Here is a 288,358-nt window from a genome sequence, read left to right on the forward strand (position 1 = left end):
CTGCCAAGCAGTCAGATAGACTGTGTGAGGAGAGGAATCTCTTCAATAATTCTGCCTGTGACCAGGACTGAGGGCCAAGGCCTGGTAGTCTCCCTGCGGGATGAGCAACATCACCCAGGGAAACCAAGACAACCTTCTCTGGAGACCCTAGCACAAGTGCCTGCCTGCTTGTCAAGACCAATATGCCTTGTGAGGAAGAGGAGAGAGTTGGAGGGAGTGAGGCCCAGTGGGGAGCCTAACCAAGTAAATTCCCAGTGCGGTTGTGAGGAGATGGCTGTGGCACTAATCAGGTTGTTGCCCATGTGCAGATTCCAGTTGGCAAGCCCTGTATACCAAGAGGGGGCATCCATGATGATAGCAGTGAGCAGAGTGCTGTGCGGGCAAGTGAAGCCATGAAGCATTTCTAGTGCTGACCCTGTATTCAAGGAAGGGCTGCTATGGTAAGGACTGCCATGTGGTGAGTGCTAGCACCTTAGTTGGAAGTCCTATGGCAACCCCATATGCCAGGAAGGGGGAACATCACTTACAACGCAACTTTTACCACGCAGTGCCTTTACGACGCAACTTTTACAACGCAAACCATTACAACGAAATGCGCTGGGGGGCGCTCTAGGATGGGGAATGTGTTTAATGTACTATCCAACACCTTCCCTACTATCCACGGGGACTGGAGTTGGAATAGTAAATTAAACAATTCACTATCCAGCGCCTAAAAGCATTATGCGTTGTAATGGTATGCGTTGTAAAACTCGCGTTGTAAAAGCATGCAATGTAAAAGCATGCGTTGTAATGTCGTACATCCGCCAGGAAGGGGTGCTGATACCTAAATGATTACGAAGATCGGGCTGCCACCCTAGAAATGCGAGCCATGGCCCATATGTCACCTTGAAACAACAAGGATTGAGCCAGAGTTGCCCCCGTGAAACTGAGGTTGGCGGCATGTGTGTACCACCACATCACCAGGACCCCAAGCCGGGAGCCTAGGATTCCAATTCCCCCCATCCCCTGTTTTGGAAATGCAGGACTTACAGTGCAGGAGAAATTCCAGAGCACTTCTGATCATTACTGGAGCCGGCCGTTTATGCCTCGGAGAGAGCTCTGTGCAGCAGACTCTATGAACAGGACAAGAGCGAAGTGAGTGCCTGTGGCCGTGGCACTCGCTGAAACATTGCAAGCCTTCTAGCTGCTGGAGCAGGTAAAACTGGCCTATTGGGTACCAGGGGACTCACTGCTGAAGGTGCTGCTGCACCAATACACTTGTCTATTTTATAAAGAGACGGAGTGGACTGTTGAGTTAATGCTTGATATTGAGCAGCCAGTGAATGGAGAATAAGCTCTACCACATCACAAAGAGTGTGTTCACTGACTTCTTTTCAAACTTCCACCTCAAGTGATTCATGGTCTGATCAACCATAGCTACCACTGAGAGTCAAGCGCTGAAGGGATACTTGGGCAAACGCTCAGGTTACATAGCAGGTCGGGTCCCCGGGGCATCAGGAGTAAAATGCACCATCCCCTATGGTTGGTCCAAGTAACCTGTGTGTGCTCCGTGGCCCTCTGAAAGAGGTTCTGACAGATGGGAATCTAAAGATCACAGAGTAGCAACAAATGGGTATGTTTATTCACTTGAAAAACTATGTATGTTGTTTGTAAGTGTTCTTTTCAGTTTTCAGATTGCTATATAATGTATAAAGATTCAAAAATATAATGATGTTAGTAGTACAAGTGCCATAGGTTATAATAGTAGGCTTTGGGCCTGATTTAGAGTTTGGTGGACAGCTGCTGCGGGTATCTATTCGCCTTCATGCAAGTGCCATTTGATATATTGTACTTGTAATAAGGCAAACAGGACACCCATCACATTTATAGCTCAGTAACACATCGAACTATAAATCAAAGTAATCTGCAATTGTGCATTTGTAACTGCAGATGGGATATCTGTGGTATAATGATGGAGTATGCTAAAGAAAAAGCAACCTGCCCTCTCATCAAGTGGTTAATGGGACTCACACTCCTGTGGTGCACGTAAAAATAATTTTGCATGTTCATATTTATATTAAACATGTGTTCCCACTCATGCGCTATTAATAATATTCAGTGACATGGATTATTATCCTTAGTCACAGAGTAAGATTGCAATTTTGTACTGGATATATAGGTCCTGGCCAAACGTATGAAAACACTTTATGTCCAAAGGATCCCAAGGCTTTCACACACTTAGGGAGATTTAGTTGTGTAAGTTTGATAGCAGATATGTAGAATATGGGCTTATTTGCAGTTGTATACAGTGCAAACTCAGCCTAAGGGTATTGGAGGAAAACATTGATACAATTATTTAACAATCATAACCATGGACTACGTGGACAACAATGACAGGAGCAATATATATATATATATATATATATATATATATATATATATATATATATATATATATATATTCAACAAAAGGTGCCTTGATGCGGGAAGACGCTCCACGAAGGGATGACTCACAGCTATTTATTTCAGGAAAAACAGCATGGCAGTCTTGAGTTCAATTACAATCCTAACATGTTTCAGAGCACACCAAGCTCCTTCATCAGAGAAAAAAAGATGACTGTTCTCCGGCTTCAGTTTTTTAATAGGTACGTAATCACATGCATTGGCAGATTCTCCACACCTGGACATTCCTCTAAGCATGCTGGTACTCGTAGTTCGATCCAATTCAGTCACAAAAGTATTACCCTAGTGGGCGCGGTGAAAACAGTCATCAATAACAAGTAAAACCCCAGTGGGCCTCCAGGCTCGCGACGCTGTTCAAGTGTCCATTAACACCTTCGTACCCCTTCAGTCACTAAACAGCTCCGTTGCGCTTAATGGAGGTACCTGATGGGCTAGTTGGCCCCCAGGGACCCTCAGGATTGAAGAGGGAATTAATTCCTCAACTTAAAACATGCCACAGGATGTGTTTGCACACATGTCACCTCAGGCCCCGCCCGCTCCCTTACCACTGTGCAAAGGCACACCTTTGGCGCGTTTTAAGTTGGGGGATTAACTCCCCTTGAATCCTTAGGGTCCCTGGGGTGTAACTAGCCCACCAGCTACCTCCATTAGGCGCCACAGAGCTGCGTTGCAGAGAGGTGTAAAAAGGGCCGTGGCCTCAGAACACCTCTCTGCAACGCAGCCCCCTGGCGCATACTGGAGGTTCCTGGTATGCTAGTTGGCCCCCAGGGACCCCCAGTATTCAAGGGGAGGGGGCGTGGCCTCCGGGCTGATCCTGTTTAAAAATAAAAAAAAATTTTAAGACGGGGGCTGTGTGGCCCCCCTTCTTTTTCTAATTTATTGGCCCTGGGGACCCCATCACCCAGGGCCTTCCCCATAATTTTTTATTTTTGTTAAAATTTTTTTTGAAAGGGGGCCCTAATCGGCCCCGGGGGATGGCCTTTATTTAATTTTTTTTTATCTTTTGGAGGGGGGGTGCATTGCCCCGCTCCTCAGGCCACTTGCAGCCCCGGTGACCCCATCCCCCGGGGCAGGCCCGCTCCGTTGGGGACTGTGGGGGGTCCCCAATCCCCCCAAGGTCCCTCCAGCTCCCCACGTCCCTCGGGAGCCGGCATTGCTTTTCTACATGGGGAGCTGCTAAGATGCAGCTCCCCGTGTGGAAAAGCAATTTGGTTTGCATTTTGAAAGAGAGAGCAGGTTTCCCTGCTCTCTCTTTCAAAATCCAAACAAAGTTTGCTATGGGAGGGCGGGAGCCACGAAGCTCCCTGCAATAGCAAACTACAGTGTCCTACTACAGTGTCCTGGGGGTGGGCACCCCGGGACACTGAAGGAGCCGGCTCTGGGGGATGGCGGTCCCCAGGGCCATCAAGGGCTACAGGAGGGTGGCCGCACAGCCCACTCCCAACATTTTCAAAGCCCTGGGGGTGGTGGTCCCCGGGGCTTGGGGGTTCTTACGGACGCCCAAATTGAAAGAGTTAGTGCCCCGGGGAGGTGGCGGTGGGGGGCTCAAGCCCCCCCACACAGGTTTATTTAATAAAAAAAAGCCCCTGGGTGGCAGTCCCCTGGGCAGCAACACAATAATTTATTTTAAGCCCTGAGGGTGGCGGTCCCCGGGGCATGGGGGGGCTTGGATGCCCCCCACATTAAACTTTAAAGCCCCGGGGGGTAGCGGTCCTCGGGGCTGCCGGAGGGCCGTGAGCCCCCCGCATATACTGTCATAAAGCCCCACCCATTTCTATTTGAAGCCTATTTGCGGGGTGGCGGTCCCCGGGGCTGGGGGGGCTGAGAGCACCCGCCCATATATTTGCAAAAAGCCCATGGGATGGCGGTCCCCGGGGCTGGGGGGCCCCTCTGGGCCCCCATTTACATTACAAAATATTGCCCTCAGGACTTGCCCCACCCAGGGGCTAAATACTAATTCAGCGCAGGAGCACACGCTTTGGGGTTTTTTTTGCGGCCAGGATGTGCGGATCCTACGCGCATCCTGTGATTTAAAAAAAAAAATCATTTTTTTATGGCCTTGAGGGTCCATATGTGACCCCCTGTGCAGGCCTAAGGGGTCAGGGTGTTTCTACCCTGCCCCCTTTTCGTGTTTTGCGCGTTTGTTTTCTTGATTTCTTGTGCCTCGGTTCTACCGAGGCACAAGATGGCTGCCAGCACTTCCTGGTTTGAAGTGTTGACAGCCAATTAGCATAAAGCTCGTGCTCGGGAGGATCCACGGCCCTAGATATATATGTGTTTTTACTTTTGGATTTCTCAGCAACTACTGAACGGATTTACACCATTTTCCATTCATTCTGAACCAAGAACTACCTCTTTGCCAAATTTGGTGTAATTCCGTTCAGCAGTTCGGGCTGTAGCCGTGTCTATAGTTTCCTATGGGAAATTGCATGGGGAAAACCCTTTTTTCTCTGCCCCTGCTTTACGAATTACCCCGAAACTTTCAAGATAGGAGCGGAACGCCCCACAAGTTTTGAAAATTTTGCGAAGATTCGTCAACCTGCGCCAAACTTATTGCGAATATATATATATATATATATATATATATATATATATATATATATATATATATATATGTTCGTCACACGCATTCCAGGATAATACAATCCATAAAGAAAAGCAGCACTCGCAGGGGGTTGTTCCAACCAATTTATTCGAGGTGGAACAAACAGCAACAGCAACAGTTGCTGTTTGTTCCACCTCGAATAAATTGGTTGGAACAACCCCCTGCAAGTGCTGCTTTTCTTTATGGATTGTATTATCCTGGAATGCGTGTGACGAACATTGTGTAACGGGCACACCCCCGTTTGGCGTGCACCCGCCCACGAGTGCAACCGGCTGGTGTTTGGAAGTTTGGGAGATATATATATATATATATCCAAAACAACCCCTACTCCACGTGGAAGAGAGCACGCACGCGAGGGCTGCTGGATTAAGGCTTTTTTACTTCATTTGGCCTCCTCTCACCCCGCAACCAGGAGAGACGTGTTTCGACTGACACAGCAGCCTTTCTCAATCCAGTGAGTGCCATTTTTCTTTGACATATATACCCTGTCCCAAAGCATAGCCATACAAAAATTCTTTGTCACAAGTTATAAAGCATCAAATTGCATTAAAATACATAAAAATACATTAACGTGCAATACACTTACTATACTTAGTGGTATAGTGCATCAAAATGTACCCATATGAGATATCACATTTATTCTATGTGGAACACTCACATTCAGCTATTAATGACAGTGAGGGACACGAGGTGAAGAGAACACATACAGTTTAGTACACACACTCCTGACCGCACAGGGAAATATTGGTATTTACCGGAAGATATATGCGAATACCTATATCCTATAGGAGCATAATAGGTGTTATATACAACATAGAATAACGTGAAGTGTGAGGCGTGTTGTAGGATGCACAGAGTGCCCACTACGGCTATACAGGTGTTGTTAATAAAACATAGCATAGTGCACTGTATTATGACGGATGGGCTGTGATGAACAGTACCTATTGTATTCACTAACTTCATGCAATTATATACTTTTAATATTGAGGCTGCATGTACTTTATTTAACGGTTTCAGACACAATTTATATGTGTATTAACAAATTCCAAGATGTCTGCCATGTGAATTCACTTTACCACCTCCAGGACATGTGGTTTCCTTTATTTGTGTCTGGCATTGTTTATGTAAGGGAAGCCGGCTTGTAAATCAGTGTGTGATCAAGACTCTTGTAGTTGAAATGTGTAATTGAGATGTAAAGCCATCTTTTGAGCAATATCTATCCCTGATATGTAAATATATACAGATATATATTCAAATATGCTTTTTGCTTTAAACAAAGTCACGCACACTCAGGTAGATCGTACCTTAAAGTTTATTGTTCCAAATACCACCAGCCCCTGCATTTCGGCCTTGACAGCCTTGCTCACGCATAGTGGGTCACATGATACCATACCTTTTCAAACAGACTTACTAGTGCAAAACAACAAATAAGTAAGTCCCCCACAGCTGGATTGCTGAGACGGCATCGGAGGACCCACCCTCTTTCTCAAATACTCTGCACAGGAGTCTCCTGTCGTACTACTGGTTGGGGGATGAACTCCCCTTGGCTGCTGAAGGTCGTTGGTGCCAAAAAAATCTATTAATGCAATAACTAACCTCTGAACCACCTGTCTTAATGAGGTGTGACTTAGCCTTCCAGAGAGACAATGGGTTTCCTTCGGGAGGAGAACTGAAACTGTAGAAGCAGCCGGGAGGAGGGAGGAGGGGTGACCAAAGACAGAATGACACTTTAGGACAGCACAGGCTCAGCCCCACGTCCTGCCACACTGAAGCCCTGGTAATTAGTTTAAAGAGAGGGATGGAAAGGGAGTGTTAGGTAATCTTAGACACACCAGTGGGTTGGCTTAGCCTGGTCTGCCCTCCAAGAAGAGAATTCCTCTATGTTGTATTTTGAGACTAGTTCTCTCTGGGACAAGAATATGTCACACTTTGGAGGAAGGGGCAATACAACTGGGTGGCACCCTGCATCTCATTGGTCATGCCCCCTTGCCTGACACCCAGAACCTGTGAATAAATATGGAAGAGCTGCATTACTACTCAGATATGCTACCTGAAACTACAAAGAGAAGACTGACTGCCCTGCTGGAACCCTGGCCTGCACCTCAAGGTTTGCACACCCTCATGCAAATGAGGGAACGCCCCCTCAAGATACCGCTGGTGCTTTATGTGCACCAGCGCAATCGGCATTACAGAAGGGGCCGAACAAGCATCTGCAGCCCGTCTGTAATACCAAAGTGCCCCGGGGCTCGCAAATCGGGCGCAATCGCCCATTGCGACACCAGAGCACTTTGTGTAATGCGTCCCCAGATGTAAATACAGTTGCCTTATGGTATCACACCATATCACATATGATTAAAGATAGTCGAGTTTTTCACATGAGAAGCATGGCAAATATCTGGGCAATGTTTTTTAATTAAGTGAATCAAGGTTGTACCAACTGGATGGGGGGCGTGTAGGAGATATGCAAATGTTAATTCATTTAGTGGAGGTATTTGCAAAACTATTGCTTTCCCTATGATTTTGTCTGTTAGGCATGTTTTACATTGGCAGTTTAAGAGTTTAAAAACATGTATTGGTAATATTCTGGATATTTTTCATATTGTAATTATTTCGAACGTGAAAATGTATTTTTTTAGTAGTATTTTTTGTATTTACTGTTGGTATTGCAAAGACTATATACAATACATTGTGATGGGATTTGGGACTGACTAAGACGTGATAGCCTTTCTAGTGTTGTTTCGTTGACTTTGAATCAGAGCCATTCTGCCGAGTCACTCTATTAAAATGAAGCTGTCACTGCTTGAATGAAACTGCAGTCCATGATGTCACTGGCACGCAGCGTGCACGTTCCACTGTGCAGTCTTGAGTCATGCTGTTACGTTTTTCTGGCTGATAACCAGATGGGATGTTATTGGGATTACCAGGAGAATGTGAGAGCATCCGATAAGGAAACAGAAATGGGAGTGATATCAAAGCCTGTGGAAACCACGTCCATTCACAAGGGTAGTATTCTGACTCAGCTGAAGAATACTTCAGGCATGTTAGTATTTCTTTCTATATTTATAAGCAGTTTTATAAAGCGCTGACGAAACCCAGAGTATGACAAAGCGTTTTGTACAAAGGCATATTACATTTACCGTTTACAAGAGTAATACCATATCATGTTATAGATTAAATAAAAGCATAAGTATGGGAATTACAAAAGTTTAAAAAGCCATATGAAACCGTTAAAATAGGGTGGCATGTACACACAAGGGGAGAACTTTGAAAATGATGTAACTGTATATCAGTCCTAGAGCCTGATTTAGAGTTTGGCGTACAGGGTAATCCATCACAAACTGAGGGATTACTGTGTTCTCAGTCATGTGAACCACTGGATAAACCATTGGAAAACCTACTCCGATGGTCTGACAGAGCAGGAGACAAATACTTGTTTTTCTGTTTACCAGGTGAAAGCCACATGGTGCCCCACACCCGGGCCCCACAAAAGATTACAGGACAACCCTTGTAATGTCTTTTGAGGCAGACATTCCCAGAAATTAGCTTCATCAGTTTAAAGGATGGATGGAATTCCAGACTGTTTGTAGGAGGAGTGCAGCCCTTTCAAATACAGATTCAAGAGCTTATGTCAGGGAAAAATCATTGCCAACTTCTTTGATGGATGGTGGTCTGTGTGTTTATAAAGAGAGTTGGCACACAGCAAGTAGAAACAGAGTTGACAATGTTACCTTTTTCACATGTTTTCCCAATGTATGACAAGAACCATTTTGGGGGTGTAAATTAGTTTCCTGGACTTGTGAGGAATATCTTTGGGTGCTAAAGAGCATTTGAGTATATCAAACAAGCCATAGTGCTACTAAAGGATAACCAAAAATGAAAGATCTTTTTTACTTGAAGCATCTGTAAGCGGCGTCTCTATGCCAACAGGATTTAGGTTAGCTAATTCAGATATTAGACACTGGTATAGGAATGAGTAAGATACTATTCTGGAGGCCACTCGCCCTGTGACTATGGTCTAAGGCAAGTGATACCATACAAGGCAAGACATTTTTCACTAATATTGCAGTGGGTGAAATGCTCTAAGTTCAGAGCATTGCTGTCTTTGCTCGAGCCATTCTTGCTACTATGTGTTTGTCCCCAGTCACCTGAGTGCAGTGACTCTGCGTTACAATACTTAGAAAAAGAATGTATGCCTGAGGTAACGGTTTGTCTAAATACTATGTGGCATCCTAATATCCTCCTGGGAACAGACCATAAAATGCAGTATTTATATGCATTATTTCAACAGGAAGCAAAGGCAGATATACAAAACATATGGGGCTATTCAAAAAAGTAAACTTACACACGAGTATGTCTACACCTGCAAGATTGCTCTTACTCTTTTGGAGTAATTTTACTACTTTTGGCTACCCACCATTTCCAAGTCTAAAGTTACTCAAAAGTGTAGATTGTCCTCACTCCCTAAAACAGTGGGTGAGTCAATAAAAACGTCATCTATGATCCAAAGGTTTCTACTATTAATGAGTTTACAGCTGTATTTTACGTTCCGCACACTTGGTGGATACCTGTGTAACTGGAGCAGAGATGTCTCTAAAGTAAAGTATAGTGAAAATTATAAAAGTTAAAAAAGTTGAAAATATATATAATTAGAATATTTAATGTTAAATATTAAGGTAAATTAATTGTATATATTTATTTTAAAGGTAGTACAAATTAAAATTAATTCTGCAGCACTCTAAACCTAATTTGTAACAAATATTTAATGAATTTAAGTATATTGAATACAACTACAATTCTTTTTTAAATATATATTTAAAAAAACATATAAATTAAAATGTTTACATTTATCTATTAAGCTATTAGAAGTTATGTATAAAACTAAATTTAAATATGTAATTATTGTTTTAAAAAATACATTTGCATTTATTTAAAAAATATATATCTATTTACAATTTGTATCATTTTTTAAAATATTATTTAAGGAAGTATAGAAAGAGGTTTGAATCGTAGTCAGTAAGATGAGGATACACAGACCTCATAGTACAGCTTAGAGCCACTGGAGTGGGTAGCACAAACCATTGAGTTTTCTTATGTTCTTTTTCATACAGCATTAGCCATGATTGAAACTCGTCCAAGGCAGTTGATCACAAGCGCTGTGAAATAGGAGGCTATGAGACAAAGCCCCGGATGTACTAAGCATTTTGACAGTTGCAAAACCTCTGATGTAGTGTTTGCCGCTGTTAACATGCCTTTTTTGACGTACTAAGCTCAATTTAAGAGTCAGAAAAGTTGTTTCGACTTTAAAATGGGATTTTGAATGGATACAGATCCGTTATCTGGATAAGGCATGTTGTAGGCATCCCTTCTAAACACGGAATCAGTATTTTATTTTTGGATGCTCTGCAAACAAAATATTGTGAATATAAAAAAAAGTTTTTTAATGAGTAGACAATGGTCCAAGGGTCCTCAGCCAACTCTAAAATCTTTTTAAACGCAGCCCCTTTTCCTTTAAAGTTTGCTATATTTAAAACCAATCACAAAGATAGTGACCTGCTGACCCCTGCAGGCCACCATACCTGTAATAGTGGTTGATTGAATTGAGTCACAATTTGTGATCTAACTAAATAACAAATGAATGAATTAATCTCCAAAATAATGTTTGCAAATTGCGACCCATAAGTAGTACAGTAAATAGCACATCTGACCCAAAGTCCATATTAGGAAATCTGGTGATAAGTAAATACAATAATCCAGTCAGAAGGGGACCAAGGCTTTCACTGTTCAATAGCAGTGAACCTCCAGGATGACATTTTTCACGCCCCTCAGCAGTCTAAGCAGGTGTAGAGCATCATTGGCTATGTTTTCCCCATGCACTTGAAGTTGAAACCTCTTGTCTACCAATTTCAAATGTCTGATCCAGTGAAAAGAAAATAACAGTTCGCTTCCCCAGTCCTGCATCTCTAAATGTCACCAAGAACAGGAATTCTAGAATGTTCCGTCTGGTGGGGTGTTGAGTCATATTTTGTCTTCATTTACCGGATTACCCATTGGAATGATTGTTAAATGAATTTAATTAAATATAAGCTTAAGCAAATTTTGAAAACATCTGTTTTAAAGAATACACATGCCAGACATATCGTAAGCCTGTACAACTGAAAAAGGGCACAACTAAACCCATTTCAGCGAACAATGTTTACATGTGAGAAATGTCACTGCAGTTATTCTCTTGAACTGCCTACTTTGTATGGGGAAGAGGAAGGGAACATGAATAAAACTGGATCTATCATGATCCAAAACTAAAAGGGTATGTCAGTTGTGAATAGTCTCAGTATCCAGGAAAAAAGACAAACATTGTCAGGCAGAAATGACACTTAAGGTGAGTGAAGCAAGCTTGTACCAATATATTGTAATGAATATATCACTATAAGCTGTTGAGATGCCCCCTCTCCGTTCAACTCAAAATGTGGGTTTTCAAAAACTCTGAGGATGCTGCCTGATGAGCGAACTAGAAGATCTTCTCCTCATCCTTTATACGCAGATGTGATGGAACCACAGCAATGCATTGATATCTTTAAAGATCTCTTTTTTGAGCGCCTACAGGTCTACATGTCTAATATAAGTGATGAATCCCCCCCCCCTGCAGTACCATATAAGGATATTGCAAGTCACCAAGGACTTCTATAACCATATAGAGGAATGAGGCCAATGGCTGAGTTTCTTTATAAGGTTAAGGAACTCTGAGATGACTTGCAATATCCATATCATGTACACCGGGGAGTACTTTATCCCTATAATAATACAGGGTCACACCATTACCTTTCACACAAACAACTTAAAATCTTGGTGTGTAAGTCTTTTCATATGAAAGAGTGAGCATATTTACAACAATGAAGAGTAAAAATTAACCTCCAGTGCAAAATCAAACAAATCAAAAGTGTTAATTATTTATTGCAAAGACATATTAGGAATCTAGTTTAAAATATAAAAGCTGCACTAGTTTAGAATGCATAGAAACATGCAGAAAGATTCTAGTTTTTCTTCAATTATCTAAGGAGTGTACAAAATAAACAAGTTATGTTTGCTTGTCATTGTAAAGCTAAAGATTAGAGCAGAAGAAAGAAAAGTAGCGTTCCATTTTTGTTGCGTTAAACAGCTGCTTCAGTTATGCTCTATGAACTGACCTGCCTTTCACCTTGGCTGTTGGCTTTAGAAGTAGGAATAGGAAGGAGTAGGAAGCTAGAACTCAACTGTAATAACCTCATAATAGTAATAGTATGTGTGTCTGAAAAGTTTCAGCGCTCCATCCATCGTCTCCTTGTGCTTGCTTTGTTCCTCCTAGATGGCCGCACACTATAGCGAGCTTAGGTGTGCCTTGCTAGGCCGTCGCTGACAGGATGGGAGAGCGGAACAGGGTTCAGCCCTACTTACACTTGAATAGGCTTTGTCGTGCCCCCACACTAAGGGCTGCATACCACCTGTAGTTAGGATGGAGCCAGCACAGGGAAGGCAGGATGACTGGGAATTTCAAATTAAAACCTCTAGAAGCTTATCCCACTTCGAACAAAGGCCCAGATAAAAATATTGGCCCTCAGATACCAACTCTTCAGTATATTTCTGGTCCTGTAAATACTCTGCTAGGAAGAAGGACTGCTGTGCTACTGATAGTACTGTCACTCTGCTGGACTGCTGCTGTGAAGGACTGCTGTCCCATTGTGCTGCCCTGTTGCCTGGGTGCGAATAACTAGACCTGCACTCTGTTGAAGCCAGGATTTCAAAGTGAATCCAAGAGCTAGTTGGCTGGCCTTCTGACTAGAGCTTCAGGGACAAATGCTTCAACAACCTTGAACCCACTCATGGACCCTTCGAAGTAGGCCTGAAGGTGCTCCGTCAGTCTATCTATGGAGTCAACAGAACTGATGCATCTACTACGCGGCGCAACACAACCTCAGCACGCCCGGAGCATCACCTTTGCTGTTCGACACAGCACTTTCGGAACTCATACATCGCTTCTGCTGTGAGGGTTCTCCTGATACAAGGACTCCGCAATGACCCCGCAGCCTGCATCGGAACTGTCACTAGTTTGAAGCTTTCCCAACACAGGCCCTCGCATCACAAACCCCTCGTCGACAGCAGCCTTGATGCCGACACAGGTTCTTGCATTACAGCATCATAACTCTTCGGAACACAAACATCGCCTTCAATAACGCATCTTCCACACTGGACTTCTCCATCGCAAGCCCTTGCCAAGAGGACCCTTGACAACAATGCAGGACCTCACATCGTAGCTTCGCTTCTCTGAACCAATGCATCATCTTGCCTGAGTGAATCATCTTCTGAGTGGGACCTCGCTTCACTCCGTAAAGCTGGAGTTAAGATACTTTTTTTCAGTGGGCTTACCTGGATCCTTGTAACCAGTCCATGCTCCAATCATGGTCAGACTGAACATGTGGCTTTGTCCCAGTCCGGTGCAACTAGATATCCACAGTTGCCACTTTGGGCTTTTTGGTGCTATTTTCCTGAAATCTTTAAACTTGCATCTCTCTAGTTCTACTGATTGGATTTTTGCCGGTTTGGTCTTGATTTCTTAATTGCTCTATTTTTGTAATCTGGTGTGGAATCCTTTTTGTGTGGTGTTTTCCACTGTATTACACTTTGAAGTGCTGCACAAATAGTTTGCACATTACCTGTAATTCGGACTGCTCCATGCCAAGCTACTAGAGGATTGAGCACAGATTATGTTGAGGTTTGCTTGTGACATTACCGTGACAAGAATTGTGGTTTTAGCTTGAGGAGAGTTTCACACCCCTCAATCAATAAATTCTTACAGGCTGTTTTTAGTTGAGTTAAAAAGGTAGTGTCAAATTTACAGTCAACAGTTGTCATGCCGTTACCTACTCTACTAAAAAAATCTCCGCTCATGCCAATTTGACTTCTAAAAATATGTATTAAATAAAGAAATCTGTGAATCATAGAGCTGGTCTACAAGAGCATCCCCGGGAAACTGTAGCATAAAGCTAAAGCACACTACTACAGACTGGAAATGTATATGTTTTCTTACACAGGGATGTAATAGACATCATATCATGCGACTGAAACAAAAAGCTGTGCAGATGCAGCAACTGAAAAACAAAAAATGTCAGCGCTGACCAAACAATTCAAGGACTGTGTGGCTAATTCGAGCTTGTCTGCAAAAGGTGACAACCTATTTATTTTAGTGTTTTATAGAGCACGAACTTGACCCGTTAGGGTATCAGAGCGCTTTACAGAGTCAAAGAGTCATACAAGAGGCATGATATCACAAGAGTATACTGTACATTAGGGAGGGGGGTGCTGAATACAAGAGGGCTGGGAGTATATAAGGATAGTCAATATTACAGTTGCTGAAGACAGGCCTCCGGTTTCTTGGTGGGGCGAGGTCGAAGGAGGTACGCAATAGACTCTGAGGTGGTTGTGGGACGGGGTTTAGCCGAGGAATTTACCCATGAGGAAGGATTTAGCCTCCTTTTTGAAGCGTGCCAACAAGGGGATTCTTTTGATGTCGGGTGGGAAGGAGTAAACAACAAATTAAACACTGCAGGTCTAACAAACAAATATATAGGCTCTAAGACTACTAGCTGTCTGGGCCAAAGAAGAAAAGCAACATCAAGTGCTAGAGAATCCCATCAGCCCACATGTGTGGCTACCCCTCGTCATTTGGGATTAAAGGTAAATTGCCATATTCGTGCAAACTACCAAAGAAAATATCAAAACTCAGCTTGTTTGGTACCCCATTGATCGGCACAGCCACTCGCCAGTCTTGATGTGAGGTACCGATGGTTTGCAGTGCAAAAAAGTGAAAATCATATAGTGAAGTGAGTCAAATTGGCTACTGGGACAACTCCTGATATTTTAATAAACGTTGTCGCAGTGTCAAGCTTAAAAACAGAACGCTGACAGTTTGAAAGGATAACTGTCACTTGCGATGACAAGAAGGTCTATATGTTTCATCCATTAGGCTTTCGTCAGGACCAATCTAGCGCTACTGCAAAAATATTCTAAATATGAAAAGAAAAATAGAAATATAGAGCAAAACTGGTGGGTACGATACAACCTACCAGTATCCTTTGGCTCCTATAGGTAAGCCTACCTTACAGGAATACGCAAATTCATTCCTAAAAAAAGAACAAATGTTAAGAAAACCTTTTCTTCCATGAATCAGACTGAGCAACAATCTCATGAGCCAAATTTCGATATTTTAAAAAAAATAAATTGCCGGAAAACATGTCCTGACAACTCCTTTCGAGTGACAACACAGATTCCAAATGATAAATGTACTTACCCAGCTTTATGTGGGAGTACTCCTCACCTCTCCTGGCGACTGCTATGGGGATGAGGCCCCACTCTATAGATAAGTGAATAAAACAAATCACACTGAGCAGAACTGTCTCTGTGGACCAAATTACTAATTAACCTATATTAATACTATTATCATTCCCCAAACAACTGACTTTGGCAGGAAAAACCTTGAGAAATTTTCAAAACTTGGACCTCAGATCACACAGGCCCTATTGGTAATTATGATTAAATTATACCTGTATCGGCTAAGATCAAAATGTCATGCTAGAGTAGCCCTCTTGGCTCAAAAATTCCTTAGCACTCCTAGATAGATAACCAAAAACGGTTCTTGACAAACAGACTCTTTACTATTAGACTCATATCCATTCGCCAACCGGCATGCATCTTTTTTTTACGAAATAACAGATAGAGACCCATATATGACTCAGAACATGCTTATTTGTGAAATGACCGTCCGTATAAGCAGGATGGTCTGGTCAATACATAACAACCACATACATATAAAATGCATGGGTATCCCATTACCCTCAGCATGGTGTTCTACCCACTTTGTAGTTAGATCAATGTAACTGTGGGTTTAAATTCTGCATGGTACAACTATCGGCAGGCATCTGGGAGGCAAAAGCTCATGTCACTAAACGATCTAATCAAATGTTGGAAAATACACAGGGCAATCGAGTGCACATACAAAGGCTTGTGCGTCACTAGAACACAAACAACAACGAGGAGATAGCACCAAAGATACAGCATGCTAAAGCTCACCTCTCCGTCGGTACCTCGTCACGTGCCTGAGCCGAGGGGGAGGTAAGTCATGTGTCCCTGTGTCGAATATATATAGTATTAAGAAGTCCCTCATTGCCAAAAATCTCCCGGGTCAGGGGTTTAAAAAGTGAGAAACAAGTCGGAAGAAATCTCACTGACCCAGTGCTCAGAACGCGGAAGCAAACGCCGCATCCTCGGGTAACTGTGCATGCGTGAGAAGCGCGCGCAGCCTCACATGAGTATCTCCCTTACTAGTCTTGGGAAATGTAATTCACTATTAAGATGGATAAAAGTGAACACAATCAATGAATCAGGCTTAAGAATAAACAGAGATTTTTTGGGATTATATTAACATTCAGCAGAGATTATATTGACATTAATAACACTTTATAGTCATATATATGTGAATGCGATCTTGTGCAGCATAAAAGCGATACTGTACACTCTAAATATGCGTATTAGGTTTGATGTTCTTTAAATAGTGCCAATTTTCCACTGTAATAGTCCTAAAACAATTGTTGGACAAAGAGATCGACTATAGAGCATGATGGCTTGAACAAAAATAGTGTACATAAACATTGCCCTGCTACACCATTCGCAGTCACGCGTGAACTACTCCCGTTGAATCATGGGAAATGTAGTTTGCCTTTAATATAGTTTACCGCGGAGGGCGTGGCCAAGCAACATGGCCGACAGGACGTGAGCTCTACCAGCTCCGTCCCGAGGACCCGCTAAATCCTGCTTTGATATCCTGCCTGGGCTGCCGGAGTCCCTGCATCCGTGGTCGGAAGCCTCGCTCACTCGCCTGGAGCCTCTGGACCGCCGGAAAGACTCGGAGGTCGGCTAGAAGCGGAGGAGGAGGCGCCGTCGGCATACGAGCGCACTTCTTCGAGACGCCGGCAGAGGTATGGGAGTGGCTTGAAATCAGAGGTGATGACCTGCCCCCGGGTGAGCGTGGGGGCCCCCGTGAGACTTGGGGGACCAGACCACAGAGACGCCGCCGTGGGAGGGGAAGACGCCGATCTGGATCCCGTGGATCTCCTGGGAGCCGCCCTACAGTGGAGGCTGATGGTGCTATTCGCATGGAGGTATCGCCCCTTGGAGAGGAGCCGGGATCGCCCTGGGGTTCCCCCTCTGGTGAGGTCTTGGTTCCAGACACTCTACAGGTAACACCGCTGGCCACGGACTCTACGATCCCGGTGGTCCCGGAGACGGCCCTCCCTGAGCCAAGACTGGAATGATTTGTTGACTTGATGTACATGTTCGTATGTCTGTGGAGATTCACTGCTTGCGAGACCTCCTATTGATACGTTGGTAAGCTACCACAACTCCTTGCTATTACTGAGACTTTGGGATATATAGACTGTGATGGTAGTGAGTCCTTTTGGCATATGTGGCGGTGAGGGAGAACGGGCCAACTTTTGCCTTGAATAACTACTTGCCTGACATACTGATGGAGATGGATGGGCATGCCCAGGGTCTATCTTAGGGTCCTTGGACTTTTCGGGGAGCTGGGAGGGAGCGTGGGTGGGGTTGACTTGAAGTGTGTGTGTGTGTGTTGCATGGATGGTATGGGGTGGCTGTGTACGTCCTGGCACTGGCAGGGGAAGGGCGGGGTGGCGTTTTTCTTTGTTGCTATCCTCTCTAGGAGTGCTAAGGAGTTTTTCGAGCCAAGAGGGCTACTCTAGCATGACATATTGATTTTAGCCGATACAGGTATAATTTAAGCATAATACCTGTGTGATCTGAGGTCCTAGTTTTGAACATTTCGCAAGGTTTTTCCTGCCAAAATCAGTCGGTTGGGGAATGATAATAATAGTAATATAGGTTAATTAGTACTTTGGTACACAGAGACAGTTCTGATCAGTGTGATTTCTTTTATTCACTTATCTATAGAGTGGGGCCTCATCCCCTGAGCAGTCGCCAGGAGAGGTGAGGAGTACTCCCACATAAAGCTGGGTAAGTACATTTATCATTTGAAATCTGTGTTGTCACTCGAAAGGAGTTGTCAGGACATGTTTTCCGGTAATTTAAAAAAATATATATATCAAACTTTGGCTCATGAGATTGTTGCTCAGTCTGATTCATGCAAGAAAAGGTTTTCTTAACATGTTTTCTTTTTTTAGGAATGAATTTGCGTATTCCTGTAAGGTAGGCTTACCTATAGGAACCAAAGGATACTGGTAGGTTGTATCGTACCCACCAGTTTTGCTCTATATTTCTATTTTTCTTTTCACATTTAGAATATTTTTGCAGTAGCGCTAGATTGGTCCTGACGAAAGCCTAATGGATGAAACATGTAGACCTTCTTGTCATCGCAAGTGACAGTTATCCTTTCAAACTGGCTGCGTTCTATTTTTAAGCTTGACACTGTGACGTTTATTACTCATGTGGGCTGATGGGATTCTCTAGCACTTGATTTTGCTTTTCTTCTTTGACAGCTAGTAGTCTTAGAGCTATATATTTGTTTGTTAGACCGGCAGTGTTTCATTTGTTGTTTAGTGTTAGAGTGGGGATTCAACACTACCTGGTCTTTAAAGATTTCCCTAGGACCCTATACCTAAAGTTTTTGTGTACTCGATGGGAAGGAGTTCCATATTCTTGGTGCAGCCCTCTTGTAAATGCCCGATTATAGTTTTTTTTTTCTGAAAGCATGCAGGCTCGAGTAGGAGGGCTATGGCCGATCGTGAGTTTCTGCTTCCTACGGATCTCACAAGTTTCTGTGTAAGATACGTTTGGAAGTTCGAGTGTAAGGCCTTGTGCGTGATGCATGCCAGGTGAGTTGAATACTGGCCTCAAGAGGAAGCCAGTTCAACGCTTTCAGATGAGGAGTGATGTGATCAAATTTCCTTTTGCCGGAAAGTACTCTTTGCATTTGTCACCCCGAGTGGGACGGGTATGCTCAGACCTGAGTCCCGTGCTCTCCAGGCCACTGGAATCAAGCTATCCTGGCTGATGACGGCTGATAGCCAGAAACCGGTCCTAGGATGCTTGATTACGGTCCAGGGAAGACATGGCTTGGCAGTTTGGGCTGGACTGTTCCCATGAGGCACAGGGTCAAGACTGATTTGCAAATGGCCATGTCTGAACTGGGGTTGTCTGGTGAGCAAAAGAACAATGGATTAAACCCAGATCTGTGAGTGGGGTGAATGTTTTGCCATTGTGCAACATTCCGTCCATCAATTGTTCTTTTTGCATTTGTCACCCCGAGTGGGACGGGTATGCTCAGACGTGAGTCACGTGCTCTCCAGGCCACTGGAATCAACCTATCCTGGCTGATGACGGCTGATAGCCAGAAACTGGTCCTAGGATGCTTGATTCCGGTCCAGGGAAGACATGGCTTGGCAGTTCGGGCTGGACTGTTCCCATGAGGCACAGGGTCAAGACTGATTTGCATATGACCATGTCTGAATTGGGGTGGTCTTGTGAGCAAAATAACAATGGATTAAACCCAGACTGTGACTGGGGGTGAATGTTTTGCCATTGTGCAACATTCCGTCCATCAATTGTTTTTGCATTTGACACCCTGCATGGGACGGGTATGCTCAGACGTGAGTCCCGTGCTCTCCAGGCCATTGGAATCAAGCTATCCTGGCTGATGACGGCTGATATCCAGAAACCGGTCTTAGGATGCTTGATTCCGGTCCAGGGAAGACATGGCTTGGCAGTTCAGGCTGGAATGTTCCCATGAGGCACAGGGTCAAGACTGATTTGCATATGGCCATGTCTGAACTGGGATGGTCTGGTGAGCAAAATAACAATGGATTAAACCCAGATCTGTGACTGGGGGTGAATGTTTTGCCATTGTGCAACATTCCATCCATCAATTGTTTTTGCATTTGTCACTCCGAGTGGGACGGGTATGCTCAGACGTGAGTCCCGTGCTCTCCAGGCCACTGGAATCAAGCTATCCTGCTTGATGACGGCTGATAGCCAGAAACCGGTCCTAGGATGCTTGATTCCGGTCCAGGGAAGACATGGCTTGGCAGTTCGGGCTGGATTGTTCCCATGAGGCACAGGGTCAAGACTGCTTTGCATATGGCCATGTCTGAACTGGGGTGGTCTGGTGAGCAAAATAATAATGGATTAAACCCAGATCTGTGACTGGAGGTGAATGTTTTGCCATTGTGCAACATTCCGTCCATCAATTGTTGTTTTTGGTAAGTAGTCTGGCGGCTGCATTGAGGCAGGCTTTTAAGGATGCTAGGGAGATCTTGGGTAAACCAGAGGGGGGGGGAACAGTCATATTCCATCCCAGAGATGACTAGTGCTTGGACTGCAAGTTTTTGGTCGGGAGCGTCAAGCAAGGGTTTCAGTTTCCATAGGTAGCTCAGGTGGAATCTCGCCGATTTGGCCATGGAGTTTATGTGGTCTCGCATGTTTAGGTTGTAATCCAAGGTTATTCCCAGAGATTTGGCCGAGTCCACAATGGTCGGGGGACAGTTTAAGGCTGTGATGGCTTTAATCCATGTCTGGATCTCCGGGTTGCTTTTTGGCGGGGAAATTAGATGGAACCCAGTTTTCTTTGCATTGAGTTTGAGTTGGTTGGAGGAGAGCCATCTCCTTGAGAGATGTGATTTGTATGTAGATCTGAGTGTCGTCGGCTTACATATGGTAGGAGATATTTGCAGTGCGAAGGACTTCGGTAAGGGGTTCTAAATAAAGGTTGAAAAGAGTGGGGGACAACGTTGATTCTTGAGGGACTCCAACCGTGACCATGGAGGGAGCTGACAGGTTACTGCTGATTAGGAATCTCTGAGATCGGTTTTGGAGGAAGGATCTAAACCGGTCAAGGACAGGGCCATCTAATCCCATCCTAAGTTTGAGGCGTTAGAGTAGCTTACCGTGGTTGACCGTGTCGAAGGCCGAGGATAGATCTAGGAGGATTAGGAGACAGGTTTTGTCTTGGTCAAGGGCTTGTAGGGCATCATCGACGATGTGGAGCATGGTGGTTTCAGTGCTGTGTCCAGGTCGGAAACCAGATTGGCAGTCATTGAGTAGGTGGAAGTTGTTGATGTGGTGACTTAAGCCTGGGTCTTATGGGAGTCATACAAGACAGCCGCGGCCCGTGGAGGGAGTTCCGTGGGGCAGAGAGGCGGGGCGGCGGAGGGGCAGGGTGGGGGGTAGTAAATACCGGAATATGGATGATTGCAGGTAAGTAAACAATTTAATAAATAAAACAAATTTCGTAGCGCGCCCTGCATTGCAAAATGCCCCGCCTCTCTGCCCCACGGAACTCCCTCCACGGGCTGCGGCTGATATAAGATGGTGGTTAGAGGCCAGGGGTTTTCTTTGATCAGTAGACATAAAAAAGAAAAGCTGAAACAGTTGGAAGACATAGAAAGATAAATCCAAAAATTAGAGTCCGAACTGCTATTGCAGATCAAACAGATGCACAACATAGGCTACGAATTAAAGGAAAGAATATAGAGATATTGCAGAGGATGCGGCAAAAGCCAAACACCTAACGACCCTACATCATTTGTAAGAGGTAGGGACAGAGCAGGCAAGTTCCTGGCGTCGTTGGACAAGAGAGAAGAAGCTTCCATATGGGTATATGAGATCACTCTAGATGAGGTGGAGACAGTGAGGGATTGGTAGGGAATAGCAGATGCCTCCGCAATTTAGTATAGGCAATCATATACGCAATCGGCTCGCATCACCCAAAATGAGCAATGGAACTATTAGCAACTCTGGAGATGCTTCACTGGAGGCAGCAGACAAGGATAATTTAGAATCAGACCTTACAGACTGTAAAGCAGTGCAGGCTATTTGATCCTTAAAAGCTGAGAACGCAATGGAATCGAACGGCTTATCGATTGAGCTATACAAATTAACAGTGTCCAAAACTGCCCCATACTTAGTGAAGATGTACCAGGAAAGTCTTAAAATTACCCGAAAACCAAAGGCTCATAAATATAGTAGTGATACACAAGACCGGGAAACCACCGGGGAGTAGTGCGTCTTACAGACCAATATCCCTGGTAAATGCAGAGGTCAAGATTTTAGAGAAAGTGTTGGCAACCCAATTGGCTCCAATGCTACACAAGTTAATCCACCCCAACCAATCAGGCTTAATGCCTGGTAGAAATATCGCACTTAACTTGCAGCATCTTCAGGTAGTACTGGGGAGAGCTGACAGCATACAAGAAGACGCCGTTGTGGTGTCCTTGGGTGACAAGATGGCGTTTTATTTGATAGAATGACCCTCCCTGTTTGCTGTCCTCTAGAGACTAGGTTTGGGGGAATTTCTTAGCATGGGTCTGACTGCTATATGCGGAAGCTTTAGCACAAGTGACGGTAAATGGGGGGCATTCAGTAATTTTTAAGTGTCAAAGAGGGACGAGACAGGGATGTCGCCTTTCTCCTTTGATATTTGCGCTGGTCCTGGAGCCGCTATTGGTGTGGATACGGGGTGACTCGCTTATTAGGGGACTTAGATGGGCTTCAGATTGGGAGGATTGGATCTCCCTTTATGCAGACGGCATCCTTCTCTACTTGACGAAACCCTACTCCTCCCTACACAGGATGCTCCATATCTTTATCCTGTATCAAAATTACTACGGTTACACCATAAACTGGGATAAAGTGCTGATATACGTCTGCTATGGCCCCAGACCAAAACTTCCCAGAACATGCACAGCAAGAGTTGTAACAGAAGGATATCAATAGCTGGGAATTCATGTCACCAGAGACCCAGTGGTCTTTTATGAACTCAACTTATTTCCCCCACTAAGGGGCCGATTAGGATGGCGGACGGACTTGCGTCCGTCCGCCATCCCAGAGGTGGAGGGACCGTCCGCATGGACTGCGGAGGTCCCTCCATGCAAATCAGGATGTGACCGCCACCCTGGCGGTCACATCCTGGATATTTAACATTGCGGCGGTTGCTGCTTCAAGCAGCACCCGCCGCAATGTTAAAAGTGCATGTGTAACATTTACATGCACAAAGCGGCAGGCACCGTGCGGTGCCTGCCGCTTTGTGCATGTAAATGCTGGGGGGTACCATAGGTACCCCCCATGTGCATCCCCCACCCGCAACGGGCCCCCAAAAGCAAAAGTACACATGCTTTTCCACGGCGGAAAAACCGCCGCGGAAAAACCATGTTTACTAATGCTTCCTAATTTGGCTGACGGTGTCTGATAGACACTGCCAGCCAAAGGAGAGCTTTTCCGCCGCGGTTGTAATCCGACCGCGGCGGAAAAGCAGCGGACAGAATCCAAGACCCACCAGCCATCGTAATGCGGCGGTGGGTCTTTGGTGACTCCGCAGAGGATTTTCCGCCTCCTCTGGGCCGGAGGTGGCTTCCGCCGCCCCGGAGGAGGCGGAAAATCCTCCATCATAATCGGCCCCTAAGTCTTTGGGAAGATGTATAACATTGGAGGTCTTTGCCCTTGTCGCTGATAGGCAGGGCCTCCTTATCCAAAATGATGCCGCTTCCCTGCTTATTATACATTTTGCAAAATACGCCCTACTTGGTCTTTCCCACATACTTTTGAGCAGTTGAAGCGGAGGTACGGACACTCCTCTGGGATGGAGGGACTCCACGAATAGTGTTAAATAAATTGACTAAGAGCTGGTACAATGAAGGGATCTGTCTGCCGGCGTTTCAATATTATTTCTGGGCAGTGCAGCTTATAGTGTATTAGTGATCAATCAGTGTGCACATACAGCGCATGAGAAACTGGCATATAGGGTGGATAAACACAATATGAGATCGAGGAGATTCCTTAGGGCCATCTAGTGGGGCAAATGAGGAACACCCGTAGCAAACACCAACATCAAGCACTATCAAAATATGGCAAACAACGTCAGCGGCTCTAGGGGGGCGATAGTAATTTACCCAAGCCACTCCCCTATTAGATACGGCACAGTTGTGAATTCTAGCACACCACCCAGGTTTTGATAAATGTGAAATTATTGGCCTCTCAAGGGTAGGTGACATGTGAGTGAAACTCAAAAGGGACTCCGAATTGGTGTCATCCGAAACTTTCCACTATATTCAGATAAGAAATGCTCTACAACTTGCCACTCCAAAGGGTTACTGATCTCCTGGTCTTCTCCCCTCTTGAGGATAGGTTGCTAGATGACTATCTGAAAGAAAAAGCAATATAAAAATACATACAATTCCCCCAACGTCTTGGAGAAAGTGCGGGCCAAATGGGTGAAAGATCTGGGGGACCTGAGTGATGAGGAGTGGTTGGAAGCACTCGTGTCTCCCTGGAGGTGACATTGAGATTGGTTCAACTAAAGATCCTACAAAGGACAGAGTAAACCTGCACAACACTAGTAAAAACTGGGCAACTGTGGTGGAATTGCCCAATGATTCAGACATACTGGAAGGCGACTGTAACACTTTTGATGATATTGTGTGGGTAATAGGCAGAGGCAATTTACTATTCCCACTCCAATGAATACAACAGTAGGGAAAGTTTTGGATAGCAAAGGGTACTAATTTAGTACTCACACTCCAATAAGTGCAACAGTAGGGAAAGTGTTGGATAGCGGAGGCATAAAAATTACTAATCCCACTCCAGGGAGTGCAACAGTAGGGAAAGTGTTGGATAGTGGAGAGGTAATAGGCCTCGATGGCGTTTATTAAATATTTGGGAGACATCAAATATAACAGCCGGGCTATGACTGTGGGTCACGTTAGACCTCATGGTGGCCAAACGTAACTTAGCTAGAAAATGGAGGGTGGAGGTGACGCCCACATCCCGGTATTGTTAAACCAATATGGATTAGTGCATGCAGGCATGGAAGGTGGTTTACGAAGGGGGAGGTTACTGACTCAAATGAACAAAAATATGGGGGGGATGAATATGGGGGGGCTGTAATGAAAGTATAGGGATGCTCTGTCAGCCGGTTGGAAGACGTCCCAGTTTGGAAGGGACTGAGGATTACATACAATAGTAATTTTGTTGAGATCTGAAAAGGGGGAAATGGGTGAGCCAAGTGGCGTAACTTAGAGATGAATATCCTGATATTTATAAGACGTAATTGTGATCTCACGCTGGCTATGATAACCACTGCTGGTATGTGTCCTTTTGTCCTTTTTCTTTGACAATAAAAAGTTTTAAAAAAATAAAAAATTGTATGGCTACGGGGTTAGACATGAGAGACAGGTTTACATGTCAGAGAAAGGCAGAACTTGGCAGAGTCGGTTAGCAATGAATGAAAACAATGGCTGCAGTTAATACAGTTGTGCTAAGGAAATGTTTTTTTGTTCAGGCACCCACAGCTCTGTCTCTGAGGGAGCTTGAGGGCCTCCAGATGGTGAGGATCAGTCTAGGCTTGCTCCATCTCTAACCCTAAGTTGCTCCTAAACATAAGGGATTGCGTAAACATGGCGCTCTCCTGTATGATCTCCCATATCCCCACTTTCAAAGGAGGCGATGCATTGGGAAGGACACTTTTCTCTCTGGATCACTGACAAAATATTGAGTGACAAATATCGTGTTCCCAAAATATCAGACATAAATATCAATGTGAAAAAAATTGACATTCTATCCTCATTCTGGTAAGTACTAAAATATCGAGAGAAAAGAAAATAGTTGTTAAAATATTATTTTTTTAAATGCATAAAAAAACACATAACTTAAAAAACAAAATTTAGATTGATTAGAAAATGTTAACAATTATAAGTAATAAATGTAATGTAAAAATAAATTAAACATACATATAACACATGTAATACATAATTACTTAATAATAATTAATCAATAATTCATTTAATATATTAGAAATATATTAAAAAAAATGATAAATACATATAGATATATATATATATCAATCACACAGTTCTTGGCGTGCTCAAGCCGCTTTACCAGCGGGCTCACGGCGGGGTCGCCGCCCCCTCGAAATTCTCACACTCCTGGTACAGGTAGTACCTGTTACACTGGAAAAGACCAGAACCGGAGCCCAAATATCGTTCAGTGCTATATTTATTGGCACACGGATAAACAAACCCTACGCGTTTCGAAGCGTTAAGCTTCTTGCTCACGGGTACAGTTGTTAAAGCGGCCATTCTATTTAAAGTGACAGATTTCTAAACATTTGGTGCACGTGATTACACTGACATAGAAGAGTTACTATGTAGCGACTGCAATTCAAGTTTTCTTAGCAATGTTGCTTTTCGGAGAATTAAACAAATTTGTATCTTCTCAGTTGCCGGGCTCCGGTTCTGGTCTTTTCCAGTGTAACACGTACTACCTGTACCAGGAGTGTGAGAATTTCGAGGGGGCGGCGACCCCGCCGTGAGCCCGCTGGTAAAGCGGCTTGAGCACGCCAAGAACTGTGTGATTGATGTTTAAGGAAACGCTCTTGCCCGCCAGGAAAATCATCTAAACGGCTTCCGAAGAACGAGAGGGATTTCCTGTATTCTCCAGACACCGCGCTTGGAGCCGATCGAGTCGGCTGACTACGAGGCTCCAAAAACGTGAGTTAGGTTGAAACAGGACGCGCCTTCCATACGGAATAACCAAACAGCGTTAATAACAGTGTATTTCCTGGGCAATACAGCTTTAAGTTCAGTGCGATCGGCGAAGCACAGGTTGCACGCTGAATAGTATTTTGATGGTGGAAACACGGAATAGTAAAAGAAAAGAGGCAGCATTGAAATTGTTTGGAAATAATGGAACTGAAAACAGCGTGGATGCGCTACCTTCCGAACCAAGGGTGGATGATGTTAAAAAAATATGGGATACTTTGTGGAAGGTGTTAAAACGAGAGCAATCAAAGTGGTGGGAGGCGGCTGCCCTCACCAAATACGTGGAATGCAACAGAATTCCGCGTGGCCTTCGCATTTTTATAATCCCTACTTTTCAAAAACCTGACCCTGATTTAATTGACAAGTGGATGATGAATAACCATTCCTGCTCGATGAACATGTTGCATATGCTCATTGAAGATGCAGAAAAGGAATGTGTAAAACTCAATGCTGAAAGTGAAACTTTGATAACGAAATTAAAAGAAAAATACAATGAAAGTGAATTCTTGGTGGAAATGAACAAAATGGAAAAGAAGCTTGAAAAAATTGAGGAGGAAATAAAAACAACAAAGCAAAGAAAATTCCATAGAGACGAAGTGGATTACAAAAAAGGACAAATTCTGACTTTTGCAAAAAAGTTTGAGGCTTTGCGGGGTTCAATGAAAACACCAAAGAAATCTAAAATTGATGTAAGCAAAACAAAAGCTCAAGAAGATACAGAAGTTGAAGGTATCACTCCTCTAGCACAATCGGATGGAGAGAGTGAAAGCGACACTTCTGACATAATGGAACCACAAAATGCTAAAGATCGCATTTTAAACGAGGTAGCCCTCTTGGCTCGTGGACGCCAAACCCCACCAAGAGGGCGTGGAAGAGGCGGCAGAGGAGGCAAAGGAGCAAGAGGAGGATTGGCAAAAACAAGTGGAACAGCAAGCCCTGTGGGAATGATAACAAGGGGCAAACAGGCGAGAAAATGAATGGAAAGGAAGACAAAACTGTGGTAAATCTTTCTAATCACACTTTATCACCTGAACAGTTATATGTTTTATCACGAGGCCTTTCTTTTTGTCCTACTGCCAAGTTTAAGTTCACTGATGCTCGCATAGATTTATTTCGCTTCACTAGGAAGCTTAAGCTCAGAAAATGGTTCGCCAGTAAGCCACGTTTAAAACGAGACTTAATTGCGCAAAAGAACAGTACTTTATCTATCAATGATGCAGAGACATTACAGATAGTGCATGAACTAGCTGATTGTGAAGAGATTTTAGAGGATCCGGTTCTAAACCTTCTGAATGTTAATATAGACATTGGAGCTAGTAGTGCAAGCAATTTTAAGCCTAAGTCTTTGTTTGTTCCCCAAATTCACAACAATAGCATTGAATGTTTTGAAAAAGGGATGATTGGGGAAATGAGAAAGATTGAAAAGCGTGTCCCACATCTGAATTTCAATTTGAACAAAAAACAGTATATGGCGTTGCAAGACATGAAAGATTGGACAGACGTTGTAATAAAAAACTCCGATAAAGGAGGCCACGTCGTTATTTGGCCTTTGGACATGTATCTTAAAGAAGGCCTCATGCAACTAAATAATTGTGATAATTACAAAATTTCGAATATTCAGGAATTTAATGTATCCAAACAAATGTATTTTTCTAAATTGTCAGATTGGAAAGACAGTGGGATAATCGAGGATGATGAATACAAGTATTTATTGTGCAAATACCCAAGAATTCCGGCACTTTACTTACTCCCTAAGCTGCATAAAAATATTAAGGAGCCTCCGGGAAGGCCCATTGTATCATCAAATGGCAGCCTATTGGAAAATACCTCCCGTTATATAGATCATTTTCTCCAGCCACTGGTTCAAGCCCTTCCTTCTTTCATCAGGGATACATCTGATTTTTTTAGGGTAATTAATGAATTGACATGGAATGAGGATTATTGGATGATCAGCTTTGATGTTATGAGTTTGTACACATGCATACCACACAACTTGGGCATTGATGCATGTAAGTACTTTTTGAGAGATAGATCATTGTCTTATCTGCTCCACACTCACATGCTATTAGACATGATCGAGATTTGTTTGAAAAACATTTTTTTTATTTTCAACAAACAAATGTATCAACAGACCCAGGGCACATCGATGGGAAGTTGCTTCGCCCCCAGCTTCGCAGGTATTTATCTGGGCTGGTGGGAGGAGCAAGTGGTGAATAACATCTCCCACTTTGCTGACCATGTTGTGCTCTGGGTCCGATATATTGACACATTTTTTTGTGTGTGGAACGGAACAGTTCACCAGGCAAAGGAATTTGAATTGTTACTCAACGATAACTCGTTGAATTTACAATTCACCAGTCAAATGAGTACTAAAAAACTGGAGTTTCTAGATGTAAGTCTTGAGGTGAAGGATGGAAAGCTTATCATCTCTTTGTTCCGCAAGCCCACTGCAGGAAATAGTTTATTACACGCAGGGAGCTGCCATCCCCAGAATTTAATACGAAGTATACCGCTGGGGGAGCTGATTCGAGCCAAGCGGAACTGCAGTACAAAAGTAGGTTATGACCAGGAGAAAAGCATTATGTGCCATAGATTTGAGGAAAGAGGTTATAGCAAATCTGTAATTGATCAAGCCAAGGCTAAAGTTGATCAAATGCAAAGAAAAGATCTTTTAGTGCCAAAAACTCGTGAGAATTCTGAACAAATCAGATTCATTACAGGCTTTGACAACCAATCATGGCAATTAAGGAGGAGTCTGAACAAACATTGGAGTATTCTCCGTTTGGATGATGACCTCAAAGAGGCACTTAATGAAAATCCATCCATCACCTTCAGAAAAGCAAAATCGCTTAAAGACACACTGAGTAATGCCTTAGTAAAGGAACCTTGTAAATCTGGTAGCATCACGGGATTTTTTCCTTGTACCAAATGCAAGGCCTGCAAAAACAGTCACAAGTGTAAAACCGTGAAACTATGTAAAGACCAAGCAGACCACAAAATCAGTAAAAGGGTAGGTTGTAACACTGAATTTGCAGTGTATGCATTACAATGTCCTTGTGACAAATTTTATATTGGCATGACCACCAAAAAAGCCAGATTAAGGGCATTGGAACATTTGAGGGCCATTAGAAATGCAAATCCGCAATATCCTGTAGCCAGGCATTTTTTAGCTGAGCACCAACAGAACCCCAATCTCTTGAAATTTTTTGTGATTGACTGTGTGGAACAGAAAGAACGGGGTGGTAACAGGCTATTGGAACTTCGCAAACTGGAATCACGTTACATCATCAGATACAACACAATACAGCCCGAAGGGCACAATATGGGAGAAGAACTTTCAGTTCATTTATAAATATAATGTAATGGTTAATTAACTGCCTAATTTTCTAAAACATATCCATTCTGTATGTATTTTAATGTTTTTATATTCACAGCAACCTCACTGACATAGTAAAATATAGTGTACTTTGTTTTTCATTTTCAGATGGAGATAAAATCTACAGTTGAACTGAAATAACCCACTTGGGTTCAACAACACAAAAATACGAATTTTTGCTGAAACAGCTGATTTATTTGAATATGTAACCACTAACATTGGTTAAAAAATTACAGGATATGCAAACTGTTAAATTATGCTTTTGATAAGTGATTTATTTATTTGCCCACTTGGGCGTAATACCACAAAATGTTACACTAGTCGTGTAAAATGAATGCTGTCAGCCTTATTTACTTTTTTAGAGTGGCAACTGAGAAGATACAAATTTGTTTAATTCTCCGAAAAGCAACATTGCTAAGAAAACTTGAATTGCAGTCGCTACATAGTAACTCTTCTATGTCAGTGTAATCACGTGCACCAAATGTTTAGAAATCTGTCACTTTAAATAGAATGGCCGCTTTAACAACTGTACCCGTGAGCAAGAAGCTTAACGCTTCGAAACGCGTAGGGTTTGTTTATACGTGTGCCAATAAATATAGCACTAAACGATATTTGGGCTCCGGTTCTGGTCTTTTCCAGTGTAACACGTACTACCTGTACCAGGAGTGTGAGAATATATATATATATATATATACATACACCTGTAACATAAAAAATATATATGTATATTATAAATTAAAATATTAAAATATTTATTAATTTTTAAAACAACATTTTACACTACATTAAGTGCAACAGTAGGGAAAGTGTTGGATAGCTGAGGTGAATAAATTACTATTCCCACTCCAGTGAGTGCAACGGTAGGGAAAGTGCTGGTTAGAGGAGGGGAATCATTTAATATTCCCACTCTAGCGAGTGCAACAGTAGGGAAAGTGTTGACTTGCGGAGGGGATTAATTTACTATTCCCACTCCGATGAATACAACACTAGGGAAAGTTTTGGATAGCAAAGGGTACTAATTTAGTACTCACACTCCAATAAGTGCAACAGTAGGGAAAGTGTTGGATAGCGGAGGCATACAAATTACTAATCCCACTCCAGGGAGTGCAACAGTAGGGAAAGTGTTGGATAGTGGAGAGGTAAAAATTACTATTCCGACTCCAACTAATGCAACGTTAGAGAAAGTGTTGGAGAGCGTTGGGTAAAAATTATTATTCCCACTCCAGCGAGTGCAACAGTAGGAAAAGTGTAGGATAGCGAAGAGAAATAATTTACTATTCCTACTCCAGCAAGTGCAACAGTAGAGAAATTGTTGTATAGTGGAGGGGATAAAATTACTATTCCCACTCCAGGGAGTGCAACAGTAGGGAAAATGTTGGATAGCGGAGAAGTAAAAATGACTATGTCCACTCCTGCAAGTGCAACAGAAGGGAAAGTGTTGGATAGCGGAGGGGAATAAATTACTATTGCCACTCCAATGAGTGCAACAGTAGGGAAAGTAATGGATAGCGGAGGGGAGAAAACCAAAGATTACAGCTATTAAACCTAAATTTCCAAACAAAACAAGTACCAAAAATATTTATCTATTAATAAATTATTATTAATGATCAACTAATGATTAATTTATTTAAACTAAATTACTTTTCACCCTCTACCCCAATAAACACCAAAACATCCACCTAAAAACATTTACACAATTTCCATACCTAATTTTACATTAATAAATTAATAACAATTAACAACAAATCATTTTTAATTTTCATCCAACATTTACAGCTCTAAACCCCGCCACTCGCACATCAAAATTATTCCACAATTAGCATATTTAATATTTAATTAATTAATTAGCATTATTTAACAAACAATTACTTAACTATACATAATTTACCTCCACCATATTCCCCTATAAATGACACCACTAATTTTGTAAAACATAACACAATTAACATAATCAATTGACAATTATTTAATTAATTAATAACAATTAAACAAATTCAAAGCAATTAATAATAAATTAGTTCACACAATTAAAACTATAAAATACATTAAATAAATATTATATAAAAAATATAAAAAATTGTATTCAGATTAAATTACTTCCCACCCTACTCCCCTATCAACCCCCAACCTGCTCCTAAAAAAACAGCAATTAACATAATTACCAATTAAGTAATAATAATTAACAACTACATAAAAAATAATGAATAAGAAATCAATTGCCACACTTAACAATATAAAATATAACATAATAAAATATTAACTAATAAAAAATATTAATTAATTTGTTATAATTAAATTACTTCCCACCGTACTCCCCTATAAAGCCACAACCTGCTACGGAACTAAAACACAAAATTTAAACAAAATAAAATTAATAATTTCTAAAAATGATTAATACATTTATTATCATTAAATTACTTCCCACCCTATTCCCCTATAAACCCACAAACCGCTACGGAACAAAACCGCAAAATGTACTTAAAATAAAAGTAATAACTTCTAAAAATGTCACATATATATTAAAAAACAAATGCAATACTTAGACAAAAAAATAGAACATATACATTTAAAATACATACTTAAATACATAACACTAACTAAAAAAACTATATTTTTAACAACTATATTTTTGCAAACGATATTAATGACTTCGATATTGTTAAAAATGATATTACTTATCTTAGACTTAATATTCTTGTCCATGATATTCTGACAGTCGATATTTTTGTATCACGATATTTTGCACTCAATATTAGTACAAGTCGACAATAATATTCTGACTGTTTACCCTTCTCTCTATGGTGTTATTGACGACCACCATAACCGAGTAGGATCTCCATTGCAGTATCAGAGTTAGAGGCGATACCACCTCTTGTCTGAACCAAGCACATTGTTTGCAGGTTTAAAATGGGAATTACAATCTCCAGTGCGCTGTGGTGTAATAAATGCCATTACTTGGGCAACTCAGAAGGAAGAAAACATACCCCCAAGATCGACAAGTATACAGAACCCCTGAATACCCTGCTTCCTTGCTAAAAGCCTTCATTTCACAGCTGGTACGCAGGGCCATATTATCAAGAAAGCGCGATACATTATCGCCGCTTTTATCGGCAGGAAACTGCCGCTAAAGCGGCGATAATGGGCTTGATAATATGCCCTTGTGAATTCCCATAGAAGCCCAGGTTCTGGTGTTAACCTGGGCTTCTATAGGAATTCACAAGGGCATATTATCAAGCCCATTATCGCAGCTTTAGCGGCAGTTTCCTGCCGATAAAAGTGGCGATAATGTATCGCCCTTTCTTGATAATATGGCCCCCTGTCACTCTCAAAGTGTATAACAGAAAGAACAGATTTCGAATTTAGCCCTTGCTTGAAAGGTAATAATGTGCGGCTCGTGTTTCACGTGTCGGTGAGTGATGTATTTAACAATCCATTGTTTCCAGGATTTTTTTGTACTTAATCAATTTGCGGAATTCGTCCTGGTCGGGCTGATAGTATAAACGTGACTTTCTTCTTTAACATTCCTACTTCAGTAGCCCACATGTATCATTGTTTCCTTGCAGGTGATGAATATTCATGAGGTTTCGTGTGGGGTGTGTGCTGTTAATTACATATTGGGCTACGTGGCAGCGGTGCTATAAAACCTCTTTCGAGGCACACACATTTACCAGCACTGAAAGAGCCCGGCACCTTCTCTGCCAACAATCCTCAAACTCACAGGAAGGTAAGTGCTTGAATGTACCCTCTTTGTCTGCGGAGGATAGGGTTGCTGCCATGTTGGGATTTGAAGCTGATGTAAGATAGTGACTGTTTTTTGTTTTCAACAAAGTACATTTGGAATGTGTACTATTGTTGTGTAGAAAACCTGATGAGACGATAATTGCGTGCTTAATTTCTATTTCCAAAGAGTACAATTTTCCTGAGAGTGTGAGTAAAACGCCCTTTTTTCTTATTGACCTGTAATATAGATGGTAGCAAGTGCTATTTAAATGTGTTTTGAGGATATTCATGTGAATTTTTATTCCAAGATTTTTTAAACCCGGTGAAGGCAGTTCATATCAATCTCTCGGGTAGGATTAGTTCAGAGTTAGAAGTAGTGTGTCTAGAAAAGTGACCATGAACTATATACTCAGTGTCCGTAAAGACATGCAGAGGAATCTAAGAAAATCGACCTGTTCTCAGTGTACCCTAGTGTCTCAACCCTACAGCAGAAGTATATAGACAATTCTTTCCCACGGTTTAGGGTGGTTTGTATTCTAACTGAGTCAGTCATTTCATTTCATTTTGGTACTTTATTTCGGTCATAGACCATAAAAGTAACAATTCATTCGTGCAAGTGCAAATACATCATACCATAAAAGGATGAAAACAGTTCAGGATGTGTTACGTACTCAATAATAGCACTAGATTGATAAAAACAATAAAAACCAAACAGTACTATGTTATACTTTGATATCTACAGAGTAAAAACAATGCATTTAAGGTTGATGAAATACATACTCAAAAATAGCACTAGTTAAGTAAACCGTACCATACATTAAAGCACATTTGTGTCTGACCAGTCAGAGGCCTAGGTACTGCCTACCAAGGGTCCACCAGGTTGGTTGAAGTAGGGACAGAGAGGATTCTGCTCTGGTTGGGCCAAATTCTCTCGAGATACTACAGAGAAACTTTAACAGAGGACATACCTACTCTACAGATCCTCCAGGCTATCTTATACTGGAGGGCTCCTAGATAGCGACGTAGGGGAGCTCTCAGCTTTTCCACTGTTTGCAGTAAGACAGAACAAAATAAGGATGAGAGACATAAGCATTGGTAGAAGGAAAGAAAGAGGAAAGAGCTGGTGGTCAGGGGAAGGTTGCAAGAATGAAAGTAAATGTTGAAAGATATAATGAAGAAAATGTAAAAAGTAGGATGGAAGGGTGAACGACTGGATGGATGAAAGCATGAAAGATTGGGTAGATGGAAGGGCACAAGGATAGATGGAAGAATGAAACGATCAACAGATAAAAGGATGAATGGCGGGAAGGATGAAGACTGGGCAGATGGGGGAGATTATAAGGATCGATAGGAAAGGAAGGAAGGATGGATGGAAGGATGAATGGATGGGTGATTGGATTAATATATACATGGGGAAAGCATGAATTTATGAATTGATGGTAAGAGGATGCGAAGGTAAACAAAATTCTCCTCAGGGCAGGATTGCTCACTTGGCATGCTGGGTGTGATCAGAGTTCAGGTTAGAGTGGAGGTAGTTTCATTTTCTAGTTCCTCGCTGGAACCTACCTCCACATATTTTGGTAGTTGATATTTTTTGCTACTACATTCTTGCAGCCTGATATTTCTTTGGTCGATATTCTGACATACAAGTGAAAGGAAAAGTGAGCAAGAAAGGTAAAGCAAGCTAATGAGTGAAAGAAAGAGGCAGAATGCCGCATAAAACAGGGAAAGAAGCACTGACAACAAAGAAAGAGAGTTCAAGGGAGCCAGGAGCGAGATGGCAAGGGAGACCAATAGAAAGAAAGAGTGGAGTTGAGCTAAACAAAATATGTCAAACAAAGCTGTGCATTTAGCATTATCAAACTAATTAGTCCTAACTTTTCTGCAGGTCGGCCAACAAGATAAACCGTCAATCATTCGCTCATAAGGACATCCTTGGTGTGCCGTGGAACTGAATCCGAAGAAAGCCAACAAACAACAGAGTCATGGCCCAAGGCAGAGTGCATCAGGACTGCCAGGTAAATAGACAGGTGTAAAAAACGTGGAAACATCAAAAAGTATCAATATGGAATCAATAAGGGCTTCTAGTATACTTGAAAGTAAAGATTGGAAGTGTGGTTCTCTTTCACATCCACAACATTCTTTCTTAGCTGAGCAAGGGCAGATGTGATGCTCACAAATGCCAATATTAACCCCAAAGAGGATGTGTGGTACAGCATGAGCACACACACATATCTCAATGGCAATTTCATCTCGTTCTTTACTGTTCTTTCTTAATTAGCGTTTGTATAGCACACCCTTATTGAGGCTTCGTAGCGCATTTCAGTAGTGCCTCTTCATGGTTAAAGGCAGCATCAATGCACGCCGATCACAGCTCCCTGCTAGCACAAAGCAGACTCAAAGCTGCTAAATGCCAAGCTTGATCCCAGTTCTAATGCAGTCACTGTCTTATGTTTGCACAGGATACATCAGTCAAGAGTTGCTGTTGCTGTGCCACTCAGTGTTTCAGTGAGTATTTGGTTAATTCACTGCATTTCAATTAAGTAAGGTTATCATTTCATTTTGGGACTTTCTTGGTGTTGGACATTTCTTGGTGTTTGATGGTTGAGTTCCTCTGGAAATGGAAATCCTTCCATTCGGAAAATTAAGTTTCTCACAAATGTACATTAATTAAGTCCACCTTTATGCCTAGGCAGTGCTGAGCTTCTCCATGAATGGATCACTGATGGAATCTCCACTCTCATCTCCATTCATGCCTTGACATACCATGCGGCACAAACATCTTCACAGATGACCGGCCATTGTAGTCTCCAGGTCCTTGTGGTTTTGGGGACCTGGAGCCGTATTACCCTGAGTGCCTCAGGGATGCAAAGGGCATGTGTGCCAGCTTGGTGCACCCCGGGATACTGTGGTATTACAGAAGGGGCATCAGACGCTTCTGCTGCCCATTCTGTATTACAGAGAGCTCTGGCACACATTGAACACCAACACTATCATTAGAGGGTGTTTCCTCATGTGCACGGAGGCGTGAATCCATGCAAATGAGGGAATCACTTTGCCTCTGCCCCTGCGCCCTATTTTGGACGTAGACAAGAGGCAAACATGACTATAGGAGGCGCCTGCTCAAGGCAGCCTTCTAGAGGGGAGAAAGGGGGTCCCATGGACCTCACAGGCATCCCCTTCTAGTCTTTCACTGCACCCACCTGCAAGGGGATCTCTCATCCCTCTTGACAGGGCAAGCGGGTGCCACCTGCACAGTGAAACACGGATCGGCTTTGAAGCAGCTGTGCTTTATTTCTCTTGAATGTGCTGCACCCAGGGCAACACTAGTTTGCGGCTGCCCTGGGGACAGAGCATTCATGGAAATATTGTGCTATATCCCTGTTTGCGCATGGCGCATGTACTTAAAGGTGCACCATTGCACAAAGAGAGAAAGCCACCATATTTGTTATACAGCCCCAGATGTACTATGGGCTGAATTGCAAGGCAGTTGGTGTTTGTACACACCGAACGCCTTGTTACCATACCTTCCTTTTCCACTGTAATAGATATATTACTCTTGAGCACAAAATCAACATTAGGTAGGATTTGCAGAATCCTGTCCTATTAACATCAATGGGGCAGTTTCTGTCTGCGAATGGTGCAGAATGGTAGGGAAGGGGGACTGCAAGAGACAGCGGACCTCATCTTGTCCCGGCCTTTGCATTCTTAAACAACATTTTATTTTATCATTCTACTTCCTGCGCTTTAAAAAAATAGGAGCTGCAATCAAAAAATAGAATACGCATTTGGCAAATGCCTTGCTGGGTGCCGGCAGCAGTACCTTGGAACTCTGTTGGCTCCCCATTCTGAATATCCCACATTTGCAAAGTGAAATATGTCCCTCAGACACTACTTCTTCAATGAGAATGGATACCACAGCTTTGGGTGTTAGTATTCAATCAATGATTTACAACAGTTATTTGTTGAGGCTAGGGCCTGGAAAAAAGAGTGTTTTCAGCTGGTTAGCTAGATTTTATGATACAAAACGTTTTGAACTTAATGCATAATGGGGTTGGGAGCCACAGAAGAGCCCTGAAGATAGGGATGATGTGGTCACACTGAGGTAGGTGGTTGTATGTAACATTGGCTTCTTGGGGTGATGGTGGAGTCCATTATGGGCCAGATGTGCAAATATTAGGAATAGTGATTTCCTAATTGCGATATCTTTCAAATTGCAAATATGAAATTACTATTCCTAGGGTATGAAGCTTGTTGAGTTTCAATTAGCGACCCCTAATGGGCCGTAAATTGACCTACCTAATAAATATTAATGAGATAAGTTGCAGTTTGCGACCCATTAGGAATGAAAGCCATCACAGGGATGGTTTCCTGCCAGGGTCCGCAGACCACCTTGTCTGTGATTGCTTTTGATTAAAGCAACACTTTTTACTTTGATATGCAACCGTTTAACTTCATGAAAAACGTGATGTTTCAAAAGAAAAAAATGAAACTCTTAAAATTCATTAAGAGTAGGAAGTCTGGGACCACTGCCTGCTCTTAAAAAAATATTTGTGTTACGTTCTCAAAAGGAAAGTGGTCCCATAGTAGCCATTCCCATTTAGAATGGGTTACTACCAACTTTGAATTGGTGGTACAATATTTTTGTTTTGTAAACAAAATTTGGTCCCAAAACATTATTACATATCACTGCAAATCGCTGTTTGGAAGGGAAGCCCTATACACCTCCCTTCCAAACACCGATTCGCAAACCAATCTTGCGATTCAGTAACAACTTAGAAGAGAGATCTGGGGTTTCCATATATATAATCTAAAAACAAAAGTCACATATTGAGTTGATGCCTAGACTTCCCTTCAGAGGGCAAAAGGGTAATGGAACCTAGAGTGAAACACGTGCTGGAAAAAAAGATTTTACATGAGTTCTTAACTTAAGAAGTAGAGTAACAGTATGGTATGAACTTATTTTGCAATTGTAAATTATAATTCACTGCTGAAAATAGGAAAGAGCAACAAATATAAGGAGAAAAATGCTTTTGAAATGAAATAAAAAGAAAAATCAATTGCTGTGTGACTTGAAGCATGTTTCGCTGAGAATTACAAGAAGTAAAGGGCTGATAATTATAAGACAGGAAGAGATGAGAATTATAGAAATAAGTGGGGCCCGGATGGCCTTTAATCAGCTCTGTTTTTGATGCTAACCTGTTGGCGAGAAGGTGAGGTGCTTAGGGACTGAAAGTTTAATTTGAAAGTTTTTTTTTTCTTTATTTACCTTTTCTAAATAGCTTCTACTTTTAGTATCACAGATGAGTAGAAGTAGGCATTTCAGAGATTGATATGTTTTCTTCTTTTTCAGAATGGCTTCTTGGTCTAATGTCACTTGTTTGGATAGCACTGAGCATCGCTGAGATTGTCATTGGTAAGATCAAAGGATCTCATTGCCTCCTTGTACTCTTTTGTCTCCCCTCCACCCTGACATATGCATACCCTGTTCTATCCTCTTTTCATCCCTCTTTCCAGTTCACCTCATGAGATTAGGATATACCACCCCTCTAAAGATTATTTTATGCTGAATGGATACATACTTATAACCTGTTGGCTAGTAAGGCCTTATTTGGTGTACGACATGTGATTTGGGCTTTACCTCATTAACTAGGAAATGGTCGATCTTTGTCCATCTCTTTTAAGAAAGATTTTATTGGAACTCGAGACAAACAGTTGTGACACTTTGGTTTGTGGTAGATCATTAAGTCCATACTACACCCCACCAAGGGGTTATCTCCGGTGACTGGCCCACCCCAAACTCTCCACAAAATAAGGCATTCTAATTTCACCATATAAAGGAGATATCTCTTGACTGTTGGCCATTTGCTATGTTTTGAAACTCAATAAATACATGTAAAGTAGTCTCTGTTGGAAACAGGTCCAAACAACATCTCTGGATAGTTCTTTTTTAAATACCTCTTTTGGCCAAAACCCCAATACTACTCGCCCTTCAGCACTTTTTTTCTTCTTTTGGAAGAACAGAACTGCAAGCACCAAAATGCACTGAGACAAATGTATGAGTAGCCGGGAGGGACTTAAATGTTTCCTCATAGCCTAAAGAGAGCTGTCATAGTGAATAATTGAGTGTCTCTTAAAAATAGTTCTCACCTCCCAACTGTAATCCAAAGGCAAGAGGTTGAGGGAACCTCTGCCAATATTCAAGATGTGACTTACCTCACCTCTTGAAATTATTGCAGGTAACTCATCAGAAGGGAATCACGTTGGTTTCTGTGTTTAGATTCAACCAACCTAAGCATATACTCCACAATTTTCATCGGATAGGATTTCATTGACATTCTTGCTATGATTCTGCCGAGAAGCATGAGCTTGTTCGTGTCACATTGTTGTGAGAGCTCTGAGGTGTGGCTGCAGGTGTTATATAATGCCTCACAACTTATAATTGAGGCAGTAGTGTGAGTCATGGATTGTCAAGTGATCCCAAAATGATCCGATGAGTTATAAGAAAAGCCTTTAGGAAAAAAATTAAAATAATAGATTGAAAGAGTTAGCTAGAACATGAAACTGAGCGGTAGGAAGAGAGAGTGAGAATGTGAGTGAGAGGAGAGAGTAAGAGACAGGGAGAGATAGAAAGAGAAAGAGAGGGACCAATAGAAATATTGAATGGAAGAGGGCTAGAAAGAGAGCAAAAGAACAAATCAAAGGTGGGGATGATGATTGGAGAAAGGGAGGAGAAAAGAATGAGAAAAAGACGGTGACAAGGCACAGGTGGTCTAAAAGGAAAACCAGAGTCAAGTCAGAAGGTATGTTAAATCATATGTTTTTTAGGTAAACTGCGTATGCCCCCATTTCAAGTTCATTGCTAAATTATGATCCCCGTGTAAACTAAGGGATGGGGATTTTGAGTTGTGTTTTAAACATACCCTCACAGTTTTCCCTAATGGAATACATTAAGGAAAATGCCTTTAGAAATGCCAAATTATGTGGAAGTTTGTGTGCATGCAAAACAGTGCTGCATGGAATGCTTGAAATATTATCAGGCACTGGTAATCACTCAGGCTGCATCCCAATCCTTCGTTATTTTGTACACAATGCCGACTCAGTTTAGACCCAGCTATATGCAAATCAACATCAACCCTGCTCCAATAGGAACAGTCCAGCCCGAAATGCCAAGCCAGGTCCCCCCTGTGAGGAAAATTGAATTTTGCCTTGTCATGTGTCCCTACGTGTTCCCCATTATATGCTATATGTGCATGATCGATATGCATATTTACCCCCTTGACTGAATAAAGATGCAATTATAGCTGTGTCCAACGTTAGTATGCCAGTTATCCAGTCCTCGTGAAAGCAACGAGTATTAGGCCTATGTTGCCAAACGTTTTACATTGTGCACGTTAATTCATCGAGTTGTCCCCGTTTCTAGGCCTCATAGGGCCCGGACACCAGATTCAAGCTCCAGTCTCCTGAAACCACTCCGAGGAGCGATGCAGCCCCTCCCGCATCCCTGACCCTTCACTTACTCTCTGCCAAGCAGCGCGGTGCCCGGCCTGGCCTGCCTGCCTGTCTGCCAAGAATATGTTATGCCTCTAGTTATCAGTTCAGCTCCCCGGCTTCACATTCCTAAGCTAACGAACCGCATAAACATCTTCAGCTATAGTCTAGTCTTCCTGTCTCCATGCAAGAGAATTACTGAATTAGTATTCATAGAAGATTCATAGCACACGCAATACATGTAGAATATATGCATGCACCAGCCTTAGTGTCAAGTAGCCTTTGCCCTGATGACTTTCGGATTCAACCAACATGTACTCCAAACACAAGATATCAGATATGCTATAGGTACATGTCGTCCTGACATCCCAGACTTTAGTCTCCTCTTCTAGTACAGAAGTCAGAGCCCCCAGCTCTCCCCAGTTACACGTTATGGCCCGTTTGCGCGCACCAGTAGGTTAAAGGTCCCAGCCGCCCAGGTAGCCCCCTTCATGTATCCACCCATTCATGACACTTCTGTGACGTTTACATCACATGTCTACATGCACGCCCTGTGCACGCCTTCTTTGTACGCCCATATGTTCTTATCTTACGTTTGTCACTTGTTACGCCTACTGTATGCAATGCAATTATACTGTTTTACTATATATACTATATGATGTTAATGAGACGTGGCAGCTGCCATTCCATTCCATTGCATGCCACTTAATGGTCTTTAGGCTCGAGCCATCCGATTAAAGCCCATTCTGACTCAGATATCACGGATCCTGCCTCTTATTTATTGAGCTATCTGTTTTAGTTAATGTATAGAAAAATAGTACCGGTAATTAATTATTTATTTACCACACCTGAACCGAAACACGAGCAAACCAGAATTTGTTGTGCTACCATAATATTTTGCCATGTTTTGTCTCCGTTGTAAGATGAAAACTAGGACGAGGAGGCATTTACCATAATTGGGGTGGTAAATACCTCATCCTTGGATAAGGGTATTACCAAGTGTGGTAAATGCCTTAACTGACCTAACTTGCAAGGAGGTCCATAGTCTTTCATCAACAAACCACGCAACTGCAAATCCCAGCATGGTTTTGTCCAGGAATTTGCTTAGTGTCCTGGAGATCTGAGGCCAAACTGTGTGCTTTCTATAACATTTTAATAAGACTAGTTCCTCCTATCAGGTGAGTCTGGCGTTTCTGACAATGTGTTATTTCCTGGTAGAAGATCAAACTAAATATCAGCCCCCTACTGAAGATTTCTTTGGCAATTTTGCATTGCTCTGTAATGCAACACCTAATATAATTATTTCACTGATCTGTTGTTTTCACACTCACAGGTTCTGTTTATCTGCAACAATGCCCAGCGCAACGCTTCATCCCTATCTACCTCATCGTCAATGGCGTCATTGTCATCGTCATGTCCCTCCTCTCTATTGTGGCTGGACTGAGGCCAAATAAGCTCGTCTATGGCATCCTTGCGCTGTTGAGCCTCTTTTGGTTTGCTTGGCTCATCACAGGTAATACCTTTACTTATGTCGCACAGTTCTAGGGAAAATTATATACAAACAATTGGAAGCTATCAATCACAAGATAACTAATGAAATTAGCAGTCTATTAGCAAGATCATTTGTAAACACAAAGTGCCATCCATAAGATGGTGGATGAGAAAAGGGTTTTAACTCGTTAAGTCCTGCGCACGTTCAGCGGACGTCGTGTGCACTACCTCGGTAGTGCTGCGCACGTCCGCTGAACGTCGTGGCGCCGCCCGCGCAATAGAACGTTCCGCACCAGCGCGGAACGTTCAGCGCAGCAGAGGGGTTAAAATGAGAGGGCACAGCACATCAAGCCATTTACAAGATAGTGAATGAGCATGAATTGGTGGGTATATTGATTATCATTATCAATATACTTATGGATAAAGTGACCTGATAGGCTCCTGTTTCTGAATGGCTAGTTGTGCAATTTATTAACATCACAACATAAAATACCCACCAGGATTAGAATTTGTGAACAAGGTAAGAAAAGTGATACATTCTATATCTGAGTAAAAAAACTGAGATTCATTGTGTACTTTGTATTTAAGAGCACTTACAGGGGTTGCTAAAATTGGGCTAGATGTAATTTTTTGAAGCATCGTTTAAAATATGACATATGTGTCCCAAGTCAAATCTCCTGTGGCAGGTTGTTCCATACATTGATTCCAAATACCTGTATTTTCCTGCTTCCAGATCTCCTATTAGATATTTACATAGGGTGTATGTAGTCCCAGAGGTTATCGCAGTGCTTTACATGGGCAGATATTTTTACTGACAGATGCAGCTTTAAAAAAAGGTCTGGTTAACTTACAAATTGGGTGTGGGCAGGTAAAATCCAAAGAAGAAAAATCTTTGAGATCTGCATTGATAGATAGGAGATCCTGTGGATTGGCCAGGAGGGGACATTGGGTAGTGAGAGAAGTAAATGGAGAAGGTGAAGAGTTTCAGTTCTTTCGTGGGCAGTGGAGCTTGGCACCTGTCTGTTTCTCGAATCTTGACACCCTCATTCAGTTATTATTCAACTGTCTATAAAGGAAGACAGGTACCTATTTGTTTAGGCCTTGACTGGAATGGAGGAACCCAGCATCAATCACAACTCAAACATAAGCACAAAACGTGTAGTTTGTCCGCAGGCCCTGGCGGTTCGCGAGTCAGAGTTTGCGCAAGGGGCGGAATTCTGAGTTGTATGGAGTTTACAGCACTCACTAATTACCAGGGGCAATAGAGTCCACACCGTTCATAAAATTTTGGGAAGCCAGATTTAACAGTTGAAAAGTACATTATTTATCATGAGATTCAGATTGTGGTGTGCTAAGCAATGAGGCCAACATGATCGACTGGGCTAGAGTGGGGTTGTTTTCTTAAAACAATTGGACCAGGTCTCTACCATACTGACTGAAGCTTCCAAGCAGCTTTTCCAGCACGGAGATGACAATTATATTCTAAGAGTTAAACGGGAGTATACCATCAGTTGTAGGCCAAGCTCTACAATAAAGGCAAAAAGATGTATCCTACTCAAAAGTATTTCAAACAGAGCCTTATCTGACTCACCACTGATAAAAAGTAATTTTAACATAAAAAATAACCTTAACGTTTCGAACTTTTATCAGTGGGGTCAGAGATTGCCCCCAGTGAGTGAAAACACCTGAAAAAGGACTTCGGAGAGATTTTCTTTAATCTGTGACACATCTCACTTAGTACTGCTAAGGTGCAACCAGTTTTACTGTAGCCACCCCATGACTGCTTCCTGGGACTTCCTGATTGCGAATAATTTCTTCGCCAAAAAGATTACGCTATCTAAATGCATCCTGATGCTTTCTGTTTTTTCCAAGGTAAATATTTAAAGTGAAATGTTACACGTATATTTTCGGATATTTAATGTTATTGTCCTCTAATCCCCCCCTCATGCATTAGAGGTCTTTGGTCAATTTTTTTCATGTAAATCGAATATACAGTGTCTTAGGCGCCTTGACGCCCTTGGGGCTAAGTCTGCGCAAGATAAGATCCTTTTCATTCATTCATTATATTATAGAACTGTTTAACTGAAAGATTCATAGTTTTATCATAGGTATCAATGTACCTTCTGGAGATGACATTTTATGCCAGGAAAAGAGAGTTATACACATAAGTAGAGTTTTAAGTGACACATCGTGGCTGTTACACTCATGGGTTTTGTGGAAATGTGGGTTAGTCAAAAATTTAGGATTATTTTAAAGATGGGTCGGCAAGGATCTGAGATCAATGTTGGGGATATGATGAATCTCCGTTTTTTCACCCAACAGGGAGCGTCTGGACTTTCCCGCTGTACCCCAACTTCACGAACTGCAACAGAACCGTCTACCTATTTACGTTCTCCATCTTAATCATCCAGTGGATCATCCTGGCGCTGTCTCTCCCCGCGATCATTGTCAAACTTTTCTCCTCTTTCCTCGCTTGTTCTTCTTGTTCCTCTTGCTGTCTTTGTTCTCAGTGCTCCTCTTGCGTTTCCTGTGTTACTAAATGATGAACTTAAGGCCTTAAAATCCTTACATTTTTTTTAGAAAACTTGCAGTTCTGTGGATTATTTGCACAATGCTGACTCAAGAAAGAAATTAGTTATTCACAATTGCTAATAGATGGTTTTTGTTGCACTGACAATTAGGGCCCACCCTTCCTCCTGACTGACACATCATCTAGACACCAGGATGATGGCCCAACCGTATTATTATTAGGCACCTCTTGTAACAATAAGGACCACATGATAACCAAAGGTGTAGTGTATTGTGATTTTGCACAAATGCAGGACACTTGTAGGGGTCAAAGATAAAACGTGGCTATGAGAGTGTCACTGACAAGCGGTCCATAGCTCCAACAGAAAACATGGCATGAACTCAGCCGCAGCCTGTGCAGGTAAGTGCGGTGGGGCGTTGGGGCCGGGTGGAAGAGGAGGCATATTTTGACAGATGAAAACGAGGGAAAATTCATCATTTATTTAATCTTCCCTCGTGGTCGTCTGTCGAATCCCCCGCAACCCGGCCCCACCATACTTACCTGCACGGGCTGCAACTGAATGAAATGTTTCTCCACTTAAGTAATTAATTTTATTTTGAGCATTCTAGAGACACAGAACTAATACATTTACTGGGTTTGTTGTTCCATTTAGAGGGTATGTATTCCAGTAATTCGGACTGCACTCTTACTATTGAAGGAGGATTAATACTGATTTATATAAGTTTGCTCCCTGTCACAAAAAAGTAACAGGTGTTGCGATTCAAGTTATTTTACTGACTACAAAATCAGTAACTCTTAACCAAGATTTGCACAGGAAATAATTTTTTCCACAATAGTTGTGTTAATTGGCCGGTACAGCACACACAATGAGCATACGTTGGAGCACCAGAGAACTACCATGGTAAATATTAAAAGATTACCTCCTACGGCTCACAACAAAGGTTTTTTTCAGATCATTATAATGATCCTAGACAGCCAACATTTCTGGAAATTGAAAAAATTGAGCCGCACTGTTGAAATAGTGTAAGATGTAACCGTTTGTTGGAAAGACACGGCGGCCTAGGTTTACTAAGCCTATGCCTGTGCAAGCATCCACAAAGTGGCGCATGCTATTTACTATTCAGAGCAAAAGGTATGTTCCAATGGGTAGGTGAACATTACAGATCACACAAACTGTGGCTTGAAGGTGGCATTACTAGGGTGGATCAATGCAAGCATGCACAGGTTCTGACGCAAAGCTGGCTCTATGAAGCATAGCAAGGCCAGGCTTTGCTTAGTAGAAGAAGGCTCAAGCAAGGTAAAATGTGGCTTTTATTTTAAATCATTCCATATGGGATGCAGTGCACAACACATACTCCTTGCACTGGAGCCTTTTGAGTTTGTTTACATGTAGGAATTAGTTATGGAATGTTATGCCCCCAGTATAAACCCTATGCTAGACAGTGAACACTCACAGATGTACCGTGAAGTGACTCTGTGACTCATGCAAGACAGCCAGCCCTTTGAGATGTATGAGATGGAGCACCAACAGTTTAAGGCCAATGCTTGGTCGATTCGAAAATAATGTGGCTGCTATGCTGCGCTGGGTGAAAAATTTGTACATCTGGGCCTGAAGGTGTATTTTAAATAGGAAAGGTATAAAAATAGACCTAATTAGAAATGAATGTGTCCTTGTGTAATGTAACTGGTGCTCATATAAAGAGCTCTGATACTTAATACCTTCGGGTCAAGTTTGAGGATATAAAACTCATTAAAAAAAGTGATGAAGCGCCTTTAAGGCGAATTGCTGAATGCTATAACAATATTATTCATTTTATATGAGTGAATATTTCAGTCTTCTCCTTTTCAGTATATTATCATAATGTGACGAGTCAAAATGAAAAACATGTGAGGGTCATGGAATCACAGGTGTCTAACACCTTTGAAACAATGTAATGACTGACACAACTTTAGAGGTAGAAAAAAGCATAACGAATAGTTTGTTCCAGTACCCCACTACTTCTTACTAATAAAGAAAATGTGACTGTTAACACATTCAAAATCATATATGAATATTATTTGTTGTCGTTGTTTTTGTGCTTCAATAAATTAATTTGTTTGGAATCTTGTCATCCTTTAAATAATTCACGCCTAAAAATGAATGGGATGAACAAATATAATTAAAAGATTGCGTTTTACAGACACTGTCGCATTTTTGTTCTTGAATGTTCTTTTGTGTTCTTGGACGTTTTACTTTTTTTTTCTTTTTTTTATTGAGCAGAGCAGAGGTCAGTTCAAGAAATACAAAAAAGTACCTATATAACAAAACTACTTCACCAGGAATTATTATACACATCATCAGATTAAAATCAGAATGAAATCAAGCGCAGTTGGATAATTCATATGATTTTGTATCAATCATTAATAAACATTCAAGTGTCAATAAAATGGAACCAACAAGAGAAAAAAAACACAGCCATTATTGCATATTGTTTAAGGTAAACAGAATATATAAAAGTACTCTCCCCTTTATAATATCACCATTTCATACAGATCCCCACTGGCCTTCAAGTGACGGAATTTCCCAAAATGTGATCAGCTTCTTAAGAACCATAGTTAATCATATTTAAATAAGGTAGAAGTATTCTTTATTACATTTCCGGTTGGAGTTGGAAGAATAGTTGATGATCATGCAGAGGTGCATCATGCTCGACTTGTAGAATACTGAGTTGGGCGCAAGGAGTTACAGGCGCTCATATAAAAATTGCAACAGCAGATAATAATCAGCCCTCAACAAATAGTATCTTAGCGGTGCATTGAGAAAGGGGAGATGCACCCTGCTTTCCCCAACCATCAATCTGAGATTGAAAATGACAATTTACACTGTTGAAAGCGCACACAATTCAAGTCAGATCATAGTATGGTACACCTGAGTAATGTCAAAAACAATGATATAGACTCAGTACCTTCTTTGGTGCTTTTATTCCACCCACTCCTTTTAGCCAATGCGTTTCGTCGCTTAGGGGTGTCACCCCTACGACTTCCTCAGGGCTAAAAGTAATCAAAATGCCAATTTTGTAATACATGCAGAAGTTACTTATTTAAAGAACACAAATCATGCCATCTGTTTGGCCCTGTGCAAGAAAACTAGAAAATAATCGGCTCCTCATGTGCACTATATGGTAGCAAACACTAACATTTTCACAAAATTCAAATTTAAGTCTTCAGTGCATTTACGGCTATACAGCTCAATGAAAGCATGCCCAGATTTGAAAAACATATGGTGAAATATCCTTTTAAATTTTAGAAAAGAGACAGATCCCACAATGAGTAGTTGCAACGCCCCTATGGTGTTGTGATATTTAAGTTTTTACCATAGCTTGTGATAGTTAAAAATTACTAATCACACATGAGTAATACACCCTCCCAAGGTATTCAAAAAAGACCCAGGAGGCGTGCTGTACCTTAGAGTATTGAATATGTTCAGATATCACGACCTACAAGAGCCGAAAAAAATGTATAATAAGACATAAGGCACATTAATGTATCATGAGCAATCTCTTAAATCAAAGATTGCAATATTTCAAGGATTAATGCCAGAGGTTGGGCTAACCGCTTAAAGCGTAAATTCTGCGAAGAGGTCTTGTGTCCAAAATATGTCAGTGAAATCCAAGAGCAAAGTTATAAACAATCCAAAAGGGTTGCCAATACATGCCAAAATCTAGAATACAGTCGTCAAACATCATAAATTAACTGGTTCCCCGTGCGTTCTTATGGATGTCTCCAGAATAGACCAAAGTAAGTGCTCACCGCAACATAAGTCAGTGAGTTTTCAAATCCCGTGGGAGGCCGTTAAGCTCCCGTGTGTTTAGAACAGGTCCCTGAAGTACGGGGAAATACCTGTGCGAGCAAAAGTATATCAATCAGTAATAAGATAGAATCGTCGTCAAAGAGTAAGCGCCATCTTTGAAAAGTATCACTTACCTTGAGATTTGAGGTATTGGCTTCCTTTCCGTGTAATGGGTTAGTGATACTTTTTAAAGATGGCGCTCACACTTGGATACTGAAGCATGAAGTCCATTTTGTATTTCCATGATTTGATAACTTAAAACAAACGTGTTATTTACAACAAGGGGTGGTGATGGACAGAGTCTCTGAATTAAGCAGCGTACTCTCACCCAGTCATGAGATCAGGGCTAGATCCAACACCGTTTTTTAGCTCATTGCACCATCCCAGTTTCAGAACCTGGCTGTATGCAAATTAGTCTGTCCCTGGCCCAGTGCATCATGGGAACAGGGCAGACCAGACTACAAAAGCCAATTCTTACACTGGGAAGGAAACAAGCTTCCGGGGACCGTTTCTGGCATTTCAGCCGTCTTCGGCCCGGCTTGCTTGAATCCTGATGGTGCAATGAGCAACGGACTCACATCTGAGTATACCCTTCCACGCTTAGGGTGGACAAAATTATTTACAACAAGGGGTGATGATGGACAGAGTCTCTGAATTAAGCAGAGTACTCTCACCCAGTCAAGAGATCAGGGCTAGATCCAACACCGTTTTTTAGCTCATTGCACCATCCCAGGGGCAGTGAGCTAAATAACGGTGATGGATCTAGCCCTGATCTTTGGACTGGGTAAGAGTGGTCTGCTTAATTCAGACACTCTGTTCATCACCACCCCCTTTTCTGAATCGTTTTTGGCCACTATAGGTGTGGCAGGGTATACTCAGACATGAGTCTCTTGCTCACTGCTCCATCAGGATTCAAGCAAGCAGGACCGACGAGGCTGAAATGCCAGAAACCGGTCCCCGGTAGCTTGTCTCCTTTCTGGTGAAGAATTGGCTTGGTAGTTTGGTCTGCCCTGTTCCCATGATGCACTGGGCCAGGGACAGACTAATTTGCATATAGCCAGGTTCTGAGCTGGGATGGGGCAGTGAGCTAAATAACGGTGATGGATCTAGCCCTGATCTTTGGACTGGGTAAGAGTGGTCTGCTTAATTCAGACACTCTGTTCATCACCACCCCCTTTTCTGAATCGTTTTTGGCCACTATAGGTGTGGCAGGGTATACTCAGACATGAGTCCCTTGCTTACTGCTCCATCAGGATTCAAGCAAGCCGGGCCGACGAGGCTGAAATGCCAGAAACCGGTCCCCGGTAGCTTGTCTCCTTTCTGGTGAAGAATTGGCTTGGTAGTTTGGTCTGCCCTGTTCCCATGATGCACTGGGCCAGGGACAGACTAATTTGCATATAGCCAGGTTCTGAGCTGGGATGGGGCAGTGAGCTAAATAACGGTGATGGATCTAGCCCTGATCTTTGGACTGGGTAAGAGTGGTCTGCTTAATTCAGACACTCTGTTCATCACCACCCCCTTTTCTGAATCGTTTTTGGCCACTATAGGTGTGGCAGGGTATACTCAGACATGAGTCCCTTGCTCACTGCTCCATCAGGATTCAAGCAAGCCGGGCCGACGAGGCTGAAATGCCAGAAACCGGTCCCCGGTAGCTTGTCTCCTTTCTGGTGAAGAATTGGCTTGGTAGTTTGGTCTGCCCTGTTCCCATGATGCACTGGGCCAGGGACAGACTAATTTGCATATAGCCAGGTTCTGAGCTGGGATGGGGCAGTGAGCTAAATAACGGTGATGGATCTAGCCCTGATCTTTGGACTGGGTAAGAGTGGTCTGCTTAATTCAGACACTCTGTTCATCACCACCCCTTTTCTGAATCGTTTTTGGCCACTATAGGTGTGGCAGGGTATACTCAGACATGAGTCCCTTGCTCACTGCTCCATCAGGATTCAAGCAAGCCGGGCCGACGAGGCTGAAATGCCAGAAACCGGTCCCCGGTAGCTTGTCTCCTTTCTGGTGAAGAATTGGCTTGGTAGTTTGGTCTGCCCTGTTCCCATGATGCACTGGGCCAGGGACAGACTAATTTGCATATAGCCAGGTTCTGAGCTGGGATGGGGCAGTGAGCTAAATAACGGTGATGGATCTAGCCCTGATCTTTGGACTGGGTAAGAGTGGTCTGCTTAATTCAGACACTCTGTTCATCACCACCCCCTTTTCTGAATCCTTTTGGCCACTATAGGTGTGGCAGGGTATACTCAGACATGAGTCCCTTGCTTACTGCTCCATCAGGATTCAAGCAAGCCGGGCCGACGAGGCTGAAATGCCAGAAACCGGTCCCCGGTAGCTTGTCTCCTTTCTGGTGAAGAATTGGCTTGGTAGTTTGGTCTGCCCTGTTCCCATGATGCACTGGGCCAGGGACAGACTAATTTGCATACAGCCAGGTTCTGAGCTGGGATGGGGCAGTGAGCTAAATAACGGTGATGGATCTAGCCCTGATCTTTGGACTGGGTAAGAGTGGTCTGCTTAATTCAGACACTCTGTTCATCACCACCCCCTTTTCTGAATCGTTTTTGGCCACTATAGGTGTGGCAGGGTATACTCAGACATGAGTCCCTTGCTCACTGCTCCATCAGGATTCAAGCAAGCCGGGCCGACGAGGCTGAAATGCCAGAAACCGGTCCCCGGTAGCTTGTCTCCTTTCTGGTGAAGAATTGGCTTGGTAGTTTGGTCTGCCCTGTTCCCATGATGCACTGGGCCAGGGACAGACTAATTTGCATATAGCCAGGTTCTGAGCTGGGATGGGGCAGTGAGCTAAATAACGGTGATGGATCTAGCCCTGATCTTTGGACTGGGTAAGAGTGGTCTGCTTAATTCAGACACTCTGTTCATCACCACCCCCTTTTCTGAATCGTTTTTGGCCACTATAGGTGTGGCAGGGTATACTCAGACATGAGTCCCTTGCTCACTGCTCCATCAGGATTCAAGCAAGCCGGGCCGACGAGGCTGAAATGCCAGAAACCGGTCCCCGGTAGCTTGTCTCCTTTCTGGTGAAGAATTGGCTTGGTAGTTTGGTCTGCCCTGTTCCCATGATGCACTGGGCCAGGGACAGACTAATTTGCATATAGCCAGGTTTTGAGCTGGGATGGGGCAGTGAGCTAAATAACGGTGATGGATCTAGCCCTGATCTTTGGACTGGGTAAGAGTGGTCTGCTTAATTCAGACACTCTGTTCATCACCACCCCCTTTTCTGAATCGATTTTGGCCACTATAGGTGTGGCAGGGTATACTCAGACATGAGTCCCTTGCTCACTGCTCCATCAGGATTCAAGCAAGCCGGGCCGACGAGGCTGAAATGCCAGAAACCGGTCCCCGGTAGCTTGTCTCCTTTCTGGTGAAGAATTGGCTTGGTAGTTTGGTCTGCCCTGTTCCCATGATGCACTGGGCCAGGGACAGACTAATTTGCATATAGCCAGGTTCTGAGCTGGGATGGGGCAGTGAGCTAAATAACGGTGATGGATCTAGCCCTGATCTTTGGACTGGGTAAGAGTGGTCTGCTTAATTCAGACACTCTGTTCATCACCACCCCCTTTTCTGAATCGTTAAAACAAACGTGGGCGGGCATTCGCGTTACCTGTATTCGGGCATTGAGGCAAGAAGGCAACAGGTACGCTATAACGCACGTTAACCAATACATTGGGTTTATCTGGACGACGATTCTATCTTGTTACCGATTGATATACATTTTTAGGGGTGTAAAATGTTAAAAGGCAGACTAAGAGACTTGTTTGTTTTGTTTACTTTTCTTAAAGAAAAATATAATATATCTCTGAGTTTATTTTCACATTTTTCACACTTAAAATTCAAAAAGACAAACTATGTAAAAAGAAAAAATCACAGACATGTAGTTTAATAAAACATTAAGTAGTTTTTAATAATCTATAACAGTAAATATATTATTGTTTGCGTTATAGAAATATACATTTGATGAAAATTATTGGCAATTTTTGGAGAAAGATTATAGATCTGTGTTATATATGTAGGGTGTTGGGTGCGGAGGAGGGTTTGGCTGCCTGCGGGGGTCATCCGCAGTGGCCAACTATAACTTTCACAATCTCCATGCATTGAATGTACACTTGCTTATTACATGACTTATAGCATGTGAAATCAAAGCATTAACAGCATTTATGACATCTTAAATGACATCATTTCTGAGAGCACTGTGCATGGTATAGTAGCGGGTTATAGTTAATGTAGTGTGGTGAGTGATGAGAAAAGACTGAGTACAGAGATGCATGAATTATATCAAATTGAAGGTGGTGTGTAAATTAAACATTTTAGTATTAACTATACCTTTAGAATTTCGAATCTTAGTTTAAATTGGGGTTGTATACACAGAAAAAATATAATTTTCCCAACTATAACTTACCTTTAACCTTCAGTTTTTCATTCAATTTAACCAATTTTACTTTTTTAATATAAATGTGTTTCAAATAGTAGTGTTGAGTGTTATTCAGTTGAATGTTGTTAAGTGGGGGATTTTAGAGCATAGTCAAGGATGGCATGATACAGTTTACTGTCATAGAATCTAGTGTTGTACATTGGAATAGAATCGAGTGGAGTGGAGTGGCGTACTGTACAGTTGTGTAAAGTGTTACACAGTGGAGCGGCAGGGTGTGTCATGTAGTGGTGTGGAGTATTGTAGAGTGGAGTGGCGTTTTGGACAGTAGAATAGCATGTTGTACAGTATATTTAAGTATCATATAGTGGAGTGTGTCGCCTGCAGTATCATGAAGTCGAGTGTCATGGAGTGGAGTGTCATGGAGCAGAGCGGTCTATAGTGACATAGTGTGTAGTAGAGTGTTGTACAATGTAGTGGCGTCATAGACTGGTCATACAGTTCAGTGTTGTGGAGTAGAGTGGCATACAGTAGAGTGGCAGAGAGTCCTGTACAGTGTTGTACAGTGGTATGTTGTACAGTGGAGTGTGGTACAGTGTTGTACAGTGGAGGAGAGTGTTGTAAAATGGAGTGGCTTGTCATATAGTGGAGTGACATGTCATAGAAACGAGTGGTGTGTGCTACACCATCATAGAGCATTGCACAGTAACAAGGAGTGAATGGTAATAAAGTGGAATAGAGTGGCATGGAGTGTACTAGGGTCTTGTAGAGTGGAGTTGCATATTTATTATTTTTATTTGTTAAGCTTATAGGGCGCACAGCTACCCAAGAAGAGTTTCCCGGCGCCAAGACGGGGCATTCAGTAGAGCAGGACCTTCCGTAGATGCATGGAGTTCAGTAAGGTGTCGTACAGTGGAATGGCGTAGAGTGGATTGTCATACAGTGATGGAGAGTGAGGTAACGTGTCATGCAGTAGAGTAGGCTGGAGTGGAGTGGTGTAACATAGTGTTGAGTAAAGTCTAATAGAGTGGGTTCCCTTGTCGTACAGTAACGTAGAGTGGAGTAGAGTGGAATGGTGTAGCGCAAAGTACAGCAAAGTGTCATAAATTGAACTGGCGACTTGCACAGTAGGATGGAGTGCTGTGTCGTAGATATTTAGAAAGTGTCATCGAGTGGAGTAAAGTGTTATACTGTGGAGTGTACAGGCATGGAGTCGGGTACAGAGTTTTACAGTGGAGTGTGCAAGACCAGAGTGTAATACAGTGTTGAGAGTGGCATAGAGTGGAGTAGAGATTTGTAGAGTGGAGTTATACAGAGTGGAGGAGAGTTTCGTAGAATGAAGTAAAGTATCATATAGTTGAGTATAGTGGAGTGGAGTGAAATAAAGTTGCATAGGATACACTGGAGAAGAGTGTAATGTGAAGATGACATAGACTGCAGTTGTGTGGAGTGGGGTGGTGTGCAGTGGAGTGTGCAGAGTGAAGTAGTGTAGAGTGGAGTGGCGTAGAGTGGAGGGGGTAGAGGGGAGTGGTATAAAGCGGAGTTGAGCTCAGTGGAGTGGTGTATAGTATGGTGGCGTAGAGTGGAGTGGTGGACAGGGGAATAGTGTAGAGTAGAATTGTGTAGAGAAGAGTGGAATAGAGTGGAATACTATAGAGTAGAGTGGCGCAGAGTTGAGTGGCACAGATATGAGTGGTGTAGAGAAGAGTGGCATAGAGTGAAGTGGCATAGAGTAGAGTGGCATAAAGTGAAGGGCTGTAGAGTGCCACAGAGTGGAGTAGAGTTCAGTGGATTTGCATAGAGTGTAGTGGCATTGAATGTAGAGGCGTATAGTGGAGTGGTGTACAGTGGAATAGTGTATAGTGGAGTGGTGTAGAGTGGAGTGGCATAGAGTGGAAATGTATAGAGTGGAGTGCCGTAATGTGACGTAGAGTTGAGTGGTGTAGAGGGGAATAGCATAGAGTTGCATATAGTGGAGTGCCGTAGACTGGAGTGGAGTACATTGGAGTGGAATCGCATAGAGTGGGATGGCAGAGAGAGGAATAGCATAGAGTTGAGTGGTGTACAGTGGATTTGCATAGAGTGTAGTAGCACCGAATGTAGTGGCTTATCGTGGAGTAGAATAGAGTGGAATATAGTGGATTGGCATAAAGTAGAGCAGCCTAGAGTAGAATGGCGTAGAGTGGAACAGTGTAGAGGCATTGATACCACAGCAAGGGTGAATGAGATCCACCTAGCTTAGAACAAGAAATATCTGCGATGTTCCAAACGCAGGCCCTAGAATGATCCAGAATCATACTGGCAAGCACCCCTTCTTAACTCCAAAGGCGCCCATATCAGCAGGCCTACAGCTGCAACCTTGCTATGCCTCCTTCTACTCCAAGTTCCCATCCGAACAGTAACAGCAGTAGAGGCACACCTCTGCAAATGATACCCCGGGCCCTCATTTATTCTGAACTGCTACATCTGATTATCACAATGACTACTTTCAAGTAGGTCATAAGACCCGTAGTAGATGCTCTGATCTATCTGGATCTCTCTTCTTTTACAGTGTCAGCCACTGAGACAGCTGTTTGTTAGAGGGGAGGGCCGGATGTCCTCAACTTGCGGATGGTGCAAAACCATTTTCAGAGTCAGAACCACAGTATCCTCAGTACCTGCAAGAAGAATATGTTAAAAGTTGATATACATAGAATAACGTTTTGTGCTCCCTACTCCATAAGCTTTGTATGGCAAAATATTTCTGAAAGAAGTTACACTTTAAATTAGTAACATGAGAATATACATAAAGATGTGAAGGTAAGAGTTGATCCTTGCATGAAATTGCCACATATATTCAAAGGTAACTCACCTGCCTCAGTCAAAGACGCTTCATTTTGTGATGGAACCTTTGACTTCAGCTGTGGAACCAGGGTCTTTGAAGATGGATGTGCTACGTTATTTATACACAGAAAGAGGAGAGAGAAGGGAATTAAATAGCTGGCGAATACTTCCTCATATCAATAATTGCCAAGCAACAATATAGTAAGCTATAACAAACACATAATAACATTTGTTGGAGGTGTAAATTGGTATCCCATAATAATTTTATTTTCAAACTATTTTGTTTTCAAAACAAAAATATTTTGGGGTCCAAACATAAACTGTCAATGAACTTTATCATAAGTTTGTTATAGCTTACGATATTGTTGTGAGGCAAAAGGTGGTAATGTATCCCCTGATCCAGCAGCTGGAGAAAATAGTGTGAAAAAGAGCAATGAGCCAAAAGATAGCAGAAGTATATGAAATAAAATATGTCCATGCAGAGTGATATGCCCGAACGATGAGCAAAGAAATAACAATTAAATAAAATATAAAAAACAGGAAGGGGCATGGCTAGCCGAGCCGCGGAATGGCCGCTTTGTAAGCGAGCTCCGCCGGCCGGGAGAAAATCCTAATATAATCCTGCACACAGAGGGCTGTAGCGGTACAAATATGAATCCCCCCCCCCCCGGTTGAGGGGACACCAGTTCCTGCAGAAGCACTTCGAGTGCCAAAGATACGGGCGATTGAGCTGTGCGGCAGCTGATTCATTGCAGCCAGATCCGAGCGAGAACCGGGCTGTCCTGAAACTTGAGCCCGCGGCTGCGGGGGCCCACTGTCCTCGAGGTGGTGGTGGAGGGCAGAGCTGGTGCCCGTGGGTGATGGCCACTTACACGAAGATCCCTGCAGGTGCGAGAGGCTCAGAGGCGCCATCAAGAGTCGGTGGCTCACCGAGATGCTAGAGCCCAGCGAGGTGGTGCCCAGCGCGGCAGCTACGATCGTAAGGCCGCACAGCTAATTGAACAAAATACACCCCCCCCCGAGTGGCAGGGACACTAAATCCTGTGGTGCGGCCACTTTCATGAACGGAGCGCATCGTCTGCAGCAGATACGGGGGGGTCGAGATGTGCGACGGCTGACTCATCGCGGAGATCGGATTGTTCGGCAACTTGAGCCCGAGGCTGCGGGGGCCCACTGTGTCTGAAGCGCACTGAGTGACAGCGGAAAGCAGAGCTGGTGCACCGTGAGCGACGGCTGCCTACATACCATTCCCTGCAGGTACGGAGAGCCCGGCGGTGTCATTGGGAGGCAGCGGCTAATCAAGGGGACACGGAGGGGCGAGCATCGGTGGGCTGCGGCTGCCATTTTAGTGGATCGGAGCTTGAGCCCGGTGATAAGGAGTTCTAGGGCGGCGGCTATCATGCACGGACCACACATCACATAGGAGCACAGGTCAGATGAGAATGAACTGGGGGATGTGTGCCACTCACAGCTGTACCATGGTGGATGGGGCCACATTACCTGCATAACTCCTATGTGTCGGGGTGCTTCCTCGTACTGCATCGGAGGAGGGGTACACTAGTCCGGGACTAAGTGCGGAAGACTCGGTTGCTGTGCTTGGGGACGACAAGAGGCGCGAAGGAGGGGAAGTTTGATACGCTATTGTGCACCCCTGATGGTAGCGGACGTTGGGCCCAGGCGGCTGAGAGTGAGCATTGGATAGGAGCCCCGAATTGACCCGCGCACGGCTTACCCCATTGCCCACCCTAACGAAGACATATAGCGCATGGGACGCTGGTGCTGCTTGAGGTGAGGCCCATCCTGGGGTGTTCCCGCCAGCCGATCGGCTGCAACCTGTTCATCAGTGGGGTGCGGCCAGGCGCTGCGGAGTGTGAAGCTGCAGTGGAGGAGCCCTGAATTTTGGGGCTGAGTTTATCCTGCGACCGTTTGTGTAGTGGGTGGCGTTGCAGAAGTGGTGGTGCGAGCACTGTGCGGACTGCTGATTGCCGGCGACATGGGCAAGCCTGATGCAAAGCAGCCCAACCTGAACTTTGAGAATAAACGCTCAATGAGGCACACAGACCCTGACCCTCACACGCAGGGTGACTCACACCAGGGCTCGCAGGCACAGGGTCGGGGGGAAGATTTTCAGACATGCTGGAAATGCGCTCCAGCTTGCGAAACATCGACACGAAGCTGGATAACTTGACCACACAGTTAGACTCTGTGAAGAGCCAGGTGACCACACACGAGACAAATTAGACAGTTTGAAGAACAGACATACTGAATTCCATGAGTTTCAGGCCGAAGCCAGGGAACAATTGCTACATATGGATAAACTGCTGTGTGTTATTAGGGCCAAAAACGATGATTTGGAGGTGCGGTCTAGAAGAAATAAACTCCACATTACTGGAATTCCTCAGACCACTGATATTTCCAAAATGGAGGTCTTTGTTGCGGATCTCCCGCACGAGCTGTTTGACCCTCACTTGTCCCCAGTATTCGTGATTGAAAGGGCTCACAGATCCCTGGGCCCGAAACCTCCAATTGGTGGGACGCCGAGACCAATCCTGGCTAAACTATTAAACTATCAAGACAGAGACCTTATTTTTCGCCTGGCGAGGGAAAAGGGACAAATAAATCACAAAGGTAATACCATCTTCATCTACCCGGATTTTACACCGGCAGTACAGGCGGCACGCAGAGGATTTCTCCCAGCCAAGCGCATCCTCATGCAGGCACAGATCCCTTACTCCCTGCTTTACCGAGCTAAACTAAAGGTCTTGCACGATGGCACTGTTCACTATTTCACGGATGCCAAATTTGCTCTGAAATTTGCCAAACATGTTGGCGGTAAGAGATCTGAGAACACCGAAGCTGTGGAAGGAAATTCAGGAGGCCGGCTAAGTGACAATGATTGATTTATTACTTGGTTTCTGCTTAGCTTAGTTGTTGAAGTTCTAACATGCTGTGCAGATATTCTATTTTGCTGAACACGGTTGGTTCCTTGTAGTGATCTGCGGTCTATTAGCTCCGCACTGCTGGCTGTTAGACCCTGGTGGCCCTGGGGCGCATATATAACTGATCCTTCGTGTTCACTAGTTACCGCTGAATGCCTGTCCGCATTACTTCCGGCCACCCTGTGCAGACAGGGTAGTTCGCTGGCTTTACCTTGCCCTCATGGGAAATCTTCCTGTATTATGTTTGAAGTTTTCCAAAGTTGGAATTGGGAAGGGTATACTACAACCTGATTTGTGGGTTGGAGTGGGTGGAGGGTGGCGGCTGGGGTTTGGTTATTTGGTTTTATGCCAGCATGCCGATGCAGGATACTGTCCCCAACACACAGCCAGCTCCCAGTCCGCCTGACATCCAAGTCTGAGTGGTAGTCACCCTCACACACCTGTCTCTCACACAGGTGGGCCTGTACTGCCCATTGTTACCCCCTGACTGTGTTGCTGACCATGGAAAGGAACAGTCGCACACATTCCCTGTGCAGCTTCTCATGGACATACTCTGCACTTTGCCATGCCCACTGGCCTTGTCCCTCACTGCTGTTTTGCCCTTGCCTGTGCAGCTTCTCATGTACTCACTCTGCACTTTGCCATGCCCACTGGCCTTGTCCCTCACTGCTGTTTCGCCCTTGCCTGTGCAGATTCTCATAGACATACTCTGCACCCTGGACTGGCCACTGGCCTTCCTGTTTTGCCCTTGCCTATGCAGCTTCTCATGGACATACTCTGCACTTTGCCCTGGACACTGGCCTTGTTGTTCCCTGCTGTTTTGCCCTTGCCTATGCAGCTTCTCATGGACATACTCTGCACCCTGGGCTTGCCACTGGCCTTCCTGTTTTGCCCTTGCCTGTGCAGATTCTCATGGATATGCTCTGCATTCTGTGCCTTGGTCTTCTCTACTCTTGGCGCCTATCTGTGCAATATGTGAATAAAGACAGTTACTCCTGTTGTCTGTTTTGTCAGTGTTCTTACTGAATAAAGTTCATTTGGTGTGTGTATATGGTTAACCTCAACATTGCCAATGGCTTGGCTCACGTACTCTTATTTTACAGGGGTGACAGGGACTTCAGTTCTTCCTGACCCTGATACTTGTGGTGTCTATGATGTTAATTGTACATGCACTGCTGTTGTCATTTTCTGTGTGCCCAGCAGTGTATGTGTGTGGTCATCCTGTGATGGCCAGTCATCCTGGTCCCATGGCCTACTTTAGATGTGTGCTCTTGGGTAGTCAAGAAGTGTGCAGTGTGAAGGGGTGACTTTGTAGGGAGTTTTGATGTGTGTGTGCCCCTGCATTGTCAACCACACACATGTGTTACCCAGGAGTTGGGTGCCTGTTGGATTGTTCAGCACTGTGGATGAGATTGTATGCACATGTGTGAATTGTTAGTTGTGCACTGTGCAGTGTGTTGGTGTGTCCATGCAGTTCCGTCTGACTCCTACTTTTAGTCACTTGTGAGTATGCAGAGTGTGTGACTGGCACGTTTTATTGATCATCCATCTGTCTTGATAGTGTTTGTGGAGACTGGGAAGACCTGCTGCTCCACAATGCCATTGTGGTTGTGTTTTCTCATTCATTGCTGTCACATGATGCCTTTTTGCCTCCCGTGGGGGATGTTGTGTGTGGTGTCATGCCATCCTCTATCTGTGCTTCAGATGCCTATCCATTGCACTCCCTCTATTTGTGTATGGTGCACTCCTGCCATGTCCACTACTGACGTGCAGTACACTTCACTTAGATGTCAGCTGTCCCCTTAGTTTACATGTGTGTGTGCCTCCTCATCACTTAATTTGTGACACTGTGCTTTGTGATGCAGTTCTTTGGCCACGAGCAATGTGTCACTCAGGATATTTCCCAATTGTTTATTTGTGATGTTTTTGTGCTGTTTGGCAGTCATGGTTGCTCATCTGCTGTTCAACTGTGTGTGCTGCCCAGTCCTCTGGTCTAGTTTATTCCACCTTTGTATCACATACTTGTGCATCTGTTGTTGTTGTGTTGGATGTATGTGTGTTGGCTGTGATATTGCTTCTTGTACTGAGTGTGCTGTTGTGTTTGTGCTTTGTTGATTTGTGTTTTGTGGGTGATGTTTGTGGCTACACGCGGGGTGTGTGTGTTTGTTTGTGTATAGACTGGCAAGTATTGGCAGCCGTCAGTGTGTTTGGCACTGGTGTTGTGTGCTGTTGGTGTGAGGGGGGTGTGTGTGTACATTCCTCCTGGTGTTTGTAAGTCATGGAGTGTGCCAATGGGCCCTGTGTGTTGTGCTGCTGGTGTACTCCTGTGAAATAGTTGTATACATGTGCAGCTGTTCATAGTTTGACTTCAGGGCCTTCCTTTCATCCTTGTGCCTATACCTAGTTTGCCTTGCTGTCTCCCTGTGTTGCTGCACTGTGATGTCTGTGGTTTTACTTCACTCACTGTACCAGCCATGTGTGTTATGATGGTCTGAAGGGGGTGTTCTGTGTTCCTTGTCTTGCATGCGATGTACACATGCTTGTTGTGTGTCTCCATGGCCTTTCATTTGTGTGCAACCCACTTTGGCTTTCCTATTTGTTGTGCTCTATTGCTGTTGGCATTTGGGGTATGTGTGTCAGTCTGCGGTATGTATGTGTGACTATGCAGGCTGTGTGTCCATTTGTATGTTTGTTCCTTGTATGTGTTCATTTGGTGCTTGTACTCATTTTTGTTTCCCTGAGTGTGGTGGTGTTGTGGTGTGTCTGTTTCCCTGGCTCTGTGCTACTGTGCTGTGTGTTGTGTCCCTATGCAGCCACTCTTGCAGTGGCTGTCTCCCTGGTTGTTTGTTGTGTGGTGCAGGGTGTGGTTTGACCTGGCTTGTTGTTGTGCATGGGGGTGCACAGGAGGGGCACATGGCAGGTGCCTTCATGGGGTGGGGTAATGTGTGGTGGGAGGCGGTGTGACCATGTGGTCTTTGTGCCCTCCCCATGTCTGGCACTGGCCCTGTCTTCTGCATTGTGCGCATGTATTCCCTTGTGTTCACTGCTGCGGTGGCGTGACCAGGACATTGCTGCATTGTCGCAGAAGATGTGTGTCCAGGACGCGGAGGGGTCACTTGGTGGCAGGTGGGTAAGCATGGGCGTAAAATCCGCTCCGATCGCGGATTTTTCGGATTTTTGGCAAATTCGCAATCCGCGAACTCTCGCGAATTTGTCGAAAATCCGTGAATCCGCTCGCGGCGGATTTTTTGCTTGGTTGCGGCGCGCGGCGTGGTGCACGGCGTTCACTTTCCGTCATTTAGCGTTTGCCGAGTTGTTTTTCTTTGCGAGTGACACGCCATTTTAGATCTTGCTGCGTGTTCCCGCGGGAGTTTAGCGCCCGCGAATACGTACTCGCGGCTTGCCACCTTGCACAGCACACCTCGCGAGAGTTCGCAATTGCGAACACGTAGTTGCGGCGGAAAGGAACAATCTCGCACTTGCGAAATAGAGATTTTGCAATTTCGCACAAGAAAATCACCAGCAAACAGGATAAACCTTCAGAAAATTATGATTTTTATCAGAATCACTCCTCAGGTTGACATTTGCATGGCCTTTTTTTTTTGCAAGGAGTCCATTTTGGGGGGGGGGGGAGGAAGGAAGTGCCCCACAGTCTCCAACTTCCTGTTCCTGTCCAGCAGGCTCCTCCCAGTGCTTTGTCCATCTCCTGGTCACTTTCATTTGGATCTGGAGCTGGAAGGATTACTTTTTGTGGGTGCTGCTGGATATTTGGATTTGAGGCCTTTTTGACTGTCTTTGGATCACTTTTGGATTAGAAATCAACTTTCACAAGTAAGTTTGTTTGGGGCATTACAGTTGCTGCAAGTAAAATTTTGGAACTTTTTCAGAACATTAAATAAATTATATTGTGGGTAGCCACAGTATCCAGTAGGACCAGGGTTGGTTAGGGGTGCATGATACAAATGTTTTGTTGAATTTAAACACCATTGAGGCCATGGATGGGCTGGGATTGTGCTGATTTTTGTCCTTTTTTTGGGCCTGCTGGTGTGGCCCTTTGCCCAGGGGTGGTGAGTGTTGCATGGGCCTAGTCTTTCTGTGGGGTGTCTTCTTGAATTTAAACATAATTGAGGCCATGGATGGGCTGGGATTGTGCTGATTTTATTGTTTTTTGATGTTTTTGGGGGGGTGCTGGTGTGGCCTTTTGCCCAGGGGTGGTGGTGCATGGACTGAGTGTGCCTGTGGTGTGGTCTCACTCTCTTTAATGTAAACATCATGGATGGCATTGGATTGTGGTGATTTCTGGCTGTTTTTCTGTTTTTTGGGGGTGTACTGTTGATGTGGACTGGCCATGTGGGTGGTGGTGGTGGCCATCTTGAGTGCTGGCTGGTACAGGCAACATGTGCTTGGGGTGTAAGGGAGGGGCCATTTTGAGGAGAGGCAGTGTCTGAGTCCTGCACTTATTTTGCCTACTTTTCATCCATTATGCCCAGGGGTAGTGAGTGTTGCATGGGCCTAGTGTTTCTGAGGGGTGTCTTCTTGAATTTAAACACCATTGAGGCCATGGATGGGCTGGGATTGTGCTGATTTTATTGTTTTTTGTCGTTTTTTTGGGCCTGCTGGTGGGGCCCTTTGCCCAGGGGTGGTGAGTGTTGCATGGGCCTAGTCTTTCTGTGGGGTGTCTTCTTGAATTTAAACATAATTGAGGCCATGGATGGGCTGGGATTGTGCTGATTTTATTGTTTTTGTCGTTTTTGGGGGGGTGCTGGTGTGGCCTTTTGCCCAGGGGTGGTGGTGCATGGACTGAGTGTGCCTGTGGTGTGGTCTCACTCTCTTTAATGTAAACATCATGGATGGCATTGGATTGTGGTGATTTCTGGCTGTTTTTCTGTTTTTTGGGGGTGTACTGTTGATGTGGACTGGCCATGTGGGTGGTGGTGGTGGCCATCTTGAGTGCTGGCTGGTACAGGCAACATGTGCTTGGGGTGTAAGGGAGGGGCCATTTTGAGGAGAGGCAGTGTCTGAGGCCTGCACTTATTTTGCCTACTTTTCATCCATTATGCCCAGGGGTAGTGAGTGTTGCATGGGCCTAGTGTTTCTGAGGGGTGTCTTCTTGAATTTAAACACCATTGAGGCCATGGATGGGCTGGGATTGTGCTGATTTTATTGTTTTTTGTCGTTTTTTTGGGCCTGCTGGTGGGGCCCTTTGGCCAGGGGTGGTGAGTGTTGCATGGGCCTAGTCTTTCTGTGGGGTGTCTTCTTGAATTTAAACATAATTGAGGCCATGGATGGCCTGGGATTGTGCTGATTTTATTGTTTTTTGTCGTTTTTGGGGGGGTGCTGGTGTGGCCTTTTGCCCAGGGGTGGTGGTGCATGGACTGAGTGTGCCTGTGGTGTGGTCTCACTCTCTTTAATGTAAACATCATGGATGGCATTGGATTGTGGTGATTTCTGGCTGTTTTTCTGTTTTTTGGGGGTGTACTGTTGATGTGGACTGGCCATGTGGGTGGTGGTGGTGGCCATCTTGAGTGCTGGCTGGTACAGGCAACATGTGCTTGGGGTGTAAGGGAGGGGCCATTTTGAGGAGAGGCAGTGTCTGAGGCCTGCACTTATTTTGCGTACTTTTCATCCATTATGCCCAGGGGTAGTGAGTGTTGCATGGGCCTAGTGTTTCTGAGGGGTGTCTTCTTGAATTTAAACACCATTGAGGCCATGGATGGGCTGGGATTGTGCTGATTTTATTGTTTTTTGTCGTTTTTTTGGGCCTGCTGGTGGGGCCCTTTGGCCAGGGGTGGTGAGTGTTGCATGGGCCTAGTCTTTCTGTGGGGTGTCTTCTTGAATTTAAACATAATTGAGGCCATGGATGGCCTGGGATTGTGCTGATTTTATTGTTTTTTGTCGTTTTTGGGGGGGTGCTGGTGTGGCCTTTTGCCCAGGGGTGGTGGTGCATGGACTGAGTGTGCCTGTGGTGTGGTCTCACTCTCTTTAATGTAAACATCATGGATGGCATTGGATTGTGGTGATTTCTGGCTGTTTTTCTGTTTTTTGGGGGTGTACTGTTGATGTGGACTGGCCATGTGGGTGGTGGTGGTGGCCATCTTGAGTGCTGGCTGGTACAGGCAACATGTGCTTGGGGTGTAAGGGAGGGGCCATTTTGAGGAGAGGCAGTGTCTGAGGCCTGCACTTATTTTGCCTACTTTTCATCCATTATGCCCAGGGGTAGTGACTGAGTGTTGCATACTTGCATGTCCCACTCCCTAGTCTTTCTGTGGGGTGTCTTCAATGTAAACATCATGGATGGCATGGGATTGTGCTCATTTTTCTGTGCTTTGTCGATTTTTTGGGGTGTATAACTGAACTGATATTCCTCTGTCTTCCATTGCTTTTAGGTGCACAAAAAGACTCAAGAGAACCACCAGTGCCAGGAAGAAGTCCTGCAGCGGTGTGTGTGTGCAGCATAACGTCACGCAACGTCACGTCTGGACACAGAACCCTCTGCAACTCGTGCAACTGCTGCCGTGCTGACCTGCTCTGAAGAAGATGGCCCCCAAAAAAGTAACCCGTAGCTCCTCTAGCAAGAAAGGTGCCAGTAAGGAGCAGAAGAAGCAAGTTACCAAGGACACTGGTGTGCTGCCCGCCCCTTTTTTTGGGAGTAAAAAAAAAAGTATGCCTGCAGCAGCAGCAGCGGGATCTGCTGGGGACCAAGCTGGCAGCAGCACCCCCGCTCCATTGGGCTCAGTGCCACCACCACCACCACGCCAACTTAAGTCCAAGCCCTTGAGTGCTGCAGAGGCAGCCAGTATAGTTGTTCAATCACCATCGACCAGTGATGTTGGCTCATCGCAAGAAAGCAGCAGCAATGTCCCTCAATCAACACAGGTTGTTGTAGCTCATCTGACGAGTGTTGAACAACCACAGCCGCAACAACAATCACATGTGCAAGTACAAGCCCAAGTACATGTGGAAGGAGAGGCAGCGCAAGGAGATGCGCAAGCAGAGGTGCATGGAGGGTCACAACAAGTGCCCACAATAGTTGTTCCTCCCGAAGTAGGGGCACATCAGGAAATCGACAATCAAGGCGAGGTATCATTTGAGGAAGCCACTCCTCCTGATGATCCTTCATTGTCTTCCACACCCCTAGCAAGGAAGAGATCAAGGGTGGTGTCTACATCTTCTTCAAGCACACCTCCTTCTGATGATACGGATCAAACTTGGGAACCAGCACCACAGCCGTCTGAGAGTGAGGCACACCATGATCCGACAAAGGTAGCTAAGCGTAAAAGGAAGCTCGTCCAAAGTCTCAGAGTTATGGAGTGTGATGAGTCTCAACAAGAAGTGGCGGATACTGCTGCTGATGAAGACTCTGCCAATGACGACCCAGTCATCATAAAGGTCACTGCAGCCCCAGCGGGCATGCAGCAAACAGACATTTTGACCCTAGCCCGAAGAGCTGCTGAGTGTGATGATGATGATAATGTTGTCGATGAGGAGGCAGTGGAAACACCACAATCATTGGAGTTAAGTAGTATACCAACTCGTCCCGCTTCCATATTTCTTTCTGGCAAGAAGAGACCTCCGTCAACCTCGACCTTAATTAGTGGCGGTGAAAGTGCAAAACGTACAAAAGTTGGGCAATCCAGATCCTCCACTTCATCTGGCATTAGCTTCATGACCACCACCACCAGTATCGCCGCCTCCTCCATGTCCCACAGACACTTCAAGTCCCCAGTTTGGGACTTCTTTACTGTTTGTCCAAAAAATCCAAAGTTTGCCATTTGTACCATTTGTAAGCAAGCAGTTAGTCGTGGTAAGCCAGGTACCAACTATGGTACCGGAGGCCAGAGAGGTCATCTTAGGAGACAGCACACTGTCAAATGGTTTGCGCACCTAGATGCGATCAAGAAAGGCCAAATTCAAGGAAACGTTGATGTTTCATCTGATGATGACGAGCAGGAAGAAGACGTGTCAAACACTTCCCTTACACCCAGTACCCCTGTCAGCAGCACACCCAATGTGAGGCACACTAAGAGTGTTGGAGCGAGTGAGACACCAACGCACAAAAGTTCACCAGCGAGCAAAATTGGGTCAACGAAGTCATTATCAGCCCGTAAATGCTTGGTCCAGGGCAACATTAGAACAATGCTTACTTCAGACGTGCCATATGAACGCAACCACCCACTGACGCGTCTGTATAACACTAAGCTGGCTAAAATGCTAGCTGTGGACCTTCTACCTTTTTCTTTTGTAGAAGCAGTAGGTTTTCTTGAATTAGTGGCAACGCTCTGCCCTAAATGGAAGGTTCCGAGCCGGTTCTATTTTGCCAGAGTTGCGGTTCCAGCACTACATGAAGATGTGCTGGAGGCGATTGGGGCAGCTTTGCAGAAGAGTGCTGTTCACACAATACATCTGACAACAGACATGTGGACCAGTGGCGCAGGCGCTGATTACATGTGCATCACTGCACACTGGGTCTCTTTTTCAGGTGTTATAGCAAAGCTAAACGCAGGTGTTGGCCCGGACAAAGTTTTCAAAGCTGCTCGGAAACATGCAACACTAGCCATGTTTGGCTTGGAGAAAAGTCACACAGCAGAAAACCTTTTGGAAGAGTTTAACAAAAAGGTGTTGAAAATGCTATCCCCCCTAAAACTCAAGATTGGTTATGTTTCCACGGATAATGGCGCCAATGTAGTTAAGGCCATGTTGAAGGGTGACCATGTTAGAGTGCCGTGTTTGGCGCACTGTATCAACCTGGTAGTTCAAAAATTCTTGATGGATAAACAGAGTACAGCGTTCGAGGTAATGGCCACCTGCCGCAAAATGTGCAACCATTTCAGCAATTCTTTTAAGGCCCGGAAGCATCTGCGGAGACTGCTATTTATACGTGGAATGCCAGTGAAAGCACTCATCCAGGAGGTGGCAACACGTTGGAACTCAACCTTCTACATGCTTGAGCGTCTGTATGAGCAGTATACGGTACTCGATCACTATTTCTTCACAGAGGGTACATCTCAGAAGGAGGACCTGCGGATGAGTGCGGCGCAATGGGACATAGTTAAAAGCCTGACAGACATGCTTCGTCCTTTTGAGTTCTTCACGCGTGCAGTCAGCCAGGAGGACTGTAATTTGGGAAAAGCTATCCCATTGTTGTGCATGCTGGAGCACCAACTGATGGCGGTGTCTTCTGAGTTTGAAAAAGATGAAAAAAAAAAGACCATTTTATTTTGTCTGAGAAATTATTAGAGCGCCTACGTGGTGATGAACGTCTTGAAAAGATCAAGTCAGATCAGCATTACATTTGTGCTACTATTCTGGATCCACGCTACAAAAAGGCGCTGGCAGGCGAAGCATTCTTTCCTTTTGCTGATGCAGATGTTCAAAAGTACAAACATTGGTTAGCCTGGTCAGCCAAGAGGTATGAAAAAGAACGGCAGGTTATTGAAGGAGAAGCCAGTACATCAGCATCAGCATCAGCAGGCCATCCCCAGTCACAAGAATCCACGTCTGCACCTGTGGCTGGGGCACAAGTGACCTCTCAGCCGTTAAAGACACCGGCAACTGGATCATCTGCACCACACACAACAAAAACAGTGGCTGTTGTAGAGGATTGGCTAAGTTTGCTTGGGTATGGTTCTCGAAAAAATGTCACAGCCACAGCAAAAAGTAAGCAAAGTGGAGGAACCGTTGATGACCTTGAGTCGATGGTGCAGGACTATCTGAATGACTCAACAGAGGTCTTTCTTAATGATGAGCCATTGCAGTATTGGCATGGCAAAAAACAATTGTGGCCACAGCTCTTCAACCTGGCTATAAACTATTTGTCTTGCCCACTCGCAAGTGTGTCTTCTGAACGTGTTTTCAGTGCTGCTGGTGGCATTGTAACTCCCAAACGGAGCCGCCTCTCGCCCAAAAATGTGGAGCGGCTGACAATGATCAAGATGAATCAGCACCTCATACCACCAGATTACAAAGTACGAGAAAGCACGCCGCATGAAGACGAGGAGGACGGCAACGTAGATGAGGGGATTTGTTCTCTGTTCGGTGGCACTGACCTCATCCAGCCTGAATTCGCAGAGTATGATGACGAAATCTTGTTCTTATTCCCTGACACCGAGCGCTGAAAATGAGACAATCAATCAAGAACTTTCTTTTTCGTCCTTTTCACTTTTATTCCTGTGTGCTTTGTGTCTCTCTTTCTTTGTTTTGCACAGTTAATTTAATTCAAACTTTAATCACCGAATCCCAAAAACAAGACCATCATCAGAACTGTCTTCACTTGTTTGCTTATTGATTTGAAGGTGCCGCAGTCTACATTCCTCAGGTTCACAAGTTCTGAAGAACATGCTCCTCTATCCTCCTCCTCCAGACTGCGATTTCCCTCCAAGCAGAGTGCTGGATTACGCCCAATGAAGAAAGACTCAGCACTTGTGGGGGTGTTGTACTTCTTTGCGGGTGAGTTGACGGATTTGGGCCCATTGCTGTGAAGCTCTAATAATGGACAAAAGTGTTTTGTACCAAATATGAGGTGGAAATTTCTTGCCGTTTTTGCGGACTTATTTGCCTTTGAGGTGCTCTTTGGCGGGGTTCCGGGTGTTTGTGGGTAATTTTTGGTGTCTGTCGAAGCACTGCTGCGAGCCTGCGACAGTCTAATCTTGATTGCATTTGCTTTTCAGGAAATCCGTGGTGGAAAACAGGAGTTATGATGATTGATGATGATGACCTAGCTGAACAGCGCCGCATTTGGACTGAAGGCCGAGAGATATTGTAAGTATGAGATTTAGCTTTTTCGCTGTTTGGGGGTGTTGTCGGGTGTTTTTTTGCGGGTGGGTTGGTGGGTCTTGCCTGGGGCATTCCTGGGAAGGTCTAATACCGGATAGAAGTGTTTTGGACAAAATCCATAAGGAACAGCCTTTTTTTTTTGCTATTTCTTCTGACATCTTGCTCAATGTAGCGTTTTGGGGGGCTTCCTGCTGTTCGTGGGTGGGTTGCGGCCGGGGTCTCTGTCGAAGCACTGCTGCGACAGTCTAATCTTGATTGCATTTGCTTTTCAGGAAATCCGTGGTGGAAAACAGGAGTTATGATGATTGATGATGATGATGACCTAGCTGCACAGCGCCGCGTTTGGACTGAAGGCCGAGAGACATTGTAAGTATGAGATTTAGCTTTTTCGCTGTTTGGGGGTGTTGTCGGGTGTTTTTTTGCGGGTGGGTTGGCGGGTCTTGCCTGGGGCATTCCTGGGAAGGTCTAATACCGGATAGAAGTGTTTTGGACAAAATCCATAAGGAACAGCCTTTTTTTTTGCTATTTCTTCTGACATCTTGCTCAATGTAGCGTTTTGGGGGGCTTCCTGCTGTTCGTGGGTGGGTTGCGGCCGGGGTCTCTGTCGAAGCACTGCTGCGACAGTCTAATCTTGATTGCATTTGCTTTTCAGGAAATCCGTGGTGGAAAACAGGAGTTATGATGATTGATGATGATGATGACCTAGCTGCACAGCGCCGCGTTTGGACCGAAGGCCGAGAGACATTGTAAGTATGAGATTTAGCTTTTTCGCTGTTTGGGGGTGTTGTCGGGTGTTTTTTTGCGGGTGGGTTGGCGGGTCTTGCCTGGGGCATTCCTGGGAAGGTCTAATACCGGATAGAAGTTTGTTGGACAAAATCCATAAGGAAACACCAGTTTTGGCACTTTTTGTAAGTTAGGGTGCGTTAGGGTTAGCCCTAGCAGCAGGATTGCATGTGTTTCGGGGGGTTCTATTGCAACGCAGTTCTGTTGTTGTAGAGCACTGTTGGAGCGATGCTGGCTATGGATACTTTTGCTTGCTTGCAAGTGGTTTGAATACAATCCACGGTCTGTATTTGGGCCTACTGTTACTTTCAAAGTACGTTTTGTAACCATTTTTCTGCTAGGCATCGTTTTTGGAGATCTGATTGGGGTTCTTCTACATTTTTGCGACTGGCTTTAGTAAGGGTCTTGGTGGGAGCATTGCTGGGAAGGTCAAATTTTGTTCTAAAACACAGTTTACAGTACACCTACCTTGAGGGGAAAGATCCGCTATAATATTTTGGCCATACTTATTGATCCTTAAAAAGGTGACTCAGACAGAGCACGCAATTTCAAAAATATTGTACTGTCTATTAGGGAAATCAAAGTGTCACTTTTTGAACCACACAGTGTACATACCTTTTATTTATTTATCAGTGGTATTGTAATAGCACTTCCTGTTTTCCGTTCAATAATTACAGGCCGGGTTTCAGTCAACATCCGCCAGGCAGGCAGTGGACAGGGTGTCTTCTGTCAGTGGTCACCAGCCACATTGATGGACGAAGCGTCAGCTGGAATGGAGGAGTGCCGCCAATAAGAGGAATTGTTTGCTGCATGCAACTTACTTACCAAATTCAACAGGACAACTCCAACAACATACGCAATACAGATACAGTATCCATTGTTGTCTTTTATTCTATGAGTGTGACTGCATGTGCTTACCTTTAGTTTGTAACCAAAGATTGTCTGTATCTTCAATTATTGTTTGTCCATGCTCTGCTTTTTTTTTCTTCTCTCAACAAAACCTACCCAAAAAGAAACCCCCATTCCCATCCATTTTACAAACCCTAACCCTCTTCCCCCGGGCTGTGTTGTTTTGCTTGATGTCTGGCTAAAATGACATCAATAATTCCACACACTTGCTGGGGAGGATAAGGTCATAGCAACAGGCTGGTGAAGGAATACGAGGATATCTTCTAGACTTACTCAGCTTCAGTACTATATCTTCTAGTAGTAGTAGCCAATGTCAAATAAATTCAACGCAAGTACTAGTTATACTTGCAAGCAAATACTTTACCATTTGTTAGGCTACATTATGGCACTGTTCTAGTGTACTGTCACCTGCTGTTTTCTCGATCGTACCGTAACCGTTGTAATGCTACAGTAAGGAGGACAAACAAGGTTTCGTTTTCTTTTTTTCCATAGGCATGCAACTGCCACTGTGTCACACCACTAGTACCACCGCAATGAGGAAATGTCACCCGCCCAGGATTGACAACGTTAATCCCCATTTCACCTGGAGCCAGCCCTGGGCCTAGCACTAATTTCTAACACAAATTACAGGTAAGATAAGCGTTTGGTGGGAGGTAGTATAATGGAGTATTATTTCGGAGTAGACAAGAGATTGACGGTTGTACTACTAAAGTCCTACGACTGTTCAGGAAAACAAAGTTACTGTTACACCCCCGCCCCCCACCCACCAGACTGAAAAGCAGTAAAAAACAGGTATGGTCAGATAAAGTTTAAAAATATATTTATTTAGCCCTAACAAAATAATCTCCCTCACCCACCCTAACCCCAACGATTGTCTTTGAAACGTCCCAAAACGATCCCAACTCCCAAATCCCACCCCCCAAAAGTCTATAAAAAAAGGGCAAGGGACACTCCACTACTGGAGGGTGCTGGTGCTGGTGCATGATGCGGCATGGGCATCATACTCCTTGCGGAGGGTGGCAAGCTCGGAGCGGAGGCCCTTAACCAAGTTCTTATACTTCAGGACCTCCTGCTCCAGGTTGGACATGCGGACTCGTAGGCGGCGTTGGCGTTCCTTGCAGCTACTGTGGGGGGCAGCTGGTATTTCGGTTGCTTGGCGGTGGCGGTCGTCTTTCTTAGCCCGGCTCGGTCCCGCTGGCTTAGTCACGGAGGAGGATGCAGTGGTCACAGTCGAGGATGTCGTTGTTGCCCCGCTCGACTGCGTGTCCTCCTCCTCCTCCAGGGCCACCAGCCGCCGATATTCGGCGACAGTGGCCTCCAGCCTCCGTTGCCGGGCCAATCTAGCCTGCTCTCTCCGTGTTGTTGATTTGGAAGGAGCAACTATATGAAGAAAGAAAGACATAGTCTGTAACCAATGCTCCTTATTAATAACACAAAGTGATTGAGCCGAAAGTTGGGTCACAGAGTACAAGTAGCAAATTGAAAGCACAGTACATAACTATTGAGGACAGTATCTATGTAACCTCCCACTTCTGCATCCTTGCACTAACATTAGTGGTAGTTTAATGAACAAATTCTACGACCACTATGGACTTCCATTACAGTCGACTATGACAGTACACCAGTCTTATTCTTCTTCTTCTCTCTTGTTTAGGGAAATTGGTACGTTATCTTATGCAAGCCGGCAGAATGACATGAACAGCACAGTGAACTTGCACCCGAGAAAAAAAGTTGCACACCATGATGAGTGAGACAGACTTGCGTTACTGTACCGGTACAGTACATGCAGGTGGTGAAGCTATTACTTTTCTATTACGGGTGGCACTGAGAATACTCTGTTACAAGGGCTACTGCTTAATTAATTTACCTTTCACCCTACAGTGCAAATGAGTACTAGAAAAGGAAAATGAAGAAGCTAACTAATTTGATTATCTATCACTTCACATGGGACGTATTTGATGACATATGAGATGACTTTAGGTGCTTTGCTTAATATTGAGTGAACAGTGATACACCCACACATGAATGACGTACTACAAGTAAACTAAAGTTATTAAGAGAGGTACGGAGTGTCCACCGTAATAACCAGATATATGCTGTGATTGCAAACGCAATACAAAGTACTGCTACTATTCATGGTAGTATTGGACACATTTACAATTTCTTTTCCTTGCCTTCCCTGCACTGGAACGGACGTGCGGGTGCGGTGGTACATGCTCTTCAAGGTAACACTTACTTCACCTGGCGACCATCTACTCTCTCTAGATACACATGTGCTATCTAAGAGTCAGAGAATACCATGCTCCAGGCATCCATTCAGTCAAAGTATACGCACACATACAGTTTCTGTTTCACCCACCCAGGCTGCTGTCCTTCCACCCATCCTTGCTTCATCATTGACCCAGCCATGCACCATACCATATTCTTTCCTTCCCAGCCACCTCGGGGGCCAAGCAAACACATATCGTTCTTCTTTGCCAGCCATCATACAAGTTCGCGTCCCACTTACTTACACCCTTCTTTCGCTTTTCGTTCATCCCATCCATCACGTTCGTCTAAGAACTTATTGGGATTCTTATCACCAAAAACTTCACAGCTAAGTCGAAGTACATTTCGAGGAGGCTACTACCTGGTTGATTTGTAATTGTAATACACCCGTGCAGAAAGCACACTATGCAGTCTTCAATCTCAATAAGTAAGGAATATATAGCTTACCTGTTTCCGCCACCACCGTTTGAACCCCCACAGGACCGTCCGCCGGCTCTTGCACCGCCTCCTCCCCAGAGTCCTCCGAGTCCTCGCCCAACACAGCCACCTCCGCGCTGGCCCCGTCACCAGATGTTACACCTACAAAGTACATTTAAGAATGTTAGAATACACCACTCACTACTATATAATATTTGGTCTAGGAGAAATGTTAAAAAAACTGAATACAATTAATAATTTGTGACTGTCTACTCCATAGTAAAAATGTCCCATTTTCCAGGGAAGGCTGTTGTCTTGCTGCACTTTTATGCACAACTGATGAATGCTTGCTTTTGATTTTTAACACGCACCACTTTTTCTCCTAACAGACAGAAGCTTGACTCCTAAGAACACGACCAGGATCAAGTTCAAACCAGGTGAGAGCTCGGCTCGACCACAAGAAATGTGTCCAATTAATCGTCAGCACTAACCACTTTTCCGTTTTCAGTTAAATAGTTTTATGACAAAGTAGATTTTAATAAATGTGTTTACTTTTAATAAAGCTTTTAAACTTAAATAGACTCTGTGGTTTTTGTTCCTCCAGACTAGAGGGGATGAGCTAAAGGTTTTGGAATTTTTGCAAGCATGAGTGCCTCTGACACTTCTTGACTGTGCTGTGACTCCGTACTACTCTCTTGTCCTGCGTACGATAATCTAGAGATCATTGGGGATCTATAATCGGTGACTTCGGGAGCTGAATGACTCTGCCACACTATCTAGTCAGTAAGGAGACAGTGCATAGAGGTATTGCTGAATAGAATGGGAGTCCAATGGAATTGCCAAATGTCCAATCTTAGTTAGCTACACAGACAGACTAATAAGAATAGTCTAGTAATACCACAGGGAGTCATATTCGAGGCAGGATAAGAATTTATATCCAGTCTACAAGAAGATCAAAGACGATTTAGAAAAAATCGAATGAGGAACGCTAGGAAAAAATAGGTACTGTTTATTAAAATGTAAACTTACTGGGGCCAGCAAAGGAGCCCTCGCCTGCCCGATCCTGGCCTGCATCCTCAGCACCCTCCTCCTGTGTCCTCTTGCCCTTGGGGGGAGCTGATGTACAACATGAAAGAAAGAAAAACCAGAAAACATGGATGAGATTTTTCAACCAAATCAAACATTTCAAAAGAACAATAACAAAATATTTTGGAAAAATAGCAAATAGATAGACAACTATTCCACGGGATCTATCTCATGTGGTATACTACGTTATTCGTATTGCCTGATTTGCGGAACGTTGACTTAGAAAGTTCCTATGTAACTCAATAAACAGACTACTAAAGAGGTTTGCCTAGGCCTGGCACTGCAGGCAGCAGTGCGCAGCACGCGAAGTGACCGACAAAGTCCATCCTGCTTGCAGATCAGTGAGTACTCAAACTATCAATCCACCCGCCACCACCGCCACTATTTCTTCTTATAGCCATGTGTCTAAAGGAAGGACTGGACTTCAGTCTGTTGGGGCTTATTTAGAAGTCCCTTGCGGAAGTTGCGGCTCATTTTCCTCCATTGTTGCGTGCCTTTTGTGACGCAGCGGCAGAACAAAAGACTCGCCATGGTGTTGGTGCGGCGTATATATTAAAAAAAAAACACATATGGGCATATGGGCGATGCATCACGTTGTAAAGCCCTGCGCCATCAGGGGGCGTTCCGGCGCAAGGGAGGACGTACCTGCGCAGGAACGAATCCTAAAAGTGGCTGAGGGAAATCTACAAGATGTCAATCAGTCACTTTTAGGACAATGATGCATGACTCAAACCCTGCGCGCCTGAAGCCGACGTACGGCTTGATGCAGCATTGGGGAGATAGGGTACCCCAGAGCATTGCTGGAGCTGCGCCATCGTTGGCACGCAACTCCAGCAATGCGCTGCCTTTACGGCACAGATGCGTAAGGCTTCTGTGACGTTTTGGGCCAATGGGTGGTGGTGGCATGGCACACAATTACTGCCGCATCCCTGCTACTTTGCAGGGATGCGCCGGTAATTGAAAATATGACCCTTACTGTCTAGCATTACGCAGTTCTTATCTTTACACTACACTCATACATAATTTCTCAGGCCAATGAAATGCTTCTGAACACAACATACAAAACAAAGAAGCATAGTAGCAAGCAAGGCTACTGAGAAGGAGAGCAGTGCACCTGAAATGCATAGAAGATTTTGAAATATAATTTACCTCAATGTAATCGGCAGCATTATTGCTCTTGGTAAAGAACAAAGATTTGCAAATAACAGAGCAGGATAAAACAGAGTAGTAAATGTACTACTACCACTACTCACCAAGCCCGGGGACCTCTACGCCGAGCGCGTCCAGCAAGTCCCGCTCCCGGTCCATGACATCGGTCCAGCGGTGGGTGGCCTGGTTATATGTGCGCCGGACCCCAGAGATCTTGTACATGGCCCGGCACACCTTCTCCCACCGCTTGCGACGCTCCCGGATGCCATAGCCAGTCGCGATCTTGCCGCCTCCCAGGATCGTCTTGGGGAGGCGGCGCTGGACGTGGAAGATCAGTGCCGCCACTTCCTCCGCGCTGAAGATCTCCCGCGGGACCACTTGCTCCCCCCTTAAACGCCCGCACGGGAGCCGGGCAGGGGGTGCGGGACCCTTCCCCTTCTCAGGGTGCTTCCCGGCTCCCTTTACCATGGTCTGGGCAGAAATAGAGTTAAATGATAAACAAGAAATAGAATAGTGAAGAAGAAAAGAAAAGAGTTTAAAAAAGTAGTTTAAAAGTAACTAAAAGCTGCAGAAAACACAAAAATATAGAGCTAGAAAAATAGAGGGATAGATAATAAGTAAAATTAGATCAAAAAAACTTCAAACAAGCAAAGGATGGCAGAGATTGAGAGAGGATAGAGAAAGCATGCCCAGAACCATAGCAATGAATGAGAAACAAGATGGCCGCGCCCGTTCACGACCGCGTGGGTAAGTTCGCGCGAGATTTTCCTTGCGAGTACGCGCGAAATTGTACTAGCGAGCAGCACACTTTGCGAGATTACACATAGCGGCCGGAAACGGAATACGTCACGCAAACAAGATGGCCGCGCCCGTGTACGACCGATAGGGTAACTTGGCAAACGTATAGCTAGAAGCGCCTCGCGAACACGCGCAAGATCACGCGAACATACACATCGCAAAAAAAACAATTTTGTATTCGCACGTATTCGCGGCTTCCGAAATCGATCTCGCACGGATTCGCGCCCCAAAAAACGCGCGAAATTGCAGAAAAAAACGATTTTAGCTAAACTGAAAGCAATGAGCAGGTGCAAAAGTTCAAACTTAACATTAGTAACATTCAAGGTAGTGCTTCCTGATGGGCCCCTCCAGAGTTTGCAACTATTCTATGACCCTGCTATGACCCAAACAGCAGGCTCATAGAATAGCTACAAGTAGACCATAAAGGTCCTGTGAAATTTTTTTTTCACTGCAACAAAAAGCAAATTACAGATAAGGAAGGAAGCAGGTGCCAGCCAGACTGGAACTTTCAAAATTACTGACACATTAATGAAACACAAATTAATTGATGGCAGTTGAAGAAGGGCAGGTGTGCTTGCTTTTTTCAACCACCATAATCTACAGTGATAAATAAACCTAATGGGTGGCAGTGAGGATGTACCAGAGGGTGGCATGGGTGTCCCAGAGGGTGGCAGTGGTGAAACAGAGGGTGCTGTGAACCTGTGATGATAAACCAGACGTAGAAACAACATAGTCGCGGCCGTTGCGAGCCGAAAAGTAAGTTCGCAATTGCGAACTTGTCCCAAAATCGGCGCGAACGCGCGCAAACACAAAAAACGGGAAAATCCGCAAATCCGCTAGAGTTCGCGGATCTTTGCGGATTGCGAATCCGTAAATCCGCAAGTTCGCGTACGCGAGATCCGCTAGATCCGCCCATGCTTACAGGTGGGCCATGTGTGGGTACTCTTGTCTGATGTTGATTTGGACCCTGTGTCAGCCCATGTGTTGCGTGTGTGTTTGTGTAATTGCGTACCTGCCATGGCATCCGCGGCCGTCCATGAGTTGCTGGTGATGTAGCAGGTACATCACCGTAAAAACGTGTAGAGATGGGTCCATGTCGGTCGTGACCGGGTGGTGTGGACCGTGACTCTGGTTTCGCGCTCCGCTGTCAAGCTTTCCCCGTCTCTGATTGTGCGGTTGCTCCTCTGCAGTGCGTCTCCTTGTTTGGGGCATCCTAATTTGTGGAGCGGGCGGACTACATTTGCACGGCGGTGAGTCAACATTGGCTCCCACCACTGCGGCGGCAGGTGCATTTTAATGGCGGTGCACATCGCACTGCGGCGGATGGGAAATGGTCTATGTTTGGCCATACTAATATGGTGGGACGTGAGTACCCCTGCTCACAGGCGGGAAAATGCCTTTTCCGCACCGCGGTGGTGCCACCGCCCAACATCCTAATGGACCCCTTGGTGTTTGTAGCATATACAACTATTTAGTGTTTTCAATTGAATTAGAGATAAAAGCTAATGGAAGAATAAAAAGGAAGTGTAATGTACATGGTCTTCCTTTGCAATTTTTCACACTCTTGCAAGGAAACATACTTTAGCAAACATGTAGTGCCAACTCCCACAGCGAATAGAAATATCCTAGACGAGAGAAGGAACTGAAGGAAGTCAAGGCTGTCTCTTTTTTCTTCATCCTCTTTCCCCCCTTGGGGCACTCTTGTCATCCAGTGCATTGAAGGCCTGAGAGGTTATGAGTAGGGAATTGTGAACTGTCTTCATTCTACTCCTGTGGAAATCATAGGAAAGAGTTTCTGACACATTGTAGTAGGCTCCAGTTCGTAGAATACTATTTACTATACTCAGCTCACTGTTAAAAGTCTAGATGATTCTAATGGGACCCTCCTCTACCTCATCAGTTTTACTTTTGGGGCTGTCCAAAATCTCAGGTCTGGGTTGTGTACTGATTCTGTGTAGTGATTTCTCCAGGAACTATATGGGGTAACCCTGCTAGGAAAACCTTTCTACCATGATCCTTTGTTCTACTAAGAAATGTAATTCATTGCTGAAATTATGTTTGGCACGAATGAGTTCCCGATAGGGGATTCTCCATTTGAGCTGGTTCTGGTGATTACTTAATGCATGAAGTAAACTGTCACCATAGTGGGTTTCTTATCTAACCTTGATGTTATCTGGTTATTAGACATCACAATTTTCACATCCAGAAACACAATACATTCCCCATTCCTCTTACAAGTGAATTCCACTCAGGCTAGCCAATCAGGAGAGAGCAGCTGGAAGGCTGGATTTTGGCTAACGGAAAAGAAAGTTTAATAACTTATTTTCTGTGATATCTATTATAAATCTAACAGTGGCAAATTGTTGGATTTATCATAACTTTCATTTTAAGGCTATGAATGATATTTTCAGCACTGTATAATATGTATGCATGCGGGCCCTGGGACCAACACCTCCCATGGGCAAACAATGTCAATTAAATGTGGGGGCGTCCACGCACTTCCCGCAGCTCCAAGGACAGTCACACCCCAGGGCACTATATAATATGCGTGTGGGCGGGTCACTGGGCCAGCCCACGACCCAGGGACCTCCACCTTCCCAGAGTAAACAATGTAAAATAAATGCGAGTGTCCTGCATGGCCCTCCAGCAGCCCTGGGGACTGCCCCACCGATGTGCAAAGAAAATAATGAAGGGGGTCCATTGCAGATCCCTGGCCCCGGAGACCACCACGTCCCAGGGGCTTAAATAAACATTGGGGGGTGCACACTCCCTCCTTGTGGAGCCATAGATGACCCTGGGGACAGACACCACCCAGGTCCGGCTCCTGCTACGTCCTTAGATGCCCACCATTGGGAGGTAGCTGTTTACTTTAATACGCGTGCAGTGAAACAGATGAAAACATTACTCCTGCAAGCAGGGAGCAACTATTTCAAGCAGCTCTCTGCTTGTGGTGGCGGTCCTGGGGAAAGAGGAGAAAGATAAAAAATAAAAGTCAGAAACAAGTAGAAAGAGGCAGAATAAAGGTCAGAAACAAGCAGTAAGAGCTAGAATAACATTTTACAATGAGCATAAAGGATCAAGATAAAGGTGAGAAATGAGCAGAAAGAGGCTGAATAAAGGTGAGAAACGAGCAGGAAGAGGCCGGAAGAAGCAGAATAAAAATCAGAAAGTGGCAAAATAGAGGTCAGAAATGATCAGCAATAGGCAGAATGAAGGTGAGAAACGAGCCAAAAGAGGCAGAATACAGGTTAGTAATGAGCAGAAAGAGGCAAAATAGAGGTCATAAAGGAGCAGCAAGAGGCAGAATGAAGGTTAGAAATAAGCAGAACGAGGCAGAATAAAGGTCAGAAACGATCAGAAAAAGGCAAATTAAAGGTCAGAAATGAGCTTGCTGAGAATTGCTGACTCCTCATCTGAGGACCCAACCCTTTCTCAACCACTCTGCACAGGGGCCTCCTGGGATACTACTGGTTGGGAAATTAACTCCTCTTGGGTGGCTGCTGAAGGTCGTTGGGGGACTAGAACCCCAATTGTTGCGATAACCAAGTATGCCACAACCAGGTTATTGATATGTCGTCAGAGGCCCCCACCTTTCTGAACCAGTCTGCAGAGGGGCCGCCTTGCATATTAATGTTAACTAAGTCCCCAACAACCGGATTGCTGAGATGTCATCGGAGGCCCACCCCCTTTCTCAACCACTCTGTACAAGGGCCTCCTGGCGTACTGCTAGTTTGGAGATGAACTCACCTTGGCTGCTGAGGTTTGTTGGGGTCCAAGACCCCTATCACTGCAATAAGTAAGTCCCGCACAGCTGGATTGCTGAGACGGCATCGGAGGCCCCACCCTCTTTCTCAACCACTCTGCACAGGGGACTCCTGTCGTACTACTGGTTGGGGGATGACCTCTCCTTGGCTGCTGAAGGTAATTGGTGCCAAAAAACCCTATTCAATCAATCAATCAGGTCATTTGTAGAGCGCACTACTCACCCGTAGGGTCTCAAGGCGCTGGGAGGGGGGGGGTGCCGCTACTGCTCGAACAGCCAGGTCTTGAGCTTCTTCCTGAAGGAGAGGTGGTCTTGGGTCAGGCGCAGATTGGTCGGAAGTGAGTTCCAGGTCTTGGCGGCCAGGTAGGAGAAGGATCTTCCTCCTGTTGTCGCTCTTCGAATGCGGGGGACGGCGGCGAGGGCGTGGTTGGTTGATCTGAGGAGGCGCTTGGGAGTGTAGAAGTTGATCCGGTTGTTGAGGTAGCTCGGGCCTTGGTCGTGTAGGGCTTTGTGCGCGTGGGTGAGGAGCCGGAAGGTGATTCTCTTGTTGACCGGGAGCCAGTGCAGATCTCTCAGGTGTCCGGAGATGTGGCTGCGTCGGGGGATGTCGAGGATGAGTCTCGCCGAGGCGTTCTGGATCCGCTGGAGTCTCTTCTGGAGTTTGGCAGTGGTTCCGGCGTAGAGGGCGTTACCGTAGTCCAATCGGCTGGTGACGAGGGCTTGGGTGACCGTCTTCCTCGTCTCGGTGGGGATCCATCGGAAGATCTTACGTAGCATGCGCAGGATGTTGAAGCATGACGAGGAGACGGCGTTGACTTGTCTGGTCATGGAGAGGGAGGAGTCCAGGATGAAGCCCAGGTTGCGTGCGTGGTCCGTCGGTTTGGGTGCGGTGCCCAGGGCGGGGGGCCACCAGGAGTCGTCCCAGGCGGAGGGCGTGGAGCCCAGGATGAGGACCTCCGTCTTGTCTGAGTTCAGTTTCAGGCGGCTGGTCGTCATCCATTCGGCTACGTTTCTCATCCCTTCGTGCAGGTTGGCTCTGGCGGTGGAGGGGTCGTTGGTCAGGGAGAGGATCAGCTGGGTGTCGTCGGCGTAGGAGATGATGTTCAGGTTGTGTTGGCGTGCGATGGCCGCGAGGGGGCTCATGTAGACGTTGAAGAGGGTTGGGCTCAGCGAGGATCCTTGGGGTACGCCGCAGATGACTTTGGTGGCCTCTGACTTGTATGGTGGTAGGCGGACTCTTTGTGTTCTTCCGTCGAGGAAGGAGGTGATCCATTCCAGTGCCTTCTCCTGGATTCCGATGTTGCTGAGGCGCTGTACTAGGGTGCGGTGGCAGACAGTGTCGAAAGCCGCGGAGAGGTCCAGGAGGATGAGGGCCGCTGTTTCTCCGTTGTCCATCAGAGTTCGAAGGTCGTCGGTGGCGGCGATGAGGGCGGTCTCGGTGCTGTGGTTCGCTCGGAAGCCGGACTGTGAGGGGTCGAGGGATCCATTCATCTCGAGGAAGGCGGCCAGCTGTTTGTTGACGGTCTTCTCGATGACTTTGGCCGGGAACGGGAGGAGCGAGATGGGACGGTAGTTCTTGAGGTCGGTGGGGTCTGCTGTGGGTTTCTTGAGGAGAGCGCTGAGTTCGGCGTGCTTCCAGCTCTCAGGGAAGGTGGCGGAGTCGAAGGAGGTGTTGATGATGTCCCGCAGGTGGGGTGCGAGGACAGCGTCGGCCTTGTTGAAGACGTGGTGAGGGCAGGGGTCAGTCGGAGATCCGGAATGGATGGAGTTCATGGTGCGGATGGTGTCTTCGGTGCTGATCGGGGTCCAGGTGCGGAGGGTGGTGGATGGTGGCGTCGTTGCGGTTGTGGCTTGCGTTGGTTGGTTGCTGAAGCTGTTGTGTATGTCCGTGATCTTGTTGTGGAAGTAGGACGCGAGGGAGTTGCAGAGGTCTTGCGATGGTGTGATGTCGTTGTTTCCGGCGTTGGGGTTGGAGAGCTCTTTCACGATGTTGAAGAGTTCCTTGCAGTTGTGTGCGTTGTTGTCCAGCCGGTCCTTGTATGCATTTTTCTTGGTGGCGCGGATCAGTTGGTGGTGTTTCCGGGTGGCGAGCTTGAGGGTGGTCATGTTGTCCGTCGTTGGTTCCCTTCTCCAGGCTTTCTCGAGGGCTCGACAGTTCTTCTTGGAGCACTTGAGTTCGTCGGTGAACCATGGTGTTTTTCTGCTGCAGGATCTGCTGGGCGGGGTCCTTAGAGGGGCGAGTTCGTCCGCGCAGTTGCTGATCCACTTCGTGAGGTTGTCGGCGGCCTGGCTGGGGTTCGCTGAGTTGGCGGGAGGGTGCTGGCTCAGGGAGGCGGTGAGCTGGTCGGCTGTGATCTTGTTCCAGCTTCTTCGAGCAACCTGTTGCTGGAGGTGGTGGATCGTCGTTCTTCTGAAGGTGAAGTGGACGCAGCTGTGGTCCGTCCAGTGGAGTCCTGTAGCGTGGCTGAAGGTGACGTCTTTGCTGGATGAGAAGACGGCGTCGAGTGTGTGTCCGGCGAGGTGGGTGGGGGTGGTCACCAGTTGCTTGAGTCCGAGGTTGTCGAGGTTGTCGAGCAGGGTGCTGGTGTTGCGGTCGTTGTTGTTCTCCAGGTGGAAGTTGAGGTCCCCGAGGAGGATGTAGTCGGCGGAGGGGAGAGCGTGCGGGCTGACGAAGTCGGCGATGTCCTCGCTGAATCGTGTGCGTGGACCCGGGGGTCGGTAGATCAGGGTGCCTCTGAGGGTAGTCTTCGGGTTGGTGTGGATCTGGAAGTGCATAACAAACCTCTGAACCACCTGTCTTATTGAGGTGTGATATTAATGTGATAACTAACCTCTGAACCACTTGTCTTAATGAGGTGTTGTATTAATGTGATAACTAACCTCTGAACGACCTGTCCTAATGAGGTGTGACATAGCCTTCCAGAGAGACAATGGGATCCCTTTGGGAGGAGAACTGAAACTGTAGAAGTAGTCGGCAGGAGGGAGGAGGGATGGCCAAAGAAAGAATGACACTTTAGGACAGCACAGGGTCACCCCCATGTCCTGCCACACAGAAGCCCTGGTAATTAGTTTAAGGAGAGGGATGGAAAGGGAGTGTTAGGTAATCTTAGACACACCAGTGGGTTGGCTTAGCCTGGTCTACCCTCCAAGGAGAGAATTACTCCATGTTGTATTTTGAGACTAGTTCTTTCTGCACCTCAAAGGATTTCACGCCCCCATGCAAATGAGGGAACAGCTGGTGCTTTATGTGCACCAGCGCTATCGGCATTACAGAAGGGGCCGCACAAGCATCTGCAGCCCTGTCTGTAATACCAAAGTGCCCCGGGGCGCGCAAATCGGGCGCAAACACCCATTTTGCCACCTGAGCACTTTGTGTAATACGGCCCCAAATGTAAATACAGTTGCCTGATAGTATCACACCATATCACATATGATTAAAGATAGTCGAGTTTTTCACATGAGAAGCATGGCAAGTATCTGGGAAATGTATTTTAATTAAGTGAATCAAGGTTGTATCAACTGGAGGGGGCCGTGCAGGAGATATGCACATGTTAATTCATTTAGTGGAGGTATTTGTAAAACAATTGCTTTCCCTATGATTTTGTCAGGTAGGCGTGTTATAAATTGGCAGTTTTAGAGTTTAAAAACATATATTGGTAATATTCTGGATATTTTTCATATTGTAATTATTTCGAACGTGAATATGTATTTTTTTAGTAGTAATTTTTGTATTTACTGTTGGTATTGCAAAGACTATATACAATACATTGTGATGGGATTTGGGACTGACTAAGATGTGATAGCCTTTCTAGTGTTGTTGTGTCGTTGACTTTGAATCAGAGCCATTCTGCCGAGTCACTCTATTAAAATGAAGCTGTCACTGCGTGAATGAAACTGCAGCCCATGATGTCACTGGCACGCAGCGTGCACGTTCCACTGTGCAGTCGTCAGTCATGCTGTTACGTTTTTCTGGCAGATTACCAGATGGGATGTTATTGGGATTACCAGGAGAATGTGAGAGCATCCGATAAGGAAACTGAAATGGGAGTGACATCCAAGCCTGCGGAAACCAAGTCCATTCACAAGGGTAGTATTCTGACTCAGCAGAAGAATATTTCAGGCATGTTAGTATTTCTTTCTATATTTATCAGCAGTTTTTTATAGCGCTGAAAAAACCCAGAGTATGACAAAGCGTTTTGTACAAAGGCATATTACATTTACCGTTTACAAGAGTAATACCATATCATTTTATAGATTAAATAAAAGCATAAGTATGGGAATTACAAAAGTTTAAAAAGCCATATGAAACCGTTAAAATAGGGTGGCATGTACACACAAGGGCAGAACTCTGAAAATGATGTAACTGATGTAACTGTATATCAGTTTTAGAGCCCGATTCGGTGTTTGGCGTGCAGGGTAATCCATCACAAACTGATGGATTACTGTGTCTTCCAACCCCTCAATCTGCCTGCTCTGTTCTCAGTCACGTGAACCACTGGATAAGCCACTGGAAAACCTACTCCGATGGTCTGACAGAGCAGGAGACAAATACTTTTTTGTCTGTTTACCAGGTGAAAGCCACATGGTGCCACACAAAAGATTACAGGACAACCCTTGTAATGTCTTTTAAGGCAGACATTCCCGGAAATTAGCTTCATCAGTTTAAAGGATGGATGGAATTCCAGACTGTTTGTAGGAGGAGTGCAGCCCTTTCACATGCAGATTCAAGAGCTTATGTCAGGGAAAAATCATTGCCAACTTCTTTGACGGATGGTGGTCTGTGTGTTTATAAAGAGAGTTGGCACACAGCAAATAGAAAGAGAGTTGACAATGTTACCTTTTTCACGTTTTCCCAATGAATGACAAGAACCATTTTGGGAGTGTAAATTAGTTTTCTGGACTGTGAGGAATATCTTTGGGTGCTAAAGAGCATTTGAGTATATCAAACAAGCCATAGTTCTACCAAAGGGTAACCAAAAATGAAAGATATTTTTTACTTGAAGCATTTGTAAGCGGCGTCTCCATGCCAACAGGATTTATCTTAGCTTACTCAGATATTAGACACTGGTCTAGGAATGAGTAAGATACTATTCTGAAGGCCACTCGCCCTGTGACTGTGGTCTAAGGCAAGTGATACCATACAAGGCAAGACATTTTTCACTAATATTGCAGTGGGTGAAATGCTCTAAGTTCAGAGTATTGCTTTCTTTGCTCGAGCCATTCTTGCTACTGTGTTTGTCCCAGTCACCTGAGTGCAGTGACTCTGCGTTACAATACTTAGAAAAAGAATGTATGCCTGAGGTAACGGTTTGTCTAAATACTATGTGGCATCCTAATATCCTCCTGGGAACATGGGTACATACAACAGACCATAAAATGCAGTATTTATATGCATTATTTCAACAGGGAGCAAGGGCAGATATACAAAACATATGGGGCTATTCACAAAGGTAAACTTACACACGAGTATGTCTACACCTGCAAGATTGCTCTTACTCTTTTGGAGTAATTTTACTACTTTTGGCTACCCACCATTTCCAAGTCTAAAGTTACTCAAAAGTGTAGATTGTCCTCACTCCCTAAAACAGTGGGCTGAGTCAATAAAAACGTCATCTATGATGCAAAGGTTTCTACTAATAATGAGTTTACAACCATATTTTACGTTCCGCACACTTGGTGGATACCTGTGTAACTGGAGCAGAGTTGTCTATAAGGTAAAGTATAGGGAAAATTATAAAAGTTAAAAAAGTTGAAAATATATATAATTAGAATATTTAATGGTAAATATTAAGGTAAATTAATTGTATATATTTATTTTAAAGGTAGTACAAATTAAAATGAATTCTGCAACACTCTAAACCTAATTTGTAACAAATATTTAATGAATTTAAGTATATTGAATACAACTACAATTCTTTTTTAAATATATATTTAAAAAACCATATAAATTAAAATGTTTACATTTATCTATTAAGCTATTAAAAGTTATGTATAAAACTAAATTTAAATATGTAATTATTGTTTTAAAAAATACATTTGCATTTATTTAAAAAAAATATATCTATTTACAATTTGTATCATTTTTTAAATATTAAGTAAGGAAGTATAGAAAGAGGTTTGAATCGTAGTCAGTAAGATGAGGATACACAGACCTCATAGTACAGCTTAGAGCCACTGGAGTGGGTAGCACAAACCATTGAGTTTTCTTATGTTCTTTTTCATACAGCATTAGCCATGATTGAAACTCGTCCAAGGTAGTTGATCACAAGCGCTGTGAAATAGGAGGCTATGAGACAAAGCCCCGGATGTACTAAGCATTTTGACAGTTGCAAAACCTCTGATGTAGTGTTTGCCGCTGTTAACATGCCTTTTTTGACGTACTAAGCTCAATTTAGGAGTCAGAAAAGTTGTTTCGACTTTAAAATGGGATTTTGAATGGATACAGATCCGTTATCTGGATAAGGCATGTTGTAGGCATCACTTCTAAACACGGAATCAGTATTTTATTTTTGGATGCTCTGCAAACAAAATATTGTGAATATAAAAAAAAGTTTTTTAATGAGTAGACAATGGTCCAAGGGTCCTCAGCCAACTCTAAAATCTTTTTAAACGCAGCCCCTTTTCCTTTAAAGTTTGCTTTATTTAAAACCAATCACAAAGATAGTGACCTGCTGACCCCTGCAGGCCACCATACCTGTAATAGTGGTTGGTTGAATTGAGTCACAATTTGTGATCTAACTAAATAACAAATGAATGAATTAATCTCCAAAATAATGTTTGCAAATTGCGACCCATAAGTAGTACAGTAAATAGCACATCTGACCCAAAGTCCATATTAGGAAATCTGGTGATAAGTAAATACAATAATCCAGTCAGAAGGGGACCAAGGCTTTCACTGTTCAATAGCAGTGAACCTCCAGGATGACATTTTTCACGCCCCTCAGCAGTCTAAGCAGGTGTAGAGCATCATTGGCTATGTTTTCCCCATGCACTGGAAGTTGAAACCTCTTGTCTACCAATTTCAAATGTCTGATCCAGTGAAAAGAAAATACCAGTTCGCTTCCCCAGTCCTGCATCTCTAAATGTCACCAAGAACAGGAATTCTAGAATGTTCCGTCTGGTGGGGTGTTGAGTCATATTTTGTCTTCATTTACCGGATTACCCATTGGAATGATTGTTAAATGAATTTCATTAAATATAAGCTTAAACAAATTTTGAAAACATCTGTTTTAAAGAATACACATGCCAGACATATCGTAAGCCTGTACAACTGAAAAAGGGCACAACTCAACCCATTTCAGCGAACAATGTTTACATGTGAGAAATGTCACTGCAGTTATTCTCTTGAACTGCCTACTTTGTATGGGGAAGAGGAAGGGAACATGAATAAAACTGGATCTATCATGATCCAAAACTAAAAGGGTATGTCAGTTGTGAATAGTCTCAGTATCCAGGAAAAAAGACAAACATTATCAGGCAGAAATGACACTTAAGGTGAGTGAAGCAAGCTTGTACCAATATATTGTAATGAATATATCCCTATAAGCTGTTGAGATGCCCCCTCTCCGTTCAACTCAAAATGTGGGTTTTCAAAAACTCTGTGGATGCTGCCTGATCAGCGAACTAGAAGATCTTCTCCTCATCCTTTATACGCAGATGTGATGGAACAACAGCAATGCATTGATATTTTTAGAGATCCCTTTTTGAGCGCCTATAGGTCTACATGTCTAATATAAGTGATGAATCCCCCCCCCCCCTGCAGTACCATATAAGGATATTGCAAGTCACCAAGGACTTCTATAACCATATAGAGGAATGAGGCCAATGGCTGAGTTTCTTTATAAGGTTAAGGAACTCTAAGATGACTTGCAATATCCTTATCATGTACACCAGGGAGTACTTTATCCCTATAATAATACAGGGTCACACCATTTCCTTTCACACAAACAACTTAAAATCTTGGTGTGTAAGTCTTTTCATATGAAAGAGTGAGCATATTTACAAAAATGAAGAGTAAAAATTAACCTCTAGTGCAAAATCAAACAAATCAAAAGTGTTAATTATCTATTGCAAAGACATATTAGAAATCTAGTTTAAAATATAAAAGCTGCACTAGTTTAGAATGCAAAGAAACATGCAGAAAGATTCTAGTTTTTCTCTAATTATCTAAGGAGTGTACAAAATAAACAAGTTATGTCTGCTTGTCATTGTAAAGCTAAAGATTAGAGCAGAAGAAAGAAAAGTAGCGTTCCATTTTTGTTGCGTTAAACAGCTGCTTCAGTTATGCTCTATGAACTGACCTGCCTTTCACCTTGGCTGTTGGCTTTAGAAGTAGGAATAGGAAGGAGTAGGAAGCTAGAACTCAACTGTAATAACCTCATAATAGTAATAGTAATAACCTCGTAATAGTTGAGTTCTGACCTCTCTTTTTGATAATGGTGATCACACGTCACATATTATAAAGAAATTAGATCGCGTTTATACAAGGATTACAGAATCCCACCTAAAAAAATGCAACTTTCTGCCATTAAAATGGAGGCTGTGCTTCCTGAGGGCTTCTATCATCACAATTTATCTCTGACTGGAGTAAGACAACTCCACCAACAGTGAGCCCAATCTCACCATACTGCCTACTGGGCCCAGATCAGGAAGCTTTGAGACCCTGAGTATTTCAATCCTGAATGCAGAGTCGATCTCTAGCACCTCGTTATCGATGAACTGTTATGTCTTAGATATCTTCGCCCTCTGTAGATTGAAGGGGAGCCAGTGTCCTCAAAATAAAACGTTCACCGTATTCTCCATCTTTTCTACTTTAGTCTGTCAATGAGTGATGGAGGGAATGACACATCATTTAAAATGGCTCATGTGATGTGACAGTGTTCCTCACCCTGCTCCTCCCTCTTCTTCAAGATAAAAACGTATTTGTTGATGCCCCTATTATCTTCCCTTAATTATAAATAGATCTTCTATTCGGAAAGTGTTCCTTCATGGGGTCATTTTTTCCTCATTCTGCTTGCAGGACTTTGCCATCATTATGTCTTCTTCCCGGAAAAGGTTAATCACATCCGCGGGCCTCCAAAGGCCAGCGAGAGAAAGCCATTTTGGAGCGACAGAGAATCTAAGCCTTCTCAGTGTCCTGATTGCTCTGCCTCCACTAATCGTAAAATGTTTCAACAACATGAGAGGTGTATAACATACGTAGGGTGTGGCTTGTTATGGTCATAGACAAACTATGGTTGCCTATGGTGTACAGATGGTAAACCATGTATAACAATGGTTTAAACTTATTTTTGACCTCACATTTCACAGAAGTAATGCTTGGCATACAGACATGTCAGTGGTCTGCACAAGTTATGTAAAGCATAGATTTGCTTACTTACAGGATTGGTGTGTGACTTGTGGATTAACCCAATCCAGACAATTTTTAGGCTCAGAATTAGGCAGAAGTAGTATGTCACTCACAGAAGACCGGGGGACAAAGTAGAAGAGTACATTTTGCAACTGGTTCTTTTCAAATGTTAATCTCTTTTCTAATTTACAGTATCAAAAGTATTTTGAAAATAAAATGAATTTTGCAGCTTGGTGTACCTTGTACATTTTGAGAAAGTTAATTTGGAGAAGTTGTATGTTAAAGTGTCCATAAACCATCAGCCTACAAGCCTGATCACTCAAAATAACAATTTGAGAGTAGAAACTACAAGGTCAAATTGAAAGTATGATAAAGTGGGAGATATTTCAAGAAAATGGATCCTCCAGAAAATGCTGATGTGACTCTGTTGCACCAGATGTGGGTCCTAAGCCCCTTAAGTGCCATACAGAAAGTGTGAGTGCTCATTTATAGTCGCATGTTAAATCCGACTCCAAAATAAGAGTAAAATAATATATACTAATAATATGCTATATATGAGATGACATGTCTCTTGCCTGTCATCATTAAAAAATGAAAGCCAAGGAAGTGACCCAAATCAATGAAGTGGTCAAAGGCTATATTCCTTCATAAGGTCAGGAGACTATTTTGTGACTTTCTTTATCCTAAGTTTGTGGTGGACTTGACTTGTGGTGAACTTAAATAACTTAATTGGATATCATGCTTGAAGTACTTTCTTACAAACCTACATATGACTGTACTCTGCTTTGCTCGCCCTAAGATGGCAGGGTATGCCCAGACGTGGGTCCCTTGCTCACTTTGCCACTGAATTCAAGCTAGCATGGTTGATGAGGGGTGTTACCCTGAAATCGGTCCCAGGATCCTTGTTTCCGGTCCAGGGAAGACCAGGCTTGAAAGTTCAGGCTGGACTGTTCCCATGAGGCACTGGGTCAAGACTGATTTGCACATGGCTGGGTCTGAACTGGGATGCTGAAGTGAGCTAAAGAATGATGATGGATACAACCCAGATCTGTGACTGGGGCTGTGTGTCTGAAAAGTTTCAGCGCTCCGTCCATCGTCTCCTTGTGCTTGCTTTGTTCCTCCTAGATGGCCACACACTATAGCGAGCTTAGGTGTGCCTTGCTAGGCCGTCGCTGACAGGATGGGAGAGCGGAACAGGGGTCCGCCCTACTTACACTTGAATAGATTTTGCCGTGCCCCCACACTAAGGGCTGCATACCACCTGTAGTTAGGATGGAGCCAGCACAGGGAAGGCAGGATGACTGGGAATTTCAAATTAAAACCTCTAGAAGCTTATCCCACTTCGAACAAAGGCCCAGATAAAAATATTGGACCTCAGATACCAACTCTTCATTATATTTCTGGTCCTGTGAATACTCTGCTAAGAAGAAGGACTGCTGTGCTACTGATAGTACTGTCACTCTGCTGGACTGCTGCTGTGAAGGACTGCTGTCCCGTTGTGCTGCCCTGTTGCCTGGGTGCGAATAACTAGACCTGCACTCTGTTGAAGCCAGGACTCCAAAGTGAATCCAAGAACTAGTTGGCTGGCCTCCTGACTAGAGCTTCAGGGACAAATGCTTCAACAACCTTGAACCCACTCATGGACCCTTTGAAGTAGGCCTGAAGGTGCTCCGTCAGTCTATCTATGGAGTCAACAGAACTGATGCATTTACTACGCGGCGCAACACAACCTCAGCACGCCCGGAGCATCACCTTTGCTGTTCGACACAGCACTTTCGGAACTCATACATCGCCTCTGCTGTGAGGGTTCTCCTGATACAAGGACTCCGCAATGATCCCGCAGCCTGCATCGGAACTGTCACTAGTTCGAAGCTTTCCCAACACAGGCCCTCGCATCACAAACCCCTCGCCGACAGCAGCCTTGATGGCGACACAGGTTCTTGCATTACAGCATCATAACTCTTCGGAACACAAACATCGCCTTCAATAACGCATCTTCCACACTGGACTTCTCCATCGCAAGCCCTTGCCAAGAGGACCCTCGACAACAATGCAGGACCTCACATCGTAGCTTCGCTTCTCTGAACCAATGCATCATCTTGCCTGAGTGACGCATCTTCTGAGTGGGACCTCGCTTCACTCCGTAAAGCTAGATTTAAGATACTTTTTTTCAGTGGGCTTACCTGGATCCTTGTAACCAGTCCATGCTCCAATCATGGTCAGACTGAACATGTGGCTTTGTCCCAGTCCGGCGCAACTAGATATCCACAGTTGCCACTTTGGGCTTTTTGGTGCTATTATCCTGAAATCTTTAAACTTGCATCTCTCTAGTTCTACTGATTGGATTTTTGCCGGTTTGGTCTTGATTTCTTAATTGCTCTATTTTTGTAATCTGGTGTGGAATCCTTTTTGTGTGGTGTTTTCCACTGTATTACACCTTGAAGTGCTGCACAAATAGTTTGTGGTATATTCAACAAGGGAACCCGTTTAGGTAGCTGCGGACCTCGGGTATTTAGTATTTTTATCAAGAACAAAGGTCCTAAGCTTATCAGATAAATTCATAAATGGCGAACATAGACTTAAATAAGAACTATGGCTCTTTTTTCGATGTCCAGCCGGACAAGGAATTATTTATTTTCAAAATTGCACAAAAATTCAAGGTTACGTGAGGCACGACATGAATCAAGAAACTGGGCACAAGCCTGTACCAAGTGCTTGTGCCCAGGAGAACAATACAGGGAAAAATAAGAAAAAGGGGGTTTGACAGGCAAAGGAAATGGAGCAAAAGGCGGCTTACATTACAATGCAATCTTGAGTAAGCACAAACCAACAGTTACTGCAATGAATATATACAATTGAAGGATGCAGTACTGTTAACACAGTCGACGTGACGTTTCGATCCCTAGCTCCAAAGTATGGTCTGAGTCATATATGGGTCTCTATCTGTTATTTCGTAAAAACAGATGCATGCCGGTTGGCGAATGGATATGAGTCTAATAGTAAAGAGTCTGTTTGTCAAGAACCGTTTTTGGTTATCTATCTAGGAGTGCTAAGGAATTTTTGAGCCAAGAGGGCTACTCTAGCATGACATTTTGATCATAGCCGATACAGGTATAATTTAATCATAATACCAATAGGCCCTGTGTGATCTGAGGTCCTAGTTTTGAAAATTTCTCAAGGTTTTTCCTGCCAAAGTCAGTCGTTTGGGGAATGATAATAGTATTAATATAGGTTAATTAGTCATTTGGTCCCGCAGAGACAGTTCTGCTCAGTGTGATTTGTTTTATTCACTTATCTATAGAGCGGGGCCTCATCCCCTGAGCAGTCGCCAGGAGAGGTGAGGAGTACTCCCACATAAAGCTGGGTAGGTACATTTATCATTTGGAATCTGTGTTGTCACTTAAAAGGAGTTGTCAGGACATGTTTTCCGGCAATTTATTTTAAAAAAAATATCGAAATTTGTCTCATGAGATTGTTGCTCAGTCTGATTCATGGAAGAAAAGGTTTTCTTAACATTTTTTCTTTTTTTAGGAATGAATTTGCGTATTCCTGTAAGGTAGGCTTACCTATAGGAGCCAAAGGATACTGGTAGGTTGTATCATACCCACCAGTTTTGCTCTATATTTCTATTTTTCTTTTCACATTTAGAATATTTTTGCAGTAGCGCTAGATTGGTCCTGACGAAAGACTAATGGATGAAACATATAGACCTTCTTGTCATCGCAAGTGACAGTTATCCTTTCAAACTGTCTGAGTTCTGTTTTTAAGCTTGACACTGTGACGTTTATTAAAGTATCAGGAGTTGTCCCAGTAGCCAATTTTAATCACTTCACTATATGATTTTCACTTTTTTGCACTGCAAACCATCAGTACCTCACATTAAGACTGGCGAGTGGCTGTACCGATCAATGGGGTACAAAACAAGCTGAGTTTTGATATTTTCTTTGGTAGGTTGCACGAATATGGCAATTTACCTTTAATCCCAGATGACGAAGAGTAGCCACTCATGTGGGCTGATGGGATTCTCTAGCACTTGATGTTGCTTTTCTTCTTTGGCCCCGACAGCTAGTAGTCTTAGAGCCTATATATTTGTTTGTTAGACCGGCAGTGTTTCATTTGTTGTTTAGTGGTAGAGTGGGGATTCAACACTACCTGGTCTTTAAAGATTTCCCTAGGACCCTATACCTAAAGTTTTTGTGTACTGGATGGGAAGGAGTTCCATATTCTTGGTGCAGCCCTCTTGTAAACGCCCGATTATAGTGTTTTTTTTTCCTGAAAGCATGCAGGCTCGAGTAGGAGGGCAATGGCCGATCGTGAGTTTCTGCTTCCTCCGGATCTCACAAGTTTCTGTGTAAGATACGCTTGGAAGTTTGAGTGTAAGGCCTTGTGCGTGATGCATGCCAGGTGAGTTGAATTCTAGCCTCAAGAGGAAGCCAGTTCAACGCTTTCAGATGAGGAGTGATGTGATCAAATTTCCTTTTGCCGGAAAGTAGTCTTTGCATTTGTCACCCCGAGTGGGACTGGTATGCTCAGACCTGAGTCCCGTGCTCTCCAGGCCACTGGAATCAAGCTATCCTGGCTGCTTACGGCTGATAGCCAGAAACCGGTCCTAGGATGCTTGATTCCGGTCCAGGGAAGACATGGCTTGGCAGTTCGGGCTGGACTGTTCCCATGAGGCACAGGGTCAAGACTGATTTGCAAATGGCCATGTCTGAACTGGGGTTGTCTGGTGAGCAAAAGAACGATGGATTAAACCCAGATCTGTGACTGGGGTGAATGTTTTGCCATTGTGCAACATTCCGTCCATCAATTGTTCTTTTTGCATTTGTCACCCCGAGTGGGACGGGTATGCTCAGACGTGAGTCACGTGCTCTCCAGGCCACTGGAATCAACCTATCCTGGCTGATGACGGCTGATAGCCAGAAACTGGTCCTAGGATGCTTGATTCCAGTCCAGGGAAGACATGGCTTGGCAGTTCGGGCTGGACTGTTCCCATGAGGCACAGGGTCAAGACTGATTTGCATATGACCATGTCTGAATTGGGGTGGTCTTGTGAGCAAAATAACAATGGATTAAACCCAGACTGTGACTGGGGGTGAATGTTTTGCCATTGTGCAACATTCCGTCCATTAATTGTTTTTGCATTTGTCACCCTGAATGGGACGGGTATGCTCAGACGTGAGTCCCGTGCTCTCCAGGCCATTGGAATCAAGCTATCCTGGCTGATGACGGCTGATAGCCAGAAACCGGTCTTAGGATGCTTGATTCCAGTCCAGGGAAGACATGGCTTGGCAGTTCGGGCTGGAATGTTCCCATAAGGCACAGGGTCAAGACTGATTTGCATATGGCCATGTCTGAACTGGGGTGGTCTTGTGAGCAAAATATCAATGGATTAAACCCAGATCTGTGACTGGGGGTGAATGTTTTGCCATTGTGCAACATTCCGTCCATCAATTGTTGTTTTTGGTAAGTAGTCTGGCGGCTGCATTGAGGCAGGCTTTTAAGGGTGCTAGGGAGATCTTGGGTAAACCAGAGAGGGGGGAACAGTCATATTCCAGCCTAGAGATGACTAGTGCTTGGACTGCAAGTTTTAGGTCGGGAGCGTCAAGCAAGGGTTTCAGTTTCCATAGGTAGCTCAGGTGGAATCTGGCCGATTTGGCCTTTGAGTTTATGTGGTCTCGCATGTTTAGGTTGTAATCCAAGGTTATTCCCAGAGATTTGGCCGAGTCCACAATGGTCGGGGGACAGTTTAAGGCTGTGATGTTTGATGTTTGATGGTTTTTATATAGCGCTCTGTCACTCCAGGGAGCATCCTGGCGCTTTGTCTTCATTGCTGACAAGTCGTACGGTGTTTCGACTGCATTAGGGTTACTTGAGTATAATTAGACCAGAGTTTTGCATTTTGATTCTGAGAGTCCGTAGATCCAGGTTTTTAAGGATTTTTTGAAAGTCTGTTCTGATGATATTAGACGGAGGTCTGTGGGGAGTGTGTTCCAGGCCTTGGCCCAAAGAACTGCCAGTGATTTACCCCCATTGGTGGCAAGTTTAAACATGGGGACAGTCATCAGATTGGCTGTGGCTGATCTGAGTTCTCTCGAGGGATAATACCTATGAAATCTGCTATTTAGGTATTTTGGGCCCCGTTTGTCAAAACACCTAAATGTGATCACAATGATTTTAAATAAAATCCGCTTCTGAATAGGAAGCCAGTGCAGCTTGTTCAGGGCGGCTGATGCTGATGATCTTCTAGGCAACCTTAGGACCAGTCTCGCTGCCGCATTTTGAATAGTCTGTAGTTTGTGTAGGGTAGATTTTGTTACCCCTGCATACAGACTATTACAGTAATCAATTTTAGATGTTATTAAAGCAACTGCTACTGTTCGGCGGGCGGGCAATGGTAGATAGTCAAAAAATTTGCGTAGTCCTTTCATGATGTTAAAGCAGACAGCTGCTATTTCTCTGGATTGTTGCTTGAAAGAGAGCAGATTGTCAAATTTTATACCCAGGTTTCTAGTGGCATTGATGGTATCGGGAGGAGCTTCCGCATCGGGTGGCCAACAGGTGAGTGGGGAAAATAAATTATTTTTCCCAAATGGAAGGATCTCTGTCTTTGCAGAGTTACATTTCAGATGATTTTCGTGCATCCATTTAAAGGTCGCCGTCAGACACTCTTTTAGGTCTCGTTCTGCTTTAGCTGTATCTTCGTCCAGAGTCAGGACCAGTTGGGTGTCGTCGGCGTATGCAACCGTTTTCACGTTGAAGGACGCAATTAGATTGATCAGGGGAGCCATGTACAAATTAAATAAGGTAGGGCTCAGACTAGAGCCCTGAGGTACCCCTGAGCCAATCTCCTTCTCCTTTGAATAGAATTGTCCCAACCTGACGATTTGTTTTCTGTTTAATAGAAAGTTTGTGAACCAGTTCAACACGGTGCCCCCTATACCCGCCTCAGCTAGGCGATGTAATAGCATGGTGTGGGACACCGTGTCGAAAGCTGCCGATAAGTCAAGGAGGACAAGGACAGCCTTGCCCCCCTGGTCTAGTGCAGTTCTTATAGTTTCTGTTGTGGATAGCAGAGCTGACTCAGTAGAGTGGTTAGCTCTGAAACCAGCCTGGTTGGGATGTAGGATGTTATTTGTTTCCAGGAACGTTGTTAACTGTCTGTTGACCAGGGTTTCAGTGCATTTACACAGTGCAGGGAGTTGGGAGATCGGTCGCAGGTTTGTTAGGACAGATGGATCATGAAAAGCCTTTTTTTGTAGTGGCTTTACAATGGCCGTTTTCCACGCATTGGGGCCTTCTCCAGATTGAAGTGAGGCATTGATGATGTCATTGATCATGGGGCTTACGTCCTCTTTAATAGCCTGGATTAGTGAGGGAGGGCACGGGTCAAGTGGCGATCCAGATTTAATTTTTGACAGGATTTTCGAAGTGTCTGCTTTATCAATCAGGTCAAAAGTGTTCCATCTAACTGTTATCCCAGGGTTACTTCCTTGCGAATTGTGTTCTTTGTTTTCCGTAATAACAGGGAAATTTTTGGTGATGTTTACAATCTTTTGTTCAAAGTAATCTGCAATGTCATTGCAGAAACTTTGTGATGGTGGTATCTCATGAGATAATATTTTTGGATTTCGAAAGCTTGTGACTATACGAAAAATTTCTTTTTGGTCATTCTGTGAAGTTTCTATTCTTTTGGAAAAATAGGTTGTTTTAGTTTTTTTTATAAGTGCGTGGTAGTTCTGTCTTGCAGTTTTAAAGTTGGCCTGATCTACCTCGTCATATTGTTTACGCCATTTACATTCGAGTCTACGCACTGTGCGTCGTGTGTCTTTCAATTCATCTGTGAACCAGGGAGCTGATGTTTTCCCCTGTTTGGACGTGGATTTTTTGTTATTTCTTCCGGAAGTCAGTTTCTCACCTATGGTTCTCATCCATTTATCATAACTAAGATTGTCAATAGTAGCTTTTCCTACCGTCTCTGGTTTATTCTCTCTAACCCAATTTTGTAGGTCAGGGTGCTCTATGATTTTGGTCCAGCAGGGAGTTGGCTTCTCATCTCTAACTTTAGCTGGTTTTGAAGTTTTCATTTCTTCCATTTTGAGGTGGAAGGCAATGAATTTATGATCAGTCCACGTTTGGAGTAGGGGCGTAGAGACGTTTATTGACTTCAAATTCGTGCAAATGCAATCCAATACATGGCCCGCTGAATGTGTGGGATCGTTCGTAAGAATTGTGAGTCCCAGCACATGCATGATGCCTTTAAATTGTAGTACGTTTGTGTCGTTAATGCAGTCAAGATGAAGATTTAAATCTCCCATTAGGGTGAAGTTAGCAGCCTTCAGTGTCATATTAGTAAGTGCTTCTCCTAGACTTTCTAAAAAGTGGCTGGTTTGTCCTGGTGGGTGATAAATTAGTGCCCCTGAGAAAGTGAAAGAGTCGTGGGCTTTTAAATTAAAAGCTAAACATTCCGCATATTTTATTTCCGGTAATTCCTGAATATTACATGTGAGGGTTTCTATATGAATGATAGCAATCCCTCCCCCTCTTTGTATAGGTCTATCCATTCTCTGTACTGTGTATCCAGGTGGGAGTGCGCATACAATGTCAGGGTTGGACAAGTTTTTTAGCCATGTTTCGGTGACCATGAGACAGTCCAAATTATTTTCTATCATCAGATCATATATGTGTAGGGCATTTTTGCACATGGAGCGTGCGTTAATTAGTCCTCCCTTGATAGTTTTATATGTAATTTTTGGAGTAAATTTTACATAGGATTGTAAAGTTTGTTTACACATGATACATGAAATGGGTCCTAGCCATCTGTCTATTGGTATGACATGTTGGCATTGTTTGGTGTTAGAGTTTAAGGACAGTAGCTTTTCTTTGGTTAACTGACCTGTATGCATTATTTAGTAAGTGGCGCAAGGCCTACAGCCCTCAGCGGACGGGCGCAGACGGGCTGACTCAGGCTTGACTCCGGCGCTGGCGAGGCGCGTCCACTGCACGCGTCCGCTGTCGCGGAGGATGTCCGTTTCCTTTTGTAGGGATGGCTAGAGCGCTGACCCAGCTGCCGCCTCCCACTCAAGATGTCTGCCGTTTGTATTCTTACCTTCTGCTCGGTAAACAGCCCTGAAATCGGCTGTAACCGACGAAGTGCAGGGGGAATGATTTACAAGGGCGGGGTAAGTGCTAATTACTATCAGAATGCTTTTTACCAGCAAATGCAAATTTTTTAAAAATTCGCCGTCTAAAATTGCAAATAACGTTCGTGTACAATGCGCTATCAGTCAGCGCCAGTTGCACACCGTTAAGCTTTATCTTCTTCTACCTCCCGGCTCAAGCCTCAGGAGGGGTCCAATTTTACGCAGGTAAACAGTATCAGCGCAATGATTCTCGCGTCTGAAAGCCCTGGGCTCCTTTTGTAGGGATGGCTAGAGCGCTGACCCAGCTGCCGCCTCCCACTCAAGATGTCTGCCGTTTGTATTCTTATCTTCTGCTCGGTAAACAGCCCTGAAATCGGCTGTAACCGACGAAGTGCAGGGGGAATGATTTACAGGCACGGGGTAAGTGCTAATTACTATCAGAATGCTTTTTACCAGCAAATGCAAATTTTTTTAAAATTCGGCGTCTAAAATTGCAAATAACGTTCGTGTACAATGCGCTATCAGTCAGCGCCAGTTGCACACCGTTAAGCTTTATCTTCTTCTACCTCCCGGCTCAAGCCTCAGGAGGGGTCCAATTTTACGCAGGTAAACAGTATCAGCGCAATGATTCTCGCGTCTGAAAGCCCTGGGCTCCTTTTGCAGGGATGGCTAGAAGGCTGACCCAGCTGCCGCCTCCCACTCAAGATGTCTGCCGTTTGTATTCTTACCTTCTGCTCGGTAAACAGCCCTGAAATCGGCTGTAACCGACGAAGTGCAGGGGGAATAATGATGGCTTTAATCCATGTCTGGATCTCCGGTTTGCTTTTTGGCGGGGAAATTAGAAGGAACACAGTTTTCTTTGCATTGAGTTTGAGTTGGTTGGAGGAGAGCCATCTCCTTGAGAGATGAGATTTGTATGTAGATCTGAGTGTCGTTGGCCTACAAATGGTAGGAGATATTTGCAGTGCGAAGGACTTCGGTAAGGGGTTCTAAATAAAGGTTGAAAAGAGTGGGGGACAACGTTGATTCTTGAGGGACTCCAACCGTGACCATGGAGAGAGCGGGCAGGTTACCGCTGATTAGGAATCTCTGAGATCGGTTTTGGAGGAAGGATCTAAACCAGTCAAGGACAGGGCCATCTAATCCCATCCTAAGTTTGAGGCTTTCAAGTAGCTTACCGTGGTTGACTGTGTCGAAGGCCGAGGATAGATCTAGGAGGATTAGCAGACAGGTTTTGTCTTGGTCAAGGGCTTGTAGGGCATCATCGACGATGTGGAGCATGGTGGTTTCAGTGCTGTGTCCAGGTCAGAAACCAGATTGGCAGTCATTGAGTAGGTGGAAGTTGTTGATGTGGTGACTTAAGCCTGGGTCTTATGGGAGGCATACAAGACAGCCGCGGCCCGTGGAGGGAGTTCCTTGGGGCAGAGAGGCGGGGCGGCGGAGGGGCAGGGTGGGGGGTAGTAAATACCGGAATATGGAAGATTGCAGGTAAGTAAACAATTTAATAAATAAAACAAATTTCGTAGCGCGCCCTGCATTGCAAAGTGCCCCGCCTCTCTGCCCCACGGAACTCCCTCCACGGGCCGCGGCTGATACAAGATGGTGGTTAGAGGCCAGGGGTTTTCTTTGATCACTAGACATAAAAAAGAAAAGCTGAAACAGATGGAAGACATAGAAAGATAAATCCAAAAATTAGAGTCTGAACTGCTATTGCAGATCAAACAGATGCAAAACATAGGCTACGAATTAAAGAAAAGAATATAGAGATATTGCAGAGGATGCGGCAAAAGCCAAACACCTAACGACCCTACATCATTTGTAAGAGGTGGGGACAGAGCAGGCAATTTCCTGGCGTCGTTGGACAAGAGAGAAGAAGCTTCCATATGGGTATATGAGATCACTCTAGATGAGGGGGAGACAGTGAGGGATTGGTAGGGAATAGCAGATGCCTTCGCAACTTAGTATAGGCAATTATATAGGCAATCGGCTCGCATCACCCAAAATGAGCAATTGAACTATTAGCAACTCTGGAGATTCCTTCACTGGAGGCAGCAGACAAGGATAATTTAGAATCAGACCTTACAGACTGTAAAGCAGTGCAGGCTATCTGATCATTAAAAGCTGAGAACGCAATGGAATCGAACGGCTTACCGATTGAGCTATACAAATTAACAGTGTCCAAAACTGCCCCATATTTAGTGAAGATGTACCAGGAAAGTCTTAAAATTACCCGAAAACCAAAGGCTCGTAAATATAGTAGTGATACACAAGACCGGGAAACCACCGGGGAGTAGTACGTCTTACAGACCAATATCCCTGGTAAATGCAGAAGTCAAGATTTTAGAGAAAGTGTTGGCAACCCAATTGACTCCAATGCTACACAAGTTAATCCACCCCAACCAATCAGGCTTAATGCCTGGTAGAAATATCGCACTTAACTTGCAGCATCTTCAGGTAGTACTGGGGAGAGCTGACAGCATACAAGAAGACGCCGTTGTGGTGTCCTTGGGTGACAAGATGGCGTTTTATTTGATAGAATGACCCTCCCTGTTTGCTGTCCTCCTGTGACTAGGGTTTGGGGGAATTTCTTAGCATGGGTCCGACTGCTATATGCAGAACCTTTAGCACAAGTGACGGTAAATGGGGGGCATTCAGTAATTTTTAAGTGTCAAAGAGGGACGAGACAGGGATGTCGCCTTTCTCCTTTGATATTTGCTCTGGTCCTGGAGCCACTAGTGGTGTGGATACGGGGTGACTCACTCATTAGGGGACTTAGATGGACTTCAGATTGGGAGGATTGGATCTCCCTTTATGCAGACGGCATCCTTCTCTACTTGACGAAACCCTACTCCTCCCTACACCGGGTGCTCCATATCTTTATCCTGTATCAAAATTACTCCGGTTACACCATAAACTGGGATAACGTGCTGATATACGTCTGCTATGGCCCCAGACCAAAACTTCCCAGAACATGCACAGCAAGAGTTATAACAGAAGGATATCAATAGCTGGGAATTTATGTCACCAGAGACCCAGTGGTCTTTTATGAACTCAACTTATTTCCCCCACTAAGTCAGCTTTGGGAAGATGTATAACATTGGAGGTCTTTGCCCTTGTCGCTGATAGGCAGGGCCTCCTTTTCCAAAATGATGCCGCTTCCCTGCTTATTATACATTTTGCAAAATACGCCCTACTTGGTCTTTCCCACATACTTTCGCGCAGTTGAAGCGGAGGTACAGACACTCCTCTGGGATGGAGGGACTCCACGAATAGTGTTAAATAAATTGACTAAGAGCTGGTACAATGAAGGGATCGGTCTGCCGCCGCTTCAATACTATTACTGGGCAGTGCAGCTTATAGTGATCAATCAGTGTGCACATACAGCGCATGAGAAACTGGCATATAGGATGGATAAACATAATATGAGATCGAGGGGATTCCTTAGGGCCATCTAGTGGGGCAAATGAGGAACACCCGTAGCAAACACCAACATCAAGCACTATCAAAATATGGCATACAACGTCAGCGGCTCTAGGGGGGGATTAGTAAATTATCCAAGCCACTCCCCTATTAGATACGGCACAGTTGTGATTTCTAGCACACCACCCAGGCTTTGATAAATGTGAAATTATTGGCCTCTCAAGGGTAGGTGACATGTGAGTGAAACTCAAAAGGGACTACGAATTGGTGTCATCCGAAACTTTCCACTATATTCAGATAAGAAATGCTCTACAACTTGCCACTCCAAACGGTACTGATATCCTGGTCTCCTCCCCTCTTGAGGATAGGTTACTAGATGACTATCTGAAAGAAAAAGCAATATAAAAATACAAACAATTCCCCCAACGTCTTGGAGAAAGTGCGGGCTAAATGGGTGGAAGATCTGGGGGACCTGAGGGATGAGGAGTGGTTGGAAGCACTCGTGTCTCCCTGGAGGTGACCATACGGTCACAATTGAGATTGGTTCAACTAAAGATCCTACAAAAGACAGAGTAAACCTGCACAACACTAGTAAAAACTGGGCAACTGTGGTGGAATTGCCCAATGATTCAGACATACTGGAAGGCAATTGTAACACTTTTGATGATGTTGGGCCCGATTCACAGAATGAACTTAAGACTCAATCCTAAACTTACTACTATTTTGGTATTCACAGAATGCACTTACTACTTTTGGCATTCACAGAATGAACTTACTACTTTTGGTATTCACAGAAGTTAGGATTTTGTCTTAAATTTGTCTTAAGACAAACTTAAGACAGACTTAAGACAGACTTAAGACAGACTTAAGACAAAATCCTAACTTCTGTGAATACCAAAAGTAGTAAGTTCATTCTGTGAATGCCAAAAGTAGCAAGTGCATTCTGTGAATACCAAAATAGTAGTAAGTTTAGGATTGAGTCTTAAGTTCATTCTGTGAATCTGGCCCATTGTGTGGGTAATAGGCAGAGGCAATTTACTATTCCCACTCCAATGAATACAACAGTAGGGAAAGTTTTGGATAGCAAAGGGTACTAATTTAGTACTCACACTCCAATAAGTGCAACAGTAGGGAAAGTGTTGGATAGCGGAGGCATAAAAATTACTAATCCCACTCCAGGGAGTGCAACAGTAGGGAAAGTGTTGGATAGTGGAGAGGTAATAGGCCTCGATGACGTTTATTAAATATTTGGGAGACATCAAATATAACAGCCGGGCTATGACTGTGGGTCACGTTAGAACTCATGGTGGCCAAACGTAACTTAGCTAGAAAATGGAGGGTGGAGGTGACGTCCACATCCCGGGATTGTTAAACCAATATGGATTAGTGCATGCAGGCATGGAAGGTGGTTTACGAAGGGGGAGGTTAACGACTCAAATGAACAAAAATATGGGGGGGATGAATATGGGGGGGCTGGAATGAAAGTATAGGGATGCTCTGTCAGCCGGTTAGAAGACGTCCCAGTTTGGAAGGGACTGAGGATTATATACAATAGTAATATTTTTGAGATCTGAAAAGGGGAAATGGGTGAGCAAAGTGGCAAAACTTAGAGATGAATATCCTGATATTTATAAGACGTAATTGTGATCTCACGCTGGCTGTGATAACCACTGCTGTCATGTGTCCTTTTGTCCTTTTCCTTTGACAATAAAAGTTTAAAAAAAAAAAAATTGTATGGCTACGGGGTTAGACATGAGAGACAGGTTTACATGTCAGAGAAAGGCAGAACTTGGCAGAGTCGGTTAGCAATGAATGAAAACAATGGCTGCAGTTATTACAGTTGTGCTAAGGCAATGTTTTTTTGTTCAGGCACCCACAGCTCTGTCTCTGAGGGAGCTTGAGGGCCTCCAGATGGTGAGGATCAGTCTAGGCTTGCACCATCTCTAACCCTAAGTAGCTCCTAAACATAAGGGATTGCGTAAACATGGCACTCTCCTGTATGATCTCCCATATCCCCACTTTCAAAGGAGACAATGCATTGGGAAGGACACTTTTCTCTCTGGATCACTGACAAAATATTGAGTGACAAATATCGTGTTCCCAAAATATCAGACATAAATATCAATGTGAAAAATATTGACATTCTATCCTCATTCTGGTAAGTAATAAAATATCGAGAGAAAAGAAAATAGTTGTTAAAATATTGTTTTTTTAAATGTATAAAAAACATATAACTTAAAAAACAATATTTAGATTGTTTAGAAAATGTTAACAATTATAAGTAATAAATGTAATGTAAAAATAAATTAAACATACATATAACACATGTAATACATAATAAATAAATAATTCATTTAATATATTAGAAATATATTTAAAGAAATGATGAATACATATAGATATATATATATATATATATACATACACCTGTAACATAAAAAATATATATGTATATTATAAATTAAAATATTAAAATATTTATTAATTTTTAAAACAACATTTTACACTACATTAGGTGCAACAGTAGGGAAAGTGTTGAATAGCTGAGGTGAATAAATTACTATTCCCACTCCAGCGAGTGCAACAGTAGGGAAAGTGTTGGTTAGAGGAGGGGAATCATGTACTATTCCCACTCTAGCGAGTGCAACAGTAGGGAAAGTGTTGACTTGCGGAGGGGAATAATTTACTATTCCCACTCCAATGAATACAACAGTAGGGAAAGTTTTGGATAGCAAAGGGTACTAATTTAGTACTCACACTCCAATAAGTGCAACAGTAGGGAAAGTGTTGGATATCGGAGGCATAAAAATTACTAATCCCACTCCAGGGAGTGCAACAGTAGGGAAAGTGTTGGATAGTAGAGAGGTAAAAATTACTATTCCGACTCCAACTAATGCAACGTTAGAGAAAGTGTTGGAGAGCGTAGGGGTAAAAATTATTATTCCCACTCCAGCGAGTGCAACAGTAGGAAAAGTGTAGGATAGTGATGAGAAATAATTTACTATTCCTACTCCAGCAAGTGCAACAGTAGGGACATTGTTGTATGGTGGAGGGGATAAAATTACTATTCCCACTCCAGGGAGTGCAACAGTAGGGAAAATGTTGGATAGCGGAGAAGTAAAAATGACTATGTCCACTCCTGCAAGTGCAACAGAAGGGAAAGTGTTGGATAGCGGAGGGGAATAAATTACTATTGCCACTCCAATGAGTGCAACAGTAGGGAAAGTGTTGGATAGCTGAGGGGAGAAAAACAAAGATTACAGCTATGAAACCTAAATTTCCAAACAAAACAAGTACCAAAAATATTTATCTATTAATAAATAATATTAATGATCAACTAATGATTAATTTATTTAAACTAAATTACTTTTCACCCTCTACCCCAATAAACACCAAAACACCTACCTAAAAACATTTACACAATTTTCATACCTAATTTTACAATAATAAATTAATAACAATTAACAACAAATCATTTTTAATTTTCATCCAACATTTACAGCTCTAAACCCCACCACTCGCACATCAAAATTATTCCACAATTAGCATATTTAATATTTAATTAATTAATTAGCATTATTTAACAAATAATTACTTAACTATACATAATTTACCTCCACCATATTCCCCTATAAATGACACCACCAATTTTGTAAAACATAACACAATTAACATAATCAATTGACAATTATTTAATTAATTAATAACTATTAAACAAATTCAAAGCAATTAATAATAAATTACTTCACACAATTAAAATTAAATAAATATTATATTAAAAATATAAAAAATTGTATTCAGATTAATTACTTCCCACCCTACTCCCCTATCAACCCCCAACCTGCTCCTAAAAAAACAGCAGTTAACATAATTACCAATTAAGTAATAATAATTAACAACTACGTAAAAAATAATGAATAATAAATCAATTGCCACACTTAACAATATAAAATATGACATAATAAAATATTAACTAATAAAAAATATTAATTAATTAATTATAATTAAATTACTTCCCACCGTACTCTCCTATAAAGCCACAACATGCTACGGAACTAAAACACAAAATTTAAATAAAATAAAATTAATAATTTCTAAAAATTATTAATACATTTATTATCATTAAATTACTTCCCACCCTATTCCCCTATAAACCCACAAACCGCTACGGAACAAAACCGCAAAATTTACTTAAAATAAAAGTAATAACTTCTAAAAATGTCACATATATATTAAAAAACAAATGCAATACTTAGACGAAAAAAAAGAACACATACATTTAAAATACATACTTAAATACATAACACTAACTAAAAAAACGATATTTTTAACAACTATATTTTTGCAAACGATATTAATGACTTCGATATTGTTAAAAACGATATTACTTATCTTAGACTCAATATTCTTGTCCATGATATTCTGACAGTCGATATTTTTGTATCACGATATTTTGCACTCAATATTAGTGCAAGTCGACAATAATATTCTGACTGTTTACCCTTCTCTCTATGGTGTTATTGAGGACCACCATAACAGAGTAGGATCTACATTGCAGTATCAGAGTTAGAGGTGATACCACCTCTTGTCTGAACCAAGCACATTGTTTGTAGGTTTTAAATGGGAATTACAGTCTCCAATGCGCTGTGGTGTAATAAATGGCATTACTTGGGCAACTCAGAAGGAAGAAAACATACCCCCAAGATCGACAAGTATACAGACCCCCTGAATACCCTGCTTCCTTGCTAAAAGCCTTCATTTCACAGCTGGTACGCAGGGCCATATTATCAAGAAAGCGTGATACATTATCGCCGCTTTTATCGGCAGGAAACTGCCGCTAAAGCGGCGATAATGAGCTTGATAATATGCCCTTGTGAATTCCCATAGAAGCCCAGGTTCTGGTGTTAACCTGGGCTTCTATGGGAATTCACAAGGGCATATTATCAAGCCCATTATCGCAGCTTTAGCGGCAGTTTCCTGCCGATAAAAGTGGCGATAATGTATCGCCCTTTCTTGATAATATGACCCCCGGTTACTCTCAAAGTGTCTAACAGAAAGAACAGATTTCGAATTTAGCCCTTGCTTGGGAGGTACGAATGTGCTGCTCGTGTTTCACGTGCCGGGGGGTGATGTATTTAACAATCCATTGTTTCCAGGATTTTTTTGTACCTAATCAATTTGCGGAATTTGTCCTGGTCGTGCTGATAGTATAAACGTGACCTTCCTCTTTAACATTCCAAATACAGCAGCCCACATGTTTCATTGTTTCCTTGCAGGTGATGAATATGCATGAGGTTTCGTGTGGGGTGTGTGCTGTTAATTACATATTGGGCAATGTGGCAGCGGTGCTATAAAACCTCTTTCGAGGCACACACATTTACAAGCACTGAAAGAGCCCGGCACCTTCTCTGCCAACAATCCTCAAACTCACAGGTAAGTGCTTGAATGTACCCTCTTTGCCTGCGGAGGGTAGGGTTGCTGCCATGTTGGGATTTGAAGCTGATGTAAGATAGTGACTGTTTTTTGTTTTCAACAAACTACATTTGGAATGTGTACTATTGTTATGTTGAAAATCTGATGAGACGATAATTGCGTGCTTAATTTCGATTTCCAAAGAGTACAATTTTCCTGAGAGTGTGAGTAAAACGCCCTTTTTTCTTATTGACCCGTAATATAGATGGAAGCAAGTGCTATTTAAATGTGCTTTGAGGATATTCATGTGAATTTTTATTCCAAGATTGTTTAAACCTGGTGAAGGCAGTTCATATCAATCTCTCGGGTGGGATTAGTTCAGAGTAAGAAGTAGTGTGTCTAGAAAAGTGACCATGAACTATATACTCAGTGTCCGTAAAGACATGCAGTGGAATCTGGAAAATCGGCATGTTCTCAGTGTACCCTGGTGTCTCAACCCTACAGCAGAAGTATATAGACAATTCTTTCCCACGGTTTAAGGTGGTTTGTATTCTAACTGAGTCAGCCATTTCATTTCATTTTGGTACTTTATTTCAGTCATAGACCATAAAAGTAACAATTCATTCGTGCAAGTGCAAATACATCATACCATAAAAGGATGAAAACAGTTCAGGATGTGTTACGTACTCAATAATAGTACTAGATTGATAAAAACAATAAAACCAAACAGTACTATGTTATACTTTGATATCTACAGAGTAAAAACAAAGCATTTAAGGTGGATGAAATACATACTCAAAAATAGCACTAGTTAAGTAAAACAATAAAACCGTACCATACATTAAAGCACATTTGTGTCTGACTAGTCAGAGGCCTAGGTACTGCCTACCAAGGGTCCGCCAGGTTGGTTGAAGTTGGGACAGAGAGGATTCTGCTCTGATTGGGCCAAATTCTCTCGAGATACCTGCCTACAGAGAAACTTTAACAGAGGACGTACATACTCTACAGATCCTCCAGGCTATCTTATACTGGTGGCGGGCTCCTAGATAGCGACGTAGGGGAGCTCTCAGCTTTTCCACTGTTTGTAGTAAGAAAGAACAAAATAAGGATGAGAGACATAAGCATTGGTAGAAGGAAAGAAAAAGGAAATAGCTGGTGGTCAGAGGAAGGTTGCAAGAATGGAAGTAAATGTTGAAAGATATAATGAAGAAAATGTAAAAAGTAGGATGGAAGGGTGAACGACTGGATGGATGAAAGCATGAAAGAATGGGTAGATGGAAGGGCACAAGGATAGATGGAAGAATGAAACGATCAACAGATAAAAGGATGAATGGCGGGAAGGATGAAGACTGGGCAGATGGGGAAGATTGTAAGGATCGAAAGGAAAGGAAGGAAGGATGGATGGAAGGATGAATGGATGGGTGATTGGATTAATATATACATGAGGAAAGCATGAATTTATGAATTGATGGAAAGAGGATGCGAAGGTAAACAAAATTCTCCTAAGGGCAGGTTTGCTCACTTGGCATGCTGGGTGTGATCAGAGTTATGGTTAAAGTGGAGGTATTTTCATTTTCTACCTCCTCCCTGGAACCTACCTCCACATATTTTGGTAGTTGATATTTTTTGCTACAACATTCTTGCAGCCTGATGTTTCTTTGGTCGATATTCTGACATACAAGTGAAAGGAAAAGTGAGCAAGAAAGGTAAAGCAAGCTAATGAGTGAAAGAAAGAGGCAGAATGCAGTATAAAACAGGGAAAGAAGCACTGACAACAAAGAAAGAGAGTTCAAGGGAGCCAGGAGCGAGATGGCAAGGGAGACCAATCGAAAGAAAGAGTGGAGCTGAGCTAAACTAAATATGTCAAACAAAGCTGTGCATTTGGCATTATCAAACTAATTAATCCTAACTTTTCTGCAGGTTGGCCAACAAGATAAATCGTCAATCATTCGCTCATAAGGACATCCTTGGTGTGCTGTGGAACTGAATCCTAAGAAAGCCGACAGACAACAGAGTCATGGCCCAAGACAGAGTGCATCAGGACTGCCAGGTAAATAGACAGGTGTACAAAACGTAGAAACATCAAAAAGTATCAATATGGAATCAATAAGGGCTTCTGGTATACTTGTAAGAGAAGATTGGAAGTGTGGTTCTCTTTCACATCCACAACATTCTTTCTTAGCTGAGCAATGGCAGATGTGATGCTCACAAATGCCAATATGAAACCCAAAGAGGATGTGTGGTACAGCATGAGCACACACACATATCTCAATGGCAATTCCATCTCGTTCTTTACTGTTCTTTCTTAATTAGCGTTTGTATAGCACACCCTTATTGAGGCTTCGTAGCGCATTTCAGTAGTGCCTCTTTATGATTAAAGGCAGCATCAAGGCACGCCTATCACAGCTCCTTGCTAGTACAAAGCAGACCCAAATCTGCTAAATGCCAAGCTTGATCTCAGTTCTAATGCAATCACTGTCTTATGTTTGCACAGGATACATCAGTCAAGAGTTGCTGTTGCTGTGCCACTCAGTGTTTCAGTGAGTATTTGGTTAATTTACTGCATTTCAATTAACTAAGGTTATTATTATATTCTAAGACTTTTTTGGTGTTGGAAAGTTCTTAGTGTTTGATGGTTGAGTTCCTCGGGAAATGGAAATCCTTCTATTCGGAAAAATAAGTTTCCTATCACTGCTTTTCTCACAAATGCACATTTATTCGTTCCACCTTTTCACCTAGGCACTGCTGAGCTTCTCCATGAATGGATCACTGATGGAGTCTCCACTCTCATCTCCATTCATGCCTTGACATACCATCCGGCACAAACATCTTCAGAGATGAGCGGCCATTGCAGTCTCCAGGACCCTGTGGTTTTGGGGACCTGCAGCCGTATTACCCAGAGTGCCTCAGGGGTGCAAAGGGCATGTGCGCCAGCTTGGTGCACCCAGGACACTTTGGTATGACAGAAGGGGCCTCAGATGCGTCTGCAGCCCATTCGGTATCACAGATGGCTCTGGCACACATGGAATACAATCGCTATAATTAGAGGGTGTTTCCTCATTTAAACGAAGGCGTGACCACATGCAAATGAGGGAATCACCTTGCCTCTGCGCCTGCACCCTATTTTGGACGTAGACAATAGGCAAACATGACTATAGGAGGCACCTGCTAAAGGCAGCCTTCTAGAGGGGAGAAAGGGGGTCCCATGGACCTCACAGACATCCCCTTGTAGGCTGGTGCAGTCACTCACTGCACCCACCTGCAAGGGGATCTCTCACCCCTCTTGAAAGTGCAAGCGGGTGCCACCTGCACAGTGAAACACAGAGTGGCTTTGAAGCAGCTGTGCTTTATTTCTCTTGAATGTGCTGCCCCCAAGGCAGCACTAGTTTGCGGCTGCCCTGGGGGGGGCATTCGTGGTAATATTGCGCACTTTCCCTGTTTGCGCATGGTGCACCTTTTTAAAGGTGCACCATTGTACAAAGAGGGAAAGCCACCATATTTGTTAGACAATCCCAGATTTAATATGGGCTGAATGCAAGGCAGTTGGTGAAGGAAAACACACCAAACGCCTTGTTACCATACCTTCATTTTCAACTGTAATAGATATATTACTCTTCAGCACAAAATGAACATTCAGTAGGATTTGCAGAATCCTGTCCTATTAAAATCAATGGGGCAGGTTTCTGTCTGCGAATGGTGCAGAATGGTAGGGATGGAGGAGTGCAAGAGGCAACGGACCTCATCCCTGTCTTTGCATTCTTAAAAACATTTTATTTTATCAATCTGCTTCCTGCGCTTTACAGGAACAGGAGCTGCAATCAAAAAATAAAGTATGCATTTGGCAAATGCCTTGCTGGGTGCATGCAGCATTACCTTGGAACTCTGGCGGCTCCCCATTCCGAATAGCCCCCATTTGTAAAGTGGAAGCTGTTCCTCAGACACTACTTCTTCTATGTGAATGGATACCACTGCTTTGGGTGTTAGTATTCAATCAATGATTTACAGCAGTTATTTGTTGAGGCTAGGGCCTGGAAAGAAGGTTGTTTTCAGCTGGTTAGCTAGTTTTGCTTGAATAGATCACCTACTGAATGATACAAAACATTTTGAACGTAATGCATAATGGGGGTGGGAGCCACAGTAGAGCCCTGATGTGGTCACACAATTGTATGGAGAATTGCCTTCTTGGGGTGATGGTGGAGTCCACTATGGGCCAGATGTACAAACATTGGGAATAGTGATTTCCTAATTGCGATTTCCTGCAAATCGCAGTTAGGAAATCACTTTTCCTAAGGTATGAAACTTGTTGAGTTTAATTAGCGATTCCTAATGGGTCGTAAACTGACCCACCTCATAAATATTATTGCGATAGGCCGCACTTTGCGACCCATTAGGAATGATAGCCATCACAAGGATGGTGGCCTGCTAGGGTCCGCAAGCCACCTTGTCTGTAATTGCTTTTGATTAAAGCAACACTTTTTTCTTTAAAATGCAGCCGTTTAACTTCATGAAAATAATGGAATGATTCAAAAGAAACAAATGAAACACTTTAAATTCATTTTTGAAGTGTGGGGAGTGGTCTATGGGACCTATGCCCGCTCTTAAAAAAATATTTGTGTTAAGTTCACAAAGGGAAAGTGGTCCCATATTATCCATTCCCATTTAGAATGGGCTGCCACTAACTTTGAATTGGTGGTACAATATTTATGTTTTGTGAACAAAATTTGGTCCAAAAACATTATTACATTCCACTGTGAATCGCTATTTGGAAGGGATGCCCTAAACACTCGCCTTTCACATACTGAATCGCAAACCAATCTTGCGATTCAGTAACAGCATAGAAGAGAGATCTGAGGTTTCCTTTGATATATTCTTAGAACAAACGGCATATATTGGATGAGAAGACTTGCCTTCAGAGAGTACACAGGTAATGAAACCTAGAGTGAAACGCTTGCTGGCAATTTTTATTTTTAATGAGTTCTTAACTTACAGTAGAGTAACAGTATGGTATGAATTTATTTTGCAATTAGAAATTATAATTCACTGTTGAAAATAGGAAAGAGCAATAAATAGGCAAAAAATATGTTTGAAATGAACTAAAAAGAAAAATCACATGCTGAGTGACTTGAAACATGTTTCGCTGAGAATTACAAGAAGTAAAAGGCTGAGAATTATAAGACAGGAAGAGATGAGAATTATAGAAATAAGTGGGGTCCGGATGGCCTTTAAATCAGCTCTGTTTTTGATGCTAACATGTTGTTGGCGAGAAGGTGAGGTGGTTAGGAACTGAATGTTTAATTTGAAAGTTGTTTTTTGTTTATTTAACTTTTCTAAATAGCTTCTACCTTTAGTATCACAGATGAGCAGCAATAGGCATTTCAGAGACTGATATGTTTTCTTCTTTTTCAGAATGGCTTCTTGGTCTAATGTCACTTGTTTGGATAGCACTGAGCATCGCTGAAATTGTCATTGGTAAGATCAAAGGATCTCATTGTCTCCTTGTACTCTTTTGTCTACCCTCCACCCTGACATGTGCATCCTTTTTTCTATACTCTTTTCATCCCTTTTTCCAGTTCACCTCAAGAGATTAGGAGATACCACCCCTCGAAAGATTCTTTTATGCTGAATGGATACATACTTATAACCTGTTGGCTAGTAATGCCTTATTTATTTATTTGCAGGTTTGTACCGCGCTGGCTTCACTCCCGAGGGAGTATCTCCGCGCCTTTGGCTTCTACAAAAGAGTTTGAGAGAGGGAGTCTTTAAAGCTGTTCTAGTCTAGGTTTACTGTTCAAACAAAAAGGTCTTCAACCTTTTCCTAAAGGGGAGATGGTCTACACATAGCCTAAGAGATATAGGGAGGCTATTCCAGAGAGAGGGGCCAGCTATTGATAGAGTTTTGGTTCCATGTCTGGCCTTCTTAGCTCTGGGTACACACAGAAGACCTTGTTCACTTGATCTTAGTGTCCGAGTAGGAATGTAGGGCGTGAATTTTGTGGTCAAGTATGCGGGGCCCATACCATGTAGGCTTTTGTGTATGATGCAGCATACCTTAAATTTTGCCCTCTGTCTGACAGATAGCCAATGCAGTTTAGTCAGCAGGGGTTTGGAAGGCGTGCGGGGAGGAGCATTCAAAACCAGGCGGGCGGCCGTGTTTTGGGCTACCTGAAGTCTGTTCATGACTCCCTCATTTGCTGACAGGAGCAAGCCGTTGCAGTAGTCCAGGCGACTCAGAACGAGTGCCTGGACCAGTGTCTTCCTAACTGCATCAGGTAGGAATGGGAAGATTTTCCGTAGCATGCCAATAACATGAAAGCATGCTCCCACCACCTGGTTGCCATGTTGTTTGAGGGTAAGCTCCTGATCTAAACGGACCCCCAGATTCTTGACAGTTTGTTTAGGTTTGGGCACTGGGCCAAGATCTTGTGGCCACCAATCTGGGGTCCAGAGCATTTTTGCCTCACCAAACATCATGACTTCCGTCTTCCCCACGTTGCACTGCAGGTAGTTGGAGGACATCCATCGTGCCACCGCTTTCATGCCCCTGGAGAAAGAGTTTCTGACCTCAGGTGAAAAGATCTTAAAAGGGAAGAGGAGTTGAGTGTCATCTGCGTAAGATATTGGGATAAAACCATATCTTCTCATGATGTTCGCCAGGGGTGCCACATAGATGTTGAATAAGGTGGGGCTCAAACAGGAGCCCTGTGGCACCCCCTTGGTGATCTCAACTTCCTCTGACCTGTATGCACCCATAGCTACTTGCTGGGTGCGGTCCTTCAAGAAACTCTTTAACCATGCCAAGGCTTCCTGCTTTAGGCCGATGTTAGCCAGTCTGGTGATCAAGATAGAGTGGGACACGGTATCAAATGCCGCAGACAGATCCAACAGTACCAGGACAGCAGAGTAACCCCTGTCCTGGTACATGTGTAGATCGTCTGCGACTGACATCAGGGCTGTCTCCGTGCTATGTCTGGGTCTAAACCCGGATTGGGACTGGTCCAGTACTTCAGTGGATTCGATGTATTTAGACAATTTGCTGTTCACATGTTTTTCAACGATTTTGCCCAGAAACGGAAGCAGGGAGATGGGTCTGAGGTTAGCTAATTCTTCCCAAGGAGTAGCTGTGTTTTTCCTCAGCGGTTTCACCAAAGCCTTTTTCCATCCCTTGGGAACCTGTCCCGTACTTAAAGAGAGATTGATTATTTGCTGGATAAAGGGTCCCAGAGCTGCAGCCAGGATAGGCATGATTCGTGCAGGGATGATGTCAGTAGGGGATCCACTCTTTATCATAGAAATGTTTCCTATTACTTCCTCCGTGGATATAGGGGGGAAGGCAGAGAGGGAGTGCCTAATCGGCTTTTCTGGTTCCAGGTTTATGATGAGATCATTGTCAGCGGTGTTCTGATAATTCAGGAGCGTAATTTTGTTATAAATGGCATCTATTTTCTGGTTGAAAAACTGAGAGATGTTGTCACAGAGTTTTTGTGACGCTACTTCTGCACTTTCACATGCAATGGGTTTAAAAAAAGTCTCTAAAATCTGGTAAAGAGTCTTAGGATTATTACCAGCTGCTAATATTTGTGACGCAATGTGGTTTTTCCTTGCTGCTCGGATGGCTTTGTGGTATACTTTCTGAGAACTTTTGTATGATTGTTTATCCTGATCTTGGCGTGATGCCCTCCATTTCTTCTCCAGTTTTCTAGTGGTTTGTTTGAGAAGTCTAAGGTTCTCTGAAAACCAGATTTCCTGCTTGTGTGCAGGTCTGGGCTTAAAGGTTTTAAATGGCACAATGCTATCTATAGTTTTGAGGAGAGTTTCCTCGTATGTCTGTAGGGCATTGTCAATGTTCTCTTTCTCATTTGAAATTGGTCCCACAAATTTTTTGTTAAAATCTTGTTGGGTCAGCTTATGCCAGGGTCTTCTTTTATTTGCTAGGGTGAGGTTTCCATTTCCACATGAGATGAGAGTGGGAGTGTAGAATTCTATTATAAAGTGGTGTACGACATGTGATTTGGGGTCTACCTCATTAACTAGGAAATGGTCGATCTTTGTCCATGTCTTTTAAGAAAGATTTTATTAGAACTCGAGACAAACTGCTGTGACACTTTGGTTTGTGGTAGTTCATTAAGTCCATTCTACACCCCACCAAGGGGTTATCCCCGGCAACTGGCCCACCCCAACCTCTCCACCAACTAAGGAATTCTTAATTTCATCCTATAAAGGAGATATCTCTGGAATGTTGGCCATTTGCTATGTTTTGAAACTCAATCTCTACATGTAAAGTAGTCTCTGTTGGAAACAGGTCCAAATAACATCTCTGGATAGTTCTTTTTTAAATACCTCCTTTGGCCAAAACCCCAATGCTACTCACCCTTCAGCACTTTTTTTTCTTTTGGAAGAACAGAGCTGCAAGCACCAAAATGCACTGAGACAAATGTGTGAGTAGCCGGGAGGGACTTGAATGTTTCCCCATAGCCCAAAGAGAGCTGTCATAGTGAATTAATTGAGTGTCTCTTAAAAATAGTTCTCACCTCCCCGACTGTAATCCAAAGGCAAGAGGTTGAGGGAACCTCTGCCAATATTCAGGATGTGACTCACCTCACCTCTTGAAATTATTGCAGGTAACTCATCGGAATGGAATCACGTTGGTTTCTGTGTTTAGATTCAACCAACCTAAGCATATACTCCACAATTTTCATAGGATAGGATTTCATTGACATTCTTGCTATGACTCTGCTGATAAGCATGAGCTCTTTCATGTCACATTTTTGTGAGAGCTCTGAGGTATGACTGCAGGTGTTATATAAGGCCTCACAACTTACAATTGAGTCAGTAGTGTGAGTCATGGATTATCATGTGATCCCAAAATGATCCGATGAGTTATAAGAAAAGCCGTTAAAACAATTAAAATAATAGATTGAAAGAGTTAGCTAGAACATGAAACTGAGCGGTAGGAAGAGAGAGTGAGAATGTGAGTGAGAGGAGAGAGTGAGAGTTAGAGACAGTGAGAGAAAGAAAGAGAAAGAAAGAGAAAGAGAGGGTGCAATAGAAATGATTGATTGGAAGAGGGCTAGAATGAGAGCAAAAGAACAAAGCAAAGGTGGGGATGAGGATTGGAGAAAGGGAGGAGAAAAGAACGAGAAAAAGAAGGTGACAAGGCACAGGTGGTCTAAAAGGAAAACCAGAGTCAAGTCAGAAGGTGTCTTAAATCATATGTTTTAAGCCAAACTGCTTTAAGCCCCCATTTCAAGTTCATTGCTAAATTCTGATCCCGTGTAAACTAAGGGATGGGGATTCTGGGTGTGTTTTAAACGTACCCTCACAGTTTTCCCTAATGGAATAAATTAAGGGAAATGCCTTTAGAAATACCAAACTATGTGGAGTTTTGTGTGCATACAAAACAGTGCTGAATGGAATGCTTGAATTAATATCAGGCACTGGTAATCACTCAGGCTGCATCCCAATCCTTCGTTATTTTGCACACAATGCCGACTCAATTTAGACCCAGCTATATGCAAATCAACCTTGACCCTGCTTCAATAGGAACAATCCAGCCCGAAATGCCAAGCCAGGTCCCCCCTGAACTGAAACACAAGCAAACCAGAATGTGTATGCTACTATAATATTTTGCCATGTTACGTCTAGGAAAGCTAGGAAGAGGAGGCATTTACCATAACTGGGGTGGTAAATACCTCATCCGTGAATGTCAGTATTCCCAAGTATGGTAAATGCCTTAACTGACCTAACTTGCAAGGAGGTCCATAGTCTTTCATCAACAAACCACACAACTGCAAATCCCAGCATGGTTTTGTCCAGGAATGTGCTTAGTGTCTTGGAGGTCTGAGGCCATACTGTCTGCATTATATGGCTGGTATAAGCCTGGAGCTCCAACATTCCAATGTTTCTTTGTTCACAGCTTGGCTGTGAACAAAGGCTTCAGGGAGCCTGAGGGGATTCCAATCCGCTCACGCTCCCAAAAGGCTTTTTTTATTTGTTAGAACATTCTGCCCTCTAGTGGCAGGATGTTCTAATAGCCTTATAGCCCTTCGTAGCTGGGCTATACCGGCTATACCGGCTATTAAAGTCCCTCTCCCTTGTAAACGCCGGATAGGGCCTTTAATAGCCGGTATAGCCCTCTACAGCGGGCTATAAGGCTATAATAAGACTTGTTCCTTCTATCAGCTGAGTCTGGAGTATCAGGCAATGTGTTATTTCCTGGTAGAAGATCAAACTAAATATCAGCCACCCTACTGAAGATTTCTTTGGTGATTTTAATTGCTCTGTAATGCAACACCCAATGTAGTTATTTCACTGATCTGTTGTTTTCATACTCACAGGTTCTGTTTATCTGCAACAATGCCCAGCGCAACGCTTCATCCCTATCTACCTCATCGTCAATGGAGTCACTGTCATCGTCATGTCCCTCCTCTCTATTGTGGCTGGACTGAGGCCAAATAAGCTCGTCTATGCCATCCTTGCGCTGTTGAGCCTCTTTTGGTTTGCTTGGCTTATCACAGGTAATACCTTTACTTATGTCGTACAGTTCTGGGGAAGGTTATTATTAAACGATTGGAAGCTACCAATCACAAGATTACTAATGAAATTAGCAGTCCATTTGCATGATAATTTGTAAACACAAACTGCCATCCATAAGATGATGAGTGAAGAAATGGCTTTAAAATGAGAGCGCACAGCACAACAAGTCATTTACAAGATAGTGCATGAGCATGAAGAGGTGGGTATATTGGTTATCATTATCAATATACTTACAGATAAAGTGACCTGATAGGCTCCTGTTTCTGAATGGCTAGCTGTGCTATTTATTAACATCACAACATAAAATACCCACTAGGATTAAAATGTTTGGGCAAGGTAAGAAAAGTGATACATTCTATATCTGAGTAGAAAACTCAGATTCATTGTGTACTTTTCATTTAAGAGCACTTAAAGTGGTTGCTAAAATTGAGCTGGATGAAATTTTTTGAAGCATCATTTAAAATATGATATATGTGTCCCAAGTCAAATTTCCCGTGGCATGTTGTTCCATAAATTGATTGCAAATACCTGTATTTTCCTGCGTCCAGATCTCTTATTATTTTCATTTTATTGACGATATTTACATAGGGTTTATGTAGACCCAGAGGTTATCTCAGTGCTTTACATGGGCAGATATTTTGTACTGACAGATGCAGCTTTAAAAAAAAAGGTCTGGTTAACTTACAAAATGGGTGTGGGCTGGTAAAATCCAAAGAAGAAAAATCTTTGAGATCTGCATTGATTGATAGGAGGTGCTGTGGATTGGCCAGGAGGGGACATTGGGTAGTGAGAGAAGTAAATGGAGAAGGTGAAGAGTTTCAGTTTTCTCGTGGGCAGTGGAGTTTGGCAGCTATCTGTTTTTCGAATCTTAACACCCTCATTCAGTTATTTTTCAATGGTCTATAAAGGCAGACAAGTACATATTTATTTACGCCTTTACTGGAACGGAGGAACCCAGCATCAATCACAACTCAAACATGAGCACAAAATGTGTAGTTCCTCTGCAGGCCCTAGCGGGGAGCGAGTCAGAGTTTGCGCAAGGGGCGGAGTTCTGAGTTGTATGGAGTTTACAGCACTCACTAATTACCAGGGGCAATAGAGTCCACACCGTTCATAAAATTTTGGCAAACCAGATTTAACAGTTGAAAAGTACATTATTTATCATGAGATTCCGATTGTGGCGTGTTAAGCAATGAGGCCAACGTGATCTACTGGGCTAGAGTGGGTTTGTTTTCTTAAAACAATTGGACCAGGTCTCTACCATACTGACTGAAGGTTCCAAGCCGCTTTTCCAGCACGGAGATGACAATTATATTCTAAGAGGTAAACTGGAGTATACCATCAGTTGTAGGCCCAGCTCTACAATAAAGGCAAAAAGATGTATCCTACTCAAAAAGTATTTCAAAGAGAGCCTTACCTGACTCACCACTGATAAAAAGTCATTTTAACATAAAAAATAACCTTAAAGTTTCGAACTTTTATCAGTGGGATCAGAGATTGCCCCCAGTGATTGAAAACACCTGAAGAAGGACTTCGAAGAGATTTTCTTTAATCTGTGACACATCTCACTGGCGAACACCCATCTCAACCCATGCTTTACAACGCATGCGTTGACGTCGCATGCCGTCACAACGCATGCGACGTTACGACTAGTGCGTTCACTACGCACGACATAACATCGCATGCGACATTACTACGCATGCTTTTACACCGTTTCTGTTGTGCGCCGGGACGGTCGTGCACAAAGACTGGGAGACAACGCTGGAACGACGAGGAGAGACAGGTAAGGATGACGCTGGATGGGGAGTGTAGTGGAGGGTACTATTTTAGGCTTTAGGGATTAGGGTTTAGGGCATTGGGCTTCTAGGGCTTAGGGTTAAGAGTGGTGTAGGGTACTGTTTTTGGCTTTGGGGGTTAGGGCTTTCAGGGCTTAGGGTTTATAGTGGTGTAGGGTACGGTGTTTAGCTTTAGGGGTTAGGGCTTCTAGGGCTTAGGGTTAAGAGTGGTGTAGGGTACTGTTTTTGGCCTTGTTGGTTAGGGCTTTTAGGGCTTAGTGTTAAGAGTGGTGTAGGTGACGGTTTTGGGCTTTAGGGGTTATGGCTTTTAGGGCTTAGGGTTATGAGTGGTGTAGGGTCTTGTTTTTGCCTTTATGGAGCACACTGACTAATTGCCACATGTGCGCTGCTGAATGCCTTCTGCGGGGTGGGGGGTGGACGGGGGAGCTGGAGACACAAAAACCCCTGCTTTCCCTGCAGCCTCGTATAGGGACAAGAAAACAGAAAAAACGCATTGTAATGGTAACGCGATGTACTCGGAGACGTTGTAATGTTGTCTTCCATCGGGGGAAACAGATTGCCGTTGAAATGGTATGCGGAGGGAAAACACGTGATGTAACAGTAAATGCGATGTACAAACAGCGTGTTAAAAGCAAGTGTTTGCGATGTCGCGTCATACATCCGATCTCGCTTAGTACTGCTAAGGTGCAACCAGTTTTACTGTAGCCACCCCATGACTGCTTCCTGGGACTTCCTGATTGCGATTAATTTCTACGCCAAAAAGATTACGCTATCTAATTGCACCCTGATGCTTTCTGTTATTTCCAAGGTAAATATTTAAAGAGAAATGTTACACGTATATTTTGTGATATTTAATGTTATTTTCCTCTAATCCCCCACGCATGCGTTAGAGGTCATTGGTTACATTTTTTCACGTAAATCAAATATACAGTGTCTTCAAGCTTATATTATAGAACTGTTTAACTGAAAGATTCATAGTTTTATCATTGGTATCAATGTACCTTCTGAAGATTACATCTTTTGCCAGGAAAAGAGAGTTATACACATACGTTGAGTTTTAAGTGACACATGGTGGCTGTTGCACTCATGGGTTTTGTAGAAATGTGGGTTAGTCAAAAATTTAGGATTATTTTAAAGATGGGTCGGCAAGGATCAGTGTTGTGGATTTGATAAATCTCATTTTTTTTCACCCAACAGGGAGCGTCTGGACTTTCCCGCTGTACCCCAACTTCACGAACTGCAACAGAACCGTCTACCTATTTACCTTCTCCATCTTGATCATCCAGTGGATCGTCTTGGCGCTGTCTCTCCCCGCGATCATTGTCAAACTTTTCTCCTCTTTCCTCGCTTGTTCTTCTTGTTCCTCTTGCTGTCTTTGTTCTCAGTGCTCCTCTTGCTTTTCCTGTGTTACTAAATGATGAACTTAAGGCCTTAAAATCCTTACATTTTTTTAGAAAACGTGAAGTTCTGTTGATTATTTGCACAATGCTGACTCAAGAAAGAAATTGGTTATTCACAATTGCTAATAGATGGTTTTTGTTGCACTGACAATTAGGGACCACCCTTCCTCCTGACTGACACATCATCTAGGCACCAGGATGATGGCCCAACCTTATTATTATTATGCACCTCTTGTAACAATAAGGACCACATGATAACCAAAGGTGTGGTGTATCGTGGTTTTGCATAAATGCAGGACACTTGTAGGGGTCAAAGATAAAACGTGGCTATGAGAGTGTCACTGACAAGTGGTCCATGTATAGCTCCAACAGAAAACATGGCATCAACTCAGCCACAGCCCGTGCAGGTAACTGCGGTGGGGCGTTGGGGCTGGTTTGGGAGGAGGCATATCTTGACAGATGAAAATGAGGGGACATTAATTATTTATTTAATCTTCCCTCGTGGTCGTCTGTCGAATCCCCCCCAACCCGGCCCCACCATACTTACCTCCACAGGCTGCAGCTGCATGAAATAGTTCTCCACTTAAGTAATTAATTTTATTTTGAGCATCCTAGAGACACAGAACTAATACATTTACTGGGTTTGCTGTTGTTCCATTTAGAGGGTATGTATTCCAGTAATTCGGACTGCACTCTTACTATTGAAGGAGGATTAATACTGATTTATATAAGTTTGCTCCCTGTCACAAAAAAGTAACAGGTGTTGCAATTCAAGTTATTTTACTGACTACAAAATCAGTAAACTCTTAACCAAGATTTGCCCAGGAAATAATTTTTTCTAGAATAGTTTTGTTAATTGGCCGGTACAGCACACACAATGAGCATAAGTTGGAGCACCAGAGAACAACCATGGTAAATAATAAAAGATTACCACCTACGGCTCACAACAAAGGTTTTTTTCAGATCATTATAATGATCCTAGACAGCCAACATTTCTGGAAATTTAAAAAATTGAGCCACTCTGTTGAAATAGTGTAAAATGGAAGCGTTTGTTGGAAAGACACGGCGGCCGAGGTTTACTAAGCCTATACCTGTGCAAGCATCCACAAAGTTAATAGGGTGGATCAATGCAAGCATGCACAGGTCCTGACTCAAAGCTGGCTCTGTGAAGCATAGCAAGACCAGGCTTTGCCTAGAAGAAGAAGGCTCGAGCAAGGTAAAATGTGGCTTTTTTTTTTTTTTTAAATCATTCCATATGGGATGCAGTGCACAACACATACTCCTTGCACTGGAGCCTTCTGAGTTTGTTTACATGTAGGAATTAGTTCTGGAATGGTAGGCCCCCAGTATAAACCCTATGCTAGACAGTGAACACTCACAGATCTACCATGAAGTGACTCTGTGTGTCATGCAAGGCAGCCAGCCCTTAGAGATTTATGAGATGGAGCACCAACAGTTTAAGGCCAATGCTTGGTCGATTCGAAAATAATGTGGATGCTATGCTGCGCTGGGAGAAAAATGTGTAAATCTGAGCCTGAATGTGTATTTCAAATAGGAAAGGTATAAAAATAGACCTAATTAGAAATGAATGTGTCCTTGTGTAATGTAACTGGTGCTCATATAAAGAGCTCTGATACTTAATACCTTCGGGTGAATTTTGCGCTATATAAAACTCTTTTAAAAAAAAGTGATAAAACACCTCTAAGACGAATTGCTGAATGCTATAAGTTATACATTTCTCTATTTACAACAATAGTATTTATTTTATATGAGTGCTTATTTCAGTCTTCTCCTTTTCAGTATATTATCATAATGTGACAAGTCAAAATGAAAAACATTTGGGGGTCATGGAACCACAGGTGTCTAACACCTTTGAAACAATGTAATGACTGACACAACTTTAGAGGTAGAAAAAAGCATAACGAATAGTTTTTCCAGTACCCCACTACTTCTTACTAATAAAGAAAATGTGACTGTTAACACATTCAAAATCATATATGAATATATGAATATTATTTGTTGTCGTTATTGTGCTTCAATAAATTAATTTGATTGGAATCTTTTCTTTTTTTTTAATTATTATTCATTTCCACACTTTCAGACATATGATATGACATTTCAGGTAAACTATTATAGAAATAAAGCTCAATGAATCAACAATGCAAGAATTATGTACTTAAGAGAGTTAATACATCCGAAGATAAGTATATAAATATCCTCTATTCAATGGCTACTAAATGGTCGAAAATCAGAGTGAATAGTCATGAATTAATATATACACAAAACAAAAAAAGCACACAGGAAGTCATGCAGTCAATCAATCCTCAGGGTACCCCAATGATATACGGTAGCTAATAGCTACTCAGAACATCATACTAGTTGAAAATCATACATCTATATATAGTTGCATAATAATACCCTCGATTGTTCATATAAACAAGAAAAAGGTCCCAAATCATAAGCCCCAATTTCCGTTTCCTTACCCCCTTTGATGAATATAGACTAAATTCCAAACTGGCTAATCTATACATTTTCGCCCTTCACACATCAAACCTTGGTGGTTCAGGGCAAAGCTAATCCCCCGCAATGCATAAACGGACCACAGTCATTGCTACAAATACGAACAATCTATGTTTATACATACTACCACCTTTTGAAACAGAGTGCCCCATCCCTAGGAGCATCAAAGCGGGAGTGACACGGAGTGAATCCCCTAAGATATTAGATAAAAAACGTTCCATATCTCGCAAAAACAAATTTAATTTAGCACAACTAAAAAAAATGTGTTCTATATCAGCATTTTCTGCCCCACAGCGAAAACATCTCCCGTTGTAGTGATTACCCACTTTTTTCATCCGAGCAGGTGTATAGTATAATCTAAACAAAGTTTTAAAGCATTGTACTTTTAAGTTTGCTGACATAAGAACTTTATTTGATCTAATAAGTGCTTCGTCAAATGAAATGTCGGATTCATTTTCTCCCAGTATCTCAGCCCATTGTAACGTATGCTTTTCCAAGTCGTCCTTTTTACCCGAACTTAAAATCTTGTACAACACTCCAATTCTACTCTGAGACTTTAAAGCCTCAATCAGGGGATTGGAAATTAAATTAAATTTTCGTTTTAATAAAAAATCACGGATTTGTAAAAACTTAAGTGACTGTGATAACTTATAAGCCTTTGCTAACACCTCAAACTGTTTAATAGTTCCCCTCTGATCATACAAGTCACCTAATAACCCAATTTCTTTTTCTTGCCAAACCCTTGCCATCCTAACACCAAATATAGATGGGAGCAGCTTTGTCGCACTCATGAGAGTATAGTAAGAAAGACCTCCTAAATTAATCAATTTATGCACTTTCTTCCACTCTTTACTTGCTGCCTCTACGGTTTTAAACCTAGTTCTTTTAAAATAGCTCCATTCTATTTCTCTGAATAAGCTCCGATTAGCTTCCGTTCCTAAAGTTAGATGATAAATGGAACTACTGGGCCTTAATATTATTGTATTGCCCTCATCTACTCCATATAGTAAAGCAGCCATTTTTTGAAGAAAACAAACATAATAATATAAAACAAAATCAGGTACCGCTAACCCACCCCTGTCTCTTGATAATGTCATAAATCTCATGGCTCTTCGCGGCTTCCCAGGAGTCCTTATAAACTTAGAGCACAAGGTCTGTAATTTCTGGAGTTGGACTGCCGATATTTCTAGTGGCAATGCTCTAAAAAGATATAGTACTCGTGGTAATATATTCATTTTTAATATATTTGTTCGATCGATATAGGTAAAATGCAGCCTCCCCCACCTCTCCAAAGAATCTGCAATATTTCTGTATAACGATCCCCAATTTGCCTCCACTACATCAGACATCGATGCCCTTAACTTAACTCCCAAGTATGTTGCTTCCACAACAACTCTTGGATCGTTAACTCTCACAGTGTCAGTACATACAAGCTGGGTTTTCATGGCATTTAACTTATAGCCTGAGATACGGCCAAACTTTATAGCTAACCGTTCAATCTCAGTCAATGCGGAGGCTGGGTCTTCCGAAGTTATCGCAATATCATCCGCGTATGCAAAAACCATATGAGGATTACTACGCACCACAAAGGGTTTAATAAACCGGCTTCTAGAGAGCATTACAATAAAAGGATTGATGTATAACGGGAAGAGCAGGGGAGAGCAGGGGCACCCCTGTCTCGTGCCTCTGGTGATCTGCACTATTTCTGAGGTTGTGCCCATTGATGCTATTCTAGCTATCGATGACTCATATGGAGCTTGCAGTGCAATCAAAAATTTTCTACGAAATCCCATACTCTCCATTAGTAACCATAAATACTTCCATTCCACACGGTCAAACGCTTTTTCTGCGTCTAGCAGAATCAGCCCCAGGTTTCTTTTCTCTACCTCTGCAATATCAAATAAAGTAATAACATATGGTAAATGTCCCAAGCCGCCCAGCACATTCAGCTATAGCCCATCGACCAATTTTGACTGCTAATATCCGCCGTACGGCAACTAGATTCTTTTTGGCTAAAATAGCCACCCCGCGCGTCATTCCTGCTTGTTGAGAGGAAACTAAAACAGAGAAACCCAACTCTGCTAACACCTGATGCTTATTCCATGGGAGGTGGGTTTCTTGAATGCACACCATATCCGGGGAAACATAACGTAGCTTAGCAGCTACTCTCCTCCGTTTGTTAAAGTTATTTAAACCTGAAACATTTAAGGAGCATATTCGAATATCTCTAGCAGCCATATATTCCCAATAAAATTCCCCAACGATGTTTGAGACATATTAACAAAGCTACTACCACAAAAAAACCTTCTTTCCCACTCTATGGCAGACGTTTAATTAACTCTCTTTTCATTTTATTGTTTTCTTTGTCTGAAAGTGTGAATTTTTTCTCCCCTTTTACCTCACCACCATGACCCCCCCTATCACCCTTACACCCACCAACCCCCCAGCCACCCGCTCCCCCCCACCCTTCCCAATAACGAGGCATTAGGACTTATGGTCCTGTAGATGCCAGCTGGCAGTTTCCTCGTACCCACCCACAAGCCCTCAGAGAAAGAGAAAAAAAAAGAAAGGAGGAAGACCTCCTCCCTAACTGCAGGAGAAAATACATATACGAGAGATCGTTGGTTATAAACCCTTCTTTCCTATCTAGAAATCACCCCAAAAACAAGAAAAAACAAAAGAAAAACAAAAAGACAAGCAATAGCAATTACACAGAACTAATGGGCTTAACTACCCTGTTGGAGCCTTTCATTACAAATATTCCAGTCCACAGAAAAATCCAGTCAGTCTGTTACGCAGTTAGCCCAAAGTTCCTCAATTCTAGATGTTATTCAAAAATTCCTTAGCTAACCCTGCATTGGTGAAAAATTGTGTGCGTTCCTTATATATAATCTTCAATTTTGCAGGGTTCAAAAGATATGCTTGTGCTCCTTTAGCTTGTAGCGGGGTGATTAATTGACGGAGCTGCCAGCGATTTTCCATGGTGTATTTACAAAAATCCGGGGTGACAAAAAACTCAAACCCTGGGTCAGGTCTCCACTTATCTGGTCTAGCAAGTCTGAAAACATCCTCCTGGGCTAAGAGACTGTTGAAAGATCTTAACAATACCCTAGGTCTACCCAAATTTCTTTCACCGGGTTTACCGATAGCCTGGCCAGCGGATCCCCGAATATTGAATGGGAAGCGCTGTGCTCTTTCAATCTCCCTGTCCCAGTCCCATTTACTTAGCTCCGGGAAGGCACTCTTAAATTGGTCTACTACAAACTTGCGTGGATCCTGACCCTCTTTGCCTTCAGGGACTTGGAGAACCCTCAGATTCTTACGGCGAGCCCTATTTTCAAAGTCCGCTAGTTTCCACTGAGTGTCCTCCTTTATTCCCTGTAATGCCTCTTTCGCTCCTTTCAGCTGCTCGACCATATCCTCAAGGTTGGAAAATACGGGTCTCCGCTTCATTAAACCTGGTTGCAGAGTCCGCCTGCGACTTCGCGATCCTCCGGACTGACCTCTGAAGCTTGCGACATAGGGTTTGTACCCTTTGACGATCTTCCCTTGTCTCATCTAGAAGCGACATTATAAACTCATAAATCAGAGCTAATGAAATATCACCATTTGCTACAACAGGAGAGTCTTCCTGAGATTGATGTGACGTACCATCTTCACCTATATTGACTGGGGGTTTTATTACATTTTTACGGACGGTAGATGTGTATTTCAAATAGGAAAGGTATAAAAATAGACCTAATTAGAAATAAATGTGTCCTTGTGTAAAGTAACTGGTCTGTGGCCGTCCGGGGACGGAGGAGGACGGGACGGGACACCCCTCTTTCATCCTCACAAGCCACCCAGGCAGTTGGGAAGGTAGGACACTTCCACCATGACCTCCAATTGTGATAAATCGGCGTCTGCGGGGGGTGGTAGTAAAGGAACACTAGAGGGCTATTTCACGAGGACTTCTACGGAGCTGGACAAGGATATTGAGATGGCTGAGCGCAGGTCTGAGCGACGTCGCTCCATCAAATCAAAGAAAACTAGACCCTTGTTGGAATTGATGGCGATCCCACTCTGCCGGTCTCTGCCTCTGTCCCCTCCAGCGAGGACCCACTGTCCCTGGACAAATTTCCATTACTCCTAAGAGACACCTCACCGCACCCAGTTGTGGTAAATACCACACCTACACCCATTGTGGCGTCCCCAAGTATTTATACTACAGGTCCAAATGTATCTAACGTGCCTTCTCTTCCAGCCAGGGAGCTACCTAAAAAGAAGGGCAAGTTGCCCAATGTCCCCAAAGTTCATGGTCCCCCTCCAGCCAAACGGAGAAGGGGGGGGGGGCACCCCAGAGAAGCAAGCTCAGTCATTTAGAGTTTGGCAAATCATTAAAAACTAATATTTCAGTTGTATCCAAGTTTAAGGCCAAAGATATTTCTGTGGTAGTTTCACCGGCCCCTGTGGTGCTGGTGCCACCGTCCATTGAGGTTTTGGATACATCTGATCTAATGTGTGTCACTGATTCAGTATGTGAAACGAGGTCAGCCCTTCCCCCTTTAGAGAAAGATTTAATGTCCAATATTCCATGTGAGTCTATTGAGCACCTACTTAGGTCCTTTATGCACCCAATATTGGACATTTTGAAGAGGGTGGAACAAAGGCTGGGGAATCTTGAGTCTTTGTTTGTTGATAATGTAGAGGCAGGGCCCTTATTGATTAATGATAAGCCAGCCCTTCCATCGGGGGTCACAGTCCAGGCCCAAATTGCTCCTGTCCAGCCCCCGGCTGTCACCAAGGGCCCTGCTAAGGGCACTACTGGAGTTAACAATCTCCCCTTTAATACTCACTCGGGAGTACCAGATACCCAGCAAGTTGTCCAACAGGTCCCTTTGGTGACAGCAGTAAAATCAGCTGCATTGGCGACTAGAGAAACTCTGAAGGGAGGGGAAAGTCTGACACCCCCTAACCAACGAGCGGGCCGGGGAAGGTTGAGTCGACCTATCAAAGACAAATTGCAGGGCCCTAATGTTGAATTGCCCCCCGATTCTGTGCCCTTTGTGGTCGTGCTTACTGGCGTCCCAACCCTAGAGGTTGGTAAAAGGGAGGGGTATTCCCAACTAAAAAACAAAACACTGCACTGGCTGGGACTAAACAGACCACTCCCATACTATGTTAATGGAGAGATTGTTCATGTCAGGCGCATCCCATGGTTGGGTAGTAGGGAAAAAAATCTAAAGGGAGACCTTATAGTTATAAACTTTAGAGACCCAGAGGCAGTCAGACTTATACTGAACGGGTCTTCGGGGAACTCGAGCAGTGCCATAGTTCCACACGATCTAACTTTTTTCTACCCAAGATCCCTTGTGTGCCCCCCCTTCTTCCCGGGAGGTTTAGCTGACACTCAACTTAATATGTATATGCCATCCACCAACAATTACACGGGGCAAGCCTTTAGACCTTTGCCCATTAGGAATGACCTTGGGTGGAATACAGTGCCCGTTAGAAACTATTGTATGCCATCAGGGAGGTTGGACCAAGCGTATGGGGACAGGAGAATGGACCATCTGATTCCATTCACCCCGTTAGAAACTTCCAACAGATTTAATATCCTCTCCTGCTTCGATGGGTGCAATTGACAGCCGGGGCATTCTGTTGGCAGTCCACCGGGTACGTTCACTCCTAGATCAAACCCACTATCAGAACCAGCATATGAGTGGCCTTTACCTGCCTTATCTACTGAGCTCAAAACTGCTCTCCCTTCCAGGAAAAAGCATAACGAATATTTTTTTCCAGTACCCCACTACTTCCTACTAATAAAGAACATTTGACTGTTAACACATTCAAAATCATATATGAATATATGAATATTATTTGTTGTCGTTGATATTGTGCTTCAATAAATTAATTTGTTTGGAATCTTGTCATCCTTTAAATAATTCACGCCTAAAAATGAATGGGATGAACAAATATAATTAAAAGATTGTGTTTTACAGACACTGTCGCCTTTTTGTTCTTGAATGTTCTTTTGTGTTCTTGGACGTTTTACTTCCTGAGCAGAACACTTGCTAATGTACCAGATATGCCATCGCATTTTTGCAAATCTATTATTTCTACAAACCATTATTGCATATTGTTTAAGGTAAACAGAATATATAAAAGTTCTCTCCCCTTTATAAAATCACCATTTCATACTGATCCCCACTGGCCTTCAAGTGACGTAATATCCCAAAATGTGATCAGCTTCTTAAGAACCATAGTTAATCATATTTAAATAAGGTAGAAGCATTCTTTATTACATTTCCGGTTGGAGTTGGAAGAATAGTTGATGATCATGCAGAGTTGCATCATGCTCGACTTGTAGTCTACTGAGTTGGGCGCAAGGGGTTACAGGCGCTCATGTAGAAATTGCAAAAGCAGATATTAATCAGCCCACAACAAATAGTATCTTAGCGGTGCGTTGAGAAAGGGGAGATGCACCCTGCTTTCCCCAACCATCAATCTGAGATTGAAAATGACAATTTACACTGTTCAAAGCACACACAATTCAAGTCAGATCATAGTATAGTACACCTGAGTAATGTCAAAAACAATGATATAAACTCAGTACCTTCTTTGGTGCATTTATTCCACCCACTCCTTTCAGCCAACGCTTTTCGTCGCTTAGGGGTGTCACCCCTACGGCTTCCCTCAGGGCTAAAAGTAATAAAAATGCCAATTTTGTAATACAGGCAGAAGTTACATATTTAAAGAACACAAAGCATGCCATCTATTTGGCCCTGTGCAAGAAAACTAGAAAATAATCGGCTCCTCGTGTGCACTATGTGGTAGCAAACACTAACATGTTCACAAAATTTAAATATAAGTCTTCAGTGCATTTACTGCTGTACAGCTCAATGAAAGCATGCCCAGATTTGAAAAACATATGGTGAAATATCCTTTTAAATTTTAGAAAATAGACAGATCTCATAATGAGTAGTTGCAACGCCCCTATGGTGTTGTGATATTTAAGTTTTTACCATAGCTTGTGATAGCTAAAAGTTACTAATCACACATGAATAATACACCCTAGGTATTAAAGAAAGACCCAGAAGGCGTGCTGTACCTTAGAGTATTGAATATGTTCAGATATCACGACCTACAAGAGCTGAAAAAAATGTATAATAAGACATAAGGCACAATGTATCATGAGCAATCTCTGAAATCAAATATTGCAATATTTCAAGGATTAATGCCAGAGGTTGGGCTTACCTCCTAAAGCGTAAATTCTGCGAAGAGGTCTTGTGTCCAAAATATGTCAGTGAAATCCAAGAGCAAAGTTATAAAAAATCCAAAATGGTTGCCAATACGTGCCAATATCAGTCCAAAAGGTTGCCAATTAGTGGCAAAATCTAGATTACAATCGTCAAACATCATAAATTAACTGGTTCCCCATGCGTTCTTATGGATGTCTCTAGAATAGACCAAAGTAAGTGCTTACCGCAACATAAGTCAGTGAGTTTCAAAATCCCTTGGGAGACCATTAAGCTCCTGTGTGTTTAGAACAGGTCCCTGAAGCACGGGGAAATACCGGTGCGAGCAAAAGTATATCAATCAGTAGATAGATAAGATAGAATCGTCGCCAAAGCGTGAGCCCCATCTTTAAAAAGTATCAATAACCTTGAGGTTTGAGGTATTGGTTTCCTTTCCGTGTAATCGGTTAGTGATACTTTTCAAAGATGGTGCTCACACTTGGATACTGAAGCATGAAGTCCATTTTTGATTTCCATGATTCGATAACTTAAAACAAACGTGAGGTACGTGAAGTATGGGTCAGTGTTTACTCATTTCAAAATGCAAATGCTAGGTTAAAAAAAATATCAAGTGTTCACCATCAATATATTTCACCGTTCATATTTAATCATCATAACGTTCAGGGAAACTCAATACAAATCTTGTAGTTCCCAAGTGTATGGTTCAAAACATTTAGTTCAGAAACACCAAATTACATCAATAACTTTTATCAATCAAAGTCATCTGTAATACAATAAAATTGAGCGTGCTCTCAGTGAAAGAGAAAAGGGTATTAGGGTAGGATGGGGGTGATGAGGTAAGTGGGGGACTGGGTAAAGGTGCTGTGACAATAACACAATCACAACGCAATTTGTAAAGACCTTTAAAGTCTAGTGAGATCCATAGTTCCCTAGATCTCTTCCAACATAGGCTAGAATTACTCAATTTGATTTGCTCCTATGTTGTGAGAGGGTTGTGTAGTCTACGTTTCGACCCCGCTAAATACAATGGTTGTTCTACACCTCATTCTGGGGTCTTCATCAGGACATTTGAAGTATGAGAGCACTTCATTAGTGGCCGTCAAGTGACCGTCTGAGTTGGACCTTCAATGATTCCACTGTTACTGCTCAACTGGGGTGATGTCAAGTTACAACCGGGTATCAATCTCCAGGTTGGTATGAGTAAAATCCGATATATAGTGTATAATCCACGTAGTTGTGGTTACTCCACGGAGGGTTGCTGGGACAGTCAAATCCCACGGGTGGTTCTTGGATCCTTCACCCTGGCTGCTCGTGTCAGGAAAACAACCGTGGGCCGGCATTCGCGTTATCTGTATTCGGTCATTGAGGCAAGAAGGCAACAGGTATGTTATAACGCACGTTAACAAATACATTGGGTTTATCTGGACGGCAATTCTATCTTGTTACTGATTGATCTACATTTTTTGGGGTGTAAAATGTTAAAGGGCAGACTAAGAGACTTATTTGTTTTGTTTACTTTTCTTAAAAAAAATATAAGATATCTCTGAGTTTATTTTCACATTTTTCACACTTAAAATTCAAAAAGAAAAACTATGTAAAAAGAAAAAATCACAGACATGTAGTTTAATAAAACATTAAATAGTTTTTAATAATCTTTAATAGTAAATATTTATTGTTTGCATTATAGAAATATACATTTGATAAAAATTATTGGCAATTTTTGGAGAAAGATTATGGATCTGTGTTATATATAGGGTGTTGGGTGCGGAGGAGGGTTTGGCTGCCTGCGGGAGTCATCCGCAGTGGCCAACTATCTCTTGCACGATCTCCATGCATTGATTATACCCTTGCTTATAACATGACTTAGAGCATGTGAAATCAAAGCATTAACAGCATTTATGACATCTTAAATGACATCATTTCTGAGAGCACTGTGCATGGTATAGTAGCGGGTTGTAACGTTATTACAGGTTAATGTAGTGTGGTGAGTGATGAGAGAAGACTGAGTACAGAGATGCATGAATTATATAAAATTGAAGGTGGTGTGTAAATTAAACATTTTAGTCATAACTATACCTTTAGAATTTCAAATCTTAGTTTAAATTGGGGTTGTATAGAAAGAATAAATACAATTATCCCAACTATAACTTACCTTTAACCTTCAGTTTTCATTCAATGTAACCGATTTTTATGTTTTAATATAAATGTATTTCAAATAGTAGTGTTGAGTGTTATTCAGTTGAATGTTGTTAAGTGGGGAATTTAGAGTATAGTCAAGGATGGCATCATACAGTTTTCTGTCATAGAATCTAGTGTTGTACATTGGAATCGAATGGAGTGGAGTGGCGTACTGTACAGTGGAGTAAAGTGTTATACAGTGGAGTGGCGAGGTGTGTCATGTAGTGGTGTGGAGTATTGTAGAGTGGAGTCGGGTGTTGGACAGTGGAATGGCATGTTGTACAGTATAGTTAAGTATCATATAGTGGAGTGTGTCGCCTGCAGTATCATGAAGTTGAGTGTCATGGAGTGGAGTGTCATGGAGCAGAGCGTTATATAGTGACACAGTGTGTAGTAGAGTGTTGTACAATGTAGTGGCATCATAGACTGGTCGTACAGTTCAGTGTTGTGGAGTAGAGTGGCATACAGTAGAGTGGCAGAGAGTCCTGTACAGTGTTGTACAGTGCTATGTTGTACAGTGGAGTGTGGTACAGTGTTGTACAGTGGAGGAGAGTGTTGTAGAATGGAGTGGCTTGTCATATAGTGGAGTGATGTGTCATAGAGACGAGTGGTGTGTGCTACAGTATCATAGAGCATTGCACAGTAACAAAGAGTGAATGGTCATAAAGTGGAATAGAGTGGCATGGAGTGTATTAGGGTCTTGGACAGTGGAGTTGCATAGAGTACAGTAGGGAGTTGTACAGTGGAATGGCGTAGAGTGGAAAGTCATACAGTGATGGAGAGTGAGGAAAAGTGTCATGCAGTAGAGTAGACTGGAGTGGTGTAACATAGTGTTGAGTAAAGTCTAATAGAGTGTGTTCCCTTGTCGTACAGTAACGTGGAGTGGAGTAGAGTGGAATGGTGTAGCGCAAATTGCAGCAAAGTGTCATAAATTGAACTGGCGACTTGCACAGTAGGATGGAGTGCAGTATCGTAGATCTTTAGAAAGTGTCATCGAGTGGAGTAAAGTGTTGTACTGTGGAGTGTACAGACATAGAGTAGGGTACAGAGTTTTACAGTAGAGTGTGCAAGACCAGAGTGTAATACAGTGTTGCAGAGTGGCATAGAGTGGAGTAGAGATTTGTAGAGTGGAGTTATACAGAGTGGCGGAGAGCTTCGTAGAATGAAGTAAAGTATCATATAGTTGAGTATAGTGGAGTGAAATAAAGTCACATAGGATAAACTGGAGAAGAGTGTCATGTGAAGATGGCATAGACTGCAGTTTTGTGGAGTGGGGTGGTGTGCAGTGGACTGTGCAGAGTGAAGTAGTGTAGAGTGGAGTGGCGTAGGGTGGAGGGGGTGGAGGGGAGTGGTATAAAGCAGAATTGAGTTCAGTGGAGTGGTGTACAGTATGGTGGCGTAGAGTGGAGTAGTGGACAGGGGAATAGCGTAGAGTAGAATTGTGTAGAGGAGAGTGGAATAGAGTGGAATACTATAGAGTAGAGTGGCTCAGAGTTGAGTGGCACAGATTTGAGTGGTGTAGAGAGGAGTGGCATAGAGTAGAGTGGCGTAAAGTGAAGGGCCGTAGAGTAGAGTGCCACAGAGTGGAGTAGAGTTCAGTGAATTTGCATAGAGTGTAGTGGCATTGAATGTAGAGGCGTATAGTGGAGTGGTGTATAGTGTAATAGTGTATAGTGGGGTGGTGTAGAGTGGAGTGGCATAGAGTGGAAATGCGTAGAGTGGAGTGCCGTAATGTGACGTAGAGTTGAGTGGTATAGAGGGGAATAGCATAGAGTGGAGTTGCATATAGTGGAGTGCTGTAGACTGGAGTGGAGTACAGTGGAGTGGCATAGAGCCGAGGTCAGTAGAGTGGAATCGCATAGAGTGGGATGGCAGAGAGAGGAATAGCACAGAGTTGAGTGGTGTACAGTGGATTTGCATAGGGTGTAGTAGCACAGAATGTAGTGGCTTATAGTGGAGTAGAATAGAGTGGAATATAGTGGATTGGCATAAAGTAGAGTAGCCTGGATTAGCATGGCATAGAGTGGAACAGTGTAGAGGCATTGATACCACAGCAAGGGTGAATGAGATCCACCTAGCCTAGAACAAGAAATATCTGCAATGTTCCAAACGCAGGCCTTAGAATGATCCAGAATCATACTGGCAAGCACCCCTTCTTAACTCCAAAGGCGCCCATATCAACAGGGCCTACAGCTGCAACCTTGCTGTGCCTCCTTCTACTCCAAGTTCCCATCCGAACAGTAACAGCAGTAGAGGCACACCTCTGCAAATGGTACCCCTGAGCCCTCATTTATTCTGACCTGCTACATCTGATTATCACAATGACTACTTTCAAGTATGTCATAAGACCCGTAGTAGATGCTCTGATTTATCTGGATCTCTCTTCTTTTACAGTGTCAGCCACTGAGACAGCTGTTTGTTAGAGGGGAGGGCCAGATGTCCTCAACTTGCAGATGGTGCAATACCATTTTCAGAGTCAGAACCACAGTATCCTCAGTACCTGCAAGAAGAATATGTTAAAAGTTGATATACATAGAATAACATGTGTGCTCCCTACTCCATAAGCTTTGTATGGCAATATATTTCTGAAAGAAGTTACACTTTAAATTAGTAACATGAGAATATACATAAAGATGTGAAGGTAAGAGTTGATCTTTGCATGAAATTGCTACATATACTCAAAGGTAACTCACCTGCCTCAGTCAAAGACGCTTCATTTTGCGATGGAACCCTTGACTTCAGCTGTGGAACCGGGGTCTTTGAAGATGGATGTGCTACGTTATTTATAGACAGAAAGGGGAGAGAGAAGGGAATTGAATAGCTGGCGAATACTTCCTCATATCAATAATTTCAAGCAACAATATAGTAAGCTATAACAAACACATAATAACATTTGTTGGAGGTGTAAATTGGTATCCCATATTAATTTTATTTTCAAACTATTTTGTTTTCAAAACAAAATATTTTGTGGTCCAAACATAAACTTCCAATGAACTCTATCATAAGTTTGTTATAGCTTACGATATTGTTGTGAGGCAAAAGGTGGTAATGAATCCCCTGATCCAGCAGCTGGAGAAAATAGTGTGAATAAGAGCAATGAGCCAAAAGATAGTAGTAGTATAATAAATAAAATATGTCCATGCAGAGTGATATGCCCGAACGATGTGCAAAGAAATGACAATTAAATAAAATATAAAAAACAGGAAGGGGCGTGGCACGGCCGCTTTGTAAGCGAGCTCCGCCGGCCGGGAGAAAATCCTAATATAATCCTGAACACGGAGCCACTGTGCCTGGGACGCTCAAGGTGGCGGTAGAGTACAGAGCTGGTGGCCGTGGGCGACGGCCGCTTACACGAAGATCCGTGCAGGTGCGAGAGGCTCAGAGGCACCATCAAGAGTCAGCGGCTCACCAGGGTGCCACGGAGGGACGCGACGCGGAGGGCCGCATATGCCATTTTAGAGATTGGTGCTAGAGCCCAGTGGGGTGGTGCCCGAGGCAGCAGCTACGATCGTAAGGCCGCACAGCAAATTGAACAAAATATCCCCCCCCCCGAGTGGCGGGGACCCCAAATCCTGTGGTGCGGCAACTTTCATGAACGGAGCGCATCGTCTGCAGCAGATACAGGGGGTCGAGATGTGCGACGGCTGACTACGGGAACGACCTCTACTCAGGAACCACAAACAAGCTACTGAGTCGACTACAACGAATCCAGAATGCCTCAGCTCGACTGATCCTCGACGACCCCCGCTGCAGCCACATCACTCCCCACCTGAAAGGCCTGCACTGGCTCCCCGTCAACAAGAGGATCACCTTCAAACTCCTCATCCACACACACAAAGCACTACACAACACCGGACCCACCTACCTCAACAACCGACTCAGCTTCCACACCTCCACCCGAAGCCTCCGCTCAGCCAACTTCGCCCTCGCCACAGTCCCCCGGATCCGGAAAACCACAGCCAGCGAAAGATCCTTCTCCTACCTCGCCGCCAAGACCTGGAACACTCTCCCAACCAACCTACGACAGACTCAGGACCTGCTGGCCTTCAGAAGACTCCTCAAGACCTGGCTCTTCGATCAGTAGCGCCCCCCCCAGCACCTTGAGACCCTTACGGGTATGTAGCGCGCTTTATAAATGTAATGATTGATTGATTGATTGATTGATCGCGGAGACCGGATTGTTCGGCAACTTGAGCCCGAGGCTGCGGGGGCCCACTGTGTCTAAAGCGCACTGAGTGACGACGGAAAGCAGAGCTGGTGGCCGTGAGTGACGGCCGCCTACATACATTTCCCTGCAGGTACGGAGAGCCCGGCGGTGTCATTGGGAGGCAGCAGCTAATTGAGGGGACACAGAGGGGCGAGCATTGGTGGGCTGCGGCCGCCATTTTAGTGGATTGGAGCTTGAGAAGGAGTCCTGGGGCAGTGGCTATCGTGCACGGACCACAACACATGGGAGCACAGGTCAGATGAGAATGAACTGGGGGATGTGTGCCACTCGCAGCTGTACCATGGTGGATGGGGCCACACTTCCTTCATAACTCCTGTGTGTCTGGATGCTTCCTCGTACTGCATCGGAGGAGGGGTACACTAGTCCGGGACTAAGTGCGGAAGATTCGGTTGCTGTGCTTGGGAATGACAAGAGGCGCAAAGGAGGGGAAGTTTGATACGCTATTGTGCGCCCCTGATTGTAGAGGACATTGTGCCCAGGCGGCTGAGAGTGAGCACTGGATAGGAGCCCCGAATTAACCCGCGCACGGCTTACCCCATTGCTCATGCTAACGAAGACATATAGAGCATGGGACGCTGGCGCTGCTTGAGGTGAGGCCCATCCTGGGGTGTTCCCGCCAGCCGATCTGCTGCAACCTGCTCATCAGTGGGGTCCGGCCATTCGCTGCGGAGTGTGAAGCTGCAGTGGAGGAGCCCTGAATTTTGGGGCTGAGTTTATCCTGCTGACTTGCGACCGTTTGTGTAGTGGGTGGCGTTGTAGAAGTGATGGCGCGAGCACTGTGCGGACTGCTGGTTGTCGTGACATGGGCAAGCCCAATGCAAAGCAGCCCAAGCTGAACTTCGAGAATAAACACTCTACGAGGCACACAGACCCTGACCCTACCTCGCAGGGTGACTCACGCCAGGGCTCGCAGGCAGAGGATCAGGGGGAATATTTGCAGACATTAATGCTGGAAATGCGCTCCAGCTTGCGAAACATCGACACGAAGCTGGATAACTTGACCACACAGTTAGACTCCGTGAAGAGCCAGGTGACCACACACGAGACCAAATTGGACAGTTTGGAGAACAGACACACTTAATTCAACCAGGGAACAATTGCTACATATGGATAAACTGCTGTGTGTTATTAGGGCCAAAAATGATGATTTGGAGGTGTGGTCTAGAAGAAATAACCTCTGAATTACTGGAATTCCGGAGACCACCGGTATTTCCAAAATGGAAGTCTTTGTTGTGGATCTCCCGCACGAGCTGTTTGACCCTCACTTGTCCCCAGTATTCGCAATTGAAAGGACTCACAGATTCCTGGGCCAGAAACCTCCTATTGATGGGACGCCAAGACCAATCCTGGCTAAACTATTAAACTATCAAGACAGAGACCTTATTTTGCGCCTGGCGAGGGAAAAGGGACAAATAAATCACAAAGGTAATACCATCTCCTTTCTAGCCGGATTTTACACAGGCAGTAAAGGCGGCACGCAGAGAATTTCTCCCAGCCAAGCGCCTCCTCATGCAGGTACAGATCCCTTACTCCCTGCTTTACCCAGCTAAACTAAAGGTCCCGCACGATGGCACTGATCACTATTTCACGGATGCCAAATTTGCTCTGAAATTTGCCAAACATGTTGACGATAAGAGATCTAAGAACACCGGAGCTGTGGAAGGAAATTCAGGAGGCCAAGTGACAATGATTGATTTATTACTTGGTTTTTGCTTAGCTTAGTTATTGAAGTTCTAACATGCTGTGCAGATATTCTATTTTGCTGAACACGGTTGGTTCCTTGTGGTGATCTGCGGTCTATTAGCTCCGCACTGCTGGTTGTTAGACCCCGGCGGCCCTGGGGCGCATATATAACTGATCCTTCATGTTCACTAGTTACCGCGGAATGCCTGTCCGCATTACTCCCGGCCACCCTGTGCAGACAGGGTAGTTCGCTGGCTTTACCTCGCCATCATGGGAAATCTCCCTGTATTATGTTTGAAGTTTTCCAAAGTTGGAATTGGGAAGGGTATACTACAACCTGATTGGGGGGTTGGAGTGGGTGGAGGGTAGAGGCTGGGGTTTTGGTTATTTGGTTATTTGGTTTTATGTCAGCATGCCGATGCAGGATACTTTGGAGTGCTACACTGGAATAATAGTCTGCAGCGGTGTTCAGGTACAAGGGTTGGATGCAAGTGCTTCTTGAGGGACTGCACACTAACACATTGAATGTCCTTACGTGGAACGTTAGGGGGTTGAATGATGGCAGGAAGGCCCGACTTGCACATGCGTATTTAGCAAGGCACAATATTGACATATGCTTCATGCAAGAAACGCACCGTAATGTGAAGCCATTACATCGTTTGCGCCACAGTAGATGTGGAGAAACACACTCCGCTATTTATTCCAACTACGCACAGGGAGTGGCGGTTCTAATTCCGAAAGGAGTGGACTGGCGTGAAGATGCTGCATATATTGATCCCGAAGGGAGGTGTATAATTCTAAATGGGCGACTGGGCGGTATGTCAGTAATACTAGCGGCTGTGTATGGTCCAAATGTCGACTCCCCGGAATTTTTCCACGACCTTTGGTCACGGATTAGAGCAATTAGCTGCCATATGATAATTTGGGGCGTAGACTTTAATGCCATACTGAATGATGACATTGATAGACAGGGCTCGGCTGGCACCTTACATCCTCAGGCTAGCGCGGCAATACAGGATATCATGTCAGACGGGGATTTGTTAGATATTTGGCGGGTCCGTCCTCTGGGGCTTAAGGAGGGGACATGTATCTCTAGCCACCATACCGCCTGGTCCTGTTTGGACTACTGGTTGGTATCGCGGGATGCTGCCACCTGGACACTCAAAGTGGTCCACCTGGCGGGCTCGCTGTCAGACCATGCCCCTTGTTTGCTTAAACTGCACTTGCCAGATGTGCCCCTGCGTACTTTCACTTGGCGATTACCCCCCATTCACTTCTAGGCGAGGCCTTCAAAGAGGAAATCCGATCCAACATTTCTGAATATTTCACTCTTAATACTGGGTCGGTAGACACTGTAGCTACGCTATGGGAGGCCTTTAAGATCGTGATCAGAGGACAATGTCTCGCAAGACAGGCCTGGGTGCTTAAAGCCATCAGGGGCACTATAGCAGACTTAGAAGGCCAGATAAGGGAACTAGAAAAGCAATTCTATTCTATAAATGACTCCGTTACAGCTGCACTTCTAAAGGCAAAACTATTGGAGTTTGCTGAGGAATCGCAGCGAGAGGTCCCATTTTTGGGTAAATATGCCGAGGCAAGAAGATATGGCGAAGGTAACAGACCGGGCCGTACGCTGGCGGGCATGATTCGTCCATCCAGGTCTACTGCCTTCGTACATGAGATAAACACTGCTAGTGGAGACACTATTAGGGGACAATCAGAGATTCTCAACGAGTTCTCCAACTTTTATTCTTCCCTGTATACTGCCATCCAGGAATCCAGCCCAGAAGGCCTGCAGGAGTTTTCAGACCCTATTGCCCTGGTATGGTATAACAATACACACAGAGTTTATATGGACATCCCCATCACGGTGGAGGAAGTAGCACAGGTCGTAAAAATCTTGCCGCTTAATAAGGCCCCTGGGTCGGATATATGACGTTACCACGCGGTCTTTTACCACGCAGACCATTACCACGCATTTTTTACAACGCAGGATCCTTTACCACGCAGACCATTACAACGCTGGTATTTACAACGCAGGTACTATTACAACGCATACCATTACAACGTAATTATAGGTAAGTAAATAATATGGTAAAATAATTTAATTATTAATAATATTTTTTTAATTAATAAATTATTATTTTAATATTTAATATTTTAATTATTTATATTAATATTTATTTATTAATTTTTAAATATATATGTTAAAAATACCCCTGTACCCCAAAACCCAAACCCAGCCCTAAAACCTAAAAATACCCCTGAACCCCAAAACCCAAACCCAGCCCTGAACCCTAAAAATACCCCTGTACCCCAAAAACTGAAAACTGACCCTGAACCCTAAAAATACCCCTGCACCCCAAAAACTGAAAACTGACCCTGAACCCTAAAAATACCCCTGTACCCCAAAAACTGAAAACTGACCCTGAACCCTAAAAATACCCCTGTACCCCAAAAACTGAAAACTGACCCTGAACCCTAAAAATACCCCTGCACCCAAAAACTGAAAACTGACCCTGAACCCTAAAAATACCCCTTTACCCAAAAACTGAAAACTGACCCTAAACCCTAAAAATACCCATTTACCCAAAAACTGAAAACTGACCCTGAACCCTAAAAATACCCATTTACCCAAAACCCAAACCTAAAATATTTTTAAAAAAATTATATACTTACCAATACTTACGTTGTAATGGTATGCGTTGTAAAAGTACCTGCGTTGTAAATACCAGCGTTGTAATGGTATGCGTGGTAAAGGGTCCTGCGTTGTAAAAGTTGCGTGGTAAAGGTAGGTCGTGGTAAAAGTTGCGTGGTAAAGGTTGTATACCCCTGGGTCAGATGGCCTGACTACTGCTTTCTACAAGACATATGCGGAGGAACTGGCCCCCAGATTGCTCACAGTATATGAAGAGGAATTGGAGACAGGCGTTCTTCCACCGTTAATGAGGGAAGCAATAATCATAACGCTGTTGAAGCCCGAGAAGGCAGAAACTGAGGTCGACTCCTACAGGCCACTATCCTTGTTTAATGTGGATGTAAAGATCTATGCTAAACTGCTGGCAAATAGCTTGCAACCGCTCCTTCCGATGATTGCACTCCCGGACCAATCAGGGTTTATCCCTGGACGGTCAACATCACGCAACTTGCGTACATTGTTTTCGGTGTTGCATTATCCTCACCCGAGCTTCCACGCCGCTGCCATTTATTTAGATGCAACAAAAGCGTTTGACACGCTTGAATGGCCATATTTGTTTACAATATTAACCCGCATGGGATTAAACCCTCAGTTTATAAATCATATCAGGTTGTTGTATACAAAGCCGCTTGCTCGGATCAGGGTTAATGGTTTGCTATCTGACCCATTCCATATATCGCGGAGCACGAACAGGGTAGCCCCCTTTCGCCTCTACTCTTTGCCATAGACATGGAGCCCCTGGCTGCCAGAATCCGGCAACATCATACCGCACGGGGAATTGGTTTCAGTACACGTAGCCTCCTGATTTTGCTGTATGCGGATGATGTGACCCTGTACATTCTCAACCCCGAAGAAAATCTAGATTCGGTCCTTAGAGAATTCATCAGATTTGGAGGGCTAGCAGGTGTCTCTATTAACTGGACAAAATCAGTAATTTTCCCACTGACAGATGGTACTCCAATAGTGACATCTGAATTCTCACTGAGATGGGAGGCTGAGGCATTCAAATATCTGGGGGTAGGGCTGAGACAAAACCTGCAGAAGATCTTGAACTTTTTTTTTTTTTTTGAAAACCTTTATTGGTCATAAACACATGATATACAGCTCAATGCCTACAACCCACATCCGTAGGCCGGCAGTTACAGTGTTCCGTAAGAAGATGTTCAAGTAGTCCCAATAAGGGTATGTGATTAACACAGCAAGCCGCCTACAACCCATACGGGCCGGCCGCGATGTACTTAGACGTGGGTCATAGAGGAGATTGCATGATATCTACTTGATTACCATGTGGTTTTTGAGCAACAAAGCAATGAGGTTACTTTTAACATTTAAAACAACTATACAACGTATTATGTTCATTTCCTTCCCCAAGTGAAGCCACTATGTTGGGTTAGCGGTGTGGTGGAGCTTGTAGCGCGGGGGCGCGAAGTTGACGTCCTCGTCCAGCATGTAATGTTAGGCCATGCCGGCCGTGTCGTCACCGCTGCATCAAATGTGACTCAATTTCGGGGAAGGTATTTTTCATGCTTGCCATGCGGAAAGTATGATATTGTGTCTTGCTATGGGTGTGTTGCAGTGGATATTTTCCTGAGTGAGACTAGCCGTGCTGAAACAAGGCCGAATAAAAAAGGGGGGGGGGACGCCAGCCTCCTCGCAATCCAATCCCTCCATGTTTTTGACGTTGTGTGTTCGGGGGCGTAACATTCGGTGTGACGTGTGTTTGCAATTGCAGGTCCTAGAGCAAGCTTTTTCCAGCAGGGGGAAGCATATGTAGGAGGCGCGCGCGGGGGTAATGTCGTTGGTAGTGTGAGAGTGGGTGTAGCCCATACGTGTGGGCGGTGTTGCTGTTACTGCCATTTATCCCTCAGTTATCCCCCTCAACGGATGCCTCATCAGTGTGTGACTGAAGTAGGTATGAAGTGAGGGGACCCCATAGATCCTTGGGTCGTGACTTATGTGGTAAGAGGTCAGCATAATTGTGTAATTGTTCTTGCCAGGTAGCCATGCAACTCAGCCAGTCCTTAAATTTAGGTGCCCGCCCCCTGCCCCATCTGCATGCCACCAGTCGCTTAGCCAAAAGAAGGCTTAGTGCAAAAAATTTGCAGTTTGTCTTTACCGCAGGGTGAGCAAGTCCGAGCAGTGCTATTTTAGGACAAGGGTCTATGGATATTCCGATCATGGCCGATATAGCGTCAAACACCTCCAGCCAGTATGAGGCGACTGCTCGGCATCTCCACGCTAGATGTATAAAATCTGCTCCCGGGGTGCCACATCGGAGACATTGATCGTCGTCCTTGAGGCCCAGACGGTGTAATTTTGCAGGCGTGAAGTAGAGCCGGTGCAGGAATTTATAGTGTATCAATCGGAGGCGAGTGTTGCCGGTTACGGCGTGCGTGTGAGAGCAGCTCGTCTCCCATTGCTCGTCTGTCATGGGATCGGTTAGGTCAGCATCCCAGTCGTGCCTGGCTCTAAGGGAGGGAGGTGATGGAGCTACCTGGACATGTTTATACAACATGGAGACTACATGCTTCGGGACCGTTGACTGGAGCAGGGAATGTAGAGGCGCCATGATTTCTGGTTCGTCCGGAAAATTGGGCGTGACGGATTTAATGTTTTGCCGGAGGCGAACATAGAGGAAAGTATTCATCATCGTGGGGGAGTTGTCCCCAAAAAGCTGCACTACCGTGCGGAAAGTGCCATGGAGATAAAGATCTCCCCAGGTGTATATAGCGCATTTGGCAAGGAATTTACGTCCTAATTCTTCCCGGGCGACACTCACTCTGGGGTCATTAGCCACCGCCATCAGAGGTGAGTAAGCGAATAGTACTCCCATATGCCCTGCAATGCGTTTCCAGGCTCTAACAGTACAGTCCACCGTAGTCGGGTCTCTGTCGGTCATACTGACCGTAGTGTAGATATACCCCGAGGGTTTTTCTGGTCTCATGTACCCATCCTCAACTGCCAGGTGGGCCATGAATGGAGGGGGATGGAACCAGTACGAAGCGAAGTGCCCTTGGGCACAATCGTAGTATTTTCGGAAGTCCGGGACTTCAAACCCTCCTTGGTGGTAAGGCAGCATCAGGGTTTTCAAACTGATTCTGGCCTGTTTGCCTCCCCAGATCAGTCGCGATAGCTGGGAGTCGAGGGCCCGAAAGAAGCAAGAACCCGGGCTATATGGTATATTTGTAAATAGATATAATAGTTTGGGGAGGACAACCATTTTTATAAGGGATATGCGGCCAGCCATAGATAAAGGAAGGTGTAGCCACCTGGTAATGCTGTCCGTCAATTTGTCCAGGGCCGTCCCATAATTTGCTCTGATAAGGTCCTCTCGATTCCTGGTGATTCTGATTCCTAAGTATTTTATTTCATCAGATTCCCATACTAGGGGGTAGTCAAGAGGAAACTCCGAGGTCTTGTCCGTCAAGGGGAACATAGCAGATTTTGCCCAGTTTATCTGTATCCCCACTATAGCCCCGAATTTAGTAATCTCGCGCAGCAAGGGATTTAGATTGTCTTGTGGTTTGTCTACATAGAGGGTCATGTCATCAGCATATAACGCGATCAGGAGTTGCCGTTCCGGATAAACGAGTGCACGATGTCTGTGGTGTTGTCTAAGTTTCGCGGCTAGGGGTTCGATGGCGATCGCGAAGAGTATCGGGGACAGAGGGCAACCCTGCCGGGTACCCCGATGGATCTCAAATGGAGCGGAGCGAGCTCCGTTGAGCAGCACCGTAGCTTGGGGTTTACAATATAACAGCCGAATCCAGTCTAAAAAATTAAAGGGGACCCCCATCCTTTCGAGCAGTGTAAGGAGGTAATCCCACTCCAGGGAGTCGAACGCCTTTGTGGCGTCAAGGAACACAGCAGCAGCTTCGCATCTGGGGTTAATATCTTGCAGCACTGCTTGTAAAGTACGCAAATTATGAGATGTGCCACGGTTCGGAATGAACCCCGCCTGATCTGGAAGGACGAGTCGCTCCATAAGGAGGTTGAGACGTGTAGCGAGGACTTTAGCTAAGATCTTGCTGTCTGCATTTAATAATGAGAGGGGTCTGAAGGAATCGCAGTGTTCTGGTGGCTTGCCCGGTTTCAGCAGTGACATTATTAGTGCTTCTCGCATTGTGAGGGGGAGTGAGCCTTCTTCCAACGCAGTGTAGAAGACTTGTTTCAGTATGGGCGCTAGCACATGTATAAAGGATTTATAAAAATCGATCGGTAGGCCATCCGATCCCGGCGCCTTCCCTGACTTCATGGACATGATGGCATCCTTGATCTCATCAAGTTCGAGCTCATGATGAAGGAATTTTTGCTGGGACGGTCCCAGCCAGGCAATAGCAGTGTCATCTAAGTATTCCTGCAAGTTGAGCGTGTCAGTCCTATGTGAGGTGTAAAGCGAGGTGTAGTGTTCAGTTAACACTTGGAGTTGTGTCGCGGTATCGCGTTGTGGTGTGCCATGTTTGTCCAGTAAAGTGGGGACATAGTTTTGATATCGAGGGGTTTTGACTGCGTTGGCCAGTGCCTTACCAGGTCTGTCTCCCTCACCATATATCCGAGCATTGAAGGGTTTACCCAGAAACTTGCCTTCCCTATCTGCCACTTCTGAGTATTCGTTCAGTTTTTCCCTAATCTGAGCATGCGCTGCGCCGTCCCTGTCTCCACTAGCTATCTCTCGCTCTAGCTGGCGGAGCTCTAATTCTAGCTTGCGTATGTCTGTTCGCAGTGCCTTGAGAACTCCTCCCCCTTTGGCTATACAACTCCCCCTCATCGTCACTTTAAAAGGCCTCCCAAACTGTAGTGAGACTCGAGACTGAATTAATATTCCGTTCAAAGAACTCTGTGATTTCCTGCTCCAATTCAGCAGTGAAGGCAGTGTCAGTTAGATGTGCGGGATTCAGGCGCCAGTTCAGGAAAGGGGGTGTGGTAAGGGGAATGTGTAGGGAGAGAAGGACCGGGGAGTGATCTGAGTATGTGCGCGCCAGATGGCTTGCCTTGGTTAGCCATGGGGACAGACCTGCTGAAACAAATATATAGTCTAGGCGGGCCCATGTGGAGTGGAACGCAGAGCAATGAGTACCTTGTTTGGCGGCGGGATGCATATGTCGCCACGTATCCACCAGGTGGTGTTCCTTCAGTATTCCCAATAGTGAGCGTTGAGTATTCGTGTAGTGAGAGGCTTGTGGGTGTGACCTGTCCTGTGCGGGTATTAGTGCCGTGTTGAAGTCTCCCCCTAGTACCACGTGATCTATCCCCAAAGCCTGTATTTTCCCCCACATGGTGAGAAGAGCATCGGGGTCATCAGTGTTAGGGCCATAGTAACATGCAAACAGTATTGTGTGTGTGTGTAATTTCCCCCATAGCATACAATAGCGCCCTTCAGCGTCTACCTCAGTCCCAGCTGGAGTGAAATGTGTTCCTCGTTTCACAAGTATTGCCACCCCTCTAGCGTAATTAGAGTAGGATGAGAACACCCTGCTCATAGCCCATTTGGAAGCGAACAGAGGGGAACCGCTAGGCATCTGATGAGTTTCCTGCAACATAGCTACAGATATCCCGTGTCTGTCCAGATACCCCAATATTTGTCTTTTTTTCTTAGGGTTATTTAACCCGCGTATATTCCAGGAGGTTACACGGAACTTCGAGGCGGACTGTGGTTCAGCTACGTCTCCCATATCTCTAACAGAAAAACTGAGTACCAAATATCTGCAACATCCATGCGTTTATAACAATTGGCATCAAATATGTGAAGTGAATTCCAACTACCCTCTTGGTATGTCCAACTACTAGCGTGAACGGTAAACAATTCTGTCATGCAGGTATCATGCTGGAACATTCCCCCTCCCACTCCGGCAACCCCAACTCGCCGGGCATCCTGAACCTTCCCAATCCCAACTATCCCTCCCTCCCCCCAACTTAAAAACACAAGCAATGTCTCATATCCCTCCATTCTACAACTAGAAGGGAGATTTTGGGGCTCGCCCATTGGGGTACCGTACTAGGGGCACCAAACTTGCCATCCACCTCCCTACTCGCACCCACTTGGAACCAGGTACAGACCCGGTCTCTAGGCGTGGGACGGAGGTGGGCGATCGAGCCTGCCAAATATTTATACCAAGTCAAGCAGCAGTGTTAATTTGCACCTCACCAGGTTGTTGGTGCCCAGTTCGTCGCCTCTCCTCGTTAACGGAGCAGTCACATTGAGTGTGGTCTATTCTTGCTGGTTCATAGGCGAAGTGGATCTGGAGCGATGATTTTCAGCGCCTTCTCTGGTTTTGTCTGTTCTGTGTCGTTTAAGGAAGTCCTCCACCTGTTGAGGATTTTGGAAGAAGTGTTGCTTGCCCCCGTGGGAAACTTTCAATTTCGCCGGATACAGCATGGCGTACGTCATCTCTTGATCTTGAAGCTTCTTCTTTACTCCTGAGAATTTCCTCCTGGCTTCCTGCACCGCCGGGGTGAAGTCCGGGAAAAATGAGAGTGTAGTATTACAGTATCCTACGGTGCCAATCTCTCTCGCTCGGCGTAGCACCGCGTCCCGGTCTCTATAATTGAGGAACCTCGCAATGATGGGGCGTGGTTGGGCACCTGGCGGTGGGCGTGCGGCCAAGGATCTGTGGGCTCGCTCCACTATTAAGTGCGAGGAGAACGATTCCTTACCAAAGAGTTCGACGACCAAATTTTCGATGAACACCTCCATCTTCCCCGTGTTGGTGGACTCCGCAAGGCCCAGGACGCGGATGTTGTTGCGCCTGGACCTGGCTTCTAAATCCTCGTTTTTCTCCGCAATGATTTTTAAGAGCCTGTCCATTTGGGTCACTTGTCTGTTATTCGTAGTGGCACCATCCTCCAGGTCTGAGATCCTATCTTCCGCATCTTTAAGTCTGGTGTCGTGCTGTTCCAGCTTGGTAACCACACTATCCATGCGAGTATTGATCGTGTCAATTTTGGAGTCAATTTTGGAGTCTATGCTTGACCTCCCCATACTGCCTACTGGGCCCAGGTCAGGAAGCTTTCATACCCTGAGTATTTCAATCCCGAATGCACAGTTGATCCCTAGCACCTCGTTGTCGAAGAACTGTTATGTCTTGAATATCTTCGCCCTCTGTAGATTGAAGGGGGGCCAGTGTCCTCAAAATGAATCTTTCACCGTATTCTCCAGCATTTCTACTTTAGTCTGTCAATGAGTTATGGGGGAAATGGCACATCATTTAAAATGGCCCCTGTGGTGTGGCAGTGTTCTTCACCCTGCTCCTCCCTCTACTCCAAGACAAAAAAGTATTTGTTGGTGCACTTATTATCTTCCCTTATCTATAAGTAGATCTTCTATTCAGAAAGTGCTCCTTCATGGAGTAATTTTCTTCTCATTCTGGTTGCAGGACTTTCACAGACACTGCAGCATTGCCACCATTATGGCCTCTACCTGGAAAAGGTTAATCATATCCGCTGGCTTCCAAAGGCCTGCGAGAGAAAGCCATTTCGGCACTCCAGAGAATATAAGCCTACTTAGTGCCATGATTGCTCTGCCTCAACTAATCATTAAATGTTTCAACAATATGAGAGGTGTATAAAATACATAGGGAGTGTCCTGTTATGGTCATAGACAAACTATGGTTGCCCATGGTGTACAGATGGTCAACCATGTATAACAATGGTTTAAACTTGTTTTTGAACTCAGGTTTCACAGGAGTGATGCTTGGCATACAGGCATGTCAGTGGTCTGCACAAGTTAGGTAAAGCATAGATTTGTTTACTAACAGGAGTGGTGTGTGTCTTGCTGATTAACCCAATCCAGACAAATTATAGACTAAGATTTAGGGAGAAGTAGCATGTCATTTAGATAAGACCGTGGGACAAAGTAGAAGAGTACATTTTGCAAGTGGTTCTTATCAAATGTTAATCTCCTTTCTAATTTACAGTATCATACGTATTTCATTTTAAAAATAAAAACTCAGTTTGCAGCTTAGTGTTCCTTGTACATTTTGAGAAACATTAGCCTACAAGGCTGATCACTCAAAATAACAGTGTAAGAGTAGAAACTACAAGGTAAATTTCAAAGTATGATGAAGTGGGAGATATTTCGAGAAAATGGATCCTCCAGAAAATGCTGATGTGGCTCTGGTGCACCAGATTTCACGTGGATGTGGGTCCTAAGCCATACAAGAAAGTGTGAGTGCTCATTTATAGCTGTATGTTCAAATCAGCCCCCAAAATAAGAGTAAAATATGCTGATATATGGGATGACATGTCTCCTCCCTGTCATCATTAAAAAATGAAAGCCAAGGAAGTGACCCACATTAATGAAGTGGTCAAAGGCTATATTCCTTCATAAGGGCCGGAGACTATTTTGTGTCTTTCATTATCCTGAGTGTGTGGTGGACTTGACTTGTGGTGGACTTTCTCAAAAGCCTACACATGACTTTGCTCTACTTTATTCGCCGTACGTTGACAGGGCATGCCCAGACGTGGGTCCCTTGCTTACTTTACCACGGGATTCAAGCTAGCCTGGCTGATGAGGGGTGTTACCTTGAAATTGTTTCCTGGATCCTTGTTTCCGGTCCAGGGAAGACCAGGCTTGGCAGTTCGGGCTACACTGTTCCCATGAGGGAAAGGGTCAAGACTGATTTGCATATGGCTGGGTCTGAACTGGGGTGGCGAAGTGAGCTTAAGAATGATGAAGGATTCAACCAAGATGTGTGACTGGGGGTGAGTGTCTGAAAAGTTTCCTTGTGTTTGCTTTGTTCCTCCTAGACGGCCACACACCGTAGAGAGCTTAGGTGTGCCTAGATGGGCCATCACTGACAGGATGGGAGAGCGGAACAGGGTACAGCCCTATTTACACTTGAATAGGCTGTGTCCTGCCCCCTCACAAACGGCTGCATTCCCCCTTGTAGTTAGGCTGGAGCCAGGACAGGGAAGGCAGGATGACTGGGAATTTCAAATTAAAACCTCTAGAAGCTTCTCCCACTTCAAAGTAAGGCCCAGGTAAAAATATTGGACCTCAGATACCAACCTGTCAGTATATTTCTGGTCCAGTGAATACTCTGCTAGGAAAAAGAACTGCTGTGTTGCTGATAATACTGCCAATCTGCTGGACTGCTGCTATGAAGGACTACTGCCCTGTTGCCTGTGTGAGAAGGACTGGACCTGCATCTGTTGAAGCCAGTACTTCAAAGTGAATCCAAGGGCTAGATGGCTGGCCTCCTGGCTAAAGCTTCAGGGACTAATGCTTCAACAACCTTGAACCCACTCATGGCCCCTTCAAAGTGGGCCTCAACGCGCTCCCAAAGCCCATCTATGGAGTCAGCAGAACTGAAGCATCTCCAGCACAGCATGCCACAACACCAGCAGACCCGGAGCATTGCCTTTGCTGTTTGACGCACCACTTTCAGAACTGATGCATCGCCTCTGCTTTGAGGGTTCTCCTGATACAAGGACTCTGCATCGACCCCGCAGCCTGCATCGGAACTGTCACTAGTTCAAACCTTTCCCAACACAGACCTTCGCATCACAAAACCCTCATCGACAGCAGCCTCTATGGCGACACAGGTTCTTGCATCACAGCCTCATAGCTCTTCGGAAGCCACACATCGCCTTTAATAACGCATCTTCCATGCCGGACTTCTCCATCGCAAGCCCTTGTCGAGAGGATCCTCGACAACGATGCAGGACCTCACATCGCAGCTTCGCTTCTCTGAACTAATGGATCCTGTTGCCTGAGCGATGCATCTTCTGAGCGGGACCTAGCTATACTCCATAAAACAGAATTTAAGTTATTCTTTTTCAGTGGGCTTACCTGGGTCAGGCTTACCTCGGTCCTTGTAGCCGGTCCATACTCCCATCACGGTCAGCCTGAACATGTGGCTTTTTCCCAGTCTGGCGCAACCATATATCCGAAGTTGCCACTTTGGGCTTTTTGGTGCTATTTTTTCTGACATCTTTAAACTTGCATATCTCTAGTTCTACTAATTGGATTTTTGCCGGTTTGGTTGTGATTTCTTAATTACTCTATTTTTTAAATCTTAATCTGTTGTGGAATACTTTTTGTGTGGTGTTTTACACTGTATTACTATTTGAAGTGCTGTACAAATAGTTTGCATATTGCCTTTAAGTCGGACTGCTCCATGCCAAGCTAGTAGAGGGTTGAGTACAGATTATGTTGTTGTGACTTCACCTTGACAAGGATTGTGGTTTCAGCTTGAGGAGAGTTTCTTGCCCCTCAACAAATCACCCTATTTCAAACAGGCTGTTTTGACTTTAGTGAAAAAGGTAGTTTCAAATTTACAGCCAATAGTTGGCATGCTGTTATTTACTGTGCTAAAAAAAAGGCTCCGCTCATGCCAATTTGACGACTTAAAATATGTATCAAATAAATAAAATAGTCTGTGAATCATAGAGCTGGGTTATAAGTGCATCCCCGGGAAACTGTAGGATAAAGCTAAAGCACACTAGTATAGAATGGAAATATAGCTGTTTTCTTACAGAGGGATCTAATAGACAACATATAATGCAACTAAAACAAAAAGCGTCGCAATTGAAAAATGAAAACTTTCAGAGCTGACCAAACAATTCAAGGCTTGTGTGGCTAATTTGTGCTGGTCTGCAAAAGGTCTGTTATGTTGAAGAAAAAGAGGGATCAGTAGAATCGGCCTGGCTCTTATGGGAGGCCTACATAATGGTGGTTAGAAGGGCCAGGGGGTTTCTTTGATCACCAGACATCAAAAAGAAAAGCGGAAACACCTAGCGACCATACATCGCTTATACGAGGTGGGGGACAGAGCGGGCAAGCTTCTGGTGTGGTTGGACAAGAGAGAAGAAGCTTCCATATGGGTATTTGAGATCACTCTAGATGGGGGAGACAGGGAGGGATCGGCAGGGAATAGCAGATGCCTTCGCAACTTACTAGAGGCAATTATATACACTATTGGCTCGTATCACAGAAAATGAAGTGATGGAACTATTAGCAACTCTGGATATGCTCTAACTGGAGGCAGTGGACAAGGATCATTTAGAATCAGACCTTACAGACTGTGAAGTAGTGTAGGCTATCGAATCATTAAAAGCCAGGAAAGCAATGGGCCCGAACCGCTTACCGATTGAACTATACAAACTGACAGTGACCAAAACTGCCCTATACTTAGTGAAGATGTACCAGGAAAGTCTTAAAATCGGGAAATTACCCAAAAACCAAAGACTCGCAAATAAAGTAGTGATACACAAGACCGGGAAATAACTGGAGAGCTGTGCGTCTTACAGACCAATATCCTTGCTAAATGCAGAGGTCAAGATTTTAGCGAAAGTGTTGCCAACCGAATTGGCTCCAATGCTACACAAGTTAATCCACCCGAACAATCAGGCTTTAAGCTTAGTAGAAATACTGCACTTAACTTGCGGCATCTTCAGGGAGTACTGGGAGAGCTGACAGCATTCGAGGAGTGGCCGTTGTGGTGTATTTGGGAGCCAAGGTGGCATTTGATATGATAGAATGGCCCTTCCTATTTGCTGTCCGAGAGAGAGCGAGAGAGAGAGAGAGAGAGAGAGAGAGAGAGAGAGACTGGGGTTTGGTGGGAAGTTCTGTCCGACTGCGATATGCGGAACTTTTAGCACAAATGACGGTAAATGGGGGGCATTCAGCTGTTGTTAAATTACAAAGAGGGACGAGACAGGAATGTCCCCTTCCTCCTTTGATATTCATTCTGGTCCTGGTGCCACTACCGATGTGTATACGGGGTGACCCGCTTATTGGGGGACTTAGAAGGACTGCAGATTGGGAGGATAGGCTCTCCCTTCATGCAGACGACATCCTTCTCTACTTGGCAAAACCCTACTCCTCCCTATACAGGGTGCTCCATATCTTTATCCTGTTTCTAAATTACTCCGGTTACACCATAAACTGGGATAAATTGCTATATACGTCCTCTATGGCCCAAGACCAAATCTTCCCAGAACCTGCACAGCAAGAGTTGTAACAGAAGGATTCCAATATCCGGGAATTTATGTCACCAGAGACCCCTCCGTCTTTTATGAACCTCAACTTAGTCCCCCCTCTAAGACTGCTTCGGGAAGATGTACAATATTGGAGGTCTTTGCCCTTGTCGCTGATAGGCAGGGCCTCCTTATGCAAAATGATGGCACTTCCCCGCTTCTTATACATTTCTTATACATTTTGCAAAATACACCCTACTCGGTCTCTCACACATACTTTCAGGCAGTTGAAGCGGAAGTACGGACAATCCTCTGGAATGGAGGGACTCCACGAATAGCGTTAAATAAATTGACTAATATTATTACTGGGCAGCGCAGCTTATAGTGATCAATCAGTGGGTACATACACCACATGACGAACCGGCCTATAGGATGGATAAACACAATATGGGATCGAGGGGATTCCGTAGGGCCATCTATGGGGAAACGAGAAACACCAGTAGCAAACACCAACATCAAGCTCAATCATGATATGGCATACAGCGTCAGCGGCTCTAGGGTGGCGAGAGAAAATTACCCAAGCCACTCCCCTATCAGATACGGCACAGTTGGGATTTCTAGTAAACCACCCAGTTTTTGACAAATGGGACCTTATTGGTCAAGGGTAGGTGACATGTGAGTGAACCTCCAAAGGGACTATGAGTTGGTGTTGTAAAATACCTTCCGCTATAGTCAGATAAGGCATGCTCTACAACTTGCCTTTCCAAAGGGTACCGACCTCCAGGTCTCCTCCCCTCTGGAGGATAGGTTGCTAGATGACTATCTGAAAGAAAAAGCAATATCTTTAACCTATTGAAAAATACTAAACAATTCCATCGACATCTTGGAGAAAGTGCGGGCCAAATGTGTGGAAGATATGGGGATCTGAGTAATTGCGTTCACCTGGGAGGTGGCCTATGGTAAATGTACAGGAATTTATATAGCGCAAATCACCGAGCAGTTTCTAAGCGCTTGCTTAGGGAACCCATCCTGGTATTCCCCTATGAGATAACCCCGCCAGGGTATCCGCAAGGTGAAAGCCAGGCATCCCGCCGCGAGGGGCCGTTGTGGAGATTAAGCAAGCTATTGCCCAGAGTCGCAAAGTGTGAACCCGTGAATCGAGTAGGCACCAGAGCGAGAATTGTCGAGTCCATGGACATTTTAGGACTTAAGACCCCGCCGAGCCGGGAATTGAACCCTGGTCCCGGGCTGACCTCTGCTTCCAGGACTGCCTCCTCTAACCAGTGAGCCACACTTCTCCATGGTCACAATTCAGATTGGTCCAACTAAAGATCCTACACAGGACATATTGTACATGCACAACACTAGTAAAAATGGGAAAACTCGAGTCAACACAATGTCCTAGGAACTGAAGCCAGGAGGGCACATTTTTACACCTGTGGGGGAATTGCCCAATGATTCAAACATACTGGAAGGCAATTGTAAAACGTTTGATGATATTGTGTTGGGAATAGGAGGAGGCTTCTCCTCAATGGTGTTTATTAAATATTTGGGCGACAACAAATCTAACAGCCAGGCAATGACTGTGGGTCACATTAGGCCTCATGGTGGCCAAACGTAACATAGCTACAAAATAGAGGGCAGAGGTGGGGCCCACATTCCTGGGCTGGGAAACCAACATGGCTTAGTGCATGCAGGCAGAGAAGGTGGTTTACGAAAGGAGAGGTTGCCCACACAAATGGACAAACATTTTGGTGGGCTGGAATGGAAGTAGAGGGATGCCCTGTCAGCCAGTTAGAAGACCTCACAGTTTGGAAGGGACTGAGGATTACGTACAATAGCAATATTGTTGAGATCTGAAAAGGGGGAAATGGGCGAGCAACGCGTCAAAACTTAGAGATGAATGTCCTGATATTTAAAAGACACGTAATTGTGATCTGACACTGGCTGTGATAACCACTGCTGTCATGTGCCCTTTAGTCCCTTTTCTTTTCCCTTTTATAATAACAAGATGTTAAAAAAAAAAGAATTGTGTGGCTACGGTGTTAAACATGAGAGACAGGTTTACATGTCAGAGATTGGCAGAACTTGGCAGAGATGGTTAGCAATTAATAAAAAAAATGGCTGCAGTTATTACAGTTGTGCTAAGGCAATGTTTCTTGTTCTAAAACCGCCAAGTTTAACCGTTGAACATTAGGCACTCAAATGATTGCACCTAAGCAGTAATGTTATGTTCTTTTTGCATCTTGCATAAATTGTGCAGAGACCACGAGAAAGTCTATAAGGTAGCGCCCATTCATGCCTTGGAAATAAGAGTGTTCTCTGATTTACGGAGCCGTACCCCAAGAAAATGAGGGAATTCACTTTGCACATGCGCATACTCCTAGTAAGGCAGCATTCAAATGTGGAAGGAGGACCGGAGGCGAAAAACTAGACACCGATCACACATACATTGCCAACATCCTGGTGTGACTGTGAGGTGCCCTTAAAGACCCTCCCCTCACATGGGGCAGTCACATCCGATGGCTGGCCACAGGGGCACTGAGTCTGTGAGTACTTTTTAGACTGTGCATACAGTACATATGCATAGGCACCCACAGCTTTAGTCTGTGGAGGAGCTTGAGGGCCTCCAGAGGGCGAGGATCAGTCAAGGCCAGCACCCTCCCTCGTGGGAACCCTAAGTTGCTCCTAAAACATTAGGACTTGGGTAAACATGGCGCCCTACTGTATGATCTCCCATATCCCCACTTTCACAGGAGGCGATGCATTGGGAGGGACACTCTTCTCTCTATGGTGTTATTTGACGACCACCATGACAGAGTAGGCACTCCATTACAGTGGGCAGAACTAGTGGCGATACACCCTCTTGTTTGAACCAAGGACATTGTAGGTTTTAAATGGGAATTACAGTCTCCAGTGCGCTGTGGTGTAACAAATGGCATTACATGGGCACCTCAGAAGGAAGAAAACATGCCCCAAAGATCGACTAGTATATGGATCCCCTGATCATCCTGCTTCTTTCCTAAAAGCCTTCATTTCACAGCTGGTACTATGTCACTCTCAAAGTGTCTGACAGAAAGTACAGATTTCGAATTTAGCCCTTGCTTTAGAAGTACGAATGCGCTGCTCGTGTTTCTCGTGTCGCTGGGTGATGTATTTAAGAATCCATTGTTTCTAGGATTTTTTTTTACCTAATCAATTTGCGGAATTTGTCCTGGTCGGGCTGATAGTATAAACGTGACTTTCTTCTTTAACATTCCTACTTCAGCAGCCCACATGTTTTATTGTTTCCTTTCAGGTGATAAATATGCATGAGCTTTCGTGTGGGGTGTGTGTCGTTAATTACACATTGCACAACGTGGCAGCGGTGCTATAAAACCTCTTTCGAGGCACACACATTTACCAGCACTGAAAGAGCCCGGCACCTTCTCTGCCAACAATCCTAGAACTCACAAGAAGGTAAGTGCTTGAATGTACCCTCTTAGTTTCCGGAGGGTAGGGTTGCTGCCATGTTGGGATTTGAATCTGCTGTAAGATGGCGACTTTTTTAGTTTTCAACAAAGTACATTTGGAATGTGTACTATTGTTGTATTGAAAACCTGATGAGACGATAATTGCATGCTTAATTTCTATTTCCAAAGAGAAGAATTTTCCTGAGAGTGTGAGTAAAACGCTCTTCATCTTATTGATCTGTAATATCTACAGATGCACGTGCTATTTAAAAGTGTTTTGGGTATATTCCTGTCAATCTGTATTCCAAGGTTTTTTTAACCCGGTGAAAGCAGTTCATATCAATCTCTCGGGTAGGATTAGTTCAGAGTTAGAAGTAGTGTGTCTAGAAAAGTGACCAGTGAACTATATACCCAGTGTCCGTAAAGACATGCAGTGGAATCTGAGAAAATCGTCAGGTTCTCAGTGTGACCTAGTGTGTCAACCCTAAAGCAGAAGTATATAGACAATTCTTTCCCACGGTTTAAGGTAGTTTGTATTCTAACAAAGTCAGTCATTTCATTTCAATTTGTTACTTTATTTCGGTCAGAGACCATAAAAGTAACAATTCATCAGTGCAAGTACAAATACATCATACCATAAAAGGATGAAAACAATTCAGGATGTGTTACATTCTCATTAATAGTACTAGATTGATAAAAACAATAAAAGCAAACAGTACTATGTTATACTTTGATATCGATAGAGTAAAAACAATTCATTTAAGATGGATGAATTACTTACTCAAAAATAGCACGAGTTAAGTAAAACAATAAAACCCTACCATACATTAAAGTACATTTGTGTCTGACCAGTCAGAGGCCTAGGATGGTTGAGGTAGGGACAGAGAGGAGTTGACTCCAAATGTGTCAAATTCTCTCGAGATACTTGCCTACAGAGAAACTTTAACAGAGGACGTACCTACTCTATAGATCCTCCAGGCTATCTTATACTGGCGGCGGGCTCCTAGATAGCGACGTTGGGGAGCTTTTCCTCTGTTTGTAGTAAGAAAGAATAAAATAAGGATGAGAGACATAAACATGGGTAGATGGAAAGAAAGAGGAAAGAGCAGGTGGTCAGAGGAAGGTTGCAAGAATGGAAGTAAATGTCGAAAGATGTAATGAAGAAAAGGAGAAAAGTAGGATGGAAGGGTGAAAGACTGAATGGATCGACCTTTGAGGATGGAAGAGTGAAAGACTGAATAAGCGACCTTTGACCCTGCTTGCAGGCAGGTCGCCCCCACGCCACTGCTCGTCACCTGACTGCCTAGTTCCTGCCTCCTTGCTGCCTCCTTCTTTTCTGTCTTTTTTTCGCTTCCCCTCTGCCCTGTGCGCCAGTTGCCCCTGCCCCCCCGCCATCCCGATCTAGCACTTTCCCGCCACTGCTTCCCCATGGCCCCGCCCCCTGCACACTCATGTGCCTCCCCGCTCCCGCCTCCCAGCTGCTTCTCCCTCCCAAGCCACCTCATATGCAGGCCGAGAAGCAGCAGCGCAGTGGACGTGAGCAGCGGGTGCCTAAGGCAAGCCTGTCTGTGCCCGTCTGCGCCTGGGCCGTGCCTGGGCCGTGCCCAGCGCCAGAACCCCAGGATCCCGCGAACGCCATGACACCAGAATCCACTACGACACCAGCACCCTCTACGCACTCAACGCCTGCTTCCAAGCCGCCCCGAAACGGACCCATGGACCCTTCTCCTGCCACACCTGCAGCTTCACCTGCGACAGAACCACCAAACCTCCAAGTACTGGACCCAACCAACTCCGCTGCATACTGCTCAACACCCGCTCCACACGCAAACATGCCGTCGAGCTCTGGGATCTGCTCGACACCTCCGCCCCAGATGTGGCCTTCCTGACCGAGACCTGGTGGAACAACTCCTCGTCGCCCGACATCGCCATAGCCATCCCAGACGGCTACAAGATCACCTGCAGGGATCGCGCCAACGGAACCGGAGGAGGAATAGCCATCGTCCACAAGTCCACCCACAAGGTCACCACGCACGCAGACGACACCCTCAACACCGCCGAACCCCTGCACTTCCGGATCCACACCGACCCCAACACCACCCTCAGAGGAACACTCATCTACAGACCCCCCGGGCTCAGTTCAGCGACTCCATCGCCAACCTCGCCAGCACCCACGCACTCACCTCCACAGACTACATCCTCCTCGGGGACGTGAACTTCCACCTCGAGAACAACAATGACGCCAACTCCGCCACCCTGATCGACAACCTTGCCAACCTCGGCCTGAGACAACTCATCACCACACCCACCCATGCCGCCGGCCACACGCTGGATCCCGTCTTCTCCACAGGCTCCTACGGTGCCTTCGACCGCACCATCGAACTCCACTGGACCAACCATCCATTTCACCTACAAGAAACCAACCGTGCTCCACCGCACCCAACTGCAGCCTCGCCGCTGCTGGAGCAAAGTCACCGAAGACCAGCAGATCACCTCCTTTGCCAAGAACCCACCCACCGACCCCACCAACCCAGACGCCGCAGCCCGAAACCTCAGACAGTGGATTAACGACTGCGCCAACACCCTCGCAACGCTCAAGAAACCCTCCAAAAGCCACGCCAACAAGAGAGACACCAGGTTCACCGACGAGCTCCAGACCTCGAAACGCGCATGTCAGAAACTGGAGAAGACATGGCTCCACGAACGCACACCAAACAGCCTCGTAATGGAACTCTCCAACCCCAGCACCAACGCCAATGACATCCCGCCCTCACAAGAACTGTGCGACTCACTGGCCAGCTTCTTCCACCGCAAGATCGCTGACATCCACGACAGCTTCAACACCACGACCGCCAGACTAAGTCAGACTCCACCTCCCCTGTGAACACCACCAGCGCCAACCGCCTGACCTCCTGGTACAATGTCAACGATGATGAGACACGCAAGGTCATGAACTCCATCCACTCAGGATCTCTGTCTGACCCGTGCCCACACCACGTATTCAACAAAGCAGACGCAGCCATTGCACCCCAACTAAGGAAGGTCATCAACATCTCCTTCGAAACAGCGACATTCCCGGAAAGCTGGAAGCATGACGAAATCAACGCCCTCCTCAAGAAGCCCAAAGCAGACCCCAAGAACCTCAGGAACTTCTGGCCCATCTCCCTGCTCCCGTTCCCGGCAAAGGTCATCGAGAAAATGGTCAACCTGCAACTGGCCCGCCACCTGGAAGACATCAACATCTTGGACCCATCCGAGTCCGGATTCAGACAAAACCACAGCACCGAGACTGCTCTCATCGCCGCCACAGACGACATCAGGCACCAACTAGACAATGGCGAAACATCAGCCCTCATCCTCCTGGACCTGTCAGTCGCCTCCGACACGGTCTGCCATCGTACTCTAAAGACACGCCTCCTAGAAGCCGGAATCCAAGAGAAGGCTCTTGACCGGACCACTTCCTTCCTCTCCGGCAGAACTCAGAGCGTCCGCCTCCCACCCCTCCGCTCCGAAGCCACCAACATCATCTGCGGCGTCCCCCAGGGCTCATCCCTCAGCACGACGCTGTTCAACATCTACATGGCCCCCTCGCACAAGTGGCCCGCCATCACAACCTCAACATCATCTCCTACGCCGACGACACCCAGCTCATCCTCTCCCTCACCAAGGACCCACACACCGCCAAAACCAAGCTTCACGAGGGAATGAAGGCCGTCACCGACTGGATGAGAAGCAGCCGTCTGAAGATGAGCTCGGACAAGACGGACGTCCTCATCCTTGGACCCACCCCCTCAGCCTGGGACGACTCCTGTTGGCCGACCACACTGGGAACAGCACCAACACCCACCGACCATGCGCGCAATCTAATATTCATCCTCGACTCCTCCGTCTCCAAGTCTAAGCAGGTCAACGCCGTCTCCTCCTCCTGCTACAACACCCTCCGCATGCTCCGCAGGATCTACAAGTGGATCCCGACCGAAACAAGAAGAACGGTGACACAGGCCCTCGTCAGACTGGACTACAGCAACTGACTCTACGCAGGAATCCCAGCCAAACACATACGACGACTACAACGCATCCAAAACGCCTCCACCTGACTGATCGCCAACGTCCCCTGCTGCAGCCACATCACCCCCACCTGAGAGACCTACACTGGCTCCCCATCGACAAGAGGATCACCTTCAAGCTCCTCACCCACGCACACAAAGCACTCCACAACGCCGGACCAGCCTACCTGAACAGCAGACTCAGCTTCCACACCCCCACCCGCTAGCTCAGCTCCGCCAGCCTCGCCCTTGCCGCTGTCCCCCGCATCCTACGAATGACCTCCGGCGGCAGATCCTTGTCCTACCTCGCCGCCAAGACCTGGAACACCCTCCCTACCCACATACGGCAGACCCAAGACCTACTCGCCTTCAGAAGACTCCTCAAGACCTGGTTCTTCGAGCAGTAGCAGCACCCTCCCACTCCACTCAGCGCCTTGGGACCCTCACGGGTAAGTAGCACGCTTTACAAGTACTCTGATTAATTGATTGATTGATTGGTCGAAGCATGAAAGAGTGGGAAGATGGAAGAGCACAAGGATAGATGGAAGAGTGAAATGATCAACAGATAAAAGGGTGAATAGCGGGAAGGATGAAGGCTGGGCAGATGGGGAAGATTGTAAGGATCGATAGGAAAGAAAGGATGGATGAATGATTGGATTAATATTTAAAATGGGGAAAGCATGAATTTATGAATTGATGGAAGGAGGATGAGAAGCTAAACAACATTCACTGAAGGGAATGTTTGCTCACTTGGCATGCTGGGTGTGATCATAGTTATGGTTAAAGTGGAGGTATTTTCATTTTCTACCTCCTCCCTAGACTACCTCCACAATATTTTGGTAGTTGATATTTTTTGCTACAACATTCTTGCAGCATGATATTTTTGTGGTCGATAGGAAAAGTGAGCAAGAAAGGTAAAGCAAGCTAAGGAGTGAAAGAAAGAGGCTGAATGCAGCATAAAACAGGGAAAGAAGCACTGACAACAAAGAAAGAGTGTTCAAGGCAGTGAGGAGTGAGATCGCAAGGGAGATCAAAAGGACGAAAGAGTGGAGTTGAGCTAAACAAAATATGTCAAGCAAAGTTGTGCATTTGGGATTATCAAACTAATTAATCCTAACTTTTCTGCAGGTCGGCCAACAAGAAAAACAGTCAATCATTAGCTCATAAGGACATCCTTGGTGTGCTGTGGAACTGAATCCGAAGAAAGCCAACAAACAACAGAGTCATGGCCCAAGACAGAGTGCATCAGGACTGCCAGGTAAAGAGACAGATGTAAAAAACGTAGAAACATCAAAAAGTATCAATATGGAATCAATAAGGGCTTCTGGTATACTTGAAAGAGAATATTGGAAGGTTGGTTCTCTTTCACATCCACAACATTCATTCTTGGTAGTGACCTACCTCATAAATGTTAATGAGGTAGGTCACAGTTTGCGACCCATTAGGAATGAAAGCCATCAGAGGGAAGGTGGCTTGCTACGGTCCGCAGACCACCTTGGTCTGTGGAGAAGTGTGGCTCAGGGGTTAGAGGTGACAGACCTGGAATCTGAGATCGGTCCTGGACCAGGGTTCATTTCCCTTCCCCGGCGGGTCTTGGGCTAAAAATTCCACGGACTCGCTAATTCTCGCCCCGGTGCCTCCTCGACTCACGGGTTCACACTCTGTGACTCTGGGCAACAGCTTGCTTAATCTCCACAACGGCCCCTCGTGGCGGGATGCCTGACTTTCACCTTGTGGATACCCTGCTATCTCACAGGGGAATATCAGGAAGGGTTCCCTAAGCAAGCGCCGGGAAACCCACTGCGGGTAGCTGTGCGCTATATAAGCTCAACTACACACACACACACACACACCTTGTCTGTGATTGCGTGTGCGTTAAAGCAACACTTTTTAATTTGAAATTCAGCCGTTTAACTTTATGAAAAACGGGATAGTTCAAAAGGAAAAAATGAAACGCTTAAAATTAATTTTTTAAGAGTAGGCAGTCGTCTATGGGACCACTGCCCGCTCTTAAAAAATATTTGTGTTACGTTGTCAAAGGGAAAGTGGTCCCATAGTATCCATTTCAATTATGAATGGGTTACCACCAATGTTGAATTAGTGGTGCAATATTTATGTTTTGTGAACAAAATTTTGTCCCAAAACATTAATACATACCACTGTGAATCAGTATTTGGAAGGGATGCCCTAAACACTCCCCTTCCACAAACCGAATCGCAAACCAATCTTCCGATTCGCTAACAACATAGAAGAGAGATCTGGGGTTTCCTTCGATATATTCTTGGAACGAAAGGCACATATTGAGTCGGATGCCTAGACTTGCCTTCATAGAGTACACAGGTAATGAAACCTAGAGTGAAACGCGTGCTGGCAAAACATTTTTAATTAATTCTTAACTTACAAAGTAGAGTAACAGTATGGTATGAACTTATTTTGCAATTTGAAATTATAATTCACTGCATGAAATAAATTAAGAAAGAGCAATAAATGTGCAAAAAATATGTTTGAAAGGAACTAAAAAGAAAAATCACTTGCTGTGTGACTTGAAAATTACAAGAAGTAAAGGGCTGAGAATCATAAAACAGGACGAGATGAGAATTATATAAATAAGTGGGTTCCTAATAGCCTTTAAATCAGCTCTGTTTTTGATGTTAACATGTTGGCTAGAAGGTGAGGTGGTTAGGGACTGAAGATTTAATTTGAAAATTGTTTTTTGTTTATTTAACTTTTCTAAGTAGCTTCTACCTTTAGTATTACAGATGAGTAACAGTAGGCATTTCAGAGATTGATATGTGTTCTTCTTTTTTCAGAATGGCTTCTTGGTCTAATGTCACTTGTTTGGATAGCACTGAGCATCGCTGAGATTGTCATTGGTAAGATCAAAGGATCTCATTGCCTCCTTGTACTCTTTCGTCTCCCCAACACCCTGACATGTGTATCCCTTTTTCTATCCTCTTTTCATCCCTTTTTCCAGTTCACCGCATGAGATTAGGATATACAACCCCTCGAAACATAATTTTATGCTGAATGGATACATACTTATAACCTGTTGGCTAGTAATGCCTTATTTGGTGTACGACATGCGATTTAGTATCTACCTCATTAACTAGGAAATGGTTGATCTTTGCCCATCTCTTATAAGAAAGATTTTGTTAGAACTCGAGACAAACTGCTTTGACACTTTGGTTTGTGGTTGATCATTAAGTCCATACTACACCCCACCAAGGGGTTATCTCTGGTGACTGGCCCACCCCAACCTCTCCATCAACTAAGGCATTCTTAATTTCACCCTCTTAAGGAGATATCTCTGGATTGTTGGCCATTTGCTATGTTTTGAAACTCAATAAATGGCCAAAACCCCAATGCTACTCACCCTTCAGCACTTTTTTTCTTTTGGAAGAACAGAAATGCAAGCACCAAAATGCACTGAGACAAATGTATGAGTAGCCGGGAGGGACTTAAATGTTTCTCCAAAGCCTAAAGAGAGCTGTCATAGTGAGTTAATTGAGTTCTCTTAAAAATAGTTCTCACCTCCCCGACTGTAATCCAAAGGCAAGAGGTTGAGGGAACCTCTGTCAATATTCAGGATGTGACTCACCTCACCTCTTGAAATTATTGCAGGTAACTCATCGGAAGGGAATCACGTTGGTTTCTGTATTTAGATTCAACCAACCAAAGCGTAGACTACAATTTTGATAGGATAGGATTTCATTGACATTCTTGCTATGACTCTGCTGATAAGCATGAGCTCTTCGTGTCACATTTTTGTGAGAGCTCTGAGGTGTGACTGCAACTTACAATTGATTCAGTAGTGTGAGTCATGGATTATCATGTGATCCCAAAATGATCCGCTGAGTTATAAGAAAAGACGTTAAAAACGTATCACTGACATAATATCGAGGGACATAATATCGAATAGCAAAAATATCGGTGACAAAATATCGACAGACAGAATATCGAGTTTGTATCTACAAACAGGTAAGTACAAAAATATCGAGTAAAAAATATCGTTTACAAAAATATCGTTTATAAAAATATCGACTTTATTAAAAACAGTGTTAAATTAAATTAATATTAAAAATGAATTACTAAAACATACTTAAAAATACTTAAATTAACTTATAATAATTAAATAATTAATGAAAGTTATAAAAAAATGTTTTACAATCATATTTGTTAAAACATATATATATAGTAACATAATATAATTAAATAATATCCAATATTATTACCGTACGATAGCGGAAGTGTAAAAATTACTATTCCCACTCCAGAGAGTGCAACAGTAGGGAAAGCGTTGGATAGCGTAGGGATCAAAATTACTATTCCCACTCCAGTGAGTACAACAGTAGGGAAAGCGTTGGATAGCGTAGGGGTAAAAATTACTATTCCCACTCCAGTGGGTGCAACAGTAGGGAAAGTGTTGGATAGTGTAGGGGTAAAGATTACAATTCCAACTCCAAAGAGTGCAACAGTAGGGAAAGCGTTAGATAGCGTAGGGGTAAAAATTACTATTCCCACTCCAAATAGTGCAACAGTATGGAAAGCGTCTGATAGCGTAGGGGTTAAAATTACTATACCCACTCCAAAGAGTGCAACAGTAGGGAAAGCGTTGGATAGCGTAGGGGTAAAAATTACTATTCCCACTCCAGTGGGTGCAACAGTAGGGAAAGCGTTGGATAGCGTAGGGGTAAAAATTACAATTCCAACTCCAAAGAGTGCAACAGTAGGGAAAGCGTTGGATAGCGTAGGGGTAAAAATTACTATTCCCACTCCAAATAGTGCAACAGTAGGGAAAGCGTTGGATAGCGTAGGGGTTAAAATTACTATTCCCACTCCAAAGAGTGCAACAGTAGGGAAAGCGTTGGATAGCGTAGGGGTAAAAATTACTATTCCCACTCCAGTGGGTGCAACAGTAGGGAAAGCGTTGGATAGTGTAGAGGTAAAAATTACTATTCCCACTCCAGTGGGTGCAACAGTGGGGAAAGCGTTGAATAGCGTAGGGGTAAAAATTACTATTCTCACTCCAGTGAGTGCAACTGCAACAGTAGGGAAAGCGTTGGATAGCGTAGAGGTAAAAATTACTATTCCAACTCCAAAGAGTGCAACAGTAGGGAAAGCGCTGGGTAGCGTAGGGGTAAAAATTACTATTCCCACTCCAAATAGTGCAACAGTAGGGAAAGCGTTGGATAGCGTAGGGGTTAAAATTACTATTCCCACTCCAGTGAGTACAACAGTAGGGAAAGCGTTGGATAGCGTAGGGGTAAAAATTACTATTCCCACTCCAGTGGGTGCAACAGTAGGGAAAGTGTTGGATAGCGTAGGGGTAAAGATTACAATTCCAACTCCAAAGAGTGCAACAGTAGGGAAAGCGTTAGATAGCGTAGGGGTAAAAATTACTATTCCCACTCCAAATAGTGCAACAGTAGGGAAAGCGTCTGATAGCGTAGGGGTTAAAATTACTATTCCCACTCCAAAGAGTGCAACAGTAGGGAAAGCGTTGGATAGCGTAGGGGTAAAAATTACTATTCCCACTCCAGTGGGTGCAACAGTAGGGAAAGCGTTGGATAGCGTAGGGGTAAAAATTACAATTCCAACTCCAAAGAGTGCAACAGTAGGGAAAGCGTTGGATAGCGTAGGGGTAAAAATTACTATTCCCACTCCAAATAGTGCAACAGTAGGGAAAGCGTTGGATAGCGTAGGGGTTAAAATTACTATTCCCACTCCAAAGAGTGCAATAGTAGGGAAAGCGTTGGATAGCGTAGGGGTAAAAATTACTATTCCCACTCCAGTGGGTGCAACAGTGGGGAAAGCGTTGAATAGCGTAGGGGTAAAAATTACTATTCTCACTCCAGTGAGTGCAACTGCAACAGTAGGGAAAGCGTTGGATAGCGTAGAGGTAAAAATTACTATTCCAACTCCAAAGAGTGCAACAGTAGGGAAAGCGCTGGGTAGCGTAGGGGTAAAAATTACTATTCCCACTCCAAATAGTGCAACAGTAGGGAAAGCGTTGGATAGCGTAGGGGTTAAAATTACTATTCCCACTCCAGAGGGTGCAACAGTAGGGAAAGCGTTGGATAGCGTAGGGGTAAAAATTACTATTCCCACTCCAGTGGGTGCAACCATAGGGAAAGCGTTGGATAGCGTAGGGGTAAAAATTACTATTCCAACTCCAAAGAGTGCAACAGTAGGGAAAGCGTTGGATAGCGTAGGGGTAAAAATTACTATTCCCACTCCAAAGAGTGCAACAGTAGGGAAAGCGTTGGATAGCATAGTGGTAAAAATTACTATTCCCACTCCAGAGAGTGCAACAGTAGGGAAAGCGTTGGATAGCGTAGGGATCAAAATTACGATTCCCACTCCAGTGAGTACAACAGCAGGGAAAGCGTTGGATAGCGTATGGGTAAAAATTACTATTCCCACTCCAGTGGGTGCAACAGTAGGGAAAGCGTTGGATAGCGTAGGGGTAAAAATTACAATTCCAACTCCAAAGAGTGCAACAGTAGGGAAAGCATTGGATAGCATAGAGGTAAAAATTACTATTCCCACTCCAGTGGTTGCAACAGTGGGGAAAGTGTTGGATAGCGTAGGAGTAAAAATTACTATTCTCACTCCAGTGAGTGCAACAGTAGGGAAAGCGTTGGATAGCGTAGAGGTAAAAATTACTATTCCGACTCCAAAGAGTGCAACAGTAGGGAAAGCGCTGGATAGCGTAAGGGTAAAAATTACTATTCCCACTCCAAATAGTGCAACAGTAGGGAAAGCGTTGGATAGCGTAGGAGTTAAAATTACTATTCCCACTCCAGAGGGTGCAACAGTAGGGAAAGCGTTGGATAGCGTAGGGGTAAAAATTACTATTCCCACTCCAGTGGGTGCAACCATAGGGAAAGCGTTGGATAGCGTAGGGGTAAAAATTACTATTCCAACTCCAAAGAGCGCAACAGTAGGGAAAGCGTTGGATAGCGTAGGGGTTAAAATTACTATTCCCACTCGAAAGAGTGCAACAGTAGGGAAAGCGTTGGATAGCGTAGGGGTAAAAATTACTGTTCCCACTCCAGTGGGTGCAACAGTAGGGAAAGCGTTGGATAGCGTAGGGGTAAAAATTACAATTCCAACTCAAAAGAGTGCAACAGTAGGGAAAGCGTTGGATAGCGTAGGGGTAAAAATTACTATTCCCACTCCAAATAGTGCAACAGTAGGGAAAGCGTTGGATAGCGTAGGGGTAAAAATTACTATTCCCACTCCAGTGGGTGCAACAGTAGGGAAAGCGTTAGATAGCATAGAGGTAAAAATTACTATTCCCACTCCAGTGGTTGCAACAGTGGGGAAAGCGTTGGATAGCGTAGGAGTAAAAATTACTATTCTCACTCCAGTGAGTGCAACAGTAGGGAAAGCGTTGGATAGCGTAGAGGTAAAAATTACTATTCCGACTCCAAAGAGTGCAACAGTAGGGAAAGCGCTGGATAGCGTAGGGGTAACAATTACTATTCCCACTCCAAATAGTGCAACAGTAGGGAAAGCGTTGGATAGCGTAGGAGTTAAAATTACTATTCCCACTCCAGAGGGTGCAACAGTAGGGAAAGCGTTGGATAGCGTAGGGGTAAAAATTACTATTCCCACTCCAGTGGGTGCAACCATAGGGAAAGCGTTGGATAGCGTAGGGGTAAAAATTACTATTCCAACTCCAAAGAGCGCAACAGTAGGGAAAGCGTTGGATAGCGTAGTGGTAAAAATTACTATTCTCACTCCAGAGAGTGCAACAGTAGGGAAAGTAAATATTTGATATATTATTTTAAAAAATTATAAATTAATATCTATAAAAAATTAATTAAAAGTAATTACCAATTTAATATAAAATAATATTTAATCAATTCAAATTACAAATTAAAATTAATTATTACAATTAATTACCTATTAATACAAATTAATTACAAATTAACAATTAATAATTTAACATTTAAAATTTAATTAACAATTAATTCAAATTAAATACAATTAAATAAATTGATTTATTTAATTAATTATAAATAAATTACTTCCCACCCTATTACCCTATAAACCCACAACCCGCTACAGAAAATAAATTAGTAAAATTAACATAATTAGCAATTAATCAATTAAAAAAAATTAATTGGCAATTCAAATTTAATTAATTACCCATAAAAAATGAATTAACAATTAATTATAAATAAATACCAATAAATAATTTTACATATTTAATTAATTATAAATAAATTACTTCCCACCCAATTCCCCTATAAACCCACAACCCGCTATAGAAAATAAATTAGTAAAATTAACATAATTAGCAATTAATTTAAATTACTTGCCTATTAGAATTTAATTAATGACCAAATATAAATTAATTAACAATTAATTAAAAATGAATACAATAAATACATTTACATATTTAATTAATTATAATTAAATTACTTCCCACCCTATTCCCCTATACACCCACAACCCGCTACAGAAAATAAATTAGTAAAATTAACATGAATAGCAATTAATCAATTAATTAAAATTAATTGCCTATTAAAATTTAATTAATTACCAAATATAAATTAATTAACACATAATTAAAAATAAATACCAATAAATAAATTTACATATTTAATTCATTATAATTAAATTACTTCCCACCCTATTCCCCTATAAACCCACAACCCGCTACAGAATTAAATTACGCAAAAATTTAAATAACAAAATTCATTAATTAAAATAAATTATAACATAAATACACACTTTTCACACATATAATAACATAAAAAACACTATAAAAAATTCAATATTATTAAAAATTCAATAATTTTATTAACCTATATTATATACTTCGATATTTTAACTTCCTATATTTTTAACATTCGATATTACATTACTTACCTTAAAAACAATATTTTTGATGTCTATATTCTGGCCATTCGATATTTTGTCCATTCTATATTTTAAACTCGATATTATGTCCATTCGATATTTACTAGTCGATATTTTGACTGTTTACCGTTAAAAACAATTAAAATAATAGATTGAAAGAGTTAGCTAGAACATGAAACTGAGCGGTAGGAAGAGAGAGTGAGAATGTGAGTAAGAGGGGAGAGTGAGAGTGAGAGACTGGGAGAGAAAGAAAGAGAAAGAGAGGGTCCAATAAAAGTGATTGATTGGAAGAGGGCTAGAATGAGAGCAAAAGAACAAAGCAAAGGTGGGGATGAGGATTGGAGAAAGGGAGGAGAAAAGAATGAGAAAAAGTAGGTGACAAGGCACAGGTGGTCTAAAAGGAAAACCAGAGTCAAGTCAGAAGGTGTTATAAATCATGTTTTTAAGCCAAACTGCTTTAGGGCCCCATTTAAAGTTCATTGATAAATCCTGATCCCATGTAAACTAAGGGATGGGGATTCTGAGTTGTGTTTTAAACATACCCTCACAGTTTTCCCTAATTGAATAAATTGAGGAAAATGCCTTTAGAAATGACAAATTATTGGGAATTTTGTGTGCATACAAAACAGTGCCGAATGGAATGCTTGAATTAATATAAGGCACTGGTAATCACTCGGGCTGAATCCCAATCCTTCGTTATTTTGTACACAATGCCGACTCAGTTTAGACCCAGCTATATGTAATTCAACCATGGCTCTGCTACAAAAGAAACAGTCCAGTCCGAAATGCCAAGCCAGGCCCCCCCTGAACCGAAAAACAAGCAAACCAGAATTTTTTGTGCTACCATAATATTTTGCCATCTTACATCTCCGTTTCAAGATGGAAACTAGAAAGAGTAGGCATTTACCATAACTGGGGTGGTAAATACCTCATCCTTGGATAATGGTATTACTTAGTGTGGTAAATGCCTTAACTGACCTAACTTGCAAGAAGGTCCATAGTCTTTCATCAACAAACCACACAACTGCAAATCCCAGCATGGTTTTGTCCAGGATTGTGCTTAGTGTCTTGGAGACCAGAGGCCATACTGTCTGCATTCTATAAATTTTAATAAGACTAGTTCCTACTGTCAGGTGAGTCTGAAATATCTGGCAATGTGTTATTTGCTGGTAGAAGATCAAATTAAATATCAGCCACCCGACTGAAGATTTCTTTGGCAATTTTGCATTGCTCTGTAATGCAACACCTAATGTAGTTATTTCACTGATCTGTTGTTTTCATACTCACAGGTTCTGTTTATCTGCAACAATGCCCAGCGCAACGCTTCATCCCTATCTACCTCATCGTCAATGGCGTCACTGTCATCATCATGTCCCTCCTGTCTATTGTGGCTGGACTGAGGCCAAATAAGCTTGTCTATGGCATCCTTGCACTGTTGAGCCTCTTTTGGTTTGCTTGGCTCATCACAGGTAATACCTTTAATTATGTCGTACAGTTCTAGGGAAAATTATAATCAAACAATTGGAAGCTATCAATCACAAGATAACTAATAAAATTAGCAGTCCATTTGCAAGATAATTTGTAAACACAAAGTGCCATTCATAAGATGGTGGATGAAGAAAGGGCTTTAAAATGAGAGCGCACAGCACAACAAGCCATTTACAAGATAGTGAATGAGCATGAAGTGGTGGGTATATTGATTATCATTATCAATATACTTATGGATAAAGTTACCTGATAGGCTCCTGTTTCTGAATGGCTAGTTGTGCAATTTATTAACATCACAACATAAAATACCCACCAGGATTAGAATTTGTGGGCAAGGTAAGAAAAGTGACACATTCTATATCTGAGTAAAAAAACTGAGATTCATTGTGTACTTTGTATTTAAGAGCACTTAAAGTGATTTACTAAAATTGGGCTGAATGTAATTTTTTGAAGCATCGTTTAAAATATGACATATGTGTCCCAAGTCAAATTTCCTGGGGCAGGCTGTTCCATAAATTGATTCCAAATACCTGTATTTTCCTGCTTCCAGATCTCCTATTATTTGCATTTTATTGACGTTATTTACATAGGGTTTATGTAGACTCAGAGGCTATCGCAATGCTTTACAAGGGCAGATAATTTGTACTGACTGATGCAGCTTTAAAAAAATCACTGGTTAACTTACAAATTGGGTGTGGGCAGGTAAAATCCATAGAAAAAAAATCTTTGAGATCTGCATACATTGATAGGAGGTGCTGTGGATTGGCCAGGAGGGGACACTGGGTAGGGAGAGAAGTAAATGGAGAAGTTGAAGAGTTTCAGTTCTTTCGTGGAGCTAAGGGTAGTGGAGTTTGGCACCTGTCTGTTTCTCGAATCTTGACACCCTCATTCAGTTATTATTCCATGATCTATAAAGGCAGATAGGTACATATTTACGTACGCCTTCACTGGAATGGAGGAACCCAGCATCAATCACAACTCAAACATATGCTCAAAACGTGTAGTACCTCCGTAGGTCCTGGCGGTGAGCGAGTCAGAGTTTGCGCAAGGGGTGGAATTCTGAGTTGTATGGAGTTTACAGCACTCACTAATTACCAGGGGCTATAGAGTCCACACCGTTCATAACATTTTGGCAACCCAGATTTAACAGTTGAAAAGTACATTATTTATCATGAGATGCAGATTGTGGTGTGCTAAGCAATGAGGCCAACGTGATCTACTGGGCTAGAGTGAGTTTGTTTCCTCAAAACAATTGGACTAGGTCTCTACCATACTGACTGAAGTTTCCAAGGCAATGTTCCAGCACGGAGATGACAATTCTATTCTAAATCGAAAACTGGAGTTTACCATCAGTTGTAGGCGGAGCTCTATGATAAAGGGAAAAACGATGTACCCTACTCAAAAAGTATTTCAAACAGAGCCTTACCTTACTCACCACTGATAAAAAGCCATTTTAACATACAAAATAACCTTAAAGTTTCGAACTTTTATCTAAGGGGCCATAGATTGCCCCAGTGAGTGAAAACACCTGAAGAAGGGACTTCTGAGAGATTTTCTTTAATCAGTGACACATCTCACTTAGTACTGCTAAGGTGCAACCAGTTTTACTGTAGCCACCCCATGACTGCTTCCTGATTGCGAATAATTTCTTAGCCAAAAAGGTTACGCCAGCTAAATGCCTCTTGATGCTTTCTGTTGCTTGATGCTTTCTGCATGGCAAATATTTTAAGTGAAATGTTACACGTATATTTTGTGATATTTAATGTTATTGTCCTCTAATCCCCCCCTCATGCGTTAGAGGTCTTTGGGCAAATTGTTTCATGTAAATCGTATATACTGTCATTAAGCCTATATTATAGAATTTTTTAACTGAAAGATTCATAGTTTTATCATTGGTATCAATGTACCTTCTGGAGATTACATCTTATGCCAGGAAAAGAGAGTTATACACATATGTAGAGTTTTAAATGGCACATGGTGGCTGTTGCACTCATGGGTTTTGAGGAAATGTAGGTTAATCAAAAATGTAGGATTATTTTAAAGATGGGTCGGCAAGGATCTGAGATCAGTGTTGGGGATATGATAAATTTCCCTTTTTTCACCCAACAGGGAGCGTCTGGACTTTCCCGCTGTACCCCAACTTCATGAACTGCAACAGAACCGTCTACCTATTTACGTTCTCCATCTTGATCATCCAGTGGATCGTCTTGGCGCTGTCCCTCCCCGCGATCATTGTCAAACTTTTCTCCTCTTTCCTCGCTTGTTCTTCTGGTTCCTCTTGCTGTCTTTGTTCTCAGTGCTCCTCTTGCTTTTCCTGTGTTACTAAATGATCAACTTAAGGCCCCAAAATGCTTACATTTTGTTAGAAAACTTGCAGTTCCATGGACTATTTGCACAACGTTGACTCAAGAAAGAAATTGTTTTTTTTGTAAATACACAATTGGCAGCAACCTTTCCCCTCTGTACCGCCCTTTTTCCATTCTACTGAGCAGTGGCAGCAACTTCCCCAGCAACCATCTATTGCCAATCATTATTGGCAACAGCCATGGCAGGACCCGTCTCCATCCTCGTCCCTTAACCCCTCCTATACACAGTTTGCCCATCCCAATAGGTACTGTGTATTGGATGAGGTTGATTGACTCCCTTCTGAGGGAGGTTTAGTCACTAACCTCCCTCATGCAAATGATGTAAATGAGGGAAAAAAGGATGCATCGTTGGGTACATTTCTCCCCACAAACCTAGAGGTGTCATCACCTATATCAGTTAGGGACAGTGTAGATTTATCTAACCCTCGATGTATTGCGGTTCCTGCCGGAAATCCAGCGCATGGCGAGTTAAAAATCCTTAGCTGGAACCTTGCTGGGATTTCAAGGAAGCTGGGCCTCCTGGAGTGGAATGCCCTGGTTGATGCCCACAATATCTGCATTTTTCAAGAGACATGGGCTACCGAGCCACTGCATAGGGTGGGGTTTGTCACTCTCTTTGTACCAGCAGTAAAAACCAGGGTGGGGAAGGGACGGCCATCGGGGGGGCTTATTATCTGGATAAGTATCCTGCTTAATTGCAGAATAACTACTAAGAAGGCAGGATCTCCGGATATTCTCGGTGTCTCCCTATTGGGTCTACGGGGAAGTATAGCCGTTGACCTCTACAATGTTTATAATAGGGGAACAAAAAATGGGTGTATTTCACCCACAATGAAGGAGCTTGAGGTTCAGCTGGGAGAGCAGAGTGGTTGTGGACATATCCTAATAGCAGGGGATTTTAATTGTACATATGAACCACTCCCCTTAGAAGGAATTCCAGATTTAGGAGAAGAGGACAGCAGATGGGGTATCCCTATTCTCTCTATTCCACCCATTAAGCGCTGGACTCGCAGTGCAATCCATCTCAATGCATTTACTCTGGAGTTTGGATTAAGAGCTGTTAATGGTCGCACTCGATCCGATCTCCAGGGTGCGCCCACTTTCAACAGGGTTGGCCAATGCACTCGGATTGACTATATCCTGCTGGATAGGGCCCTCTGGAGTTTTGTTAACGATATGGTTATTACCAATACCGTAGAGAGCGACCATAACCCACTCTCCTTATCCCTAAAAAATCCTTGGAACATTGAAGCACTGCCAGTCTCTCTTGGCCGCCCACAGAGGATTACTGTCGCTACTTGTGGCAGGCGTCTAAAGTGGAGTAAGTTTATGTGCAATACCGATAAACTATCCACAATAGACGAAGTGGTTAAGGGCATGCAAGCTGAAATTGGTTCTATTAATCTGACCATAGCAGCAGACAAGGTCACCGCTGTTTTTGAAGCTGCTATAAAAACTATTGGGGACCTCTTTTGGGTACAATTGCCAGTAGGGAAACAGAAACCCAAACCAAAAGGCTCACATGATTGGTATTCGGCAAATTGCAGGAAGGCCAAATCACGCCTAATAGAGGCAGTTAAAGGGAAGTCTCTCCCTCTAATCCAAACTGCCAGAAGAGACCATAAAAAAGCTTTACTGGTAGCAAAAAGGGAGTGGGAGGATAACTATTGGCTAACCCTTAAGGAAGCCAGCACGAAAAAAGACTCTAAATCCTTCTGGGACACCATACGGGCGCGAAACAGACCGGATATTGATCTCGTAACCTGCAATATTCCGGGTCATGTATGGGAGGTTCATTTTTCCAAACTGTATTCCTGTCATGACGATATGGATGGAAGAGGGTCTGTCCATTCCTCTCTTCATGATGACTACTCCCTTTTCCCTGGCGATCCCGATTTTACACTGAAGGAAGTAGAGTATGCTATTAACTCCATCATCCCACAAAAAGCTGCAGGACCAGATGGCATCCCTGGGGATCTGCTAAAAGCTGATGGTGCTAATTGGGGCAAATTAATCCACTCCCTTCTCCTTGCCATCTGTAGGGGTGCCCCCATTCCTGTCTCTTGGAAGGGGGCAGAGGTGGTTCCCATCCACAAGAAAGGCCCTAGGGATGATCCGTCCAATTATAGGCCGATTAGCTTACTGGATGTAAGCCAAAAAGTTGTCGGTAAAGTCATTCTACTCAGGATACTCAACTGGGTGGATGAAAACAAAATACTTACCGATTTTCAGGCCGGCTTTAGAGTAGGCACTGGAACAATAGAGCAGGCCTTTAGGCTTATGATGATCCACTGGAAGGTGGTAGTGATAGGCAAGGGCAGTCTTTATCTCGCATTCATCGATTTAAAGACTGCCTTTGACCTCGTTCCCAGGGACTCGCTATGGAGGGTTCTGGCCAACATGGGGCTCCCACAGTACTTATTGTCCCTATTAGTTAGGCTCCACCAAGACAGCTTTGCCCAAATCAGGTGGGGTTCCGGAGGGGAGAAAACAGGCTGTATTCCGGTCGAGAGAGGGGTCCGCCAGGGATGTGTTCTGGCTCCCACCCTTTTCTCCTTGTATATTAATGGGGTGGTGGAGCACTTACTTAAATTTCCATCTGACGAACCATCCCTGGGGGGGGTACGTATACCGACCCTCCTCTTCGCGGACGACACGCTCCTAATCTCCAAAACCCCTATGGGACTACAGAAACTCTTGGATAACTTCCAATCCTTTTGTACCGACCGAGGCTTGGTCATAAATACCAATAAAACAAAATACCTCGTCCTTAATCCCCCTAAACAGAAAGTGCGCCCCCCTACTTTAAACACCGAATCCCTGGAAAGGGTGAAAGAATTTGATTATTTAGGGATACGCATTTCTGACAAAATGGATTGGACTCCCCATTTAGATAAGATGCTGCTGAATCATAAAAGGATCACAGGTGCCCTATTAAGGGAGCAACGTTCCAGTTCGTTCAAACCAATAGGAACAGTCCTAGAGATCTATGCCGCCAAAGGTGTCAGCTCTGCGCTTTATGGAGCTGAACTTTGGGGCTTTGCATCTTCTCAAGCACTACAAAAATCTGAGAATAAATTCTGTAGGCAAATTATGTCGCTACCTCAAAGTACCCCCCTTTTGCCCTTATTTATGGACCTCGGCTGTACTCAGATCGGCGAAATTGCGAAATTTCGCCCTCTCCTATTATGGGCCCGGATTTGGCGGGTAGAGGAACTTAGTGCCTATGCGAGAAGTTTGGAAGAAATAATGGAGTCACCACACTGGGCCAGAGTCAAATGGTTAACTGATATGAAAAATCTATTGTCAAATTTGGGCCTATTAGACTTTTGGTCCAGCAGAACCTCTCCTCCAAAACAAGTTCTTAAAAACCTCTTTCGGGATTGGGCTTGCTCCCAAAGGCACTCTAGTCCATCCATTGGCAGACTCACAGAGGATTTTTTGATGTTTAAAGACTGTCCCAGGCGAGAACCCTATCTAGACACAATCGGGAAACCCTTTGCCCGGTCTTTGTATTTTAAATTCAGAACGGGTACTCTTCCACTGAACACTTTTACCAAAACATGGAAATCCTGTACAGACAAAACTGACCTGTGTCCATCTTGTTCAGCCCACCCAGAGACATTGGCTCATTTTTTATTTGTCTGCAAGGAATATGCCAATCCAAGAAGGGTGTGGCTGAAGAACTTGTGTCGGCAACTTGGAACTAGGAGCCATGCTGAGGCAACCAGGATACTTGTTTCGGACAGTTATGTACCCTATGCTTGTGCCCTAGCAAAATTTCTATTTTGGGCTTGGGCTATTCGAGCCAGAAAGTTTAAATACTCTGTTTAATTTTTTCTTAAACAATATTTATTCTAGTAAATGCTGTATTTCTTGTTATCAACTGGATATGTATCATTAATTTTATCATTACTTTTAAAATGCTTTTATGATAATGACATTTTATCGAAATAAAGATTTTTGACTTTGACTTTGACTTTGAAATTGGTTTTTTTGTAAATACACAATTGCTAATAAATGATTTTTGTTGCACTGACAATTACGGACCAACCTTCCTTCTGACTCAAACATCATCTAGACACCAGGATGATGGCCCAACCCTATTATTATTAAGCACATTGTGTAACAATAAGCACCACATGATAACCAAAGGTGTAGTGAATGCTGATTTTTGCACAAAAGCAGGACACATGTAGGGGTCAAAGGTAAAACGTGGCTCTGAGAGAGTGTCACTGACAAGCGTGTATAGCTCCAACAGAAAACATGGCATGAACTCCGCCGCGGCCGTGTAGGTAAGAGCGCTGGGGCCGGGTGGCGGACGAGGGGTATTTCGACAGATGAAGACAGGGGAAAAATAATTATTTATTTCATTTTCCCTCGTGGTCACCTGTTGAATCCCTCCCAACCCGGACCCACCACCCCACCACACATACCTGCACGGGCTGCGGCTATATGAACTGTTTTTCCACTTAAGTAATTAACTGTTTTTTGAACATTCTAGAGACACAGAACTAATAGACTTACTGGGTTTGCTGTTGTTCCATTTAGAGGGCATTTATTCCAGCAATTCGGACTGCATTCTTCCCTATTGAAGGAGGATTAATACTGATTTATATAAGGTTGCTGCCTGTCACAAAAAAAAAATAACAGGTGTTGCGATTCAAGGTATTTTAGTGACTACAAAATCAGTAAACTCTTCACCAAGATTTGCACAGGAAATCATTTCTTCTAGAGTAGTTTTGTTAATTGCCGGCATGGCACACAACAATGAGCATAAGTTGGTGCACCAGAGAACTACCATGGTAAATAATAACTGATTACCACCTACGGCTCACAACAAAGGTTTTTTTCAGATCAGTATGATGATCCTAGACAGCCAACATTTTGGGAAATAGAAGAAATGGTGCCACACTGTTGAAATAGTGTAAGATGGAAGCGTTTGTTGGAAAGAGAAGAAGGCAGAGGTTTACTAAGGCTTTATGCCTGTGCATGCATCCACAAAGTGGCGCATGTTATTTACTATTCAGAGCAAAAGGTGTGTTCCAATGGGAAGGTGAACATTACAGATCACCCAAACTGTGGCTTGAAGGTGGCATTACTAGGGTGGATCAATGCAAGCATGCACAGGTTCTGACGCCAAGCCGCGACTATGAAGCTCAAGACCAGGCTTTGTCTAGCAGAAGAAGGCTCAAGCAAGGTAACATTTGTTTTTTTTTCTTCAGAAAAATCATTCCATTCCATATGGAATGCAGTGCACAACACATATCCCATGCACTGGAGCCGTCTGAGTTTGTTACACGTAGGAATTAGTTCTGGAATGGTATGTCTCCAGTATAAACCCTATGCTAGACAGTGAACACTCACAGATGTACCATGATGTGACGCTGTGCGTCACGCAAGGCAGCCAGCCCTTTGAGATTTATCAGACGGAGCTACACCAGTTTAAGGCCAATCTTGGTAGATTCGAAAAAAACTGGGTGCTATGCTGCGCTGGGTGAAAAATGTGTACATCTGGGCCTGAATGTGTATTTCAAATAGGAAAGGTATAAAAATAGACCTAATTAGAAATGAATGTGTCCTTGTGTACTGTAACTGGTGCTCATGTAAAGCACTCTGATACCTGATTCCTTCGGGTCAAGTTCACGCTATATAAAACTCTAAAAAAATAAAATAAAATAAAAAGTGATAAAGTACCTCTAAGGCGAATTGCTGAATGCTTTAAGTTATACATTTCTCTATTCAAAAGAATAGTATTTATTTTAATTTTTTTTTTTTTTTAATTTAAGCTTTTATTCGATACTCAGAGATATCTTATAAGCACATACATAATACAATCAATACAGTATACAAAAAAAGTTTATGCCATAAGAAGTCAGTAAAAAATATTTAGAATGTTTAAGAGTGATAAAAGGATTTAAATTATATTTATTTTATATGAGTGATTATTTCTTGCTTCTCCTTTTATTATATTATCATAATGTGACAAGTCAAGATTAAAACATTTGGGGGTCATGGAATCACAGGTGTCTAATGTATTTGCGACAGGTTAAGGATTGACATACAACTTTAGAGGTAGGAAAATGCATAACAAATAGATGTTTCCAGTACCCCGCTACCTCTTACTAATAAAGAAAATGTGACAGTTAACACATTCAAAATCATATATGAAGGTATGATTATTATTTGTTGTCCTTGTTACTGTGCTTCAATAAATTAATTTGTTTTTAAAACTGGCATCCTTTAAATAATTCACACGTAGATCTGAATGGGATGAACAAATACAATTAAAAGATTGCGTTTTACAGACACTGTTGCATTTTTGTTCTTAAATGTTCTTTTGTGTTCTTGGACGTTTTACATCCTGAGCAGAACGCTTGCTAATGTATCATATATGCCATTGTATTTTTTGAAGTCTATCTTTTCTACAAACCATTAATGCATAGTGTTTTAGGCAAACAGACCATATAAATGACTATTCTCCCCTTTATAATATCACGATTTCATACATAACCCCACTGGCCTTCAAGTGGTGGAATTACCCAAAATGTGATCAGCTTCGTAAGAACCATTGTTAATCATATGTAAATAAGGTAGAGTCAATATTTATTACATTTACATTTGGAGTTGGAAGAATAGTTGATCTTGCAGAGTTGCATCATGCTCGACTTGTAGGCTTGGTGCTGGTCTGGATAATTGTTACAGTTTGTCCATTGGTCTCAAGTGAGCCTGAGTGTAGCTGGTTTTGCCTTCGAACCTTCTTTAGGCATTTGACCAGTGCAGCAAGAAAGAGAGACATGATTGCAATGCCAAGGAAATATACAAGAATGAGCATAGTTGATGCAGTGATGTTCTTTACAGGTTAAACAGAGAGCAGGGAAAACCCCAGGAGCTGTTGCAGGAGACCGGATGTGATGTCGGCTGCATTAGGGGATTCCACCATTCACACCCGCCAGTACAAAAGAAAAACAAATGTTGCCACAGTCCTGCAGACAACAGCAATACAGTTAGGCCAGGACGCCCGTGTCCTTTGATTTCAATAATACTGCAGAACACAATCCATACCTGGTACTGATGCATGTGCCAGACCTTATATGATCACGAATTAATATGCAGAATGACTTGGACAACTGTGTGGTGTCAGAGATTAGTCGGACCACTTGTATGCTTATGTAAGGTCTGCACAAGTTTACGCAGCAAAATAGGAAAAGTGGAACATTACTGTACAAAGAGGCAGCGTGTGCCCTTTATTAGCAGTGAACATCTAGTGCTAAACCCCCCAACTCCCAATGTTCAGGACATTTTACAGGATTTCCACATACAATCAGGAGCATAGCTTAGTCAGTGAGATTCTGAGGGGTATGAATTGTCAAGTCTCCCCGACCTGATTGAGGGACTCCAATATCAGAAGGGGGAGCCCTAGGAGCCAGACTCCCAGGAACTTCTTCCTCCCGAATAATTTGGAGCGGAGTTAGGTCTGGTGTAACCTTGTCTGAGCCACCATATAATGATCAATCGGATTGTATATCATCTGCTGTGTACGAGGAGTTCACGACTCGACCGCTGGGCCGAGGAGAAAAGGACCGGCGACGTTGATGATGATAAGCATGTTAAGCATGAACTAACAAACAAGACTGATTCCCTGGAAAATGCTTCTGATTTTGCCCAAGAATTGTCAATGTGGAATCTCCCTTCCCTAATGCAAACAACCTGTCAGGGAATGTTAAAGGCACTGGTTTTGAACAGTACTCGAAATGTTAAGCTTATCCAACTACTTGAAAGTATTAGTAAATCACCAAAGGATGGTTCTAGGGAGGCGATTTTAGAAGGAGATTTAAATGGTGTTAATACTGATCCTAGTTCTCCTTCTCTCCTATTGAGCCGGTCCCTTTATCTACTCGCACCTTAAATGATGAGATATATGTTTCTAGATGTCCCTTCCTTATTTAAAAAAAGAGTAGTGTATTTGGGCAACAAAGGGTCTTATCTAAGTGTCGCCTCACTATGTTGTTGAGGCCTGGGGTGAAAAGGAGAGCTCAGGAAGGGAGGGTAGGTAGAAAGCATAGGAGCTGTGTAAGGCCACATGGAATGGAGTTCATGAGCCAGGCTCCTAGATCCTCCCAAGCTGAAAGCTTCAAGGGCTACAACTAAGATGTGAAAACAACTAACCGCTAAGGGGAAGCTGGGCAAGAAAGACACAGAGAGGTCAGGGAAACTTCCAGAGAAAGCAAGTGGGAAAATTTAAGAAATCAAGGAAAGTTCAAGGGTGGCAAAAAAGGTTTATGGGGACAAACGTAGGCAAATACACAAAAAAATACTCAAAGTATTAATATTTTGAAGGGGCGATCTTTGCCTAACCCTTATGTTAGAGTAGTGAGGCTGACAAAAGAAAATCCTGTGTTGATACAAACAATTTCTCCCTATTTCAGACAGGAGGTGCTTGTCGGCAATTTACACCACCATTGTTATTCCCAATGCAATCTAAAAGGAAAATGCAGCATTCAGTTTGTCATCCCCTAAATAGACCCATGGTGCTAAGTGCTTTTGCCAATATTAAAAGATTTAGGAAGATTTCTTCAAAATAATTTGGCCCTGGTTGGTTTAAGGAAGGTAGCAGGGTAAGAACTAACCAGTGTCCTGTTGAACATGGAGGGCTAAAATGTAACCAGATTTTTCTTGCGCCCCACCCCCCTTCCCGGTGCAGGCCAGAGAATAGGTGCTAGAAGGAGTTGGTAGGAGCGAGGCAGTTTGCAAGAAAGAAAAGTTACAAACAATTTACATGATAATATAGCTCTCGATGTCAGCCGTCAAAGTTGGTCCCATCGTCCTCACCACTTTCTAGGAGAGAAAGAGGACAGTGTAGCCAGGGGTGTATCCCTCATAGAACAGAGATGCACCTCCTCAAAAACTTCAAGGATCACTTACTTTCTTCTTGGAGCAGTGGGATGGCTGATGAAATTGACTGGTAGGGGTCAAGGCATCCGCTGGCGGGTCGTGTCCTGATTTGGAACATTTATGGGTTTAAATTGTTTATAGAAATGAGAAAGCACAGAGAGGTCTTAACGAATTACCATATGTTGCTCCTCCAGGAGACCTGGTTGTTGGAGTGCCAAGCAATGGAGGGGTTTGTTGTCTTAGGTCAAAAAGAGGGACTGCTCATATTGGTTTCTGTCTGATGTGGGAAGAAGATAATGAAATTCTAAACTACTTGCGTATGGGCCCATGCTTGTTTAATTTATTTGTTCACCAATGACGAGGGGTTAAAACATTTTTTTTTATTATTATTTATTTATTTATTTATTTTTAAGTTTTGTATAGCACTAGCTATACCCTTAGGTATCAGAGCGCTTCACATACAAATTGTGAAACATAGAAGGGCCTTACATTACCCAGAAGGCTGACAGTAAGTAAGCAAATCACGGATAAAGAATACAGCATGAACAATAAATAATTGTGCAAAAAACAAGGTGATTAGCATTGTCCGTTCACCAACAATCCTTGAATGGGAGTCAACTCGGAATATTGAGTTCTATGTTAGTTGACGTAGTTCAGGAAAGTATTTGTTAAGGAGATGGAGTTTGAGGTCCCTTTTGAAAAGGATCGGAATTGGGTGTTTTTTTTTCTTCATTTTTGGTGGAATGAGAAGGAGTGAGTTGGAGCTTCTCAGGGTTCTGGTTTGACCTGCTCTTACCAGTTTGTTATTCAGGTAGTTGGGGGCCAGAGAGTGGAGGTTTTTGTGTGTGATGCAGGCCAGCTTGTAAATACATCTCCCTTCCATGGGAAGCCATTTGAGGGAGTTGAGAGCTGGAGTGGTGTGTTCAAATCTTTTTACGCCAGATACAAGACAAGCGGCCATGTTCAGCACTGCCCTAAGAGGGGCTAGGTGAGCTTTTGAAGTCCCTGTAAGGATGGCGTTCCCGTAGTCGATTTTAGAGAGAACCAGGGATTGAACTACTATCATGAAGTCCTCATGGGGAGAAAAGGTTTCAATTTCTTGAGGTGTTTTAGAGAAAAAAGAGTACTTTTTGCAGTAGGTTAGGTCTTTCCTATTGTGAGGGATTGTCTTGTGCTCAGTTGCTTCCTCATGCTCCTTTTCTGTTTATTTCACGCTTCTGTCATTCCTCATGGACTCAACTTGTCCCAGTGACGCCTGTACCCACCAGTACTATAATGAGGTCATCGAACTGTCTACATGAGTTTTTATTGATGCCAATTGAAGGTGGGAATTTGTCTATACAAGTTGTATAATTCCTCAAGGTATCGTGCAATGCGCGGTACAAATTAATACACTTAAATTTCATGCATCGCACCTATCTGACTCCAATATCCCCCTCCCCCTCCCCATCAGACCCCGACCTCTCTGGTGAAAACAGTTTGTCACTCGTCCCATCAGAGTCACTCAGAGACAACCCCGAAGTACACATGACTCGCCAGGTGAGTAAATCATCCTGCAGTTTCTCCTCCCTGCGTGTAAGCTGCATATGTGTCTCCTCGGGCAGGGACCACTCCCTCACATCCCTAAGCCAGGCAGGCACCTCGGGAGCCCTCTGCCCCATCCAGGTAATCAATACCCTCCGTCTAGCCAGTACCAACATTAGTTGCAATAGTTTGTAGGAAAGGATCCTTTTCTTGGGCTTGGGGACCACAGCCAGCAAGCAATGAAGCGGGTTCAAGACTATCCGAAGGCCGGTGGCAGAGGTTATATGTTCCACCACCGCCGTCCAGAAGCGCCTGACCAATGGGCAGTCCCAGGCGAAATGCAGGATGCCCGCCCCCTCCATACCACATCTAGGGCAGCTGTCCCCCCTATCCCCAGAAATGCATTTCAATGAAATTGGAGTCAGATAGGTGCGATGCATGAAATGTAAGTGTATTAATTTGTACCGCGCATTGCACGATACCTTGAGGGTGAGGCTCCCTATACGCTTCCGCTGCCCCTTTTCCAGGGCCGTACCGATATCTGCCTCCCAAGCCCCACAGGAAGGCGGGACTGGCGGGGCTGAGTCCTGCCTCATAGCTGAATACAGTAGGGAGATCAATCTACGCCCTCTACCACAGGAAAGAAGGATGTTCAGGGTATGGGACATCGGGGCGCGGCCGGGAATTGGGGCCAGACCACCTTCACCAAATCTTGGAGCCCCCGGTAATGTAAGTATTGCCGCCTCCAAGTTCAAAGTTCTCCTCGGCCTGTTCAAAAGACAGGAAGGACTCGCTGGGGTAGAGGTCAGCCAAGGTCTCGCAGCCTCCCGCTCACCAGTCTCGAAAGGACATGTGCTCTTCCATGGCAACTATAGGGGCCAGAATCCAAACCGGCAGCTCCCTATGGAAGGGGGCCCATTGTAAAATCTTTTCCACAAACCGCCGCCAGATGCCTGCCGTGTGGCGTACCACATATGGCAAGGCCTCGTCAGCTCCCCGTCCCTGCATCAATGCAACCTGTAGTGTCCGCACATTTGCTCTACCGGCTATAAGTTTCATCTCCCAGCTGTCTGCGCCCGGGAACCATTATGCTGCCGGCAGTATTTGTGCCGCGTAATAGTATAAATCAAATCGCGGCACCTCCAGACCTCCCTCCTCCCATCTTCGGACAAGAGTATGAAGGGCGACCCTGCTATGCCGTCCCGCCCAAAGTAGGGACGTAAGCAACGTGTTTAGTGTGCGGAATACTCGCGGGGAGAGGGCACAGTGAATTCTGGAGGACGTAAAGCGTCCTGGGCAGCATTACGCAGCATTACCATCTTAGCGACGGCTAGCCGTCCCATAAGGGAGAGTGGCAGGGAGTTCCAAAAGGACACTGATTGCTGTAAGGACGTAAGAATCAGATCGACATTCCGGGCCAAGGCGTACGTTGGGGCCACCTGAATTCCGAGATAACGGAATGCCTCCTGTTCCCAGCGCAGCCCAAGGTTCGGCAGATCTGTCAGCGGCCCCGGACCACATGCCGCCAGAGGGAAGATTAAAGACTTACCGCGAATAAGTTTCAGACCCGAAGCCTCGCCGAAGCGGTCCAGGTGCTGTAGCAGGATAGGCAGCGATTCCTGCGGGGCCATCAAGTAAAAAAGGGCGTCATCCGCGTACAAGGAAACCACATTGCACGTGTCCCCTACCATTATGCCACACTGCGCCATTTCCGTACGGACTCGAACTGCCAAAGGCTCTATTGCCAGGGCAAACAGGAGCGGCGAGAGGGGGCACCCCTGGCGTGTACCTCGTCCCGTCTGCCACTCCTCTGATCGTGCCGCTCCTAGACTCACCCTGGCACGGGGGGCCTTACATAGTATGCGGATCCATTGACAAAAGTTACGGCCTAGCCCCATCACATGGAGGACCTCTAGCAGATACCCCCAGTCGCCAGTGTTGAACGCTTTAGCGAGGTCAATCGACACCAAGACCATCTGATCCTCCCTGTCCGAACCTCGTGTATAATGTGATTCAACCGCCGCAGGTTCATGGCAGTGTTGCGCCCCGGGATAAACCCGCACTGGTCCGGGTGGACCAGATGGGCCATATGCGGCGCCAGACGAGCGGCTAAGAGTTTGGTCAAAATCTTCACGTCCGTGTTAATCATGGTAATGGGGCGATACGCCTAAGGGTCGCACTTATCTCCCCCCGGCTTCAGAATCATACAGATTTCACCCCGGTTCATACTTGGCGAAAGTGTCTCACGATCGAACGCCTCAAGATACACTTGTAAGAGGAGGCGAGAAAGGGTATCTCCGAATGCCTGATAAAATTCAGGTGGGAAGCCATCGCTCCCCGGAGATTTAGCCCTCTGCAGGCAGGCCATCGCCACGCACACTTCACGCAGTGTCGGTGTTTCATCCAACTCGTCCAGAACCACCCTAGGGAGGGACTGCAGGGTCAACCCCTGTAGGTATGAGGTCTCGGCGACCGCGGGATCTGCGGCATATACCGTGTGTAGGTGGGATTGGGGGACTCAGAGAATGCCCACTTCCGAGTGGACCATACCACCCGTAGGTCCCCGCAGGGCCACGATCCACTCCAGGGTGAACTCTTGCCTAAGGATCCAGGCCAACAGTCGGCACGATTGTCGCCTTCTCTGTGAAGACGTTGCCTATATTGGCCAAGTGTGTATTTGTCTAGCCGGTCTAAGATGTCATGCACACAACACCGGGCTGCCTGTTCATCTCCTGATGCAAGTCCTCAGGGTCCAACAACGTTTGCTGGCGCAGGAGATTATCCTCTGCCTCTTGTAGGTCCCGAAGAAGCTGTTTCTAGACCACATAGGTGAGGCCCATACATTCGCCCCGTATCATTGCTTTCAGGGCGTCCCACCTGGTAGCGAAGGTGAGTTTTCCCTCCTCCCATTTCAGATCTATATAGTTGGTAAGGGCGGTATCTATATGGTTCCTCGCCACTTGGTCCTGAAGGAGATCTGCCGGCAGCCTCCAAGTCCAAGGGCGGGAGGACTGCCTCTCCCATTTCAAGACGCATGCCACTGGGGAGTGGTCAGACAAAAAATGCTCTTTTGGAGGATGTTGGTGATATTGTTCATGCCTGCCACTGGCATGATAACAGAGGCCCCTGCACGCAAGTTTTGGTCGGATCATTACTGGCAAACCTGCTTCTTGTCTCGGCGAGAAGCCCTTCTTTTCTTTCACAATATTGAAAAATGATCGGACCCACCCTGACAATTATGGACAATATATACCGGTGTCGGAGTTTACAACTCCGCGTTGGGAGAGGCGTTGTGCGCACTTACCCCCGGCATGAAGAGTCCGGAACGTTAAGGTTGTGCAGTTGGGGACTGGAGAAAGCCCTTGTTCCAGGTGGTACGACAAAAACGAGAGACTGGGTCCATAGTCTTGTTCGTGGAGTAGAGAACAATTCAGCAGCCAATCCCCGGCAGCCTGTTGTATGCTGGGACATGTAGTGTACTTTACCTTCAGGACACCGCAATTGGAGGTAATGAATCAGCATGAGGGGCGGAGCGCTCTACGAACATTAACAACAGCTGAACTTTCAGAATCAACAGAGACGCTGGACCTTTCCTCACACACCATGCTGGGCGCTGAGGAGGCTACACGCAGCCGAAATGCATACGCCCTGTTCAGATACTACCTGGTAATCAAGAAGCTTTCAAATTTGAGCCCCGTTGTGACCTCTGTGCTCTTTTGGAGGATGTTGGTGATATATATATATATATGTATATATATATATATATATATATATAGGTTTTGTGCTTCAAATTGTTGTTAGATGCTGCTACATATATATTTTATTTACTTCATATTGTTGCCTTTGTGTTTCCCCAATGACCTATGTATCTTTGCACATTGCACTTTGTTGAATTCTAGATGCTACTATATATATTTGTATAGTTCATTCTATCTCAATCCTTGGTTGTAAATTTGGCACATATCACTTTAGAGAACTCGGTGTCGGTAGCCTCCATGTCGACATTGGAAAATACGGGTAGTTGGTGCAATGTTCCATGTAATGTTTTGAGCCTCATGGGAGGGAGGGTGGTGAAGAATTGATTATTTGAATCCAAGATTATCTTCATATTTCCCTGGTATAAGATAAATGTATATACCTTCCTTTCACTGGGTCTGATACAAACGCACTTTAATTGGCTTCAGGAAGTTCCTGTGGAATTTTTCTCCCTACTACTTAAAGGGGTAGAAAACTGTATTGCACCACTGGTTCGTGTATTTCAACTTATGGCCTGTATATTGGCTATGGTCACTTATCGATATATGAACAAAGTGCAACAATCTTTGATTGAGGGGTGTTTGTTTAGATTGACCTCACTCATTACAAATGGGAATTGGCCCTATAGCGAACAAGCACAACGTGTTATTATGGAAACTTAAGAGCAGCTTTTATGTGGAAGAGTGTGTGTTTTGATTTGGGCAATGTGCGATGACTACTTAGTGGGAGATTTGTCACTGGAGGTTCAAGTAAGACTTAAGCACCATGAACTTTAATAACAAATTGTGTACTTACTGTACAAACTTCAACGGCAGCTGTAGGTTTCGTTGGCAGTAATGATCAGCCGGATATTTAAGAATGTGTGCTTTGATTTGGGCAATGTGCAATGAATACTTAGTGGGAGGTGTCACTGGAGGTTCAAGTAAGACTTAAGCATCATGCACTTTTGTAACTAATTGTGTAACGTACTGTACAAACTTCAATGGCAGCTGCATATTTAATTGGCAGCAATGATCAGCCAGATAATTAAACAGAACAACTTTTCTTTTGTCTGGAGGCTGTGTTAGAAAATATTTGCGTGAGATATATATTTGATGCTATTTCAGGAAAGGAGAGAGCGAACCTTTTGCTTTCCTTGGGGTATGTAGTCAAGATTCAAATGAAAAAAGTCTGGATGCAAACATACATGCAAATCCAATCGAATAGGAAAAACTGTTCTTGTGGAAAATAATTGTAGAAATTCTGGACTAGAACACTCCTTGAGAGTCTGCATAAAAATAGGGGGGATATTAGCACGGTCCTGCGATAATTATCGCTCAGCGCTTTTAGCGCGAGGATAATTATCGCAGGCTAATGCTGGATTCCATCGCGGAGATAGCGTGCTATGAGCAACGCTTATCTCCCAACCGATAGGAATCCATGCGTTTGCTGCTAAACAGTGTGATTATCGCTGGAAATCCAGCAATAATCGAACTGCAACCAGCGAAGCCTTGCTGATAGGGCAGGGTGATCTTAGCCATGTAATCCACCTCCCATTGGATTACATGGCAAAATCTGAAAATTAACAGATTTAAAAAAGCAGCGTTAACCGTGGTTAGAGCTGCTTTTATTGTCTCTAACAGGGTTAGAGTGAAGCTTGATAATAGGAGAAATGTCGCTTAGGAACATTTCTATTATTTTGCTCTGGAACTCCCACTTTGCATCTCATTAGAGATGCAAAGGGAAGCATAGTGGAAAAGGGTGCTAATATGCGATTTTGCATGTTAGCACCCTGTTATTGATAGGGCGATATTTTTATCTCCGCTTCTTTAGCTTTTAAAGCCAAAAAATCAGAGATAAAGCCCTTGATAATATGCCCCAGGGTACTTTACCATTTATTCCTTTCTCTACTTTCCTCTCATATACATTTTCTCTTCCCTCTTATGATATAAAGTGCATATATATGGTGATACTAAGAAAAAGCATGGAAAATCTTCTTTTTGCCGCATACACCCATGTGGATGGTGTTTCTATTTGTAACTGGCTTGAGTCCCATTTTTGTTAATAATGTTTTTGTTGAGGTGTGGGTGGGGGTGTCTGCCCCTTTAAAAGGTACACTCTGTACAATGTCTTTATGGCCCTGTCGAAGGCTACGGCTGAAACGTGTAGGCCATTTCACCGTGGTGCTATGTATGCTTAAAATAAAAGAAATTAATTTCATGAAGAATTACCTCTTTGGGGGTGCTGTGTCCTTCTGTGCGTGACGAGGTAGATGCTGTGCGAGGGCGCTATATTAAATAGAAGAAAGTTACAAATATAATAGTATAACAGTAGGCTCCTAAATAGCTATAATACAAAATGTTCTTACAAATGGCAGAAAATAGTTAATAATATTCATTCAGACACACACTGGTTTTATAAAATGGTCGCTAAGAGCATGGCTTGGCATCAAAGGCTTTGAGGAAATTAAAGATAAAATGGCCACTTATCAGACACACTGGTTTCACAAGGTGCTTGGCCAAAATATTAAGCTGAAAATGCTGTCGCGCAATAATACTGTTGCCTTTATATTGTGACAAGCAGAATATCGTTGTCAGGAACATTGCAGTATAAAATGTAGTTTTAGTGTTATTGTTTAATATATTTTTAAACATAACATTATATAGAATATTATTGTATATAATATTTTTCAATATTATTGAACTGTTATGAATATGAAAGGTTTTTCAATATTTTTAAATATAGGATTTAAAAGGTTTAGAGATGTACTATTGGGTTTTTAGGGGGATTGGGTGAGTGGTATTTATTTTTTATATTAATTGTACTTTGTTGAAGTATTATTGTACGGTGTTTATGTAATATTTTAAAGTTATGTTTTTTAGTGATGAGCAGGATAAAGGGTTTATAGTGCCACATTCTGGGGGGTTTGTTAGTGAGAGGTTTTTTCTTAATAACATGTAAAGTAAATGTTAACCATGCTTCAAAAAAATTTATTTTATTTTCAATTTAATATTTTCATCTCCTTTAATAATGTTTTGAAAATTATTATGTTTTCATTTCATGTTTGTTTAGTTTATTGTAATTAACTCTTTAACACAAAATGTTACAAAAAAGAATTGAATTTAAAAATTAATGCATATCTAAAGTTTTTCTAAGTATAACAATATTTTTTTTGTTAAAAAGAACTACTAGCTAGTGTCAGTAAATATCGCAATTTTTTTAACAATTTAGATTTTATTTTACACTTTTGAAATATTTTATAATTGTTTATAAAAATGTAAAAAATGTCTTCATTATTTTACCATTATATATATATATATATATATATATATATATATATATATATATATATATATCAAAGCTCAATCTCTCCCCGGTCCCGGGAAGAAATAAGGACTGCACACTCGGGATCAATTTTCCCAGCTTCCGAAACGCGTCTGTGCTAAGTAAAGTTGCTATCTGGAAAATTGATCCCGAGTGTGCAGTCCTTATTTCTTCCCGGGACCGGGGAGAGATTGAGCTTTGATTTGTAAAGCGCGAGGCTCCGACGCGCTTGGACCGCACCCGCCCACTAGTAGTGCCGCGCCTTTGGAGCAGAGAGCGAATATATATATATATATATATATATATATATATATATATATATATATCCAAAGAAACAAGGCAGGGTCCTGCTGGGATTCTCCCTCCCATGTCAGGTGGCGCAAGCACTTCGGCGGACCGCAAGGGCCGAATCAAGTAATAAATCCAAGGTTGCCTCAAAGCAATAAATTGCGCACTCAGGAATCCGTTTCAAAAGATGATTTGTTTATTCACATTTCACACGCTACGCGTTTCGACACAACTTGTGTCTTGGTCATATATATATATATATATATATATCACAAACAAAATTGCCTGAAGCATTGAAAGGGCACTCAACAGCCTCTCATGCTGACGTGTTTCGAGGCTGACCCACCTCTTTTTCATGGGCTGCAAAAACAAACAGGCATGGACAGTTCACTTCTGATCGTTTACGGCATGCTTTTATTAACGATTTCCCCCATTGGGTTTTGCTTAGTGCAATGTTTTTAGTGCATGATTGGTTTTGTAGTCCCTTGAAGTGAATACAAATAAATACCTTGGTAGGTTCGATGCCAAGTTTGTATTTCTAAAAGCATATTCACATCCTGAGTAGGATAGGCAAAGTCAAGGTGGGCTCTATTTACATACAGAAACACTGTGCTGCATGGAGTAAACCAGTTTCACTCCACAGCCTTTCTGTATTGGCGAAATGGTGCTCCCTTCCACGGTGCAGCCGTGCGGAAAGATTCACAAACAAAATGCCCTGAAGCATTGAAGGGGCATTCGACAGCGCTCCCAACCATCCAGTCTTTTTGCTTCTTTGTAGCTCGCCTCTCTCTTGCCATTCGCTTCGCTCTCATGCCGACGTGTTTCGAGGCTGACACGCCTCTTCTTCATGGGCTGCAAAAACAAACAGGCATTGACAGTTTACTTCTTATCATTTCCAGCATGCTTTTATCAACATTTTCCCCCATTTGGCTTTGCTTAGTGGAATGTTTTTAGTGCATGATGGGTTTCGTAGTCCCTTGAAGTGAATACAAATTAATACCTTGGTAGGATCGATGCCAAGTTTGTATTTCTAAAAGCATATTTACATCCTTAGTAGGAAAGTCAAAGTCAAGGTGGGCAGCACAGCGGTACTGAATGTAAATAGAGCCCACCTTGACACCTTGGGTAGTGAACTCTGCTCCGTTTGCGGAGTTTGCAGAGTTTTCTGCACTCTGCAGTTCGTGAGCTCGTGAAGTGCAGAAAACTTTGCTCCGTGTAGTCCAGCTGAGTTTTTTCCCCGCTCGGGCTCGAGAACGGTAAATTTGCGAGCTCAAACTGTCGCCCAAATAGAATTTCTACCCGAGCGGCAGGAAGACCAGCTCGCACGGCAGTTCGCACTGCACTCTGCCACTTGCATAACTCTGCGGAGTTTATTTGTCAACTTGCGGAGTTCTGTGTAGCAAAACTCAACGAACTATGACCAGGCCTGGTAAAAACCTTTCAGATCATGTATAATGTTAACTACTGTTTGAGTCAGAATTTCATTCTTAGCGACCTGCTTCTGCGGTATGTAACCGAAGTTTGCTCCTTACAAAGGAACCTATCACCAGGTCACATTGTGTCAGGATCCAGCCGCAGGTGCCAAAAGCAAGGCCTAAAATTGTAAATGTAATCATTGTTAAACAGTTCAAATCTAAAAGGAGATCAAATCCAATAATTGGAATGCAAATGGAGATTGCGGAATTCCAAGATGGCTGCTGATGTGCCTTTCCCCAGTGTTTCAAGTGCAGGCTTAGAATAGAATGTGAAGCGCATGCTGCTTTCAAACTGCGCATTTCAGTGAGGAAATTTCCCCATGAGCAGCCTTTACCTCAGCCCTCCATCATTAAATTCAGTTTAGGGTAGTGACTTAGATTTTTAGGCTTCGTACTAGTTCTCCATGTTTTCTCCAGTTTACGCAGAAATAACATTGGCCAAATAAAGGCTAGCAGTGTCTCTGTTTTGAGTTTGCTAATTTTTGGGAAGAGACTGTGAGAAACGTCTTTGTAACGTGCCACCTCCTGAGAGTAAATGTAAATTATAAATGTAAATTGATACTTGTATAGCGCACTACTCACCCGCAAGGGTCTCAAGGCGCTTGTACGAATACCGCTGTGGAACCCATCCTGGCTTTCCCTGTAAGGTGTCCACTCCTGGGCACCCCCAAGGTGGAGGCCAGGCATCCTTAGCGTTGTGGGGGCCGTTGTGGAGATTAAGCAAGCTATTGCCCAGAGTTACAGAGTGGGACTCCAAGATTGGAATAGGCACTGAGGCGAGAATTATCAGATCCGTGGAATTTTTTGAGCCCAAGACCCACCGAGGCAGGGAATTAAACCCTGGTCCCGGGCTAGACCTCTGCATCAGGGTCTGCCGCTCTAACCATTGAGCCACACTTCTCCATGGAATTTGATGCCTCTGCTTTGAACCTGGAATTTGAAGCATTTTTCTGAGGCAAACAACTATAAGATAGAACATTCATAGGAACTGTTTTCAGGCTGCAACTTGTAGGGAAGTGGGTTTCTGTTGCAGTAACCCCCCCACTTTTTGCCTGATAACTGATGCACTTTTCCTTGGTGTGCCCTTGGTCCCTGCCAATGAGGTACCCAGGGCATGTGTTCCTTCCCTAAACACTGCACTAAAGCCTAAACCCAATTGGCATCTCTGGCCACAGGTAAGCCCTTGGTAAATGGTATCCTAGGTTCCCAGGGCACTGTGACCAGAGAAGAACACTAAGGGCTGCAGCACTTATTGTGCCACCATTAGGGGCCCTGTACCCTGACACACATACACTGCCATTGCAGGCTGAGTGTATTTCTTAGGTCTCTCAACCATCCAATCTTATTGGAGACTTGAATATCCTTAACTTCCAGACACGCTTTCGCATAGAGCGAAAGTTCTGGCGTCGTCCACAAGCGGCGCCAGAACGCTATGGGTCTGTATCTAGCTATATCCTCCACTGGTTGGCACCCTAGATCGTAAAGAAGGGGTATACGTGGTGTGGATTGCGGTAGTCCTACTGCCGCCCTGAGAAATTTATTTTGGGCCACTTTTAAAGGGTCTAAATTACTAAAGCCCCATAGCTCTGCACCATACAAAACTGAGGGTAGAACTTTAGATCCATGGATCTTCATAAGTGGAGACATAGGCCTTGTATAGGAGCTTTTATGTTCTTTAAGTAGGGCACCACCAATTTGAGCGTGTTTTAAGGCTAAAAGATCAATCTGCGGAGCCCAACTAAGGTTCTCACTAAAGGTTACGCCGAGGTATGTAAATAGGGAGGTTTGTTCAAGGGTGGATCCACCCATTGTTACCCTGGCTGATACGGAGTTCTTCCCACGTAAAACCATAAACTTGGTTTTGGATACATTTACCTCTAACTCATGTTCGCGGCAAAACAGTTCAAACCTAGACAGGGCCAACTGTAAACCCTGTCTCGTGTTCGATATTAACAGCGTATCGTCTGCGAACATGAGTAACGGTATTTTTATCCCTGCCAGGGTTGGGGCGTCTGTAGGGTAGTTAGAAAAGTAGTTTGTGACCCCATTAATAAATAGCGAAAAAAGGGTAGGGGCCAATACACACCCTTGTCTTACACCTTTTGCTACTGCAAATCTATTAGTCACCTCTCCTGGTTTACCCCAGCGTACTTGTGCGAATGTATGGGCATGGAGATTCATCAGAAGCCTCACCAGTTCAACTGGCATTCCCAGTTTAGTTAAGCATTCCCACAGCTTTACCCTGGGGACAAGGTCGAAGGCAGACCTAAGATCTACAAAGGCTGCATATTATTTGCCCCCCCCAATAAACACTGACTTCCAATAAAGCAACACAAAACGAAATGCTTGGTCTATAGTGCCTACATGGCTGCGGAAGCCCACCTGCAGTGGTGTCAAAATATCATGTTCAGTAATCCATAACTGGATACGTCCCAAAGCTAGGCGGGCCGTTAATTTTTTGCACCGCGTCTATTAGGCTGATCGGCCGATAATTGGACGGGACAGAACGATCACCCTTTTTGTAAATTGGTAAAATTTCTGCCCCGTACCAAGAATCGGGGACCTGCGCACCTGATGCTAGAGCATTAGCCAGGATAGTAATATAGGGTACCCAGAGATCCTACTCCTGCAGAAAAAGATCAGCGGGGATGCAGTCAGGGCCTGGAGCTTTCCCACTCGGACTGGATTTCATAATATACTTAACTTCAGAGTGGGTAAATATAAGCGGGTCATCAGAGTTTAGGGGGGGTAAAACTGCCCCAGCATCATTATTCGTCCGAAACTGATTTTCAAAAAAAGTTACCCATTGCTGTTGGTCCACAAATGTAGAACTTGGTCGGTCATCTAGACATTTACCCCATTTAAGGAGATGCCAGAATTGTTGCATGTTTCTGCCACACCACGCCTCGGTCAGGGACTTCCAGCGTTCTTCATCCCAATTTTTTTTGCATTTTTTTGTGCTTCTTTATAGGCAGCTCTGCAAATTCGGATTGAACCATGAACTTTTGATTTAATTGCTGAGAACAGTTCTCCTTGAGTCTGCCTGCACTTCTCGTCATACCAGGTAGGAATTCTAGGTGTGTTATTCCTAGCCTTATCAGATATGTTCTTGGTGAACAGCTTTTTAAGCCCCTGGAACAATTCGCTAAGGGCACTTGGAATTTTAGCGTTGATCATGTCCTGTGACCCACAATTCATCAGTACTTCCATTGTATGGGAAACTAGGAGTCTTATCTCTGTTCTGGCCACTTCATCAACAGCAACCTTAGGCCACCTGAGCTTGAACAACATTAGTGTCCTCACACGAGGTCCCCTGAAAACTATAATCCAGTAGAGACAACACAAGCGGGTCGTGATCGCTTTCAGGTCTGCCCATAACTTCCATATCAACAACGGCAGACCACAGCATCACGTCAATCAAGATGTAATCAATGCAGCTACTGTGTCTGCCGTTGTTGAAGGTGTGCCTACCCATCCTGTCAGATTTAACCCTACCATTCGCCGCTCTTAACCCTTGGTTTAGGCACATTCCTTTAATGTACATTGCAGATTGTGACCACTTTTTAATGGGTAACAGTTCTAACTGGGGAATTCCCCACGACATATCTTCTGTCTCAGTAAGTTTACCATCCTCATTACCCAACGGCTCAAAGCAAGTGTTCAGATCCCCCACCACAATCTTGAACCCCACATATGATCCTTTATAGAGGAAGTCATCCAGAAGTGTTAATGTCGGGGAAACTTTCCCGCCCTGTAGGCCCCTTGCATAAATATTAACGAGAAAAATATTAAGACCCTTGGTCGACCGGATCCTAATAATTAAAACATCTTGGCTATCTATTGGAATTTCCTCAACCGTTACTCCTTCAGATTGGCGGACCCATGTTGTCAGGCCACCTACTGGTCGCCCTCTGTGGCCTTTTAATGCTGGTTTATAGAAATGTAGGAACCCCGCACGAAATACAGGTGCATCCGCCCATGTTTCCTGAAAGGACCAAACATTGCCTTTGTCTATAAATTCCACCCAATCAGGTAGACACAATCTAGACTGAAGCCCCACTATATTCCAGCCTGCAACCTTAGTGTAAGACTTAGCTAGCAGTTGATCATTTATAGTCATAGTCATAGTAGGGCTGGATAAATTAACCGATGTAATAGGACATGTGTTAACTGCAGAGGGACACATGTTGGAGTCAACAATAAGCCCAGGGATACTACTAGATGATGGAGCCACTAAAACTTTCACATCTGACTTGTTACCCCTTTCAACCCCTAGCGTTGTTAATTTCCTAGCAATGCTATGTCAGTCATTCTCATCCAGTTGAGACAATGGAGCATACCTACCATAGGTTATCAATGGTTGGGTATTAACCAGGTTGTCCGAACCCGGGGGTGGGAAACTGTTAATCCTAGTGCTCACATGTGGGATATGTTGTGTTTTAGGGTAGAAGTCTGAAAGTTCCCATGTTATAATGCAACCATCACCTATTTGAGGTTGCCAGCTTCTCAAAAATGGAATCACCCTAGTACTCTTAAAATTAACAATAACCAGATCTCCCGGTATATCCTTGGGCATGTGCCAGAAACACACGGCCCTGGCATACATCAGTCACCCCTCTAGCTGGGTGCACTATGCCAGTGGTGTGGGCACAGGTGCATGAGCCCTGTGCCCCTACAGTACCCAGGGCCATTCCTGGGCACTGTAATTGCAGTGATGCTATTAAAGAGTATATGGTGCTGGGAGGTTGTCATTACGAACTCCACAGCACCATAATGGCCACACTGAAGACGGAGAAGTTTGGTATCAAACTTCTCAGCACATAAAACGCAAACTGATGCCAGTGTGATATTTAATGTAAAATGCACCACAGAGGGCATCTTAAAGATGCCCCCTGAAACCTAACCAACTACCAGTGTCCTGACTGAGAGGCTGCCAATGCTGCCACACAGCAGACATGTTGCTGGACCCCTGGGTAGAGAGCCATCCGCTCTCCTGGGCCTGCAACAATGCACATCCTGGGACGAGGTGCTAAGTCTCCTCCCCCAGGATGGGCAGGGGGAGCTTCAAAGGCATGCCGCCTTTGTGAGCTTCCCCAGGCCACTTGCTGTACTCAGCAACTGGCCCCCCCGGTTCTGACCCCCACTCTGGCGGGAAGACAGGCGGGAAAAACAAAGTAAGGGAAGGGGGAGTGCCAGCCTCTGCCAACCCCACCGCTCAGGTGGGGGAGGCTAGGTAAAGCACAACTCCGGGCTCTCGCTATCTTGAGGAAGGGGAGCTCTGCCCAATCAGAGATAGGCTCCTGCCCCCTCCCACAGGAGAGGAGCAGGATAGGGGTGTACTCACCCCGGAACAGGGACCCATTGGTCCCTCCCCTTGCCCATCCTGTAACGCCCCTAAATTTAGTATTTTGGGGCACCCTGAACCTTCCTTGCTCGGATCCCGATTTGAAACAAGCAGGAAGATCAAGAAACCAGAAGACCTGCCGTGCAGCTGCTAACAAGAGGACGACACCAACTGACTTCGCCCCAGCCCTACCGGCCTGTTGATCCTTGAACCTGCTCCTGCGAAACTCTGGCACCTTCAGTGGTCAGCAACCTCAAAAACCCCGGAAGACATAACTGTCTTGACACGCTACCAAGACTGGGACTCCCACGAGCAGTGGTTCTGCTCAAAAAGCAACACCCCTGGTGCCAGCCAGAAACGGCAAATCCAGCACACTCTGCAGCCGCCGAGCCCGGCCTGTGCCTGAGTGGAAAAAGACCCTGAGGACGTCCCCCCGGTGATTGTGACCTGAAATCCAGTGCCCAAGGAACCTCCTCGACGACGCCTGCAGCCTCACAACAAGGGACCCCTCCAACCGCGACCAGCAGAGGGTAAGATTTCCCAACATCAAAAGACACCCCTGCACCCGGTGCCCCACGGCCCCCTGTGCCCAACTCCTGGGTGCCTACCTATCCTCCAAGATCCCAACTTACCCCTCGAAGCGTTGGTCGCTCCTGAAGAATCTCCGTCCCTGAGCCTGCAGCCTTTGTTCATCTTCCAAGTTTTCCATTGAATAACATTGAGCGCCCGACTGCTCAAAAGCACCCTGCACCCAGCCGCACGAGAGCCCCTGGGAGCGCAACCTTTGTCCTAATCTACTTCCCCTTTTGCCCTAAGCAAGTCACCAGGAGCCCAGCTCCCACAGCCACGTGGCCTGCTTGCCAGCAGCCACCAACCAAAGGCCCCCTGCCGCCCATAGGCTAACATTGGGCCTAACTACCTCTGCACCCGGCTGCCCCTGTGCCGCTGAGGGTGTACCAACTGTACCTACCTGACCCTGGGAGACCCCTGAGTCCATGCCAGAACCTTAACTCTGCTAGTCGAGTACTTACCCTAAAGCCCATAACTCACCTTTCTTCCATAGGGTAACATTGACTGGTTTCACTTGGAAATTGGAGTTGTGTGGAGTTTTGAAACTTTAAAATATTCATCTAAAATCAGCCGAACAACGAATTCCGATTTACTCACCTGTTAACAGGAGAGACCCCAGTGCTGTACCTTTCAGCCCAGACTGAACCTGAAAAGTAACTATAACCGCGATTTACTCTGAACTCAATTTTCCTCCGTATGAATCCATTGTCTGGTTTTCACCAGAAAATTTTCGAAGTGTCGATTTTGAAAACTTACGAATATTCCTTAAACATCGCCTGTATGACCTAAACGCATTCTTTCAATTGTTTACAGGAGATACACCAGTGCTGGATCCAGGATCCGACACTGAGTAAGAAAAAGTAACGTTAAGACTACTTACCTGCTAAGTGAATTTCCTCCCATAGGATAACATTGGTGATTCTATGTGAAAAAGTTTCTAAGTGTCAACTTTTAAAATACAATAATATTTCTTTAAAAATCACTACTGTAACCAAAACGCTTTTACTCAACTGTTTACAGGAGATGTCCCAGGACTGAATCTAGGATCCAGTCCTGTGGTTAGAAAAGTAATCCATAAAGTAATTAATTGCATTTAACTAGAAATTCCCATTTAGCTCAATGTCATATTGTGTTTGAAATTGTGTTGCCTATTGCAACAACTGTAAATATTGCACTCAAAAGTCTATTGCCTATTTGAAAAGTACTTAACTAAAGTAACTCATTCTGAGAAAGTATAGTTTGATACCTTGTTGGTTCTAAAATAAAAGCAACTATATATTTTTATACAAACAATTGGCCTGGAGTTCAGTTCTTGAGTGTGTGAAACCATTTGCTGACTGAGTGTGTACAACAAATGGTTTACGCTGTCCTCTGATACTGCCTTACTGCTCGACCAATCTACCACTTTAGAGAGTTAGGTTATATGTAACTTTAGCCTCTGCCAAACCTCTGGGGGACAGTGGACTCTGTACACACTGTACCTTACTTTGGTCCAGTATATACAGAGCCACTTTCTTACATTCAACTCCTTTAGAGCATCTGGACAGGATAATAGGTAAGTGACAAGTTTAATTATAATATTTATGGTCAAATGCCTTGCAAGTAGAGTGAAGGAAAAAGCTCTCAGTGTAAACGTTTAAATGGTGACTGTGGGTTAGTTTCTAAAACGAAAGTTAGGAGAGCGAATTAAATAAGAATTTTAATAAAGAACTCTTACCTGAGGAAACCGAGGAGTCTTAATCTCATTTCATCTCTTCATGGCACACACAAATTTAATGTGAAAAGAAAAGAAATCTATGCAAAGGTTACTACCAATGATAAGAGCACATCAATGAGAAACAACTTATGCAGAAAGGGTTACATGAAGGTTGAGTGATGTGTAATTAAAAAGAACAAATTGACAACAAAATTTAATAAGATTGTTGCAGGAAGAATACAGATTAAAAGATGAGCAATAGCCGTAGACGCTTGGGGTATGTAGCATATAAAACTATTTAGTGTTTTCAATTGAGTTAGAGATAACAGCTAATGGAAGATTAAAAAGGATGTGTAATGTATATTGTGTTCTTCTGCAGTTTCTTACACTCTCTTAAGGAAACATACTTTAGCAAACACGCAGTGCCAACTCGCACAGCGAATAGAACTATTCTAGACGAGAGAAGGATCTGAAGGAAGTCAAGGCGGTCTCTTCTTTTCTCCCCATTTGCATTCCCCCCTTGGGTCCCTCTTGTCATCAGTTAATTGAAGGCCTGAGAGGTTACAAGTTAGGCATTGGGAACAGTCTTCATTCTACTCCTGTGGAAATCATAGGTAAGAGTTTCTGACACATTGTAATAGACTCCAGTTCTTAGTTAGAATACTATTTACTGTACTCAACTCACTGTTAAAAGTCGTCATTATTCTAATGGGACCCTCCTGTACACGCGTGCCATGCCAAAGGCAAGCCTGTCTGCGCCCGTCCTCGCCTGGACCGCGCCCAGTGCCAGACCCCTGGCCCCCGCAAATGCCACGACGCCTGTCACAGCTACGATGCCAGCACCCTCTATGCACTCAACACCGGGCGATCACACACCTGCTTCCTGGACGCCCCAAAGCACACCAAAGGACCCTTCTCCTGCCAGAGCTGGGGCTTCACCAGCCTCCGAGCCGCCAAACTGCCCACCGTGACAGGACGTAACCACCTCAGATGCATACTACTGAACACCCACTCCGCACGCAAACACGCCGTCGAAATCGGGGACCTGCTCGACACATCCTCCCCGGATGTCGCCTTCCTGACAGAGACCTGGATGAACTCATCCTCGGCACCCGACATCGCTATACCCATCCCGGACAGCTACAAGAACACCCGCAGGTACCGCACCAATGGAGTAGGAGGGGGAATCGCCATCATCCACAAGAGCCCCCTCAGGGTCTCGACCAGCAGCGATGACACTCTCAGCTCTGCCGAACACCTGCACTTCCAGATCCACACCGATCCCAACACCACCCTCAGAGGAACTCTCATCTACAGACCCCCCGGACCGTGGCCTCAGTTCAGCGACTCCATCACCGACTTTGTCAGCACGCACGCCCTTGCCTCCACAGACTACATCCTCCTCGGAGACTTGAACTTCCACCTCGAGAACAACAACAACACCAACTCCACCACCCTGATCGACAACCTCGCCAAACTCGGACTCAGACAGCTTGTCACAAAGCCCACCCACTCCGCCGGCCACACGCTTGATCCCATCTTCTCCGCAAGCACCAACGTCACCTTCAGCCACACCACTGAACTCCACTGGACCGACCATTGCTGCATCCACTTCACCTTCCAATAACCAACCACGCACCACCACACTCAACAGATCCCCCGCCGCAGCTGGAACAAAATCACCGAAGACCAGCTAAGCATCACCTGAGGTTCTTCGGTTTTCGACTTCGTTCGGTATTCGGCCGCCATTTTGTGTCCCGTCGCCATTTTGTGTTGCCTTTCTCAGGCAGAACGGCGAACTGAGTGTTTTTGTCTTTTTCAGCTGCTACATGTCTCTACTGTTAAAAAGTAAACCCCCTGCCCTTGTTTACGAAACCGATGTCAGGGTCTGGCCGAGTCCACTAATCCATGTCTAGGCTGATTGATCCCTGTCTCGACTGACTGTTTGGCTCTCCCTATTCTTTACTTACTTTATCTTATCCGACTGGCCTTCGCTATTCTCTCCTTGTATTCTCTTGCTACACAACTATCCTTTGAGGCACACAAATACGTCCTGCCACCTGCAAATTGGATTGTAGGCACTAGCACTGATTAACTTGTGGGGAGGGGTGACACACAGGGTCTGAAAGAAGGGCGTATTTGGGACACTTGATAGCTTGTTTTCCAACTTTTTCTATTGGCTAGCCATGTATGTATTGGGAGTATACGTTGTAAATATGTGTGCTATAATAGATTGTGTGCAGTCTCCTAAGAACCTACTCTGTACTTCTGGGACAACTGTGCTTAGCTGCAGCTAATAAACCTGGTTTTCTACGCCTAACGGAGAGTCTCGTGTCTCTGTCCGACAAGGCAGGTGAACTCAGAGATTTAAGGCGTGCCCTGCGCTGCCAGGCCCATAAGGCTTGGTTCTTCACACCCTTGCCCGCAGCATACTCACCGACCCCACCGACACCGACGCCCGCAACCTCAGACGCTGGATCGACGACTGCGCCAACACTCTCGCCCCGATCAAGAAACCTTCCAACAGACAGACCAACAAGAAAGCCAGCTGGTTCACCGCAGACCTCCATGCAAATCTGCTGTACACTGGAGATGAAATGGCACCACGAACAGACAACAGCTAGCTACACAGCCCACAAGAACGCCATCTGCAGATACCATCATCTCATCAGATCCGCCAAAAGGGCCTCCTTTAAGGACTGACTCGACAACAACGCGCACAACAGCAAAGAGCTCTTCAACATCGTGAAGAAACTCTCCAACCCCAGCTACAACACCAACGACATCCCACCATTGCAAGACCTGTGTGACTCCCTTGCCACCTTCTTCCATCGTAAGATCACAGACATCCACGATAGCTTCAACAACCTGACCCCCCGACAACCACCAACATCTCAGACCCCGTGGCCACCACCCACATAAACCCCCTTCTCACCTCGACACCATCAAAATCATGAACACCATCCACTCCGGCTCTCCGTCAGACCCATGCCCACACCACATCTTCAACAAAGCAAGCGCCGCCATCGCACCCCATCTCCGCAAGACCATCAAAATCTCCTTCGAGACTGCAACCTTCCCGGAGAGCTGGAAGCACGCCGAGATCAACGCCTTACTGAAGAAACCCAAGGCGGATCCGAGGGATCTCAAGAACTTCCGGCCCATATCCCTGCTCCCGTTCCTGGTGAAGGTCATTGAGAAGACCGTCAACAGACAGCAGACCAGCTACTTCGAAGAGAACAACATCATGGACCCGTCGCAGTCCGGGTTCCGCAGCAGCCACAGTACCGAGACTGCCCTCATCGCCGCCATCGATGACATCAGATCCCTGCTGGACAACAGCGAAACCACGGCCCTCATCCTCCTGGACCTATCAACCACCTTCAACACTGTCTGCCACCGCACCCTACGCTCATGCCTCCACAATGCACGGATCCGAGACAAGGCTCTGGAATGTACCACCTACTTCCTCTCTGGCAGAACCCAGAGCGTCTGGCTCCCTCCTTTTCGCTCGGAAGCCTCCGAGATCATCTGCGGCGTACCCCAAGGATCATCCCTCAGCCCGACACTGTTCAACATCTACATGGCACCGCTCGCCCACGTCGCCCGACTGCACGACCTCAGCATCATCTCCTATGCCGGCGATACCCAGCTGATCCTCTCCCGCACCAAGGACCCCCTCATTGCCAAAACAAACCTCCACGAAGGAATGAAAGCCGTTGCTGAGTGGATGAAGAACAGCCGGCTGAAGCTGAACTCGGCAAGACGGAGGTCCTCATCCTTGGCTCCACCCCCTCAGCCTGGGACGAATCCTGGTGGCCATCCACACTGGGAACAGCACCGACACCCACCGACCACGCACGCACCCTGAGGTTTATCCTCGACTCAACACTCTCCATGACCAAGCATGTCAACGCCGTCTTGTCCTCTTGCTTCAATACCCTCTGCATGCTCCGCAAGATCTACAGGTGGATCCCCACTGAAACAAGAAGAACAGTCACACAGGCCCTCATTAGCAGCAGGCTGAACTACGGAATTGCCCTCTACGCAGGAGCCTCTGCCAAACTCCTGACACAACTACAACGCATACAGAATGCCTCCGCATGCCTGATCCTCGACATCCCGCACCACAGCCACATCACACCACACTTGAGAGACCTCCACTGGCTTCCCGTCAACAAGAGGATCCCCTTCAAGCTCCTCACCCACGCACACAAGGTGCTCCACAAAACCGGACCGGCATACCTCAATAGACGACTCACCTTCTACACCCCGAATCGACAGCTCCGCTCCGCCGACCTCGCCCTCGCCACCGTGCTCCACATCCGAAGAGCAACCAATGAAGGCAGATCGTTCTCCCACCTCCCCGCCAAGACCTGGAACACCCTCCCCATCCTCCTACGGCAAACCCAGGACCTACTAACCTTCAGGAGGCTCCTCAAGACCTGGCTATTCGAGCAGTAGCAGCTCCCCTCCCCCCCAGCGACTTGAGACCCTCACGGGTGAGTAGTGCGCTTTACAAATGTATTGATTGATTGATTACTTCATCAGTTTTACTTTTGGGGCAGTCCAAAATCTCAATTCTGGATTGTGTACTGATTCTGTGTTGTGCTTTCTCCAGGAACTATATGGGTTAAACGTGCTAAGAAAATCTTTCTATCCTGATCCTGTGTTTTACTAAGAAATGTCATTCATTGCTGAAATTACATTTGGCACAAACGAGTTCCCCATAGGGGATTCTCCAGTTAAGCTGGTTCAGGTGATTACTTAATGCATGAAGTTAACTGTCACCACAGTGAGTTTCTTATGTAATCTCGATGTTACGTGGTTATTAGACATCACAATTTCCACATCCAGAAACACAATACATTCCTTACTCTTGTTACAAGTGAATTCCACACAGGCTAGCCAATCAGGGGAGAGCAGCTTGAAGGCTGAATTTTGGCTTACAGAAAAGAAAGTTTAATAACTTCTTTTCTGTGATAGTTATAAATCTAACAGTGGCAAATTGTTGGATTTATCATAACTATAATTTTAAGTCCTTGAATGATATTTTCAGCACTGTATAATATGTATGCATGCGGGACCGGGGATTAATACCTCCCAAGGGCAAACAATGTCAATTAAATGTGGGGGCGCACATGCCCCCACAGCTCCAAGGATCATCACCCCTCCAGGGCACTATATAATATGTATGTGGGCGCAAAGAAAATAATAAAGAGGGTCCATAGCAGGTCCCTAGCCCTGGGGACCACCAGCTCCCTGGGGCTTAAATAAACATTGGGTGGCTGTGAACCCCCCCTGTGGAGCCATGGATGGCCCTAGGCACCACGACCACCCAGGGCCAGCTCCTGCTATGTCCTGAGGTGCCTACCATCTGGATGTAGCTGTTTAATTTTGCTTCCTTCCACCAAGCAAAAGCAAACATAACTCCACTTTCTGCAAGCCGGAGCAGTCAAATAGCTCAGACTTGCAAAAAGCGGAGTTTTCATCTGTTTCCCTGCATGCAAATATGTGTGCAGTGAAACAGATAAAAACATTGCTCCCGCAAGCAGGGAGTTGCTATTTCAAGCAGCTCCCTGCTTGTGGTAGCAGTGCCGGCTCCCACAGGAGTCAGGAGCCAGCTGGGACTGCAGGGGCCCGGGGAAAGAGGAGAAAGATGAAAATTAAAGGTCAGAAACATGCAGAAAGAGGCAGAATAAAAGTTAGCAATGAGCATAAAGATGCAAGATAAAGGTGAAAAACAAGAAGAAAGAGGCTGAATAAAGGTGAGAAACGAGCAGAAAGAGGCAGAATAAAGGTAGGAAACAAGCCGAAAGAGGCGGAATAAAGGTCAGAAAAGGGCAAAATAGATGTCAGAAATGAGCAACAAGAGGCAGAATAAAGGTCCGCAACGAGCAGAAAGAAGGAAATAGAGGTCAGAAATGAGCAGCATGATGCAAGATAAAGGTCAGAAATTAACAGAAAGAGGAAGAATATAGGTCAGACAAGATCAGAAAGAGGGAAAATAAAGGTCAGCAATGAGCAGAAAGAGGCAATATAGAGGCCAGCAAGGAGCAGAAAGGGCAAAATAGAGATCAGCTCCGAGCAGGAAGAGGCAAGGTAAAGGTGACAAATGAGCAGAAAGAAGCAGAATAAAGGTCAGAAACTAGCAGAAAGAGGCAAAATATAGGTCAGAAATTATCAGTAAGAGGCAGAATAAATGTCAGAAAATAGCAGAAAGAGGCAAAATAGATGTCAGAAACGAGCACCAGGAAGCAGAGTAATGGTCAGCAGCAAGCAGGAAGAGGCAAAGTGGAGGTCTAAAACGAGCAGCAAGAGACAAAATAAAGGTCTGCAACAAGCAGAAAGAGGCAAGATAAAGGTTAGAAACAAGCAGAAAGAGACATAATAAAGGTCAGCAACGAGCAGAAAGAGGCAGGAAAGAGGTAGAGGAAAGGTCAGAAATTAGCAGAAAGAGTGACAATAAAGGACAACAATGAGCAAAAAGAAGCAAAATAGAGATCAGCAACAAGCAGAAAGATGCAAAATAAAGGTGAGAAACGAGCAGAAAGAGGCGAAATTCAGTCCAGCAATGACAAAAAAGAGGCAGAATAAAGGTTAGCAATGAGCAGAAAGAGGCAAAATAGAGGTCAGAAACGAGCAGCAAGAGGCAGAATGAAGGTTAGAAATGAGCAGAAAGAGACAGAATTAAGGTCAGAAAAGATCTGAAAAAATGCAATTTAAAGGTCAGAAACCAGCTTGCTGACTCCTCATCTGAGGCTCCACCCCTTTCTGAACCACTCTGCACAGGTGCCCCCTGGGGTATTACTGGTTGGGAAATGATCTCCCCTTGGCTGCTGAGGGTCGTTGGGGGCCAAGAATCCCTATTGGTGCGATAACTAAGTACACCACAGACAGATCATTGATATGCCGGTAGAGCCTCTCCCCCTTTTCTGAACCCCTCTGCATAGGGGCCCCTGGCATACTAATGTTTGGGAGATTAACTTCCTTTGGCTGCTGATGGTCGTTGGGGGCCAAGAACCCTTATTGTTGCAATAAATAAGTCCCCAATAACCGGATTACTTAGATGTTGTCGGAGGCCCATCCCCTTTCTCAACTGCTCTCTGCAGGGACTTCCTGGCGTACTACTGGTTGGGCGATGAATTCCCCTTGGCTACTGAGGGTTGTTGGGTGCCAAGAACCCCTATTGTTGCGATAAGTAAGTCCCCCACAGCAGGTTTGCTGAGATGGCACCAATGGCCCGCCCCCTTTCTCAACAACTCTGCACAGGGGCCTCCAGGCATACTACTGGTTGAGGGAAGAACTCCCCTTGGCTGTTGAGAGTCATTGGGGGTCAAGAACCCTTATTGTTGTGATAAGTAAGTCCCCCGCAGCTGGATTGCTGAGACGGCATCAGAGGCCCCACCCTCTTTCTCAACCGCTCTGCACAGTGGTCTCCTGTCGTACTACTGGTTGGGGGATGAACTCCTCTTGGATGCTGAAGGTTGTTGGGGGCCAAAAAACCCTATTCATACAATAGCTAACCTCTGAACCAATCTGTCCTAATGAGGTGTGACATAGCCTTCCAGAGAGCCAATGCGTTGCCTTTGTAATGAGAACTGAAACTGTAGAAGCAGCTGGCACGAGGGAGAAGGGGTGGCCAAACTGGTCTTCAAAGAGAGAATGGCACTTTAGGACAGCACATGCTCACCCCCACATCCTGCTACCCTAGCCACACAGAAGCCCTGGTAATTAGTCTAAGAAGTGGGATGGAAGGGAAGTGTTAGGTAATCGAAAACACGACAGTGGGTTGGCTTAGCCTGGCCTAACCTCCAAGGAGAGAATTTCTCCATGTTGGATTTTGAGACTTGTTCTTTCTGGGACAAGAATATGACACACTTCGGAAGAAGGGGGTCAAACACCTGGGTGGCACCCTGCATCTCATTGGTCAGAGGTGCCCCCTGCTTGATACCCAGAAACTGTGAATAAACATGAAAGAGCTGCATTGCAACTCAGATATGCTGCCTGAAACTACAAAGAGAAGAAGGACTACCCTGCTGGAACCCTGACCTGCACCCCAAAGAATTGCACGCCACCATGTAAATGAGGGAACAACCCTGAAGATAGCGCTGGTCCTTTATGTGTGGCAGCTCTATCGGCATTACAGAAGGGGCTGAAGGGGGCCGCACAAGCATCTGCAGCCCCGTCTGCAATACCAAAGTGCCCCGGGAGCGCAAATCGGGCGCAAACACCTGGTGCGCACCAGAGCACTTTGTGTAATATGGCCCCAGATGTAAATACAGTTGCCTTATATTATCAAACCATATCATTGGTGATTAAAGATAGTACAGTTTTTTACATGAGAAGCATGACAAATATCTGGGAAATGTATTTTAATTAAGTGAATCAAGGTTGTACCAACTGGAGGGGACCGTGCAGGAGATATGCACATGTTAATTCATTTCGTGGAAGTATTTGCAAAACTATTGCTTTCCCTATGATTTTGTCAGTTATGCGTGTTTTAACCTGGCTGTTTTACAGTTCAAAAACACATATTGGTAATGTTCTGGATATTGTTCATATTGTAATAGTTTCGAACGTGATAATGTATTTTTTTAGTAGTTTTTAATGTTGGTATTGTAAAGATTTTCTACAATACATTGTGATGGGAATTGGGAGTGACAGAAATGTGATAGCCTTTCTAGTGTTGTGTCGTTGACTCTGAATCAGAGCCATTCTGCCGAGTCACTCTATTAAAATGAAGCTGTCACTGCTTGAATGAAACTGCAGCCCATGATGTCACTGGCACGAAGCGTGCACGTTCCACTGTGCAGTCGTGAGTCATGCTGTTACGTTTTTTTGGCAGATTACCAGATGGGATGTTATTAGGATTACCAGGAGAATGTGAGAGCATCCGATAAGGAAACAGAAATGGGAGTGACATCTAAGCCTGGGGAAAGCATATTTATACACAAGGGTAGTATTCTGACTGAGCAGAAGAATATTTCAGGCCTGTTATTATTTCTTTCTATATTTATAAGCAGTTTTATATAGCGCTGACAAAACCCAGAGTGTGACAAAGCGCTTTGTACAAAGGCATATTACATTTACCGTTTACTAGGGTAATAACATATCATTTGATAGAGTAAATAAAGGCACAAGTATGGGCATTACAAAAGTTTAAAAAGGGGTGAAAATAGGGCGCAGACACCATGCAAAACAGTTAAGTGATAACCACTAAACAACGCCATATAAAGCAGGTAAAATAGGGTGGCATGTACACACAAGGGCAGAACTCTGAACATGATGTAACTGCATACCAGTCTTAGAGCCTGATTTAGAGTTTGGCGTGCAGGGTAATCCATCACACCTGATGGACTCCTCAATCTGCCTGCTCTGTGCTCAGTCATGTGGGCCACTGGCTCTGTCATTGGAAAACTTACTGCGATGGTCTGACAGAGCAGGAGACAAATACTTTTTATTCTCTGTTCGCAGAGAATATTTTTTTTCTGTTTACCAGGTGGAAGCCACGTGGTGCCCCACAAAACCTTTTGACCCGGGCCCCACAAAAGATTAGAGAAGGACAACCCTTGTAATGTCTTTTGGGGCAGACATTCCCAGAAATGAGTGTCATCAGCTTAAAGGCTGGATGCAATTCCAGACTGTTTGTGGGAGGAGTGCAGCCCTTTCACATACAGATTCAAGAGCTTGTGCCAGGGAGAAAACCTTGCCAAATTCTTTGCTGGCTGGTGTTCTGTGTGTGTAGAAAGAGAGTTGACAATGTTACCTTTTTCACATGTTTTCTCAATGAATGACCAGAACCATTTTGGAAGTGTAAATTAGTTTACTGCGAGGAATATCTCTGGGTGCTAAAGAGCATTTGAGTATATCAAACAAGCCATAGTGCTACTAAAGGATAACCAAAAATGAAAGATGTGTTTTACTTGAAGCATCTGTAAGCGGAGGATAGCTTAGCTTATTCAGATATTAGACACTGGTCTAGGAATGAGTAAGATACTATTCTGGAGGCCACTCGCCCTGTGACTGTGGTCTAAGGCAAGTGATACCATACAAGGCAAGACATTTTTCACTAATTTTGCAGTGGATGAAATACACCAAGTTCAGAGTATTGCTCGAGCCCTTCTTGGTACTATGTATTTGCCCCCAGCCACCTGAGGGCAGTGACTCTGCGTTATATTACTTTGACGTAAAATGTATGCCTAAGGATATGGTTTGTTTAAATACTATGTGGCATCCTAATATCCTCTGGGGAACATGGGTCCATATAACAGACCATAAAGTGCAGTATTTACTGGAAGCAAGGGCAGATACCCAAAACAGATTGGGCTATTCACAAAGATAAACTTACACACGAGTATGCCTACACTTACAAATTTACTCTTACTCTTTTGGAGTAATTTTACTACTTTTGCATACCTACCATTTCCAAGTCTAAAGTTACTCAAACGTGTAGATTGGCCTCACTCCCTGAAACAGTGGGCGAAGTCAATAAAAACATCATCTATGACCCAAAGGTTTCTACTATAATGAGTTTACAGCTGTATTTTACGTTCCGCACACTTGGTGGATACCTGTGTAACTGGAGCAGATATCTCTGTAAGGTAAAGTCTAGTGATAATGATAAACGTTAAAATAGTTTAAAACAAATATAGTTCAAATATTTTATGTTTAATATTAATGTTAATTAATGTTATGTATTTATTTTAAAGGTAGTACAAATAAAATGTATCCTGCAGGACTATAAACTTAATTTTGAATAAATAATTAATTCGTTTAAGGATTTATTTAAAAACCAACATAAATTTAAATGTTTATATTTATCTATTAAGCTTCTAAAAGTTATGTATAACATTCATTTTAAATAATGTAATTATTTTTAAAAAAAACAGATTTTTTAAATATTAAGTAAGGAAGTATAGGAAGAGACTTGAATCTTAGCCAGTAAGATGAGGATATACAGTCCTCTAGAGTGGGTAGCACAAACCATTAAGTTTTCTTATGTTATTTGGGGGAGGGGCAGGGTGGGGGGTTTGCCGACTCGGACATACGACGGACAGAACTCAGAGTAAGCCTTACTCTGAGTCCTGTCTGTCATTTGTCCGAGTCCACTACCCCCACCCTGCCCCTCCCCCGCCTCACCCCCCCCACAGCCCTCCCTCGGCAAGCCACCACTGTATTGATCTGTTATCTCGATGAGTGGTGTTGTAGGCATCCCCTCCACATACAGAATCAGTATTTTATGTTTGGATGCTGTGCAAACAAAATATGATGAATATAAAAAACGTATGTTGATGAGTAGACAGTGGTCCAAGGGACCTCAGCCAACTTTAAATAAACTTTGAAAAAGAAAAAAATATTTTAAAGCAGCCCCTTTTCCTTTAAAGTTTGCTTTTTTAAAATCAATCACAGAGGTTGTAGTCTGCTGGTCCATGCAGGCCACCACCCCTGTAATAGTGGCTGATTGGATTGAGCTACAATTTGTGACCTAACTAATGAACAAATGAATGAATTGATCTCCAAAATACTATTTGCAAATTGCGACCCATAAAATAGTACAGTAAATAGTACATCTGACCCAAAGTCCATATTAGGAATTCTGGTGAGAAGTAAATATAATCATTTAGTCAGAAGCAGTGAACCTCAGGGTTGACATTTGTCATGCCCGTCAGCAGTCTAAGCATGTGTAGAGCATCATTGGTTACGTTTGTCTCCTGCTCTTGAAGGTGAAACCTCTCGTCCAACAATTTCAAATGACCGATCCACTGAAGAGAAAATAACAGTTCTCTTCCCCAGTCCTGCTTCTCTTAATGTCACCAAGAACAGGAATTCTAGAATGTTTCGTCTGGTGGGGTGGTGAGTCATGTTGTGTCTTCATTTACTGGATTACACATTGGAATTATTTTTAAATGATTTTCATTAAATATAAGATAAAACAAGTTTTGGAAACATCTGTTTTAAAGAATACACATGCCAGATAAATTGTAAACCTGTACAACTGAAAAAAGCACAACTCAATCGATTTCTATGACAAAAAAAAATTCATATGAGAAATGTCACCACAGATATTCTCTTGCACTACCTACTTTGATAGGGAAAGCACGCTGGATCTATTACGATCCAAAACTAAAAGGGTATGTCAGTTGTGAATAGTGTCTTTATCCAGGAAATAAGACGAACATTATCAGGCAGACTTGATACTTAAGGTGAGTGAAGCAAGCTTGTACCAATATAATGTACTGAATATAATCTCTATAAGCTGTTGAGACGCCCCCTCTCCGTTCCATTCAAAATGTGGGATTTGAAAAACTCTGAAGATGCTGCCTGATGAGTGAACTAGAAGATCTTCTCTTCATCCTTTATCCGCAGATGTGATGGAATCTCAGCGATGGCTTGTTGTCTTCAGAGATCATTTTTTTTGAGCGCCTACAGGTTTTCTCTCCTCAATAAAATTAACATAAGTGATAAAGTACCCCCCCTTGCTGTAACGTAAAAGGATATTGCAAGTCACCAAGGACTTCTATAACCATATAGAGGAATGAGGCCAATGGCTGAGTTCCTTTATAAGGTTAAGGAACTCCAATATCCTTATTTTATCATGTACACCAGGGGGTACTTTATCCCTATAATAATACAGGGTCACAATATTACCTTTCACACAAACAACTGAAAATGTAGGTGCGTAACTCTTTCATATGAAAGAGTGAGCACATTTACAAAAATGAAGAATAAAAATTAACCTCTGGTGCAAAATTAAACAAATCAATAGCGTGTTAGTTATTTATTACAAATATTTATATATGAAATCTAGTTTGAAAAAAAGCAGCACTAGTTTAGAATGCGTAGAAACATGCAGAAAGATTCTAGTTTTTCTCTAATTATCTAAGGAGTGTACAAAATAAACATGTTCTCTCTGGTTGTTCTTGTAAACTAAAGAGTAGAGCAGAAGGAAGAAAGGTAGCGTTCGGTTTTTCTTGCTATGGACAGCTGCTTCAGCTATGCTCTGTGACCTGACCCGCCTTTCACCTTGGCTGCTGGCTTAGGAAGTAGGAATTGTGAAGTCAGAACTCAACTGTAATAACCAGTAATCACCTAGTAATAGTTGAGTTATGGCCTCTCTTTTTTATAATGGTGCATCACAAGGCAACGATTATAAAGAAATTAGATTTCGTTTATCCAGGGATTACTGAATCCCATTTATTAAAGTAAATACATGCAACTTTCTACCATTAAAATGGAGGTTGAGCTTCCTGAGTGCTGCTATCGTCACCATTTATCTCTGACTGGAGTTAGACAACTCCACCAACAGTGAGCCTGACCTCCCCATACTGGCTACTGGGCCCAGCTCAGGAAGCTTTCAGACCCTGAGTATTTGAATCCCGAATGCAGAGTTGATCCCTAGCACCTCGTTGTCGAAGAACTGTTATGTCTTGGATATCTTCACCCTCTGTAGATTGAATGAGAGCCAGTGTCCTCAAAATGAATCTTTCATCGTATTCTCCAGCATTTCTATTTTAGTCTGTCAATGAGTTATGGGGGAAATGGCACATCATTTAAAATGGCCCCTGTGGCGTGGCAGTGTTCTTCACCCTGCTCCTCCCTCTTCTCCAAGACAAAAAAGTATTTATTGATGCACTTATTATCTTCCCTTATCTATAAGTAGATCTTCTATTCAGAAAGTGCTCCTTCATGGGGTAATTTTCTCCTCATTCTGCTTGCAGGACTTTCAGAGACACTGCAGCATTGCCACCATTATGCCTCTTCCTGGAAAAGGCTAATCACATCCGCTGGCCTCCAAAGGCCAGCAAGAGAAAGCCATTTCGGCACTCCAGAAAATCTAAGCCTTCTCAGTGTCCTGATTGCTCTGCCTCAACTAATCATTAAATGTTTCAACAACATGAGAGGTGTATAAAATACATAGAGTGTGGCCTGTTATGCATAGACAAACTATGGTTGCCCATGGTGTACAGATGTTTAACCGTGTATAACAATGGTTTAAACTTGTTTTTGAACTCAGGTTTCACAGGAGTGATGCTTGGCATACAGACATGTCAGTGGTCTGCACAAGTTAGGTAAAGCATAGATTTGTTTACTAACAGGAGTGGTGTGTGTCTTGCTGATTAACCAAATCCAGACAAATTATAGACTAAGATTTAGGGAGAACTAGCATGTCATTCAGATAAGACCGGGGGACAAAGTAGGAGAGTACATTTTGCAAATGTTTCTTATCAAATGTTAATCTCTTTTCTAATTTACAGTATCATACGTATTTCATTTTTAAAATAAAAACTCAGTTTGCAGCTTGGTGTTCCTTGTACATTTTGAGAAACATTAGCTTACAAGGCTGTTCACTCAAAATAACAGTGTAAGAGTAGAAACTACAAGGTAAATTTCAAAGTATGATGAACTGGGAGATATTTTGAGAAAATGGATCCTCCAGAAAATGCTGATGTGACTCTGGTGCACCAGATTTCATGTGGATGTGGGTCCTAAGCCATACAAGAAAGTGTGAGTGCTCATTTATAGCTGTATGTTAAATCAGCCCCCAAAATAAGAGTAAAACATACTGATATATGGGATGACATGTCTCCTCCCTGTCATCATTAAAAAATGACAGCCAAGGAAGTGACCCACAATAATGAAGTTGTCAAAGGCTATATTCCTTCGTAAGGTCAGGAGACTATTTTGTGTCTTTCATTATCCTGAGTTTGTGGTGGACTTGACTTGTGGTGGACTGTCTCACAAGCCAACACATGACTTTGCTCTGCTTTGTTCGCCCTAATTTGACAGGGCATACCCATACGTGGGTCCCTTGCTTACTTTACCACTGGATTCAAGCTAGCCTGGCTGATGAGGGTTGTTACCCTGAAATTGTTTCCTGGATTCTTGTTTCCGGTCCAGGGAAGACCAGGCTTAGCAGTTCGGGCTACACTTCCCATGAGGCACAGGGTCAAGACTGATTTGCATATGGCTGGGTCTGAACTGGTTTGCATATGGCTGGGTCTGAACTGGGGTGGCGAAGTGAGCTTAAGAATGATGAAGGATTCAACCAAGATGTGTGACGGGGGGTGAGTGTCTGAAAAGTTTCAGCGCTCCGTCCATCGTCTCCTTGTGTTTGCTTTGATCCTCCTAGACGGCCACACACCATAGAGAGCTTAGGTGTGCCTGGATGGGCCATCATTGACAGGATGGGACACCGGAACTGGGTACAGCGCTACTTACACCGCAATAGGCTGTGTCGTGCCCCCACACAAACGGCTGCATACCCCTGTAGTTAGGCTGGGGCCAGGACAGGGAAGGCAGGATGACTGGGAATCTAGAAGCTTCTCCCACTTCAAAGTAAGGCCCAGGTAAAAATATTGGACCTCAGATACCAACCCGTCAGTATATTTCTGGTCCTGTGAATACTTTGCTAGGAAAAAGAACTGCTGTGTTGCTGATAGTACTGCCACTCTGCTGGACTGCTTCTGTGAAGGACTGCTGCCCCGCTGTGCTGCCCTGTTGCCTGTGTGAGAAGGACTGGACCTGCATCTGTTGAAGCCAGGACTACAAAGTGAATCCAAGGGCTAGTTGGCTGGCATCCTGACTAGAGCATCAGGGACTAATGCTTCAACAACCTTGAACCCACTCATGGCCCCCTTCAAAGTGGGCCTCAAGGCACTCCCAAAGCCCATCTATGGCGTCAGCAGAACTGATGCATCTCCACCACGGCATGCCACAACACCAGCAGACCCGGAGCATCGACTTTGCTGTTTGACGCACCACTTTCAGAACTGATGCATCGCCTCTGCTTTGAGGGTTCTCCTGATACAAGGACTCTGCATCGACCCCGCAGCCTACATCGGAACTGTCACTAACCCCTCATCGACAGCAGCCTCGATGGCGACACAGGTTCTTGCATCACAGCCTCATTGCTCCTCGGAAGCCACACATTGCCTTCAATAATGCATCTTCCACGCTGGACTTCTCCATCGCAAGCCCTTGTCGAGAGGATCCTCGACAATGATGCAGGACCTCACATCGCAGCTTCGCTTCTCTGAACTAATGCATCATCTTGCCTGAGCGATGCATCTTCTGTGCGGGACCTCGCTACACTCTGTAAAGCAGGATTTAAGTTACTCTTTTTCAGTAGGCTTACCTGGGTCAGGCTTACCTGGGTCCTTGTAGCCGGTCCATACTCCCATTACGGTCATCCTGAACATGTGGCTTTGTCCCAGTCTGACGCAACCATATATCCACAGTTGCCACTTTGGGCTTTTTGGTGCTATTTTTACTGACATCTTTAAACTTGCATATCTCTAGTTCTAATAATTGGATTTTTGTCGGTTTGGTCGTGATTTCTTAATTACTCTACTTTTTTTAATCTTAATCTGGTGTGGAATCCTTTTTGTGTGGTGTTTTACACTGTATTACTCTTTGAAGTGCTGCACAAATACTTTGCACATTGCCTTTAAGTCGGACTGCTCCATGCCAAGCTAGTAGAGGGTTGAGTACAGATTATGTTGTTGTGACTTCACCTTGACAAGGCTGTGATTTCAGCTTTAGGAGAGTTTCATGCCCCTCAACCAATAACCCTATTTCTTACAGGCTGCTTTTAGTTTAGTGAAAAAGGTAGTTTCAAATTTACAGCCAATAGTTGGCATGCTGTTATTTACTGTGCTAAAAAAAAGGCTCTGCTCATGCCAATTTGACGTATGAAAATATGTATTAAATAAAGAAAATAGTCTGTGAATCATAGTGATGGGCTATAAGGGCATCCCCGGGAAACTGTAGCATAAAGCTAAAGCACACTAGTATAGAATGGAAATGTAGCTGTTTTCTTACACTGGGATATAATAGACATCATTTCATGCAACTAAAACAAAAAGCGTCGCAAATTCCAAAAATGTAAAAATGCAAACTTTCAGAGCTGACCAAACAATTCAAGGCGTGTGTGGCTAATTTGTGCTGGTCTCCAAAAGGTCTGTTATTTTGAAGAAAAGGAGCGATCAGTAGAATCAGCCTGGCTCTTATGGGAGGCCTACATGATGGTAGTTAGAGGCCAGGGGGTTTCTTTGATCGCCAGACATCAAAAAGAAAAGCGGAAACAGTCGGAAGACATAGAAGGAGAAATCAAAAAATTTGAGTCTGAACTGCTACTGCAGATCAAACAGATGCACAACATAGGCTACAAATTAAAAGAAAAGAATATGGAGATATTGATGAGGATGTGGCAAAAGCCAAACACCTAGTGACCATACATCGCTTGTACGAGGTGGGGGACAGAGCAGGAAAGCTACTGGTGTGGTTGGACAAGAGAGAAGAAGCTTCCATATGGGTATTTGAGATCACTCTAGATAGGGGGGAGACAGGGAGGGATCGGCAGGGAATAGCAGATGCCTTCGCAACTTACTGAAGGCAATTATATACACTATTGGCTCGTATCTTAGAAAATGAAGCGGTGGAACTATTAGCAACTCTGGATATGCTCTAACTGGAGGCAGCAGACAAGGATCATTTAGAATCAGACCTTACAGACTGTAAAGTAGTGCAGGCTATCCAATCATTAAAAGCCAGGAAAGCAATGGGCCCGAACCGCTTACCGATTGCACTATACAAACTGACAGTGACCAAAACTGCCCTATACTTAGTGAAGATGTACCAGGAAAGTCTTAAAATCGGAAAATGACCCAAAAACCAAAGGCCCGCAAATATAGTAGTGATACACAAGAACGGGAAACCACTAGAGAGTTGTGCGTCTTACAGACCAATATCCTTGCTAAACGCAGAGGTCAATATTTTAGCGAAAGTGTTGCCAACAGAATTGGCTCCGATGCTACACAAGTTAATCCACCCAACCAATCAGGCTTCATGCTTAGTAGAAATACTGCACTTAACTTGCGGCGTCTTCAGGGAGTACTGGGAGAGCTGACAGCATTCGAGAAGTGGCTTTTGTGGTGTATTTGGGAGCTAAGATGGCGTTTGATATGGCCCTTCCTATTTGCTGTCCTAGAGAGAGAGAGAGAGAGAGAGAGAGAGAGAGAGAGAGAGAGAGAGAGAGAGAGAGAGAGAGAGAGACTTAGGTTTGGTGGGAAGTTCTGTCCGACTGCGATATGCAAAACTTTTAGCACAAGTGACAGTAAAGGGGGGAATTCAGCTGTTGTTAAATTACATAGAGGGACGAGACAGGGATGTCCCCTTCCTCCTTTGATATTCACTCTGGTCCTGGTGCCACTAGTAGTGTGGAAACGGGTTGACCCGCTTATTAGAGGACTTAGACGGACTGCAGATTGGGAGGATAGGATCTCCCTTCATGCAGACGACATCCTTCTCTACTTGGCGAAGCTCTACTCCTCCCTATACAGTGTGCTCCATATTTTTATCCTGTTTCTAAATTACTCCGGTTACACCATAAACTGGGATAAATTGCTATATACATCCTCTATGGCCCAAGACCGAATCTTCCCAGAACCTGCACAGCAAGACATGTAACAGAAGGATTCCAATATCCGGGAATTTATGTCACCAGAGACCCCATCGTCTTTTATGAACCTCAACTTAGTCCCCCCCCTAAGACTGCTTTGGGAAGATGTACAACATTGGAGGTATTTGCCCTTGTCGCTGATAGGCAGGGACTCGTTATGCAAAATGATGGCACTTCCCCGCTTCTTATACATTTTGCAAAATACGCCCTACTTGGCCTCTCACACATACTTTCAGGCAGTTGAAGCGGAGGTACGGACAATCCTCTGGGATGGAGGGACTCCACGAATAGCGTTAAATAAATTGACTAATATTATTACTGGGCAGCGCAGCTTGTAGTGATCAATCAGTGGGTACTTACAGCACATGACGAACCGGCCTATAGGATGGATAAACACAATATGGGATCGAGGGGATTCCGTAGGGCTATCTATGGGGGAAAATGAGGAACACCAGTAGCAAACACCAACATCAAGCTCAATCATGTTATAGCATACAGCGTCAGCGGCTCTAGGGTGACGAGAGAAAATTACCCAAGCCACTCTCCTATCAGATACGGCGCAGTTGGGATTTCTAGTAAGCCACCCAGTTTTTGATGATTGGGACCTTATTGGTCAAGGGTAGGTGACATGTGAGTGAACCTCCAAAGGGACTACGAGTTGATGTCGTAAAATACCTTCCGCTATAGTCAGATAAGGCATGCTCATCAACAAGCCATTCAAAAGGGTACCGACCGCCCGGTCTCCTACCCTCTGGAGGATAGGTTGCTAGATGACTATCGGAAAGAAAAAGCAATATCTTTAACCTATTGAGAAATACTAAACAATTCCGCCGACATCGTGGAGAAAGTGCGGGCCAAATGGGTGGAAGATCTGGGGACCTGAGTAATTGCGTTCACCTGGGAGGTGGCCTACGGTCACAATTCAGATTGGTCCAACTAAAGATCCTACACAGGACATATTGTACATGCACAACACTAGTAAAAATGGGAAAACTCGAGTCAACACATTGTCCTAGGAACTGCAGCCAGGAGGGCACATTTTTACACCTGTGGGGGGATTGCCCAATGATTCAAACGTACTGGAAGGCAATTGTAAAACGTTTGATGATATTGTGTTGGGAATAGGAGGAGGCTTAGCCTCAATGGTGTTTATTAAATATTTGGGAGACAACAAATCTAACAGCCGGGCAATGACTGTGGGTCACATTAGGCCTCATGGTGGCCAAACGTAACATAGCTAGAAAATAGAGGGCGAAGGTGGGACCCACATCCCTGGACTGGGAAACCAACATGGATTAGTGCATGCAGGAAGAGAAGGTGGTTTACGAAAGGAGAGGTTGCCCACACAAATGGACAAACATTTTGGGGGGCTGGAATGGAAGTAGAGGGATGCCCTGTCAGCCAGTTGGAAGACCTCACAGTTTGGAAGGGACTGAGGATTACGTACAATAGCAATATTGTTGAGATCTGAAAAGGGGGAAAGGGGCGAGCAATGCGTCAAAACTTAGAGGTGAATGTTCTGATATTTATAGGACACGTAATTGTGATCTGACACTGGCTCTGATAACCACTGCTGCCATGTGCTCTTTAATCCTTTTTCTTTTCCCTTTTACAATAACAAGATGTTAAAAAAAAGAATTGTGTGGCTACGGTGTTAGACATGAGAGACAGGTTTACATGTCAGAGAAAGGCAGAACTTGGCAGAGTTGGTTAGCAATGAATAAAAAAATGGCTGCAGTTATTACAGTTGTGCTAAGGCAATGTTTTTTGTTCTAAAACCGCCAAGTCTAACCGTTGAACTTTAGGCACTCAAATGATTGCACCCAAGCAGTAATGTTATGTTCTTCTTGCATGTTGCATAAATTGTGCAGAGTGAAACCCCAGGTTGCACACCCTCTGACATCTGATATGACTGAAGTGGAGACAAGAATTCTCACAGTAATACTAACCACGAGGAAGTCTATAAGGTAGCGCCCATTTATGCCTTGGAAATAAGAGTGCTCTCTGATTTACGGAGCCGTACCCCAAGAAAATGAGGGAATTCACTTTGCGCATGCGCATACTCCTAGTAAGGCAGCATTCAAATGTGGAAGGAGGACCGGAGGCGAAAAACTAGACACCGATCACACATACATTGCCAACATCCTGGTGTGACTGTGGGGTGCCCTTAAAGACCCTTCCCTCACATGGGGGCAGTCACATCCGATGGCTGGCCACAGGGGCACTGAGTCTGTGAGTACTTTTTAGACTGTGCACACAGTACATATGCATAGGCATAGCTTTAATCTGTGGGGGAGCTTGAGGGCCTCCAGAGGTTGAGGATCAGTCAAGGCCAGCAACCTCCCTCATGGAAACCCTAAGTTGCTCCTAAAACAGTAGGACTTGGGTAAACATGGTGCTCTACTGTATGATCTCCCATATCCCCACTTTCAAAGGAGGCGATGCATTGGGAGGGACACTCTTCTCTCTATGGTGTTATTGACGACCACCATAACAGAGTAGGCACTCCATGACAGTATCAGAGTTAGTGGTGATGCCACCTCTTGTCTGAACCAAGGACATTGTAGGTTTTGAATGGGAATTACAGTCTCCAGTGCGCTGTGGTGTAACAAATGGCATTACATGGGCACCTCAGAAGGAAGAAAACATGCCCCCAAGATCTACAAGAATATAGAACCCCTGATCATCCTGCTTCTTTCCTAAAAGCCTTCATTTCACAGCTATGTCACTCTCAAAGTGTCGACCAGAAAGTACAGATTTCGAATTTAGCCCTTGCTTGAGACGTACGAATGTGCTGTTTATGTTTCACGTGCCGGTGGGTGATGAATCTAAGAATCCATTGTTTCCAGGATTTTTTTGTACCTAATCAATTTGCGGAATTTGTCCTGGTCGTGCTGATAGTATAAACGTGACTTTCCTCTTTAACATTCCTACTTCAGCAGCCCACATGTTTCATTGTTTTCCTGCAGGTGATGACTATTCATGAGCTTTCGTGTGGGGTGTGTGCCGTTAATTACATATTGGGCAACGCGTCAGCGGTGCTATAAAACCTCTTTCGAGGCACACACATTTACCAGCACTGAAAGAGCCCGGCACCTTCTCTGCCAACAATCCTCAAACTCACAGGAAGGTAAGTGCTTGAATGTACCCTCTTTGTCTGCGAAGGGTAGGGTTGCTGCCATGTTGGGATTTGAAGCTGCTGTAAGATAGTGACTTTTTTTTGTTTTCAACAAACTACATTTGGAATGTGTACAATTGTTCTGTTGAAAACCTGATGAGACGATAATTGCATGCTTAATTTCTATTTCCAAAGAGTAGAATTTTCCTGAGAGTGTGAGTAAAACGCCGTTTTTTCTTATTGACCCTTAATATAGATGGAAGCAAGTGCTATTTAAATGTATTTTGAGGATATTCATGTGAATTTTTATTCCAAGATTTTTTAAACCCGGTAAAGGCAGTTCCTATCAATCTCTCGGGTAGGATTAGTTCAGAGTAAGAAGTAGTGTGTCTAGAAAAGTGACCAGTGAACTATATACTCAGTGTCCGTAAAGACATGCAGTGGAATCTGAGAAAATCGGCAGGTTCTCAGGGTAACCCAGTGTCTCAACCCTACAGCAGAAGTATGTAGACAATTCTTTCCCACGGTTTAAGGTGGTTTGTATTCTAACTGAGTCAGTCATTTCATTTCATTTTGTTACTTTATTTCGGTCATAGACCATAAAAGTAACAATTCATTTGTGCAAGTACAAATACATCACACCATAAAAGGATGAAAACAATTCAGGATGTGTTACATTCTCAGTAACAGCATTAGATTGATAAAAACAATAAACCCAAACAGTACAATGTTATACTTTGATATCTACATAGTAAAAACAATTCGTTTAAGGTGGATGAATTACATACTCAAAAATAGCATCAGTTAAGTAAAAACAATAAAACCGTACCATACATGAAAGTACATTTGTGTCTGACCAGTCAGAGGCCTAGGTACTGCCTACCAAGGGTCCGCCAGGTTGTTTGAAGTAGGGACAGAGAGGATTCTGCTCTGGTTGGGCCAAATACTCTCGAGATACTACAGAGAAACTTTGACAGAGGAGGTACCTACTCTACAGATCCTCCAGGCTATCTTATACTGGCGGAGGGCTCCTAGATAGCGACGTAGGGGAGCTATCAGCTTTTCCATTGTTTGCAGTAGGAAAGAACAAAATAAGGATGAGAGACATAAACATGGGTAGATGGAAAGAAAGAGGAAAGAGCTGGTGGTCAGAGGAAGGTTGCAAGAATGGAAGTAAATGTCGAAAGATATAATGAAGAAAAGGTGAAAAGTAGGATGGAAGGGTGAAAGACTGAATGGATCGAAGCATGAAAGATTGAGTAGATGGAAGGGCACAAGAATAGATGGAAGAATGAAACGATCAACAGACAAAAGGATGAGTGGCGGGAAGGATGAAGACTGGGCAGATGGGAAAGATTGTAAGGATCGATAGGAAAGGGAGGAAGGATGGATGAATGATTGGATTAATATATACCTAGGGAAAGCATGAATTTATGAATTGATGGAAGGAGGATGAGAAGCTAAACAACATTCACTGAAGGGAATGTTTGCTCACTTGGCATGCTGGGTGTGATCAGAGTTATGGGTACAGGGGAGATAGTTTCATTTTCTACCTCCTCCCTGGAACCTACCTCCACAATATGTTGGTAGTTGATATTTTTTGCTACAACATTCTTGCAGCAAGATATTTCTTTGGTCGATATTCTGACATACAAGTGAAAGGAACAGTGAGCAAGAAAGGTAAAGCATAAAACAGGGAAAGAATCAATCAATCAATCATGGCATTTATAAAGCACACTACTCACCCATGAGGGTCTCAAGGAAAGAAGCACTGACAACAAAGGAAAAGAGTTCAAGGCAGTCAGGAGTGAGATGTCAAGGGAAACAAAATATGTTAAACAAAGTTTTGCATTTGAGATTATCTAACTAATTAATCCTAACTTTTCTGTAGGTCGGCCAACAAGAAAAACAGTCAATCATTAGACATCCTTGGTGTGCTGTGGAACTGAATCCGAAGAAAGCCAACAAACAACAGAGTCATGGCCCAAGACAGAGTGCATCAGGACTGCCAGGTAAAGAGACAGATGTATAAAACGTAGAAACATCAAAAAGTATCAATATGGAATCAATAAGGGCTTCTGTTATACTTGAAAGTAAATATTGGAAGTGTGGTTCTCTTTCACATCCACAACATTCTTTCTTGGCTGTGCAAAGGCAGATGTGATTCTCACAAATGCCAATATGAAACACAAAGAGGATGTGTGGTACAGCATGAGCACACACATATCTCAGTTGCAAATTCATCTTGTTCTTTACTGTTATTTTTAACTAGCGTTTGTATAGCGCACCCTTATTGAGGCTTCGTAGCGCATTTCAGTAGTGCCTCTTTATGATTAAAGGCAGCATCAAGGCACGCCTATCACAGCTCCTTGCTAGTACAAAGCAGACCCAAAGCTGCTAAATGCCAAGCTTGATCTCAGTTCTAATGCAATCACTGTCTTATGTTTGCACAGGATACATCAGTCAAGAGTTGCTGTTGCTGTGCCACTCAGTGTTTCAGTGAGTATTTGGTTATTTTACTGCAGTTAAATTAACTAAGTTTATCATTTTATTTTGGGAGTTTCTTGGTGTTGGGGTGTCCTTGTTGATTGATGGTTAAGTTCCTCTGGAAATGGAAATCTACTATTTGGAAATAATATGTTTCCTGTCACTGCTTTTCTCACAAATGCACATGAATTAGGTCCACCTTTACGCTTAGGCACTGCTGAGCATCTCCATGACTGGATCACTGATGGAATCTCCACTCTCATCTCCATTCATGCCTTGACATACCATGCGGCACAAACATCTTCACAGATGACCGGCCATTGCAGACTCCAGGTCCCTGTGGTTTTGGGGACCTGGACCGTATTACCCAGAGTGCCTCAGGGGTGCAAAGGGCATGTGTGCCAGCTTGGTGCACCCAGGGACACTTTGGTTTTACAGAAGGGGCATTAGACGCTTCTGCGGCCCATTATGTATTACAGACAGCTCTGGCACACATGGAACACCAGCACTATCATTAGAGGGTGTTTCCTCATGTGCACGGAGGCGTGAATCCATGCAAATGAGGGAATCACTTTGCCTCTGCCCCTGCGCCCTATTTTGGACGTAGACAAGAGGCAAACATGACCATAGGAGGCGCCTGCTACAGGCAGCCTTCTAGAGGGGAGAAAGGGGGTCCCATGGACCTCACAGACATCCCCTTGTAGGCTGGTGCAGTCACTCACTGCACCCACCTGCAAGGGGATCTCTCACCCCTCTTGAAAGTGCAAGGGGGTGCCACCTGCACAGTGAAACACAGAGCGGCTTTGAAGCAGCTGTGCTTTATTTCTCTTGAATGCGCTGTACCCAGGGCAGCACTAGTTCGCGGCTGCCCTGGGGGCAGAGCATTCATGGAAATATTGTGCGGTATCCCTGTTTGCGCACAGCTCACCTATTTAAAGGTGCGCCGTTGCACAAAGAGGGAAAGCCAACATATTTGTTATACGGGCCCAGATGTACTATGGGCTGAATTGCAAGTAGGTTGGTGTTTGTACACACTGAACGCTTTCTTACCATACCTTCCTTTTCAACTGTAATAGATATATTACTCTTGAGCACAAAATGAACATTCAGTAGGATTTGCAGAATCCTGTTCTATTAACATCAATGAGGCAGGTTTCAGCCTGCGAATGGTGCAGAATGGTAGGGATGGAGGAGTGCAAGAGGCAGAGGACCTCAACCCTGTCTTTACATTCTTAAAATTATTTTATCAATCCGCTTCCTGCGCTAAAAAGGAACAGGAGCTGCAATCAAAAAATAGAATAGGCATTTGGCAAATACCTTGCTGGGTGCATACAGCAGTGCCTTGGAACTCTGGCTGCTTCCCATTCCCAAAACCCCACATTTGCAAAGTGGAAGCTGACCCTCAGACACTACTTCTTCTAGAAGAATGGATACCACTGCTTTGGGTATTAATATTCAATCAATGATTTACAGAAGTTATTTGTTGAGGCTGGGGCCTGGAAAGAAGGTTGTTTTCATGTAGTTAGTAGTTGAACGTAATGCATAATTGGGGTGGAAGCCACAGAGGAGCACTGAAGATAGGGATTATGTGGTCACACTGAGTCAGGTGGTTGTATGGAGAATTGCCTTCTTAGGGGAATGGTGGAGTCCACTATGGGCCAGATGTACAAATATTGGGAATATTGATTTCCTAAATGCGATTTCCTGCAACTTGCAATCAGGAAATCACTATTCTGAAGGTATGAAACTTGTTGAGTTTCAATTAGTGATTCCTAATTGTTGGTAAAGTGACCTACCTCATAAATTTTAATGAGGTAGGTCACAGTTTGCGACCCATTAGGAATGAAAGCCATCAGAGGGAAGGTGGCTTGCTACGGCCTGCAGACCACCTTGTCTGTGATTGCGTTTGCGTTAAAGCAACAATTTTTAATTTGAAAATTGAAATTCAGCCGTTTAACTTTATGAAAAATGGGATAGTTCAAAAGGAAAAAATGAAACGCTTAAAAATCATTTTTTAAGAGTAGGCAGTCATCTATGGGACCACTGCCCGCTCTTAAAAAATATTTGTGTTACGTTCTCAAAGGGAAAGTGGTTCCATAGTATCCGGTTCAATTATGAAGGGGTTACCACCAACGTTGAATTAGTGGTGCAATATTTATGTTTTGTGAACAAAATTTTGTCCCAAAACATTAATACATACCACTGTGAATCACTATTTGGAAGGGATGCCCTAAACACTCCCCTTCCACAAACCGAATCGCAAACCAATCTTTCGATTTGGTAACAACATAGAAGAGAGATCTGGGGTTTCCTTCGATATATTCTTGGAACGAAAGGCACATATTGAGTCGGATGCCTAGACTTGCCTTCAGAGAATACACAGGTAATGAAACCTAGAGTGAAACGCGTGCTGGCAAAAACTTTTTTAATTAATTCTTAACTTACAAACTAGAGTAACAGTATGGTATGAACTTATTTTGCAATTGAAAATTATAATTCACTGCATGAAATAAATTAAGAGCAATAAATGTGCAAAAAATATGTTTGAAATGAACTAAAAACAAAAAATCACTTGCTGCGTGACTTGAAACATGTTTCGCTGAAAATTACAAGAAGTAAAGGGCTGAGAATTATAAAACAGGAAGAGATGAGAATTATATAAATAAGTGGGTACCTAATGGCCTTTAAATCAGCTCTGTTTTTGATGTTAACATGTTGTTGGAGAGAAGGTGAGGTGGTTAGGGACTGAACATTTAATTTGAAAATAGTTTTTTGTTTATTTAACTTTTCTAAATAGCTTCTACCTTTCGTATCACAGATGAGTAACAGTAGGCATTTCAGAGATTGATATGTTTTCTTCTTTTTTCAGAATGGCTTCTTGGTCTAATGTCACTTGTTTGGATAGCACTGAGCATCGCTGAGATTGTCATTGGTAAGATCAAAGGATCTCATTGCCTCCTTGTACTCTTTCGTCTCCCCAACACCCTGACATGTGTATCCCTTTTACTATTCTCTTTTCATCCCTTTTTCCAGTTCACCTCATGAGATTAGGATATACCACCCCTCAAAAGATTATTTTATGCTGAATGGATACATACTTATAACCTGTTGGCTAGTAATGCCTTTTTTGGTGTATGACATGCGATTTAGTATCTGGATGTATGACGTTACAACACATACTTTTAGATCACATGCCTTTACAACGCGGTTTTTACTTCGCATACCTTTACAATGCATAGCGCTTTGGGGTGCTGGATAGTGAATAGTTTAATTCACTATTCCAACTCCAGTCCCGGTGGACACTAGGGAAGGTGTTGGACAGTAAATTAAACTTATTCCCTATCCTAAAGCGCCTCCCAGCGCAATGCGTTGTAATGGTTTGCGTTGTAAAAGTTGCGTCGTAAAGGCACTGCGTGGTAAAAGTTGCGTTGTAAAGGATGTTTACCTTAGGATCTACCTCATTAACTAGGAAATGGTTGATCTTTGCCCATCTCTTTTAAGAAAGATTTTGTTAGAACTCGAGACAAACTGCTTTGACACTTTGGTTTGTGGTAGATCATTAAGTCCATACTACACCCCACCAAGGGGTTATCTCTGGTGACTGGCCCACCCCAACCTCTCCATCAACTAAGGCATTCTTAATTTCACCCTCTAAAGGAGATATCTCTGGAATGTTGGCCATTTGCTTTGTTTTGAAACTCAATAAATGCATGTAAAGTAGTCTCTGTTGGAAACAGGCTCAATCAACATCTCTGGATAGTTCTTTTTTAAAAATACCTCTTTTGGCCAAATCCCCAATGCTACTCGCCCTTCAGCACTTTTTTTTCTTTTGGAAGAACAAAAATGCAAGCACCAAAATGCACTGAGACAAATGTATGAGTAGCCGGGAGGGACTAAAATGTTTCTCCATAGCCTAAAGAGAGCTGTCATAGTGAGTTAATTGAGTGTCTCTTAAAAATAGTTCTCACATCCCCGACTGTAATCCAAAGGCAAGAGGTTGAGGGAACCTCTGTCAATATTCGGGATGTGACTCACCTCACCTCTTGAAATTATTGCAGGTAACTCATCGGAAGGGAAATACGTTGGTTTCTGTATTTAGATTCAACCAACCGAAGCGTAGACTCTACAATTTTCATAGGATAGGATTTCATTGACATTCTTGCTATGACTCTGCTGATAAGCGTGAGCTCTTCGTGCCACATTTTTGTGAGAGCTCTGAGGTGTGACTGCAAGTGTTATATAATGCCTCACAACTTACAATTGAGTCAGTAGTGTGAGTCATGGATTATCATGTGATCCCAAAATGATCCGCTGAGTTATAAGAAAAGACGTTAAAAACAATTAAAATAATAGATTGAAAGAGTTAACTGAACATGAAACTGAGCGGTAGGAAGAGAGAGTGAGAATATGAGTAAGAGGAGAGAGTGAGAGTGAGAGACAGGGAGAGAAAGAGAGGGTCCAATAAAAATAATTGATTGGAAGAGGGCTAGAATGAGAGCAAAAGAACAAAGCTAAGGTGGGGATGAGGATTGGAGAAAGGGAGGAGAAAAGAATGAGAAAAAGTAGGTGACAAGGCACAGGTTTTCTAAAAGGAAAACCAGAGTCAAGTCAGAAGGTGTTAGAAATCATGTTTTTAAGCCAAACTGCTTTAGCGCCCCATTTCAAGTTCATTGATAAATTCTGATCCCATGTAAACTAAGGGATGGGGATTCTGAGTTGTGTTTTAAACATACCCTCACCGTTTTCCCTAATGAAATAAATTAAGGAAAATGCCTTTAGAAATGCCAAATTATGTGGAATTTTGTGTGCATACAAAACAGTGCTGAATGGAATGCTTGAATTAATATAAGGCACTGTAAACACTCAGGCTGAATCCCAATCCTTCGTTATTTTGCACACAATGCTGACTCAGTTTAGACCCAGCTATATGCAATTCAACCATGGCTCTGCTCCAATAGGAACAGTCCAGTCCGAAATGCCAAGCCAGGCCCCCCCTGAACCAAAACACAAGCAAACCAGAATTTGTTGTGCTACCATAATATTTTGCATTCTTACGTCTCCGTTTCAAGATGGAAACTAGGAAGAGTAGGCATTTACCATAACTGGGGTGGTAAATACCTCATCCTTGGATAATGGTATTACCAAGTGTGGTAAATTCCTTAACTGACCTAACTTGCAAGGAGGTCCATAGTCTTTCATCAACAAACCACACAACTGCAAATCCCAGCATGGTTTTGTCCAGGATTGTGCTTAGTGTCTTGGAGACCAGAGGCCATACTGTCTGCATTCTATACATTTTAATAAGACTAATTCCTCCTATCAGGTGAGTCTGGAGAATCTGACAATGTGTTATTTCCTGGTAGAAGATCAAACTAAATATCAGCCACCCTACTGAAGATTTCTTTGACAATTTTTCATTGCTCTGTAATGCAACACCTAATGTAGTTATTTCACTGATCTGTTGTTTTCATACTCACAGGTTCTGTTTATCTGCAACAATGCCCAGTGCAACGCTTCATCCCTATCTACCTCATCGTTAATGGCGTCACTGTCATCATCATGTCCCTCCTCTCTATTGTGGCTGGACTGAGGCCAAATAAGCTTATCTATGGCATCCTTGCGCTGTTAAGCCTCTTTTGGTTTGCTTGGCTCATCACAGGTAATACTTTTAATTATGTCGTACAGTTCTAGGGAAAATCATAATCAAACAATTTGAAGCTATCAATCACAAGATAACTAATAAAATTAGCAGTCCATTTGCAAGATAATTTGTAAACACAAAGTGCCATCCATAAGATGGTGGATGAAGAAAGGGCTTAAAAATGAGAGCGCACAGCACAATAAGCCATTTACAAGATAGTGAATGAGCATGAAGTGGTGGGTATATTGATTATCATTATCAATATACTTACGGATAAAGTGACCTGATAGGCTCCTGTTTGTGAATGGCTAGTTGTGCAATTTATTAACATCACAACATAAAATACCCACCAGGATTAGAATTTGTGGGCAAGGTAAGAAAATGGATGCATTCTATATCTGAGTAAAAAAATTGAGATTCATTGTGACTTTGTATTTAAGAGCACTTAAAGTGATTTCTAAAATTGGGCTGGATGTAATTTTTTGAAGCATCGTTTAAAATATGACATATGTGTCCCAAGTCAAATTTCCGGGGGCAGGTTGTTCCATAAATTGATTCCAAATACCTGTATTTACCTGCTTCCAGATCTCTTATTATTTGCATTTTATTGACGTTATTTACATAGGGTTTATGTAGACTCAGAGGCTATCGCAATGCTTTACATGGGCAGATATTTTGTACTGACTGATGCAGCTTTAAAACAATGTCTGGTTAACTTACAAATTGGGTGTGGGCAGGTAAAATCCATAGAAGAAAAATCTTTGAGATCTGCATACATTGATAGGAGGTGCTGTGGATTGGCCAGGAGGGGACACTGGGTAGGGAGAGAAGTAAATGGAGAAGGTGAAGAGTTTCAGTTCTTTTGTGGAGATAAGGGCAGTGGAGTTTGGCACCTGTCTGTTTCTCGAATCTTGACACCCTCATTCAGTTATTATTCAATGGTCTGTAAAGGCAGATAGGTACATATTTACTTAGGCCTTCACTGGAATGGAGGAACCCAGCATCAATCACAACTCAAACATAAGTTCAAAACATGTAGTTCCTCTGCAGGTCCTGGCGGTGAGCGAGTCAGAGTTTGCGCAAGGGGCGGAATTCTGAGTTGTATTGAGTTTACAGCACTCACTAATTACCAGGGGCAATATAGTCCACACCGTTCATAAAATTTTGGCAAGCCGGATTTAACAGTTGAAAAGTACATTATTTATCATGAGATGCAGATTGTGGCGTGTTAAGCAATGAGGCCAACGTGATCTACTGGGCTAGAGTGAGTTTGTTTTCTCAAAATAATTGGACTAGGTCTCTACCATACTGACTGAAGTTTCCAAGGCGCTTTTCCAGCACGGAGATGACAATTCTATTCTAAATCGTAAACTGGAGTTTACCATCAGTTGTAGGCTGAGCACCATGATAGAGGGAAAAACGATGTATCCTGCTCAAACAGTATTTCAAACAGAGCCTTACCGTACTCACGACTGATAAAAAGCCATTTTAACATTAAAATTATCCTTAAAGTTTCGAACTTTTATCTGTGGGGTCATAGATTGCCCCAGTGAGTGAAAACACCTGAAGAAGGGACTTCGGAGAGATTTTCTGTAATCAGTGACACATCTCACTTAGTACTGCTAAGGTGCAACCAGTTTTACTGTAGCCACCCCATGACTGCTTCCTGGGACTTCCTGATTGCGAATAATTTCTTCGCCAAAAAGGTGACGCTATCTAAATGCATCTTGATGCTTTCTGTTATTTCCATGGTAAATATTTAAAGTGAAATGTTACACGTATATTTTGTGATATTTAATGTTATAGTCCTCTAATCCCCCCCTCATGCGTTAGAGGTCTTTGGTCAAATTGTTTCATGTAAATCGAATATACAGTCATTAAGCTTATATTATAGAACGTTTTAACTGAAAGATTCATAGTTTTATCATTGGTATCAATGTACCTTCTGGAGATTATATCTTATGCCAGGAAAAGAGAGTTATACACATATGTAGAGTTTTAAGTGACACATGGTGGCTGTTGCACTCATGGGTTTTGTGGAAATGTGGGTTAATCAAAAATGTAGGATTATTTTAAAGATCGGTGGGCAAGGATCTGAGATCAGTGTTGGGGATCTGATACATTTCCGTTTTTTCACCCAACAGGGAGCGTCTGGACTTTCCCGCTGTACCCCAACTACACAAACTGCAACAGAACCGTCTACCTATTTACGTTCTCCATCTTGATCATCCAGTGGATCGTCTTGGCGCTGTCCCTCCCCGCGATCATTGTCAAACTTTTCTCCTCTTGCCGAGCTTGTTCTTCTTGTTCCTCTTGCTGTCTTTGTTCTCTGTGCTCCTCTTGCGTTTCCTGTGTTACTAAATGATGAACTTAAGGCCCCAAAATCCTTACATTTTGTTAGAAAACTTGCACTTCCATGGACTATTTGCACAACGTTGACTCAAGAAAGAAATTGGTTATTTTGTAAATTCACAATTGCTTATAGATGATTTTGCAAGACAATTACGGACCACCCTTCCTTCTGACTGACCCATCATCTAGACACCAGGATGATGGCCCAACCCTATTATTATTAGGCATCTTGTGTAACACTAAGCACCACATGATAACCAAAGGTGTAGTGAATCCTGATTTTGCACAAAAGCAGGACACATGTAGGGGTCAAAGGTAAAACGTGGCTCTGAGAGAGTGTCAAGCGTTTATAGCTCCAACAGAAAACATGGCATGAACTCCGCCGCGGCTCGTGTAGGTAAGATCGCTGGGGCCGGGTGGGGGAGGAGGTGTATTTTGACAGATGAAGACAAGGGAAAAATAATTGTTTATTTTATTTTCCCTCGTGGTCACCTGTTTAATCCCTCCCAACCCGGACCCACCACCCCACCACACATACCCGCACGGGCTGCGGCTGCACGAACTGTTTTTCCACTGAAGTAATTAACTGTTTTTTGAACATCCTAGAGACTCAGAACTGAAAGACTTACTGGGTTTGCTGTTGTTCCATTTAGAGGGCATGTATTCCAGCAATTCGGATTGCATTCTTCCTATTGAAGGAGGATTAATACTGATTTATATAAGGTTGCTGCCTGTCACAAAAAAAAAACAAATAACAGGTGTTGCGATTCAAGTTATTTTACTGACTACAAAATCAGTAAACTCTTCACCAAGATTTGCACAGGAAATCATTTCTTCTAGAGTAGTTTTGTTAATTGCCGGTACGGCACACAACAATGAGCATAAGTTGGTGCACCAGAGAACTACCATGGTAAATAATAAATGATTACCACCTACGGCTTACAACAAAGGTTTTTTTTTCAGATCAGTATGATGATCCTAGACAGCCTACATTTTTGGAAATAGAAAAAATGGTGCCACACTGTTGAAATAGTGTAAGATGGAAGCGTTTGTTGGATAAAAGAAGAAGGCTTAGGTTTACTAAGGCTTTATGCCTGTGCATGCATCCACAAAATGGCGCATTTTATTTACTATTCAGAGCAAAAGGTGTGTTCCAATGGGAAGGTGAACGTTACAGATCACACAAACTGTGGCTTGAAGGTGGCATTACTAGGGTGGATCAATGCAAGCATGCACAGGTTCTGACGCCAAGCCGGCTCCTTGAAGCTCAAGACCAGGCTTTGTCTAGCAGAAGAAGGCTCAAGCAAGGTAACATTTGGGTTTTTTTCTTCAGAAAAATCATTCCATTCCATATGGAATGCAGTGCACAACACATATCCCATGCAATGGAGCCTTCTGAGTTTGTTACACGTAGGAATTAGATCTGGAATGGTATGTCTCCAGTATAAACCCTATGCTAGACAGTGAACACTCACAGATGTACCATGATGTGACGCTGTGCGTCACGCAAGGCAGCCAGCCCCTTTGAGATTTATCAGACGGAGCTACACCAGTTTAAGGCCAATCTTGGTCGATTCGAAAATAAACGGGGTGCTATGCTGCCCTGGGTGAAAAACGTGTACATTTGGGACTAAATGTGTATTTCAAATAAGAAAGGTATAAGATTAGACCTAATTAGAAATGAATGTGTCCCTGTGTACTGTAACTGGTTCTCATGTAAAGCGCTCTGATACCTGATTCCTTCGGGTCAAGTTCACCCTATATAAAACTCTAAAAAAAATAAAAAAATAAAAAAAGTGATAAAGTACCTCTAAGGCGAATTGCTGAATGCTTTAAGTTATACATTTCTCTATAAAAAAATAGTATTTATTTTATATGAGTGATTATTTCTTGCTTCTCCTTTTAGTATATTATCATAATGTGACAAGGCAAAATTAAAACATTTGGGGGTCATGGAATCACAGGTGTCTAACGTCTTTGCGACAGGGTAATGATTGACATACAACTTTAGAGGTAAGAAAATGCATAACAAATAGATGTTTCCAGTACCCCACTACCTCTTACTAATAAAGAAAATGTGACAGTTAACACATTCAAAATCATATATGAAGGTATGATTATTATTTGTTGTCGTTGTTATTGTGCTTCAATAAATTAATTTGTTTGGAAAACTGGCATCCTTTAAATAATTCACACATAGATCTGAATGGGATGAACAAATACAATTAAAAGATTGCGTTTTACAGTCACTGTCGCATTTTTGTTCTTAAATGTTCTTTTGTGTTCTTGGACTTTTTACTTCCTGAGCAGAACGCTTGCTAATGTATCATATATGCCAATGTATTTTTTCAAGTCGGTCATTTCTACAAACCATCAATGCATAGTGTTTTAGGTAAACAGACCATATAAATGACTATTCTCCCCTTTATAATATCACAATTTCATACATAACCCCACTGGCCTTCAAGTGGTGGAATTACCCAAAATGTGATCAGCTTCTTAAGAACCATTGTTAATCATATGTAAATAAGGTAGAGGCAATATTTATTACATTTACATTTGGAGTTGGAAGTATAATGATCTTGCAGAGTTGTATCATGCTCGACTTGTAGGCTTGGTGCTGGTCTGGATAATTGTTACAGTTTGTCCATTGGTCTCAAGTGACCCTGAGTGTAGCTGGTTTTGCCTTTGAACCTTCTTTAGTGATTCGACCAGTGCAACAAGAATGAGAGACATGGTTGCAAAGGCAAGGAAATATACTATGTTTGTGAGTGCACTTGTTTGAATGAGCATAGTTGATGCAGTGATGTTCTTTACAGCTTAAACAGAGAGCAGGGAAAACCCCAGGAGCTGTTGCAGGAGACCGGATGTGATGTCGGCTGCATTAGGGGATTCCACCACTCACACCCGCCAGTACAAAAGGAAAACAAATGTTGCCACAGTCCTGCAGACAACAACAACAGAGTTTTGTCAGGACACCTGTGTCCTTTGAATGTAATATTACTGCAGGACACAATCCATATCTGGTACTGTTGGATGTACCAGACCTTATATGATCACAAATCAATACGCAGAATGACGTCGACAACTGTATGGTGTCAGAGATTAGTCGGACCACTTGTATGCTTATGTGAGGTCTGCACAAGTTTACTCAGCAAAATAGGAAAAGTGGAACATTACTGTACAAAGAGGCAGCGTGTGCCCTTTATTAGCAGTGAACATCTAGTGCTAAACCCCCAACTCCCAATGTTCAGGACATTTTACAGGATTTCCACATACAATCAGGAGCATAGCTTAGTCAGTGAGATTCTGAGGGGTATGAATCGTCAAGTCTCCCCGACCTGATTGAGGGACTCCAATATCAGGAGGGGGAGCCCTAGGAGCCAGACTCCCAGGAACTTCTTCCTCCCGAATAATTTGGAGAGGATTTGGGTCTGGTGTAACCTGGTCTGAGCCACCGTATAATGGCAAATCGGACTGTATTTCTTCTGCCGTGTACGAGGAGTGCAAGGACTCGACCCCTGGGCCCAGGAAAAGGACCGGCGACGTTGATGATGATAAGCATGTTAAGCATGAACTAACAAACAAGACCGATTCCCTGGAAAATGCTTCTGATTTTGCCCAAGAATTGTCAATGTGAAATCTCCCTTCCCTAATGCAAACAACCTTTCAGGGAATGTTAAAGGCACTGGTTTTGAACAGTACTCGAAATGTTAAGCTTATCCAACTACTCGAAAGTATTAGTAAATCACCAAAGGGTGGTTTTAGGGAGGCGATTTTAGAAGGAGATTTAAATGGTGTTATCACTGATCCTAGTCCTCCTTCTCTCCTATTGAGCCGGTCCCTTTATCTACTCGCACCTTAAATGGTGAGATATATGTTTCTAGATGTCCCTTCCTTATTTAAAAAAAGAGTAGTGTATTTGGGAAACAAAGGGTCTTATCTAAGTGTCGCCTCACTATGTTGTTGAGGCCTGGGGTGAGAAGGAGAGCTCAGGAAGGGAGGGTAGGTAGAAAGCATAGGAGCTGTTTAAGGCCACATGGAATGGAGTTCATGAGCCACGCTCCTAGATCCTCCCAAGCTGTCAGCTTCAAGGGCTACAACTAAGATGTGAAAACAACTAACCGCTAAGGGGAAGCTGGGCAAGAAAGACACAGAGAGGTCAGAGAAACTTCCAGAGAAAGCAAGTGAGAACATTTAAGAAATCAAGGAAAGTTCAAGGGTGGCAAAAAAGGTTTATGGGGACAAACGTAGGAAAATACACAAACAAAAACCTCAAAGTATTAAAATTTTGAAGGGGCTATCTTTGCCTAACCCTTATGTTGGAGTAGTGAGGCTGACAAAAGAAAATCCTGTGTTGATACAAACAATTTCTCCATATTTCAGGCAGGAGGTGCTTGTCGGCAATTTACACCACCATTGTTATTCCCAATGCAATCTAAAAGGAAAATGCAGCATTCAGTTTGTCATCCCCTAAATAGATCCATGCTGCTAAGTGCTTTTGCCAATATTAAAAGATTTAGGAAGATTTCTTCAAAAGAATTTGGCCCTGGTTGGTTTAAGGAAGGTTGCAGGGTAAGAACTAACCAGTTTCCTGTTGAACATGGAGGGCTAAAATGTACCCAGGTTTTTCTTGTGCCCCCCCTCCCCTTTCCCGGTGCAGGCCAGAGAATAGGTGCTAGAAGGAGTTGGTAGGAGCGAGGCAGTTTGCAAGAAAGAAAAGTTACAAAAAAGTTCCATATTAATATAGCTCTCGATGTCAGCCGTCAAAGTTGGTCCCATCGTCCTCACCACTTTCTAGGAGAGAAAGAGGACAGTGTGGCATGTGGTGTATCCCTCATAGAACAGAGATGCACCTCCTCAAAAACTTCAAGGATCACTTACTTTCTTCTTGGAGCAGTGGGATGGCTGATGAAATTGACTGGTAGGGGTCAAGGCATCCGCTGCCGGGTCGTTTCCTGATTTGGAACATTCATGGGTTTAAATTGTTTATAGAAATGGGAAAGCACAGAGAGGTCTTAATGCATTACCATATGTTGCTCCTCCAGTAGACAGTGTTATTGGAGTGCCAAACAATGGAGGGGTTTGTTGTCTTAGGTCAAAAAGAGGGACTGCTCATATTGGTATCTGTCTGCTGTGGGAAGAAGATAATGAAACTCTGAACTACTTGCGTATGTGCCCGCGCTTGTTTAATTTATTTGTTCACCAATGACGAGGGGTTAAAACAATTTTTTTTATTATTATTTATTTATTTATTTATTTTTAAGTTTTGTATAGCGCTAGCTAGACCCGTAGGTATCAGAGCGCTTCACATACACATTGTGAAAAACAGAAGGGCCTTACATTACACAGAAGGCTGACAGTAATTAAGCAAATCACGGATAAAGAATACAGCATGAATAATAAATAATTGTGCAAAAAACAAGGTGATTAGCATAGTCCGTTCACCAACAATCCTTGAATGGGAGTCAACTCGGAATATTGAGGTCTATGTTAGTTGACGTAGTTCAGGAAAGTATTTGTTAAGGAGATGGAGTTTGAGGTCCCTTTTGAAACAGGAGAAGGAGGGGTTGCATCTAAGGACGCCAGGGAGAACGTTCCATATCCTGGGAGCGTTGCCAGAAAACGATCGGAATTGTTTTTTTTTTTCTTTTTCATTTTTGGTGGAATGAGAAGGAGTGAGTTGGAGCTTCTCAGGCGAACCACCGTGCTGCCAGCAGTAGTTGTGCTGCGTAAAAGTATAAATCAAATCGTGGCGCCTCCAGACCTCCCTCCTCCCAGCTTCGGACAAGAGTATGACGGGCGACCCTGCTACGCCGTCCCGCCCAAAGTAGGGACGTAAGCAACGTGTTTAGTGTGCGGAAAAGTCACGGGGGAGAGGGCACAGTGAATTCTGGAGGACGTAAAGCGTCCTGGGCAGCATTACCATCTTAGCGACGGCTAGTCGTCCCATAAGGGAGAGTGGCAGGGAGTTCCAAAAGGACACCGATTGCTGTAAGGACGTAAGAATCCGATCGACATTTCGGGCCAACAGCTTGGCGTCCGTTGTGGCCACCTGAATTCTGAGATAACGGAATACCTCCTGTTCCCAGTGCAGCCCAAGGTTCGGCAGATCTGTCAGCGGCCCCGGACCATATCCCGCCAGAGGGAAGATTAAAGACTTACCACGAATAAGTTTCACACCCGAGGCCTCGCCAAAGCGGTCCAGGTGTTGTAGCAGGATAGGCAGCGATTCCTGCGCGGCCATCAAGTAAAAAAAGGCATCATCCGCGTACAAGGAAACCACATTGCACGTGTCTCCTACCATTATGCCCCACTGTGCCATTTCCGTACGGACTTAAACTGCCAAAGGCTCTATTGCCAGGGCAAACAGGAGCGGCGAGAGGGGGCACACCTGGCGTGTACCTCGTCCCAACTGCCACACCTCTGATTGTGCCGCTCTTAGTCTCACTTGGCACGGGGGACCTTATATAGTATGCGGATCCATCAACAAAAGTTAGGGCCTAGCCCCATCACACGGAGGACCTCTAGCAGATACCCCCAGTCGACAGTGTTGAACGCTTTAGCGAGGTCAATCGAAACCAAGACCATCTGATCCTCCCTGTCGCGAACCTCGTGTATAATGTGATTCAACCGCCGCAGGTTCATGGCAGTGTTGCGCCCCGGGATAAACCCGCACTGGTCCGGGTGGACCAGATGGGCCATATGCGGCGCCAGACGAGCGGCTAAGAGTTTGGTCAAAATCTTTACGTCTGTGTTAATCATGGTAATGTGGCGATATGCCGAAGGGTCGCACTTATCTCCCGCCGGCTTGAGACTCATACAAATTTCTCCCTGGTTCATACTTGGCGGAAGTGTCTCTCGATCGAACGCCTCAAGATACACTTGTAAGCGGAGGCGAGAAAGGGTATCTCCGAATCTCTGGTAAAATTCAGGTGGGAAGCCATCGCTCTCCAGAGATTTAGCCCTCGGCAGGCAGGCCATCGCCACGCGCACTTTACACAGTGTCGGTGTTTCATCCAACTCGTCCAGAACCGCCCTAGGGAGGGACTGCAGGGTCAACCCCTGTAGGTACGAGGTCTCGGCGACCGCGGGATCCGCGGCATATACCATGTGTAGGTGGGATTGGAGGACTCGGAGAATGCCCACTTCCGAGTGGACCATACCACCCGTAGGTCCCCGCAGCTCCGGGGTGTACTCTCGCCTAAGGATCCAGGTCAACAGTCGGCCCGATTTGTCACCTTCTCTGTGAAGACGTTGCCTATATTGGCCAAGTGTGTATTTGTCTAGCCGGTCTGAGATGTCATGCACACAAGACCGGGCTGCCTGTTCCGTCTCCTGATGCAAGTCCTCAGGGTCCAACAACGTTTGCTGGCGCAGGAGATTATCCTCTGCCTCTTGTATGTCCCGAAGAAGCTATTTCCGGACCTCATAGGTGAGGCCCATACATTCGCCCCGTATCAGTGCTTTCAGGGCGTCCCACCTGGTAGCAAAGGTGAGTTTTCCCTCCTCCCAATTCAGATCTATATAGTTGGTAAGGGCGGTATCTATATGGTTCTTCGACACTTGGTCCTGAAGGAAATCTGCCGGCAGCCTCCAAGTCCGAGGGCGGGAGGACTGCCTCTCCCAACTCAAGACGCATGCCACTGGGGAGTGGTCAGACAAAAAGCGGGCCTGATGTGTAATCCCCAGAGAAAAAGCAGCGTCTATGTTTGCAGCCAAAACTCTGTCCAATCGACTATGTGTGTTATGAGTGGGGGAGAAACATGTGTACAGTTTCTGCGTCGGATTACTCAGGCGCCAAACATCTCTAGCCCTTAAGTTCTCCATTACCTCCCGAAGCTGCGCTGTCATACGCGGCTTTGTGCCCGCACGGGGTAGAAACCTATCCAGTACAGGGTCCAGGACACAGATAAAGTCCCCGAGCCAAAGCAGGGGAGCCTCCAGGTCAGGGATGAGGACCTCCTGCTGGGCCAGGAAGAACCCAGGGTCATCTATGTTGGGTGCGTACGAATTTAGTATGGTAGGATCTCTGCCATCCAGCTTCGCCCGCAGGAGCAGGTACCTGCCGTGTATATCCGCCTCCACGTACTGGATGGCAAATGGGACCCCGGGCGCCACCCAGATCAGGACTAAAACACATTTATTATTTTGGAATGGGTAAGGTAAATAGATATATTCTACATATTTTAGTATAATAGCCTGAGTCTTTTCCTATAGTCATAAGGAGTGACTTGTTTCGAAATTTAAGAAAAGCTAAGAACAGGATATTATATTTATATAGCTTTGCAAAGGAGTAAAACTCTAGTAATGGAATGTTATTAGATAATAGTATTTATATAGTATTTTTTGTAGGCCAAAGTAGGTGAAAACAGTATTGTATTATATCTTATGAAAAGTGATAAAATGAACTGTTTATATTTTATAGAAGGAGCAAGAACATAAAGGAAAAATTATCGAAAGAGAACAGGCTCATACTGAGGAGATTTTGGATATTATCTTGAGTATAATTGAAGAATTAATGGTATCTGTCACAGGCAATGAGAGTGAAGAAGGGGGGATTTCTCAGAATCCTCCTCATATAACTGAATGGTGGTCATTGGTTTATGAAATTCATACTATGGAAGAAGCTATTGCCAGGAATAGAGGAACTAAAGCCAAAATTAAGTTTATTAAAATGTGGGGTAATTTTTTTGCTATGTCGGCAATGATTTGAACCATGTATGTGTTTTTTTTTTTTGTTTGTTTTTTTTCCTTTGTTTATGATATTATTAATTATTAGCAATTTGTCCTGAGTAGGAACTACTTCTATTACTTTTTTGTGTTTTTATTTTTCTAATACGTATCCGCATCAAATTGAATTCGATTTATTTTTTTCAGATTATGTATTCGATATGTTGATTTCCTTGACTTGCTTGTCAAAAAAAAAAAAAAAAAAAAAGAGTGAAGAAGGGGAAATTAGGGCTGGAGAAATGAGGTGGGATTTCGAAGACAAAAGCTTTGATGGAGATTTTCTGGAAGTATTAAATTATGTTGAAATTTTAGAACAAATTAATTCAGAAACTGCTAACGAGGCAATTGATCTGAATGACATATCTGATGAACTTGTGTTGGAATGTCTGTTCAATTATGAGATGTTACAAAAATAAATTTATTGTTTAAAAATAATAAAGGTTTGAGCACTATCTACTAATGTATTTATTGTACTAAAAGTGAAGCACTTATAGATTCAGTTATATATTCTTTAAATGTTTGTATTGATGTAAAATATGCAAAGTGGGTCCGAGGGTATGGATTGGTTAAAATTCGTATGGAGTATACATGCAGTCTTGTATGCACCTGCAAACTTGTGCTTTATGCCTTCAATTTCCCTGTCTGTATCCTTAGACTTCCTCCAAACACTCTGTCACTGTTGTTTTAGTTTTGTAGTGAGTCATTTATCGGTATGTAGTAATCCATTCACTACATTAAAATACTAATGGGCACATATATAATTACTGGCATATCCCCAGGAATATGTTAGTTATTGTGCTCCGTGATACCACCACCATGGATGTGCCGTATTTACAATGCGGTGTACCATGGGACAAAAATGGCACATATATGTGATATATCTGTGCTGTAAAGGTGGTGCATTGTTTGAGTTATGTTGCAAGTGGAACGCATCTCCAGCAATGCTCTGGGGGCCCTATGCTGAGAATGCTGTGTCAATCCTTACCCCTGCTTCTAGCTAGTGTAGGGTTTTGACACAGCATGAGCCCAAAAGTGACAAAGTGAAATCTTGTAGATTTCAGTCAGCCACTTTTAGGAGGTGTTCCTGCGCCGGAACGCCCCCCACACCCCCTATGTAGGAATGTCTCCTTCTGGTACAGGGATTTACAATGTGACGCACCTCCCAGAGACGTCACATTCTAAATACCACATACCATGGTGCATCTTTTGCACCACCGCTTCATCAGAAAAGTGATGCAACAGGGGTGTAAAAGGCACAAGGGTGTATTAAATCTGCCCCTAACAAACACTTACAAATTCACCCAGGCAGTTTCACTAGCAGTGCATTCTTTTTGAATTTACTTTTGTTATTTTACATTAAAAATATGAAATGTAACTTGAAAAATAAAATAAATATAAGTATTTGTAATAAAAATTTAGGAAATTACTAGAAAAAGAAAGAAATATAATAATTAATACATTTTAAAATTATCATTTACAAAACCTTTGAAATTCACTGCAAAAACCATAGGTTTCAGGCACGTTATAGTTAGGAATTAGCATTTACAAAACCTTAGAAATTCACTGAAAAAACCATAGGTTTCAGCCACGTTATAGTTAGGAATTAGCATTTAAAAAACCTTAGAAATTCACTGAAAAAAACATAGGTTTTACCCATGTTATAGTTAGCTGGACATTTCACTCATACAAAACCTTTGAAATTCCCCCGTTATACTTAGTTCAGCTAACTATAGCTCGCGCACCCGCAATGCACTGCTGATGACATCACATATTACATCACTCATGACATGGTCAGTGACATCACTCATGACATCACTAATGACATCTCAAATGACATCCCTGATGACATCACTGATGACATCATCCTTGTGGCAGACCTCCTCTCACCGTAAAAAATGACAATACCAATTCCAGTTAGAACAACCTATTCAGTAATTCCAAAATCTACATACACATCCAGTCATTCACTAACAGTTCTATATAGGCACTCATACATGTACTCACTCATTATATGTACTCACACCTATACATCTTATTACACACCAACACTCATCTATAGAGGTACTCACACACATACTCACACATGCAAATAAACTATCAAACATCCATTTACTTGCATATACAGCTATACACCCACCACTACACTAATTTCTACAGAATCATACACATACTTACTCTCTTAAACAATCACTTATAGAAACACATACTTATTTACACAGGAACTCTTACTATCTCTCACTCTCACATATACTCATTTACATACATCAATACTCACATATGCTAGTTTAAAACATATGTAGTTACTCATAAAGATAGTATTGAGATAGTCATTCACTCACTAACACACACATACATACACTCATCCACCCATACAGTCCTGCACACATGTTCTCTTCAAAACACATACAAACAGTGAGTCAGTCATTCATGCATCTGTGCGCTAAGTAATACTCCCCACTGAACCATACAGACACTCAGTCTGATACTCAAAAAAACAACTAATAACCCATATACACACTCATGTAGCTACTGACCAACCCATGCAGCCACTTAAAGTGAGACACTGATACAGATATTTAAAGATTTCAAGATTACTCGCTAATACACTTATTCACTAAGATATACTTAATAAGTCAGTTATACATTCAATTTTACAAAAAAAACATCCATTTAGACACTTATTTACCCATTTATTCTTCCATCGACCTTTAGATATACATATAAAAAATATTTATTTATTTTTCAGAAAGACACACATTCACTGGATGATGTCATCAGGGATGTCATTTGAGATGTCATCAGTGATGTCATGAGTGATGTCACTGACCATGTCATGAGTGATGTAATATGTGATGTCATCAGCAGTCCATTGCGGGTGCGCCAGTTATAGTTAGCTGAACTAACTATAACGGGGGAATTTCAAAGGTTTTGTATGAGTGAAAGGTCCAGCTAACTATAACATGGGTGATACCTATGTTTTTTTCAATGAATTTCTAAGGTTTTTTTAAATGCTAATTCCTAACTATAACGTGGCATTTAAAGCCAAAAAAGCGGAGATAAAGCCCTTGATAATATGCCCCACGGTACTTTACCATTTATTCCTTTCTCTTCTTTCCTCTCATATACATTTTCTCTTCTCTCTTATGATATAAAGTGCATATATATGGTGATACTAAGAAAAAGCATTGAAAATCTTCTTTTTGCTGCATACACCCATGTGGAAGGTGTTTCTATATGTAACTGGCTTGAGTCCCATTTTTGTTAATAATGTTTTTGTTGAGGTGTGGGTGGGGGTGTCTGCCCCTTTAAAAGGTACACTCTATACAATGCCTTTATGGCCCTGTCGAAGGCTACGGCTGAAACGTGTAGGCCATTTCACCGTGGTGCTATGTATGCTTAAAATAAGAGAAATTAATTCCTTGAAGAATTACCTCTTTGGGGGTGCTGTGTCCTTCTGTGCGTGACGAGGTGGATGCTGTGCGAGGGCGCTATATTAAATAGAAGAAAGTCACAAATATAATAGTATAACAGTAGGCTCCTAAATAGCTATGATACAAAATGTTCTTACAAATGGCAGAAAATAGTTAATAATATTCATTCAGACACACACTGGTTTTATAAAATGGTCGCTAAGGGCATGGCTTGGCATCAAAGGCTTTGAGGAAATTAAAAATAAAATGGGCACTTAACAGACACACTGGTTTCACAAGGTGCTTGGCCAAAATATTAAGCTTGAAAATGTTGTTGAGCAATAATACTGTTGCCTTTATATTGTGACAAGCAGAATATCGTTGTCAGGAACATTGCAGTATAAAATGTAGTTTTAGTGTTATTGTTAAATATATTTTTAAACATAACATTATATAGAATATCATTGTATATAATATTTTTCAATATTATTGAACTGTTATGAATATGAAAGGTTTTTCTATCTTTTTAAATATAGGATTTAAAAGGTTTAGAGATGTACTATTGGGTTTTTAGGGGGATTGGGTGAGTGGTATTTATTTTTTATATTAATTGTACTTTGTTGAAGTATTATTGTACTGTGTTTAGGTAATATTTTAAAGTTATGTTTTGTAGTGATGAGCAGGATAAAGGGTTTATAGTGGCACATTCTGGGGGGGTTTATTAGTGATATAACACTATTGCAGAAAAAATTCACTGGATAAAGCCACTATGCTGAGCAAGCCCCAACTTGAACAGCAAAAGATACCAATTTACCATGTCAATTGTTTCTTTTAGAAACAGTCAAAATTATTCGCTGGGACATACATAGGCTGTAAAGTGCAAAAAGTGCTAATAAATATATACTAAACAAGTGGCTAAACACATCTGCCTAAGTGTGCAAAGAAGCTTTCAATACAGTGCAACCACATCTATAAAAGTGCTAAAGTGTATAATAAATAATTCTCTGAGTAAAAAATGCATCAAAATATTACCTCTATAAAAAATTGGACAAAGCTTTATTCTTCTCTTAAAAGGTAAATCTAAAACACATTTTAAAACAGTAATTCATTATTATTATATAAAATGTGCAAAAAATCAAGTGGAAATTCTCTATATAAGAGAGGAAAAGTTATAATCAACATAGCAATCTAGAAAAGATGATAATTTGTCAATTTGAATGATTGGAAACATTTCATAAAGCCATAGATAACAGGGAACCTGACTATCTATTGGAATCAAGAACAATCAATGAATGAATTCCAAACCCCATGGAAGCAGGCAAGACAGATGAGCAACAGGGAACCTGACTACTCATCTGGTTGGGTGGATGCAGCACCAACGAATATACTGCATGGTATTCGGGGACTCTGTATGATAATTACTCAGATGTTAGTAGCAAAACTCATATTTTTCAACTGTTGGCTATCTAATTCAAGGCAGGCTCAAAAGGTTGATATTCATTTCAATTCTTTACAAAAAATTATGGATGTCCTCAGTAGTGTTGAGGCCATTAGGCCCCTTACTATCGAACTCCAGAATGAAACGCATCTCCAACTGCCTCAGTAGCAACTCCCTATTTCCTCCTCTCCGAGGTTTCGGGACTGCTCCTACTACATAATAGGACAAGCAACTTAGATCCTTATTGTGTTTTAGTGCAAAGTGCCGTGCTGCCGGGTATGTAGTATCATTATGTAATATAGCTCTGAGGTGTTGGAGAATCCTGACGTGCACCTGTGCCTTCGTACTCCCGATGTAATTTAATCCACAGGTGCACGTCAGGACATAAACCGCAAAGTCTGTCTTACATGAATGATTGCCTTTGATAGGAACTTCTTGAGGGTCAAATGGTATACAATAGTGTGTTTTGCTCACACCGAATTTACATGCCCTACAATGAGAGCATTTTCGGAAACCAGCCTTAGGCTGCAGCCATATATTTTTTTGCTTAAGTTCCGGACTGCTAGTGTCAAGAGTGGCTCCCATGCTTTTAGCTCTTCGAAATGTGACCAAAGGTTTACTGGGTAAAACAGAATTCAGTATATTATCAGTAAGAATAATTGGCCAATTTCTTTGAACGATCTTTCTAATCTTGTGTTCCTCATTACTGAATGAGGTAATGAACCTCGGGCAACTTTTGGATTCTTCACCCAGATTAGAGCTGGAATCCAATGTATCTACAGTTAAAGTTTCTGATGGCAACAAACTTTCCCGAGTTCTCAATCTAGCTTTAGCCAAAGCTTGATTGAAAATCTTATCAGAACAGCCTCGTTCTTTCAGTCAAGCTCTAAGACTGATAATACAAGTCTCCAAATCATTGGGAGAGCTACAGATTCTTTTGATCCTCAAAATCTCCCCGTATGGGATGCTGGAAATAGTATGCCTAGGGTGTAGACTGGACGCATGCAGAGTGGTGTTCCCTGATGTAGGTTTTCTAAAGAGAGTGGATTCTAGTCTGTTGGCTTTGACATAGACCTTAAAATCAAGGAATTCAATCTCTTCTCTGCTAATATGCGACGTAAAATTGAGGTTTAAAGAGTTGTCATTAATCTCCTCAATAAAGAGCAGGGCCTCCTCTTCATCACCCTGCCATAGAATGAAGACATCATCTATATATCTTAAAAACCTCACAATTTTTTCATGTACCCATACAGCATGTGTGGTATTAAGAACCTGCTCCTCCCACCAGCCCTCGTGCAAGCACGCGTAGCTGGGGGAGAAGCAGGATCCCATAGCCACTCCTCTTAGCTGTTTCCACACATCCTTCCCAAAGAGGAACAAGTTATTGTTGAGACACCACTCCATCAGGCTTAAAATAACTTTGTTGTGTTCGTAAAGTTCTACAGGTCTTTTGTCCAAAAAGTACTTAGTTGCCCTTAGGCCATCCGTGTGCCTGATGCTTGTGTATAGGGACTCAACGTCCAATGTAATCAATAACATGTCTTCCTGCCATTCCAATTCATTGATTTTTTGCAGAAAGTCACTGGTATCTCGGACGTAACTAGGAAGGCTCTTTACCATGTCCTGTAAAAAATATTCTATATACTGTCCCACATTTTCACAAACACTATTGATAGCCGATCTTATCGGTCTTCCAGGTGTGGGCAACGTACCTTTATGGACTTTGGGGATCAGGTAGAAAACTGGGAGAACTGGAAATTCTTTAAACATGTATTTGAATTCTTCTCCAGAGATCAAACCTTCTCTTCGCCATTTGTGTAGAATTTTTTCCAGAGTTATTTTAGCATTCAAATACTCCTTATTGCTAGATTTTTCATAGCAAAAAGTGTTATTTAACTGTCTGTAAGCCTCGGTAATATAGTCTGTTTTTGACCAAATAACTATATTGCCACCCTTATCCGAGGCCTTCACCATGATGTCAGGATTGCAACTAAATTTTTTCATAAGCTTATGATAGTTAGCTTCTATTTGGTGGTATGTATTCCTCTTATGGTTACAGGTTTTAGTATATAGCTGTTTGATCTCAGACACTATACAATCTTGGAATGTGTCAACAGCATCCTTTGCCATCAATGGGATAAATTTAGACTTGTTCTTAAAGGGAGTAATCCCAGCTCCTTTTTGTAGTATATTGATTTTAGTCAGTCTATTCTGTGTGCTGCTATTGATATCAGGACCCATTGGTTGCGAACAGGTGGCTTGACATAAATCATTAAGGGCTAGAAAGGTAGGAACATCACCAGCAGTGACACCTTCCAACTCCTCCACTGAGGTTGGCAACTCTGTGATGTTAGTGTCATTATTAGATTTCAATATTTGTAAGGCAAAGAATTTCTGAAGTTTGATTTTTCTAATAAAACAGAAAATGTCGATTCGGGTGGCAGCGTAGTTAAAGGGCTGCTTTGGACAAATATTCAGCCCAAGAGAAAGTAATTGTTCTTCAGCCTTTGTTAGAACAACATCTGTCAAGTTGATTATTGATCTGCCCCCTGCAGTTTTTTCTTCTGCCAACCCTGTTTCGATTTCTTTGCCCGTACATTTTTGTTTGCTCCGTTTCCTTTCTCGCCTTTTTTGGTTTCTGCGTTTGTTGCCAAGTTTTTTTGCCTCAGACGTAATGTCATTAGTCTTTCCTCGACTAAAAAATCGAGTTCTTCCTCCAAATTTAGGATGGGGGCCATTTGTTCATTCGTTTCCGAATCCTGACTTGACCCGCTGGTGAGGGACGCCGTTTCAACACTTTCTGTGTCATTATTAGAAATGCCCGCTTCATTACGGCCATGAGGTGGAACATGCTACTTGTTGGTGCAAGTCGTGCACAGATTTCACCATTTGATTACGCTAACCCTCTGTGAGGCAGCTTCACAAGGGCAACCTTTTTTCGTGTGAGATGTTAAAGCGGCCGGTCCGGTCGCGAAGCTTGCCCGCCGCATGAAAGCAGATCCAGGAGGGCCTTGAACACGGGCCACCCGAGGAGCAGATGGAACTGTGGTGGAATTTTATTGCGGAGCACGTCTGGAGCAGACATTTGAATCATGCCACTTGGTATAATTTTTATTTTGGAACACTGTGAGCACATTTAACGGCACGCCCACTTGGGTTGAAACCGTAGAACTACCTTTACCAGAATCCTCAACACACCTGCCACGCCCATAGTGGGCGTGTGACTTGACTATGATTAAAAACAGGTGAACTGCTAAAGTGTCGTTTGTGCTTTCCTGGCTTGTGAACAAGGGTGACAGAGCCCGAAACGCGTAAGGCCATCAGGAAGAGATTTGATGTCTGGTGCAAGTCGTGCACAGATTTCACCATTTGATTACGCTAACCATCTGTGAGGCAGCTTCACAAGGGCAACCTTTTTTCGTGTGAGATATATATTTATATATATATATCACAAACAAAATAGGCTGAAGCATTGAAAGGGCACTCAACAGCCTCTCATGCTGACGTGTTTTGACGCTGACACACCTCTTTTTCATGGGCTGCAAAAACAAACAGGCATGAACAGTTCACTTCTGATCATTTACAGCATGCTTTCATTAACGGTTTCCCCAATTGGGCTTAGCTTAGTTCAATGTTTTTAGTACATGATTGGTTTTGCTGTCCCTTGAATTGAATACAAATAAATACCTTGGTAGGTTCGATGCCAAGTTTCTATTTCTATAAGCATATTTACGTCCTGAGTAGGATAGGCAAAATCAAGGTGGGCTCTATTTACATACAGAAACGCTGTGCTGCATGGAGTAAACCAGTTTCACTCCACAGCCTTTTTGTATTGGTGAAATGGTGCTCCCTTCCAAGGCTCTGCAGCCGTGCGCAAAGATTCACAAACAAAATGCCCTGAAGCATTGAAGGGGCATTCGAAAGTGCTCCCAACCATCCAGTCTTTTTGCTTCTTTGTAGCTCGCCTCTCTCTTGCCATTCTTGTCGCTCTCATGCCGACGTGTTTCGAGGCTGACACGCCTCTTCTTCCTGGGCTGCAAAAACAAACAGGCATTGACAGTTTACTTCTTATCATTTCCTGCATGCTTTTATCAACAGTTTACCCCATTTGGCTTTGCTTAGTGCAATGTTTTTAGTGCATGATGGGTTTCGTAGTCCCTTGAAGTGAATACAAATAAATACCTTGGTAGGATCGATGCCAAGTTTGTATTTCTAAAAGCATATTTACATCCTTAGTAGGAAAGGCAAAGTCAAGGTGGGCAGCACAGCGGTACTGAATGTAAATAGAGCCCACCTTGACACCATGGGCAGTGAACTCTGCTCCGTTTGCGGAGTTGGCAGAGTTTTCTGCACTCTGCAGTTCGTGAGCTCGTGAAGTGCAGAAAACTTTGCTCCGTGTAGTCCAGCTGAGGCAGGAAGACCAGCTTGCACGGCAGTTCGCACTGCACTCCGCCACTTGCATAACTCTGCGGAGTTTATTTGTCAACTTGCGGAGTTCTGTGTAGCAAAACTCAACGAACTATGACCAGGCCTGGTAAAAACCTTTCAGGTCATGTATAGTGTTAACTACTGTGTGAGTCAGAATTTCATTCTTAATCAAGGTATTCCTTAGCGACCTGCTTCTGCGGTATGTAACCGAAGTTTGCTCCTTACAAAGGAACCTATCACCAGGTCACATTGTGTCAGGATCCAGCAGCAGGTGCCAAAAGCAAGGCCTAAAACTGTAAATGTAATCATTGTTAAACAGTTCAAATCTAAAAGTAGATCAAATCTAATAATTGGAATGCAAATGGATACTGCGGAATTCCAAGATGGCTGCTGATGTGCCTTTCCCCAGTGTTTCAAGTGCAGGCTTAGAATAGAATGTGCAGCGCATGCTGCTTTCAAACTGCGCATTTCAGTGAGGAAATTTCCCCATGAGCAGCCTTTACCTCAGCCCTCCATCATGAAAGTCAGTTTAGGGTAGTGACTTCGATTTTTAGACTTCGTACTAGTTCTCCATGTTTTCTCCAGTTTACGCAGGAATGCCATTGGCCAAATAAAGGCTAGCAGTGTCTCTGTTTTGAGTTTGCTAATTTTTGGGAAGAGACTGTGAGAAACGTCTTTGTAACGTGCCACCTCCTGAGAGGAATTTGATGCCTCTGCTTTGAGCCTGGAATTTGAAGCATTTTTCTGAGGCAAACAAATAAAAGATAGAACATTCATAGGAACTGGGTTCAGGCTGCAACTTGTAGGGAAGTGGGTTTCGGTTGCAGTAACCCCCCCACTTTTTGCCTGATAACTGATGCACTTTTCCTTGGTGTGCTATGGGTCCCTGCCAATGAGGTACCCAGGGCCTGTGTTCCTTCCCTAAACACTGTACTAAAGCCTAAACCCAATTGGCATCTCTGGCCACAGGTAAGTCCCTGGTAAATGGTATCCTAGGTACCCAGGGCACTGTGACCAGAGAAGAATCCTAAGGGCTGCAGCACTTATTGTGCCACCCTTAGGGTCCCTGTACCCTGACACACATACACTGCCATTGCAGGCTTAGTGTATTGGTACAGATCTAAACGGAAAGTCGACATGGCACACACCCCTGTGTGCCATGCCCACAAACACACTGCCCCGGCATACATCAGTCACCCCTCTAGCTGGGTGCACTATGCCAGTGGTGTGGGAACAGGTGCATGAGCCCTGTGCCCCTACAGTACCCAGGGCCATTCCTGGGCACTGTAAGTGCAGTGATGCCATTAAAGAGTATATGGTGCTGGGAGATTGTCATTACGTACTCCACAGCACCATAATGGCCACACTGAAGATGGAGAAGTTTGGTGTCAAACTTCTCAGCGCATTAAACCCACACTGATGCCAGTGTGAGATTTATTGTAAAATGCACCACAGAGGGCATCTTAGAGATGCCCCCTGAAACCTAACCAACTACCAGTGTCCTGACTGAGAGGCTGCCAAACAGCAGACATGTTGCTGGACCCCTGGGTAGAGAGCTATCCGCTCTCCTGGGCCTGCAACAATGCACATCCTGGGACGAGGTGCTACGTCTCCTCCCCCAGGATGGGCAGGGGGAGCTTCAAAGGCATGCCACCTTTGTGAGCTTCCCCAGGCCACTTGCTGTACTCAGCAACTGGCCCCACCGGTTCTGACCCCCACACTGGCAGGAAGACAGGCGGGAAAAACAAAGGAAGGGAAGGGGGAGTGCCAGCCTCTGCCAACCCCACCCCTCAGGTGGGGGAGGCTAGGTAAAGCACAACTCCAGGCTCTCGCCATCTTGAGGAAGGGGAGTCCTGCCCAATCAGAGATAGGCTCCTGCCCCCATCCCACAGGAGAGGAGCAGGATAGGGGTGTACTCACCCCAGAACAGGGACCCATTGGTCTCTGCCCTTGCCCTACCTGTAACTCCCCTAAATTTAGCATTTAGGGGCACCCTGAACCTTCGTTCCTCAGATCCCGATTTGAAACAAGCAGGAAGATCAAGAAACCAGAAGACCTGCCATGCAGCTGCTAACAAGAGGATGACACCAACTGACTTGGCCCCAGCTCTACCGGCCTGTTGATCCTTGAACCTGCTCCTGCGAAACTCTGGCACCTTCAGTGGTCAGCAACCTCAAAATACCCGGAAGACCTGACTGCCTTGAGACTCTACCAAGACTGGGACTCCCACGAGCAGGGGTTCTGCTCAAAAAGCAACACCCCTGGTGCCAGCCAGAAACTGCAAATCCAGCACACTCTGCACCCGCCGAGCCCGGCCTGTGCCTGAGTGGACAAAGACCCTGAGGACGTCCCCCCGGTGATTGTGACCTGAAATCCAGTGCCCAAGGAACCTCCTCGACGACGCCTGCAGCCTCACAACAAGGGACCCCTCCAACCGCGACCAGCAGAGGGTAAGATTTCCCAACATCAAAAGACACCCCTGCACCCGGTGCCCCACGGCCCCCTGTGACCAACTCCTGGGTGCCTACCGATCCTCCAAGATCCCAACTTACCCATCGAAGGGTTGGTCGCTCCTGAAGAATCTCCGTCCCGAGCCTGCAGCCTTTGTTCATCTTCCAAGTTTTCCATTGAATAACATTGAGCGCCCGACGGCTCAAAAGCACCCTGCACCCAGCCGCACAAGAGCCCCTGGGAGTGCAACCTTTGTCCTAATCTACTTCCCCATTTGCCCAAAGCAAGTGACCAGGCTGTGGTAAATAAATAAATAATACCCTATTTTTGGATGAATGAATGAATAACAGATAGCTCAATAAATAAGAGTCAAGATTCGAGGTAGTAGGAGTTTCTGCAGGTTTATTACAGCATAAGGACAGGATCAGGACAACCTGCATAGGAACAGGATGACAGGGGAAAAGAGGCCCGGCAGCTGCCGGGGCTTGGTCTGGGATGAGCGCGCTAACATTCAATAACAAGACATTCATTTATATACATAACGCAAACACATAGCATTACATTGCAGTAGGCGTAGCAGTGGGTGGAGCAGAAGGCATGACGTGTAGCAGTCGCGAGAGATAACAGTAAAAAGAGGTGTAACTGGGAGTTTACTTAGACATGTGAAGTAAAACGTAACAGAATATGTCATGAATGGGCGGACACATAGGAGGGGGCTACCTAAGGAGCCGGGACCTCTAACCTAATGGTGCGCGAAAACTGGCAATGACGTGTTACTAGGAGAAGCTGGGGGCTACGAACTCTGTGCTAGGAGCAGAGACTAGAGTCTGGAGGGTCGGAGCGACATGTACCTAAACCCTATCTGGTATCTAATGTTTAGGGAACATGTTGATATAAACTAGAAGTCATGAGGGGAGAGGCTAACTTGATTCTAAGACTGGACCATGCATTATTCTACATGAAATGCGTGATGAAGAATACTAAATGACCATTAAATACAGTATTTCTCTAACAGGGAGACGAGAAGGCTAGACAACGACGGAAACTATTGATGCAGTTCAGTAGCTTAGGAATGCAAAGGAGGAGGACTGAACTGATAGCTGGAACTATAACATACTTTTGGCAGACTTAGAGGCAGGGCCGGGCTGCACCGGGCAGTGCGAGGCAGGAAGTAAGTGAAGGGTCGAGGATACAGGTGGGGGCTGTATCGCTCCTCAGCGAGGCTTTCAGGAGACAGGAGCTGAATCCAGGGTCCGGGCCCTTTTGAGGCCTAGAAACGGGGACTTTATAATGGAATAACGTGCACACTGAGAAACGTGGCAACATTATTTTACATAGGCCTGATATTCGTAGTATTCACGAGGACTGGAAACTAACATATTAGAGGTGGACACAACTGTAATTGCGTCATTAATCAGAAATGGGGAATAACATATGCATATTGGTCATGCATACATAACATATGATGGATGGGGCGTAGGGACACAGAACATGGCAAAATTTACTTTTCCACATTCCCTCCTTGTCACTACGTTTCCATCAGGAAACATCAATATTCATGATACCGTCTATCATTTCATACAGTACCATTTGCTCGTCTCGAATTGTCTTGGAACGGGATTTAGAACGGGGCTTGGGACTAGGAATACAAGAGGTAGCACACATGCTGCAAATCGCAGGGCCACATTGTATACAGAGGCAGCAGCTAAATATGATCGCTACTGCAATACCTAGAAAGGACAGGACTTTCCATCCCCATGCGGAAATTACATTCCAGAACCAACCGGACCATGTCCAGGTGCCTGGATCTTGATGTAACAGATGGGCAATTTTATGGAGTCTGGTTATAGCTGAATAAACAGACGGCGCGTTATTTGGAATGAAAATGCAACAACTGGATCCGAGAATTCTACAGGCCCCGCCCCTATCGGCCAGTATGACGTCAAGGACGAGACGATTCTGTAAAACGACAATTCTCATAAAGGATTGTTCTTCAGTTAAGTTACCTAGAGCAGAGGCAGTCTCATCTACTACAGCTTCAAGGGTTCTTGTTAACCTACGAATAAGCTTACTATTTACAACTGTACCTAAATAAGGGAAAACACCTTTATCTATATCAATGAATTGCTCTGCGGCGGTTTCAGTATAATCGACAATCGGGAGATTTCTCTTGTGTCTAGTGTGTACTAAGAAAGAATTCCTATGATAATCAGGTGGGGCTAGAAAAACAGGTGGCAGTAGGAAAGCAATGTAACAGGTTCCCTCCCAATCAAGGGGCAGACGGACATATGCAGTTTGACCACAAACAAAATAAGAATGACGTGAAGCTTTAAAAATAGATTTCCTACTGTCACTATACTGGATAACAGTAGTACATTCACTATGACCTATATGTACAGAACCATAACTACGGACACATAATTCGCCTTTGACTGGTAGTACTGAAATAGCGGGTGAGTCTGGAGTAGTATCAGACTGAACATTCAGAACCATGAAATTCGACGAATAATTTCCTAAATTATATACTTCATTTTCTAGATCTAAACCTGTTCTATGGGGGAAACCTTGCTTGTCTGGGAAACATGTACTGTTAAGAAAAGACATATCTGTTGAGGATGACGTTAGCGTGGACCATGCTCCACACGAACCATTGTGTGAAAATGGATAAGGAAACAGTGGCAGAACTCCCTTCGATGTCTGGAAAGGGGGGGGTCGACCACACACCCAACAATTAGTGGCATTGCTGGTCTGGTGTGAATAATGTAACATACGGATGAATGTGTTATTACGCATGGCGAGGCGGTATGAATATTCGTGAGGAGGCAGATCACTAAACGTGTGCTCTACTGTAGCATGAGCAGACATATTTACATGAGGAACTGGAAAACACAGATAGAAAGCATAACTGGTGCAGGAAATCATTATGCTGATGAATAATATGAAACTCAGAAAAACGATGCATTTGAGTGAACCTTGACTGACTCTCTCACTATGGGGGTCTATTTTATACATGTCAGAAACAGTCTAACCGTTTCACCTAGGGGAGGACTTATACAATCAAACTGGCTGACTTATTAGACCTGAGCTTTAACTTATACTCCTGTTGCGGAGTTTTCTCTACCAAGGGAGGGGTTGTAATAAAGTCTGGTGCGGGACAGTCCTTTAAAACAATGTTCTGGCAATCCTTCAAATCCGGGGAAATGTTCTTGCCAATGTCTTTGAAGTCTGGCTTTGGTCCTTTGAAAAGTTTTACATGAGAGAGGTGGACCCACCCCTTCCTGCCTTCTAACTTGACGGCAGTTCGGGTGGTCAAGAGGACCTGACGTGGCTCCTTCCAACGTGGTTCCAGCGGACTTGATCTGTCAAAATTGCGGACCATCACCAAGGATCCTGGAACGATCTCGTGCGGTGCCACCTCTGTATTGTCTGGAAATGCGGCGGCAACCTGTGAACGACATGAGTTGAGGGCAGACATCAAGGAAGCTAGGTAATCTGTCAGCATATTACATGAAACATCGGTAATACTTCGGGGTCTAGGAGTACCCCACATGTTAGGGGGGCGGCCGAATACGACCTCATACGGGGACAGACCTGATCTGGAATGTGCGACCATACGCATGTAAAATAGAGCGACTGGCAAAGCTACTAACCAGTCCACACCCTTGTCTTTACAGATTTTTGCTATACGGATTTTCAGAGTCTGATTATGTCTTTCGACTAGTCCAGCTGCTTCTGGATGGCGTACACAATGGAACTTCCACTGGTACCCTAACAACAGGGAAACGTGTTTCATGAGTTCGGATGAGAATGGCTGACCGTTATCAGAATATACGACTCTAGGGAGTCCGTATCTAGGGAAGAATTCACGAACCAGCTGCTTGGCAGTGGTCGCGGCTGTGTAATCTGGGACTGGATATGCTTCTGTCCACCTGGACAAAGCGCATACAACTACAAGGACATACTTGAAACCTCGACATCGCTCCATCTGAATATAATCCATCTGGAGGACCTCAAAAGGGTGGTCAGGGGGCTGGAAACCACCTTGTTCCACCGGGACACTTTTACCTGGATTAAACTGGCAACATATCATACAGGTACGGACTTTCTGCTTGGCTGCAGTTCGTAAATGCTTGTTGAACCAAATGTTCTGGATGCTGTCTAACATAGCTTTTTCTCCTAAATGTGCTGGACTATGTGCGGTATTGATAATAACTTGAACCATAGAATCGGGGAGAAACCATGTGGCTCTACCCTTCGTTAACCATCCTTGATCTGTCTGGACCCCTCCTTGTACAGACCATTTCTTGATTTCATCGGGAGTAGCATGTAACTGAATATCTATGACATCTTGTGTAGGGTCCTTAACTGTCATGCATGTAATCAGATCTGGAGTATGTGTCATGTTTACTGGAATGTCTGGTGTCTGTGCTGTAAGCTTGGCTGTGCGGTCTGCTAGATCATTACCTTGGGAAATAATGTCAGTAACTTTCGTATGTGCTTTGCATTTCATGATAGCAATAGATGTCGGTAAATGTATGGCATCTAACAGAGCTTGAATAAGGAGACCATGCTGAATCTTGGTTCCATGAGAAGTCATAAAACCTCTCTCCTGCCAGAGCACTCCGAAGTCGTGTACAACTCCGAATGCGTAACGTGAATCTGTGTAAACATTAACCTTCAGGTTCTTGGCGTGTATACAGGCTTGTGTCAGAGCAACTAGCTCTGCTGCTTGAGCGGACAGGGTATCAATACGGTGTGTTTCAATAACTTCAGTGTCAGTAGTCACTGCATATGCGGCGACTAGTTCTCCTGTACTAGTTCTCATACATGAACCATCCACATAAAGTGTCAGGTCAGGATCTGGTAACGGAATGTCTGTCAGGTCTTGTCTTGGCTTTGTCGTAACGTTAACTACTTCCACACAGTCATGTGTGTCTGGATTTGAATTAACTGATGGTAACAGTGTAGCAGGATTCAGGACATTGCAGCGTCTAATTTCTATGTGTGGCTGGAACAGTGTCAATTCATAACCTGTTAAACGTGCAATTGTCAAGTGCTGAGTTTGTGTTCGGTTTAAAAGAACTTCTACTGAATGTGGAACTTGTACTGTCAGGGAATGTCCTAAAACTATGGAATCACTTTGTCTGATAGCTAGTGCTGTGGCTGCAACTGACTTGAGGCACGCAGGCAACGCCTGGGCGACTGGATCTAATGTGCTTGAAAAATAAGCACAGGGCTTGTATTGACCTGCTTGATCTTGTGTGAGAACAGATAATGCTGTACCTTCGCGTTCTGTAACGAAAAGTGTAAAAGGCTTACTGTAGTTCGGTGTAGCTAGAACTGGAGCTTGGCATAGGGCTTTCTTTAACTCGTTGAAACTAAGTGTATGTTCAGATGTCCAAGGGAGGACAGTCGATACGGCTGCCTCCTGTGTCGTTAACTGTATCAGTGGCTTGGCTAGAAATGCATACTGGGGAATCCATTGTCTACAATAAGAAGTAAGGCCGATAAAAGCACGTACCTCCTTCTGGGTTCTGGGCTGGAGAAGATTCGCTATTAACTGGATACGGTCGGGTGTCAACTGCCTACCCCTCTTGGACAGCAAGTGTCCTAAGTATACCACTTGCTGGACACAGAATTGAAGCTTTGAAGGTGACACCTTGTGCCCCATCTCGGCTAGAAAATACAGAACTGTAAGTGATGCTCGCTCGCAAGCACGTTCAGAACGGGCTGTGATCAGTAGATCATCGACATACTGGAGCAGGGCAGTGTCAGTTGGCATGTGAATATTGTCTAGTTGTCTCTTAAGTGCTTGACTGTAAATACTAGGGCTTTCTGTGAAACCTTGAGGAGCGCGTGTAAACATATAGCTCCTTCCATTTAAACAAAATCCGAAAAGAAACTGGCTGTCTGGATGAATTGGAACACTAAAAAATGCATTCTTGAGGTCAATAACAGTGAAAAACATGGCTTCGGAATCAATGGCAGTTAACAGGGAAGAAATGTCTGGAACAACTGGATACTGAGGAATAATACATTTATTAAGCTCTCGTAAATCAATCACTAATCGATATACTGGGGGTGCATTTGGATCAGTACGTTTCATGACTGGAATGATCGGAGAATTGCATACATTGGAGTCAGTTTCTACAACTACTCCTTGAGCCATGAGCTCGTCAATAATTTTGGATAAGGCTGCTACAGCCTCAGGTGGCAATCTGTACTGTCTGATTCGGGGTAACACTACACCTGGTTTGAGAGTCACACGATAGGGTGTGATTTGCATGTAACCTACATCAGTTGGACCTTGCGCCCATAAATGCTGCGGAACATTAGACAATCTGGAATCAAAATCTCGTAATACATAGTGACCCTTAAAGTCACGTAGGAACAGACGTATTCCCTCTGGGGAACAGCAAATAACTGCACCTAACTCTTTCAGTGTCTTAATACCTAACAGATTTTCTGGACATGCCTTAGTAAGTAACAGATCAGTAGTACGGGACAATGGACCTACTTCTAGAGTAACTGGCTGAGATATTTCATTAACTATGGGTTTTCCTGAAAATCCAAGGGAAACATTTCTTGAGCCTGAGAGCGGAGCCCCTGGAACTTCGGCGTGACTAATTGTGGTCCTACTTGCCCCTGTATCGATCAGAAACTTTCTGTCTTTCCCTAATACTTGACTGTGTACATAGGGACCTTCTTGGTCTACAGGTATCTCGATGAGAGGCAAGCCTACCTCCCTCTCTAGGCTGTTTCATGAATATGACTGGTACTCTGGATACTCAGACTGTGCATACTGGTACATCTGCGATGTAACGTGCTGTGTTGCAGCAATAGGCTGCGGTACTGTAACTGTCTGTTGTGCATTCTGTGACTGAGGAATCTGTGAAACTTGTTCTTGTCTCGGCGGACGTGGTCTTTCTTTAGTCTTACCAGTAGCTATGTTGTGTTTCAGAACTGCACACTCGTTTATAAAATGACCTGGCTGTTTACAATAATTGCAGTTCCCTTTAACGGGAGCTGCAGGATGACTGGCTTGAATCGGACCCCTCTTCTGACTGTCTTGAGGAATAGATTGTGCAACTAGCACTTTCATTTTCGTGTCTTTCATACGTTTTCTTTCGTGTTCTTGCTCTTCTCTAATTCTATTCTGGTGATACTGGAGCATCTGGAGCATCTGGGACGGAGTATTTGCTTGCCAGGTGCTTTCGACTTTCAAAACTCGGTTTTTAATTTGTGGACTTGAATTCTCGACTAATTTGGTAACGAAAAGATGAGGGTATGACTCACTACTTGTCTTGAGACCACTATTAATACTGAAACATTTCTCAAATCTAGAATAAAAATCACTAATGTCTTCATCTTGTTTCTGTTTACAGGCTGAGATGGCATCCCAGTCTTCTTTTCTAGTTGTCAATAATCTGGGTAAAACTTGAATCAATAATTCTGGTAATTCTTTACATTTATCTCCAAGACCGGTACCTGGTACTCGTGCCTTGTCTTCAGCTTCTAGAGCTGTCCAATCGATCTTTTTCTCTCCCACCTCCCATTCTTTTTCCTTTAACTTTTCATACACCCCTGCGGGTAGCAGAACCTTTAACATTTTAATGATATCTGGGTAAGTGTATTCTCCCATACGGAGCATGTCTTTTAATTCTCTATGAAACCCTGCTGGATCTTTGTCATGACAGGGAATTAGCTTTTTCATTTCGAGGAGTTCCATCTTTGAAATCGGAGTGTATACAAACACTCGTTGCATTTCGCCACCCGTCCCTTGGACTGGGTGGACTTCTCGTAACGGATTCTGTCTGTCTATGTAGAATGGTTTACTTTCTGGGGGTGAGACGTGAACAAAATGCGGGTTCAGGAACGTTCTATACTTGTGACGCTGTTCTAGAATAACACTAATTAAATCGGTACCTAGACCTCTCCATCTGTACTGGAGTAACTCGTTCAGGATATCGTGTAACGGGCCTGGATCAGAGTGTTGACCCTCATACTGAGTAATGAGGTGCTGGATCATATACATACCCACCAGTCGTTGCTCGGCTGGGGGCAGTTTCAGAAACATTTGTGCCACTATTTCGTCTGGAAAAGTGGTAGAATCAGTAATCCATCGGACTGCTGATCGGGCTAATTCTTGTTCATGCATGGTGCTTAACTCGCTATAACCGACTCGTGATTTCAGAATGTGATCGGTAGCTTGAAATACTTGTTCTAGAGAACAAGGCTCTCGTTCTGGTGCTGGATGATGAAAAATAGACTTGGGTTCTAGACGTAAATGGCGATCTGGAAATCTGGATTTCCCTACATACGCTATTCTGGCGGGATTCTCGTCTTCCTCTTCAGGATCAGAGATACTTTCTTTCTCACTTACTTGTGCTGCTTTACGCTGTTCGTGTAACCTTACTATTTCTTTACGAATTTTCTTGTACATACTTTCCATGGCACTAATGGTCTTGTGCTTACCCTCGGCTATATTATCACTCCACCTTGTCAGGATTCTCATTTCGGCGGGATCTTTAGACGGGTAATCTTGTTCTCTTATTAGACAATTGATCAGGAACTTTAATATCATGAGCTGAATCTCGGCTTTCCTTTGAGACATGATCTCGCCAATACTTTCTGGATCATCCCCTGTACGGATGAAACGATATATTCTGTCTAGATCTTCTTTCATATTTGGTAAGGTGACTAGATACTCGGTCACCCTTCTTACGCGTACGGAATATAAAACCATATTATACTCGCCTGGGACTGCGTCATAGACACATTCGGCAAGGGCTTGTCTGATTTCTGTAACAGACTTATTACTTTTAGGAGTACGCTGTGATGCTTGAGCATGTAATTCGAGTGCTGATAAACGCTTGTGTGGCGGCGGGGTTTGAGGAGGACCTCCTCCTGTGGCCCCTAGACTAGAATCGTCGACTGACATTCTTCGTGCTTGCAGAGTCGGTAATTGTAACGTGGGCTGAACTTGTATGGCAGGCTGACCCGGGGGTACCGCAACAGGTACTCCGGTGTCTGGAGGAACGGGAAGTGCCTGATTTACAGGGACTAGCGGAGCGCGAACAGGATTTGCATATTCTGGAACTGTGTCGTCCAAATAGGACGAAATAAAAATATCAGCTGCGGTCGGTTTGTGACGTAGCTTGGTCGGAACCAATGGTGGCGGGAAATTACTGGGTGCCTCTGGGGTCGCTTTTGGCAAGCCTTCGGCAAGGAGAGGATACATACCCTTAATAAGGGCATGCCTCTGTCTGTCTGACTGTTCGGTTTTGACTTGTTCACCTATCTCGATTAATTCTCTTTCTTGGGCTCGTTCTTGGGATTCTCTACTTAACTCTGACTTTCTGACTTCCTTTTCCGTTCTTTTATGAGCTTCCTTACGCCATAACTCGATGGCATCTTTCTGTGACTGTCTGGCTTTCTTTTTCCATAATGCTTCTTCTACTCGCATGATACATTCGGCATCCCATGTACCCGATACGGGCCATCTATACTTTTCTTCTAACTGTTTGGTATACTCTACCCATAAATCTAGATACAATATGGCGCTTATGCCATGTTTCTGATACATAAAGTGACCTGGACTGTCCCTAGGCGGAACAGGAACTGCTGCTTCCAGCAGACCCTTTCTAGTTTTTAACTGACGTAACTTGGAAAAGAGCGGCATTCTAAACTTGAATCGGAACACAATACAATACACGAAAAACAATAACAATTGGGGAAACAATTCAGGCATACCACGACATTGGAAATACATTAAACAACATTATAAATAACAGTTCGAACAGAATACTACCTGAAAATACTGAAAACAGAACAGAATTCTCGAGAACGGAACAGACTAGAGTTACTGGATGCACTGCTATAACAGTACGGAACATACCGGTCCCATAAAGGAACACATCAAGACCCGTATCCACCTAGGTGAACACTTCGTTTGTGAGCTTGGGTACCACCAACCCACGGACCAGAGTCAATTTAGACTGACCCTGTCTAGACACTACCCCAGCAATGGTACTCACCGGGCAGCACGGAACGGAAGGCCTCGGACGGGACTGGACTACGACGACGAACTTCGGACTTCGGACTTCAGTTACGGGTGGACCTCCGGATACCTCGGACCTTGGACTCTCGGCTTGGGCTCTGGTCGGGACTCGCCGCGTTCCTCCACCGTCTCGTTCGGATGCTGGACCGCCTCCTCCGTCTCCTCCGTGGGCCTGAGGGATACTTGAAGCAGAAATATCTGCCAGGTGCACGGTATGGTTCCGTCACGACTGCAGAGGGTCAGGGGGTCGGCGTGGCTTCACCGACGCGTGGGGAAAGGGCAAGTCCCTATTCGGGCGCCATTATGTGGTAAATAAATAAATAATACCCTATTTTTGGATGAATGAATGAATAACAGATAGCTCAATAAATAAGAGTCAAGATTCGAGGTAGTAGGAGTTTCTGCAGGTTTATTACAGCATAAGGACAGGATCAGGACAACCTGCATAGGAACAGGATGACAGGGGAAAAGAGGCCCGGCAGCTGCCGGGGCTTGGTCTGGGATGAGCGCGCTAACATTCAATAACAAGACATTCATTTATATACATAACGCAAACACATAGCATTACATTGCAGTAGGCGTAGCAGTGGGTGGAGCAGAAGGCATGACGTGTAGCAGTCGCGAGAGATAACAGTAAAAAGAGGTGTAACTGGGAGTTTACTTAGACATGTGAAGTAAAACGTAACAGAATATGTCATGAATGGGCGGACACATAGGAGGGGGCTACCTAAGGAGCCGGGACCTCTAACCTAATGGTGCGCGAAAACTGGCAATGACGTGTTACTAGGAGAAGCTGGGGGCTACGAACTCTGTGCTAGGAGCAGAGACTAGAGTCTGGAGGGTCGGAGCGACATGTACCTAAACCCTATCTGGTATCTAATGTTTAGGGAACATGTTGATATAAACTAGAAGTCATGAGGGGAGAGGCTAACTTGATTCTAAGACTGGACCATGCATTATTCTACATGAAATGCGTGATGAAGAATACTAAATGACCATTAAATACAGTATTTCTCTAACAGGGAGACGAGAAGGCTAGACAACGACGGAAACTATTGATGCAGTTCAGTAGCTTAGGAATGCAAAGGAGGAGGACTGAACTGATAGCTGGAACTATAACATACTTTTGGCAGACTTAGAGGCAGGGCCGGGCTGCACCGGGCAGTGCGAGGCAGGAAGTAAGTGAAGGGTCGAGGATACAGGTGGGGGCTGTATCGCTCCTCAGCGAGGCTTTCAGGAGACAGGAGCTGAATCCAGGGTCCGGGCCCTTTTGAGGCCTAGAAACGGGGACTTTATAATGGAATAACGTGCACACTGAGAAACGTGGCAACATTATTTTACATAGGCCTGATATTCGTAGTATTCACGAGGACTGGAAACTAACATATTAGAGGTGGACACAACTGTAATTGCGTCATTAATCAGAAATGGGGAATAACATATGCATATTGGTCATGCATACATAACATATGATGGATGGGGCGTAGGGACACAGAACATGGCAAAATTTACTTTTCCACAAGGCGCCCAGCTCCCACAGCCACGTGGCCTGCTTGCCAGCAGCCATCAACCAAAGGCCCCCTGCCGCCTATAGGCTAACATTGGGCCTAACTACCTCTGCACCCGGCTGCCCATGTGCCGCTGAGGGTGTACCAACGGTACCTACCTGACCCTGGGAGACCCCTGAGTCTATGCCCAGAACCTTAACCCTGCTAGTCGAGTACTTACCCTAAAGCTGATAACTCACTTTTCTTCCATTAGGGTAACATTGACTGGTTTCACTTGGAAATTGGAGTTGTGTGGAGTTTTGAAACTTTAAAATATTCATCTAAATTCAGCCGAACAACGAATTCCGATTTACTCACCTGTTATCAGGCGAGACCCCAGTGGTGTACCTTTCAGCCCAGCACTGAACCCGAAAAGTAACTATAACCGTGATTTACTGTTAACTCAATTTTCCTCCGTATGAATCCATTGTCTGGTTTTCACCAGAAAAGTTTCTAAGTGTCGATTTTAAAAACGTACTAATATTCCTTAAACATCGCCTGTATGACCTAAACGCATTCTTTCAATTGTTTACAGGAAATACACCACTGCTGGATCCCGGATCCAACACTGAGTAAGAAAAAGTAACGTTAAGACTACTTACCTGCTAAGTGAATTTCCTCTCATAGGATAACATTGGTGATTCTAAGTGTCAACAATATTTCTTTAAAAATCACTACTGTAACCAAAACGCTTTTACTCAACTGTTTACAGGAGATGTCGCAGGACTGAATCTAGGATCCAGTCCTGTGGTTAGAAAAGTAATCCATAAAGTAATTAATTGCATTTAACTAGAAATTCCCATTGAGCTCAATTTCATATTGTGTTTGAAATTGTGTTGCCTATTGCAACAACTGTAAATATTACACTCAAAAGTCTATTGCCTATTTGAAAAGTACTTAACTAAAGTAACTCATTCTGAGAAAGTATACTTTGATACCTTGTTGGTTCTAAAATAAAAGCAACTATATATTTTTATACAAACAATTGGCCTGGAGTTCAGTTCTTGAGTGTGTGAGACCATTTGCTGAGTGTGCACAACAAATGCTTTACGCTGTCCTCTGATACTGCCTTACTGCTCGACCAATCTACCACTTTAGAGAGTAAGGTTATATCTAACTTTAGCCTCTGCCAAACCTCTGGGGACTGTGGACTCTGTACACACTGTACCTTACTTTGGTCCAGTATATACAGAGCCACTTTCTTACATTCAACTCCTTTAGAACATCTGGACAGGATAATAGGTAAGTGACAATTCTAATTATAATATTTATGGTCAAATGCCTTGCAAGTAGAGTGAAGGAAAAAGCTCTCAGTGTAAACGTTTAAATGGTGACTGTGGGTTAGTTTCTAAAACTAAAGTCAGGAGAGCGAATTAAATAAGAATTTTAATAAAGAACTCTTACCTGAGGAAACCGAGGAGTCTTAATCTCATTTCATCTCTTCATGGCACACACAAATTAAATGTGAAAAGAAAAGAAATCTATGCAAAGGTTACTAACAATGATAGAGCACATCAATGAGAAACGACTTATGCACAAAGGGTTACATGAAGGTTGAGTGATGTGTAATTAAAAAGAACAAATTGGCAACGAAATTTAATAAGATTGTTGCAGGAAGAATACAGATTAGAAGATGAGCAATAGCCCTAGATGCTTGGGGTATGTAGCATATACAACTATTTAGTGTTTTCAATTGAGTTAGAGATAACAGCTAATGGAAGATTAAAAAGGATGTATAATGTATATTGTGTTCTTATGCAGTTTCTTACACTCTCTTAAGGAAACATACTTTAGCAAACACGCAGTGCCAACTCGCACAGCGAATAGAACTATTCTAGACGAGAGAAGGAACTGAAGGAAGTCAAGGCCGTCTCTTCTTTTCTCCCCATTTGCATTCCCCACTTGGGTCCCTCTTGTCATCCAGTTAATTGAAGGCCTGAGAGGTTACAAGTTAGGCATTGGGAACAGTCTTCATTCTACTCCTGTGGAAATCATAGGTAAGAGTTTCAGACACATTGTAATAGACTCCAGTTCTTAGTTAGAATACTATTTACTGTACTCAACTCACTGTTAAAAGTCGTCATTATTCTAATGGGACCCTCCTGTACACGCGTGCCGAGCCTCTGGCGTGCCAAAGGCAAGCCTGTCTGCGCCCGTCCTCGCCTGGACTGCGCCCAGCGTCAGACCCCCTGGACCCCGCGAACGCCACAACGCCTGTCACCGCTACGATGCCAGCACCCTCCATGCACTCAACACCAGACGATCACACACCTGCTTCCTGGACACCCCAAAGCACACCAAAGGACCCTTCTCCTGCTGGAGATGCGGCTTCAACAGCCTCCGAGCCGCCAAACCGCCCACCGTGACAGGACGTAACCACCTCAGATACATACTACTGAACACCCACTCCGCACGCAAACATGCTGTCGAACTCTGGGACCTGCTCGACACATCCTCCCCGGATGTCACCTTCCTGACAGAGACCTGGATGAACGCATCCTCGGCACCCAACATCACCATAGCCATCCCGGACGGCTACAAGAACACCCGCAGGGACCACACCAATGAAGTAGGAGGGGGAATCGCCATCATCCACAAGAGCCTCCTCAGGGTCTCGACCAGCACCGACGACACTCTCAGCTCGTCCGAACACCTGCACTTCCAGATCCACACCGATCCCAACACCACCCTCAGAGGAACTCTCGTCTACAGACCCCCCGGACCATGGCATCAGTTCAGCGACTCCATCACCGACTTTGTCAGCATGCATGCCCTTGCCTCCACAGACTACATCCTCCTCAGAGACTTGAATTCCACCTCGAGAACAACAACAACACCAACTCCACCACCCTGATCGACAACCTCGCCAAAATCGGACTCAGACAGCTTGTCACAAAGCCCACCCGCTCCGCCGGCCACACGCTTGATCCCATCTTCTCCGCAAGCACCCACGTCACCTTCAGCCCACCACTGAACTCCACTAGACCGACCATCGCTGCATCCACTTCACCTTCCGAAAACCCACCACGCACCACCACACTCAACAGATCCCCCGCCGCAGCTGGAGCAAAATCCCCGAAGACCAGCTAAACATCACCCTTGCCCGCAGCCCACTCAGCGACCCCACCGACACCGACGCCCACAACCTCAGATGCTGGTTCGACGACTGCGCCAACACTCTCGCCCCGATCAAGAAACCCTCCAACAGACAGACCAACAAGAAAGCCAGCTGGTTCACCGCAGACCTCCAAGCAAATCTGCTGTACACTGGAGATGAAATGGCACCACGAACAGACAACAGCTAGCTACACAGCCCACAAGAACGCCACCTGCAGATACCATCATCTCATCAGATCTGCCAAAAGGGCCTCCTTTAAAGACTGACTCGACAACAACGCGCACAACAGGAAAGAGCTCTTCAACATCGTGAAGAAACTCTCCAACCCCAGCTACAACACCAACGACATCCCACCATTGCAAGACCTGTGTGACTCCCTTGCCACCTTCTTTCATTGTAAGATCACACACATCCACGATAGCTTCAACAACCTGACCGCACAGACAACCACCAACATCTCAGACCCCGTGGCCACCACCCACATAAACCCCCTGCTCACCTCGACACGATCAAAATCATGAACACCATCCACTCCGGCTCTCCGTCAGACCCATGAACACACCACATCTTCAACAAAGCAAGCGCCGCCATTTCACCCCATCTCCGCAAGACCATCAAAATCTCCTTTGAGACTGCAACCTTCCCGGAGAGCTGGTAGCACGCCGAGGTCAACGCCTTACTGAAGAAACCCAAGGCGGATCCGAGGGACCTCAAGAACTTCCGGCCCATCTCCCTGCTCCCGTTCCCAGTGAAGGTCATTGAGAAGACCGTCAACAGACAGCAGTCCAGCTACCTCGAAGAGAACAACATCATGGACCCCTCCCAGTCCGGGTTCCGCAGCAACCACAGTACCGAGACTGCCCTCATCGCTGCCATCGATGACATCAGATCCCTGCTTGACAACGGCGAAACCACGGCCCTCATCCTCCTGGACCTATCAGGCACCTTCAACACTGTCTGCCACCGCACCCTATGCACATGCCTCCACAATGCAGGGATCCGAGACAAGGCTCTGGAATGTACCACCTCCCTCCTCTCTGGCAGAACCCAGAACGTCCGCCTCCTCCCTTTCCGCTCCGAAGCCTCCGGGGTCATCTGCGGCATACCCCAAGAATCATCCCTCAGCCCGACACTGTTCAACATCTACATGGCACCGCTCGCCCACGTCGCCCGACTGCATGACCTCAACATCATCTCCTATGCCGGCAACACCCAGCTGATCCTCTCCCTCACCAAGGACCCCCTCACTGCCAAAACCAACCTCCACGAAGGAATGAAAGCCGTTGCTGAGCTCCTCATCCTCGGCTCCACCCCGTCAACCTGGGACGAATCCTGGTGGCCATCCGCACTGGGAACAGCACCGACACCCACCGACCACGCACGCACCCTGGGGTTTATCCTCGACTCAACACTCTCCATGACCAAGCATGTCAACGCCGTCTTGTCCTCTTGCTTCATCATCCTCTGCATGCTCCGCAAGATCTACAGGTGGATCCCCACTGAAACAAGAAGAACAGTCACACAGGCCCTCATTAGCAGCAGACTGGACTACGGAAATGCCCTCTACGCGGGAGCCTCTGCCAAACTCCTGACACAACTACAACGCATACAGAACACCTCCGCATACCTGATCCTCAACATCCCGCACCACAGCCACATCACACCACACTTGAGAGACCTACACTGGCTTCCCGTCAACAAGAGGATCACCTTCAAGCTCCTCACCCACGCACACAAGGTGCTCCACAAAACTGGACCGGCATACCTCAATAGACGACTCACCTTCTACACCCCGAATCGACAGCTCCGCTCCGTCGACCTCGCCCTCGCCACCGTGCTCCACATCCGAAGAGCAACCAATGGAGGCAGATCGTTCTCCCACCTCCCCGCCAAGACCTGGAACACCCTCACCATCCTCCTATGGCAAACCCAGGACCTACTAACCCTCAGGAGGCTCCTCAAGACCTGGCTATTCGAGCAGCAGCAGGTCCCCTCCCCCCCAGCGCCTTGAGACCCTCACGGGTGAGTAGTGCGCTTTACAAATGTATTGATTGATTGATTACATCATCAGTTTTACTTTTGGGGCAGTCCAAAATCTCAATTCTGGATTGTGTACTGATTCTGTGTTGTGCTTTATCCAGGAACTATATGGGTTAACCGTTCTAAGAAAATCTTTCTATCCTGATCCTGTGTTTTACTAAGAAATGTCATTCATTGCTGAAATTACATTTGGCACAAACGAGTTCCCCATAGGGGATTCTCCAGTTAAGCTGGTTCGGGTGATTACTTAATGCATGAAGTTAACTGTCACCACAGTGAGTTTCTTATGTAATCTCGATGTTACCTGGTTATTAGACATCACAATTTCCACATCCAGAAACTCAATACATTCCACTCAGGCTAGCCAATCAGGGGAGAGCAGCTTGAAGGCTGGATTTTGGCTTACAGAAAAGAAAGTTTAATAACTTCTTTTGTGTGATAGTTATTAATCTAACAGTGGCAAATTGTTGGATTTATCATAACTATAATTTTAAGTCCTTGAATGATATTTTCAGCACTGTATAATATGTATGCATGAGGGACCGGGGATCAATACCTCCCAATGGCAAACAATGTCAATTAAATGTGGGGGTGCCCATGCCCCCACAGCTCCAAGGACCATCACCCCCCCAGGGCACTATATAATACGTATGTGGGCGCAAAGAAAATAATAAAGTGGGTCCATTGCAGGTCCCTGGCCCTGGGGACCACCAGCTCCCCGGGGCTTAAATAAACATTGGGTGGCTGCGAACCCCCCCTGTGGAGCCATGGATGGCCCTAGGCACCACGACCACCCAGGGCCAGCTCCTGCTATGTCCTGAGGTGCCTACCATCTGGATGTAGCTGTTTAATTTTGCTTCCTTCTACCAAGCAAAAGCAATCATAACTCCACTTTCTGCAAGCCGAAGCAGTCAAAAAGCTCAGACTTGAAAAAAGCGGAGTTTTCATCTGTTTCCCTGCATGCAAATATGCGTGCAGTGAAACAGATAAAAACATTGCTCCCGCAAGCAGGGCGTTGCTATTTCAAGCAGCTCCCTGCTTGTGGTAGCAGTGCCGGCTCCCACAGGAGTCAGGAGCCAGCTGGGACTGCAGGGGCCCGGGGAAAGAGGAGAAAGATGAAAAATAAAGGTCAGAAACACACAGAAATAGGCAGAATGAAAGTTAGCAATGAGCATAAAGATGCAAGATAAAGGTGAAAAACAAGAAGAAAGAGGCTGAATAAAGGTGAGAAACGAGCAGAAAGAGGCAGAATAAAGGTAGGAAACAAGCCGAAAGAGGCAGAATAAAGGTCAGAAAAGGGCAAAATATATGTCAGAAATGAGCAACAAGAGGCAGAATAAAGGTCAGCAACGAGCAGAAAGAAGGAAATATAGGTCAGAAATGAGCAGCAAGATGCAAGATAAAGGTCAGAAATTAACAGAAAGATGAAGAATAAAGGTCAGACAAGATCAGAAAGAGGGAAAATAAAGGTCAGCAATGAGCAGAAAGAGGCAATATGGAGGCCAGCAAGGAGTAGAAAGGGCAAAATAGAGATCAGCACCGAGCACGAAGAGGCAAGGTAAAGGTGACAAATGAGCAGAAAGAAGCATAGCAAAAAGAGGCAAAATAGAGGTCATAAATTATCAGTAAGAGGCAGAATAAATGTCAGAAAATAGCAGAAAGAGGCAAAATAGAGGTCAGAAATGAGCACCAGGAAGCAGAGTAATGGTCAGCAGCAAGCAGGAAGAGGCAAAGTAGAGGTCTAAAATGAGCAGCAAGAGGACAGCAATGAGTAGAAAGAGACAAAATAAAGGTCTGAAAAAAGCAGAACGAGGCAAGATAAAGGTTAGAAACAAGCAGAAAGAGACTTAATAAAGGTCAGCAACAAGCAGAAAGAGGCATGATAAAGTTCAGAAAGAAGCGGAAAGAGGTAGAAAAAAGGTCAGAAATGAGCACAAAGACTGACAATAAAGGACAGCAATGAGCAAAAACAGGCAAAATAGAGATCAGCAACAAGCAGAAAGATGCAAAATAAAGGTGAGAAACGAGCAGAAAGAGGCGAAATTCAGTCCAGCAATGACAAAAAAAGGCAGAATAAAGGTTAGCAATGAGCAGAAAGAGGCAAAATAGAGGCCAGAAACGATCAGCAAGAGGCAGGATGAAGGTGGAAAATGAGCTGAAAGAGGTAGAATAAAGGTCGGCAATGAGCCGAAAGAGGCAAAATAGAGGTCAGAAACGAGGCAGAATGAAGGTTAGAAATGAGCAGAAAGAGACAGAATTAAGGCCAGAAAAGATCAGGAAAAAATGCAAATTACAAGTCAGAAACCAGCTTGCTGACTCCTCATCTGAGGCTCCACCCCTTTCTCAACCACTCTGCACAGGGGCCCCCTGGGGTACTACTGGTTGGGAAATGATCTCCCCTTGGCTGCTGAGGGTCGTTGGGGGCCAAGAATCCCTATTGGTGCAATAACTAAGTACACCACAGACAGATCATTGATATGTCTGTAGAGTCCCTCCCCCTTTTCTGAACCACTCTGCATATGGGCCCCTGGCATACTAATGTTTGGGGGATGAACTTTCTTTGGCTGCTGATGGTCGTTGGGGGCCAAGAACCCTTATTGTTGCGATAACTAAGTCCCCAATAATCGGATTACTTAGATGTTGTCCGAGGCCCACCCCCTTTCTCAACTACTCTCTGCAGGGACTTCCTGGCGTACTACTGGTTGGGCGATGAATTCCCCTTGGCTACTGAGGGTTGTTGAGTGCCAAGAACCCCTATTGTTGCGATAAGTAAGTCCCCCACAGCAGGATTGCTGAGACGGCACCAATGGCCCGCCCCCTTTCTCAACAACTCTGCACAGGGACCTCCAGGCATACTACTGGTTGGGGGAAGAACTCCCCTTTGCTGTTGAGAGTCATTGGGGGTCAGGAACCCTTATTGTTGTGATAAGTAAGTCCCCCGCAGCTGGATTGCTGGGACAGCATCAGAGACCCCACCCTCTTTCTCAACCGCTCTGCACAGTGGCCTCCTGTCGTACTACTGGTTGGGGGATGAACTCCTCTTGGCTGCTGAAGGTTGTGGGGGGCCAAAAAACCCTATTCATGCAATAGCTAACCTCTGAACTAATCTGTCTTAATGAGGTGTGACATAGCCTTCCAGAGAGCCAATATGTTTCCTTTGGAATGAGAACTGAAACTGTAGAAGCAGCTGGCACGAGGGAGAAGGGGTGGCCAAACTGGTCTTCAAAGAGAGAATGGCACTTTAGGACAGCACATGCTCACCCCCACATCCTGCTACCCTAGCCACACAGAAGCCCTGGTAATTAGTCTAAGGAGTGGGATGGAAGGGAAGTGTAAGGTAATCACGACAGTGGGTTGGCTTAGCCTGGCCTAACCTCCAAGGAGAGAATTCCTCCATGTTGGATTTTGAGACTTGTTCTTTCTAGGACAAGAATATGATACACTTTGGAAGAAGGGGGTCAAACACCTGGGTGGCACCCTGCATCTCATTTGCCAACGGTGCCCCCTGCTTGATACCCAGAAACTGTGAATAAATATGAAAGAGCTGCATTGCAACTCAGATATGCTGCATGAAACTACAAGGAGAAGAAGGACTGCCCTGCTGGAACTCTGACCTGTACCCCAAAGAATTGCACGCCACCATGCAAATGAGGGAACGCCCCTGAAGATAGCGCTGGTCCTTTATGTGTAGCAGCTTTATCGGCATTACAGAAAGGGCTGCAGGGGGCCGCACAAGCATCTGCAGCCCCGTCTGCAATACCAAAGTGCCCCGGGACGCGCAAATCGGGTGCAAACACCTGTTGCGCACCAGAGCACTTTGTGTAATATGGCCCCAGATGTAAATACAGTTGCCTTATAGTATCAAACTATATCATTGGTGATTAAAGATAGTAGAGTTTTTTACATGAGAAGAATGGCAAATATCTGGGCAATGTGTTTTAATTAAGTGAATCAAGGCGGTACCAACTGGATGGGGGGGCGTGTAGGAGATATGCACATGTTAATTCATTTAGTGGAGGTATTTGCAAAACTATTGCTTTCCCTATGATTTTGTCAGTTAGGCGTGTTTTAACCTGGCTGTTTTACAGTTCAAAAACATATATTGGTAATGTTCTGGATATTGTTCATATTGTAAAAGTTTCCAACGTGATAATATATTTTTTTAGTAGTTTTTACTGTTGGTATTGTAAAGATTTTCTACAATACATTGTGATGGGAATTTGGAGTGACAGAAATGTGATAGCCTTTCTAGCGTTGTGTCGTTGACTTCGAATCAGAGCCATTCTGCTGAGTCACTCTATTAAAATGAAGCTGTCACTGCGTGAATGAAACTGCAGCCCATGATGTCACTGGCACGAAGCGTGCACGTTCCACTGTGCAGTCGTGAGTCATGCTGTTACGTTTTTCTGGCTGATTACCAGATGAGATGTTATTAGGATTACCAGGAGAATGTGAGAGCATCCGATAAAGAAACAGAAATGGGAGTGACATCCAAGGCTGCCGAAACCACTCCATTCACAAGGGTAGTATTCTGACTGAGAAGAAGAATATTTCAGGCATGTTAGTATTTCTTTCTATATTTATAAGCAGTTTTATATAGCGCTGACTAAACCCAGAGTGTGACAAAGCGCTTTGTACAAAGGCATATTACATTTACCGTTTACTAGAGTAATAACATATCATTTGATAGAGTAAATAAAGGCACAAGTATGGGCATTACAAAAGTTTAAAAAGGAGTGAAAAGAGGGTGCAGACACCATGCAAAACAGTTAAGTTATTACCACTAAACAACGCCATATAAAGCAGTTAAAATAGGGTGGCATGTACACACAAGGGCAGAAGTCTGAAAATGATGTAATTGCATACCAGTCTTAGAGCCTGATTTAGAGTTTGGCGTGCAGGGTAATCCATCACACCTGATGGACTCCTCAATCTGCCTGCTCTGTGCTCAGTCATGTGGGCCACTGGCTCTGTCATTGGAAAACTTACTGCTATGGTCTGACAGAGCAGGAGACAAATACTTCTTATTCTCTGTTCCCAGAGAATATTTTTTTTCTGTTTACCAGGTGGAAGCCACGTGGTGACCCACAAAACGTTTTGACCCGGCCCCCACAAAAGATTAGAGAAGGACAACCCTTGTAATTCGATTCAATATTTTATTATGATTTAGAATTCCGATGAATTCCACATAAAATATATGATTAAAACACAATTCCATACATCAAAAAATTCAAATAAAATTACAAATTTGCATTTCATTTAAAAAAAACATGAGCATTAGGTAGTAAAGTTACCATATATGAATTATTACCATTTTTTACAAATTGTTTAGGCTAATTCTATGCTAAAATTATTCAATTAAAAGAGAACAGTTTTTCTGTTCACTAAGCTATACTCTACGTATACTCTACGTACTCTTGTAATGTCTTTTGGGGCAGACATTCCCAGAAATGAGTGTCATCAGCTTAAAGGCTGGATGCAATTCCAGACTGTTTGTGGGAGGAGTGCAGCCCTTTCACATACAGATTCAAGAGCTTGTGCCAGGGATAAAACCTTGCCAAACTCTTTGATGGCTGGTGTTCTGTGTGTGTCGAAAGAGAATTGACAATGTTACCTTTTTCACATGTTTTCTCAATTAATGACAAGAACCATTTTGGAAGTGTAAATTAGTTTTCTGGATGGTGAAGAATATCTTTGGGTGCTAAAGAGCATTTGAGTATATCAAACAAGCCATAGTGCTACTAAAGCATAACCAAAAATGAAAGATGTGGTTTATTTGAAGCATCTTTAAGCGGCGTCTCCATGCCAACAGGATTTAGCTTAGCTTATTCAGATATTAGACACTGGTCTAGGAATGAGTAAGATACTATTCTGGAGGCCATTCGCCCTGTGACTGTGGTCTAAGGCAAGTGATACCATACAAGGCAAGACATTTTTCACTAATTTTGCAGTGGATGAAATACACCAAGTTCAGAGTATTGCTCGAGCCCTTCTTGGTACTATGTATTTGCCCCCAGCCACCTGAGGGCAGTGACTCTGCGTTATATTACTTCGACATAAAATGTATGCCTAAGGATATGGTTTGTTTAAATACTATGTGGCAACCTAATATCCTCTGGGGAACCTGGGTCCATATAACAGACCATAAAGTGCAGTGTTTACAGGAAGCAAGGGCAGATATCCAAAACAGATGGGGCTATTCACAAATGTAAACTTACACACGAATATGCCTACACCTACAAATTTACTCTTTCTCTTTTGGAGTAATTTTACTACTTTTGCATACCTACCATTTCCAAGTCTAAAGTTACTCAAAAGTGTAGATTGGCCTCACTCCCTGAAACAGTGGGCGAAGTCAATAAAAACATCATCTATGACCCAAAGGTTTCTACTATTAATGAGTTTACAGCTGTATTTTACGTTCCGCACACTTGGTGGATACCTGTGTAACTGGAGCAGAAATCTCTGTAAGGTAAAGTCTAGTGATAATGATAAATGGTAAAATAGTTTAAAACAAATATAGTTCAAATATTTTATGTTTAATATTAATGTTAATTAATGTTATATATTTCTTTTAAAGGTAGTACAAATAAAATGTATCCTGCAGCACTATAAACTTAATTTTGAATGAATAATTAATTAGTTTAAGGATTTATTTAAAAAACAACATAAATTTAAATGTTAATATTTATCTATTAAGTTACTAAAAGTTATGTATAAAATCTATTTTAAACAATGTAATTATTGTTTTAAAAAATAGATTTTTTAAATATAAAGTAAGGAAGTATAGGAAGAGACTTGAATCGTAGCCAGTAAGATGAGGATATACAGTCCTCATAGTACCCTTTAGAGCCACTAGAGTGGGTAGCACAAACCATTAAGTTTTCTTATGTTATTTTTCAAACAGCATTAGCCATAATTGAAACTCGTCCAAGGCTGTTGATCACATGCGCTTAAATTAGGAGGCTCTAACTTCACTGCTGGCAGACAAAGATACAAAGCGCCTGATGTACTAAGCATTTTCACACGTGCAAATCCTCTCCCTTTAGGAGTTAGAAAAGTTGTTTAGACTCCTAAAAAGGGGTTCTAAATGTATACAGATCCAGTGGCGGCTCGCCAAGGGAGTGCTGTGGGCAGTGGGCGGGGGGGGGGCAGGGTGGGGGGTTTGCCGACTCGGACATACGACGGACAGAACTCAGAGTAAGCCTTACTCTGAGTCCTGTCTGTCGTTTGTCCGAGTCCACTACCCCAATCCTGCCCCTCCCCCGCCTCACCGCCACGCAGCACTCCCTCGGCAAACCACCACTGTACTGATCTGTTATCTCGATGAGGGGTGTTGTAGGCATCCCCTCCAAATACAGAATCAGTATTAAATGTTTGGATGTTGTGCAAACAAAATATGATGAATATAAAAAACGTATGTTGATGAGTAGACAGTGGTCCAAGGGACCTCAGCCAACTTTAAATAGACTTTAAAAAAGAAAAAAATATTTTAAAGCAGCCCCCTTTCCTTTAAAGTTTGCTTTATTTAAAATAAATCACAGAGGTTGTGGCCTGCTGACCCATACAGGCCACCACCCCTGTAATAGTGGCTGATTGGATTGAGCCACAATTTGTGACCTAATAACTAATGAACAAATGAATGAATTGATCTCCAAAATACTATTTGCAAATTGCGACCCATAAAATAGTACAGTAAATAGTACATCTGACCCAAAGTCCATATTAGGAATTCTGGTGAGAAGTAAATATAATAATTTAGTCAGAAGCAGTGAACCTCAGGGTTGACATTTGTAATGCCCTTCAGCAGTCTAAGCATGTGTAGAGCATCATTGGTTATGTTTTTCTCCTGCTCTTGAAGTTGAAACCTCTCGTCCAACAATTTCAAATGACTGATCCAGTGGAGAGAAAATAACAGTTCTCTTCCCCAGTTCTGCTTCTCTAAATGTCACCAAGAACATGAATTCTAGAATGTTTGGTCTGGTGGGGTGTTGAGACATACTGTGTCTTCATTTACTGGATTACACATTGGAATTATTTTTAAATGATTTTCATTAAATATAAGATAAAAGAAATTTTTGAAACATCTGTTTTAAAGAATACACATGCCAGATAAATTGTAAGCCTGTACAACTGAAAAAAGGCACAACTCAATCGAATTCTGCGACAAAAAAAATTCATATGAGAAATGTCACCACAGATATTCTCTTGTACTACCTACTTTGATAGGGAAAGAAGAATGGAACATGAATAACACTGGATCTATTACGATCCAAAACTAAAAGGGTATGTCAGTTGTGAATAGTGTCCGTATCCAGGGAAATAGACGAATATTATCAGGCAGACGTGACACTTAAGGTGAGTGAAGCAAGCTTGTACCAATATAATGTAATGAATATATCTCTATAAGCTGTTGGGACGACCCCTCTCCATTCCATTCAAAATGTGGGATTAAAAAAACTCTGAAGGTGCTGCCTGATGAGCGAACTAGAAGATCTTCTCTTCATCCTTTATCTGCAGATGTATTGGAATCTCAGCGATGCCTTGTTGTCTTCAGAGATCATTTTTTTTAGGCGCCTACAGGTCTTCTCTCCTCAATAAAATTAACATAAGTGATGTAGTACCCCACCCTTGCTGTACCGTATAAGGATATTGCAACTAACCAAGGACTTCTATAACCATATAGAGTAATGAGGCCAATGGCTGAGTTCCTTTATAAGGTTATGGAGCTCTAATATCCTTATCTTATCATTTACACCAGGGGGTACTTTATCCCTATAATAATAGAGGGTCACACTATTACCTTTCACACAAACAACTTAAAATCTTAGTGCGTAACTCTTTCATATGAAAGAGTGAGCACATTTACAAAAATGAAGAATAGAAATTAACCTCTGGTGCAAAATTAAACACATCAATAACGTGTTAGTTATTTATTACAAAGATTTATGTATGAAATCTAGTTTGAACAAAAAAAAGCAGCACTAGTTTGTAATGCATAGAAACATGCAGAAAGATTCTAGTTTTTCTCTAATTATCTAAGAAGGAGTGTACAAAATAAACATGTTCTCTCTGATTGTCATTTTAAACTACAGAGTAGAGCAGAAGGAAGAAAGGTAGCGTTAGTTTTTTTTGTTGCTTTGAACAGCTGCTTCAGCTATGCTCCGTGACCTTACCCGCCTTTCACCTTGGCTGCTGGCTTAAGAAGTAGGAATTGTGAAGTCAACACTCAACTGTAATAACCTTGTAATAGTAATAACCTAATAATAGTTGAGTTATGGCCTCTCTTTTTTATAATGGTGCATCACAAGGCAACGATTATAAAGAAATGAGATTTCGTTTATCCAGGGATTACAGAATCCCATGTATTAAAGTTATTACATGCATCTTTCTACCATTAAAATGGAGGTTGAGCTTCCTGAGTGCTGCTATCGTCCCCATTTATCTCTGACTGGAGTTAGACAACTCCACCAACAGTGAGCCTGACCTCCCCATACTGCCTAATGGGCCCAGCTCAGGAAGCTTTCGACCCTGAGTATTTCAATCCCGAATGCAGAGTTGATCCCTAGCACCTCATTGTCGAAAAACTGTTATGTATTGGATATCTTCACCCTCTGTAGATTGAATGCGAGCCAGTGTCCTCAAAATGAATCTTTCACCGTATTCTACAGCATTTCTACTTTAGTCTGTCAATGAGTTATGGGGGAAATGGCATATCATTTAAAATGGCCCCTGTGGTGTGGCAGTGTTCTTCACCCTGCTCTTCCCTCTTCTCCAAGACAAAAAAGTATTTGTTGATGCACTTATTATCTTCCCTTATCTATAAGTAGATCTTCTATTCAGAAAGTGCTCCTTCATGGAGTAATTTTCTCCTCATTCTGCTTGCAGGACTTTCAGAGACACTGCAGCATTGCCACCATTATGGCCTCTTCCTGGAAAAGGTTAATCACATCGACTGGCCTCCAAAGGCCAGCGAGAAAAAGACGTTTCGGCACTCCAAAGAATTTAAGTCTTCTCAGTGTCCTGATTGCTCTGCCTCAACTAATCATTAAATGTTTCAACAACATGAGAGGTGTATAAAATACATAGGGTGTGGCATGTTATGGTCATGGACAAACTATGGTTGCCCATGGTGTACAGATGGTAAACCATGTGTAAGTTGTTTTTGAACTCAGGTTTCACAGGAGTGATGCTTGGCATACAGACATGTCAGTGGTCTGCCCAAGTTAGGTAAAGCATAGATTTGTTTACTAACAGGAGTGGTGTGTGTCTTGCTGATTAACCAAATCCAGACAAATTATAGACTAAGATTTAGGGAGAAGTAGCATGTCATTCAGATAAGACCGGGGGACAAAGAAGAAGAGTACATTTTGCAAATGGTTCTTATCAAATGTTAATCTCTTTTCTAATTTACAGTATCATACGTATTTCATTTTTAAAATAAAAACTCAGTTTGCAGCTTGGTGTTCCTTGTACATTTTGAGAAACATTAGCCTACAAGCCTGATCACTCAAAATAACAGTGTAAGAGTAGAAACTACAAGGTAAATTTCAAAGTGTGATGAAGTGGGAGATATTTCGAGAAAATGGATCCTCCAGAAAATGCTGATGTGACTCTGGTGCACCAGATTTCACGTGGATGTGGGCCCTAAGCCATACAAGAAAGTGTGAGTGCTCATTTATAGCTGTATGTTAAATCAGCCCCCAAAATAAGAGTAAAATATACTGATATACGGAATGACATGTCTCCTCCCTGTCATCATTAAAAAATGAAAGCCAAGGAAGTGACCCACATTAATGAAGTGGTCAAAGGCTATATTCCTTCATAAGGTCAGGAGACTATTTTGTGTCTTTCATTATCCTGAGTTTGTGGTGGACTTGACTTGTGGTGGACTTTCTCACAAGCCTACACTTGACCTTGCTCTGCTTTGTTTGCCCTAAGTTGACAGGGCATGCCCAGACATGGGTCCCTTGCTTACTTTACCACTGGATTCAAGCTAGCCTGGCTGATGAGGGGTGATACCCTGAAATTGTTTCCTGGATCCTTGTTTCCGGTCCAGGGAAGGCCAGGCTTGGCAGTTCGGGCTACACTGTTCCCATGAGGCACAGGGTCAAGACTGAGTTGCATATGGCTGGGTCTGAACTGGGGTGGCGAAGTGAGCTTAAGAATGATGAAGGATTCAACCAAGATGTGTGACTGGGGGTGAGTGTCTGAAAAGTTTCAGCGCTCCGTCCATCGTCTCCTTGTGTTTGCTTTGTTCCTCCTAGACAGCCACACACCATAGAGAGCTTAGGTGTGCCTGGATGGGCCATCACTGACAGGATGGGAGAGCGGAACAGGGTACAGCCCTACGTACACTTGAATAGGCTGTGTCCTGCCCCCACACAAACGACTGCATACCCCCTGTAGTTAGGCTGGAGCCAGGACATGGAAGGCAGGATGACTGGGAATCTAGAAGCTTCTCCCACTTCAAAGTAAGGCCCAGGTAAAAATATTGGACCTCAGATACCAACCCATCAGTATATTTCTGGTCCTGTGAATACTCTGCTAGGAAAAAGAACTGCTGTGTTGCTGATAGTACTACCAGTCTGCTCGACTGCTGCTGTGAAGGACTGCTGCCCCGCTGTGCTGCCCTGTTGCCTGTGTGAGAAGGACTGGACCTGCATCTGTTGAAGCCAGGACTCCAAAGTAAATCCAAGGGCTAGTTGGCTGGCCTCCTGACTAGAGCTTCAGGGACTAATGCTTCAACAACCTTGAACCCACTCATCGCCCCTTCAAAGTGGGCCTCAACGCGCTCCCAAAGCCCATCTATGGAGTCAGCAGAACTGATGCATCTCCACCACGGCGTGCCACAACACCAGCAGACCCGGAGCATCGACTTTGCTGTTTGACGCACCACATTCAGAACTGATGCATCGCCTCTGCTTTGAGGGTTCTCCTGATACAAGGACTCTGCATCGACCCCGCAGCCTGCATCGGAACTGTCACTAGTTCGAACCTTTCCCAACAAAGGCCTTCGCATCACAAACCCCTCATCGACAGCATCCTCAATGGCGACACAGGTTCTTGCATCACAGCCTCATAGCTCTTCGGAAGCCACACATCGCCTTCAATAATGCATCTCCCACGCCGGACTTCTCCATCGCAAGCCCCTGTCAAGAGGATCCTCGACAACGATGCAGGACCTCACATCACAGCTTCGCTTCTCTGAACTAATGCATCATCTTGCCTGAGCGATGCATCTTCTGAGCGGGACCTCACTACACTCCGTAAAGCAGGATTTAAGTTACTCTTTTTCAGTGGGCTTACCTGGGTCAGGCTTACCTGGGTCCTTGTAGCCGGTCCATACTCCCATCACGGTCAGCCTGAACATGTGGCTTTGTCCCAGTCTGGCGCAACCATATATCCACAGTTGCCACTTTGGGCTTTTTGGTGCTATTTTTACTGACATCTTTAAACTTTCATATCTCTAGTTCTACTAATTGGATTTTTGCCTTTTTTTTTATGTCCTCATTTGCCTCTCTTCACCCTTCTCTCTTACGGTTGCGCCACAGAAACTTGCATATCTCTAGTTCTACTAATTTTATTTTTGCCGGTTTGGTCATGATTTCTTAATTACTCTACTTTTTTTCATCTTAATCTGGTGTGGAATCCTTTTTGCGTGGTGTTTTACACTGTATTACTCTTTGAAGTGCTGCACAAATACTTTGCACATTGCCTTTAAGTCGGACTGCTCCATGCCAAGCTAGTAGAGGGTTGAGTACAGATTATGTTATTGTGACTTCACCTTGACAAGGATTGTGGTTTCAGCTTGAGGGGAGTTTCATGCCCCTCAACCAATAACCCAATTTCTTACAGTCTGTTTTTAGTTTAGTAAAAAAAAGGTAGTTTCAAATTTACAACCAATAGTTGGCATGCTGGTATTTACTGTGCTAAAAAAAAAGGCTCCGCTCATGCCAATTTGGCGTCTGAAAATATGTATTAAATAAAGAAAATAGTCTGTGAATCATAGAGCTGGGCTATAAGGGCATCCCCGGGAAACTGTAGCATAAAGCTAAAGCACACTAGTATAGAATGGAAATGTAGCTGTTTTCTTACACAGGGATCTAATAGACATCATATCATGCAACTAAAACAAAAAGCGTTGCAGATTCAAAAAATTGAAAAATGCAAACTTTCAGAGCTGACCAAGCAATTCAAGGCTTGTGTGGCTAATTTGTGATGGTCTGCAAAAGGTCTGTTATTTTGAAGAAAAAGAGGGATAAGTAGAATCAGCCTGGCTCTTATGGGAGGCCTACATGACGGTAGTTAGAGGCCAGGGGGTTTCTTTGATCACCAGACATCAAAAAGAAAAGTGGAAACAGTCGGAAGACATAGAAGGAGAAATCCAAAAATTAGAGTCTGAACTGCTACTGCAGATTAAACAGACACACAACATAGGCTACGAATTAAACAAAAAGAATATGGAGATATTGATGAGAATGCGGCAAAAGCCAAACACCTAGCGACCATACATCGCTTGTACGAGGTGGGGTACAGAGCGGGCAAGCTTCTGGTGTGGTTGGACAAGAGAAAAGAAGCTTTCATATGAGTATTTGAGATCACTCTATATGGGGGGAGACAGGGAGGGATTGGCAGGGAATAGCAGATGCCTTCGCAACTTACTAAAGGCCATTATATACACTATCCGCTCGTATCACAGAAAATGAAGCGATGGAACTATTAGCAACTCTGGATATGCTCTAACTGGAGGCAGCGGCCAAGGATCATTTAGAATCAGACCTTACAGACTGTGAAGTAGTGCAGGCTATCCAATCATTAAAAGCCAGGAAAGCAATGGGCCCGAACCGCTTACCGATTGAACTATACAAACTGACAGTGACCAAAACTGCCCTATACTTAGTGAAGATGTACCAGGAAAGTCTTAAAATCGGGAAACTACCCAAAAACCAAAGGCTCACAAATATAGTAGTGATACACAAGACCTGGAAACCACTGGAGAGTTGTGCGTCTTACAGACCAATATCTTTGCAAAACGCCGAGGTCAAGATTTTAGCGAGTGTTGCCAACCGAATTGGCTCCGATGCTACACAAGTTAATCCACCCGACCAATCAGGCTTTATGCTTAGTAGAAATACTGCACTTAACTTGCGGCGTCTTCAGGGAGTACTGGGAGAGCTGACAGCATTAGGGAAGTGGCCGTTGTGGTGTATTTGGGAGCCAAGATGGCGTTTGATATGATGGAATGGCCCTTCCTATTCGCTGTCCTCTAGAGAGAGACTGGGGTTTGGTGGGAAGTTCTGTTCGACTGCAATATGCAGAACTTTTAGCACCAGTGACGGTACGTGGGTGGCATTCAGCTGTTGTTAAATTACAAAGAGGGATGAGACAGGGATGTCCCCTTCCTCCTTTGATATTCACTCTGGTCCTGGTGCCACTAGCAGTGTGGAAACGGGGTGACCCGCTTATTAGGGGACTTAGAAGGACTGCAGATTGCGAGGATAGGATTTCCCTTCATGCAGACGACATCCTTCTCTACTTGACGAAACCCTACTCCTCCCTATACAGGGTGCTCCATATCTTTATCCTGTTTCTAAATTGCTCCGGTTACACCATAAACTGGGATAAATTGCTATATACGTCCTCTATGGCCCAAGACCAAATCTTCCCAGAACCTGCACAGCAAGAGTTGTAACAGAAGGATTCCAATATCCGGGAATTTATGTCACCAGAGACCCCATCGTCTTTTATGAACCTCAACTTAGTCCCCCCACTAAGACTGCTTCGGGGAGATATACAACATTGGAGGTCTTTGCCCTTGTCGCTGATAGGCAGGGCCTCCTTATGCAAAATGATGGCACTTCCCCGTTTCTTATACATTTTGCAAAATACGCCCTACTTGGTCTCTCACACATACTTTCAGGCAGTTGAAGCGGAGGTACGGACAATCCTCTGGGATGGAGGGACTCGAAGAATAGCGTTAAATAAATTGACTAATATTATTACTGGGCAGCGCAGCTTAAAGTGATCAATCAGTGTGTACATACACCACATGACGAACCGGCCTATAGGATGGATAAACACAATATGGGATCGAGGGGATTCCTTAGGGCCATCTATGGCGGAAAACGAGGAACACCAGTAGCAAACACCAACATCAAGCTCAATCATGTTATGGCATACAGCGTCAGCGGCTCTAGGGTGGCGGGAGAAAATTACCCAAGCCACTCCCCTATCAGATACGGCGCAGTTGGGATTTCTAGTAAACCACCCAGTTTTTGATAAATGAAACCTTATTGGTCAAGGGTAGGTGACATGTGAGTGAACCTCCAAAGGGACTACGAGTTAGTGTCGTAAAATACCTTCCGCTATAGTCAAATAAGGCATGCTCTACAACTTGTCATTCCAAAGGGTACCGACCTCCTGGTCTCCTCCCCTCTGGAGGATAGGTTGCTAGATGACTATCTGAAAGAAAAAGCAATATCTTTAACCTATTGAAAAATACTAAACAATTCCCCCGACATCTTAGAGAAAGTGTGGGCCAAATGGGTGGAAGATCTGGGGACCTGAGTAATTGCGTTCACCTGGGAGGTGGCCTACGGTCACAATTCAGATTGGTCCAACTAAAGATCCTACACAGGACATATTGTACATGCACAACACTAGTAAAAATGTGAAAACTCGAGTCAACACAATGTCCTAGGAACTGCAGCCAGGAGGGCACATGTTTACACCTGTGGGGAATTGCCCAATGATTCAAACGTACTGGAAGGCAATTGTAAAATGTTTGATGATATTGTGTTGGGAATAGGAGGAGGCTTAGCCTCAATGGTGTTTATTAAATATTTGGGAGACAACAAATCTAACAGCCGGGCAATGACTGTGGGTCACATTAGGCCTCATGGTGGCCAAACGTAACATAGCTAGAAAATAGAGGGCGGAGGTGGGGCCCACATCCCTGGACTGGGAAACCAACATGGATTAGTGCATGCAGGCAGAGAAGGTGGTTTACGAAAGGAGAGGTTGCCCACACAAATGGACAAACATTTTGGGGGGCTGGAATGGAAGTAGAGGGATGCCCTGTCGGCCAGTTGGAAGACCTCACAGTTTGGAAGGGACTGAGGATTACGTACAATAGCAATATTGTTGAGATCTGAAAAGGGGGAAATGGGCGAGCAACGCGTCAAAACTTAGAGATAAATGTCCTGATATTTATAAGACACGTAATTTTAATCTGACACTGGCTGTGATAACCACTGCTGTCATGTGCCCTTTAGTCCTTTTTCTTTTCCCTTTTACAATAACAAGATGTTAAAAAAAAAGAATTGTGTGGCTACGGTGTTAAACATGAGAGACAGGTTTACATGTCAGAGAAAGGCAGAACTTGGCAGAGTTGGTTAGCAATGAATAAAAAAATGGCTGCAGTTACTACAGTTGTGCTAAGGCAATGTTTTTTGTTCTAAAACCGCCAAGTCTAACCGTTGAACTTTAGGCACTCAAATGATTGCACCTAAGCAGCAATGTTATGTTCTTCTTGCATGTTGCATAAATTGTGCAGAGTGAAACCCCAGGTTGCACACCCTCTGACATCTGATATGACTGAAGTGGAGACAAGAATTCTCACAGTAATACTGACCACGAGAAAGTCTATAAGGTAGCGCCCATTTATGCCTTGGAAATAAGAGTGCTCTCTGATTTACGGAGCCGTACCCCAAGAAAATGAGGGAATTCACTTTCGCATGCGCATACTCCTAGTGAGGCAGCATTCAAATGTGCAAGAAGGACCGGAAGAGACAAACTAGACACCGATCACACATACATTGAAAACATCCTGGTGTGACTGTGAGGTGCCCTTAAAGACCCTCCCCTCACATGGGTTCAGTCACATCTGATGGCTGGCCACAGGGGCACTGAGTCTGTGAGTACTTTTTAGACTGTGCACACAGTACATATGCATAGGCACCCACAGCTTTAGTCTGTGAGGGAGCTTGAGGGCCTCCAGAGGGCGAGGATCAGTCAAGGCCAGCACCCTCCCTCATGGGAACCCTAAGTTGCTCCTAAAACATTAGGACTTGGGGAAACATGGCGCTCTACTGTATGATCTCCCATATCCCCACTTTCAAAGGAGGCGATGCATTGGGAGGGACACTCTTCTCTCTATGGTGTTATTGACGACCACCATAACAGAGTAGGTACTCCATTACAGTGGGCAGAATTAGTGGTGATACCACCTCTTGTTTGAACCAAGGACATTGTAGGTTTTAAATGGGAATTACAGTCTCCAGTGCGCTGTGGTGTAACAAATGGCA

The 288,358-nt window shown here is 43.8% G+C and overlaps 4 protein-coding genes across 5 annotated transcripts; all 4 read left to right on the top strand.

The window, feature by feature from the left end:
• The first annotated feature begins 27,026 nt into the window (after positions 1 to 27,026).
• Positions 27,027 to 45,290, top strand: LOC144783232 (uncharacterized). Its single transcript, XM_078662316.1, has 5 exons — positions 27,027 to 27,458; positions 36,193 to 36,238; positions 39,084 to 39,146; positions 42,555 to 42,734; positions 45,035 to 45,290. The coding sequence occupies exons 1-5, from the start codon at positions 27,027 to 27,029 to the stop codon at positions 45,253 to 45,255; spliced, it is 942 nt and encodes a 313-aa protein (XP_078518442.1). The 3' UTR covers positions 45,256 to 45,290.
• Positions 45,291 to 108,487: 63,197 nt separating this feature from the next.
• LOC144781721 (transmembrane protein 272-like) lies at positions 108,488 to 235,995 on the top strand. Of its 2 annotated transcripts, XM_078660698.1 has the most exons (6): positions 108,488 to 108,514; positions 163,313 to 163,442; positions 225,798 to 225,843; positions 228,701 to 228,763; positions 231,311 to 231,490; positions 233,617 to 235,995. In XM_078660698.1, exons 2-6 carry the CDS (start codon positions 163,410 to 163,412, stop codon positions 233,835 to 233,837), a joined length of 543 nt encoding a protein of 180 aa, XP_078516824.1. In that variant the 5' UTR covers positions 108,488 to 108,514; positions 163,313 to 163,409; the 3' UTR covers positions 233,838 to 235,995. The 2 variants fall into 2 exon arrangements, with proteins under 2 accessions (XP_078516824.1, XP_078516823.1); XM_078660697.1 differs by lacking the exons at positions 108,488 to 108,514; positions 163,313 to 163,442 and adding an exon at positions 225,267 to 225,356.
• On the top strand, positions 110,991 to 123,168 carry LOC144781722 (transmembrane protein 272-like). The gene is made up of 4 exons (XM_078660699.1): positions 110,991 to 111,033; positions 113,900 to 113,962; positions 118,828 to 119,007; positions 122,020 to 123,168. Exons 2-4 carry the CDS (start codon positions 113,917 to 113,919, stop codon positions 122,238 to 122,240), a joined length of 447 nt encoding a protein of 148 aa, XP_078516825.1. The 5' UTR covers positions 110,991 to 111,033; positions 113,900 to 113,916; the 3' UTR covers positions 122,241 to 123,168.
• On the top strand, positions 164,494 to 174,876 carry LOC144782565 (transmembrane protein 272-like). Its single transcript, XM_078661946.1, has 4 exons — positions 164,494 to 164,524; positions 164,995 to 165,057; positions 172,348 to 172,527; positions 174,656 to 174,876. The coding sequence occupies exons 1-4, from the start codon at positions 164,494 to 164,496 to the stop codon at positions 174,874 to 174,876; spliced, it is 495 nt and encodes a 164-aa protein (XP_078518072.1).
• Positions 235,996 to 288,358: the final 52,363 nt, after the last annotated feature.

This window comes from Lissotriton helveticus, chromosome 9 (assembly GCF_964261635.1).
Source record: "Lissotriton helveticus chromosome 9, aLisHel1.1, whole genome shotgun sequence".
Taxonomy (NCBI): domain Eukaryota; kingdom Metazoa; phylum Chordata; class Amphibia; order Caudata; family Salamandridae; genus Lissotriton; species Lissotriton helveticus.

Bases quoted from the DNA above. Each gene is read 5' to 3' on its own strand.
- LOC144781722 (XM_078660699.1), top strand. From the start codon at position 113,917: ATGTCACTTGTTTGGATAGCACTGAGCATCGCTGAAATTGTCATTG. The intron at 113,963-118,827 runs GTAAGATCAAAG...TCATACTCACAG, and splicing joins CATCGCTGAAATTGTCATTG to GTTCTGTTTATCTGCAACAA. The intron at 119,008-122,019 runs GTAATACCTTTA...TTCACCCAACAG, and splicing joins GTTTGCTTGGCTTATCACAG to GGAGCGTCTGGACTTTCCCG.
- LOC144781721 (XM_078660698.1), top strand. From the start codon at position 163,410: ATGGCCCAAGACAGAGTGCATCAGGACTGCCAG. The intron at 163,443-225,797 runs GTAAAGAGACAG...ATGTTTGCACAG, and splicing joins GAGTGCATCAGGACTGCCAG to GATACATCAGTCAAGAGTTG. The intron at 225,844-228,700 runs GTGAGTATTTGG...TTCTTTTTTCAG, and splicing joins CTGTGCCACTCAGTGTTTCA to AATGGCTTCTTGGTCTAATG.
- LOC144783232 (XM_078662316.1), top strand. From the start codon at position 27,027: ATGAACATGTTGCATATGCTCATTGAAGATGCAGAAAAGGAATGTGTA. The intron at 27,459-36,192 runs GTAGCCCTCTTG...ATGTTTGCACAG, and splicing joins AAGATCGCATTTTAAACGAG to GATACATCAGTCAAGAGTTG. The intron at 39,147-42,554 runs GTAAGATCAAAG...TCACACTCACAG, and splicing joins CATCGCTGAGATTGTCATTG to GTTCTGTTTATCTGCAACAA.
- LOC144782565 (XM_078661946.1), top strand. From the start codon at position 164,494: ATGCCTAGACTTGCCTTCATAGAGTACACAG. The intron at 164,525-164,994 runs GTAATGAAACCT...TTCTTTTTTCAG, and splicing joins TGCCTTCATAGAGTACACAG to AATGGCTTCTTGGTCTAATG. The intron at 172,528-174,655 runs GTAATACCTTTA...TTCACCCAACAG, and splicing joins GTTTGCTTGGCTCATCACAG to GGAGCGTCTGGACTTTCCCG.